The 288,358-nt window shown below is 34.8% G+C and overlaps 3 long non-coding RNA genes across 19 annotated transcripts; 2 read left to right on the forward strand and 1 right to left on the reverse strand.

The window, feature by feature from the left end:
* Positions 1 to 80,190: 80,190 nt before the first annotated feature.
* Positions 80,191 to 221,850, reverse strand: LOC106560027. Of its 16 annotated transcripts, XR_005374127.1 has the most exons (13): positions 221,788 to 221,850; positions 208,444 to 208,562; positions 201,606 to 201,764; positions 191,519 to 191,638; positions 167,224 to 167,328; positions 152,835 to 152,877; positions 151,669 to 151,723; positions 103,202 to 103,385; positions 85,948 to 87,511; positions 84,478 to 84,527; positions 84,091 to 84,200; positions 80,766 to 80,974; positions 80,191 to 80,318 (listed from the first exon to the last, which is right to left on the reverse strand). It is a non-coding gene; the product is annotated as an uncharacterized LOC106560027 (long non-coding RNA). The 16 variants fall into 16 exon arrangements; XR_005374126.1 differs by lacking the exon at positions 152,835 to 152,877; XR_005374121.1 differs by lacking the exon at positions 103,202 to 103,385.
* Positions 133,643 to 170,651, forward strand: LOC111091158. 2 transcript variants are annotated; one of them, XR_005374137.1, is made up of 5 exons: positions 133,663 to 133,726; positions 149,630 to 149,751; positions 153,473 to 153,574; positions 160,114 to 160,206; positions 170,161 to 170,651. It is a non-coding gene; the product is annotated as an uncharacterized LOC111091158 (long non-coding RNA). The 2 variants fall into 2 exon arrangements; XR_005374136.1 differs by lacking the exon at positions 149,630 to 149,751 and having other exon boundaries at positions 133,643 to 133,726.
* Positions 221,851 to 221,890: 40 nt separating the features above from the next.
* On the forward strand, positions 221,891 to 230,190 carry LOC102152298. The gene is made up of 3 exons (XR_005374135.1): positions 221,891 to 222,024; positions 228,647 to 228,718; positions 230,085 to 230,190. It is a non-coding gene; the product is annotated as an uncharacterized LOC102152298 (long non-coding RNA).
* The last annotated feature ends 58,168 nt before the right edge of the window (positions 230,191 to 288,358 follow it).

Below are 288,358 nucleotides of genomic sequence, written 5' to 3' on the forward strand. Positions count from 1 at the left end.
GCTTCCAAATAAAGTTAGTTGGAAAAAATAACAGGATATTGTTTTTATTTTCATATGGAGATTACAAAATCAATGACTCAATCAACTCAAAATATGTATTTAAAAAGAATTAGGATAAGAAGGTTGTACTCACTTTTATACACTTAGCTTGTCATGTGACGTGAATAAAATTTCCAGACTTCCTTTTACTTTAATCTTTTCACTGATTAATACCGAGAATTGCATGATAATTTTGAAGACTTCTTTCACATTTATAATGACCTGTTATTCTAAATCATGGTGAGTAAAGCTAAGAAGATGTTCTTATTTTATTCTATATTTTGGCTGGATATTCTTTAAAAATATTCATAATGGCAAATTACAACTTTAAAAAATTATCTTATGTAAAATTGACTTTTACCATCTTGGAGACAAGGCCTAAACCTATATAACTAGAATTGCAAGAATGGAAATAACAAATTCTCCAACTAAGTCATATTCAGAAAGTGTTGACAGTGTCCCATCTTTGTAGAGTATCAGTTTGAAACTGGTCCCTCAGCTATACATTGATTACGTTATTCCAACATTGTATCAGGCTATCATCAGTTTCCTGCTGTGCTATAGATGATAGAATATCTTGGATTATTCAGGATCCAATGCCAATGGACCAAATACTCCTTGACCTATTGACTAATGAGTAGTCCTAGCTTAGGTCTTGTGAACAAGTAAAGCAAACTAATACCAAGAGTATATTTTTATTTCACTCCAGATAAATTGCTATGTCTTCTATGATGGAAGGGTTTCAATGCAGTCAACTTGACACAGATGGCTGGTCTGTTTGAAGGATGGTGCACTGTGATGGTGCCATCAGGGTTAATTTCTGTTTCTTATAGTCAGAGCAACAGAATGAGTTAATTCGATTTTGGGAAGAGGGACGCCTTGCTTTGGAGTTTGTGCCTAATCTCCATTCTCTACCAATATAGCTACTTGTTAATGACTTAAGTGTTCCCTCACTGGTATGGCCAGCTGCCTGTTCTGAACTAGTTGAGTTATTTTGTTATTTGATTTTTTTTTTAAATCTGACTCTGGTACAACTCTCTGGTGGACATTAATATGTGATACAGATACAACATTCTTCATACCTTATACCCATTCTCACAGGTCTATCCTTGTGTCTTTTCTACAGATGTTCTCCTAATATTCCAATATATTTCCTCCTTGAGTACTCAGCTCATATGAATCCATATAAATTCTAACCTCAAGAACTATCTCTTTCCAGAAAATGTAGGTGATCAGATGAGCCATGGGGAATTCTGCACTTTTTACCCTTGTTGTTTTTCTCAGGTGGGCCTATAGTACAACTTCCATCCATTTTCAGCTTACATGAATTACTGGCTTTTTCACCCATATGCTATCCAGAACTTTTCCTTCTTTGTCAGTGAATCCAAAAGGATCTCCCATCCATCTGTTTGTGTGATCTGAGGGAGAGGATCCAGTGCCAAAGTGGTAGATACTATGGGGATCTAGGGCACTTCCAGTGAAGACTTTTTGAGCCTAATGGTCCAATTCAGTAATGGATATATTATATTACTTAAATCTTATGACTGGTTGATGCTGGACCTGCCCAGTCTATGATGTGGTGGATTCGACAAAAAATAGCTCATGGTAGTTCTGTTTATACAGTAAGTTTGTGCCCCATTATCAGGTAATCTGTCTTACCAGTGCCAATCAGCATACCAATAGCAGTTTTCTAAAAAGGGTATAGTTCTCTACTTCAGATGAAATAGAACAATAGAGGTCTGCATTCTGATTCTCCTTTGGTCCTTGCCACCGATTCTTCATGGTTTCTTTTCCCAACACACATATCTCTAATACCATGGGGTCCACTGCCTAAATGACAAGACCTCTTGCATCTCAACCTGGACTCGTTTCAAATACCCTACTTGCTCGGGCTCTACTCAAAGCTAGAGGCTTATATGGCACCAGATATTCCCAGGTGTGGAATACACTGTCTCCAGAACTCAGAAAGACCTACAATGTGCTATACATTTGTCTTAGTAGTAAGAGGTACAATATGGCACCAGACAATAATTCGTCTTTAGCTTTGATGAGAAAAACATGTACTATTTACAGACTCCTTAACTCTATGTCAGATTCCTGGCTTCCTCTCTGACCTGCTTTTTATGACAATAAACAATTGTGCCCAACTTTATTTTAGCTTCTATCCTTTCAGGAGCTGATAATTTGCATTATTATACTGTAGCCTAGATATATAAATGCATCTCCTACCATCAGCTATGGACTTGAGGAGACATCTAACAGGGCTTCTCAGTGATGCTGGGATCTCTTCTTCCAACACACTCTTTATTGTTCGGTGAATGGACTGTCCACCAAGTGTATCTTCTTGCTATCCCAACCTTGCCATTATATCCACTTCAGCATAATCAATTCTCTGAGCCTTCTGATCTCGGCTTCCACTATCTGTCACAGTGGTTTAGGTGTTTCTATTTCACGAACTGTTCCACTGATTTCCACTTGTTAGTGCTATCTCCAGAGGTCCTTGGCAAGGTCTGAAATCCTATAAACTAGAAGAGGGATCTACATGAACAAACTTACATTACCCAACTCCATGTTTTACCTTTTGATCTAGAAGTCTCAGAATCCATTCTCACAAATACATTCCCAATTTTGCTTGTATATGTTGTCTAGTTTTGTAGGTCATTTAGTATACAGTCTTTTCCCTCCTTTCAAGGCCAAGAACTTATCTGGCTCCATTATGTTGCTTTAATGATGTAGTGACCAAAAGGTAGTTAGGGCAGATTGAGAAAGGTCTATAATTAGCTTCAAGTCTGGGGATAGCACATGGTTCATCACTGATGGCCATAGAAACTCAAAAGTTCTTAAGTGCATCACCACAGGTGTCCCTAAATTCACCTTTTAGGATTCCTTTTCTTCCCAATTAGGGTCTCTACTTTGGGAGAGCAGACCTACTGGGACTAAAAAACTCAACTTTCTCTAGAATTATACTACAATTCTGTTTATAGCCTGAGAATGACTCTGAGACTTTCCTTCCTTCCCACTACAAGAGGTGATAGTCTCCTTACATATTGCCAAGAAATATTTCTGGTTTTAACATGTAGCACTAATTATTCATTTATCACACTAAGCCCCTTATTAATTTTATCCACAGCATTAATTGCTCCCATTAACATCCATCCACTTACATTGCCTTATAATTATTATTTTTTTTTCTGTTAATCATAAATGTCTAAAGCATCAAACCCTAGTGAATTTCCCTTTCACTGGTATATACATGGTATTGGAGAAGACTTGTGAATGCTATGAGATATGCTTTTCTATCTGAGAATTTGGGGCATTGGTGGAGCTATGCTGGTCTCAATTCGGATGAACCGTTTATACTATGTCTTTCTGGAGAAGGAAACTTGGAACTAAGTTTTTTGTTCTTACCTAAAATGCTCTCAGTCTTCAGTTAACCTCAATAGCCTTATAGTAATAGGACTATGTGAATGTATATTCTTTTATATCATTGCTAGGTTTTACTTCTGGAAGTCTTTGGATATGAAACATTTAATATACAGATATCTATGCTGAGGCTAGTTATATATTTAGCTTAATAATTCCTACTGTCAATTAAATGGGATTTAAAATGGAAAGGAACACAAGAAACTAAGTAAATTAGTTTATTGCTTGTGTTATCCTAGGATATACTGTAAAGCATCTTCCAATGATTATGCTAAAGCTAAATGGTAATGTGGGGAATATTTGTCATTAGCTGTTTCCTGTCTCACTTTAAAAGTCATCCCTACTCCTGGGGTGATCAGACATTCTTGGGTCCTATATTTTGGTGCTTGGATGCTATGAATTTATTCCCTGTATAAAAAATAATGGTGACGTTTTGGATAATTTATTTTTATTAATTTTTTAAACCAAACCTTAACAGATGAAAAACAAGCCAATAAAAATAATCAAAAACAGAGAAAAACACATCTTTTTATTGGTCAGCTACTGCTGCATAATAAAGCACCCCCAAACTCAGTGACATACAACAAAAGTGTTATTATCATACTGACAGGCCTGGGGTATACTTACCTCAGAATGCCTCAGAATGTCTGTGAACTGAGGATAATAGCTTGGTCTCATGTGTCTTTATTCTAAGAGTAGCAGATTTCCAGGGAAGACGGAAATGGAAAACAAGATACACAGAATACAACCTAACTGATAATATAGGGTATAATCTGGGTACACAATTACCTTATCTTTTTCAAGCATTTGAGAAAGTCAAAATTATAGAAGCTGTTTTTATGAATTTATTCATTTAACAATATTTATGTAGTACTTACATGTCACATGCCAGGTATGGTGCTCAATCATAAGGATTGAAGGTTGAGTAAAGTAGACACATTCTTTTCCACTGGGGAGCTTATATTATGATGAGCTTAAGAATGTGTGTTCCAGCTGAAAACCTAGATTCTCACCAAGCTAAATTTTTTACATGTGGCTAAGTTTAAATTTGGATAAACTTACGTAAGTATAACTATAAGTTCTTACTATGAAAAAGAGAGTTTAAGATATTTCACTCCTAAATTTTAAGGTTACATAATCCACAATTAATTTCAATATATCACTAATTTGTTGTGTAATTTTGAGGCATTCATTTATTTTACTCTTACCAGTTTCCTTATATATAATGCAAAATAAATGTAATGGAAAATTTTGATTCTCCTAGCTGAAAATATTCTTTCATTCTTCCTGGGTACCATTCAAAAATTAACCTCTTAAATTTCCACCTTGCCATTTTCTCTATTTCTTTCATAAGCATCAGGATAAAAGAAAGGCAGAAAGTAATATGATTTCATATTTGCCTTTGTCAGTGATTTTTAAACTGTACTTGCACCAGCCTACTTTTCAGTTCAGGTTTAAAGGTGTTGGAAGTTGATAGTGCTCTATTAATCTCTTTGGTAGGATTCTATCTCCAATCCAAAAGTGGATTGGGAACAGCTGCAAATTCTGTCATGCTCCCCACATTGGGAGGTGGAGTTTATTTCCCTTTTCCTTAAATCTAGACTGGCCCACTGACTGGGTAAGTTGAATGCAGTAGAAGCAATGCTGCACAACTTTTTAAAAAGACAGGCAAAATCTGCTCCATCCTATTGGAAGGCTGCGTCTTGTGATACTACACCTCAGGTCCTAGCTACCGTGCTGTGAGAAGCACAAGCCATGCCGAAATTGCAATGACAACCCCAGATAAGATCATGGCCAAGCACTGAGTGGACTTCCAGCATGAACTGCCAGTCATGTGGATGATCATCTTGGTTGCTCAGCTCAGCAAGTGATCAGCTACTTCCAGCCTCAGCAGGCCCCTCATTCCAACTACATGAGGAATACTAAGTGAGTACTTCCTAACTGAACCTCGAAACCCCCAGAAATATGAAAGATAGTAGTAACTTACTGATTTAGGCTATTAAATATTGGAGGTGTTTTATCTGGCACCAATGCATAATTCAAATAGGCATCTTCAGAGCAACTTATTTTCATGGGTGCCTTCTCAAGGCCTCACATGTAATTTACTATTCATAATTTTGTATTGTTTTCCATTAAAAAAAAAAAAAAAGGTCTCCAGGAGCATATGCGTTCTATAACCTCTCTCCTAATCTACTTTCAAGTGTGCTTCCTCCATTCTTCCCTTTGGACCCCGCCTGCCCCCCATCCCATAAATGCCACTACCTCTTGAGTAGCCATAGGTAACTTAGTGCTAGTGTTCTATAGTTGCAAAAATGTGCATTCAAATGCAGATGTTTTCCTGTGACCTTCTCTGAGTTGCTTACTTTGCGTTCAAATTATCCATCTTTAGGGAAAAAACGTCCCAGTATTATTGAGGAACAGCTTACGAAAAAAATGTCATGTATTTCATCTAGCACCTGGCCTTGCTTGTAGTTTACAGTATGTACTCAGTAAATATTTCCTTCTCTTCTCTAAGCTCTGTCTTCAATGTTATGACTATTGATGACTGCCTTGCAGAGTGGCACTGGCAACTACAATTGACCTCCATCTCATCTCTGCCACACAGAGGGTCCTGGTCACCAAAACCATAAAATCTTCACTTGATGATAGTGCCTAGAGCTCATTAAGCTTAAGTCTTCCAAGCAGTAGAATCTGATACTGCATGGAAAATGGAATCTCTTGTGGTTGTTTTTAGAAGATACTGCTTCAAACAATAGTCTGTTTAATTAACACAATTTATATCAAGTCACACAGAGACTTTTACACATTCTCACACTGTAGTGTATTTACCCAAAATAGACAACCTAATTACTTAAGAAAATTGGCTGTATTTGCAGAATTGGAGTGTTATAGGAAAAAATGGACTGCAATTATAAAACAGAGAAAGATGGGAAAATGCCAAATTCCTTTTATTTTTGTTTTTAAAATGTTAATTAAGATATAGAGTCCTCAGGTCTTGTGGTGCATGAATAAATCTCTTCAACATGAATGAGAGGGGAAATATATCTTTTATGGCTTACTTATCTAAAACTCATAAATCCTGAGAAATTATTGCTGAGTACCCAATCCATAGAGAAAAAGAGGGGCAGCACTGGCACATGGAGAATTTGGATGCTCAATACAGGGAGAAATTTTGCTAGGAAGTCTTTTAATCAAATTAAGAAGAGATATGATAAACTTAATCATTATCAACAATTTCTTAGAGCTCAATAAGAGGAAGGTATTAATTTTTACTTCACTCTGGCCTTCTGTGATTCTACTTTTCTAAAGCAAGTTCCTGAGGAAGAAAAACAAAAGGATGGAAGGGAAGGTAGGAATAGATTTCACAAACATTGAGGAAAATAATTTTTCACAGAGGTCATCTATTTAAATTATTACTATTATTATTTAGGGAGGAGGAGAGAGAGAGAGAGAGAAGGAAAAAGAGTGGGGGAGGGACAGAAGGAGAGGGAGAGAAAGAATCACAAGCAGACTTATGCCCAATGGTGAGCCTGATGTGGGGCTCTATCTCAGGACCCTGAGATCAAAATCAAGAGTCAGATGCTTAACATACTGAGCTACCCAGGTGCCTATATTTAAATTATTCTTTTTACTAGTTTTTAATTTTTATGCATTTTAACTAAATAGTGACTAACAGGGCTGGTTAGAGGAACAAAAGAAGTATCATTTATTCTTTCAAAAATATTTATTGAATAGTTATTATATTCAGTGCACTGTGCCTGATATTAGGAAAGATAAAATGAATAAACGAGACCTACTTCCTCTCCTTACAGTCATGTTTGGGGTTGGGAAAAATACACTAATGAAATGTACAATGCAATAAAATATTACAATAAAATAGACGTAAGTTGAAACAGCTATGAGAACATAGGAGAAACCATCGGTTCTAACCTGGCAAAGAGGAGGTGACAAAAAAAAGTGATATTTGGCTGAACTTGGCCATCATAACTCTCATGTTCCATCACATTTTTTTTTTGAAAGATATTTTTTGAGGTGGGGGAGGGGCAGGGGAGACAATCTCAAGGAGACACCTTGCTGAGTGCAGAGCCTCTGGTGGGGCTCGATCTCATGACCGTGAGATTGTGACCTGAGCCAAAATCAAGAATCGGATGCTTAACTGACTGAGTCACCCAGGCACCCCTGCCCCATTCTCGACATACAGTGAGTGATCAATAAATATATATTGAATCATTAAACACAATGATTAAAATGTTTCTTAGAAGACTGTGAAAGGATGACAACACAAAAGGTTGACTTGTAATTTTGGGCTCTTAAGAATCAGAAATCTTATTCAGCATCAGTTTTACTAATAATTTGAAGGTTACATCTATATCACATGTTATATATGAGTCATGGAGCAGCCATATTGCCCCCCAAGTCCTTTATCACCATGTTAGAATCTTCCATGACCCATTTGATGTCGAACATCCTCACAAAAGGGGTTATTTTGAATAAAACGTCCCTAATTTTTATTTGAATACTTGTATAGCTTATACTATATTCTTATGCTCTATTAAGTCATACATTTGGCTTTAAAATATTTAATTTACCAATAAGCATGGGCCTGGCACATCATACTAAAAGCATTTCATAAATAAGGGCTCTCAGGCTCCTAAGGACTGCACTATGTTTGTATGGAGCTCTGTTGTTAGCATGTTAACAAGGGGATTTGGCCAGGCCATCTTATTCTTTATTTCCTAGGTGGGTTAGGGACAAACTAGATTCAAGTTGCTGTAACATGAGCATGTTAAAAATGGGAAAAGCAGAAAGATAGATTATTCAGATGATTCATTGAGATTAATAGGATGATTTATTAAGGTCTTTGGTACTTTTTTCCTGTATTTTAAGAATTGGCTTTGTAATCAAAGTGACATGAATGCAGATCCTGAATTCACCATCTTAGGTAAGTTATTTAAGCTTTATTAGTAAAAATTTTCTCATCTCTAAATTGTAAAAACAACATGGACACATGGGTGGTTTGATCAGTTGAGCATCCAACTCTTGGTTTCAGATCTGATCCTGATCTCAGGGTCGTGAGATTGAGCCTGGCATGGGCTTGGCACTCAATGGGGAGTCTGCTTCTCTCTTTCTCTCTTCCCCTCTGTCCCTACCCTCCTGCTCTTTCTCTCTCTCTCAATAAATCTTAAACAAAATTAAAAATATGGTCTTCACTGCATTGTTATGAAAATTAATTAAGGTAGCAAACACTGAACATAATGCTAAGCATATGCTAGATGTTCAAGAAATATTTTTCCATCCTTCATTCCACCCAGATTCCCAGTACTTTTATCCAAATTACTGGATGAACCACAAGGCTGCTTATTCCAATTATTCATTGCCATATGACTTGGTTTTGAACAGTAGGTTTTCCTTACCTATGCCTTAATATCTCATTACTCCACATACCAATCAACTAGATAGTCATTTTTTATATATGATAGTTTGGTTCCCGAACCAAATTATATGCTTCAGGAATTCTGGAGGTATGTCTAGGTAATTTTTATTTCTTCAAATTTTTAGCATACCTCCATGTGCACAAACATTGCTCTTTAACACTGGCCGATTAATTCTTAGACTGGGTAAATTATAACTGAAGGATTAAAGTTATATATGATCTGACCAAGCTCTGATAATATGAACATTTATTAAGTTTAAAAGAAATTAATCTTTATAGATATTTTTCTCTATATGTAGATATTTACCTTATATATAATTTTAGACTTACAGGGAAATTGCAAAATATTATGAGAACTGAATCTTTTGGAATATGGTTAGAGGTACCATCCCCACTTCACCCTAAGCACAAGCACCTTGTCTAACAAAACCACCAGAAGATCACAATCAGAAAATTTAACACTGATACAATATTATATCATTCTCAAGACATATTAAAAAAAATTTAAATGTCTCAATAATATTCTGTACTCATGCCGGTTCTCTTGGCCATTGTCCAATCTAGAAATTGGCGGCATAGATTGTCTAACTTCTCCTATTCATTTAGCATTGTGTTTATTGGCACATCTCTTGGTATTCCTGTAGTACCACATCACTAAACCATAGACATGACTTTCTAGCTTTTTTTAAAAAATTTTTTTATTGGAGTTCAATTTTCCAACATATAGCATAACACCCAGCGCTTATCCTGCCAAGTGCCCCCCTCAGTGCCCATCGCCCAGTCACCCCAACCCCCTGTCCACTTCTCCTTCCACTACCCCTTGTTCATTTCCCAGAGTTAGGTGTCTCTCATGTTTTGTCATCCTCAGTGATATTTCACTCATTTTCTCTCCTTTTCCTTTATTCCATTTCACTAATTTTTATATTCCTCAAATGAATGAGACCATATAATGTTTGTCCTTTTCTGATTGACTTACTTCACTCAGCATAATACCCTCCAGGTCCCTCCACATCGAAGCAAAGAGTGGGTATTTGTCGTTTCTAATGGCTGAGGAATATTCCATTGTATACATAGACCACAGCTTCTTTATCCATTCATCTGTCGATGGACACCTAAGCTCCTTCCACAGTTTGGCTATTGTGGACATTGCTGCTGTAAACATCGGGGTGCAGGTGTCCCGGCGTTTCACTGCATCTGAATCTTTGGGGTAAATCCCCAGCAGTGCAATTGCTGGGTGGTAGGGCAGATCTATTTTTAACTCTTTGAGGAACCTCCACACAGTTTTCCAGAGTGGCTGCACCAGTTCACATTCCCACCAACAGTGTAAGAGGGTTCCCTTTGCTCCACATCCTCTCCAACACTTGTGGTTTCCTGTCTTGTTAATTTTCCCCATTCTCACTGGTGTGAGGTGGTATCTCATTGTAGTTTTGATTTGTATTTCCCTGATGGCCAGTGATGCGGAGCATTTTCTCATGTGCGTGTTGGCCATGTCTATGTCTTCCTCTGTGAAATTTCTGTTCATGTCTTTTGCCCATTTCATGATTGGATTGTTTGTTTCTTTGCTGTGGAGTTGAATACGTTCTTTATAGATCTTGGATACTAGCCCTTTATCTGATACGTCATTTGCAAATTTCTTCTCTCATTCTGTAGGTTGTCTTTTAGTTTTGTTGACTGTTTCTTTTGCTGTGCAGAAGCTTCTTATCTTGATGCAGTCCCAATAATTCATTTTTGCTTTTGTTTCTCTTGCTTTCATGGATGTATCCTGCAAGAAGTTTCTGTGGCCAAGCTCAAAAAGGGTGTTGCCTGTGTTCTCCTCTAGGATTTTGATGGAATCTTGTCTCACATTTAGATCTTTCATCCATTTTGAGTTTATCTTTGTGTATGGTGAAAGAGAGTGGTCTAGTTTCATTCTTCTCCATGTGGATGTCCAATTTCCCAGCACCATTTATTGAAGAGACTGTCTATTTTCCAGTGGATAGTCTTTCCTGCTTTGTCGAATAGAAGTTGACCATGAAGTTGAGGGTCCACTTCTGGATTCTCTATTCTGTTCCACTGATCTATTTGTCTGTTTTTGTGCCAGTACCACACTGTCTTGATGACCACAGCTTTGTAGTACAACCTGAAATCTGGCATTGTGATGCCCCAGCTATGGTTTTCTTTTTTAATAATCCCCTGGCTATTTGGAGTCTTTTCTGATTCCACACAAATCTTAAGATGATTTGTTCCAACTCTCTGAAGAAAGTCCATGGTATTTTCATAGGGATGGCATTAAATGTGTCAATTGCCCTGGGTAACATTGACATTTTCACAATATTAATTCTTCCAATCCATGAGCATGGAATATTTTTCAATCTCTTTGTGTCTTCTAACATTTCTTTCAGAAGTGTTCTGTAGTTTTTAGGGTATAGATCCTTTACCTCTTTGGTTAGGTTTATTCCTAGGTATCTTATGCTTTTTGGGTGTAATTGTAAATGGGATGGACTCCTTAATTTCTCTTTCTTCAGTCTCATTGTTAGTGTATAGAAATGCCACTGATTTCTGGGCATTAATTTTGTATCCTGCCACAATGCTGAATTGCTGTATGAGTTCTAGCAATCTTGGGGTGGAGTCTTTTGGGTTTTCTCTGTAGAGTATCATGTCATCGGCGAAGAGGGAGAGTTTGACTTCTTTGCAATTTGAATGCCTTTTATTTCTTTTTGTTGCCTGATTGCTGAGGCTAGGACTTCTAGTAATATGTTGAATAGCAGTGGTGAGAGTGGACACCTGTCTTGCTCCTGATCTTAGGGGAAAGGCTCCCAGTGCTTCCCCATTGAGAATGATATTTACTGTGGGCTTTTTAGATGGCTTTTAAGATGCTGAGGAGTGTTCCCTCTATCCATACACTCTGAAGAGTTTTGATCAGAGTGGATGCTGTATTTTGTCAAATGCTTTCTCTGCATCTATTGGGAGGATCATATGGATCTTGTTTTTTCTCTTGCTGATATGATCAATCACATTGATTGCTTTACGAGTGTTGAACCAGCCTTTTATCCCAGGGATAAATCACACTTGGTCATGGTGAATAATCTTAACGTATTGTTGGATCCTATTGGCTAGTATCTTGTTGAGAATTTTTGCATCCATGTTCATCAGGGATATTGGTCTATAATTCTCCTTTTTAATGGGGTCTTTGTCTGGTTTTGGAATTAAGGTGATGCTGGCCTCATAGAATGAGTTTCCCCTCAGGACTGCTTTTGCTGTATCCCAAAGATTTTGAATGGGTGTATTTTCATTATTTTCCATGAATCTTTTGAATTCTTCTCTAATTTCTTGGTTGACCCTTTCATCTTTTAGCACGATGGTCCTTAACTTCCATGTGTTTGAAATCCTTCCAAACTTCTTCTTGTGATTTAGTTCTAGTTTCAAAGGATTATGGGCTGAAAATGTGCAGGGGATGATCCCAATTTTTTGGTATCGATTAAGACCTGATTTGTGACCCAGTATGTGGTCTATTCTGGAGAAAGCTCCACGTGCACTTGAGAAGAATGTGTAGTCAGTTGCGTTTGGATGTAAAGTTCTGTAAATATCTGTGAAATCCATCTGGTCCAGTGTATCACTTAAAGCAGCTCTTGTTTCTTTGGAGATGTTGTGCTTAGAAGACCTGTCGATTGTAGAAAGTGCTACATTCAAGTCACCAAGTATAAGTATATTATTATCTAAGTATGTCTTAATTTTGATTATTAATTGATTGATATACTTGGCAGCTCCCACATTAGGGGCATAAATATTCATGATTGTTATGTCCTCTTGTTGGATAGATCCTTTAAGTATGATACAGTGTCCCTCTTCATTTCTTACTACAGTCTTTGGGATAAACTTTAATTCATCTGATATAAGGATAGCTATCCATGCTTTCTTTTGAGGACCATTTGAATGCAAATGGTTCTCCAACCTTTTATTTTCAGGCTGTAGGTATCCTTATGCCTAAAATGAGTCTCTTGTAGACAGCAAATACATGGGTCTTGCTTTTTTATCCAGTCTGAAACCCTGCGCCTTTTGATGGGGTCATTAAGCCCATTCACGTTCAGAGTTACTATTGAAAGATAGGAATTTAGTGTCATCATGATACCTATTCAGTCCTTGTTTTTGTGGATTGTTTCCTTGGAGTTACTCTTTCTTTTACATAGTCCCCCTTAATAGTTCTTGCAGAGCTGGTTTGGTGGTCACATATTCTTTCAGTTTCTGCCTGTCTTGGAAGCTCTTTATCTCTCCTTCTATTCTGAATGAGAGCCTTGCTGGATAGAGTATTATTGGCTGCATGTTCTTCTCATTTAGGACCCTGAATATATCCTGCCAGCCCTTCCTGGCCTGCCAGGTCTCTGTGGAGAAGTCTGCTTTTATTCTAATGCTTGTCCCCATAAAGGTTAGGGATTTCTTGTCTCTTGCTGCTTTAAAGATCTTCCCTTTATCTTTTGAATTTGCAAGTTTCACCATTAAATGTCAAGGTGTTGAGCGGTTTTTATTGAATTTGGGTGGGGGTGGATATCTCTATCTTCTGGATCTGAATGCCTGTTTTCCTTCCCAAGTTAGGGAAGTTCTCAGCTATGATTTTTTCAAGTATGCTATCTGGACCTCTGTCCCTTTCAGCACCCTCGGGAATCCCAATTAAATGTAGATTTTTATTTTTGAGGGTGTCATTTATTTCCCTTAACCTATCCTCATGATCTTTTGTTTTTCTCTTTTTTCCTCAGTTTCCTTCCTTGCCATCAACTTGTCTTCTATGTCACTCACTCATTGTTCTACCTGGTTAACCCTAGTTGTTACCACCTCCAGTTTGTATTGCATCTCATTTAATTGATTTTTTAATTTTGGCCTGATTAGATCTGAATTCCGCAGTCATGAAGTCTCTTTAATCCTTTATGCTTTTTTCTAGAGCCACCACTAGCTTTATAATTGTGCTTCTGATTTGGCTTTCTGACATTAAATTGTAATCCAAATTTTGTGACTGTGTGAGGGAGTACTGTTTCTGATTCTCTCTTTAGTAGTGAGTTTTTCCTTCTAGACATTTTGCTCAATGCAGAGTGGCCAAAAACAAGTTGTACTGGAAAAAGGAGAAAAAGAGAGAAAAAAAAAAAAAAAGAAAAAAAAAGGGGGGGGGGACAAACAGAAAACAAAAAACAATGGGGAGTATCCTCTGATTCTATATACTGTAAATCCCCCGACTTCCCCTGGAACTTTCCAGTGCTGCTTGGTCAATAACTTGCTTTTCCCCTGTCCTTCTAGCTGGTCTTCTGGGGGAGTGTCCTGCTGTGCTGATTCTCAGGTGTGTGCACCTGGGGAGCTGCCCAGCCCCCTGCCAGGTACAAGGCTCTGTGGGAGCTGTTTATCCTGTGAGGCCCCTGCTCAGTGTCAGATACAAGGTGATACCAGGAGGAACAACAGTGGCAGCAGCCAGCTCTCCAACTCTGGAGTCAGCTCCTGCAGTAACCACTGCAGCTCCCAGTCTGCAGGGGCCTGGATGCTCCGGGGGTGGGGTGCACAGATCTGCACAATTTGGGGTGCCCAGTGGCAGGAATGTTCTCTGTCCTATGTCCTCCTGGCCTCTACCTGTCCTCGGGGGAGCGCCGGATCTTGGGCTGTGTCCCCCAGCACCCTTGGCTCTGGGGTCGACTTTTTAGCTTTATTCAAGAATTATTAGATATGTCTTTCATGACAGTGACCCTTTCAATGAAAACCATATTGAACTCAAGGTTGAAGATAGCATGAGTTGGCATTCTGCATGATGCCTTATCTTCATTTATATGTATTCTCAATATTTTGGTATCTGAAGCTAACATAATTTTCTTGCTTCTTTGAGGTTATGTTTTCTCACATTCTTGCAAGTGAATTTGGAGAGAGAGTATTAAAAGAAACATAGTTCTCCCTGTCATCATTATTCCTACACAAGGCAGGTAATGACTAGGTCCTACTATTTATTGATATTGTTAATTGCCATGATTTGCATTACTTATATAATTTATTATTTATTGATTTAAATATATACTATATATACTTTAAATATTTGTTAATTTTAGATATATCTTGACATTTATAGGTCTTCATTATATCATTGATGATATAAAACTCAACTCAAAGAGCTTTTTTTTTTTTTTTTTTAAGATTTATTTATTTATTCAGAGAGAGAGGCAGAGACATAGGCAGAGGGAGAAGCAGGCTCCATGCAGGGAGCCTGACGTGGGACTTGATTCCGGATCTCCGGGGTCACATCCCGGGCTGCAGGTGGCGCTAAACCGCTGGGCCACCGGGGCTGCCCTCAACTCAAAGCATTTAAGCTGTTATGTTAATTTTGCTGTTAGCTCAGAAAAGAATAGGGTCTGGATCCAGATTTTTTTGGTTTTTATTGCAGCCAACATTCTACTGATCAATATCCCATTCTGCTCAGTTACTTAAGCAGAAAAAGTTTTCAGGTAAGGGGAGTTATGATATTGTTGAAAAACACAATACGCATCACAGCTCCAGTTACAAGTATACCCTGTTTAATTATTATCACTGATATTAAAGAAAGACTTGCATAATCTCACATTGACTCCTTATATAAATATAATATTAAAAATATAAGGACAAAAATAACAAAAGTTTATAAACTTACATTTTCTTTTATAATCAGCTTCAGTAGCATCAGAGAGTTATATCTGAAGAAAAAAATTTTTTCAGTGTTTTTAGAGAAATCTCAGAGGATTATCAGATTACTAGTAGTGCCATGATAAATTTTAAATGATAGTTTCCTGTTTAATTCAGGAGATGGTTGAGATACAAAATTCAATTATATTAGTTAGATGCAAATGGTTATCATAAAATGCTATTCTATCTCTTTGGAGATAATTAACACTTTATCTTAGATTGCCTTTTGCTGCAGTGATGTTGTCTAATTTATTGTAAATGTTCAAACTTTACAGCATGCCTAATTGCCATTAATTCTGAATCTTCTCAAATATTTAAAATAATTGAGAGTATAGCTTTGGAGTATGCTAATTATTTTTAATAGAAAAGGAATTTAATTTTATTTTTAATTAAATTAATTTTAATAATTGGAATTAATAGTGGGTTCCAGGCTATGTGGATAACATTATAAGCTAAATCCTCATGAACATTCTGGGTTTGTCACCATAAAAATAGCATTCAAAAAGCCAGTGGTCTCATAAAGTGTGAATAAAAATTAAAATTAAAATGCAAAATGTAACAGAGAAAATGGGATAATAAAATAAAAATGAAGTTTATTATGAAAACCCACTGTATAGAAATTATATGAAATATTTGTAGAGGAAAATAAAAAGTGCAAATGGATAAATTAGAATGAATAATACCTGAATAGAAATCACTTGGCAGGGAAATTAACATGTATGTAAAAAGAATCCAACCAATGGAACAGAATCAGAGCCTTGAAGCAGACCTACATATCAGAAGGAACTTGATACATGACAGAGGTGGTGTTGCAATTACTCTAGAAATCATAGTCTCTGTGACAAATGATGCTGGGATAATTGGATAGTCACATAGAAACAAAAGGTACCTTTAGTTTTCTCTTCACACTATCTCAACAGTATCATACACATCAATTTTGTGAGAATGAAAATCTCAAGTATGAAAATACTTAAAACTAAAAAAAAATTAAGTTTTAAAAATTTACAACTTTTTAGGCATAATCATTATCTTTTGGTATAGGATTTTCAAACCAGATGCAAAAGAACACATGCTATAAAAGAACTAATTGATATATTTAATTTTATTAAAACTGAAAGAGAAAAAAATGCATGATCAAATGCAGAACAAACAACAACAAAAAAACCTTCTGTTTTCTAAATCCACCATGAAGAAATGAGAAGACAAATCTCAGCCTGAAGGAAGGATATACAGTATATACAATAACAATGATTGGGATTACAAATATATTTTCAAAAAAGATGTCTACAAAAATTGTTTTTAAATCTACATTAGAAAATATCAGAAATATGAATAGACAATTGAGATGAAGAAAAACATGTATGCCTTGTAAACATGAAAAGATGCAGTAGTCTACTAATAAATAGTGAATGTTAAAGTCCTAAGTAGGTCCTGTTTTAGAACATCCATATTGACAAAAGAATCTGTTAATATTAGGTCCAGCAGAAGGTGGAGTGCTTATATTCTCATAGACACTGTGATGAGAATATTCATTTAGTCTAGAACAAATTGGACAATGTTTATAGATTGCACAGAGACACACACAACATAAAAGTATATGTTAATGTGTGGTGCTAGTAATCATCAAATTTGTTCCAAGTTTGGGACAAAGTTTCATCTGACCCAGGGGAAATCTTGAGATAGGAGAGACATGCCCAGGACTGGTCTTCACTCTATTGTTAATGCTGTGGCCTAATTTATGTGGTGGATCCAAGTGTTTGATTTATCTTTTTTGATATGTTTATTTGCTCCTGTTCCGTATATTGTAAATATTGTATGCTAATTTTTTTTCCAGAAGAAAAACAGATGTGCAAAATGAAATGGCTTTCTATTTTAAGAAAATGTGAGCACTTTCAGACAGGTCATCAAAAACCGGAGGCGCAAAAATGATTTCATTACCTAATACATAGAGAAAACATAAAATTATAGTGGTATGATACTAAATTAAAAAAAGATGTTTATGATTCTATCCTCTTTTTTTTTAAGGATTTTATTTATTCATGAGAGACATAGGCAGAGACATAGGCAGAGGGAAAAGCAGGCTCTATGTAGGGAGCCCAATTCAGGACTCGATCCCAGGACCCTGGGATCACGATCTAAGCCAAAGGCAGACACTCAACCACTGAGCCACCCAGGTGCCCCTCTTTTTTATGTCATAGTTTTTCTGCCTCTCAGCCTATTGACATTCCAAAACTGTAAAAAGGAAAATGGCAAACACACACACACACACACACACACACATACACACAATCACTTGATTAACAATCACAATCACAGTAATTTGATCAACAATCAAATATTCTGGAAAGAAATAAATGAAAGAAAACTAAATTACAGGGAAGACTAATCAGTTAAGTTTAAACATATTTTCTTTCAATTACTTTGAATAGGCTTTCTTTAACATCAATTTACTTCTTAAGATCAACTGCAAAATGGTCTATAAGTTATTGACAAGTAATTTCTCTATCTCTCTTTTTAAAGATTATATTTATTTATTCATGAGAGACAGAGAGAGAGAGAGGCAGAGACATAGACAGAGAGAGAAGCAGCCCAGCCCCCCCCACCCCGGGGAGCCTGATGCAGGACTTGATCCCGGGACTCTGTGACCACGCCCTAAGCCGAAGGCAGATGCTCAACTACTGAGGCACCCAGTCATCCCCTATCTCTCTCTCTCTCTTTTTTAAAGATTTACTTATCTATTTGAGAGAGAGAGAGAGAGAGTGCACATGCCAGTGGAGGGAGGGGCAGAGGGAGAGAATCTTCAAGCAGAGTCACTGCTGAGATCATGACTTGAGCTGAAACCAATAATCAGAAGCTTAACCAACTGAGACACTCAGTTACCCCAAGTCATTTTTCATTCTAACCAAATCCTTGTTTTTTGCTTAAGATAGTTGAAGTCAGTTTCTTTCCCAGATAGTAACAGTAATGTAGACACTAAAGTTATGGATCCTGCATTCAAATCTGTTTTCAAGTCTTCCATGACAAATCATCTGATCAAACATTGAACTTGGCTCTGTCACTCATTATCGGGATGTGATTTAACATGCTGGATGCCAGATAACTTCTTTGAAAAATGAGGAAGCTGAAGAGAGAGGCCAGGTTCAAATCACTGCCCTACCACCTACTAGCTGTGCAATGCTATCAAATAGTTTATCTTCTTTGTATACATTCCTCTACCCAGTACCCAGACTCACTCTCAGAATTATATATAAGAATTATATGATTTAATATTTGTGTCAATATGTACATTAGTAGACACATGACAAATGACCAGTTCTTCAAATTGTTCTGTATCTCTGTATCTGTACACTACACCAGCCTTGTCTGGGAAGATATTTCCACTCACAAAGGAAGAACTATCCAACAGTCATGAATTCATAACTTTTGTATGCTAAAACTTCTTGGAGTTGAGTGTTTGAAGTTTTATCTCATCTAACAATGGACAAGTTTTTATAATACATTATAGAAACAACACAAGAGGAGCTAAAGATGCTATCAACTTTTTATCTTTTTTTATAAAATTTGTTTCTTTACTATTTCTCTCACAACTGGTAGTAGTTCAAGACAAAATAAAGAAGGACTTTAGCAATACATCAAGAAAGTAGTACCCAATCTAACTTTAATTCATTTGAGTGTTTTTAGATTTCTATCACTAGCAATAAAGAGACCTCAACAGTTCTAGTTAGATATGACTGTTAGGTTTCAGGGAGTGGAATTAAGGTTTCCACACAGCTGTTTCAATTTGTCGAGTTAAACTGATTCAAAATCACCTGTGATTCAGCTTTTGATCAACCAAAGCACAATGAGCTGAAAGAAGTAGTTATGCTAGATGTCATTCTGCAGAAGGAGATGGGTCCCTTTTCTGTTCATGTTGCATTAGGACTTATTCTCCCATTTACACAGGTGCTTCTGCCCTAATAAAAAGAATATAAACTTTATTTTTTTTATTTTTTTTTATTTATTTTTTTTTGAATATAAACTTTCTTATTTGTGCTTCCCCTTATCATTCATTGTGTCCTCGGCAGAAACATACTCTTGGTAGAAATGCCCCACCTTCCCCTTCAGCCTTATGAAACCTATTCATTTGTCAAGATTCTTCTCCAGCTTAATCCCTCCTTAGACTTACCCTAAAACAAGTGGGACCAATTCTTCCTTTTTTTTTCTCCTCCCTGTTTATTTTATACCTCTATTTTAGATTTTAGTGGTTAGTGTATTTCACACAGTACTGAAATTACTTTTGAACATCTGCATTTTAGATTATAATTTGAAGTAATGCTGGACAAAATATGTTTAAAAAAACAGAAATTTTAAAAATTTGCAAATATTAGCAGAATAGGTAAAGACATGATTGAAACCTGTAATAAACTGGAAACTATGAATTCACATATTTGATAGTTTTGAAATTGATAAATTCAGACTTCGATTTTCACAGTAGTGGGAGCCAGGTGGGAAAGGCAATCAGAATAGTTTCTGTAGAAACAAGGTGAAACCAAACCAGATTTTTGAGAAGCATAATACTTCCTGATACAAATAATTTCTCATGTGGTCGTCAGTGGAGATACTAGTCAACATAATGGGTCTTCTCAAAAACATCATTTTAAGACCCATGTGATTTGTTGTACTATTTCTCATCATAGCCCTCACCTCAGTTGATCACATCTCACCAAAATACAGTAGAGTGAAAGAAGTTCTCTTGGGTACCTGTCTAATATTGTTTACTTATTGTGCTCATGATAGTTTGGGTTAAGCAAGAGATCAGTGTTAGACATGGAGAGAAAAAGATAAATTGATAGTCTTTAGAAAATCTTCATAAATTTTGTTTCTTTTAGCTGAAGTTTTGTATTGTGTCAATTGATAGGCTATTCAAAAAAAGTGAAACTTTATTACCTTTAAGTGTAGAGATATGTTTAGCAATTGATCAAATTGAGGATATGTTTGACACTCTCATGAAATTAGAGTCAAAATAGGGCAGAGCTGTAAAACTAAACAATGAAATAGAAGGTAGGAGGCCAAGGGGGTAGAAATCTCTTTCATTGCTTGATTAATTACAATGCACATGTATACATTTGATTTTAAAATCAAAAATTAAAATATTTATCAAAATATTGTTTTCAGGACATGACTTTAGATTTTCTTTAATGCACAGAAAAAATGAGTTTCTGAGTAACAACCTTAAAACATGACTATTTGTATCAAGCTGTAATTAATTATAAGACCAATTACCCATTAACAAAACTTCAGTTCATTATAAGTAGTATCATCTCCATGTAGGAGGTGGCATTTCTTTCCAATCTCTATATTGGGAGGTCATACATTGAGTTCTTACAAACATGGTATTATATAATTAAAAAATAGGTTAAGTTGAATAGGAAGAGCTTCCACATTTAAAGAGCTTTGAAGCTGTCACTCCCATCCTTACAAGAAAAATGCTGAATGAATGGATAATCAGTGATTTTTCTTTAGTCAAAAAACAGATTTCATGGCAAAATGCCACTGATAAATCTGGAGGCAGGCTAATCCAGAGTCCCTGTCAAGATGTGCTTACTTGGAGCCATGAACTGGAAGGACACATATGTTAATTTGGGTGAATTGCTGGAGGCCATTTGGACTAGCATGAGGCTAAAACCTCCTAGGGGCTGCAGAATTCAGAATTCAGAATCAGCCTTCAGAATTTCATGGATTTTACCCCCGGTAACTCCACTAGGTTCTCATGACAAAGAGTTGGGCAAGATTCCCTCATGGTTCTGGCTTGGAGAGGGGAAACAATCACTGTGAAGTACATCTAAGGTACATTCTCCACAACAAAACATTGTTCTCCATTATAACATTCAATTCATATATTGGAAAAGAAGAACAATCTAAAATCAATAATCTATGCTTCTACCTTAGGAAATTAGAATAACTTCCCTCCATAATTTAACCTAAAGTTAGAAGAATAAAATAAATAATAAAAATTAGAGGATAAATCAATGAGATTGAAAAGCCGGAAAATCAACAGAATCAAAAGTTGATTCCTTGAAAAGATCAATAAAATTAATAAACCTCTAGCCAGGGTAATTGAGAAAAAACAGGAAGGCCCAAATTATAAATTACCAATTTCAGAAATAAAGACAAAAAGTCACACCTAGTGATATGGATATTATAATAATAATAAGATAATAAGATGAACAGTTTTAGGATCCCAAATCTCAATTTGATAACTAAGATCAAATAGATTTATTCCTTGAAAGACAGACTACCAAAACCTAAACAATGTCAAATACCACCTAAGGACACAGAAGTCCTTACTTCCTAATTCTATGTGATTTATGTGCATGTGTTGGGGGGTGGGGTGTATTCCCAATGCCTATTACAGTTTCATTAATGATTGGGAATAAATAAAATTTTTCGAAAAAAATTAATAACCCAATTTTAGCTGCTCCACTTAAAGCCCAGGGACTTTAGCCTTACAGTTCAGAAGACTTACTAGACTGATCATCTAAAGAAAGAGCGATACTTTCTTCTGCAGCCTCAAAAGTAGAAAAAAAATTCTCCCACATTTTTCTATATGCCATCTCATTCATCACAATTAATTCTTTCCCAGAAAGAAAGAATGAATAAAGTTAGGGTAATTATTAGGATAAGATAATGTATTACTTTTTCATATATTTTAAGGGAGTGATATTTTGAGCCAAAAGATACAGTAAGATGAGATGATTAATAGTTGGGGGGAGACTAGTAGAGTGAGGTAGTAATTATGAAATAATCTACTCACTGTATCATTTCCCCTCAATAACTCCACATGCAAACAAAAAAGGGAAGAAGAAATCAATACTAACAATTTTAGATGAACTATGCACTATTCAATAGGTTATAGTCTGCTTACTTTAGTAAAATTCCCAGATATCTTCTGTATATTTCTTGGACTTTATTTTATGAAAAAAAATACATTAGTTGTAAAATAATAAGTATTAGAATAAAACTTTAAACATTAATAATAGGAAGCTATGTATGTTATATAAGCTAAGATATAAAACATTTTTTAAGTAAATGCTCACATAGAATAGTCTATAACACTACCTCATGTCATTATGCTACAAGCACATAGTTTGTGCAATTAAGATACTTATTCTGCATCACCTTCAGGTTGTGATGTACAAGTGCAAAAAGTATTTGTAATGGGCATATTGAACATGGTATTTTATTATGGAATGGTTCTAATAAGCAGATACATCCCTAATCAAAACTATAATTTGCTTGGGGCGGCTGGGTGGCACAGTTGGGGAGATGTTGCATTAAGTATCTGACTCTTGATTTCGGCTTAGATCATGACCTCAGGGTTGTCAGATCAAGCCCTACCTTGGCCACCACGCTCAGCACAGAATATGTTTAAGACTGTCTCTCCCTCTCCTTTGCCCTTTATACCTCACTCCTGTCTCTTTCTCTCTAAAATAAATAAATAAATCTTATATATATAGTTTCTATTTTTTTACCCTGTTAGTTCCTATTATTCCAGTAAGATGTATTCCACTCACTAATAGATAAAGGTATATAAATTCAAATATTCTGGTCAATTTTGTTGATTTTATAATTGCCCTCAGGTTTTAGAATCAACTTCTTTTAATTTTTCCATTGTTATCCTTGTCAATGAAGAGAAAGTGAATTTGCAGAAAACCTATATTGAATTGCTACCTTTGTCCATTTTAACCTTAGAATATCAGTGAGAAGCTTGATGTGAAAATAATATTTAAAGAGGCATATGTTGATATAGTAGTAGAAATATAAAATTGAAATCCTTTATGCTATACATCTTAATTACAGTATTGAGATAGAGAACATAATATATGGTGGAGTAAAGATAGGAAAAATAGTTTGTGCTCATGAAATCTGAATGGCTGTGTATAGTTATTAGCCCCAAAGATCTCTGCAAGTGAGAAACTTGCTCCAGATGTAACATATATTAGTAATTAAATCAAGATATAGGGAACACGATGTCTTCTTAAATATTATGTATATAAATAATACAGTTTACAGTTTGAGAGTTCTCAGAGAGACCATCTGTGTAAATTTATATCCTGTTTCTTTATAATATATGTGCCTGTACTTCAGCCTAGAGTTCCTTTATAATTAATGTTTTTTTCATTTAAAAATTCATTAAAAGGAAACTCAAGGAGTTCTTGTCTTCACTACTTTTCTCTATTTCAAAGAAGCTTTTTCCAAGCCATAATTTATGAGGTAATGTAATAATGCTCATTAGCCCAACAGAATTCTTAAAATTGTAGCAAAAAATAATTTGAGTCCTTTGGGTCTTCAGAAAAGAGGAATTGCAGAATTGGAGATTTTGTAATGAACGTCTAATGTCTGTTACCAGCATCATGTTTAACTATCTGCTCTGAGTCTCTGACAGTATACAACATTCGCATCATGCATGTGATATTATTTTTGCAAGACTGACCATTCGAAATAATTTAGATAAACATTGCAAGGTCTGTCCTTCAATTAAAATGATTAGCTGAGACCCACATATTAAGGGAAGTTAGCCTGAAAATAGGTGTTACTGGCAGCACTGATCTCTAAGCATCACAGAGGTAAGAAACCTCTCCAGCAAAACTCAGACTATGTAACAGAGTTGATCTGGTCCCAAATCATTGTTACCTCCCACCCTGATACTTTTTAAAAGAAGTAAAAGCAAATGAACTGTTCAAGAAACATCCTTATTCTGCTCTGAAATTTTTAACCAGTTAGTCAAGGTTGACAGTGATACTGATGAATACTGATAATCAAGAGTTATGAGTAAAGCCATTTGATAAGTTACTTTAAAGACTTTCTTCACGAAGACCAAAGAAATAATGCTAAAAGAAACAAATAAATTTTAAAAAATGAAGGCACTATTAAAGATCAGGGGTACACCCCCCAAAAAAGCCACCATAACTAAAAGTTAACATTGATAATAACAAAAAAAAAACTTAGATTACCAAAGGATAAAGGTATTATAATTGTCAGATAAGGAATGTAAAACAGCATTTATGAAGTGTTTAAGGACATAAGGCATAAAACCACAAGGATGGACAATATTTTATAAAAAATTATATATGAATCAGAAAGATAAAAGCAAATGGAAGTATGAAAAATTATAAACTTACAAATTTAAACCAACATAACATTTAAACCAACTTAACTTAAAAAGTTAAGTACTAGATTAAACATTACTCAAGAAAAAATTATATACAGGAAGATAAATAAGAATAAATTACACAGAATGAAGTAGCAAGACAAAGGAGATAGAAAACAGAAAGGAGGCAGGAAGGGATGAAAAGGATAGAATAAAAAATTCTATAATTGGAGTCCAAGGAGGAGTGAATTAAACAAATGTGGTAAAGTCAGAATATAAACACAAAGCATTTTTGGATTTTCAATAACTAGAGACAGGTACAATTTCAATACTTTAAATAAAATCTTTAAAAAAAAAGGATGAAGACATAAACATTTGACATAGTGTAATCAGAAATCCACAATTCACAAGTGGTTATAGGAGCACTAAAAATAATGGAAACTGAATATCATATTTCTTAAAGATTTATTTATTTATTTATTTATTTATTTATTTATTTATTTATTTATGAGAGAGAGAGAGAGAGAGAGAGAGAGAGGCAAAGACACAGGCAGAAGGAGAAGCGGGCTCCTTGCAGGGAGCTCGATGTGGGACTCTATCCTTGGACCTGGGATCATGCCCTGAACCAAAGGCAGATGCTCAACTGCTGAACCACCCAGGTGTCCTGAAAACTGAATATTAGATTGTGAAACTTAACTTTAAAACTTAAAAATAGTAGTATTCAAGAGATACAGTTGCTAGCATTAATGCACACCACTTTTTTCCATAGACGTGATATGAAATTCCATCAACTTCAAAAGCCTATGGGATCCAAGTCAGTGCTGTCAGTCTGTGGCTCTCTTTGTTGCCAGAGTCACTCAGAAAATTGGCTCATTATGCTATCAAAATATGCTGTATGTACTGTGAATGAGCCTTTTGTGCAACAGGCGTGTTGGAATGCCAGAGTAGCGAGCAGGGCTTCCTCAAGCTTTCAAGAACAGGTCTGATAGTTACTTTTGTGCCTGCTTGCCAATGAATACTTGTATGTTTGGAAAAGTCTAGTGTAAAACTTCCCTTCATTATGATATATACTTGGTGGTAAGATTGTGGGTAGGGAACCATGTGGGTTCCTCCTACCTTTAATCATCAGGGTCCACTAATGTTTACCAGAAGAATCCAGTAATTGCTGAACAAAGAAATCAGCACAGGTCAGTTTACACACACACACACACATACACACACACTCACTCATGTAATTATATATAAAAGGTAAAGTATTAGCCTATAATTTTAGGTTTTTAAGATGAAGAGTCATCGGTATTACCATGGAGAAAGATTGTTAGCAAACAGTCATTTTCAAAATAAAAAGTCATAAAATACCAATGAATTTTGTCTTCTTACTCCACATTAGCAAATACAGGTTCTTACGTTCCAATTAGAAAAATAAATATTTAAACATACCTATCTGTATGCTTGCAATGAAATGACTGAGTTTGACATGAGAGAGAAAGTTCAATCTGTATTGATGAAACATTTTGGAAACATTTTAACTTTATCATAGCACATAGCTTAAATTTTTTTAAAACACGATGCAAAAATCAGTTTTCTGTCTTACTTTAACTTTTTAAAAAAACATTAGCCAAATTGATAATTTTCATATTTCATTGAAATGTCATCTAAATATATTTTAGCTAATTTCCCAGATTATATTCATTCTCCCTTCACAGAAATTACTCATGGTTAAAGATAATCACATCAGGGGATCCCTGGGTGGCGCAGCGGTTTGGCGCCTGCCTTTGGCCCAGGGCGCGATCCTGGAGACCCGGGATCGAATCCCACGTCGGGCTCCCGGTGCATGGAGCCTGCTTCTCCCTCTGCCTGTGTCTCTGCCTCTCTCTCTCTCTGTGACTATCATAAAAAAATAAATAAATAAATAAATAAATAAAAAAGATAATCACATCAGTAGTACCCAGGCTCGCAAAATAAACTCATCCAAAAAAACAAACGAACAAACCAAAAGCAACAAAAAATTCCTAATGCCATAAATAGCAAGACTGTTGGAATAATTAGCTGGCTTTAAAAGGACACAGTTAATTGGATATATAGAAAGAGAACAAATAAGTATAGTCGTATTTTTAACATAGCAAAATAGCATATTCTTTTGATTTAAGGTGATACTACTTCTGCTTTGGATGACTTGCCCACTCTCCCTTAAAACACTTGAGATAGGATATGGTTCAGATTTCAAAATCCTCAGAATTAGAAAGATACACAGTATATAAGTAATGCTGACAGGATAGGCAAGGGTATATTGACATTTCCTCAACAGAACTTGTGAAATACCACACTGTCAATGAGACACATAAGGATTCTAGGTTGCCTTCCTCAGTTTAGGTCAGGCTTATCTGCCAAGAGGTTATGAAACAAACAAACAAACAAAAACAAAACAAAATGGAGAAACCCTTTATTTCTTAGACATTGAAATTCAGAATTACAGATAGGAGAATGTAGATATAAGTTCCTTTTTATAAGCTTTCCTTCATTTCACAATACCTACATAAAGGTTCAAGAGAAGACTAGTTATCATCCCTAAGAGTTTCTATATTTACTATACTTGCTATCCATTGTTATACACCCTCACCTTCCATTGCAGCCAATGCCATAGGAACCCTATTATAATTTCAGTTTGTCCCTTCGATAGAAGGACTAAAACTCACACTGTGTGACATCTTCCACCATGCTTTATATTCCCAGATCCATAAGGTTCTTTCTAAAAATAGTTACTTCAAAAGAAATAAATTTGAATTTCTATTTTACAATAGAAATTGGGTATGAGGAATCATACCCAACAAATTTTTGGTTGACTTTGAGTGCAAAAATAAAGTAAATGCACAACAATAAGTGAAAGTGGATTTTCTTAACTCCTTTTTAAAAAAATTGTATAGGAATTTTTTTTTAATGTACTATTTTCTAGAGGGGAAATCACACATTTCTATGATGGCTATTCTGGGTAATTGTTTTTCTTTTTGTTGTAACCTATTTTTAACTTTTCACACTTAAAAAAAAAAAAACTTCAGTTGGGACTGATTTGTTTAATCATTAAATTTAAATTGGCTATTGGGATTGTGTTTGGTCATTTGATAGACACATAATAATTTTGTAAAATCAAGTATCTCTGAGTGCCAGAACTCTAAGTTCTCCTTGCATATAAATATTTAATAATTGCAACATAAATGGGTAAATTCAGGTTCTTTTATCATTTGTGGGTCTGGTAGTCTGTTTAACATTCTGGAACTGTCACAACCAAAATGGCTTCTAGGTTATCTCCATACAAAATTATTGCTCATCATCTGGTTCTATTTGTTTTGTTAACAATGGTATTTCAATGATATAAATTGCTACCTTAATTTTATAGAAACTTCTATTAATAAGTCACATGCTATCTGGATAAGCTGTTTTTAAAAATACAAATAAAAAATTACATAACAAAAATGTTTTCTTAGAGACTATAAGTTCCGCATTTTCTCCCAAGATAATGATTCTTTCTCACTTACTTTGTAACCTTGTTCTTCCTGGAAAATATTGTTGCTGCCAATGTGTGACTATGAGTGAAAATTAAATCCAATTTAGACAAGTGAGATTTGAGCTTACTGAACACTATTTCTTGTGCCGAACATTATTTGTAATCAATCTTTCCAACTCTTCCAAATTATTTGAATGATGCTGGAAAACCAAGGCCTAAACAGACAAAACAGAGCTCCAGACATTCAGGAGCTCAAAGGAGGAGAGGAAAATATGAGATTCATGTGCTTCTAGGACTGGGAAGGAGGATTTACATTCAGGAATACAAATGGAGGACTCAAGAAAGCAAATAGAGGAAGAGGCTCCTGCTTTTCAAGCAGTGAATCCTTATGTAGATCTTGTATTAATCAAGGTAAAAAGAACTAAGAAAGTGAGTAAAAAAATAATAAAACAGTATTAAGTAAGTATTAAGTGTCTTTCAATGATTCATAATCTGACCAAACAGGATATGTACACATGAAACAGAATTAATTAATTATTCATAATAAATTTTGTGTTTTTAAGGTGAAACTATGAGTTCACACTAAAAGTTCTATAGAAATATTGATGTAGATATAGATATTGGTATGAAATGATCAAAGTGAACATCTTTGAAGTGAAAAATAAAAATATGAAAGTCATAAAATAAGGCACCTGGGTGGCTCAATTGAATAAGTGTCTGCCTTTGGCTCAGGTCACATGGTCTCAGGGTCCTAGGATGGAGCTCCACATGGGGCTCCCTGCTCAGCAGGAAATCTGTCTTTTTTTTTTCTGCCCCTCTTCCTCCTTGTGCTCTCTCTCTCTCTCAAATAAATAAATAAAATCTTTAAAAAAGGAAAGTAATAAAGTAAAAATGAAAATTGGGTAAGGGGTGAATGGTACATTAGAAGATGAGCTTAAGAGAACCCTACTAAATAGAATCAATTGGTGAGCTGGGAGATTAGACAAGGAATCTCAGAGAACACATCATGCTGTGTGTGTGTGTGTGTGTGTGTGTGTGTAAGAGAGAGAAAGAGAATAAAATTGAACTTAACACACACAGAAGACAAATACATTTCCATCATCCATCAGTTCCTGTTATGCATGAATAGGAGAGCAGGCAATAGGGAGAGTAGTTGGGAAGATATACAAAGAAATACTTTTTAAAAAATTGTCTATAATTGAAAAGAAAGCATAAATTCTTACATTTTCATTGTCAACCCAAGATAAGAAAAGTCAATTTAAAATAATGCATACTGGGACACCTGGGTGGCTCAGTGGGTGAGCATCTGCCTTTGGCTCAGGTCGTGATCCCGTGGCCCAAGTCCCACCTTGGGCTCCCTGCATTGAGCCTGCTTCTTTCTCCCTCTGCCTGTGTCTCTGCCTCTCTGTGTGTGTCTCTCATGAATAAATAAATAGAATCTTTTAAAAAAATAACCCATACCTTTCATGTACGAATGAAATTTTAGAATTCAAAGAAGTTGTTTCACTGAAAGTTCCATGGGATGGTATAGGATTAGAAACAACTATTAAATTAATAACTAACAGAGAGTCAACTGAATTCTCATCAGTAACCTTAGATATAAAATTTGGAAGGAATGTCTTTATGTTTCTGAAGTAGAAATATTTAACTAGAACACTAAACCAAACTAACACTGAATTACGAGAACTCAAAAAAAAATTAAAGCATCCCCAAATATACAACATTTCTTACTCGTCCATCACCCAATTGAGCAATTTACTAGAGGATACACTTTGAAAAAAGGAACAATGACTCTAAGAGACATATTTTACAAGAAATAGTGAAGAACAATAAAACCAGTGTAACATATACTTTGCCTTGAAAGTGGTTTAGAAAAATGACAACTTTAAAGTAAATTTAATTAATTGATGATCTCAATGTAGAATAGGTTCTTCAGCCCAGTGATATTAAGAGATGGCAGGAGGTGGGAGGAAGAAAAAAAATAAAATAAATTCTAGGAGTTTTGATTTGTATGATACAAATATAAAGAAAATGATGAACAATAAAGCATTACATAGAAATATCAAATCTTTAGGGGCACCAGAGTGGCTCAGTGGTTGAGCGTCTGCCTTTGGCTCAGGTCATGATTCTGGGTCTGCGGATCGAGTCCCACATTTGGCTCCCTGCAAGGAGCCTGCTTCTCCCTCTCTCTATGTCTCTGCCTCTCTCTCTGTGTCTCTCATAACAAGTAAATAAAAATTTTTAAAAAAAGAAGATATCAAATCTTAAAAATGAATGTTAAAATTTCAAGTGCAATCATTTCAAAAGTATTTAGATGTTATACTTCTATTTATTTTTAAGATTTATTTATTTGAGTGAGAGGGAACATTGTGGGGGGAGGGACAGAGGGAGAGGAAGAGAGAATCTTTAAGCAGGCTCCATACTGAGTGGGGAAACTGAAGTGAGGCTCGATTCCATGACCCTGAGATCACCACCTGAGCTAAGCCGAAACCCAGTCGGATGCTTAACTGACTGAGCCTCCCAGGCACCCTGAGATATTAAACTTTTAGCACATTAAAGAAGAAAATGGAACTATGAAAACTACATGAGTTAATCAAAAGATAAGAATAACATTTTTTTTAAGCAGAGAAAATAGAAAACATAAAATATGTTGCCAGTGAAATAGTCTAAGTATCTCAGTAATCACAATGAAATGAATATCTAACAATTAACAATATAAGTGCTTAGTCACAGATAGGGCTTTAAAAAATGTGATCCTGTTTCCTGCTTAAAAGAATTATACTTAGAAAATAATGGCTTATAAGTGTCGGTACTAAAGAAGGAACAAAGTGTATAACCGGTACATGTAAACACACACTCATACACACAAACATTCAGATATGTTATTATCAATGTTAGAAGAGAAGGAATATTAGTTAAATACATTTAAGAGGACAAATAGGTATCTTTATACTTAATAAGATCTATAATCCTTCAAAAGATGCATGCATTCATTCAATATATGACACGGAAAATTTATATTATATTGGGCATTTTGGCCTCTAGGAAGAAAGCAGGTAACAGACCTAATTTCACAGAATTGTGAAATAAGGAATGGAGTTTCTTTAAACAGAGAAGGCAAGGACCACCGGAAGAAAGGATAGTAGCAATGACACGGTAGAGTCTGAGATCTTAGCTTGGAGCATGTTTCTCTCTTTTTTTTTTTTTTTACCTGCCCAGAACAGCAAGTTTTTTGTTTGCTTTTCTTTGGTATATTGTTTTATTGGAGTTCAATTTGCTGACATATTGGGGCATGTTTCTTTTGAGTTGTCTGGAAGAAGACCAAGTACAGATGTCTATTTTAGATGGTATTGCATACACTTCAATTATGTCATAGATTTCAAATACTAGTTTTGTTAGTGATTGTGATAATAAGCAAGTACCATATGAAAGTTAGCCAGAAATAGCAAATAAGGGTGACTTTAACCAATATGATTCTGACATTTGAGAAGTTGTGAAGTGATTAACAGGCACATATGTGCTTTTAGTATTTATTTAATTGTGCTTAATTTCTTCTATTTTATATGTATTATTTTTTTCAAAAGGCTGCTGATTTGTTAGGGCATACATCTTTATTAAGGTGTTTGGCCTAAGCACTCTTACCTATTTCTTTTGGCTTAGGGTCCCTATGAAAAACTACTGAGATACTAAAGGTACTGTGATCAGAGAAAGCTTGAAAAATTGATCTAAATTGTTAAAATTATACTTGAGAGAACCAAATTACTAAGTTTCCAAACTGAAGATTTCTAAGTATAGTTCTCATACTTTAATCTCTTAACTCTAAACCTATCCTTCCTCTACTCCAGAATACCAAGTAAAATTTTATTCTTCTACTATATTTTGTTGTGAAGGGGAGTAATTTACAGTGTCCTCTTTCATAAATGTGTACTAGATGGAACGTCTTAGGACTTATCATTGAATGTAAATAAGGAGAAGTAATGTTTTGTTCCCTTCACCCACTAAGGTTATCTCCCTAATGTCTATCTATCATTTGTGATTCATTTGGCAGGGAAAATAAGCCTATATGCATAGTCTAGCAGAAAGCAGTTGTTAAGCACTGTGCCATAAAATTATACTAGTTGATGATACCGTGGGCCCAAACATGGATAGAGAACAGAGATAGAAAGAGCATGGGGAAACCACATCTTGTTGTAACACAGAGTTCGAGACTAGGAACCAGAGCATGATCTCTACCACAATCTAGCTGTGTTACCATGGACAACCCATTTAGTTAGTCTTCAGGGTCTCAGTTTTCTGTTCATATGGAAAATGTTAATTCACATACTTATCAATCTAAGAATAATTTATCAGTATATAGAATATTTAGAGGAACTTCATAATGAAAATAAACAGTATATACTCTAAGTTACTATGAAATCTATTAGGTCAAATTAGGACATACCATTATTTTTTATTTTAGAATCACTTAAGATTGTAGAAAAAAATCCATACTCTTTGGCTTAGTGTGAGCCTATCATAGCCTTTTATTAATTGGCCATTATTTAATTTTGCAATTTTTTCTTCTACCACAAACTATGCCACATTTTTAGCAATGTATATTAATGTTTTATGTGGTTTCACTTTTCCATGCCTTGATTTTAAATAACTGATTTGTTAATATATTAATGAATGAAGAAAACCACACATAAAATCCAATAATGTCCAACAGAATGTATTACAATATATGTGAGAGAATCAAAATGTGCTTTGGAAATTTAGAATAATAAGAGCTATTAGAAATTATTCTTTTCAAAACCACAATGAGATACCACTTCACACCAGTGAGAATGGGGAAAATTAACAAGACAGGAAACAAGAAATGTTGGAGAGGATGTGGAGAAACCCTCTTGCACTGTTGGTGGGAATGTGAACTGGTGCAGCCACTCTGGAAAACTGTGTGGAGGTTCCTCAAAGAGTTAAAAATAGATATTCCCTACGACCCAGCAATTGCACTGCTGGGGATTTACCCCAAAGATACAGATGCAGTGAAATGCCAGGACACCTGCACCCTGATGTTTCTAGCAGCAATGTCCACAATAGCCAAACTGTGGAAGGAGCCTCGGTGTCCATCGACAGATGAATGGATAAAGAAGATGTGGTCTATGTATACAATGGAATATTCCTCAGCCATTAGAAATGACAAATACCCACCATTTGCTTCGACGTGGATGGAACTGGAGGGTATTATGCTGAGTGAAAAAAGTCAATCGGAGAAGGACAAACATTATATGGTCTCATTCATTTGGGGAATTTAGAAAATAGTGAAAGGGAATAAAGGGGACAGAAGAAAAAATGAGTGGGAAATATCAGAAAGGGAGACAGAACATGAGAGACTCCTAACTCTGGGAAACGAACAAGGGGTGGTGGAAAGGGAGGTGGGTGGGGGTGTTGGGGGTGACTGGGTGACGGCAGTGAGGGGGGCACTTGATGGATGAGCACTGGGTGTTATGCTATATGTTGGCAAATTGAACTCCAATAAAAAAAAAAAAGATTGTTCCCATGATTGTTGTCTTGCTATAGATGATTGTTGCCATTATTACTAAATGGGGTTGGTAATAACGGTAACAGGCTGAATGCCTTCCATTTGGCAAACCATCCTTTGCCTTTCTCCACCTTCCTCTCTAACAACAAAGTGGTTAATGGGAAACCATAGTTGATCAGTCAGAAGATATGGATGATATTAGAGTTTTTATTTACCTAACTTTCTTACTGTGTTATATCTGTTGGGCTTCACCCTCCATGGAAAATCATGGCTCCTATTGAGAAGCTTCACTATAAAACTTTATTAGATCTTCTTCCCTTCATTCCTTCAAGTAAATGGATCATAATCCTTCTGCTCTTATAAGGTTTACATTTTTACACTTTATGTTGTGGTACCATTCAATTACTGATAGAAATGAGGAGTCTTCTAATTTTAGCGCTGACCTGTGAAGAGCTTAGGATTTGTCACTGCCATTCTTATAGGAAAACAGCAGAAATATTTGAACAGTAGTGACTTTTCTTGGATCAGTCAGAGAGCTGAATTAGCAGCACAAATTTCCACACTGAAATCTACAGAAATAGCTGAATCCAGACAGTAACAGCCAAGATCTGCTTACTTGGAACAGGAGTTGCTAGAGAGAAAACCTAGTAAGAAAACTTAAATAATATTTTGAATGACTGCTGGAGGCCAAGTGTGGCTTAGTGAGAGTAAGAACCTCCAGAGGTGCTGTCCTGTGGGCCCCCATACTTTATGGTCTACATTGAAGGTCTTCATGATACACATGTTAGAAAAATACCTTTTTGGCTCTGGCTGAGAAATAGGATGTCATTTAAATGCTCAATGCATTCTCCACAACAAAGTGTTTATCATACTTTTCTTCTAGATGGGAAAGAACCCTGAGTCCCCAACTATCCCCCTCTGCCAGGTACCTGTAGCTTTCTTTTCTTATTAAGACAGTGAAGGAAGCTCGACTACTGGTCACAGTCCTGAGATATGGGCCCACTGAAAAACTAGTAGTTAATTATTAAGATTAGAGAGTACTCCCCATTGACACACACACAGATTACCTCTAGACCAATAGGACTCTAGTCAAGAACACTAGTTTAAAGCTAAAAGGGCTGTAAGATACATACAGACCATCTGAGAAAGAGTTTAGGAAGTCCAAAGTTGAAAGCAGAGATAAAAACAAATGCATCAGAAGAATTTGAAGCTTCTGGCACCTATAACTACAAAAATTATTAAACACAGCCCAACTTTTAGCCAGATTAATATAGTTTCACCCTAAAGGCCTATTTACCTCAGTTTCTATTACTTAATACAGGATGTCTGAATTTAACAAAAAAAATCATGAAGCATGCTAAGCAATAATTTAAGGAAAGGAAAAAAATATAGTACAAAAGATAAAGTCAACATCAGAACTAGACTCATAAATGATGCAAATTAGTAAATTATCAGACAGAAAATTTTAAATAACTGTGATGAACACATTGAGAACTCTAAAGGAAAAAAGCAGGCAACTTTCAAAAACATACGGTAACATAAGCAGAGAGACAGAAATTGTAAAAAAGAATCAAAATGTTAAGGGGAAAAAAGCCTGAAACATAATTGAAGAAGGCCTTTGAGAGGCTCATCTGAATATTGGACCCACTGGAAGCAAGTATTAGACATCTTGAAGATAGTTCAATAAAACTTCCTAAGAAATGTGGGAGAATTTCAAAAGGTGTGATATACACATGATTAAAATATGAGAGGAGAAGAAAGAATTGAGCAGAAGCAATACTTGAAACAGTAATAGCCAAGAGCTTTCCAAAATTGATTACAGACACCAAACCACAGGTTTAGTATTCTCAGAGAATAATAAGAAGTATAAATACTAAAGAAAACAAAACAAAAACCTGGATTTCTATATTTAGGAACATTATCTTTCAAAAATGAAAGAAACATAGACATTATCTAGTGTATATGTGGGTATGCTTGCACACCCACACACACCCTGATGGATTAATCATCACTAGAACTTCCTTGCAAGAAATGTTAAAAAGAAGAAGTGCTTTAAATAGAAAAAAAAGACATAGAGCAGGAACTTAAACTACATAAAACAGAAAAGTGTTAGAGAAAAAAATAAAAGAAAAATAAAATATTTTCATTTTGTCATTTTTAAAGGTTTTAAAAGATAACTATATAGAATAATACCAGTTTTGATGTATTACTGTATGGTTATAGCATGTGGCTAAGTAAAATGAATGAGAGCAAAAATCATAAGAATGGAGGATTTGAGACTACATGCTATGAGGTAGCTACACCACGAGTGAAGTGGCATAGTATTATTCGAAGGCAGATTTAAATTAGTTAAAAATATATGTTGGAAACTCTAAGGCAACCAGTAAAACAAATTTAAAGATGTATATGTATAGTTGATATGCCAAAAAAGGAAAGAAAGTGGAACCATATAGACAGGTCAATTATAAACAGACAAGACAAAAATATGAGAGTGGAAGGAAAAGGAGAAACAAAGAACAAATGCAATAAACAGGTATGAACGTGGTAGTTTTTAATTCTATTATATAAATAATTAACTACAAGTTCCAAACAAGTAGAAATAAATAATCTGAATAGCTCTTTATCTGCTAAAATTGCTGAATCTGCAACTAATAACATTCCAAAACCGAGTCATCAAGCCCAGATAGTTCCATTGTTAAATTATACCAAATATTTAAGTAAGAAGTGACATCAATTCTCTACAATATATTCCAGAACATAGAAGGAGAGGAAGTGCTTTCTAACCCATTCCATATGGCCAGCATTACCTTATTACCAAAACCATACAAAGACAATATGAGATAATAGAACTATAGGCCAATTCTGTCATGAACATAGCTGCAAATATCCTCAACAAAATATTAGCAGATTGAGCCCAACTGTATATAAAAAGACTTACATGCCACAGCCTAAGTGGGATTTGTTCCAAGGATGCAAGCCTGGTTGAACATAGGAAAATCAATTAATGTAATTCACTACATCATTAGGCTAAAGAAAAAAGTGATCGTATCAATTGACACAGAAAAATGGTTGAAAAAATCCAATTTCCATTCAAAATTAAAAAAAAAAATACAAGACCTCTCTCAGGTAACTACAAATAGAGTGCAAATTTTTCAATTTGGTAATGAATGTCTACAGAAAACCTATAGCAGATATCATATTAAATGGATAAAGACCAAACACTTTACTCTGAAACCTGGAATAAGCAAGGGTGTATCTTACCATTCCTACTCAGCTTTGTACTGGAAATCCTAGATAATTCAATAAAACTAGAAAAGGAAATATAAGTTATTCACATAAGGAAAGAAAATATAAAACTGTCGATATTCACACATGACATATTTGTCTATGTTGAAAGTCCCAACAAATCATAAAACAAAACAAAACTGCTGGAACTAACTGTGATTATAGCCAGGTCACAAAATACAAGGTTGATATAGAAAAATCAATTGCTTTCGTATATACAAGCAATGAACAATTGAAATTTGAAAAAAGACTTGAAAAATAATAGAATGGAACTAAATGCTTATGCATAAATCCAACAAAATTTCTATATGATCTATATGTGGAAAATGATGAAGGAAATCAGATAAGATCTTAAGAAATGAAAAATATACCATATAAATTCCATTCCCCCCAAATTGACATATAGGCTTAGCACAATTCCTTTCGAAATCTCAGTAAGAGGGACACGTGGGTGGCTCAGTGGCTGAGCATCTGCCTTTGGCTCAGGTCATGAGGTCCTGGGATCGAGTCCTGCATCAGGTTCCCCACAGGGAGCCTGCTTTTCCCTCTGCCCGTGTTTTTGCCTCTCTCTCTCTCTCTCTCTCTCTGTGTATCCCATGAATAAATAAATAAAATCTTTGGGGAAAAAAAGAAATCTCAGTCAGATTTTTGTAGTTACAAACAAAATTATTCTAAGATTTATATGGAAAGACAATAGAACTAGAATAGCTAAAACAATTTGTAAAAAGAATACAGCAGGATGAATCAGTCTATCCTATTGCAGGACTTATATAAAGTAAAAGCTAAAGTAGTCAAGATTGTGTGGTGTCAGTGGAGAGATAGACACATAGATCACTGGAGATCTCTTTACATTTTCTGCCCAAACATGCATATCCACAAACATACTCCCCAGACTCCCTTGTCAGAATTTTCTAATTGTGTTCAAGTCCCTGACCATCCAGTGAAATCATCATCCACAGCCCAGGAATCGATGTATATGTGCATTTCTGGGCATTTCTCTAGCTGAGCAATCTGAACATCTAGCTATACTGCCGAAGCTGTCTGCTTTCAGATGGTACCTGAGTGTCATATAACAGCATCTGGAAAACAGCTCTGAGTTTTCTCACTTTCAATCAACCGTTTGTGGATGATAGCTGCAACTAAACGCACCTTCACAGACAGACCTGAAGGAGTGTTTGATTAAATAACTGATTATTACAGCCTAACCAAGCTGACACGTAAAACGAACCATCACACCATCTGAGAAAATACTGAGAGGCATGTTAGGGATTCTATAAAAAGAAAAGCAGTTGATAAGAGCAGATGTTTGGAAAAGAGAAAAGGAGGTTAATGGAATTGGAAACAATTTGACACTATTTTCACTTTAAGAGTTAATTTCTGGCGAGGGCTAGAGAAAGATCATCAGATCTGAAGCAACTAAAACCTCTGTCATTGATAACACCTCTCCATTGCCGTAAATTCATTCAGGGTTCAAACAACCTCATAATTTGAATTACTTTTGTCTCACTTTAGGTACAGAGATGTAATTATGCCAAAACCACACAAGTAGGTAGTGGCAAAGGTAGGATGTAGGCCCGGTCTCACTGTAGAGTCTGGTTTCTTAATTATAAGCAACACAGCCTCTCAGATAAAAAGAAAACTTCTGGGTTTTTAGCACTTAGGCTGAGGGCTTCCGATGGCTTTGTTTTATCCACCTCCCACTTTCTAGCTCTACCAGCTCAGTTTCAACTTTCTTGGCAAGTCTATACCATCAGGGTTCACAGCAGATAGTTGAGTTGCAGCACCTGACCTCATGAAGAATAGTCGTGCGAGCAGCAGTGTCTTTCATGAGTAAAAGATAGAGAAAACAGAGAATTGTGAAATGCACAAAAAGTTTAATTCTTGTTCTAAATCTTTCCATTCGATGGGCCAGCTGACTACTTAACAAATGGTTTTCAACCTCAGCTTCATTTTTCATTTTCAAGCGTATGAATACTTTCATTTATTCACTCTCTCACTCTGGTGTTTCCAGACCACACACAGCCTTCTGAGGAGAGTTGCTCCAAAACTTTCTTTGTCCTGTGTTCAGTGTCTACTTTGAAAAACCAACATACAGACAAAAACAAACAAAACAAAACAGCAAAACAAAAAACACAAAACACACACAGCAAAACCAAAACCAAAATACACCAGTATTAACACTCCTGATCTACTTTTGCCAATCTGTAGTCCTAACTTGCCAGCTGTGGTGCAAATCCCACAAAGCAAATTCTATGTAAGTAATAGAGGACCCCAAAGGATATTTTGGGAGAAATGTGCACTTTTTCCTGCAGGTGATGCAGAGTAATTAAATATTTCTCTGCAAGAAGGTGCTATGTTTTCTTTCTATTCCTTGTTGGATCAGTTTACCCAACATATACAAATAGGAAAGACCGGGTCATTAGGACACTTAACTAACTTTTAATTATATTTCTAAATTTTTTTTTAATTTTTATTTATTTATGATAGTCACAGAGAGAGAGAGAGAGAGAGGCAGAGACACAGGCAGAGGGAGAAGCAGGCTCCATGCACCGGGAGCCCGACGTGGGACTCGATCCCGGGTCTCCAGGATCGCGCCCTGGGCCAAAGGCAGGCGCCAAACCGCTGCGCCACCCAGGGATCCCTAATTATATTTCTATTTATTTTATTTTGGGTCATTTGAGTACAAGCAGCTCTTCTAGGTAACCAGATCCATTGCTGATGAAAGCTAAGCAGAAGTGCTCTGGGGGTTATTAGAGAGAAAGGGAATTAGAGTAAAATGCACTATGCATTATAGTAGAAGTGATGTAGCTATTGAGAAATTAAAAACATCTTTACAAGGAAAATTTCTAGAGAGCTGCTTCCTATTGCCTTTGTGTCTGACCCTTTGAAAACTATTTTCACACTGGTATTGTTTCCTGGCAAGAGACATAATGGCAGGAGAAAAGGAGTATAGGTAGAAGTTATCTTGCTTAAAAATGGAAACCTCTAAATGATTTTTTAAAAATGACTAGCCTGAAACTCAAAGACAGAACTTTAAAGTTGTGTTTATTGTATAAGCTCTGAAGTGAGAAGTTATTTTTTTTTTCATTCTGAATTGACTTAAGGCCAATGAGATTGAATTCTTTAATTTCCTGTTTCAGCATTAAATGTGAAATTGTGCATACATGTACTCTAATTAAAATCAGTAACATTTGTTTTACAGAACAACTTTCCAGAGAATAACTTTATAGGCTACTGTGATTAGCCTTTACTTCAAATGTAAAATTAAATTGTATAATTTTTCTTCATTGTTCTTCTGCTGCAGGAAAACGTAATGGCATTCACTATTTTTATGCAGCAACTGTTAAAATTTCAATAAGCACAGTAGCTAAAAATGTGAAGGAATATACATTTTTCTAAGCTATGTTTAACACTTTGTTGCAGGAATATTAACACACCACTGTGTTCCATACTATATATATATATATATATATATATATATATATATATATATATGATAGCAAAGACATCTGGGAAAGAAGGTCCCATAGAACATATTTTACTGGGGGGTTCAGCTTCCTTTTCATCCCATGAAATTGAAACAGACACTGCAAGTCTTTGAGCCCAGGTTCCACCTTATATACACTCCTGATCTACTTTTGTCAATCTGTAGTCCTATCACTCTTAAGTGTGTTACAAGAGCAAAATGACAGTGTTTATGTGACATGCTTTACACAAAATCCAGAACATAATGGTGACCGGTATTTTCACTTTCTGCCTACATGCAATAAGGATTTCTCAATTTTGCTTACTTAGCTTTCATAACTGATGTATTAAGAATGTGATTTTTGTTAACATGAGCTCTTAAAGCACTGTAATAAAATCTCAGCCTTCATTAATGAAGATGCTAAGGTATTCCACTGTTTTTTTTTCCATTCTCCTGGGAGCTCTTGGATAGGTTTTCATTTTGTTAAGTCCTGTCCTGCCCCAGATCAGTGTATTCTAACCTCCTTTCCAGGAAGTTGCAACAGCACCAGGTTGCTTCTCACTGACGCATTCCAGCACCACTTCACATACCTTCCAAACCCAACACTTCCACTTTTTTATGACAAGATTTAAAAACGGGCAAGTGTTATCCATGTGAAAGAGCACTGAGGTACCCTTTTGAGATAAAAGCATCCAGGGCTATGCTTAATTTTTGTAGCAGCTTGTGTTGGGACATAGAATAAACATCTGTGGAATTGAATTAACCAGACTATAAGCAGTAAATATTCCTCTTCACTTGGCAACCACCACCTATCTCTGCCCACAGAGAGTTTGCAGTCACATCATGGAAGTGTCTCACAAACATGAAATAATTAGACAATAAAGTTTTACTTGGCTTCATATGCTTTACACAAGCACTGCTGTTTGGAAAAAAAGACATGATCTCTGCTGATTTAGACAATCCGAAGGGCATCTTAAAAGGCAGGATGGCTAAAATACTAATGCTTAGAAAGGGGGGAAAAAAGGCAATGCGTATCTGAGCATAGCACGTGACTGTGAATTTTCCCAATACTTTTGATCAATATTTTCAATCTAGTCAGGATAACTTACATTTGTTTTGTCACTTCAAACAATTTCTCATTTCCTTTTCTTTTTCTGTCCTTAATTAGTTCCCAAAGTAAAGGGGACAATACTACCAAATACTCTGGGCTGCTTAGTCTTAAACTTACCTTGCACTCCCACAGGAAGGAGAATCTGTAGACTATATGGGCATCTTTAGAGACATTCCAAACACACTAAATGTGTTACTTGCATCCTACAATCTCCCAGCTCCTTTTCCCCTACCAGCTGTGTTTTCAACTAAGCCATCACAGTTTGGCATATATTTTCCCAAATCTTGACATATTATATTGTTTCATGTCTTGACACAAAATCTCTGAGATGCCTTACAAGGAGAAAAGCCTCCAATTTACAAGGCTCAACTAATTACCGGTGTGTATGAATTCCCAGGCTCAATTTGAACTGTATCTCCTTGCAAAAATGAAATGGCAGAGGCTGCTAGACAACCAGCCATACTAAGATATGATTCTGACTTGGTATATGACTTTTTAAAAATAATTTAAACTAATAATAAATAAGGAATTGTACAAACAAAAGGAGAACTCCCATTAGAATTGAAATATAGTCTGGTGGCTCATTTCAAAATTTATTTTCAGAGAAGTAGCAGAATGAAATAGAGTAAATGGCAACCAATGAGCAGATCTGTAGAAGGAATTTCTGTATGAAAAAGGAACTCGAAGAAACTGTAACATTTGGTTAACCCAATCTTTGCTTTAAATAGATGGAAATGGTGAGTCACAGAAAGATCTAAGGATTTGCCACACACCTAGAAAATGGCTGAGAGTGATTATAATCCATTTATCTTTATATTCAGCCATTTTTATAATTAATCTAATTGTAATTAGTCTAATTGTAAAAATATCAAAATTAAAAATTTACTTTGTCTCCATAATAAGTAGTTACAGAATTTGGCAGTATGAAACTTGATTTAGGTTGAAAACAGTGATTGTATATATGAGTGTTTTTAAAATATTTTATTTATTTATTCATAAGAGACACAGAGAGAGAGAGAGAGAGAGAGAGAGGCAGAGACACAGGCAGAGGGAGAAGCAGGCTCCATGCGGGGAGCTCAATGTGAGACTCGATCCTGGAACTCCAGGATCGCACCCTGAGTCGAAGGCAGACACTTAACCTCTGAGCCACCCAGGTGTCCTTGTATATATGATTATAATATATAGTGAATGTATCTGGAGAATAAAATTTTCAAATATTAAGTAAACTAAACTAAAATAAAAAAGTATTACTCTTTAGATAAGAAATACATTATACATTTAAAATTTAAAAATACAAGAGACTCAGCTTACGTTTCAATGTTAATTTATTCACTTATTCATTTATTAAAAAAAAAAGTATTTGGAGTTTCTATATGGATCAGGCCAAATAAGAATTCTCCACCCAAGTGTCTCGAGTGCCTTTATTCAGAGCAATTATGAGCTTCTGATGTAGACCAATGAGAGATATGCAGGAATAATTCAATATTTTGTTCAATACATTATTTTTTTAAGCAATGACTGTGTGCTAGACACTGTTAGTGGTAAATGAAGTAGATACATTCCTACTCTCATGGGGTTTATACTCTGCTGGGGAGCAACAGATGTTAAACAGGTAAACCAGTATGTCAGTTATTACAAATTGGGAATGAGGTATAAAAGTGATAGACTAGGAGTCAGGAGTAAATGTACTGAGTGTGAGCACAGAAGGCAACCTAGGGCTACTTGTATAGGGCAAGGGGAGTTCTGTGGGAAGTCTATGGAGATAAAATTTAAAGTGAAATGTAAATAATGAGGAGAATTCAGCTATGGGGGAGAATATAAGGGTGGTATTCCACTCAGAGGGAATGGCAAGTTCAGAGGCACTGGGTTAAGGAAATAACAGTGTGTTATAGGAACTAAAAGAAGGTAATAATGGCTGGTTGTTACTTATTGGAAGAGAATGGCTCAAAATGAGAATGATAGCTCAAGAGGAGTCAGATTATCCTAGATGAGAAATTTAGAATTTGGTTGAAGTAAAATGGGAATTATACAAAGGCTTTGTTGGTTTGCAAGTTCCTTGGAGGCATTGTGGGTATAATCTGAAACCAGTCTCCATATACAGAAGGCAAGGAAAGACTAAGAGTAGACTGCCTTACACTGGAAGATGGCAGGCTTCATAAGCACGGGAATATACAGGGTTTGTCTTGAGCAGTGGCAGGACAGGTAGACCTCCACACTTGCCCATCAAATCATGAAAATTCATGGAAAGGTCTTAACTGGGTTCAGTCATGCATTCAGTTCAGATGGTCTCAGCACCAAATCACCTTGCAGTAGTAGCCTCTGGGGGTAGGGGAGGCAAGTGGAGCCCACATTCCCAGAACAGAGGAGGAGAGGAACCTTTGGTTGCCTAGGGTCCAACTCACAGGTCAATTGACAGTCGCAGCCTCAAGATGAGCTCTCCCATTTTTTAAAATCCCTATCGGGATATAATTGACATACGATAAAATTCATGCATTAAAAGTGCACAGTTCAGTGGTTTTCAAAATATTTGTGGAATTGTTTGACCCTCACTATAAAAGAATTTATTGTAAAATACATACAGCATGAAATCTACCATTTGTTCAGTAGTTTATGTGCATTCATGATGTGGTGCAGCTATCTTCACTACCTAGTTTCAGAACCTTTACATCACCTGGAACATAAACCTCTTGCCTATTAATCAGTCACTCTCTGTTCCTCATTCTCCAAGCCCCTGAAATCTATTAATCTCTTCCTTCTCTATAGATCTACCTCTTCTGGATATCTTACATAAATGGAATCATATAGTGTGTGGCCATTTGTGGCTGGCTTCTTTCATTGAGAATGATGTACATTAATGTTCATAACCAGCTCTATTTATAATAGCAAAAATATGGAAACAACTTAAATGTCCATCTACAGATGAATGAATGAACAAAGTAGTATAACTATACAGTGGAATATTATTCAGTCATAAAAAAGGAATAGTGTTGAGAAGAATGAATCTTTAAACAGGGATATAAAAGAATCCAGTTTACTTTAGGAAACATCTCATTGGCTACTCTATGAATTGGAGGGAATGAGAGGAGGGAAAATAGGGAGCAAGGAAGGCTAGGGAGCTATTGCAGGAGACCAGGTGAGAAATGGTGTTTGTTTAGACCAGGAAGTTGGCAATGAAGAGAGAGGGTAGCTGACACATTAGAAAGATGTTTAGAAATAGAGTTATCAGGCCTTGTGCTTCATTGGATTTAGATAGAGAAATCAATGCAGACACACAGGTGTGGAATGCAGCTATGACATTTACTGTAATGTGCAAGATTGTGGGAGAAACAGATTTCAGGGAGAAAATTGGTAGCTGAGATGTGATTATTTTCAATACTGTGTGTTGGTGAGGATGTGGACCAACTAGAATTCTCCTATAATGCAACTGAAAGAGTAAAATTTATATATCTACTTCAGAAAACTAGTTAGCGTCATGTTGAAAAAACAAATATGCACATAAAATGTACCTCAGTAATTCCTCTCCCAGGTAAATACTCAGCTGAAATAGTACATGTATTCACAGAAAATAATCTATACCGATTTTATTGCTGTTATTCATAGTATTCCCGAACCGGAAGCTACCAAAATGTCCACTGACAGAAAAGTAGATAAATTATTTATGAGCCCGGATTATAGTCCCTGACTGACACAGAAACTATGTTCAGGTGAGAAACTTCTGTTATACTACACAGCAAATGAATGATAAAGCTGACTTTAGACCTGTCACTATGCCAAAATATTTCATTTTACTCACTGTATATCACTGAATGCTCTCTCCCTTTTTTATGCTTCCTGCTGACTTACAGGTAGAAAAGTGTAGCCAGAGGGGTAGTCAGAGTCCTGTAGCTAAAACCTGATATGAAGTAGGGCAGAGGTTTTAGGATTACTGGAAAATTATCACATTAGGAAGATCTAAATGATGTCAATTCATCACCATGACTTCCCCCCCATGGCACCTGCTCCATAAAATAGCAATGAAATTGTCATTATCAAATGAAAGAATATTTTACACAGCCTAATCTTCCTGATATATCAGAGTGGCTGTCAACTGTTAAACCATGCTGAACATTGTGGAAAGAATTTAAAACACTATATCTTACTATTTACCCCTGTCAGCCAAGCAGTTAAAATAGCACACAAATATTTGAGAAAATGGAATCCATTTTGCCTTCTCAAGGACTTTCCCATTTTTCTCAAAACAAAAACCATACAAAAACCCAGAGTTCTAAAGAGATCATTCAGGGTTCTGGAAGAGAGTATTTGGGAAACAGAAAGTGGGGCAGTTCCTATGTCCCATCAGGTCATCTCAAACCCTTCAAACAGTCAGATGACCCTATGGCATCTAAGTGGGGAACACTATGCTGTCCACACTGCATGGGGACTAAATTGATAGTCAATGGTTCGACAGTGTTGGCTCCAATCACGGTGAAATTTGCCAGCATTTGCCTGTTTTCCCTTCCTCTGGTCTTCTCCATGAATTTGCCAGGTTCTCTGCCAGCATATCTCTTCTACTCAAGTGTGGCCAGCTTCTGGCTGCTGTGCCTGCCTTCTCACACAGATTGCTTTTTTTTTTTAAATGATATCATTTTTATAAACCAAATCAGAGATATTTTTTCTCATTAGATGTTGTATTTAGTAGGTATATAAAAGAGACCACCTCACCATGGGCCGTTCCCACCTATCTGGAGTGTTTCCCTCATTTTGCCAGAACCAGGCTTCCCCTTCCTCTCTCTTGGCCAGGCTTCTGAGATGTCAGCATATTTTATACCTAACCCTTCCCAAACAGCTTTGGACGGTTAAAGAAATGGGAATGTACCTCCTGTCTTTGGCCTTTTGCATATTTTTATTTACCATTTCATTTCAGGGAAGATAATAGTGTGTTAGTTTCCTAGGGCTGCTATAACAAATCATCGTTAACTGAGAGTTTTAAAGCATCATAAATGTATTCTCTCAAAATTCTAGAGGCCAGAACTCTGAAATCAGGGTGTCAGAGGACTGCACTCTGATACAAGGTTCTAGACAGAAACCATTCCATGCCTTTCTCCTGGTAGCTGCTGGCAATACTTATCATTCCTTAGCTTATAGCTGTGTCACTTCAATCTCTACTTCTGTACTCACATTGCCACCTTCTCTGCTGTTTGTGTCTCCTTTTCTCTATTGTAAGGATATTTGCCATTATGTCAGGCCCATCCAGTAATCCATGATGACTACATCTTTATATTAAATCTGCAAAGACCCTTTTCTTAAGTAAGCAGACATTCACTGTTTCTAGGGACTTGGACATGGGCATACCTTTCTAGGGACCACCATTCAACCTTCTATATATGGTAAGATAATCATGGAGCATGTGAAAGAGTATAACACAAATTCTTTCCACTTTTCACATTAATTCCTGGTTTTGTTAGTCCTGGTTAGTCCTAGTTAATCCTGGTTAGTGTCTATACTTCCTGAGCTCAGGCGGTATAATATTTTTCACTTTTAAAAGCAAATGTCCCAGTTTATCTACAGCTAAACTCAATTTTGAAACATAATAGTTTTTTCCCCCAAGACTCTGCCTTATATCAAAACAAATGTAATCAAGCAGGTCATTTTTAAAAGACTTTTCAAAATGTAAAGTCATTTTTTTAAAGATTTTATTTATTCATTCATGAGAGACACACAGAGAGAGGCAGAGACACAGGCAGAGGGAGAAGCAGGCTCCATGCAGGGAGCCCGACATGGGACTCGATCCTGGGTCTCCAAGATCACACCCTGGGCTGAAGGTGGCGTTCAACCACTGAGCCCCCCGGGCTACACAAAATGTAAAGTTACTGAGAAACCTACAGGTTACTAAAAAGGAAATATAATCTGTTTTCATTGTTCTAGATTTCTCTTCTATATGACATAGGAAAGAGCTCTACTATTAATGTGATGACAAGGGTAGAAATGCATAAACATAAAGGTTTGAGGGAAGTTCTAACCCTTGATCTTTGGTACTCTCATTGGCTGATAAACACTTTCACAGTTCATTTAGCTTTTCTTTTTTGTTGTTGTTGTTCATGGAAAGTTTGGTGACTCCTAGAAATATTTATTTTTCTCTTTCTGTAGAAAACCTGACATGATAAGAACACTATGGTTCATGATTTCAGCCACGTTCATAATGATTCTTTAACTTATCAGAAACAGTAACTTTAATTTCCTTTTGAAAGCAGGTGACCGCTGAGCACAGCCCCATAAAGCTAATTAATTATGGTAATTGTGTCATATGATGCTTGAAAATGGGTGCTCACAGAATCGCTGAGAGAAATGCTTCTATATGTAGTTCAGCAGACTATATGTGCACTTTTAATCTCTATTCTTCCATTTTCTACCAAAAAAATAATTTTCCTCCTGGAGAGAGAAATTGATGTAGGATATGGCATGCTTTGAGAGCCATGATAATCCAACCAAAGCCTGACATACAAATAGATAAATGGTCCTGAACTTTCTGGGCATTGACATACCTGTCACAAGAAGAAATGTATACTTTCCCTTCCTCCATTTTATGCTCTCATGATAGCCCTTGTCAAAGGAAATTATTATCTATTATCATTATTTTTAAAATATTCTATTGTGGTACAGAATCTGCCATTAGAGTAATAAGGAGAAAAAAACTACATATTTTTAAATTTATTCTCTGAAAAAATTTTTCTCATGACAATATAAAAGAGCACACAAGAATATAAAAATACTCCTATCACCTTGGTAAATGTTAAAGTGTATTGGTTTAAAAAAAAAGTCAGCCCCCTGTCACAATGACATTGTGTTTTTAGCTTTTCCTTAGATTTCTGCTTTTTCTTTAGATTCTTTAGATCTAGACAGACAGCAGGCCTGTTGCATGTCATAACTATTCTCTGAATGGTATCAAGAAAGGCTCAGATTGAAGATACTCTACATTTAGATGACTCCAGGAAGCACTTTAAGGAGCTTTGCTTCTTTCGTGGCAATGTTGCAGAATGAAGAACTTTTGCCATTTACTTCCTTTGTTCCTTGCGGTGTCTAACAGAGTATGCCACAGATAGCAGGTGTTCAGACATTTGTTAACATTAAATCTGAGAACAGAATAAATCTATTTAAGTAAAAGAGAATTGAGTTGGGCTTCACTTGATATTTCTGTTATGTTCATATGGTAAAATTTTAGCCATTTTGGCCCTTGTGTAACAATCCTCGAGGGTGCTATTGTCTTAGGAAAATAATTGTTCTATCCCCAAGTCAAAATGGGATCCACATGTAGCTCTGTTTCTGGTACTATAAGGATAATAAAGAAACTATTTTTACTCTTTTCTACCTAGGTAACTAAACATCTTTTGTTCTTACTATAATAATGTAAAGTACTCAAATTTTAAAAATATTATAAATGCTATATATTATTCAAATAGTTTTAATTCATTGCAAGTGAGAGATCTATCTCCTTTAGTGATATACCAATCCAGCTAGTTAAGACATTGAATGTTTATATTAATCTTTATCCCAATTTTCAACTAAATTTTAAGCCCTCAATGACAAGACTTATGTATTTCCTCTTTTAGTTTCTTATCAGCATATTTCAGTGGTGGACACCATACCCATTAATTGGCTGCCCCTGTGGACAGCATCTGTTGTCACTGTCCATGCTTGCACAGGACTTGGCAACTCTCCACATGCTTTCATAAAAAAAAAAATCTTTAAAAAATCATTAGAACACAATCTAATAATCACTAAAGATTAACTGAAGATGATATACAGAAAGTATATCCACACTACCATAAACTCAGGAGGCCTTCATACTTTCCTCAAAAGCCTATTAAGTCCTTCTATCAACCAGGGGCTTCCTTTCCACTCCCCAGATCTGCAAGAATTACTCAGAGTTCTAGCTTGTTCCATTTTTTCGTCTTTGAGGTCGACGGTTTTTTCCTTCTGCTTTAAAATGCTTGCAGTTTTGTGTCCTTCAACAGAATTATCAAAGTCATTTTCCTGCAAAAAAAAAAAATCCTTTCAGACCACTTGCTTGGAAGATTATATTTTCTCTACGCATTACAAATAAGTAATGGGTATTTTTATTTTTCCTGTTGGACTTTTATTTTTTATTATTTTTTTAAATACTTCCTGCATAATTAATATATAGCATTATATTAGTTTCAGATGTACAATATAGTGATTCAACAATTCTATACATTACTCAGTATTATCATGGCAAATGTGCTCTTAAACCCCTTCCTCTATTTCACCCATCCCTCCACAACCTCCCCTCTGGTTACAATGTGTTTGTTTTCTGTAGTTTGGAGTCTGTTTCTTGGTTTGCCTCTTTTTCACTTGTTCATCTATTTTGCTTCTTAAATTCCACATATGAGTGAAATCATATGGTATTGTCTTTCCCTTACTGACTTATTTCATTTAGCTTTGTACCCTCTAGGTCATCCATGTTGTTGCAAATGACAAGATTTTATTCTTTTTATGGCTGACTAATATTCCATTGTGTATACATACCGTATCTTCTTTACTCATTCATCTATTGATGTACACTTGGGCTGTTTCCATAGTTTGGATATTTTTAATAATGCTGCAACAAAAGTAGGGTGTGTATATCTTTTTGAATTTATGTTTTTGTATTCTTTTGGTAAATACCCAGTACTTGAATTACTGGATCATGCAGTAATTCTATTTTTAATTTTTTGAGGAACCTCCATACCATTTTCCACTGGTAGATGCACCAGTTTGCATTCCCATCAACAGTGAATGAGGGTTTCTTTTCTCCACACCCTTGCTACCATGTTGTTTCTTGTGTTTCTGGTTTTAGCCATTCCGATAGGTGTAATGTAATATTTCATTGTGGTTTTGATTTGCATTTCCCCAATGATTAATGATGTTGAGCATTTTTTCATATCTGTTCACCATCTGTATGTCTTTTTTGGAGTAGTGTCTGTTCATGTCTCTTGCTCAATTTTTTTTTTTTCGTGGCTAAAACCCATTTATTCCTAATCTACATAAGGCTGGCCTCTGTAGCTACACATGTAGCTTCTATCTGCCTTTCTTTCTTTGGATGGTTTTACTCTATGATTCTTTGTACTGAGTACAAAGTCCAATGACACTTATCGCAAATTTGAACACTGTGAATTTGAGATTATTTAGGTTATTTGCTTTGATGTTGAGTTGTATAATTTCTTTTAGTTTTGTTGTTTCCTTTTTTGTACAGAAGCTTTTTATTTTGGTGTAATCCCAATAGTTTATTTTTGTTTTTATTTCCCTGCCTCAGGGGACCTTCCTAGAAAAATGTTGCTATGGTTGATGTCAGAAAAATTACTGCCTGTGCTCTCTTCTAGGATTTTTATGCTTTCAGGTCTTATATTTGGGTCTTTAACCCATGTTGAGGTTATTTTTGTGCATGGTGTAAGAAAGTGGTCCAGTTTTCTCAATACTATTTGTTGAAAAGCCTGTCTTTTTCTTGTTGCATACTATTGCCTCCTTTGTCAAGATTAATTGACCATATAAGCATGGCTTTGTTTCTGGGTTCTCTATTCTAAGTAGTGCATATTTTGAGAAAGAGGGAGAACCACTATGTGTCTAAGAATCAGAGCTATATTAATGTTCTAGTTTTATCACTTATTTGTAATATTTTATAAATTATTTATCCTTGTTAAATCTTAGTTTTCTCATTTTAAAAACTGATAGTATCATACACATCTTATTATGTTTCCTGTAGAAATTAATGATAATATTTGGAAAGCACTAAGAATATGTTTTATGTTGTGTGAAATAAGACCACACACTGAGAATTTTTTAAAAAGTCTTCATCCTTCATAGGAACAATATTTCAAGAAGAAAGATGAGGAATACATACTGGTCAGCCACTGGATGACCATGGTATCCATATTCCCTGACACTGAAAATTTATAATTTATACATGATCATAGAGTAAGATCTTCTTTTTTTTATAGAGTAAGATTTTCTTTGAGAAGATTTTGCATTTCATAGTGAACAGGGAGAGACCTCGGGGCATTGAGAGAAGAGAGAAGACCACAATATCCTTAACAGAGAGGAAGGTATATTTTGCAGACAAAAGTAGAAAACAATGACTATTTAAGAGGCATTGATACCATGCATTTGAAAGAAAACATATTACTATGAGAGATTTAGGATTCTGCTAAGGAGTCCCAGGTTTATTTGTTTAGCAGAGTGAAACATTAAAGATATATAGTGGGGTTGCTGTGCTTGTTCTGGGCAGTAAAATGTAAGTACCTCTTTGTCAGTTGACCTGTTAACTTTTCAACAAGTCAAACTTCTATTTATTGTGGACACTGTTTTTGTTTTTTTTTTCTTCATTGGCCCAGAGTGAGCTTCCAATAAATAGAATTAATATATCTTCTGCATTGAATTTTAATTTGTATAACAAATGGTTGCTTTGTCCAAGTACTTAATTGATACGATGCCTTGTTTTCATTATGTATTAAGTTCCTTACACTCTGCTCCAATAAATATCTTTATTAACAAAAAAAAGTAAAGGGGGTTAATTTCAATTCCAGGAATATACTTCAATTTCAGTCACAACTGTCAAATAAAAATGGGAAGGAAAGAATCTTATTAAAATGAAATCATTGATATTAGATAGACATATTTGCACATGTTATTCTCATTCTTACATGGCATGGTAGGAGAAAAGAGAGACTCCTGAAAGTGCCTCATGACTTCAGGGAATAGAATTAAGATCATAGTAATGAGATATTGGTTAAAGAAAACTATGTTAAACAAGCATTTAATTAGCCTTAGATGTTGTCAGCTTTCCGGCTGTGATGGGATTGAATGTTCAGGGTTTTCTTCCTCTGAACCTAATTTTCTTCAGGGAAAAAAGTAATGTTGTCACTGATAATGCCACCCACATTTATCGTTATAAATTGCTTACATTTGACTGTGTGATGATGTGTGTGGGGATGTAAGCTTGAGCATATGAGGAGCTCTCTTTCTCATTATACTTTACAAATTTCATTTTAAATGTTGGTCACCATATAGCAATCAAATATGGACTCATCTCATCATTCAATTAGTAATGAGAAAGATGAAAAGGCCCAGTAGTTTGCACTTGAAATCAGATGTAGTTAAAAATGTAACATTTACTGTTTTTACCTTACATTTAAAACAATAATTTTAGCTTTCCTTGACTGAATACAAATCCTATATTATATATTTTATATGTAGATATACATATGATATATTATTCATGGTATTTTATTAATAATTTTGTTAAACCTGTAATTCATATTTTACTATCATTTTACAGATACTGAAATTGAGTCTCGAAGAGGTCTAAAAATGTACCTAAGGTTGAACCTAAACATCTGCCTTATTTTGGTTATAGCTCAATTATACTGTTGAAAGACGGTCCACAAAAGGAATTTGTCACATATTTGGAAATCACTGTTTAAAGTCTCACTACTCTTTGCATATCTTATCTAGTTGAGTCAGACTTAACTTGATAACTTATGTATTTACATGTTTATATAAAACCCACGTGACTATATGATCTTTGAACCCCATATCTTATTTTTTTTTATAGACCCCCTTGGCATCTGGCTATCAGTTATCATTTTTTGCAACTCTCAGTGTTTTCCCTCTTTATCCTAATTTCATTTCTCTAAACTTCTCTGAGTCTGGAAACTAGATGGTTAAGATAGAACAGAGAATCAAGGAACAGTTTTTAGAGTCTATGTAGAGCCCAATGTAAATAGCAACTGAAACAATGTCAGTCATATTTCAGGTGCAATTATAAATGGGACTGTTCTCTTATTTCTCTTTAGTATGAATGTTTAGAAATACAACAAATTTCCGCATGTTATTTTTATATCCTGTGACTTTATGGATCATTTACCAATTCTAGTAGTTTTTTGGTGGAGTCTTTGGAGTATTCTATGCATAATATTGTGTCATCTGCAAATAGTGACAACTTTACTTCTTCCTAACCAGTTGGGATGCCTTTTATGTCCTTCTCTTCTCTGATTGCTGTGGTTAGGACTTCTAATACAATGTTGAATAATATTCCAGGAGAGTGGACACTCCTTATCTTGTTCCTAACCTTGTGAGAAAAGCTCTGTTTTTCACTGTTGAAGATGATATTAGCTTGGGTTTTTCATATATGGTCTTTATTATGTTGAGGTATATTCCATCTAAACCTACTTTGTTCAGATTTTTTATCATGAATGAATGTTGTACTTTGTCAAATGCTTTTTCTACATCTGTTGAAATGATCACAAGGTTTATAACCTTTCTCTTGTTAATATGATGTATCACAGTGATTTATTTACAATTGAAGCATTGTTGCATCCCTGGGATAAATCCGACTCGAACATAGTGATTAGTGTTTTTAATGTATTGTTCATTCAGTTTGCTAATGTTTTGTTGAGAATTTTTGCATCTATGTTTATCAGGATACTTTTTGTGCTTTTCTCTTTCTGTCTTTCTTTCTTTCTTTCTTTCTTTCTTTCTTTCTTTCTTCGGTGTTTTTATCTTGTTTTGGTATCAGGACAATATTGGTCTCATAGAATGAATTTGGAAGCTCTCCTTTCTTTTTGATTTTTTTGGGATCATTTGAGAAGAATAGGTTTTCATTCTTCTTTAAATGCTTGGTAAAATTTATTTATAAAGCCACCTGGTCCTAGGCTTTTGTTTCACACTATAGGGATCTCAGAAGAAGAAGAGAGAGAAAATGAGGAAGATATAATAGCTGAAAAATTCCCAAACCTGAGGAAGGAAAAAGACATCTAGATTGAGGAGGCATAGAGAACTCCTAACAAAATCAACCCAAGGAATACTACACTAGTAATTAAATGGCAAAAATTAATGATAAAGACATAATACCATTTGCTTCAACGTGGATGGAACTGGAGGGTATTATGCTGAGTGAAGTAAGCCAGTCGGAGAAGGACAAACATTATATGTTCTCATTCATTCATTTGGGGAATATAAATAATAGTGAAAGGGAATATAAGGGAAGGGGGAAGAAATGTGTGGGAAATATCAGAAAGGGAGACAGAACGTAAAGACTGCTAACTCTGGGAAACGAACTAGGGGTGGTAGAAGGGGAGGAGGGCGGGAGGTGGGAGTGAATGGGTGACGGGCACTGGGGGTTATTCTGTATGTTAGTAAATTGAACACCAATAAAAAAATAAATTAAAATAAAAAAACAATTATCTTTTTCTAATAAAAGATTGCATGTTTGGACTCTTAAAAAAAATTAAAAAAAATAAAAACAGTCAAAGAGAATAAAACCATTATATACACGGGAAATCCCATAATGGTATCAGCTGATTTTTCAGCAGAAACTTGCAGTCTGAAAAGGAGTGTCATAATATATACAAAGTGCTGAAAAGAAAAAAATCTGCAGCCAAAGAACACTCTATCCAGCAAGGCTATCATTCACAATATAAGGAAAGATAAAGAGTTTCCCAGGTAACAGAATTTAAAAGAATTCATCACCACTAAATCAGCCTTACAGGAAATGTTAAAGGGAATTCTTTGAGTGGAAAGAAAAAGCTATAATCAGAAGCAAGAATATTATTAAATGAAATAATTTTACTGGTAAATACAAACATAACATGAGTAGTAGATTAATCACTTATACATCAGTACAGAGGTTAAGGTACAAAAGCTGTAAAATCAATTATAGCTATTAAAATCAGTCAAGGGACTCATAAAATAAAAAGTTGTAGTGTATGACATCATATACATAAAACATGGGTGGAGGGGAGTGAAAATTTAGTGCTTTTAGAATGCATTCAAACCTAAGGGGCCATAAACTCAATATAGACTGCTATATGCATAGAATGTTATATAGGGGCTTAATGGTAACCATAAATCAAAAACTTGTAATAGATACACACAAAAATTAGGGAAACAAATCCAAGCATATCTCTAAGAAAGCCATTAAACTACAGGGACTTCTTGTGGGAAGGGAACTACAAAACAACTATAAAACCAGAAACAAAATGACAATAAGTACATACCTATCAATAACTAGGATATGGTATTGCATAATTAATATATAGCATTATATTAATGTAAATAATGTACATTATTTGAATGTAAATGTGGTAAAGGCTTCCATCAAAAGATATAAGGTGACTGAATGGATAAAGAAACAAGACTTGTCTATATAAGTCTCATATAAGAGATTTATTTCAGACCTAAGGACACATTCAGGCTGAAAATGAAGGGATAGAAAAACCTTAACCTGCAAATGGAATTGAAAAGAAAACTGGAGTAGCAATACTTAATATAGGACAAAAAAGACTTTAAAACAAAGACTGTGACAAGAAACAATGAAAGACACTATGTAATGATACGGGTAACAATTCTCAACAAGGGGATATAACAATTATAAATATTTAAACACCCATCATAGGAATACTTAAATACATAAAGCAATTATTAACAGACATAAAGGAAGAAATTAACAGTAAATAATGGAAGGGGATTTTATCATCCCACTTACATCAGTAAATAGATCATCCAGATTTAAAACCAACAAAGAAATAGTGGCTTTGATTGACACGTTAGACCAGATGGACCTAATAGATATATTTAGGCTATTCCATCCCCAAACAGCAGAAGACATATTATTTTCAAAAGAACATAGAACATTCTCTGGAAAGAACACAAATACATGGAGGCTAAAAACATGCTACTGAACATTGAATGGGTCAACCAAGAAAAGAAAAAGAACGAAAATACAACACAATGGCCTAAAATCTTTGGGATACAGCAAAAGCTGTTCCAAAAGGAAAGATTATACCAATACAAGCCTACCTCAAGAAGCAAGAGAAATCTCAAATAAACAATCTAAACTTATACTTAAAAGAAAAAGAAGGGTAAACAAGGGCCAAAGCCAGTAGAAGGTAGGGAATAGTAAAGATTAGGGCAGAAATAAATGAAATAGGGAATAAAAATAGATCAATAAAACTGGGAGTTGGTTCTGTGAAAAGCTCAACAAAACTGATAAATCCTGAGCCAGACTCATTGAAATAGGAGAGAGACCTCAAAGAAACAAAATCAGAAATGAAGTAAGAGAAATACCAACACCATAGAAATACAAAGGATTAGAAGAGATTATGAAAAATTATATACCAACAAATTAGACAACCTAGAAGATATGGATAAATTCCTAGAAATATATAAACTCCTAAAACTGAATCAGAAAGACAAAATTTGAGTAGACCAATTATTAGCAATGAAATATGATCAATAATCAAAAAACTCCAAATGCAAAAAAAAAAAAGACCTCCAAATGCTTCTTAAAAAAAAAAAACAAAGCAGCTTTATTGAGGTATAATGGCATACAAAGAACTGCACATGGGTCACATGTATAATTTGATGGATTTGGATCTATGCAAACATCCATGATACCACCAGCACCACAGTCCAACTAATAGGAATATCCAATCCCTCCCACGAGTTCCTTGTGTTCCTTTGTTTTTGTTTTTTGTTTCTTTGTTTATGTGGTAAGAATATGACATTCTACTCTGCCATGTTATTCATTTTTCCCTTGGGTTCTAGTCTTACCGTGCCCTTTGAACTCAATATAACATTATTTCTAAAAGCCTGGGGGTATACCTTTATCAAATTCTGGCTTACTATTTATTCTCTACTTCCTGCTAATCAATTCTCTTATCAGTTCAGCTTCTCTAGGACCATAATATTTGGGGAGACATATATAGGTAGAGATCCTCTAGGATTCACTCCTTAAATTAGAATAAAAGGGAGAGCATGTCTCCCCAATACTGACTCCTAAGACCAAAAAATAGTGGGACTTCCTAGAGTCTTTCAAGTATCCATGATTTTTATACGTTTTTCTTCATTTATTTTTTAACTTTAATGTCTCCTTGAAAAAAATCAGAAATAAAATCTCCATTAAAAAAAAAAACTCTTTTAAAAAATCTTCCTTTTTTTCTCTTTTATTTTCAAACATTGCAGAGCGTTTTTTTTTTTTTAAGATTTTATTTATTTATTCATGAGAGACACAGAGAGAGAGAGAGGCAGAGACACAGGCAGAGGGAGAAGCAGGCTCCATGCAGGGAGCCCAGCGTGACTCGATCCGGGGTCTCCAGGATCACACCCCTGGCCAAGGCAGCGCTAAACCATTGAGTCATCCGGGCTGCCCCAGCAGAGCATTTTTCATCAAAGTCCAATTCTCAGGCAGTTTCAATCTCTCCTAATGCCTACAAATATTTAAAAGACCGATAAGTACAATGTGAGCCTTGCAGCTCATGGAAGTGAAAAATGGAAAAAGAGCTCATAAGTTCAAAGCCTTTGTCTAAGAGGTTTATTTACTAGCAGATCTGTATTTATTGAGAGGGGCTCCCTTTGGTGTATCTCCAGAAGAAAGGAAAGCCCATTCCTTTTTGACCCATCTCAGGTCTTAGGAAAACTCTGCCTTTGCCACAAAGCCCAGTTCTAGACATACAAATCTATATAATATCCCTTAATTGTACAAGGCAATAGTGATTTTTTTTTCTATATCCCAACTCAGGTAGTTCACATTGTCTATGAAATACACTTGCCTCTTACTTAATTGTATTCTGAATAAAATATTTGTATATGTGTGTATTATATTATAGTTCTCTTATTATAATTATTATTCATCCTCTACCTAATATATTTTTCTACTTAGGATAATTTTCCTAACTTCACTGAAATTTGGTTTTCTTATTTGTAAATTTGGGCAACTGTTCAAAATTAAAATATATAAGTGGATAGCTCGAACTTCATAATTAATATAGTAGAGACATATTTTGTCTTAGAATAAGTTATAAATTAAACACTGAACCAGTAAGAATCTTCTACAGATATTTTTATCTGTTTTTCTATACTTCTTAAATCAATATTTATTTGTTTTTTCATACAGGATGCCAATGAGAAATAACCACCCACTCTTCTAGCCAGATTTTCAGTTATTTGTCAACAAATGGAAAGACAGGTTCTTCTACACATTTTTTCCCACAGGTTGGACTAATCTGAAAGACTATTTCATGATTTCTCTCTTCATTTACCTGTTAACTTCAATTCATTTAGGAGTAAAATAAACGCAATAACACACACACACACACACACACACACACTTTTTGGTCTACAGCTAAAAGATATACTTGTATATATTTCAAAAAATATGAACAAAAAGGTATATAGCAGTACCACTTTTAATAGACTCAACCTGGAAAATATGCCCATGTCCTCATAAGAAATAGAATGGATAAATATACTGTGGAATATTCAGAAACATTAATGAATAAAGTACTGACATACACAACAGATAGTACTATGGTTGAATCTCAGAAGGAAAAAAAATAAAGACCAAAGAATACATATGTGTATTCCATTCCTGTAATTTGCAAACAAGATATAAAATACTTCATAATTATATTACCATGTCAACACTTTGCAAGTAATGGAAAAATTAATCCAAGACGTCAACAGCAGGATAGTGGTTCCTTTAGGAAGAGGAAAGGATAGAGGCTGGGAATGGTCACAAGGAGCTTCTGTGATTCTGTCATTTTCTATCCATTACAAGGGTACAAGTGTACATTTTGGAGGATGTATAGATAATTATAACTGTGGTTTGTATACTACGCTGTTTGTACGTCAAATGAGAAGTTCTTTTTATGTTTTATTATATGAAGTTGAATTGCTATAAGCTAAAAGCTCTAATAAAGTGCGTTTGAGGGATAGTCTATCTCTTGTGAAAACCACAGCTGGTTCTCAGAAGTGAGTTTTCCTTCAATAGAAAATTTGCAGCAAATGTACATAAGCCTGGGATGTAGTGTGGATAGACTGGTCACTCAGAAACTGAAGCATACACGCACACAGAAGGGACTCCAGGCTGCTAAGGGAATTTCATGATGTAAACCTTGGACAATTAATGTTTTCAATATATTAACGAAACAAAAAAGGCAGTTTTAGCTGCAATCCTTTGGTAAATAAAGAAATGGATATTTAAATATCAGTGTACTCCCTAAGAATAAAATCATGCTTAGTGTTAAGTGTTAGGAAAAATATGCAACTTTGATTATCATTCTTTATTTTTGCATTCAGCAATATATATACATTTTCCTTCAAATTTCCAAAATTAATTAAGAGTCTCATTCATTTATTTATCACTTTTTTCAGCAATTCCCTTTTTGAAGCCTCTACTATTTGTGACATTCTGTGCTAAGCACAAAGATACAGAAACGAAAGATATAGACACTGTATTTAAGGAGCTTTTAGTGTAGAATGTTATGGAGAAGTTAAGTGCTTATTGTAACACAGTGCAGTCCATCTGCTGGCATAGAGTTATTCTGACTGCATTATGGAAGTAAGGAAGAGTGGCCTAACCCAGGAGGAAGAGGTGGATCAGAACAAGGCAGAGAGGCTCTCTGGCTGACAAATTGTGGTTAGAGACTGAAGAAGGGCATGCCCAAAGGCACTTTCATCATTGAGTTTATTCTATTAATTATTGTCTATTTAGTACTCATCCTTCAGTAGAAGACTTGAAGGGATGAAGTTGGATTAATCTTTAATCACTGAAAGCTGTCATTTTTTGAAAGATGAAATGCGACAGATCCTTGAAAAATAGGGAGATCAAATTTAATGTAGCCTTTAAAATAGAGCCCTCCTAACAAACAAGGTCTCCACGAAGCCGGCAAATTATTACTAAAATGGCTTCAAGACAATAACACTGTCTAGATATGAGACCCAGTTAACTCTGGTAGAAGAAGCTTGACCTTGTATTGATCTCATCTGCCTCTAAATCGTTATTGTTAACAGAACCCATGTTCTACTTGGTGGGCTATTTAAATAATTTACTAAGAGATCAAGTAACTCAGAAGCTATAAATGAGTGTGCCAGGAGAAAGACATTTACAATATAGAGCACAGGGGCATAGAAAGAGTTATTACTGTGCTGAAGAATATATTTTTGTTTATGGCTTTTTTTAGACCATGGGAAATTTTCATGCCCCGAATTACTGTCTTAATCTGCAAAATTAGAAATTTTATCTTTGCGCCTTCCCTAGCATTAATTGAGAAGCAGTATTTTTACAAATCTTGTGTAGTCGCTAAACCTCTTCTCTATGCATCTGGGGCTTGACGAATGTCTGTGAATTAATTAAAAGAGAAAACAAAAGACACAAAATAATAAGATATATTATCTTACTTGTGGAAGAAGGCTTTTGGAAGTTCAGTGAAGGGGGGCTATATAAAAATAACAGAATATTAAAAATAAAATAACCCATGTAAAACTGGCCAAATTAAGATCAGATTATCAGAGAGTGGCTGTCCAGGGTGCAGATGTGCAGCTAGTAAGCAGTAGGTAAATGGAAATGAAGAGGACGGGTTCATCCAGTAAAAGGAAAGACAGAGCAGAAGAGCCCATGAAATGGTAATTGCTTTATTTATGCATTTAAATATGTATTGCCTACTGTGTTCTGGGTGCCTGGGATACTGTACCAGCATTCCAGGTGGTCTTATGGGTTAACTGCTTCGAGTTAACAAGCTCCTTACTTGCTGACCTAAATCCCTTGATCTGTAACAGAACTAATTCAGTCTATTTGCGGACCGCTGGCCTTGAAGAGTGAAGGACCAGAACTTTCCCAGGCTACAGAATCCAGCAAGTCTATTTGAGGGCATCTTGGCTTTCTGATTAGCTGAGCAATTTTTCAAGAAAAAGGACTTTTTTTTTAGCTTCCACAAATGATTTTACTGACCTCCCTTTGCGTATCTGTAGATCTGAACCTCTTTTTTTTATTTTTATTTTTTTACTTATGATAGTCGCACAGAGAGAGAGAGAGAGGCAGAGGCACAGGCAGAGGGAGAAGCAGGCTCCATGCACCGGGAGCCCGACGTGGGATTCGATCCCGGGTCTCCAGGATCGCGCCCTGGGCCAAAGGCAGGCCCTAAACCACTGCGCCACCCAGGGATCCCCAGATCTGAACCTCTTTTGCAGAAAGAACAGAGTACTCTTGCGTATCACGAAATAAGAACCGAACCCCCGCACACAGCTCCATAGCACTGAGATAAAATTTGTAGCTGGCATCATCTATCTGCATATAATCAAGACATGTTGCAGGCCACCGACCTCCCTTTGCTTATTAACTACCCTAAATCCTTTTAAGTATTCCTGCCCCACAGTAGAAACCTCTGAGTTGGCTTTTGGACAAGAGTCCACCTTCTCCCCAGGTTGCAGGCCTCCTGGATAAAGCTCAAATTCCATTCCAATCAAAAACTCATCTCTTGAGTAGTGGTGTTTCCAGCGATGGGCAGCTAAACAATATAGTAACAATAAACCTATAAAGACCCTTGCCCTCATGGAACTTACATCCCAGGGGGAGTAGAAAATTCCCAACAATAATCTCTTTTTCAATCCAGGTGGAGTAGAAGTGATAGAGAATGATCAATATCGCTATATTGCTAATGCACCTTGTACTTCTATCTACAATGCACTGGAAATCGTTAGACACATCTTCTGCAAAGGCCCTCTACCAAATGCCGAGAGAGATGAAATGAGATGTGGTTTGGACACAAAGTGCAGATTATCTGGGTAGCACAGATGTCTACACGCTCAAAGACTTTAAGTGTTTGGCTTGATTGAAACCACTGCTCTCTTGAACAGCTGGCTTTGGAAGACATACTCTTCATAGTGAAATAAAGCAAAGGTTGTTTCTCTCCTGTCAATGAAAAAATACAGACATATAATACAACTCTTCCACGTACTGTTTCCAGTTGGGCAGTCTTACATACATCATTTCACATGCTTGCACATACGTGTGTAGGAGAAAATCCAGAAATTTGAATTGCTGGGATAAAAGGTACTTTGGATTTTAAATCTAAGGTATTTATTCAATTTTCCTTTGGGGAATTTTATAAATTCATATTCTCAATGGTGATATTCATCCATGGCGTCAACAACACAGCATCATGACTTATGTATTTTGGTCATGTGCATAGAAGAAAAAAGATATTATACTCTTGATTTTTATTTCTTTGTGAGGAAATAATGGTGAGGTTGAAACGTCATATTTAAAAATTATTTTTATTTCCATTTCTTTGAATTCCCTATTCATAAACCCTTGGTTAATTTTTCTGTTGATTCATTAATCTGTTTCTTACTTATTTCTGAAAACCTTTAATCCTTGGTAATCTAAATTACATTTTTTTTTCAGTTTGCCATTTGTTTTTGGACTTAGGTTATGATATTTTGCCATAAATATGATATTTTTGTTGAATTTATCCTTTAAAAAAACTTTTATAGCTTCTGTATTTTGAATCATGGTTAAAAAGGTCTCAGACCCTAAGAGGCTATAAAACAGATTTCCTATGTTTTATTCCTGTATTTTTATGATGTTATTTTATTTTCACATTTAAATGTATAATCCGGTTGGAATCCATTGTGATATTCAGTATGAAGAAGGATAGATCCACCTTTAGATTATTCTAAATGACTACCAGTTTTCTCAATACCACTAATTGAGTGATCAGCCTAATTATCCACTGAACTGAGATGGCACACATAAAACATAGTAAATTCCTATATACATTTGGGTTTATTTTTTAACTTCCTATTCTAGTTATTGATCTGTCTAGCTAAATATGATTTTATCGTCTTATATGTCTGTGATGCATAGTTATTACTGGGTTTTAAGGTTTAATATATATTTAGGCTGTTTATTGCTTTTTTTCTTTCTTTTTTTTTAATTTCTTTTTTTTTTTGTATCCCTTTATGTGTTTTTTCAGGTGAGGTTACAAAGCACTTTATCTACTTCTGTCCCAATCCCAAAGGATATGAGAAAACTATTGGTATTGTTATTTGTATCATACTAATTTTTTAAAAAGATTTTACATATTTATTCATGAGAGACACAAAGAGAGAGAAACAGAGGCATAGGCAGAGGGAGAAGCAGGCTCCATGCAGGGAGCCTGATGTGGGACTCGATGCTGGATCCTGGGATCATGCCCTGAGCCAAAGGCAGACGCTCAACTACTGAGCCGCCCAGGCATTCCTGTATCATACTAAATTTAAAACAAATTAGAGTTGACATCTTTATGTTATTCAGCCTTTTTCTCCAAGTACATTTATTTTATCTTTCTTTGTATCCTTTAAAAGGATTTTAAAGTTTTAAAAAAAAATATTGTACATTTCTAGTTAGGTTTATTCCTAGCTATTTTATCTGTATAAAGCAATGTTATTTTTGCCAGGGTCCCTTCAAAGACCCTCTCTGGATTTAGTCTTTCTCTGATCATGGAAGATACTTCAGGCATGTTTCATAGATTCTCTGTCCCTTCCTGTCCCAAGTACATTCTTCCTTCAGAGATTAATATGCGTGTCCATTGTGGGGCCCCTGGGTGGCTCAGTCAGATAAGCATCAGTTCAGGTCATGATCCTGTGGTTCTGAGATGAAGCCCTGAGTCAGGCTTTCCCCTCAGCAAGGTGTCTGATTCTTGCTCTCCCTCTGCCCCTCACCTTGCTCTCTCTCTCTCTCTCTCTGTCAAATAAATAAGTAAAATCTTAAAAAAAAAAAAAAGTGGCCATTGTAACAATCAGTTCTCTCAGCTTCAATAATGTTTAACTTTTTTTTTTTTTTTTTTTTTAATTTCCCATAGCTTAGACTTGTTTAGGCTTGTACGCTAAAGCCTTGGAAGGCTGGGATCTGCTTTTAGCCTATGATCTAGCTCTACCATCAAGAGGAGAGAGAATCCTGGTACGTGTGATGCCATAATATGACAGTGGTTGGCCTTGCACAGGGCGGAAGTACAACATTGCTGCTCTTTGTCTCCTGTGCTTCTATGCTACTTTTTGTTTTTGTTTGTTTTCAGAGCATTGCTATCCTAATGCTTGCTCTTCTCATTTCTGGCTAGGCATTTAAGACCCCTCTTTCAGCCAGCCGCTAAGCTTCCAGCACTACCTCCTACTCTTCCTATCCTCAATGTACATTTTTTTTCTTCCCTTTCCTTCGTTATTTATTTATTTAGTTAGTTAGTTGTTAGTTAGTTAGTTAGTTATTGACAGCACTGGCTGACATCCTCCTAGCCATAATGCTGACTTTTGGAGAATGCTTTCCTCACCTTTAAGTGCAGTTTCTTCTCAGTACAACCAACTTTCTTGAGACTGTCATGTAGGGGCAGCTCAGAAAGCTTTTATCTTTAGACTGTACTTGGTGAGAGTTAAACACTAAGGATCACAACACTAGCAGGTGGTCAGTCCCCCAAACAGTTTTTCTAGTTGGGAAGGGAAGGTCCTCCCCTCTTCTCCTGTGGAAAGTATGAGATGAGTAGCTTGAGGAATGCATACAGTTCCAATAACACCATCCAAGATGATTTTCTCTATGGCCTCTGAAAACTTGCTCCTTTAAAGATGAAATCAGACATCCCTAAAGCTGGCAGAAGCAATTTCCATAGTTCTGCTTGTCCTATATATGTCATCTAGCAAATTGTTTTAGGATGTGAGGTTTCCAAGTACCTATTCTATATCTCTTTTACCTTTGAGTCTCAGCTAAACCAGGAAAGAGTGAACCTCATTTTAATATCCAAATACATAGAAACACTGCATTGCACAAACTTGAAGGTGAAAGTTCATGGAGTTCATTTCATAAAATACTCTGTTTTTTTTACTGTGATGCCCCTATTTTCTAGAATATGCTGTCATTTCCCAGAGGAACAAATTTTCTGTAAATTTTTATTCACTTAACGTTAATTTGAACTTGAGCTAAGCAACTAAAAATACAGGTGAATCAAATTTAACAGCATCAATTTATAATTACCTCATTATGTTTATTTCCATGATAAAGTTCTGCTATCTTTTCCTTGACTGGTTTCTTTCACATTTTACTTTTTTTTTTCTCTCTTGCATTTCTAGAGAATATTCCTTTCATTCAAAGTAGCATTCTTCAGCCTCTTAAGGATATCTCAAAGTTGACTTTTCTACATACTTGTGTGAAAAGAGTAAGAATACCATCGCTCAGAAAGAAGCTGAAAATACTGCCATGGAAATATTTTGATAACCATAGAGTCGCTCCTCACTTCATCATTTCTTTAATACAAAATGGCTGTGGTTTTCCTCTTGCCTGTTCATATGTTCACACATGCTACTACCACTGGAGAGACTGCTTTTCCACACCTTCCTCTGAGTAACCATCTTTCACTCATTCTTCAGGATTCAGCTTATGCATATATTTAAAAAATATGCTTAAAAATAGAGCTAAGTTTAGAATTCCATTATCGAAAGACATAAAAAACAGCTAATTTTAAATTTGATGGTTTTTCTCCATCATATCCATCATAAATTATAGAATATTTTATTTGAATGTTATTTAATCAGAGATAGCATTAAACATATACTATGCCCCTGTTAGATTTTAGACTAAAAATGTCAAAACATACATTATCCTTGTATTCTTTTTTATATTTTTTGCCTTAGTATGATTGGTATATAAAACAACTAAGGGCTCTATGCTATATATGTATCTAAGAAAATTAATGTCATAGAGTTTTAGTATTTGAAGAAACTCTAAAGCTTATCTGGACAAAATTTCTGCTGAATCCAAAAATTCACTCCAGTACGTTACTGTTCTATACATACATTGACAGCTTGTCACCAGCTATCTGCTTGAATAGTTCAGGTGAAGAACACTAGCTTTTCAAAGCAGAGCTCTTCAGGGTAGTTTCAATTTTATAAAATCTTTTATTATACAGAACCAGTGTCAGCTTCCCTGTAATATGCCCACATTTTTGCTGTGAAAGCTAAAGAGTACCTGCTCTTTTAGCACCTAGGAATTGAATACCTGTTTTGTTACAAGGATAGGATCAGATATTCTGGAATAAACAAAAATAAACAAGATGGGATTCATACCCTAGAGGAAGTTAGTCTTGTGGCAAGATATTTGAAAATAAATGTTAACTTAAGATTAATATTTGTATTCTCTGATATTAGGTAACGTTTTAAAGTATAAAAATGTGAACATATATTAGCTGACAATGACAATTGTTATAGATGATCTCCTACTTAGGGAATTTTGTTAAACCTTTTTTTGCGTGTGTGCATCCATGCACCTTAAAATATATATTTTTTATTTTATGGAAATTTGGCAGGGTTTGAAATGTTAAAATAAAATATCTAAAAGTCATGGACTGTTGAAGGTATATCAAAATAAATGTATCAAATATATTTTTAAAGTTACTAAAATTATCTGATAATTTCAGTTCTGCAGAGGCCAAATGTGAGTTTCACACTACGAAGTAATGTAGCATTTTCAGAACCTAACACAACCTTTATATGTTTTTAATGGATTGGTAGAGTATGGATCACAGAAAACAAAAGCTCTTCTGTATTCTGTCCTGTTGAGATTACACTCGCTGTCCCTTATTCATTTCTGGTAACCACATTATAAAGTGCCACTGAAAAGCTTGAAAACAATGAAAAATACCTAAGATGATAAGGCATTTAGAAAGATATTTCAGAAAGAACCATTAAAGCAAATGAGAGAGTATGAGAGACACATGCTAAGTGTCTTTACATTGTGGAGTGGCTGTCACCTAGAAAAGGAAATAAGAGTTATTTTTTTGTAACTCTAAAGGGCAAAACTAAAACCAGTGTCTGAATGTCACTGGGTAACATGTTTCAATTTACAATAGCAAGAGCCTTTTTTTATTGAATCTTCTCTAATATAGAAAAGACTGTGTCATTGAAAATAAAAGTGTCATAGCAAAGAATGACTGAATATTTGTTTGGTGTCTATAGAAGAAAACTTCATGCCACATGTGGTCTTTAAAAGGACAAAAGAGAAGAAGAAGAGGAGATTATATTTAAATTCATACATAGTGACTTTATGGAATTGGAGAAACTGTCAATCTTGAGATATGATAATGAACAAAACAACAAAAACAACACTTATCATAATAAAAAGACTAATTTATATACACAGGTTAAGAAAAAGAGTATTGTATGTAGGAAATACCTTATAGAGAAATGGCCTTTATAAAAATAAACCCACTGTAATGGGGATTTTTTTCTTTAGGCTACCACCAATCAACAGAGATGGGATATACCCTTCTGTATGAAACAACTACAAAATTATGCAAAATATGCAGGACAATGTTTTTAAGATAGCCCAACCTAACAACCTGAGAGAATTCTTAGATCATGTCTCAGTGATGGAGATCCCAGGTGGAGCCTGGCAGTAACCTGACTTGATGAGATGATGCTGAGAGCCTAGGGAGGCCAAGATAACAAGAGAAAGCAGGGAAGACTAACACAGAGGAGATCGTTGCACATGGGTACAACTCTATAGATTTGCATAAGGTCCTCCTCCAGACTTAAGCTGAATATTTATCAGTATAAGTATGTGCTAAAACTAGCTAAAGGGGATCCCTGGGTGGCGCAGCGGTTTGGCGCCTGCCTTTGGCCCAGGGCGCGATCCTGGAGACCCGGGATCGAATCCCACGTCGGGCTTCCGGTGCATGGAGCCTGCTTCTCCCTCTGCCTGTGTCTCTGCCTCTCTCTATCTCTGTGACTATCATAAATAAATAAAAATTAAAAAAAAAAAAAAACTAGCTAAAGAAGGGAAAGGGTCACCCGAAAGGATTATCTCATGCTGATACAGGGCTATGAATAGTTCCTGTTCCCACCAGTCACAGTAGAAAATCTCATATTTCATTGGATATTGGATAGAGAAATGAGATGAATTCTACATCAGTATTGGATTAAAAATTAGCCTTAGTCAATATACTGGTCTGGTTCCACCTAAGGAAAAAAACAATTTAATAGCAAGACAAGACCAAATTGCTTCCCAGTCCTTAACTGTATCATGAAACAGGGCTCAAAATTATTTATAGAAGTTCAAAAATATCCAGAACTAAATAAAATAAAATTCAGAATGCCTAGCATTCAATAAAAAAGTTACTAGGCATACAAGAAAGAAAGAAAATATATTCTAAATGAGAGATAAATAAAAACAAATTGAGAATGGCACAAATGTCTGAACTAACAGACCCATCAAAACACTAATATAACTATAATCTGTGTGTTCAAATAAAGCAAAGATTAAGCTTGGTAAGTAGAGACATGGAATATAAAAAGAGATACATAAACATTCTTGAGTTAAAAGCTAAAATGGTTGAAATGAAAAACAAACAAATTGGGATTAACAGGACATTAGATATTGCAGAAGAAAAGTTTAGTAAAGTTGGAGACATGGCAATAGAAACATCCAAAATAAAACAGAGAGAGAGAAAGAGAGAGAGAGAGGAGGGGACTCTGAACACAACTTCAACTCCAGGAAGCCAAAAAACTTCTAGAAGATTTTAAATATGTAAAAAAAAAATATTTAAAGAAAATGAGTCATTTTATGTTCAAATTTGATGAAAGCTCTAAACCCACAGATCCCCAAATCACAATTAACCTAAAGCACAAGAAACATGAAGAACATTACATCATAATCCAGTTTTTAAGGACACAAATCTTTAAACCAGGCAAAAAAAAAATACAAATCAAGTGCTGATAAATAAAAAGAATACTTTATATTTGGGCACAACTCAAGGTAAAAACCAATATAGCAACATCTTTAAAGTATAAGAGGAAACTAGATGTCAACTAAAAATTTATCCCCAGAAAAGAAAGTTTTCAAAAATGAAGGAGGGATGAAGATATTTTGAGATACACAAAGCTGAAAGAATTCATTGCCAGTAGATTGAAACTAAAAGATTTTGAAGAAAATCCGTTAGGCTGAAAGAAAATAATGAAGAAAAATCTAAATCTACAAAATGAGAAGCAGAGTGCTGGAATTGGTAATGACAAGGATAAATATAAGTACATTTGAAAAAATATTTAAATTCTTTGAAATAAAGTGATTATTAAAACAAAAATAATCACAATGTGTTTTTATGGCTATAGAAGTAGACTCTTAGAACAGCTCTGAGTACACTTATTCATTTGATCCATCGGAATCAGAAAAGAGATAAATTACTTAATTACTTAGCTTATAAATTTTCCTTCCCTGAGTAGGAAAAGATGTATAGCTAAAAGTCCTATTTCAGTATTTATTTACTCAACTTTTGCTAGATTGTGCCATAGGATTAAGCAGCTCCCAAATTCTCAATGGTTTACCACAACAAATATTTATTTCTCATGATACATGTAAATTATAGATTATCTATGGCTGTGTTCCAGTATGAGATAACACCCCTAACTGGGGCATTGCTTTTCTTATGCAGGAGTGAAAGAGAAGTATTGGAACCACACCTGGCTCTGAAAGATTCTATGCAGAAGTAGCACACTTCATTTCTACTCACGTTTAAGCATGTGGGCAAGTCACATATCCACGGCTGATGAGATGGGGGAAGGATGTTTAATCTTTTTAGAGGGAAGTCAGCAAAAAATGAGAACAATTGTAAAACTTTATCACACTTTCCAACACCCGATGACCCCGCTGAATGTGGGTCATTTATATGTATGAGGATGATAATTTGCCTTCCATATCTATCTGTTTTGATCTAACCATGTAATATTTTACCCTGGGAATACTATGCAAATTTGCCTCAATGTCTTTCTCTTTATCACTATCATTATTAAAGGGATATTCTTCCATTGAAAGGTTTCACAAAAAGTCTAAATGAACATACTAAATACAAACAAAATTATGAAAACTGGGTAGATTTTTCTCACTTGGAAATGTTGAGAATATGGCTAAATGGAAAAATGAAACAGATTTACCTAAGAATTAAATCTCTATTTATTTATCTTATGGTAAGTGCCAGTGTCTGCACTATATACTTCATCTACACTATACTATTTAATCTTCATAATAATATAGGAAGGCAGATGCTTTTTCCAGTCATAGAAGCATATTATGTCTCAAGATATTATAAAACTTGTTCCCAGATCTAGGATTTATATAGAAATAGGAATCAGATTAGAATCCAATCCTATCAATCATTTATTAGCTTGCTCAACTGTGAAACAATCCATGAGAACCCTTTTTAGTATCCCATGATATATAGAACAATTTTTGGGAAAAGTCCACCTATTAAGTGACTTAAATATTATACAAATGTAGTATTAGTTAAGGTAATTAATTGTTTGCTGTAAGACTGAAACCTCAAAGTCTGAGTGACTTAGTGCAATAAAGGTCTATTTGTTATTAAATAATGCCTGACTGAGTAAAATAAGTCAATCAGAGAAGGACAATCATCATATGGTTTCACTCATACGTGGAATATAAGAAATAGTGAAAGGGATTATAAGGGAAAGGAAGGGAATTGAGTGGGAAAAATTAGAGAGGGAGACAAACTGTGAGAGACTCCTAACTCTGGGAAACAAACAAAGGGTTGCAGAAAGGGAGGTGGGTGGAGGGATGGGGCACTGTGGAGGGCACTCAATGGAATGAGCACTGGGTGTTATACTATATGTTGGCAAATTGAACTTAAATAAAAACAAATGTAAAAAACATAAATAATGTCTAATACAGGCCAGGTGTTCATTTTCTATTTTTCAGTTAACTCCATCTAAACGCTTGCCCTCAATATGAGCAGGATGGAGAAGAGAAACGATAAAGGACACACTGACTCCTAGGGCAGGGATCAGAATTGGCCACATAACCTAAATGGACTGCAAGGAAATGGAGGCAAACACAGGAAATACTTGTTGAGTAGGGACTGCCTCTACCACATACGGTAACCATAGAGAGAAACATTTGACCACGGAAAAACACTTATATATACTTATGTAAAATAAGAACCAACAAATGCAATTTATAATTGTTTCATGTGCTTATTAAATAAATATTCTAATTTCCTTCAAAATCTAAAAATTATGTCTTTTACAATGAATAAAAGCTCTGAGCATACATTGGGCATTCATAAGGCTTAAATTGAATCTAGGAAAATATGTATTTGTCTATTCTGCCATAAAAGTGGATTATGGACTAAAGGATATTCAACAGAATGAAAGGAAATTCATTTGCATTTTAATACAGCAAATTGCAAAAGAACTTCCTGACTATTCAAATATGGGATCTCTTAAGTTCTTCACTGAAGCAGATGTAAGTGTTCCCACCCTTGAGAAATAATTAGGCAGTAGTTTCTAGGACCATTTAAATGTAGAATTTTCCTGAATTTATTTTCAACTAATTCTAGAATTTTATAATTTTTGTTAAATTTTCAACATTGCATAGTACTTATAACGTTTATTTTGTCATCCAAGTGTAGCATAGTGCCTTGGTGCACAGAATTAACTTTATGGGAAACAAGTCAAAGAAATAAATGAATCCATCTTCCACTTTCCATTGTGGTTATTTATTTACCCTCTTCTGATCAAGTATCCCCAAATACACACTGAAAATAAGCTCAGGAATTAAGAGACAATATAACACACATTTAAGAGAGCCAATGTCACTCTGTTAGTCTCAAATTTGAAACTGAGGTCATTGATCCAAAATCCAGGTCAAATGAAAAAGGAAAGGCTACAGGCAGCATGGAAAACAGAAAAAAGGGGTCCTTAAAATATTAAAAATAGAATTACCATATGATCCAGCAATTTCACTTCTGGGGATATACCCAAAAGAAACAAAAACAATATGCTGAAGAGATATCTGCACCCTCATGGTTATTGCAGCATTACTGACAATAGCCAAGACATGGAAACAGCCTAAATGTCGACTGATAGATGAATAAGTAGAAGAAGTTGTAATGTGTATATATAAAATATAATTCAGTCATTTAAAAAGTAAAGACCTTGCCTTTTGTGACAACATGGATGGACCTTGAAGGTATTATGCTAGGTGAGGTGAGTCAGTCAAAGAAAGGGAAAGACTGAATGATCTCAATTATATATGGGATCTAAAACAGAAAACACCAAACTCAAAGGAAAGGAGATTAGATTTGTGATTACCAAAGGCAGGAGGTTAGGGACAGGGAATTGGACGAAGACGGTCAAAGAGTACAAACTTGGTTATAAGATAAAGGCACCACATGTAATGTTCAACATGATGAATCCAGTTAACACTGCTACATGGTATATATGAAAGTTGTTGAGAGAGTAAATCTTAAAGAGTTCTTATCATATGGAAAAAAAAACATTATTTCCTCTTATTTTCTTTCCTATCTATACAAAATGATGGATGTTACTGTAACCTTTTGTGGTAACCATTTTGCAATATATTTAAGTTAAATCATTGTATACCTTTGCTGTAGATATAATTGTATATCTCAATAAAACTGGAAGGAAAAGCATGTACATTTTTATCTTGATGGTTATTGCCAACTTACTCTCCAAAAAGTACAAATTTTATTCCCACCTATAGTATGACTGCCTATTTCCCTCAAGCTTGCCAAAATATGCACTTTAAAACTTTACATATGCTCACTGATTTTTTGAAAATGACTTTATTTATTTATTCATGAGAGACACAGAGGGGCAGAGACATAGGCAAAGGCAGAAGCAGGCTCCCTGCAGGAAGCCTGATGTGGGACTCAATCCCAAGACCCTGGGATCATGACCTGAGCCAAAGGCAGATGCTCAACTGCTAAACCACCCAGATGCCTGCTTACTGATTTTTTTGTATGTTTATATAAATGGCCTCTTCATACATGTTTCCCTTTTGGGGTTTTTTTCTTATTGATTTCTCCCCACTGCAGGTGATATTTGTTTTGACACTGATATTATCTCTAAACAGAAGGTGTAGAGAATAAATTCTGTATGTTAAATAAAAAACAAAAATAAGAGAAGTAGGATTTGAAATCTCAATGAGTAATTTAAAATAGATGCTCAGAGAACAAAGCAAGATGAAGAGAACGTGTAAATCATATGTTGAATAAATCTGATTAACACTCATTTTTTTAAATAAATATTTTTTTATTTATTCATAAGAGACACAGAAAGAGGCAGAAACACAGGCAAAGGGAGAAGGCTCTGTGCAAGGAGTCCCATGTGGGACTCAATCCCTAGGAATCCAGGATCATAGCTTGAGGCAAAGGCAGACACTCAACTGCAGAACCACCCAGGCATCCCAACACTCAGAAGTTTTAAACAGGTCCAGCAGATAACAGATAGTAGTGTGTTCATGTTCAAGACAGAAGTAGGAAACGAGAAAAGATGAAACTAAAATGTTCATATTCAAATAGGTTTTCGTGAAAAAAATGTACCTGATCAAAATGGAGTTGGGTCTGGGATAGCATCTCAGAATCCTGCAAATGGATGTAATTCTCCCATTTTTATATATTCAGGGTTGTATTGCTCCCAAGAGACTTTGCCTTTATAATAAGAAGGTTTAGTTATATTTTGAAAAAAGCTACAAAGTGAAGGAAGGCTTCTCCCAGAGATAAGATTGGGTTCTTTGGATTATTGAGATGACCGCATCATACTAAACTCAAAAAAGAAAGTATTTAGTAATATCCAATCCTTCTGAGGCATTGTCAACACAGTAGGGCTTTGTTTCAAAAGAGAGGATATAGTATCAAATAAAAATAATAAAGATATCTCTATAGAACTCTATATTATAAACACAGACAACTCAAGAACTCATCAACCATTCTGAAGAGTGAATTAAACTATGGCCATCTACTCCAGGATGTTAACAAAGAGCAATTAACATGCCAAAGCCTTTGATGTATTTAGAATTTTATCATTATCCTGACAGTTTAATGGTATAAACATGACAAGTAAAATAAGGATTGGTTCCATATACAATGGTATGCATTTCGGTTAAATTAAAATCTATGATTTTATTCTGCTTTAGTGACAAAATAAGCAGAGAATGTTTTGGTCATTTCTAGGTTTGTTGATTTTTTGGACTAACTTCAAATGATGGAATTTTTGTTTTACTTTTTTATTGTGTCTGATTCAAAATAGATTGGGTCTCAATGCAATAAAATCTATATTAAGAAAAATCCAACACATACAGGGTCAGGTTTTAGGCTTACCTAATAGGCTTGATTACTAATGGATCAAACATTCTTTTTTTGAGGTAATGTTTCACATGTTATGAATCTCCTAATGTCCCCAGGTTAATTATTTCTCCTGTCTTTGTGCTATCACTTTGCCATATCTATCATAGCACCTATCATACTAAAGATTGCTTACAATCTGTTTTAACTATTAAACTGAGATGTTCTTCAGAGCATTACTGACTTATTGCTTTTGTTATATCCAACATGCATTGCACATTGCTAGGCACCTGTAATCACTCAACTGCATTTTCTTGACTTTAATTGTTGGAATGATAGTGACACCTCAGAATAATTCATCTGAATGGTCTCTGTCTAGGTAGAAATGAGTGCTCATTGACCCTTCGACCATTAAGCCTTTTGTATCCATTTCACGTTTGGAAGGGTAATGGCAAATCTATATCTACTCTGATCAATATCACACGTTCCTGAAACACTGTAGAAGTAGATACAGATACTCTTAATGACAGATTGTTTCTGTGAGCAATTATGCTTCTTTTTAAGTTCCCAATGGTGGCAGTGAGATAATAATAAATTAAACACAGATGTTGTTAGAAAGTCTGAATATTTGATTGTCTTGTTAATAAATAAACTAGCTCTCCTAGAATTGTAACATTTTGTTGGTTTGTTGTTGTTGTTCATTTGAAGTTAATATTCAGCCCCACAATACTGAAACAGTGGGCTGAAACGGCAAAATGTTAGCCTATGTTGCAAAAGAGCACAAGTTTAGAAGTTAAAAAAATATTTCAAATTATTGATTGAATTTTGGAAATCATTTAGTGACTTCTTGGTAATTCTTCCCCTTCTCTAGTTAAAAATACATCATATAAGTCACATCTCACATCTTATTTTGATAAGTTCTCTATTTTGTTCAATTACAAAGATGGCCTTCCTTTAAGGAAATATTGCCTTGATTATATAGATAATTGGCTAGATTACATAGATAAATAGATATTTTATGAGCTTTGTATTCACTATCTATAATATCAATAATATATCTGAAAATTCGCATCATTATTTCCATTTAGATGTAGAAAGTGCAAAGATCTTAAATAACTGACTCAAGGCCATATACTTAGTTTTAAGTCTAGGATACAAGGTCAAATCAGTCTGATTCCCTTCCATTGTCTATGCTGCATTATCTCTTATGATATAAGATATATCTAGGTATATCTACATATCTATATGAAGTTATAAAATAAATTATGAAATGGACATTGCAATTAACAAGCAGGTTGAAACATGTCTTTCCCTGTCTTAGAACTCACAAAAAGGGAGTACTAATTATGTTTGTCAGAATTCACTAAACACAAGACCACACAAAACCATTAACTTTACCTAAGAAAATGCACTCCAAGGCCTTTCAAGTCTACAATGTAGATTTACATATGTGCTTTATCTTGTTTCCAAAAACTGAAACAATGAATAGGCCATATACCCACAGCTGTGTTTCCATTTGAATAAAAGACTGTGGAAATGGGAAAGGAGAGAGTCCCAGGCATTCATTTAACTAATTTAAAAATCATTCAATTAACCAGATGTTGTCAAAAGTCTGCATTTGCGATGTCACTGTGAAAAATGATTTTTCCATTTCCCTTTCAACCTCTAATCTGTACACTGTGCTTTGGAGTGGCCTTCCAAAACAAAAATAGTCTCCACTGGATAATCTTTAAATGTTTCTTTTATCTTTAGGAATTCTTTTTTCCAGTTGAACTGAAAAGTATTGCGCTTTTTTTCTCTGAAGAAAAAAAAAGAGGGAAGAGAGTAATTGACATATTTGTCAATATTTGTGTTATTTTATTGGTCTTGCTGCTGCCATTGACTTTCATTTTTCTAACAAGAGAATCAGAATATACTACTTGGAGCACATGTCTCCATGGTTTGGAATCAAATATTTCAATTGGCTATTTAGCTACTTAAATATAAAGGGGATCCTGTCTTCGGAATTGATAAATTATAAAAAAAAAAATCAAGCAGTAAAATGCTGTTCATTATAGTATGTAAGTTTCTCTTCACTGAAAAGAGTTATATTCTTAGAAATCCTGTTACTGAGGAGAAAATTAGACTAAAATAAGTGAAAAAGGAAATAAAGTATTTTGACATTTGGCCTCAAAGTAGATTAGTTTGTGCCCTCTATGGAGAAAGCATGCTGTGTGGGGGAATAGGCTGAGTTGTGGAGAAGAATATTATGGTATAAGGAACAACCAAGTGGCTCTTCATGGATGGGTGGAGCCTATAGAGACATAGGAATGACAGTATTCACTACTTGACAAAATAGATTATATAGTATGGCAAGACTGGAAAGTGAAGTTGTTGCCCCAGAACTAAACAGTGCAAAAAACAAATGACAACCAGGATGGATTTATAGATTATTTGAAAATTGTCTGGGAGAAGAGAATATAGCTAAATACTGAATTTGTCCAAGTTATCACATAGCTTGTACTATTGTTATTTAGGCTGAGGAGAGAAATTGGAGGTAGTTACAATATAAAAATCATGTGAAGATATATTTTTAAGGCATTGATACTTTTTAGCATCTTTAACAATTCCCTAATTGATGTGTACAGTCACTTTAGTCCTCTATCTTCACTCAACTTTCTGTCCTAGCAAGGATGATTCATGGCACCTACTCTCCATAACTGTCTTCTCCAACTCAGAGTGCTTACTCTGCGGCCTCTGTCAGTTATGAGGCATAGTCAATAATTTGCCAGAAGTTATATGTCAATAGTAATATATTTTTATAGTTCTCTAGTGTTTTTCAAACAATGTGATAGAGAACGCAGTCAATACAGATTTGTTTTTACTTTCTCAATATGGGAAGTATTCGTGCACATTATACAATAAAAAGTTCAATTTTCCATTGTCTCGCTTAAGAGTTCCTACTCTGCTTGTATGAACATATACATCCAGGTGTACACACACACACACACACACACATCAGTCATCTTCTGGGAGGATGAGCTTGCTAGATAAGTAACTTCAGGATGAATATGTTGATAATAAGTTTAATTTCTAGGATGGCTAGAAACCATTTTCCTTGGAGAAAAGAGATGAATAATGGTACTTATTGTTACTACTGCAGGTCATAAAAAAGGCTAACAAGAGAAACAGAAATCCCTGGATTCCAGTTTCTCAGGCCAGGATCTATGATGACATGTATTTTCCCTGGACAAAGATATTATATAACCAAAGAGTGCTAGAATCCATTGGCTTAAAGCCTTGACAAAATACTAGCTAATCTAATAACTGCAACCCATGATAAATTTTGCATGAATATAACTTAATAAGGCATCCCTTTTAAAATATTATGTTTTTGCTCCAACAAGGGCCTCCTAAGATATTATAAACCAAACAAATCCAAATGTGTGAATATCAGCTCCAAGCCAAGAAAAACAATTCTTGGTAGAGGAATCATTTTTCTGCCTAAATATGGGAATGGCAAAAGCCATACAAGGGCTTAATGTTTCCCAAAATATCACAGCATGGAATCAAAGGAGAGGAAAGGAGAAAAGGGACTGGAACAAACAGCAAGTGAAAGGAACAAATCTCCAAAGTCTGTGCTGTGTACACTCAGATAAGTATTCTGACTTCATGTGGCTTCAATGAATCAGAAAGATCCTGTAAATCTTTGGAGATTGAAACATCTTTATTATGTAGTCCGGTACCTGAAGCCATGCAAACACAATGTTTTAATATGTCAGAATGTTAATGTTATCTTTCTATTGCAGCAGAAAAAATTCTACATGAATAGGTATTGATTTCCTGACTGGGTGTTCCTTAGCATTTTACCTGGTGTTAGTAACTGATAAGCCTTGCATGGGATTTCATTACAGAAGATTCTGTTTCTTTCAAGCTTGTGCAGACACTGATGCCAGACCTTTTTATTGGTGCATGTAATCTGATGGACTTCACATTAAAAGCAATGAAAATCACATTAGTCTGTCTACTAGATGAGATGTTATTAAGAATAATGGGATAATGCTATCAGAGCTTCATTTCTTAATGTTTAGTCCTTAGAACCCAAGCTTTCTGACAAATACAGGCTGTCATGAGTTATTACTCATTCTGATACATGAATACTGATATATTTATCACTATTGGCTAAGGGGATGTCATCTATAAGATGATTTTTTTTTTTTTTTTGAGATAGGGGATGCAGAAAAGAGGAGGGAAGGTACAATGAAGTCAGGAAGTCCACATAGAGGCAAAACGGCGTGACCACAATGAGTAAAAACGTTAGCCAAAGTCCAACAGCATTTCTATTATTATACTGTGCCTATATAAATATGTCTGATCATATGGGCTAAATGTAGTCATTGTTTGTTATTACACAACTAAATCGATTGGGGTACAACTAAGACACAGTAAAATGAAGCATTATAGGTAAGACTATAAAATTAAATCATAGGTCAAGAGAAACTTATATATAATGTATTCCAAAGGGTAAGAAAAAATGTAATATATGAAATTGTTGTTCCAACATCACATATTCATGAGGTCTGAAGAGGAGTTAGGTGTCCAGATTCCTAATTTAGTGTTCTTTCTATGGCAGTTATGATTTTCCATGCAATTTCCCCATGCTTAGAACCCTACAATGTTTTTGTATTCCCTTCATTGTACATGGTGTCAATGTACTTATCAATTACTTGTTTACCTAACATGTGTTATTATTAAACTATGACTATCCATGACTAGTTTGGAATGAGAAATCTGGTAAAAAAAGTATCCCTTCAAAAGTGCACCTGTCTCTCAACTGCAGGTTTATGATCCTAAATACATTAAGTCATGAGAGCCAAAGAAAGTGATAGGGGGTATGTATTTCAAAATTTTTGAGACAGATTAGACATGGATACATATATGGCTTTCACTTTGTCCTTTACACTTAAAAAATGATACATATCCAGTGTGTTTCTTGAAAGAAGACACTGTGGACCATTAGCACATTTGCATAGTATTTCTTCTATACTATTTGCATAGGATTTCTTCTCAGGCTAACGGACTGTGTTGGGGGGGCGGGCGGCAGAGAGAGAAGTGACAGTGTAGCATTGATTTTGTTTTAACTCATAAGTGCTCTGATAAAATTATATACATTCATACATGTCTATATGCTTTATATATTTTATGTGTATACATAACATACATTACATATATATGTCTCTCTATATAAAATTTATCTTTTCTAACATTCCTTGGTTTTGATTAAGGACAAAATAATGAAATACTAGGGCAACTAACAGGATTCCCCACGAAAGAGGTAAGCACATTCTCAAGTGTAGTTATCCTTTACTTCTCTAAAAATCAGTGTCACTAAAATCATTTGTAGTTCCCTGAGCTCATTTCAATGAAAGCATCTTGTAATGGTATACTTTGTATACAATCACTGACATCATCCTGTATGAGGGCCTAAGGCACATTTTTTCCCCTCTTTCAGAGGACATGGGATCTAAAGTAAAGGAAGGAAAAGAATAATCAAGAGGGATTTGTGAAAGATGATTGCCTGAGAGCATAACATGAATATAGAAAAGCAGGGGGAAAAAAAAAGAAAAAAACAACCCGTAACAAAATAAAACAGTATGATACTACCAGCTAAGAAATCAATGTGCACCAGAGGTACCCAACACAGATCACTTGCCTGGGATTCAGCAGGTTTGGAATGGGGTCCAAATTTCATTTTTAACAACTTCCTAGTTGATACTGATGCTTCTGGTCCATGGACTGCAGTTTGAGTAGTAGAGGTGCACAGACATTGAGGATCTCTCAGTCCTGAGGGTTGATATAAAGGCACAAGATACAATGGTCCTTAAACAATGAACACTAGTGAAAAGCAACAAAGAATGGCTTTGAGATAATTAATATAAATTGTGCAGCTGCAAAAGGCAAAATGATATCTCCAAGAACCCTGGCCAAATGATCATTTTAACATTTTTGTTTGCCTATTTTGATATTAGGCAAAAATGCATGAGTACACACTTACAATCAGTTATCATTATTTGAGTATTTGAGCACAACGTACATTGGATAATTTCTCTGTGCCTGGGACTGTGCTCTACGGAAATACAAAAGTCAAAGTCTCTGCCTCCCTTGTCCTGTGCCTCCTGGAACTTCTACTCTATATAGATGAGGTAAAGATGCAAACATATAAATGCAAATACAAATAATTATATGTGACCAATATGTTCTACTTCTTCAAGGTAAGATTTGAAATCTCACATCCTGCCCTAATCCTGATGAAAATGGAGATTTGTCTTTAATTCTTCCTTCTTTTGTTTAGTCCAAGAAGCCTGAAGTTTATTCAATGCAGTAATGTGGCAAAAACGAATATGTTTTCTTCAGTCCAGCAGAGGGCCCCCTTCAACATGGCACTGCCTCTGCAGGAGTGACTTGGTCCTGTCTTGTCACTGACGATCTGGCAGTCTTTTCTAGGGGTAGAAGGATAGGAAGAAGATCAACTCTCACGTGTTACCGCTTATTCGTGTGGCCTTGGGCTGCTAATGTCCCAGTAGCTTAAATAGTTTATAGACACAACTCTTCTATTTCTCAAGGATTTACAAGTTTAGCAAGTCTGGTGGTTGCAGCTACTCTTTGTTTTTTCCTACAATTTCTCATCTCAAGGATCATTTTATCTTCTATCTTTATACTAGCCTTCAAGACTTGGAAGGTCTCCATGTGTACACACCTGTGCTACTTGAAGTGTGGTCCATGGACCAGGAGCCTTGGAACTTGTTAGAAATGAAATACTTGACTTGTGTAGTTTGAAGTCATTTGTGGTACTTTTTGTACTCTTATTTTACGGTTAACTTTCAACAAGTTTCCAAATAGCTTCTACTGATTTCCATCTGCCCTCCATCCCTCTGTTTGGGATATTGTTTGCCTAGGTAATCAACTGCAGGGATCACTCCCTCATTTTATTTGGGTCTTCCCTCAAGTGTCACTTTCTTTGTTAAGATCACCTCACTACTCTATTTAAAATTAGAACAGCCTTTCTGACTCTCTGAATTCCTAGCTTTATTTTTCTCCATAGAATTTATTGTCAACTAATAATCTATTTATCTATCTTAATTTGTCCCATAGAATGAAATTCTTTGAAATAAGGATTTTTCATCTGTTTTATTAAATATCCCTAATGCCTAGAACTTTACTTGCTATATAGAAGATCCTCAGTGAATGAATGAAAGGGGGGATGGATGGATGAATTAATGAATAAAAAGGTGATATTTCTATTGAACTTCCAAAGAAAGCCTTTACTTTTTAAAAATTCGTTGAGGATGGCTTAGCGGCTGGGTGACTGCGACAGAATATGAGACTCCTCTAACTCTGGGAAACGAACAAGGGATAGTGGAAGGGGAGGTGGGCGGGGGGATGGGGTGACTGGGTGATGGGCACTGAGGTGGGGCACTTGATGGGATGAGCACTGGGTGTTATATTATACGTTGGCAAATCGAACTCCAATAAAAATATATTTTAAAAATAAAAAAATAAAAATAAAAATAAAAAACAAATAAAAAATAAAAATTCATTGAAGCATTACAGGCAATCAATGTGCTAATAGCAGTATACTAAGAAATCAATAATTTAATTATTTTTCCTATTTGATTATATTTATTTATGATGATTTTAATGTACATTTTTCTCTCTAAAGTTGATATTGTATTATTCATGTTGAAATTGATATTGGAAAAAATAGTGACACAAAAAACATTCTTTGGTAGTGTTGACAAGAAGAATGATTTATCTCTTGACAACCTTTCCCATCACTAGGTTAACAAAGTTTATTCACGTTAGTAAATATAATTAAATTTCACCTCATTTTCCACAACGAGAACAATTATTTAAGAACTGAAAATAATACACAAATATTGTTAGAAAACTCTAAAATATGAATGAAAAGCAACTAGGGATTAGTGTCTCATTAGTGCTAAGTCCATAATAAAGTCCATAATGACAAACATCAGAAAGCGTGAGACAAAACCTCTTTATCAACTACTATATTCAAATGGGAAATGAAGTAATAGTGTTTTCTTAGGTTATATAAAAGGGAGAAATTTTGAAGACATTTTATTGAAAACAAACCAGAGACTAAATAAATCCACAAGGATAGTCCTCAGTACTTCACACACACACACACACACACACACATTCTCATTTGAATTGCTATCTTTGTTGAATTAAATGCTTGAATGCTTACCCCTACTGTCATCCTCTGAAAAAATTATAGTATTATTGGTTTTTCTTTGTTTGCTTCCTATAGAATCATATTCACTACATAACGGATTCCAGTCTCTGTGTTGAAGAGAACCACACTGAAGTCATTTGCTGAGGACATCAAGTGGTATAAACTTGACTTACTTTTCAGAATAATGACAGGATAACAAACCACTCGAGTTTTAATTTTCAGTTAATAGTGTGGGGCCATGACTGTTAAGACAATTTATCAGGCACTTAATAGTAACAGTAAATGTTAGTGTTGGAAGGAAGAATAATGTCCATAATGTTTATTTAAATGCTGTATAATGGAAAGAGTAGGGCATGTGGAGTGGAGAGGTCACCATGAAGCCCTGCCTTCAGCCCCATTTTAATCTGGTATCTGTGGAGAAACCAGTTAATGATGGTTAAATGATCAGGAGAAGTCATAACCATCTCAGGTCTACCTCATTCAGGAAGGTGTTTTAAGGACCAATTCAGTTACTCTGAGCAAACATGTTCATGTAAAATACTGAACAAGAAAAGGACCTTGAATCCTACATAGTTGAGGACAGATATACAATTAATGGCATCTTTCTTGATTCTCAATCTAGAGTGCTTTTCATATTCAGCTTTTCATGATACAAGTATAGAAAGAAAAATGTTGGCTTTGTTAAGTCACGTACGAGTGGTTCTCAGGGTTGGTCCCTGAACCAGAACATCAGCATCCCTTGTGACATCGTTAATAATGCAGATTCTCAGGCCCCAGACCACATCTACTGAATCTGAGATTGTGTATGGGACCTGGAAATCCTGCAAAAGTTGCTGCTGCAACTTGGAAGTTTAAGAATTACAGCCACTTTTATTTTGAATGGTTTAATGTCTTTATCTGTGGAAAGAGGTGGTAAGTAGTTCACCTGCATTACTTTGACTTTGCCCCTAACCAAAGTTCCAAACCCCTGAAGGATCCACCACTTCCTGCTTCCTAGACTCTTCTCACACCAAGATCCCCAGGCTCTCAGAGGTTCTGTTACACTGTCTTTCCTTCAGTTTGTGAATGCCACACAACCTCGGAGTTCTGCTGGGAATGTTCTCCCCTGGCCTTAAGCAATTCTCTCTCCTTCCTGAACACCCTTCACCTCCCAACTCAAGCATTGTTTCTTCATGAAAATCTTCTCTAATCCCCAGATTAGGCCATATCTCATTGTTATGACTCACATGACTCTCCGTACTTGCCCCCTGTAGCACTTGTCACAGTTTGTAAAGACATAACTTCGTGATTATCTGATTAATGTCTTCCTCACCTACAAGAATGCATGCTGCCTATAATCAAAATCAAACCTATTTTACTTACCATTAAATCTCTAGTAGCAAGCTCAGTGCCTGCACCTGGAAGTTGACCAATAAATATTGTAGAATGAATGAATAAAATGTTACTCCACCATCCTCTTTCAACTTATTGAACTGTAGAAAATAGAAGACCACAATTATAAAATAGAACAATTGAACTGACCCCATGAGCATCAAACCTACAATTTAACTCAATTATCATTAACTACTCAGTTAATATTGTACCTAATATCCACAAATGACCTATGTATTAAGGCATGATGTGGTGAGGTTGAATGTTTTAATATTTATTTGGCTGAAGGGAATTAATTCAAGATGAATTAGGCTACAAGTAACAGCAAAAATAAAGCAGCTACAAAAGGCTTATAGAAGAGGAGACATATTGTCTTACCTAACAGAAGTCAAGAGGCAGGGTGGTGCTGTGGTTGGTCCATTGACCAGCTGAAGGACATGATCAAGAACAAGATTTTTTTTAACTTTAGGAATGCTTTTTAAATATTTTTACTCAGCACTCCTTCTATAGTACTGTTCTTTAACCTCATCTCCTCACTCCTTTATAAATCTTTTACGGTTGCTTTCATGTGCAACAGCAGAGTTGAACAGCCTCAGCAAAGACCTCGTAACTTTCAGAGCCTAAGTCTGTACTACCTGACCATTCACAAAAAAGATTTTCATCCCTGACTTAAACTATGGAAAACATAAAAGGAACTACTTGTCCATTAACACACATCTCCTATCATTCACCATTAGCACATTTGTAAATGAGAACACATTTCTTAATTTGTAAATCAAGTGACAAGTCCTTGGCAGTTCTGATGTATGTGTCATTTCAGTTAGGCTCCCCACAAGCCACAGTGATATTCCTCAACCTTCCACATATGATCTAGCCACATGAAGAAAAAAAGGAAGGAAAGAAATAAAGGAAGATCACTAGAAGGAAACAGAACTTTTATCTTAACATATGTTCTAGGAAAAGCTTCCTCTTCCCCAGAAGTAAATTTATCTAATTATGTGTCCACAAGAACAACATTTTGTCCATGATTTATGTCCATGCTTTTCTCTTTAAGAGTGAATGCAGACCTTTCCCATCTGATGGATAGATGAGAAAACTCTGATTGGATGACAGACTCAGGGAAGGTTAATCAAATTAAAACAGGCCACTAACAAGCCCATAAAACCCCCTAGACTTGGAAACCCGAGGCAAACCTCTCAGGTCCCCTTCCTCCTCAGGAGTTTTGCCCTGTCACTTTGTTATCGCTCATAAACCTTGCTTTGTTGCCCATGTTAAAAAAAAAAAAAAAAAGAGAGAGAGAGATTGAATACAAAGCATACAGGAGGAAAGTATGACACTCAGAGACCTCTTAACATGTTAGAAGACATGATTATATCTGTTTATAGGTCTCTATTACGTATTCATTCTTCCCCTGAAATTCATTATTAGTGTTTCAGGCTTTGGGGAAAAGCTAATGCACTTCCAAATCAAGCAGTGCTTTAAGACAGAGCATTGTGAAAAGTAGTAATGATATCTTAATTTGTTTATTATTACAATATGAAACTTCAATTGCTATTTTTCCTCCCAAATAATAAGTATTCTATTACTGAAAATAACGGACAATTAAGCATGAACAGAATATATGCTTATTTAGTGTAGATATTGTTACCCCAGAAAACTGAAATCTGCATCAAAACAGGAACATAGAGTTAATTATGAGGATGTCTGGTCTAACTCACTGCAGGACATTTATAAACATTAAGATGACTGAATATCTAAATGTTTCTTTTAAACTTTTAACTTTGATACATATAATCACAGCTATTTTTATCACTTCTATGGAATTTCAATTTTATGGCAAAGACTTACTCTATATGCTTTTCTAGTTTCCATTTTCCCCATAGCACTACGCAAAGAAAATGAGGCCAACATCCTGAAGGTTGTGAGATTTGTCACTGAGAGTCCAGCAAAAAATCTAGTTGTAAAATATGCACAATTTTTACTATTTATGTCCAGTTCCTTGTGAGTATATTACTTATACTTCCTTAAGTTTAAATTTTTTAAATTTTTTAAAAAGATTTTATTCATTCATTCACGAGAAACACAGAGAGAGAGAAAGAGGCAAAGACACAGGCAGAGGGAGAAGCAGGCTCCATGCAGGGAGCCTGATGTGGGACTCGATCCCGGGTCTCCAGGATCAGGCCCTGGGCCAAAGGCGGCGCTAAACCTTGAGCCACCCGGGCTGCCCTACTTCGTTAAGTTTAGAATCTGAACTACACACATGCCGAGATATTTACTTATTGCTGTGTGGGCAGGAACAAATTATTATCTACTTATTAAAAAAACCACAGTTGAAGCATAATGCCAAGCTCTCATTAACTACTTAATAAGAGGTTTATTATTCATGACATGGCTTGTTTTTTCAACAAACATTCATCCACGCCTGTATCTCAACCATGCTTCAATAATTACTCACAAACACATTTCCACCAAGGCTTCTTCCTTGAGTTTGACACTCATATTCACAACTGTACACTGAACAGTGTTATGTGAATAGTTCACAGGTTGCCAACTCCAAATGCTTTAAAACCAAATTCATAATTTTCCTCAGTTTTCCTAGCTTCCTGTGTCTTTAAGTGCAATGGATGAAACACTAGCTACCCAAGTCAGGACCCCAGGACACCTTCCCAACTTATCAAACTCATTAATCTGGTCATATTTTTAGTTCAATGTTCAAGTTTTCAGATTTCAGTCACTTTCCATCATTTCTCATGTACACTTTCTTAAAGGGGAACCAGTTGCACTGTTTAGAGTTGTTCTCCTTCATTGTTGCCTGACTACTCTCTGTTGCTTAAAAGGCAAATTTACCCATGTTATTCCCTCATGAGGCACACTATTGCCTTTAAGCTTCTTATGCGACCTTTCCAGACTCCTCTTCCTCCATTCCTCTCCCATGCTGCATTGCAGACCACAATCCTCCTCAGCTATTACAGCTCATGGTATATGCCATGTGCTCCCACCTACACATGCCATGTGCTCCCACCTACCCATGTCTGTGCTCCTACCTACCCACGCCATGTGTTCCTGCCTACTCATGCCTGTGCACAAGCTGTCTGCTCACCCCACCTTTCTTACTTTACTTCCTCTACATTCACTGCCTGAACATTTCTATTTCTCCTTAAGAGTCAGCTTAAATACCAATTCTTCTGTTTCCTGATCCTTTTAGGACATGTTACATGATCCTTCCCTGGGTAGGGACACACATTGACCATTTATATTTTCTGGACTGTCTCTTAACAATTCAGCAACCCCAGAACTTCTTCTTTCAAGGGCTTTACTGCACTCTATGAGAGAAGCCAGGAACTTCCTTTCCCAGAATCTTCTTCCCTTTATGGTTCTCGCTTTGTTTCAATAAGAGAAACACTTTGGAAATCTGGAGGGTCAAAAAAGAAAGAAGTGTCATTATACTCTTAGTACAGTTGTACTACTATATATGAGGAAGACATAAGACTCAGTGGCTTCCCAATGAGCTTCTAAGAACCAGCCATTTGCTGTTGCGGAGAGAGTGTTAATGAGAGTTTCTTAGAGATTCCTTAGCTGCTTGTCAGTGAGCTTTTGATGATGACCTGCTGTACTTTCCAGTTGATTTGTAGTAACCTTTATCAGTCTCTCTGTTATGTTTCTGTATCAGCAAAACTGGAACTGTATTTCCAGAATTCTTTCCTCTCTTGGGTTCTGGAATGAAGCTGGCCTTGAGAGATATTTAGTGAAATTCATAACGTAAGAGTGAGGCAGACTCATGGATATTCTAGACAAGTCAGGGTTGATTCAGGTTCTGAATGTTGTGTTGTGATGGGTTCACTGATTCACTTTGTGGGTATGAAACAGCAACCCAGCTTATAGCTCTTACAGCTTCTTCAGTATCTCTCTTACTTTAGCTTCTCTGACTCCACAAACAGATGCATATTTAACTCTGTAATGAAGGTCACAGGCTTCCTTTTTTTATTAAGATTTTTTTTTTTTTTTTTTTTTTTTTTTTTAGAGAGAGAGGAAAGGGAGGAAGAGAGGGAGAGAGAAGCTCAAGGAGGTTCTGTGCTGAGTGTGGAGCCTGACACAGGGCTCAATCTCACGACCCTGAGACCATGACCTGAGCTGAAACCAAGGGTTAGACACTCAAACAATTGTACCACTCAGGAAGCCAAAAGGTCACCAGGTTCTACTTCAGGTGCTCTTATCATAGAAAGCAAGGTTAGAAGTCATGAGATGCCCACGCAGGTGTCAGCTCTCCCTCAGAGGTTCTAGATCTCCCATAAGCATCTAGTTTGTCCTTGTTCTCTTGCATTCCATACTCATCTTTTCTTGACCACCTGGCCTGCTGATGCCAGTCTAGTGCCCAGCACAGGAGCAATAGCTGACATAAACTGTTTAGCTAGGTCCTGCATTGTGTAAGGTCAAATCCTAATCATTATTCTATATCACTGGTAGTGATTCTGCTCTTCTGATTAAATCTGGACTGAAATACCTTCTGATCTTCAATGGTGACTTCTCTCACCCTAATGGTCCCTATATTAAACTCTTTCTACCTGGAATTCAGAGAGTGACTTCTGTTTTGGGTGTTTGTTTTCTTTTTAACATTTTCTCCTTAGCCCCAACTATGTTATATTAATGCTTATATTATGTATTGGATCCTTAAACTTCAAAGTGATTATAATTTTATTTGCATGCAATTAAAAAAGGATCTGACTAGTATAAACATGTCATGGTTATCATTGTATCACTTTACCTCTACCAGTATCCATGTCGAATTCTTAGAGTTCATCTTATTGGATTTCAAAGATAAATTAAAAATCAAATAGATAGGACAGCCTGGGTGGCTCAGTGGTTTAGCACCTGCCTTCGGCCCAGGGTGTGATCCTGGAGTCCCAGGATCAAGTCCCACATCAGGCTCCCTGCATGGAGCCTGCTTCTCCCTCTGCCTGTGTCTCTGCCTCTCTCTCTCTCTCTCTGTCTGTCTCTCATGAATAAATAAATAAAATCTTAAAAAAATCAAATAGAATTTGGTAGGTAATAGATAAAAGGAAACAAATCTATGTGAACTAGTAATATAGAAATGTATTGAGTATATAAGGGTGACACATATGCCAAATTGATCTTAAATCTATATAATTCATTTTTCATCTGAACTCAAATCCCTCTACATGAGTCACCTCCATCATTTCTTTCTACCATTTCTCTCCTATATTAACAATAGTTACTGAGATCTATAATTATATGAATGGTTCAATGAAAGATTGTAAAATAATTCACTTAGTTCCCAGAGTTATGAATTTATGTTTGATATTTTGTTTTTTTTAAAGATTTTATTTATTTATGAGAGACACAGAGAGAGAGGCGGAGACATAGGCAAAGGGACAGTCAGGCTCCTTGCAAGGGAGCCCAATGTGAAACTCCATCCCCGGACTCTGGGATCACACCTTGAGCAGATGCTCAACCGCTGAGCAACCCAGGCTTCCCTATGTTTGATATTTTAGATGTACAGTACAAAATAAGGTTAAGAGCTAGAATAAAGAAAGGCTTTTAGATATGTATTTCCTTGAGAACCATTCAGTTGTAATTATTACCCTGAAGTTTACAGCTATTTATCTGCCACCACTACAGCCTGAAAATTAAGTGAAACTTTCAACTATTTTATTCACATATTTTATATCCCAAAGGCCATACACATAAATCTAACTGAATTTTTCTGATTCCACTGAGATATTTGATACATAATGACACAGCATTTGTGTGTGTATATTATCTTAGATACTTCCATAAAAATCCCATGAGAAAGGTTCAATAAGTGTAGTTGCAGAGAAACTATTCCTTAAACTCTAATAATCATGATTTAAAAATATAAGATTCTTTACAAGTTAAACTTTAGCAATAATCTGTGCTCCATTCCCGATAATATATTCAGTAGACGCAATTTTTCTCCCTAATGTAAACAGTTTTATTTATTTTTAAGCCAATTTTACTGGAGGAATGTCTTATGCTAGCTTTTGTAATCAACGTACTTTGTCTTATCTTCCAAATGGCTGTGGTTATCGTTCTTAAACCATTCTAATCCATGTGACTATTTTGCAGTTTTGTCATGATACTATATTATCAGTATGAATATAGCTGGATGCTACCCCATTTCAAGAGTGCATTTGATCTGGCCGGCTCAAATAAGACACAATACCTCAATCATTCATGGCTTAACACTTTTAAACGTTAGGCATGCTAAGCTTTAAGGCAAATTCCTTTGGGACTTAAGCACAAGCCAATGAAGTAGACAAGTGTTAGCTCAGCATCACCAATAAAACTTTCTGCTTAGAGATGGGAAAATGGTACCTGACTCTACAGAGTGTTATAGCACACTGTAAGCTGAAAATCTCTTTCTTTCTCTTCTTCTTTCTTCCAAGCCAAATGCTTTTCTAATTTTATTTTTCATTGAGTGCCAGTAACACATCCTTTTGGTTCGTTCAGCATCCTTAATTTCTCTCTCAGTTCCCACTTACTACTTTTCCAGGCTATTGCTCAATCTACTCTTAGAATAGATTCCCATCTCTTCTCCTTAAGGTCAGCATTTCTTTCGATACTCAGTTCAAAACTCATTTGCTTTAAGAAGGCAACCCTGATAGAAAGAAACATATAAGCCATATTACCTTAGAAATAGAGAAAAGCAGTTTCCTGATTAGCTTAATATTTGTATGCACACCTGCTTCCATATTTGGCTACAGAGAGGCAGATACGACTGTAGTTAATAATGGCAAGCAGCGTGCAATGGGTGTGATTTATATGGTTGCTGGCAACAGAAATTTGTCTTTTTACTCAATGATATTGATTTCTTCTTGGATTGTCTTTTTATGTACAACATTGTAGGGGTGGTTCAAACTGGTTTTTAAAATATTATTTTCACTGGCATTTTATTTAAACAATAACATAATCAATTACCTTGCTCTCTTCCAAGAAACTGAATGCAATATAATCAAGTGTAGCTAGACCTATAAATATGTAATATGTTGGCCTAGCCTGCATATTTTAAAGAATATTATATGCCATTTTTGGTACCATTTCTTACTTTCTTAAAGAATAAGAATATAGATTCAGCAGACATAAAACGATGACAGTCATGGATGAATGCTAAATAGTATTGTTAACTGTCAATTAAATTTTAAAATATGCAGTTAAAATTAACTAAAGGAGGCAAGAGCCCTTAAATATTGTGAAGGTGGATGTCCTCTGCAGTCACCTGAATCATACTCTTATCTCTCTTTTTTTTTTCTTTTCCTGAAAATACCAAGAATAATGCATACCACAAAGAAGCTATTCATGCATAATAATTTTACTTCATTTCCTATTCAAAAATGAAGTAATTTTTACCTATTTCACCCTTAAAGTTCTGGATGAGCTGCAGCTATTGAGTTAAGATAAAGGGAATGGGATGTGAGAGAAAGGAACTTGTACCCTCTTTCCTCCATTTTTATCATCATTGTGTCATCTACTTTTATCAGTATTTATTTAGTTAAATATTCACTTTTATGTTCTGTAACCACCAGTCACTGTTACTGTCTTTGTCTATCTGAGTTAGCATTGTACATTTTTATCAATTCTATGCTTTCAAATCTAATCTCAAGGAAATTTATCTTCCTCACTCTACTTCTCTCCTTTACTTATCTTCTTTCTATTTCATACAGTATGTAGCAAGCAAAGCACCTGAGGGATGGTCCTCAATTTATGAAATATGGGGGTAGTGATTCATAATAGTAATGGGGGGGGGCCTGGGTGACTCAGTTGGCTAGGCTGCTGACTCTTGATTTTTGGATCAATTCATGATCTTGGGGTCGTGAGATCTGAGATCGAGTCCTGTGTCTGTCGGGCTCCATGCTCAGTGAGGAGTCTGCTTGAGATTCTTTCCCTCTGCCCTTCCCCTCCCTATGAGCCAGGGCTCATAATCTCTCTCTTTAATATATAAATAAATTTTAAAATAATATTAATGGATAAATACGAACATAGGGATCGGTGAGCCATTTCTAGTGAAAAGCTCAAAGAATGATCTATAGGAGAGTTTATTTACTTAAACAGTAGGGATATTAACAATAATCTATGAGCAGTGATCATGGTAAGAAAAATCTATAGAGAAAAAAAGAGGAAAGTAGTTAAACTTGTTGTTTTCTCCTTACTTGTCAGGCATTTGCAAGATACTGAAGGTGCAGAGATATACACCCAAAATTCTATGACTCAAAATCTAAGCCACCTTCACTCTCTCACCAATATTTTCTCCATCCAGCTTCACTCTTAGAGGATGATAAGATCTCCTTTCCATCTCTCCTCTCCCTCCCTGCCCCCCTGCTCTCAATCTCTCTCTCCAGTTCAATATTGGTTAATGCTTTTCACATATATATGTAAAAACCATTTATATATGCTTGTGTGTGTATGTTAGCTTATATACATATGTGTGCGTACACACACACATCACACATTCCATTAATCACAAATTCTCTTAACCTTTTGCTATGAAAACTCTAACTCACTTGCATCCATAATGATCCTTTCCTCACTTCTCTCTTATTATAATATACATACTGGTCATTCCCTTATCTACAGACAATATCTCTGCATGTCTCTCATCTTTTTTTTTCCCTCTCATCTTTAGAAACCAAAAACCTGAAATGTTCATTATGCTTCCTTCTGTATATTTAATATTTCCCTCTTTAAAAATTCTTTACTTGAGAATGTAAGCTCTCAAATATTAAACAAATGAAAACTCAAAAAAAGTTCTAAACTTCCTTGACCTCCTATCTTCCCAGAATTCTCTCTTCTCCACTTCACAAAGAACTTGAGAAAAGTATTTATGTCAGTTAATGCCACTTGTTCATCTGTAACCCTCGTCTCACTTCCACTTCAGTCTGGCTTCTGCCCCATATCTCATTCCAAACAGCTCCAATCAGAACTTCATTCTTATTGAAGTCTGTGATTAGTTTTCATCTCTTATAGGTCCTCTAGCTTTGAGATTCAGAAGCATAATCCCCATGGCCTACTTGACCTTCTTTTTGTATGTCTTAAAAGACAACTCATTCACAGTAGGTCCAAAGAGAAAAACATTATCTTCCTGCTTCAAATCTGGTCTTCTTCCACTGTTCCCAACTTCAAAAAAAAGGATCTCTCCTGAAAGTTGCATAGGAGCCATTCTTGATAATCCCCTTTGTCTCACCACTATATACATACCAAGTCCAAGTTATCATTATTGATTTCATCAATTTCCCTTGAATTCTTGTATTTCTCACCATCAGCACATGTGCCTATGCTAATTTTATGGATTCTGCAGTTTGCCTGCATTCTTTGGCTCATGATCACATCCTCCATCTTCAATGCCCACTGGCACGGCAGCTTCTCATCTGTCTCTCTGGCTCTGATCCTTCTATCTTCCTCTAATAAAAAAATCATGTGATTACATTGGGCCTACCCAAATAATACAGGATAATTTACTTATTTCAAGATCATTAATTTAACCATATTTACAAATTCCTTGTGTGTGTAAGATAACATATTTACAGGTTCTGAGGGGTAGGATGTGGATGTCTTTGGAGGACGGCATTATTCAACTAACCCCAGCCTGTCTAGTATAAATAAGTGTTATCTTCTGTCTGTGCAACTGAAGCCAATCTCCTAATTTATATCCTCTCTATTCATCTACAATGTCTATTCTTAACTTCCATATAGCTGTTTATTTTAACCAGACTGATGTTCCTACAAAAGACTATTTTAGTCATATTGTAATCCATTGATGGTTCTACATTAATTTGAGAATATTGGCTATATTCTTTAATTTGGACAACAGGACTTGGGTAGCCAGGCCCTTTGTAGTGCAAGCTCTCACAGCAAGTTCCTCCTTCTTGATACTTTAGTTACATGAAACTGTCCTTTATTCCTGAAAGTGTCAAGTTTGGTAATGGCAAATACTATTACACATAGCTTTTGCACAAGACTTTGTATGAAATTCTGTTCTCCCTTTTCTATTGACTTTTCAGAGTCCAAGTCTTGGTTCATTTTTTCATTCATAGTCAATATTTATCAAGTGCTCACAACATGCAATTCACTATACCCAATGGTGGAGACTCAGCAGAAAATAAACATGAATCTTGATTTTCTTCTTAGGTCCTACATTCTAAAAGAAGCTTACATATATTTGTTCTTAGCTAGAAGATGTTTTCTTCACTCTAGATCAGGTGCATATATTATGCATGTTGTATATTACATGTATATATATTGTATGACACAACAGCAATTGTGTCAGACTAAAATATTCTTTTGTATAGCTATCTGATATCTATCACTGAGAAATTATAAATTCCATGAAGCAAAAATCCTTTCTGTTTTTGTCCTTCTTAGTCTCCAGCACCTGACCACATATATAGAAATACACAACAAAGTTTAGTTGAATGAATAAAAGTAGCTCATTCTACTGTGTGTGTTTGTATACAGAGAAGTAAAAGATATTTGTTGATAGAATATGTGGTATAGATACATGTAGATATGGTTTAAAGAGAGTTAAACATTTCATGTTCCTACACAAATTCATTAATACAGTATGTTTGAATTTTCTACTTTGAAGAAGATTTCAATGGCAATGGAGTCCACAGTCAAGGACAAATCAGACATGATTTTTGTTTTTATGGAGCATATCTTTCAAAGTAAAAATCTTCAGTATTTGTAATGAAGAAACAAAGGATGTGGCCAGTTACATTATTTAACTTCCAAGGCTATAGTGGATACATTTCAGTAATACTTCCTTAAATACTTTCTTAAAAACAAACTCTACTTCTAAAATACAGATCCCTGGGGTACCTGGGTGGCTTATTTGGTTAAGCAGCTGCCTTCGGCTCAGGTCATGATCACAGGATCCTGGGATTAAGCCCAGCATTGGTCTCCCTGCTCAGTGAGTAGTCTGCTTCTCCCTCGTAGTCTGCTTCTCCCTCTCCCTCTGCCTCTCCTCTGTGCTCCTGCCCTCCCTCTCAAATAAATAAATAAAATTTGAAAAAAATTTGGACAAAAATTATCCCTGATCAGTATTGTTCTAGAAGATACTATTGTTCTAATTCAATCACTCTCAATTATACCATCAACCATGAGAAGTCCATTACTCTCTCCTGTTCCCATTATTACCATTTGCCAAATGTATGATCATATTCACCATTTACTTTATAAATATCAATTACACAGAAGTGGAGGGCTGAGCTTCTAACTTTCTAAATGTGTATGCTACAACCTGTGTGAAGCACTCTGTATCCACCAAGACACAGAGTGCATTTTATAAGTTTATTTTAGGAGTTCTAACATTTTATGGAATAAACAAAAAAAGAAACAAGAAGCCCGGTTGTACATTGAGAAATTTTCTCTGTTGGTGTGACTTTTTTCCTCTTGGAAAAGAGAAGAGCAGATTTATCTTCACGATTCATAATCTGTACATGTTTTTGCTAAAAATAATACACTAAATCAGAGACAACTTTGTGTTGTCTAGCATGAACTGTGTAAAATAATTTTATTCTTACTTTAACATATCTTATCTCCCAAATTAAGATAAAATAGTTACGACAATTGTAATTAATTCCTCTCAGTTATTCTTATCGGTAACCAGTGAGGGAAAATCTCCTTACTTGTAACATAGTAGTTTTAGAGAACAAGGGTCAGAACATCTCAAATTTATGAGCATCCCAAACCAGTGGAGCTAGGTAGAGTGGAGGTGGGGCCAGAGCTGAGACTCAGCCATGAGTGAGGCCTCTGAATAGCTGTTTATTCACATGACTTTGGATTTCAATCGAAACCTTATCATCTTCTCCCCATGTGAATAAGTGAAGTAACCAAAAATTGAAGCTAAATGAAAGCCAACTCAATCTAAGGTGCAAGGAGGGAGGCAAGCAGTTATTTACATTATACATCTAGATAGCCATATCCCTATGAGATAAGATCCCCAGATTGTGAAAATTCTCTCTTTTAGGAATAGAGATTGAATAATGGGAGAGAATTGACTAGTTTAATTATTGTCCCATTCAACTAAAATAGACTTAAAAATATTTTTTTTACCTAATGTTAGAGATAGCTTTATTATTATCATATTTTTAATCATATGGGCTGGGAAAAACAAATATGTTCTCTGTAATTTCAGTTGTTTAGAACAGTGATTTGGGTTCATGTGGACAGTTTTGTTGAAGGGAAAATAAGAATATAAACAAAGAAACAAAACTCCACAAATAGATACCTTCCCTCAAAAAAATTTAAGAAACCAAAAGCATTTTGGTTGACAGGCTGGTAGTATGAATGTATACCAATGATATTGGAACTTGCCAACCTCTATTTATATTTTAGTAGAGTACAACATGCCATATGAAAAAAAAGTTTATAGATTAAAGCAAATTACATATAAATATGGGAAATAAATGTCCCTTGAAATATTTTAAATACTGGGATCCCTGGGTGGCGTAGCGGTTTGGCGCCTGCCTTTGGCCCAGGGCGCGATCCTGGAGACCCGGGATCGAATCCCACATCGGGCTCCCGGTGCATGGAGCCTGCTTCTCCCTCTGCCTGTGTCTCTGCCTCTCTCTCTCTCTGTGACTACCATAAATAAATAAAAAAAATTAAAAAAAAAGAAATATTTTAAATACTTAGATTTCAATAATGTTCAGTAATCTGAATACACAGACTATAGGGTGACAGCTAGCGATTATCTTTTACTAGTTGATAGAATGTCTTAAAAAGGAATAGCTCAATGCCAGATATTAATGATAAAGAGAAAAATGAATGAATTTGAGTCCTCAGGGAGTACACAATGTTTGAATAAATAAGAAGGTAAAAATCAAAGTATAATGCAATTACTGTTATCATAATAATAATCAGAATGATAATCATGATAGGAAATATATGCACTCTTCAAGAGAGGAAGAGGGAAAAAAAAAAGTAGCAACTAAGGCACACCATTTTATACCCACCAGATTGGCAACAATTCAGAAGTTTGACCCTACCAATCACTAGGTGTCATGGGAAAAGCAGGAAGAAGTCCCAAAGCAGGATACTTAATCAGTGCTATAAAATAGGGATTTTTAGGACCTGCTGATAAGATGAAGTAGACTTTTAACTTAATTGTGCTGATAAGCAGGTGTTCTTGACATGAGTAAGACAGTCTTTCTAGGGAGAAAATATTATTAGCTAAATTACAAGGATAGGAGGGATAGATAAGGAAGAAGCGCTCCATTAGGACTATAAGTGAAAGAAACTGAAGAGAAAAAACTAGAAAGAGTTAAGGGGATGACTATAAGTCAATCTTCCCAAGAAGTCAGAGAGGAATTACTGACCATGACTTCCCCATTATGTTATGTATATACTCAATTCAAAAACAACATGAATATATTCAACTTCATCCCACCTCACTTCAAACTTAGTTCATGCTTTTTGTTAGATATGCAATAAATCCAGAGTTCTAGCCTGTTTATTAATAAAGGACTCTCTCCTCTATATTTTACTAATTCAAATATGGAAACCATCAATACAAATTGGCCAAATTGGTCTAGAAAGAATAAAGCCTTGAAGAGACTCACTATGTAATTCACATTTTAGGCTTTTCTCACTACTTGCTAATTAACATAAACTCCTTTTCTCTCTCCATTTTATTCTTTTTTTTTTTTTCTCCATTTTATTCTTAAATATCTGAAGACAGGAAATGAAAAGAGTAAGAACTACTGAGTTCAAGGAATTGAGCCTTTTATTATAATTCAGCTCTGTTAATATTCTGGCAAGTGAAAGGTACACAATTTAAGACTAATTTCCTCAGGGAAACATGACAAATCTGTTCTTTGATTCAAAAGAAAAGAGAACAACTTATTCACATACGACATTATAATTTCTTATTCCCCACTTACTCTCTACTTCTTTTCTTTTAATTTTTTTTTTCTTGGAAGAAAGTTACTCTACAATGAGTTTTGAGCCATAGGTAAAGTTTAGGGTTAAATAAGCCACTCCAGGAGCTATTGCCATGCTGCATGAAGATTTGTGCTTGGAAATACAGAGTATGCTGAAATCGGCAGTAATTTTAGATGATCCAATTTTCAAGGAACTATCAGTGGGCATCTTAACTTAGTAATATTACTGAAGTTTAATTTCCAAGAAAAAGTTGTGTGTCTTCACAAAAAGAAAAAAAAAATCATGGCAATGCTGTGTCCGTGAAAAGGGTATGGGCATAACCGCTTTAGGGACTGTAATTCCTGAGCAGTAGTGATTTCTACAATTTTCATGAAGAGACTAAAGGAGGTTATCAGAAGAGGAGTATATACACATTTCTTAAGTGAGATATACAAATTACCTAATGTCTTTGTGCTTTGATTTCCTCCTGTACAATTTGGGAAATATTTGTGAGGATTAAGTGAGTTAATTGCTCAATCTTATCAATGATAATCATGAACATAATGATGTTGTATACCATAATTTGCCTATGTATTGCATTTTTAAGTATTGGAAAATACATTGCCTTTTTTTTTTCCATTTTAGAATTGCAACAAACTGGCAAGGTAAGAAATTCATAGAATGAAAGAGAATGGGTAAGAAGAGACAGAAGAGCTTTGCTTTAATTTCAACCCTCTCAGTTGCATTCTGTCTTTTTAGCTTTTCAGGCATCCATTCATCCACCCATCCAACCAACCAGTCAACCATCCATTCATCCATCCTTCCATCTGTCAAACCATCTATCCATCCATTCACCTTACATAACTATTTAGAGACCAACCTGAATGCCATGTTTATGAGGCTGAAGATACAAAGAATCCTGTGTACCTTATAAAACATTTTAAAAGCTTTTATTTATTTATTCATGAGAGACACACAGAGAGGTAGAGACATAGGCAGAGGGAGAAGCAGGCTCTTTGCGGGGAACCTGATGTGGGACTGGAGCCCAGAACCCTGGGATCATGACCTGAGCCAAAAGGCAGACAGACATTCAACCGCTGAGCCATCCAGTGCCCTCATAAAATATTTTTAATGATAAATGTACAGTTGTATAATAAAACTCAGGCTTCACTGATGGTATAGAAATATAGATAAATGGATGTAAAAATATGTGATAAATGGATATATGACATATGATAAATATATTAAAAAGTTAATTGTGAAATTAGTTGACAGTTACATGACTGTACACTATTCAGTTTTTCAAATTTTAAGTTTACACAGTTTTATTATATAATGTTGAAAATATTTAAAATATAATATTAAATATGTTAAAAAACAAAAGAGAAATGTTTAATTGCATTAATTCATATTGAAACAGAAATAATAAAACTAATTTGTCTTTCTTGGAAGAGATTTGAGAACCAACTTCTTATTTGAAAACTAGTAAATAAAGGGAAAAATAAATACTTATCCTATCTTTTCTATACAAACTAAATCTCTGAATAGCCAAATAGTAGATGAAGGGAAGCTTATGATTAAATAATTATTTCAAGAAAAAGTGAAGAAGAAATAATATAATGGATATATTACTATTTCAAACTCTTTTTGAATAATCTAGACACTATCATAAATAACTGAGACAGAAAGAGAGAGAGAGACTGATTCAGAAATTACTACTTCGAAGAAAAGCTTTTAAAAAATCAACTACCTAAAAAGTTCTGAAAAAATTAAACAAAACACTAAATTTGGATCTAATGATCAGTTTTTAGGAAATCAGAGGAAAGAGTAACATATTCAACTACCCTGTATCAAAATCCGGTCTGTGGGAAGCTATAGGATGGAAGGAAAAGAGACGGTGTAGGAAATTCTAACCTGAAAAAGATTCTAAAAGTCTTGTCAGTAATTTCAAACAGAGAAAATTAAAATATGTCATTATTTCATGTATAAGACACTTGGAAATTTAAGCACAAACTGGATAATGGATTTTATTAATAAATTATTGTTACTAATTTAGATGTGTTACTTTAAGTGTTTTTTAATCTTCATATCAATGGATAAAATAAAATATAAGAATTTGCTCAAAATATTTTAAGACCAGGGGAAATAGATAAGGATGAAAAAGAAACAAAGTTGGATGTGAACTGACAGCTGCAGAAGCTGAGTGATGGGCATATGGGGGTTCAGCGCATTATAATGTCTTTTATCACAGATATTTAAATTTCATAATCCATAATAAATTGTTAGAAAGGTTAGACAGGCATGATTCAGGCTTCAGAGTCAGAGCACTATTGTCAAATCTCAGCTTTTCACCTCAGCTCTTTCAAAGTGTGGCTTTTACCTTTGTGCTTTCCACATCTCTAACATGTACCAATGACTGAAGTTTCAATTCCAGAAGGCAAGTCAAGTATCACCATAATGGCTTAGTAGGTCAACACCAAATATGTATCTAGGTTGGCATTCATTATTTGGATAATGTATCACAATCCTGAGTGTGGCCTTGGACTTGAAGCCTCAGAAATCTAGTCTTATTTTATCTATAAAAGTGGTCTGACTCTCTGGCTAAAGTTCTAAACCAAAACTTCTAAATTGGAAGCCAAATTTTTATCACATAGTAATAATTTTTAATAATTTAAATGATAATTATTTCAATATTTAATAATTATAATAATTACTACTTTATGCCAAACATTTATAGCATGCTTATTATGTGTTAGACACTTATTATGTGTTAGACACTATCCTAAGCGCTTTGCAAAGGTTAGACCATCTTATTCTTATAACAATTCATTTACAGATGAGGAATTGCACACAGAGATGTTAATTACTTTTCTATAGTCATATAGCTCATAATTGAGAGTTTGGATTTGAATCCAGGCAATCTGGTCTTAAATCTGTGCTATTAAATACATTAAATTTGGTAATTACTGATAAAAATGACTCAAGTTCTATAATTCCAATTTTCAACTAAATATATCAAGGCTGTAAAAATTAATTGTTTTATGGCAATGCTGGGTCTCTTGGTTCCCAACAGAGTTGCATACCATTTTATTGAAATATTCCCAAATTTAACAGTATGTGAATGTCAAACAAGAGGGTGGGAGAAAAGTTTTTAAAGACACTGCACTTAACCACCTTCTAAACTGTGTTTGCCAATTACATGGTTCTCTCCTGTCATCAGTATTAGCTGAAAATTCATTTCACATTCTGTTTTTTTTCAAAGATCTTTATTTATTTATTTATGAGAGACACAGAGAGAAAGAGAGAGAGAGGGGGGCGGAGACACAGGCAGAGGGAGAAGCAGGCTCCATGCAGGGAGCCTGATGTGGGACTCAATGCTGGGACTCCAGGATCACACACTGGGCCAAAGACAGGCGCTAAACCATTGAGCCACCCAGGGATCCCCAGATTCTGTTTTTATACAAGCCAAAGGCTCTGCTTGAATTTCACTTAAAACAGTGGAATTTTATCAAACTTCCAAGGTTTGCTTTTTTTTTTTCCTTACCTTCGAAAGTTTCAACTAATATCTTTTCCTATCCATGTGGGGTGTCCTTGTGCTGTATTTCAATTTTTCTCAAATCTACACATTTATTCAAAATTCAGGAGACTTTGAACTCAATCTGAATTACCTACAGACACAAGATAAAATAATTGTTCTGAAGGACATAAATCTAGTTTCTCTATAAAAACATTTTGCAACCAAATTTCACTAAATTTTGTTTTTGGTAGTATTTTATTTTATATTTGCAAGAATTTTGCTGTTGATAAAATTCAGTCAGGTGAAATGTTAAGAAAATTATTGATTATATAATTCTTCATAACAAAGTCATCAATATAATCAAATATAAGTTGTTCAGACATTTAACAATTTTCTTATGTTAAATTTTAACTTAAGCCATAGAGTCCATAGAAATTATAGTCACTTCAGGGATCATATTTGGAACTGCAGGTTTTAAGGAACAGTATATAATTCACACATTAAGAAAGAAAAGCAAAAAGAGAGAGACAGAACTAACTGCCACTATATCTCGTAAAGCAAAGACTTTTGTCACCATTGTAAAAAAAAAAAAAGATTTAGTGATGCTGTTAATTAAATTCTGAGGAAAGACATTCTCTCTCTTTTAATGCTATATTGAGATTCAAAATGATTTTTTTTGTTCTAAATAATTATCCACCGCTCTTGATATAAATATACTAAAAACTGTGAGAGCAAGATATTGGGATTCTTAAATTATTTTGAAGCCAAACAATTGCTGTAATCATAAATATATTTTACTTTCATTTGTTTTGGTAAAATCAGTATAAGAAATGTATGATGAATCACTTTCAGGAGATGCTAACAAAAAATTTCTTCTCTTTTTGTTATATGATAAAGCTTTTGTATTAAGATATTTATAGTATGTTCTAATGTTAATTTTAAAATTAATATTCATACTAATAGTCTTCTAAGTATGATTAATGTAAAGGTAGAAAAATAGATAAATATAAAATTCATATTAAAAGTAAAAATTTTAATTGTCAGACTATTAATTACTAATACAAATTACATCCTAAATGATATTGTAAAAGATAGGAAACAGAAATAACTTAGATTTTACACAAATAGCATGAAATATTTTTGAATCAGTAAAAACATGTTTAATTGTTTTATGTATTTTATTCTGGAGAGCATCTTGTGAAATAATGCAGGAATGCATATTTTTATAGGAATTTTGAGAGGAGGATACTCAGTCATTTAAGTGACCTATTCCTTTTATCTTTGCCTTCACGATCTGCTGTCTTTTTTAATTATAAACTTTAAAATGAGCATATTTGACAGTAAGAAGAGAAAATAAAAAGATGTGAATCCTCATTTTGCATAATAAATTATAAGCCTGCATTGATGGTGCTGCATCCCTGCATCCATACACACCTTTCTCATCTTCACTATTGCTTTACTCAACACATTTTGTGACTTTATCACATTGCTACCCAGTTGAGTGCGTACACTAAAATATGTACTTTAGATCATACCAACAAAAAGAGATTAAAATATCTTATTCATGCTGTCATAAATACAGAGAAGCAAAAAAGGACACCTCAAAAGTAGATATTACAAGTGTGCACATGTGTCTGGGTGTCTGGGTGTATGAAGAGAAAACGCATCCTACTTGAGAACAATTCCTACCTGTGCTCCCCTCTAAATTGTACTGGTGCCTCATACATATTGAGGAATATAAAGGTAGGTCTCCGTACTGAGGTTGGGTCATTTGAGTGGGCCAAAAAGATGTTCAGTCAATCATCCAATAGACAAAGGAAAATCATTTTAACCAAAATAAAAGAGTCAAATGAAACCAGATGACTGTAAGAATCTGAAAGAACAGAAAGAAGGAACATGAAAAAATGATAGTGAGAAGAGCCATACATTTTCTAAACTTAAAAACGGAAAAACAAATATCTTGTACTTCATTTATATTTTCCTGTCAGACCATCAGGATTTATTTCTGTATACCATTTCACAATTTTTGTATGATATCTGTTCTTCGGATACTATTGCCCAACTGTTGAAGCATCTGTGACACTAGTGCCTAAATATCTTTGGACACAACAGTTCTTCATAGTAAATCTGTGATTTCAGAGTGCCATTATTAAGGCAATCTAGCACTGTATATATATATGTATATACTACATATATACATATGCATATATATATTTGTAATATAAATTGAATATATATGTGTGTATGTAGATGTTTAACACATACACACGTATTAGCCACATAAATCTATACATAACTTATTCAGATATGTTTAGGCAAACTTTGTTGTATCCTTTGATTTACAATCTGTCTCCTTACTATGACACAGTCCTTCCAAGCCTCATTATGCCAAGCATTTTATCTGCAACACCTTATCTTCTCCCAACCATGGTCCTGTCAGGTATATGTTACCATGCTCATTTTGCAGATCAGAGAGGTTAAGTAATTGTCTGAATTAACATAGTAAATAGGTAGCAAAAACAAGATGCAAAACTATGTCTGTCTACTATTAAAATGGTGGCCTTAACATGCAGAAAGGCATCTAATGAGAATTTCAGACTGCAAGGCATTCATTAGTGCTTATAGTTTGAAGCCCACTGGTCCTAAACTGGCTCTATGTGTTTTCATACAAGTAATGACAAGAACTGCCAAATGATCTGTATTTGCACTGGTTTAAAGACATATGATGAGGACTGCAGAAATGTACTTGAGACAAGCATAAATATATATTTTTATACTTTACAAAATCAGTCCCTGTTTTCATGAATCACTTTTTGTTTTGTTTTACCCAAACAGGACACTATCATACATTATTATACCACTGAAATACAAAATAAAAATGACAGAGATTTTTACATTTTCTTTTCCTTTCTAGTTATTTGATCAGGATCAGAAAAGACTAAGTTGAATTTCAGACTTGCTTGATTCAAGGTAAAAAGAGAATGCCTTTTTCAGAAAATTTATTTCTGAAAAAGAAATTGAATATAAATATACATCTATAGACTGCACGTAGAATACATGACAGGAGCTCTTCATATAAGGAAAGTCTGTTGTAAATTCTTCCATCAACAGAAAATCAATTATTTTTATGTTTGGGTTTAGGTTTGAAGAGACTCTCATAAAAGTAGAGCATACTTGTGTTTGGTTGCCTGTAAAATAAACATTTTTTGGAAGGAATGATAATTGTTTGGCACCCATGAAACTAAGTGAAAATGTGAACCTTGCTGCTGCTTCTCCCATATTATCCATTTGGTCTCCAAGGCATGTTTTTCCCCTCTATTTAAGACTGAAGTATAACTTGCTTTGCAAATAAGGTTTTGTGGCTAATTTTTTAAAAAAATCAAACAACTTAGACCATTATCTGTTGAATTCTATGTACAAAACTCTTCAATGGTTTCCCATTTCTGTTGTGATAAAATCAAAATCCAAAGGACTTTGTTTATCCAGGGAAAGTGACATAAACAGATGTTTTTTAATTTGACATTTTTACAGCATTTTTACAAAACATTAAAATCAATCATCAAATTTCAATATTCAGATCTCAAGTTATCTGTTTCTGCCTCAGAAAAATTTCCTTTAATCTCATCTGGGTCTCATAAACCCCTGACATATCCTATCATGATACTATATACCTTTCCTTTATAACATTACGTTATTTGTAATTATACATGTATTTTTTAGATTTGAATAATATCTAAAATTAATTTAGTTTAACCATGACAAGGAGTTTGGCAAATATTGCTCACCATTGAGTCTCCCAGGGCTTTTCATGGAGTATATTAAGTGGCTAACAGATGCTTACATAATGTATTTTTTAAAATGATATCCTGACATTTTTGTGCATGAAAAGAAATTCACCCCAAAGTTAACATTAGATAAGTCTGTGTAGTATGTTTTTTTTTTTTGTTGTTGTTTTTTTTTTTGTTGTTGTTGTTTTTTTTTTTTTTTTTTTTAATTTTTATTTATTTATGATAGGCACACAGTGAGAGAGAGAGAGGCAGAGACACAGGCAGAGGGAGAAGCAGGCTCCATGCACCGGGAGCCCGACGTGGGACTCGATCCCGGGTCTCCAGGATCGCGCCCTGGGCCAAAGGCAGGCGCCAAACCGCTGCGCCACCCAGGGATCCCTGTGTAGTATGTTATTGATGTACTCTTAATCATTATCTGATTTCTACATGTTTTGTAAAATATACATTGTCAATTTTATAATAAAACCAACATATTCTAAAAGCAAATGGATCAAATATAAACATCCATATCAATTATTTGGAATGACACTGACAAAATTCAGATTGCATTTATTTAAAATGAAAACTCCTTGTTTTGTATATTAACTTCTACTTTCCTCATTTTAAGATACAATTCCAAAAAAAAAAAAAAAAGATACAATTCCATTTCTTTGGCAAGTGCTCCAACTATGAAGTGATACATTTTATTAAAAAGACTTATTTATTTATTTATTTATTTTATTTTATTTTATTTTATTTTAGAGAGAGAGAGAACATGTCTGTGGAGGTGGGGAGGGCAGAGGGCGAAGAAGAGGGGGCGAGAATCTGAAGCAGACTCTCCACTGAGCTTGGAGCGGGACGCAGGGCTCAATCCCAGGATCCCAAGATCAGGCCTGAACCAAAGACAAGAGTTGGATGCTTAACTGACTAAGCCACCCAGGCACCCCTGAGTTGATATTTTTCAATCAAACTTTTTTTCTTCTCTTGATAACAAGTAAATTGTGATTTGTCTTCTGTACTGATGACTTGATTATAGTTACTTCACACAAACCACATCAACTCATTGGTACTGACTTCTTAGGACCCATTTTGTGATAACCTAACTGGGTGCTAAAGACATAAGGGAGAGGAAGACATGTTTCTTGCCATGGATAAATGCTTAGAATAGAAATATGATATTAAAAGTCACTTTGCAGTAACTGCTAATAGAGCATAATGCTGCATGTGATTTGAAGCGTGAGGCAAAAGTTGTGAGCTATTCTTGTGAATACATAAAAAGTGGGATTAGTGTCATCGTCTTCCAGAAGAATTTAAAATTGAGCAAAGTCTTGAAGGAAGAGTAAGAATTCATCAAGAATAAAGTAAGTGGAGAATACAGTCCTGGCAAAAGAAACAGCACATGCAGTGAAGTGGCAACATGAAAGTGCCTGCTGTCTTGAGGGAATAATAACAAGAAGGGCATGGCCAGTCCATATGGCACCCAGGGGAAGTGTTAGGAAACAACACTGGGAAGGGAGATGGGAGCCAGATAGTGTAGCAAATCTTTTATGTCTTGCTCAGAAACTGGCTGGCTTGGTACATAGGAAATTTTACTGCAGTAGAAAGCAGAATGCATTCTAAGTATTAAAAGTGTGTGTTTCTCTAGATTGTTGCTTCAAGAACATGATAGGATCATAAAGCTAGAAGAAGGATCCATATGCTTTCTAGCCTGATTAGTTTCAATTATTTCAATGTACAAGTAAAAATTCATAGTAAATATGCTTTGACATATTGACAGGTATGAATTGACATTTTCTACATCATTCCTTGTGGAATTTAAAAATTCTCCTTTGATATTAATGTTGTATCTTGATGTTAACACATTAGTCTATGTTTTTCTATTTTTATTTTTTGGGAAAAATTCTTTTGTTCACCAAATGGAAATCTTGAATAAGACACTTCAGTTATGATGGGGAATATTTTATGATTTATTTTCAGTTTTCAGTATTTATTATTAGAGAAACTTTGGAATCAGATAAACCATGTTTTTCATCCCCACCTGCTTATTGTCTTTGCAATGCTTATTGAAAATTGAATCTCAGCCTCCATTTCCTTATGAGTAAAGTGATAATAATATCTCTCTAACAACAGTGCTAATCACTTCAAGATGTATATATTATGAGTCAAAAACTTCCTCCTCTCTATAGCTTCTTTCTCATGTAACACCCCTAGAAAGAGTTGAGGTACAAACTGTGTCTTTGGAGGTGAAAAACTTGTGAGTTCATCAGAAACTGAATCACAACTGTGGTAGCATCATGTACTCCATCAGTGTTTCTCAGACTCGAGTATGTTCAGTACATTTTTAAGGATGAGAAAAAATTATTGCTTTGAACCATTTTTACTTTAATGTTGCTCGAACATATAAATGTAAACTCCTTCTCTTTACAATCTTTATAGCTCTTAGACAGCTAAAAAACCCTACAAATAAAACTATCAACGCTTATATTTAAATTACTAAGAATAATTCAAAAAAATCTATGTTATTATTTTGCTGAAATGAAACTGCTGCCTAATAGGAGCTCAGTAATATTTAAGAATAAATACAGGAACACACATAGAGTCCTGACAGCTGACATTCACTTTCTATTGCATTCAGAATTCAGAACAGGAATACACCAGGTTATGTCAATCGTCCCACCACTTTCTTCCATCTGATCTATAGTTAAGTCTTTATAGTGTTTACAGCCTTTATAGTGTTCCAAGATATCATTTATCCTTCAATTAGCTTGAGTGGATTTTTATACAAAAGGCAGCTTCTCTGTGTTTTTATTAGCCTGTCATGAAGTAACACTTTTCTATACCAACAAAATTTAATATAAGTATAAGCATCGATGCTGGAAGTTCCTCACAATAATTATCAATATAGATGATAGGCTTATGATTACACTATGCTTTTATTAATATCAATTTTAGTATTACAGTATATAATTTAAAATATGGAGAAATCATAGATAGCAAAAAATACTTCTACTAGCCATGAAGGTTCTGGAGAAATACAATATAAAAAAGAATTTTCTAAATAACTAAGATGATATGATGCTTGGAAATAAAAGGGTTTCTTTAAAAATATATGATAATTTCAGATATCATTATGCTCTTAATACCATCTTCATGAAAAAATTGAAAAAACTGTTTTAAATAACATTCAGAAAATGCATTTCTTTTTTAAGCAAATCTCTATTCTAGTTAGTGTGCCTTGGTGAATCTTTATCATTATTCTACACCACATTCCACAGGCTCTGAAGAACATTCCATGGAAGAAATGACTTTCGAATGATGAGTTCAAGGACAATTTTTTTTTGTCATTATAATAGCTGCAATTTTAAATTTAGATTAAATGTAGAGCATTCTATTACCTATTTTACAAAGGCCATTTTATCTGATTTTACTTCTCATAATAATGTGATGGAAACATTATTCTTTTTGGCAAATGTAGAAACTGAGGCTAAAAAGAGTTGCATTGGCTCACTGAAGTTCCATAATGAGAAAAGGACAGATGTAGGATCTAAACTCAGGCCACAGTTACTCCCAAACTCCTGCCCCTCTGCTGTAGCAATAGGTGTTCAGTTTTTTCATAACTATTTTTTAATAGGATCTGATATATGAGTTCTAGTATATTAATTATTTAAAAAGAATCAGCTTTATTTTTTTAAAGATTTTATTTATTTATTCATGAGAGACACACACACAGAGCCCAATGTGGGACTTGATCCCAGGAATCCAGGATCATGCCCTGGGCCAAAGGCAGGTGCTCAGTCAACCACTGAGCCACCCAGGCCTCCCAAAGAATCAGCTTTATAGTCAGCTCTACTCATGTTACTAAAAATAATTTTTTGCTTTGTAGATCTGATTAAAGAATCATCATCTAAAAGTATCTTTGCAGCCAGGTGTACGATTGGTATGCATTTTAATCAAAATAATAACAAATCGGGCAGCCCTGTGGCTCAGCGGTTTAGCCCCACCTTCAGCCCAGGGCGTGATCCTGGAGACCCGGGATCGAGTCCCGCATCAGGCTTCCTGCATGGAGCCTGCTTCTCCTTCTGCCTGTGTCTCTGCCTCTCTCTCTCTCTCTCTCTCTTTATGTGTCTCTCATGAATAAATAAATAAAATCTTTTAAAAAATGATAACAAATCGGAAACTAAAAATTCAGCTGAATGGTCATACTCACAAATCTGAGATGCAATTTTAGTGCTTAACATGGATACCCAAATTTCTTGGAGCTCTAAGACCAGGTCCAATTATCTCCCAAGTCTTTATCATCATTTTCTAAGGATTAACATTTCTTTTTTTTAAAAGATGTTATTTATTTATTCGTGAAAGATACAGAGAGACAGGCAGAGACAAAGGCAGAGGGAGAATCAGGCTCCATGTGGGGAGCCCAATGCAGGAAGAGAATCAAAAAGGGGCAGAGGAAATGTGACCACAACGGCTGAGTATGGCTGACTTGGCGCTCAGCATTTACACCTCAGGGGTTCAGCTTCTCTGGGGGCTTTCAGCACAAATCCACAATGATTGGAATAAGTTAGTGCTTGCACAGTTGGTTAAGCTACATATTCTGTGCCTCCTATCCCTGTTTTCAAATAGGACTCTACTACAACTAGACCAACCCAGGATCATGCCTGGAGCCGAAGGCAGATGCTCAGCCACTGAGCCACCCGGGCATCCCTATATTAACATTTCTAAACATAAAAAGAGATATGTAGGAACTTTGGGAGACATAAAGTCCACTGATAATCCCCTCTGCTCTGCTAAGGCAAAGCACACCTGTGCTATCTTGGCAGAGCCACGTTTATAGACTAAAAGTGCTCAAATTTAAGATCAACTCATTTCTTTTTTTTTTTTTTTTCATATGTATAGATATTTATTTTTCCTAAATTAAACACTAAAACATTAAATAACTTTTCTGTATCAGTACAAATGTTGCTAAGGAAGTAAAAGTGATTCAGAAACGTGTTAGAATAGGAATTCTTAAACCTCCTTAACCCCGCGGAGACACCAACTTAACGATAGACTGTGCGTTTGGTTCCAGACCACCACATAAAGCAAATACTATAATAAAGCAAGTCAGATAAGTTTCCTGTGTTTCCCAGTGCATATTAAACGTATGTTTACAAATACGACAGTCTGTTAAGTGTGCAATAGTGTTATGTCTAAGAAAAACTGTGTACATACTTATATTAAAAATATTTTCTTGCTAAAAAATGTTAACCATCATCTGGGCTTTCAGTAAATCAATTTCTTTTTGCTGGTGGATGCTGATAGTTGCTGACTGACCAGAGGGGGAATGGTTGCTGAAGCCTGGGGTGGCTGTGGCAATTTTTTAAAAATAAGATAACAGTGAAGTCTACCACGTTGGTTGAGTATTCCTTTCACAAGTGACTTCTCCGTAGTATGCGATGCTGTTTGATAGCATTTTGTCCACAGTTGAACTTCTTTCAAAATTGGAGTCCATCCTCTCAAAATCTTGCCATTGCTTTATCAACTAAGTGTATGTACCATCTCAAATCCTTTGTTGTCATTTCAACAATTTCACAGCATCTTCACCAGGAGTAGATTCCATCTTAAGAAACCACTTTCTTCGCTCATCCATAAGAAGCATCTCCTCATCCGTTAAAGTTTTATCATGAGAATGCAACAATTCAGTTCCATCTTCAGGCTCTACTTCTAATTCTAGTTCTCTTGCTATTTCCACCAAATCTGCAGTCAGAACACATGCACTTATCTGTTAAGTTTGCTGTCTTATACGGGCATGGTTTGTGGCACCCCAAGACAATTACGATAGTAACATCAAAGATCATTGATCACACAGACCACCATAATAAATATAACAATGATGAAAAATTTTGCATCATTGCAAGAATTACCACGATGTGACAGAGCCATGAAATGAGCAACTGTTGTTGGAAAAATGGCACCTAAATACTTGGTCAGTGCAGAGTTGCTGCAAACCTTCAATTTGTAAAGATCACAACATTGCAAAGTACAATAAAGTAAAACACATAATGAAGTATGCCTGTATGGATCAAAATATCTTGATAAAAACTGCAGAAACCATGTAAGATGTCACAGACAGTTGTGAGCAAGCCAAGAACAGGCACATTGAAACAGGTAAGAAGAGCCATTTTACTTTACCCTTGATCACCACATCCCCAGGCTGACACAGCTCAGTGTCTCTGGAGAAAAGCCCTGCTCATGGCTTCTCCCTTGTAAGGAAGGGAAAGGAGTAGAGTGTGCATCTGAGATTCTGGTTTTATGCAATGCTGCCCAAGGTACTGATTTTCGACTCACCTGACTCAGGGTGCTAACAGTATGCCTGGGCCACTGAGGAAAAATATAAAAATAAAAATAAAAGCAAAAAAGCTTGGCTGTGGCACAATACCTCTGTTGTATTTTGGACAGACACCAGAGGGAGCAAGAGATTATGAACTTCTGAAAAAGAAATCTGCAAACCTCCTTAATTGGGAAATTACACACAGAAACCCAGAAAATTCTCACCCCCAAAAGATGTTTTGGAGGCCCCAGAATCAGTAGGTAGGGTGACTGGTGAAATTATTGCCATGTACAAAGGCAGCCTCTAATGATTGGAATGGTGGCTATTTTTTCAAGTACATAAAACTTAACCAAAATTTGAAAGGCATATAAAGAAACAGAGACACATAGTCAAAAGAATAAAATAAACCTTCAGAAATCATCTCTACAAAACAGAGATCTATGAATCACCTAACAAAATATTCAAAATAATTTTCTTAAAGAAATTCAGTGATCTACAAGAGAACATAAAACTAACAAAATCAAGAAAACAATGGACAAATGGTATTAACAAAGAGATAAAAACCACAAAAAAAGAGAAATCCAGAAATTTTGGAGCTGAAGAATGCAATAACTGAATTGGAAACTTCACTAGAGAAGTTCAATAGCAGATATAATCAAGTAGAAGAAAGAATCAGAACGCAAAGATAGGTCATCTAAAATTATTGTGCCAAAAGAGTGAAATTAAAATAATGAAGAAAAGCAAAGACAGGACACCTGAGTGGCTCAGCAGTTGAGTGCCTGCCTTCGGCCCAGGGCATGATCCTGGAGTCCCGGGATCAAGTCCTATATCGGGCTCCCTGCATGGAACCTGCTTCCCCCTCTGTCTGTGTTGCTGCCTCTCTCTCTCTGTGTGTCTCTCATGAATAAATAAATCTTCAAAAAAGGCAAAGAGAACCTGAGGGCTTATGTGATACCATAAAGTGGACCAATAGACACACTATAAAAGTCCCAAGAGAGAAGGAAAAGGAAAAGGACATTATTTCTTGTTTGAAGAAATAATGGCCAAAACCATTCCAAATTTGAGGAAGAAAATAGTTATCTGAATTGGAAGCTTAAAAGACAACTAGAGTGAACTCAAAATGGACCTCAAATAGCCAAAACAATCCTATGAAAGAAGAACAAAGCTGTAGGCCTCACAACTCTTGATTTTGAAACACATATAAAGCTACATACTACAAAGTAGTATGGTAGTGGCATAAAGACAGATACAGAGACTAATGAGGCAGAACTAGAAAGCCCCAAATAAATCCTCATGTATATGGTCAAATGATACACAAGGATCTCAAGACCACAAAATGGGGAATGTATAGTATCTTCAACAATTAGTGTTTGGAAAATTTGATATCCATATGGAAAAGAATGAAGATGGATCCTTATCTCATATATAAAAATTAAATTGAAATTGATTGAAGACTTAATTATAAGTCCTGAAACTATAAAAGTCCCCCCAAAATACATAGCTGATAATCTTCATAATATTGGAATGGGCAATATTTTCTTGGATAGGACACCAAACAAGGAACAAGAGTAAAAATAAACAAATGGATGTACTCAAACTTAAACTTTTGTGCAGCAAAGAAAACAAAGTAACAGATTAAAAAGGCAATGAGAGAAAATATTTCCAAACAATATATTGGATAAAGGATTAACATCCAGAATGTATTAAGAACTTCTACAGCTCAATATAAAAAATAAATAACCCCGGACAGCCCCGCTGGCTCAGCGGTTTAGCGCCACCTTCAGCCCGGGGTGTGATCCTGGAGACCCAGGATGGAGTCCCGCGTCAGGCTCCCTGCATGGAGCCTGCTTCTCCCTCCGCCTGTGTCTCTGCCTCTCTCTTGCTCTGTGTCTCTTGTGAATAAATAAATAAAATCTTAATAAATAAATAATTAAATAAGTAACCCAGTAAAGAATGACTATGTATTTCTAGGGGTGCCTGAGAGACTCAGTCTATTAAGCATCTGACTCTTGGCCTTGGCTCAGATCTTGATCTCAGGGCCTTGGGTTCAAGCCCCAGATTGGGCTCCACAATGGACATGGAAAAATAATAGGTATTTCTCAAAAAAAAAAAAAAAAAAAAAGAAAGAAAGAAAAGAAAAGAAAAAAGACATAGAACTGTCCAACAAGCATATGAAAAGATGCTCAAAATCACTAATCATCACAGAAATGTAAATTGAAACAACCATGAGATATCACCTTACATTCACTAAAATAGCTACTATATTTTTTTAATTTTAAAAATAATGAATGGGACAAGGATGAAGAGAAATTGGAGCTCTTTGCCCACTGTTGGTGAGGTTGTAAAATGGTGTCGCTAGTATGGAAAATAGTATGAAAACTGCATTAAAAAGTAAAGAAATAGTTTTTTTCTTCAAAAAATGCAAAATAGGATTAATGTGTGATTTAGCAATCCCAATTCTGGGTCTATAGCCAAAAGTATCGAAAATAGGATCCTTTTAAAAGAGCTTTTTGCACACCTATGCACCTTGGCATTATCCACAATATCCAAGAAATGGAAGCAAGCTAAATGTCCACTGACAGATGAAGGGCTAAAGAAATTGCGGTCACAAGTACAGCATGGGGAATATAATCATTAAGATGCTACCAATTTTTCTTGGTGACAGATGGTGACTATACAGATCATAGTGAGCGCTGAGTAATGTTTAGAATTTTTGAATCATTATATTGTACACCAGAAACTAATCTACTCTTCATATTAATTATACTTCAGGAAAAAAAAAAGAAAATGTGGTGCAGACCTGTATACAAACAATTGAATATTATTCAGCTTTAAAAAAGAAGGAAATTCTGGCAAATACTACAATGTGGATAAAACTTGAACACGTTATGCTAAGAGAAATAAGTAAATCATGAAAACACCATATTTCATGATGCCACTTACATAAAGTGAATAAAATAATAATAAAATGAATAAAAATAAAATAATAAAATAATCAAGCTCATAGAAACAGTTGCCAGAGATTGGGTGGAGGGAGGAAGAGGCATCGTTGTTCACAGAGTATATAAAATTTTATTCGTAGATAAAAGGGTTTTAGAGATCTGTTATACAACAACGAGTATAAACAATACTGTACAGTACAGTTAAAAACTGCTAAAAGGGGCAGCCTGGGTGGTTCAGTGGTTTAGCACTGCCTTCAGCCCGGGGCGTGATCCTGGAGACCTGGGATCGAGTCCCACGTCTGGTTCCCTGCATGGAGCCTGCTTCTCCCTCTGCCTGTGTCTCTGCCTCTCTCTCTCTCTGTGTCTCTTTCATGAAAAAATAAATAAAATATTTTTTTTTTAAAAACTGCTAAAAGGGTAAACATATTTTTAACGCAATACTGTATATATGTATTTATATTAATAATTACCACCATAAATTCATTATAAGAAAATCATTGCAAGGCTTACTTTTTACATATACTTTTTTAATTGGGCAAATTGTGTTTCTCTTCGTTTCTTCTCTTTTGATTGAATTTTTCTCTCAGTCAAAGCTAAAAATGTTATAGGAGTGTCAAAGATCTTAACGTCATTATTTTTTTAAATTTCAAAAATTTGACAATGTTATTTCCCTGTCTTCTTTTTTTTTTTTCTCTCTGAACCCATGACAGAAATGGAGATATTTAACCACTATTTTCTCAAACCCTTCATATTAGTAAAGGAGATGAGTCTGATATTAAAATGTTCTGATATGGGGGACACCTGGGTGGCTCAGTAGTTGAACATCTGCCTTTGGCTCAGATCATGATCTCGGGGTCCTGGGAGCGAGTTTTGCATTGGACTCCCCGCAGGGAGCCTGCTTCTCCTTCTGCCTGTCTCTGCCTCTCCCTCTATGTCTCTCATGAATAAATAAAATCTTAAAAAAAAAAATTCTGAGCTGGGCCTTTGGCTATTATAAAGTTCTCCTAGTCTGTGAAACATATTGAATACTTACTCACAATTCCATTCTTGGACTTTGGTTTCATTTCCTAAGAGAGGAAAACCATCTGCTCTGAAAAATTTCTCCACTTTTGAGCTCAAACCAGCTTTGCATTTTTTTTTTTTTTATCACAACTGAAAGTTTAGAAAAATCACAAAGAGAACTTTTAGAACTAGTTTCTTTAAAAACCATCTGAGCCCACTGCTGTTTTTGGATATAGTTTTTTGAAAAATGCAAGCATTTCATGGGTGTTGGTTTTTTAAATTTACACTTCTTTTTCACCAGGTTTAGTAATTTTTATCATCCCAGAATCATACAATGGAATTTGATTTCATATATAATGACAGAAATTTGCACCTAACATTGTCTTCTATTAATTTTTTTCCTGTATTTTGACTCTGTGTTCTTTCAAATTCTGAATAACATTTTATTTTTCTGTTTTTTGCTGTTTGTCACTCTGACCTCACCTACCTCACACTCTTCCCTCATACAGGATAATATTCTCCTGCAAAAGGTACCCTCCCTGTACCAGAAGGAAGACATTCTCATTGTCAGAGATGGGAAATTTGGCTTTATTAAACTAACAACCCTTATGTTCTAACGGTGGTGAATTCTTCACCACCATCTAGCCTTAACCTTGACCCCCTTGTCTTAGCAATTATTCACAATATTATTTTTTCTTTGTCTAAAAGGTATAAAAGCTTCTGGTTCTGCCCACTTCTTGGGTGTTCATTCTCTTGTAAAGTTTCCCATGTACATATAAAAATTCAGTAAAATTTGTATACTTTTCTCCAGTTCATCTGTCTTTGTCAGTTTAATTTTCAGGCCCAGCCAGGGACTGTGAGAGAATTGAGGAAATTTTTCTTTCTCCTCTATCTTTCTTGAAAACAATTCACTTTAAGGTAATCTTACCTTTTATTTATTGTTGTTTCTGAATTCACTTGCATCCTACTTAAGCTTTAATAAATTTACCTCTCGTGCTTTTCTTAATTTTAACCAGTGAGTTGAAACTGTACTTTTTCTTATTTAATAATTATGCCTTTGAATTTTATTCCAAGTGCAGCTTAGGCACCACTCTATGGTTTGAGGTATAATGCTACAGATAAATCAGATTTTTGGTTCAGTTCAGCTAGGATAAGTTTTTATTAATTATCTCAGACATTAATTTTTGCCATAATTTCTATAGTTTTGTAATTTGGATTGTGTATTTCTGCCTTTTGAGGTTTGTTAAGAAGTTTTCATGTCTTTGTCATGCCAATAAGCAGAAAATAGGGTCACATAAATATTTTCCCATGCACACATTCCAGTAAGTCCATTCACATCTCTTTCCCAGACCTCTTTGTCAAGGGTGACTGCTCTCAAACATTTATTTACTTGTTTGTTTACTTTTCTTAATTAATGAATTTGATGAGATGGGAATGATCTAGTAGTTGGAAAAGGATAGAAATATAAAAGCAAGGAAAGATTAAGGAAACAAATTGCTGAAGAATTATGAAAGAATGTAAATCAGAGTCCAATAAGAGGATTAACTTGGGCAGAGGCTATGGCACTTCTCGTTATAAAAAAAAAAAAAGAAATAGCACACAATGGTACTGAAAATAGATATTTGTTGTTTTTTGGTGACAGGAAATTGTCAGTGTTCCTGAGTAATGATTCCTGACTTTATAGAAAATTGGGATTAACCCCCAGAATTTAAGTATACATCTGTAGAATTTTATCACAGAAATATATTAAGTTCAAGTTCCTTAACGTAGTTTAACAAGTCTATGATTTTTACCTATCCTTCCTTTTCAGCTCCCCATTAACTAACCCATTACACAACTCTCTGATTCAGTTACAATATACATTTTATGATAAGTGGACCATGTGAGCATATCTTCTTTGATCATGCTCTCCCTTCTGCCTAAAACACTTCCTCATGTCTTCATATAGTCAATTCTTTTCTTTTTTTTTAAGATTTTATTCTTATTTATGAGAGAGAGCCAAGAAGGAGAAGAAGCAGACTCCCCGTTGAGCAGAGGGCCTTATGTGGGGCTGGGTCCCAGGACCCTCAGATGATAATTTGAGCCAGAGGCAGAAGTTTAACCTCCTGAGCTACCCAGGCATCCCCATATGGTCAATTCTTGTTCACTCTACAAAACTCAACTCAGTTGTTCACTGTTACAGAAAACCTTTCTAATAGTCCTGGACAAAGCATCATTTCATCATATCACCATGTTTTCATAACACACTGGATTTCCATGTATTGAGGCATTTTTAGGTTTCATCTGTTTGTTTCCTTCTTTGATTACTCTATGAGACACAAATTCTTTGAAGGCATTTTCTGTGAGTTTGGATCCCTAGGGCCAAGTGTATAATTATATTCGATTAATATTTGTTGAATAAACAAATGGCTTAATTAATTAATGTACGTTTGGCATATAGTTAACATACTTGAATAGAGGTATATATGAGTAAAGTGAAGAATTTACATGCATATAAACTAAAAGTGTTATCTTCTTTAGATCAACAATTGTAAAAGTTTAATAGAATCAGTTTAAAATCTATCATTTCATGAAATTGATAGATTGAGTGAATATGAGCCTAAACTTGTTAATCAAATGTCAGAACACTGAATTAGCAATCGAATCTCTGCTTTACCAATCTCCATTAACATTCATACATATGCACTTTAGAAGCACGAAGGAGAGACTTTAAAGACAGATAAAATTGTCAATGAGTTTATAGAACTAATTATCCCCAGAGTTTCACAGAGATGGTGTATGCAAGTAGTTTTAATAAAAGGTTGTAAAATGTAATGACTCTTCTGTGACACTATGAAAAATATCGTAACAGTAAGCGTTAATAGTAATTTATAAGTACAATCATAAAAATAGTTTTTAGAATGAATTATAAGGCTAATTGTAAAGATAACTACCTTAATAATTAAATACAATATAGCTAAAGGAAATACACAAAATGAAAGTTCATAGAGGGTCTGGTAACCTAAACTGCACAGGTATGAAGGTATGACTAAGAGAGGAAAATGCTAGGGATGGGGCATTCCACAGATTTCACCCTTTTCTCCAGACATCAGGAATTACAAAATTGATCAGAGCACTTTTTCAAGACGAAATAATCTTTGCTTTGAAGGATATTAGTAATACAATAAATTATACAAAAGTCAATTACACTCAGTAAAATTCTGCTATTATGGGTGAGATGTTTAGTAAACAAAACTCTTGTGGGAATTCGATGAAAACCTCCAAGAAAGTAAAATCAGCCTACCACCTCATTACCATGGAGCTTGCTGCTGTGAATGAATATAATAACTATGAATGAGCCTATGAAGAAGGGATTGCACAGTTGCTTTCACTGCTGTATCTCCACTCTATTGACCGTATTTGGCTCATATCAGGCACTCATTTTGCACATGATTGTGATATAAGGAAGGAAACATCCAGAAATTAAATTTTATATGAGACTGTTATCTTGGGGTTGGGAATTTCAGCTAAGGAGGAGTTAGATAGTAAAGAATACTTTAATCAGAGAAATTATATGCACAAGGACCTTGAGGCAAGAAAGTGCTTGAATAGTTCATGTAATTAAATAAAATGTGTATAGTTAGATTAGAGATACCAGGAACATGAGGCTGTAGAGGAAACATGGGTCATATCCTGGAGGGTCTTTTTAATCATTTTAAGAATTATGTGTTTAAGAGTTTGGGATTTTTCAATTATTTTAATCAAGAAATTTTATGTTGTCCTGTTAAAGTATGAACTGTTCAAGGTATAATTTCAAAATTTAACAATTATATCCTGAAGTTTAAAATACTTTTGGTGCCAGATATGATGAAGGTTAATGCATTAATTTCACTCAATGTGTAATTTTATTTAATGTAAAATAAATTAAAGACATCAAGCCATGCAGATAGGCTTCTAGAATGTGAATCTCTGATATTTGTGGGTCACAGCTAAAGTTAAAATCTACAGTCCCTCCCATAGAATTGTAAATATTGAGAATTTTGCCATAAACTGATTCACAATTTATATTATTATTGTCACCTAAATGAATACTAAATTCAAAAACCTAAACACAAATATAACTTAAATAGTAGTTGCTGCAATACTTTACATATTGAGCACTAGAAATCTGAAGGGTTTTCCACCACTCTAGATTGTAAGTCTAGTTTTAATGATTATTGTCTTGCACTTGAGAGATAGCTAAGGAGGTGCTTTTGTTCATTTTTAAAAGACAATGAAAGTACCTATTTTTAAACAGAATCACACCAAATTAAACAAAGGCAGTTTCTTGCTATAATCATAGCTTTTAGCAAACTATTACAAGTACTTAATCATTTTTTCTTGCTATAAAAATACATGAAATTTGAAAAGAAGAACATACTGAACAGCACATCTAATTTTGGTGTAGCCTCAAAGGGTCTCAGTGTCTGCTTATCCCTCTTAATTTAAATCACATCCTTTCATTACATAACTCTTCATGAAGAAGAGTGGACAAGATTCCAGGTTTAAAAATCTAGCTAACCTGGATCTAACTCTTGGTACAGCCACTTATAATACCTGTGTAACTTTAGGGATATTTCTTAATCTCTCTGAGTCTTGGGTTTCTCATTTATAAAATAGAGGCAGCAATATTTTAATCAGTCTTACTTTGAGTTATAGAAGGTCACTTTTATATATTGCTTAATCCCTCACTTATCTATCATATATAAGCATCTAATAAATAATCACAGTTATAAAAATATTGGATTTCTTAATCTTCTCTTGATATTTCTTAAAAACTTCAGCCCCTAGTCATGAAGACTGACTACTTTTTCATGTTTTCTTTCAGTTTATATTTATATTTTCTGCAGGTAAAATTTCCATGTGTAAATTCCTTGTCATCCTACAACCTACTGAGAGCACGGTCAGGTTTTTTCCAGCAACATGAGGTAGAACTGAGGGCTGCAGACCCGAGATTATCTTAAAATAATTCTTAAAGGAAGAGATGAGAAGGAATACAGTAGAAGCTGATGAGATGTGGAAACAAATCTTTGGGACAGGGATAGATACAGGGTGTTTGGAACTGAAGACAGGAGGATAGAAGAGTGAGCATTGGGCAAAATTTGAATGAAATATAGGGGAAAAATTTCAGTGAAATAGAAAGAAATGAATTCAGATATCCATTTATAGTTTTTATTCCTAATTTATGATTGTTGCTAGGTCCCATAACACTGAAAACCAGGAACAAAAATTGTGTTAATGGGAAAACAAACTTCCCTGACATTTCAAATGTCATTATTACTTTATCAAATCTATCTACATTTCATAAAACTATTTGTGAATTCATAGATACTTACATTCATATGGCCCTTGCTTATTATATAGCATCATTTGATAAAAACAGAATTATAAATAGCATTTATTCAGTTTATAAAACACAGACTATAAATAATATTTATTCAATTTTAAATATATACAGATAATTTCCATAAGCTTTTTGGAATCTGCTAAAATATATCTTCTATAAATTGGTAGTTTACAGTATTATACTTAGAAGTCATTTCCTATGGCTTCCCTTTCTGCAAGTAAAAGGATGGTCCTTGCTGAATCATTCATTTTCAAATCCTAACTTTAAAATATTTTTTTCCAAGATAATGAAGTATGTGTAAGTAACAAGTGGTTTCTCAGAAGGAGTCTGAAAATCATAGAAGAGAGAGTATACATTAAACATTTTCTTAATGAATCAATTTGCAATTAATATACTGGATGTTATTTCAGGGAGTGATACCTCATAATTTATTTCATTTTACAAAACAGATCTTAAATGTACTTTCGGGATATTAGAAAGTAAAAATTGCTCATGCAAATAACATTTTGCTTAAGCAAAATGCTTAAAAGTCACTGAACTTAGAATAGTAGAAGAACTGGCAATAAGATATCTTTGATGTGATAATACAATATTGGGACAAAACCATTTTCCTGATTAGATTTTAAAAGATTAGAAGGTGAAGAAAGATTGAAATCACACATACTAATTTGGTTTAGAAAGCCTGGAGGAAACAATGTCCTTCATGTTAAAATTCAAATTTTAAATTAACAAATGTTTCATGTGAAGATAAAAGTAATTGGAGAATTTCTGACCATGCACTTGAAAGTCAGACAACATTTCTATTGCTCTTTGATGATGGATTTTTTATGGTTTTTGTTTGGTATAATTTTATCAGGATTTGTGATTTTATGGCAATTTCTCACTGGATTTGATGTTGAGGGTGAAAAGATTAATTGGTGCTCTACATACAGCAAGAATACATACATACATAAGAAAAACTGGCAATTTTGTACACTGTTTTGTTAAAGATACTTATTACCTTAAATTTAGAGAATTAATCTCACTTCTCGGAGATTAATTTTTTTCTTGCTAACAGTTATAGATAAAGGTAATGAAATTTCTGTTTTTCCTTTGGATGGTACAGCCTATTCAATCTAATTATAGCACAGAAATATTTTTGTTAGGCATAACTCTGTGGCTTTTACACTAGCAGGCAATTTTAACGTTTGTATCTTCAGTTCACTTGTGAGCTATGACTAACACAGAGATAGTGTATGGTAGAAAGGTTGTTTTACTTCATCAGACATTTATCCTCAAGTGCATTCATGTATCATTCATTCAACAAAATGCTAGCCAAATCACTGTCATTAAATGCAAAGAAAGAAATAATCAATAGGTGATTTACTGGACTGATTAAAGTCATTCAGTTATTCAACAAACAACCCTAGCTAACTGTGATTGTCAGCCTCCAGGACAGTGAAAGAAGACAATAAATTGTCAAGTTAAGTCACTAGGTTTGGGGGGTCAAAAACTAGTTTGAATGCAGTAATAAACAAAGCATGTATTTTAATATGCTCCTAATAGGACTTAGTTAAATATATAATCAAATAATTCTGCTTCGTGAATACTCAGGAGATTATGCGGCCTCTCTTTGAATAAATAGATATTCAGCATTCTTACCTGTAACAACTGAACTCTGAACAATGAACTCAGAGCACATGAACAATGATATTTTTGTCTTTTCCTTCAGGTAGATGGAAAATATTGAGATGAATTAGCTTTAGTGTTCATACTCATATTGCTAGCTGCCCTTCTCAGGCAAGGTCTTATATTAAATTAGTAAGAATAAATAGGACTTTTCTGGTTTCCAGTTCCGCATATCATGAGGTTGGAAGTCACCACTGTCCTAACAAGTAAAAAGCTGAACAGGTAGAAATATCAACAACTCTTCTTAGACTCTTAAGAGAGAGGGCATAGTGCAAACCACTGCCCCCAGTGTTGGAGAGACAGGTAAATACAGAAAGTTGAGGCTTACTAGAGCAAAGACTCACAAGCAGAAACCATGCAGGAACCAGAGCTGGGGTAGAGAAACCTGAACTGTAATTGATAAATTTCTGGAAGCTCAGTGTGAACCACTGGAAGTAGAGCCTCTTAACTCACAATGTGGTACCACCAGGACATCAGCCAGGTTTTCTCAGTAAATATGAGAGAAGAAGCCTTTGGGGCTTGCAGGACGGGGAGGGAAAGAAGCCATTTTTGAAATATACCAGAGCGCTCTGTTCTTTTTCACAGGAATCTGGTTAAGCAGAGCCTAATCTGCTAAAGTATTATCTGAGCCTAATTGACTTGGGGAAGGGAAATACCCAATTGCAGTCCACTCCACCTGTCCTTTCCATCATAAGGGGAGGAGAAAAAGAAATTGGGAAATAGTTGTCAAGTTCCCAGTCCAGGGGTATAAACTCACAAAGATAGTGAGACTTCATCTCAGGTTACAGAATGCTTCCCCCATCACACGTATACATCTCACCACCACATTACTAAAGGCCTATTTAGAGTGGTAAAAGGTCTTTTTATCCAGTACAGAACAAAATGTCCAAGGACCATGGAACAACTACAAAATATATAACATACACTCTTAATAAGAACACCAGAAGGGAGAGAGAAAGGATCAGAAGAAATATTTGAAACAATAAGGACTAAGATTTTCTCCCAAATTAATGTCAGATAGCTAGGAAACCCAGAGTACATTTTTATTTCTCTTATTCTTAATTAATTCTTCATTTTCAAGTCTGCTTTGTCTGAAATTAAAATAGCTTCTCTTGCTTTCTTTTCATTAGTGTTAGCATAATATATTTTCTTCCTTCATTTACTTATAATCTAAATGTGTCTTTATGTTTAAAATGGTTAATTGTAGACAACACAGAGTTGGATGGTGCTTTTCAATTCCTTTTGAGACTTTCTTTTACTTGGTGCATTGGACCATTGACTTTCAAAGTGGTTATTGAGATAGCTGAATTAATATCTATTATATATGTTACTATTTTCTATTGGGTGACCTTGTTCTTGGTACCTATTTTTGTTGTTTGTGTCTTTTCTATTTGTGTGTGTGTGTGTGTGTGTGTGTGGTTTAACTGAGCATTTTATATGATTCCATTTTTTCTTCTATTTTATCCTATCAATTACATTTCTGTTTTTGTTTGTTTGTTTTAATGATTGCCCTATCAAGTTTGCAATATACATTTACAACTAATCCAAGTCCATTTTTTAATAATGCTATACCACTCCACAGGTAGTGTGAGTACCATAAATAATGAAATAATTCTATTTCTTCCTTTCTGTCCCTTACATTTTTCCTGTCATTTCACTTATATATATGTGTACATGTATGCATAAGATATACACATAGCTTAAATAATCAAATAACTTGTTAGTATTCTGCATAAACTGTCATCTGTTAGATCAAATAAGAATAAGATAAACATTTTCATTTTACCCATATTTATTCCCTCTTTGATGCACTTCTATTATTTATGTATGTTGAAGTTACTGACCTGTATCGTCTTGATTCTCTCTAAAAAAATTAACATTTCTTGCAAGGCGGGTCAATAAAGTGCCTCAATTTTTATTTCTCCTCGAAAGTGCTGGATAATGTATTTTATAGATGTCAATTATGTCCAGATGATTGATAATGTTGTTGAGTTCAACTATGTTCTTAATGATTTTCTGCCTGCTGGATCTGTCCATTTCTGAAAGAGGGGAAGTGAAATCTCCAACTGATAGTGAACTTGTCTATTTCTCCTTGTGATTCTACAAGTTTTTAGCTCATATAGTTTGATGCTCTGTTATCTGGTGTATACACATTAAGGACTGTCCCTGTAGTATACAGCATCCAACTGAGGATCCACACTTTTCACAAGCTTACATGGATCACATTCTGGGCCACAAAACAAACCTTAATATTTTTTTAAAATGTAATTTCAACTTGCTGACATATAGTATAATGCCAAGTGCTCATCACATCATGTGCACTCCTCAATAAATTTAAAAGAAAGGAAATCATACAGTGTGTGCTCTAGTACAATTGAATTAAACCAGAAACCACTAACAGAAAGGTAACTGGAAAATGTGAAGACTAAACAGCATACTTCAAAATGCCATAGGGATTGAAGAAGTAATCTCAAGAAAAATTTTAAAATACTTTCAAATAAATAAAAACAAAAATGCAACATATAAATATATGAGAAGCAGTAAAAGGAGTACTTAGAGGGAAATTTACAGCATTGAATGCACATATTAGAAAAAAAGATCTAACATAGGTATTGTAGGTTTCTGTCTTAAGAAAGTTTAAAAAGCAAAAAAAAAAAAAAAGGAAAAAAATTAAAAAAAAAAGAAAGTTTAAAAAGCAAATTAAGTCCAAAGAAAGCAGAATAAAAGAAATAATAAAAATTAGAGCAGAAATCAGCAAAATTGAAAACAGGAAAATAATAGAAAAAAATCAATGAAGACAACAGGTGATTCTTCAAAAAGATAAAAAAATTATAAATATTTTGGCTAAGAGAAAAAAAAGAGAGGAGACACAAATTACTAATATCAGAAATGAAAGAGAGGACATCACTACATATCCCATGTAAATTAAACGATAATAAGGAACACTATGAACAGCTCCCCATAAATCTGATAACCTTGATAAAATGGACCAATTTCTTGAAAGACACAATCTGCAAAAACTCATACAAGAGGAAATACACAAGCTTAGTAAGCCCATGTGTATTAAATAAATTGAATCTATCATTATTAAACTTCCAAAATAGAAAGAAAAAAAAAAGCCACCGGGCCCAGATGGGTTCACTGATGAATTCTACCAAAAATTTAAGGGAGAAATATCTACAATTTCTTTCAAAGGATAGAAGCATAGGAAATACTTCCTTACTCATTCTATGAGACTAACATTATTCTAATACCAAAACCAGACAAAAACATCACAAGAAAACTAAAGACCGATATCTCTCATAATCATAGATGTAAAAACCTTAACAAAATACTAACAAATTGAATTCAATAATGTATAAAAAATTAAGAGAATTGTACACTTTGGCCAAGTAGAATTTATCTCAGGTATACATGGCCAGTTCAACTTTGAAAATAAATTAATATAATCCACAAAAATCAACAGGCTAAAAGGAAAAATCACATAATCATGTCAATAGATGCAGAAAAAGCATTTTGTAAAATTTAATACCCATTCACAATAAAAAACTCTCAGTAAATTAGGCATACAGAAGAATTCCTTTCCCACAAATAAAGGATATCTATAAAAAATCCACAGTTAATATCATATTTAATGGTGAGAAACTTGGGGTGCCTGGGTGGCTCAACAGTTGAGTATCTGCCTTCTTCCCAGAGCGTGATCCTGGAGTCCCAGGATGGAGTCCCACATCAGGCTCCCTGCATGTAGCCTCCTTCTCCCTCTGCCTGTGTCTCTGCTTCTCTCTCTGGGTCTCTCATGAATAAATAAATAAAATCTTTTAAAAAATGGTGAGAAACTTGAAGGTTTTCCATTAAGATCACATATAAGGCCAGGGTTTTCCCTCCAACCATTTGTTTTCAACATCATGCTCAAAGTCCTTGTTAATACCACAAGTCAAGAAAAGGAGAGAAAAGTACATAGATTGAGAAAGAAAATATAAAGTTGCTTTTATTTAAAAATGACATGACCATCTATGAAGAAAATCCAAAACAACTGACAAAAACTTCCTGAAATTAATACTTGATCATACCAAGTTTGGAAATTACAAGGTTAATATACAAAAGTCAATGCTCTCCTATATGCCAACAGTGAACAACTGGAATTGAAAATTTAAAAATATACCATTCATATTAGCACCCCCAGATAAAATTCTGAAGTATAAATCTAAAAAAAATGTGCAAGATCTGTATGCAGTATAAAATAAAACTCTGATGAACAAAATCAAAGAAAATCAATAAATGCAGAGATATTCCATTTCATGGATAGGAAGATTCAATATTGTCAAGATATCAGCTCTTCCCAAATTGACATACAGATTCAATGCAACCCCAATCAAAATTCCAGCTAGATATTTTGTGGATATTGACAAACTAATTCTAAATTTTATATGGTAAGCAAAAGACTCAGAATAGCCAACATAAAATTTTAATATTATGAAGAAGAACAAAGCTGGAGAACTGAAACTATAAAACTTCTAGATTTACTTTAAGCTATAGTAATTGAGATACTATTGGTGAGAGAACAGACACACATATCAACAGAACAGAATGGAAAGCCCAGAAAAAGACTACCATAAATAAAGTCAACCGATCTTTGACAGAGGAACAAAAGCAATACAATGGAGCAAAGATATTTTCTTTGACGAATGGGACTGGAACAACTGAATATTGACATGCCAAATTAAATAAATAATAATCTAAATGCAGAACATAGACTCTTCACAAAAATTAACTCAAAATGGATCGTAGGCTTAAATGTAAAATGTAAAATTTAGAAGACAACATAAAAGAAACCCTAGATGAACTTGGGTATGTGAATGACTTTTCAAATATAACACCAAAGACATGATCCATGAAAGAATAATTGATAAACTGGACTTCATTAAAATTAAAAACTTCTGACTTCTGCACCATGAAAGACAATGTCAAGAGAATACAAGTCATGGACTAGGAGAAAATATTTTCAAAAACACATCTGATAAAGGGCTGTTATACAAAATATACAAAGAACACTTAAAACTCAAGAAAAGAAACCATATTTAAAAATGATGTCAGTGAATTTAACAAACAACTCACTAAAGATGTTATATGGATGGCAAAAATGTATATAAAAAGAGGTTCCATAACAAATGTCATTATGGCAATGAAAACTAAAAGAACAACGAATACCACTATACATCTATTAGAATGGCCACAATTCAGAACACTAATACAACCACAAATGCTAACAAGGATATGGAGCAATAGAAACTCTCAGACAGGGCAGCCTGGGTGGCTCAGCGGTTTAGCATCGCGTTCAGCCCAGCGCCTGATCCTGGAGTCCTGGGATCGAGTCCCACGTTGGGCTCCCTACATGGAGCCTGCTTCTCCCTCTGCCTGTGCCTCTGCCCCTCTTTCTCTGTCTCATAAATAAATAAAATATATTTTTTAAAGAAACTCATACATTTCTTATGGGAATGCAAAATGGGACAGCCAATCTGAAAAACAATATGGCAGTTTCTTATAAAATTAAACATACTCTTACCATACAAACTAGTAATCACAATTCTTGCCATTAACCTCAAAGATCTCAAAACTTTTGTCCATATAAAAATCTGCACAAGGATGTTCACAGCAGCTTTATTCATAAGTGTGTAAACTTGGAAATAACCAAGATGTCCTACAGTAGGTAAATGAATAAACCGTGGTACATCTAGATAATGGAATATTTTATTTAGCATTAAAAAGAAGCGAGCAATTTAAGCTATGAAGAGAAATGGAGGGACATAAAATGCACATTACTAAAAAGCTACATACTATATATTTCCAACAATATGACCTTTTGGAAAAGGCAAAACTATCGACTACAAAGTCAGTAGTTGACAGGGGTAGAAGGTACAACTGAATTGGTGCAGCACAGAGAATTTTCAGGGCAGTAAAAATATTCTGTATGATATTACAATGATGCATATGTCATTATACATTTGTCAAAATCCATAGAATATACAACAATAACAGTGAACTCTAAGATAAACTGTAGACTTTGGGTGACTATGATGGGCTAATGCAAATTAATCAATCCTTGGTAAAAAATGTGCTATTTTGGTGAGTGATATTAATGGTGACAATGGGGGAAGTTCTGAATGTGTCAGGCTAGAGATTATATGGGCAATTTCTGTATATTCCTCTCAATTTTGTAGTAAACCTGAAACTGATCTTTTTAAAAAAAAGTCTTAAAAAGAATAAATAAGATTGTTTAAGACCAGCTTTTCCTGGGGACACCTGGGTGGCTCATCTGATTTTGGCTTAGGTAATGGTCTCGGGGTCCTGTGATTGAGCCCTGCATTGGGCTTCATGCTCAGTAGGGAGTTTGCTTGTCCCTCTCCCTCTAACCCTTACCCAGTCGTGCCCTCTCTATCGAATAAATAAAGTCTAAAATAAATCAACAAAACAAACAGCTCTTCTCATATAAAGAGAATTAGAAGAGCTAGTGAGGAATCCCTATTCAATTCTGACGTTGACCAGAAGTAGCTAGAAGGGTAAACATCAAAGTAAATTGTGTCAGTGTTTCAAATATGTCAGAATATGAACGCAATTGACAAATTAATAATTATCAATATTGTTGAGTAAAAAGGCACTGTTCTAAGGAAGCCAAAAGGAAGAAGATGAAACTATCACTACTCATGAGTGGAGTAAGTGTATTTTTAGACTAAAGTCTGTTGCGATTTATCTGTATTTACACCAATTTAGACACAACATTTGGTGTGTGTTATGGGGTTTAATTTTATTATTTATTTTGAGGTAAGTGTAGATTCATTTGCTGTTGTAAGAAAAAATACAGAGATCCCATGTACCCTTTACCCAATTTCTTTCAATAGTAACATCTTTCAAAATTATATTACAATTATTATTAATAATTCCATTTTGATGTATCTAGTTATTATTCACAAAAACTGTTTTTAACCTTCATCTTATCCCTAAATATCTAAAGGCATGAAATAATAATAAGAGCAAAGGAAAAACTAATAAGTTTAATGAATTGAGTCTTTTATTATAATTCAACTCCATTAATATTCCATCAAGTGAAAGGTGCAAATTTTAGGATTAATCTCATCAGGGAAATATGACAAATCTGTTATTTGAATCAAGTAAAAAGAGAACAACTTGTTCACCTAGCTTATCATAATATCTTATTCCCAACAGACTCTTATTTCTTCTTTATTTTACTTTTTTTTTTTTTTTGTCTTGGAAGAAAGCTACCCTACAATGAATTGTAAACTATAGTTAAGTTTAAAGTTAAATAAGTCATGCGAAGAGCCATTGTATGGTGTATAGCCATAAACCACAAACTAATTGTGCAGTAAATTTTTTATTATATTTACTTTATCACATATTTTATCCTTCTCTCAATGTCTCTTTCCAACCATCTGTCAAGCAAGAGTTTTTTTTTATCCACTTTATTATGCTACCTTTCACTTATAATTAAAAACAACCTATGAGGTACACAGGATTTGTAGTGTTCATATCATTATAAATATGGATTTCAGAATTGGTCCCTAAAGAGCTATGTAAGAATGAATGGATTGGTAGATAGGGGTAGGGACATAAGCAGATAAAAGGACAGAGTGATATCACAGAGGGTAGATTTAAAACTAGGCTCTTCTAATTCTTCTCATCCATTGCCCTTCACCCTCTGAATGTCTTACTTTCCCAATATGCTGCCATTCTACAATGGGAAGGAAATAAAGAGTATGGATTTTCTAACACTTCAAAATGCTATACACAGGAAAATTATGATAATAGAACACCATCGTCATCATCATTGTTGTCATATCATCATGATTGATATGATTGGGATGAACTCACTTCATTCTCAAAAATATCCCCCAAATTGTAGAGAAGAAATCCAAGCACAGAGACATTAAGCAACTCTCGCATATCCCCCATAAGAAGTGTCAATATATCCTCTATATTCCTCTTCTCATAACTTTCCTTTAGTTGCTTGGTGAAAATTCAGAAAGTCCTGTTGCTCAGGACTTGTAGTTGAATTGTAGTTCCCAGGTAATTGTGACTGTAGTCCTGTTCACTAACCCAAGTGTAGCCATGTGTTTTTCCACTCGTGAAGACACACTGCTTGCCTTCACTGGAAATTAAAGTGTAGTAGCATTAGTGAATTAAGATGTCTAAATAATGATTCCTTATAAATTGGATCATCATCTGTATATACTGCAGATTTCAGTATGCTCTGTGATTCCAAGCACAGAAGCAATAAAGCAATGATTCCTTTCTTTGGCTTACCTGAGCATTTTATAGGAATTCCATTTTGATATACCTATGGTGTCTTTCTAATGATGGCTACTATAAATTCTTTATCAAGTAATATCTTAATGTTGGCATATTTGATTCTTTTTTTAAATTTTTATTTATTTATGATAGTAACACACAGAGAGAGAAAGAGAAAGGCAGAGACACAGACAGAGGGAGAAGCAGGCTCCATGCACCGGGAGCCCGACGTGGGATTTGATCCCGGGTCTCCAGGATCACGCCCTGGGCCAAAGGCTGGTGCCAAACTACTTTGCCACCCAGGGATCCCTATTTGATTCTTTTTTATACTCATTTTGAAAACTTCCTGGTTCTTTTTTTAAGATTTTATTTTTATTTATGAAATACAGAGAGAGAGAAAGAGAGAGAGAGGCAGAGACACTGGCAGAGGGAGAAGCAGGCTCCATGCAGGGAGCCTGATGTGGGGCTCGATCCCTGACTTCAGGATCACGCCCTGGGCCAAAGGCAGGTGCTAAACCACTGAGCCACCCCGGGATCCCCATCTCTTCTTGGTTCTTAATGTGACAAATACTTTCCAGTCGAAACCTGAACATTTTGTGTATTATGATCTTTTGTGTATTTGAATCTTATGTAAACTTAGTTTTAGTGGCTTTCTCTGTCATCATTCTGACAGATCAGGGGAGTGTGCCTTCATACTCTCACTACTGTCAAATAGGGGTAGAAGTCTGGGTTCCCTGTTTGATCCCCATCATTACTAAGGTCTTGGATTTCTTTTTACTGCTGAATGGATGTGGGAATTCTATTTTTAACCAGCTGGAAGAGTAGGAAAGGACTTTGTTATTGTTTCCCATGTTGATTTACTAACAGGGATGTGGCTGATGTCCTTATAACTGTTGGAGGTGATGAATGTCCTCACTCTCAACTAGGCCTCTTCTAAAAGAAAAAGAAAGAAAGAAAGAAAGAAAGAAAGAAAGAAAGAAAGAAAGAAAGAAAGAAAGAAAGAAAGAAAGAAAGAAAAAAGAAGAAAGAAAGAAAGAAAGAAAGAAAGAAAGAAAGAAAGAAGAAAGAAAGAAAGAAAGAAAGAAAGAAAGAAAGAAAGAAAGAAAGAAAGAAAGAAAGAAAGAAAGAAAGAAAAAGAAAGAAAGATAGATAGTAGCAAGACAGTGGGGCTCCTTACTGCTAGGTAGAGGTAGAAATTCAGATTCTCTATCTGGCTGACACCACAGGATAGGGCTTCATTACTGCTCAGCAGGGATGAATGTTCATACTCCCTACTCGTCCTTCACTGATACACCATGTGCCTTGTATAAATTGATGAAAGTAGAAATTTGGGCTCCCAGTCAGTCTTTGCTGGTGAGGTAATATAGTGAGGCCACTGATGTGTGGGCGTATGTGTGTGTGTGTGTGTGTGTGTGTGTGTGTGTGTGGTGTTTGTTGGATTGGAGCCATTATTTTGTGAATGCTTTGAGTCCTCGTAGGCTACACTTTTCTTAATACTTTGGCTAGAGAGAGCACGAGTGCTTTAGCACAGTTTTGGTTTAGTGCCTATTGGTGTTTCTAGGCTGTTGGCTTCTAAGGCACCATCTCTGAGTTATATTAGGTAAAGAGAAGAAGCAAATTCACTACCATCATTCTTTCCATTCTGGGATCCCTGATTAGCCTGGTTTTCTTCTCTCCATTTCTTAGGGTTTCATTATTTTGGTTTATATATGATGTCCTAGGTTTCTAGTGCTTATCTGGAAATATGGAAAAAATTATGACTGTTCTATTTTTTTCTGGAATCAGAAGTCTATATCATTTATATTTAACTATTTTTACATAGACATCAAAATAGCACCTACTTAGTAGCTAGATTAAGCAACATAATCAGGACAATCGGTTGTTCTAATCAGCAGCAGATAATCCAGTAGCAGTATGCTAATGAAGAGACAACTCTCTAGGGGCAGCTAATATAGTATAATAGTATAGTATAGTATAGTATAGTATAGTATAGTATAATAGAACACAATAGAATATAATATAGTGTGATAGTGCTGTAGCTATCATCATCTCTGGTAAAGAAAATCTCTTGACAATTTATTTATGAGCATGTGTTACATTTTTATTACAATATTATTTTGAAAGAGAAAAGACCCCTGATAGGCTACCAAAAATATCCGTTCTTGTTAGGACATTTTTATAGGGGAAATAATCATTGTTAGCTAGAAAGGAATAAAAGAAAATCTGGTGAAAGTTACTATATCTTGACTGACAGCTCAGTAGGAGTATAAACAATTACTCCATTATTTTCAAACCAATCTTATTGGCAATAAAGTTCTTCAAAAAATCACTTATTTTCATCAGGAATGATAATTTCTTTTCAGAAGAAAGTTGTGAGTCATAGCCCCAAGAATTTCCAGACTGTATTGGGGATATCTTTTCTTTTTATACACATGTCAATACCAGAAACCTTTCTTATTAATTCAGTAAAGATTAGGAGGAAAAAGTCTTAATTAGGGAATATATACCTTACTAAATAGCTTAAAACTGTTAGGATTTCCAGATACAATGACGATTTAAGAGAGTTTATAGACATTCTGACTTTATTTGAACAGGACTTGTGAGTCCTCTAGCCTCTTCAACTTTGTCTACTTGACTTGATTTATAATGACCCTGTGTTGAGCCACCTACTTGAAGAATCTCTTACTTGCCTCCATCTGACTACTGGTCACTCTAGAACTGGCTCTAGAACGCTGTTGTAATTATCTAGGGTCATTCTTACATGCAGGGTGTTTTGGAATTCTAAAAAGATTGAGATTGGAGATCACTGAATTTACACAATGGTTGTAAAATTGGGTTTTCCCGGTTTTGTTAAAAAGTGTAAGTAGAATTTGGGTCTGACAATTTTGTTATCATCTATCAAAGAAGCTTATGGGGGAGAAACTAGTCTTACACAGGAGCAAATATTGTTTACCATCTATAGTTACCAGAAGTACGCAATAACAGTGCATTCCAAATTGTCTCAGTTTGAAACTGTATGTGTAACAAAGCGTATTTTCTGTTAATTAAACACTGTGATATAATTTTGCTTAGGGAGCTTATCTGAAATAACAGATTTTTCTACGTGTTTTGAGACCAGGGAAGCTGTATCACCTGACAATATACCATGATTCTAATTACCTGGGAGGAATCTCATCAAAATTTTTATTTCATACCACATCTGTTTAATGTTTGTAGTGTTTCATGTTTTTAAAAAGTTATGCTCTTTTTAAAAAAGCAAAATACAGTGGCAACTTTCTTACCTACCCTGATATTTTATACTGTGCATTTACTGGCAAACTTCCTAATCAGTGATCCAGAATATTTGTAACCACAAACTCCCAACATAACACATTTACCAGTAATATCGCTCAGGCTTGGGCACCCACCATTTATATGTCTAAAAGCCACATTAAAAAAAAACAAACACATAAAAACTTGTAAACTTTTTTTAACTTTTCTTTCCATCCATGGCTTTAGAGATTTAGAATCCTCAAATTATTCCCCAATGCATGGAGTGGATTATGCTTTTTGTAATATGTTACATTTGATTAATGCTAACTGCACAGTAGGACCTTTCAATTTATTTTAATTTATGCCCTCATATTGTAGGATATTATAAGTTAACCTCTACCAAAGTGCAACTTCAATGTAGCAGACTGAGCATTTCCAAAAGACTTTCAACAGCAGTTATTTACCTGTGACTATTTCTGAATCCATTAAGGTCCTAGGTCATTTACGTATGAATGCAAACCATCCTCAGTTCACATAGCCAACATTCATCAGAAAGGAGTCTAAATCTGTTCCCGGGTCCCTCTCTTTGGGCAACAAACTGTTTAATGAAATGTGATGTTTTATGACCAAGCTATAGGCCTAGGAAAGAATGAACGTGGCCAAACTTATAGTTTAAAAACATAAACCCTTTTCATATAACTTACTTTACTCCTAATCACAGCTAGATCTAAATCTTTAATTCAGGATTAATAACCTAGAAGTATGAATTCTTCCTAATTCTGAAGGTACTGAGAAACAGAACAGCCAGATCTGCTTCGAATACTAATCACTGGCACCTAATACAGTGATGAGTGTAAATGATTTCAGTTCCAATCTAACTAAAAATGACCAAAGCTATATGGAAAATTAATTCACTTAGCCAGAGTCCAGAGATAAAGCGGCTCTAGAGTTGTTCATCAGCAAAATGAAGTCATCAAGAACCCAGCTTTTCCTTCCACCTTTCTCTGTCATGCTTAATGTGTTGGATTTTTTCATGGGTAAAACTGCTATTTTATTTCTAAGCATCACTTGCAGACATGACAATATTAAGTGGACAAATGACCTGGTTTTTCTGAGGTGTCCCTTTTTAAGAGTTAATATTTCTTAGAAATTCCCTCAAACAATGTCTCTTTTTCTTACATTTTATAGCTCACAGGCCCTCTCATAAATTAAGTATGAATAGATACTTTCCAGGATTGAGTACTTTCTCTGACAGGTGATTATCTCAACACAATCAGGGTTTTGATAACAAGGGATTTCGGGGGGTACGTGGCTGACTCCGTTGCTTAAGCATCTGCCATTGGTGTAGGTCATGATCCAGGGTCCTGGGATGGAGCCCAAACTGGGCCCCCTGCTCAGCAGGGAGTCTACTTATTTCTCTCCCTCTCTCTCCTTGTTCTTTCCCTCTCTCTCTCTCTTAAATAAGCATTTAAATAAGATTTTAAAATAAGGGGTGAAAGAAAGAAAATTAATACCTATACTGAGAACATCACCATGTAAGCCAAGTATTTTGCGCAGCTAGATTTTACAACTATCGTGGAGAAAGGCTAATGTCCTACAATGTTTCTGCATTCCCTATTTTCCCTTTGAGTGTCTTTGTCATACAAGTGTCTTACCAAGAGAATCAGCTTCTATTAAAAAAATGTAATTCTAAAAGGTAGATGTGAAAGCTGGCAGACGTGAATCCCTTTCAATTATCCCTGGTCTCTATAGTTCTGACAAACCAATTATATGCATTAATTATTGAATATTTTCAGCTTTTGGAATCAGTTTCATTCATATGTCTAGCCAGAGAATACTCAACACCTCACCTACATCAGTCAAGGGGACTGGTTTAGGGTACAATTTCCAAGGCTAGATAGTTGCTACTGGTTTCTACTCTGATTTTCTATATTATCTTCTCATTTTCACTTTAAATATAATTGTGTATAGTTCCATTATGTGTGTAGAGATGTAATAAGTATAGGAAATATATATAGTAGGCAAGGACAAGAAGAATAGGCATCGGGAGTAAGTAGAAGGGTTTAAAGTTAACAAATACTTGTGTGTTTCATCCCTCCCACACTCTGACTCCTCTCAGTGTGGTCTGTGGCCCCAGAAATTGCTAAATGTCAACAAGGAGAAGATACAGAAATTGAGAGTCTGCCTTTAGAAACACATTGCAGCAACATCTGAATAAATCTTCCTTTTTATAGACCAGTTCTAGGTCTGTTAAGGTAATGTTGTTGAACGTATGTGCTCAATCACATGTAGTGTGAACAATGTATTGTTTGGTCTGTCATGAGTTGTAAACTTAAAAATTAAAAAGAAAACCAAAAATTATCTTCGGGTACACAAAACTTGTGAAGCCTTACAGTATAACACTTAACCTAAGAAAACAAAGGTTCCCTTTACTCTTAAGTCGAGGATCTATAAGAATGTGTTCATGAATTAAAAAATGAATTATATAATAGTGGCTATAGGTGTAAGGCATAACACAGCACAAGTCATTTTGGAAATAATGACATAATAATGACTAATAATGAGTTAGTCACTCAAATGTCAAACCAGTTGTGTTTCTTCCAACCTCATGACAAAGTATTTTCAAAAGTAAAATTATTTTCAAAGTATTTTCACAAGTAACATGAGTAACTATATATAATATACATAATAATACATGTGAGTACCCCTAAAGCTTTTGTTTCAAGTTTATGAGGTAGGTCTTTTCTATGTGACCAAAAACAGACAGTAAACAATAAGAAAAAACACCTCTCTGCTTATACTTGTGGAAACCAAATCTCAGACATGGTTGAAATTTAGCTAAGGTTTGAATTAGTAAAATCCTAATTAAGAGAATTAGTGATGGAATCAAGTTCCAAAGGCCAGGCTAGCTTCCTAGGTGCTGAGAAGCATCCACAAATTATGAGTGCACAAGTTTGTGATGTAACTTATGTGGGTTAGCAAAGTGAGAAAGGGAAGGTGAATTACGGAAATTTTTTTAAAAAGGAAAAAAAGAAAAGAAAAAGCATAGAAAGATATATAAGGACTGTTCCATCCTAAATTTATTTAGGGCAGCTTGTAGATCTTGAAATAGTAGACACATGAACCTTTTAAACAAGATAAATTATTACATTAATGAACACTGAAAATACATATCTAAGATTATAAGTGCAGGTATTGTATGTGATTTTTATGCCGTTTTCTTCTGTATTAGGCATGTATTATTCTGTAATTTTTTTAAAGTTCTTAGAAGTATAAATCAGGTTAACACACAAAAAAGGAAATGAAATCCCAATTTTATAAAGAAATATATGGGAAAAATAAAAAGTCTGAAAATCTCTAATATTTTTAAGGGTGCAAAAATCCAAACTCTCATGTATTTTAGATAGAATTTGTGAACACATGCAATAATTTTAGAAAGTAAAATGGTAATACTTGTATAAATATGCACTTTCACCAAGTCATATCATATTTGGGAAGCTTTGTTATTCGAATTAAAGAAATATAAGATGTATACATATATATTTAACATACTTTTATAATCTGTATAATCATATATAATATACAGTTTTATAATACATAAATATATAATAATAGAATAGAATATATACTATATATTCTATAGTCCACTTTATACGCAGACACACATATAAATATATACACATATATATGTTTGTGTGTGTATGTATATATATATATATAATGGAATTTATTGCAGCATTGTTTGTAGCAGAAAAGGATTAGCAACCTAAATTTTGAACAACTGAAGAAATGGTTGAATAAACTGGAGAAACTAGAAAAAAAATGAGCTAATTCTATATGTATTAAACTGAACAGACATTCTTTATGTATTGATCCAAGTTACAAAATAATGTGCAACAATAAATTATTTGTGTAAACAAATCTTATATGGGTGGATTCATGTAAATGCCTAGGTATAAATTTAGACAGACATGCTGTAGTAAGATGTGGAGTGATGAAATTTTCCTGCTTACATCTATTAGCTCAGAAGTAAAAGAATGGTGGGAAACAGAGTGGGAAAATTGAACAAATTTCTCTTTATACATTTTTGAAAGATTTCCTTTGTCACAGAAAGAGCATGTTTCAATCAGAGTTTTTGCTCATTTTTATCTTAAAATAATTCTAAACTCACAATGAGTCTGCAAGTTGTTAATTGTTGTAATATGCAAAATGTAATTTGCAAAATTGTAATTTGCAAAATCTGCAAAATTGTTAATAATTTGACAGTATAAATGCTCTGTATGTACATTTGAATGCACATGTGCACACACATACACATATTTCCTAGGAACAAATTGCCTTCTTATATATCTGCAATGATAAAAATCAGAAAATTTAACATTGAGACAAGGGGATTACCTACACATGGCCCATATTCAAAATTTACCAATTTCTCCAGTTTTATCTTTCACAGTATGTTTCTCTATCCAAGATCTGATCCAGGATCTCTAATTTACATTAAATGCCATATCCAAGTAGTCTCTGATGATATAGAACAGGTCTCATTTCTCTTTGTCTTTCAAGACACTGGTATTTTTGAAGAGTACAGGCCATTTTTGTAGAAAGTTCTAGAACTTGATTTGTCTTATGTTTCATCATGACAAATGCCGGCTATGCACTTTTTTGTCAGGAAAGTGACACTTACGGAGTTAACTTTGATCCTTTGGTTAAAATGCTGCCTGCTAGATTTCTCTACCATCAAGTTATTATTTTCCCCTTTAGTAATAGTTAATAGTGCAGTAGGGAGATATTTTAATGTTATGTAAACATTCTGTTCCTCAGTAAATGCTCACCTACTAGTTGTAATATCCACTGGTGATTCTTTGTTACCTTAACAGTTGCAAAAAGTTGACCTTCCAACTCCACCATTTATTTCCTCTACATTTATTGATTGGTGTCCAACTCTAGATTTTTTTTTTTATTTCAATAATGCTCTAATAAAGAAAATAACAGCAAGTGGGATAATACTTTTGGAGGCTACTGAGGATTAACTGGGCTTAGGTGAGGTTAGTGGTTGGCAAAAACAAGCCTTGGATGAAGCTTTGGCTCTAACAGGGTGCATTTCAGTACATCTGTTAACCTTCCATGCCTTTGTCCCATTTCTGCCAAAATAAGGTTAATTACTGCAAAGGCACTATTGAGAGTTACGATTCTATGAAATCTTTTGGAATTGCTTCATTTCCAGGAATTCTTCCACTGGAAAAAGTAGCTCAAATTTAAGAGCTTTGGATGAACAAAGATGGAGGCAATTTGGCTCTTTACTATGCTTCAGTGGCCATGACTTCTCACATGCCATTTATGCACAAAGGAATGTGATTCTGAGTAACTAGGGTACTGTATAATTTTTCTGACAATTGATCAAATTATAGCTTTTGTACCAGAGCCAAAACAGCAATATGGAGACAGGGGCAATGTGAACATTTAAATATTTGTTTTAAAATATTACAGTGATTTTCCCCCCCACTTCCTCTATGCTTTTAAAGATTGAATTGCATATAAAGGAAGCATTTGCTGTGAAAAATAAACCTCCTCTTCATGTGAAGGATAATAATAAAGTGAAATTACACCTCAAAGGAACATGTCTTGTTAGCAATAAAATTTAAATTATCATCCTACCAAAGAGAAAGCGGATGCTTCACATAATCATACAACTGAAAGGAATCTTAGACATCATGAGGTCCCACCTCTTTATTTCAAAGATGATAAACTGAAGGCAGCTAACATGAATCATTGAAGGTCATGGAGATGAGAATGCAGATTCTTTTGTCTAGCCCATGCTGTAGGCAAAGCTTAATTAGTATAAGGTTCCAGACACAGTAGTCAGGGTAAACATATTAAGCCCTTTCTTGAGTAGTATGATATAAAATACACCAAATATAACTGTCCCCCAAATTATTCCACACCCAGATGACATTTTTTTCTGAAATTCTAATTTTTGAATTTTATCTTATGAAGATTTATTTCTATAATTCTTTCAAACTCATATTTTTCTATTAAATCTTCATTTCATGAACTGAGTCTTCTTTACATCTGCTTTATCTATCTATCTATATCTATCATCTATTTATCTATCTATCTATCTATCTTCTATCTGTCCATGTGTTCATTTATTTTTCACTATAATCCCTATGCTGTACTTTACATCCCTGTTATTTATTGATTTTAATATGTACTTGTCTTTATGTATGCATTCATTTTTGTATGTTTTTGTTTTTTCATTTTTTTCTTGATCAGACTCCAAAGCTTATTTATTATTTTGGTTTCTTCAGAACAATAATTTTGGGTGATTTTATTAAATCTATGGTTCTTCTTTATTTTAAATAACTATATTTTTTGTTTTATTTGTATATTTCTTCTAACTTTCCAAGTTTTACAGTTTTTTTTTTCTAAATAGTGTTGAATATATACCCTGCTTGCTTTCATTCATTCTTACATAATACATTGAACATCAAATTATGATGAAACTTTGAATATAGCTTTAATCACATTTCTTACTTTTAGAAATATACTAATCTAATTGTCTTACAGTTTATAACATGATATTGGTTAAATATTGGTGTCAGACAGAATGAATCCTAGCTCAGCCAGTATTTCCAATTTGTGCTTTAGAGAATTACCTTAATATTGAGCCTTGATAGCATCACTTTCAATGTTGTAATCTTGATGGTAGACATGCTAACTCTATTTAAAAGTGTGAACTCTAGAAGTTATTTAAAAGCATGAACTCTAGAACTGGATTGCCAGGATTTGAATCTGACACTTCTTAGTTTTTAGTTCTGTGATCCAGGGCAATTTATATAACTGCTCTAATTGACAATTTGCTTATCTGTAAAATCAAACTGACAGTAGTACCAAACTCACAAGTGTAAGTTTCAAGTGTGTCAGTATAGGTATAACACTAAAGAATATTATAATAGGCAATTACACACTAACTAGCTATTTTTATGATTAAATTTGATAGTCCATTGAAAAGTTTACATCACACTGCCTATCATGTAGCAGATGTTCAGCAAATATGTTACAACTTTTAATATTATTAATCATTTTTCATATTCAGCATCTGGAATTTTTCTTTTGTTTTACCTCCCTCCTTCCCTCCTTCACTCCTCCTTCTTTCCCTCTCTTTCTGCCTCTCACTGTTTCCTTTCCTGCCTCCTTTCCTGTCTCTTCTCTCCCACTCCCCAATTCCTTCCTTTTCTTTTTTCTGTCCTACCTTCTTTCTTTTGCTAATTCTCTATCCATTAGTGTATGATTAAAACAGAAAAACTATAATAAGTGTCATGAAAAAGGGATTCATCGTGGGGATTAGATACAGAAAATCATGGAAGCTGGTGAAGATATTCATAGAAAGTTAGTGTTGGTGTACCAGAAATCAGTATAGATCAGTAGAGCTAGCAGTCAGGAAGAAAAGATGGAAGTAAAGCAGGACAAACTGCATGACTGAAGACAAAAAGGAATCCATAAATACCAACTAGAATTTGTATCCAGTACTTATCAACTTTAACCTCAGCAGCAACCAGGAGGTTTTCCAGGGTATGCTTTGTATTCCAGACTTGCTGACCCCTACTCTTATTATGTATTTAAAATGCAATTACCCCGTCTAGGTCAGGATGGATAATCCAAACCAGTGCAGTATTGCAATTTTGAAATTTGGCTACAAGAGACTGTGACTTTAATCTTGCTAGCCAGTTCTCTCTCTCTCAGATCTTGACTTGGATGAAGCTGCCATATTGGACAGGACCACATGTCAATAAATTGAGAGCAGCCTCTGGCCAACAGCCAGTAAAGAGTCACAGTCCAGTAGCCCATGAAGTACTGAGTCCTGCCACCAACCACAAAATGAATCTGAAACAGATTTTTTTCCTAGTAAAACCTTGATATGACTGCAACCCAAGCCAATATCTCTTGAGCAAAACTTTATGAGAAATTCTGAAGCAGCAGAACCAGCTAAGTCAATAACTGGACTTCTAACCAAGAGAAAAGGTGAAATAATAAGTGCATGTTGTTTTAATCTGGAAAATATGAGCATAATTTGTTACATGGCAATATATAACAAATATACTGCTCTTAGCACTCAACCAGTCAAGAGGAATGCAATAAGGAAAGTGTGTAGGGGAAAGTCATTTTTTAAAAAGAGACTTTTCTTTTTTAGCTTTGAGAAGAATCTTCAAATATACATCGGAAAAGGGGCGCCTGGGTGACTCACCCAGGTTGAGCATTCAACTCTTGATTTTGGCTCAGGTCATGATCTCAGGGTCATGAAACAAAGCCCCACATTGGGTTCTGCAGTGGGATTGGAGTCTGATTAAAATTCTCTCACCCTCTCCCTCTGCCCTTCCCCCCTGCTCACTCTCACTCTCTCTTTAAAACTGTGTGTGTGTGTGTGTGTGTGTGTGTGTGTGTGTGTGAATGAAAGACATGTTAAGGAGTAATGAGGGAAGAAAAAGAATTTTAAGGAGTAATGACAAAAAAACTGTAGATAATGAAATGGTATAAGACAGTTAAGGAATACATTATATTATTACATTCAATTCCTCACTGTTCTCTCTTTTTTTTTTTTTAAGATTTTATTTATTTATTCATGAGAGACAGAGAGAGAGAGAGAGAAGCAGATACACAAGCAGAGGGAGAAGCAGGCTCCCTGCAGGGAGCCCAAAGTGGGACTCAATCCCAGAACTCCAGAATCACATCCTGAGCCGAAGGCTGACACTTAACCGCTGAGCCACCCAGATGTCCCAATTCCACACTGTTTTCAAATAGCAAAGGTGGATGTAAAATTCATGTTCCTCCTCTGTTGTCTACACCCAGTCCTCCAATTCAATGATATGCCCTTACAAGGAATGTGAAGGATTGTGTGCATTTGAGGGAAGGGAGATAACTGCATTTATTTTAAAAATCATTTTTTTAAGAATAATCTTACTGGAGAGTGGGTCTGCAGAGCACTTATTGCTGTCCTGCAGGATGTGGAACTCCTCACTAGGGTCATAATTTACATCTGGTAACTGATAATCCTGAACCTCTATGTTTGGGCTTATTTAACTTCATGTAATATTTATTTAAGAATTTTCTCATTTTGTTTAAATGTGTTGTTCATATTTTTTGCCAAATTATAGTCATTTTTTAAATTTTTGGGGTGCAAATATCTTCATTGTCTTCTCATTTGTGGCTCCCTTTTTGATTCTTTTAAAAACTAGAAGTTTTTCATTTTAATAAAATTCATTTAATTATTTTTTTCTTTAAGGCTTCATTTTTATGTTATCTAAGAATTATCACAAGGTCATGAGAATATTTTCCTAATTTTTAGTCTTTTGTCTTTCTATTTTACAACAAAATGATTCCGTTGTATGATGCTACAGTACCTTTTATTAAAAGATAATCCATCCTCCAACAGAATTCAAGAAACATAAGATATAAATGAAGTTGCTTATGTGTGTAGATGTTTTTCTGGAATCTAGTCTGTCTTACGGATCTATTTACCTATTTTTATGCCAACACAGTTGGTTTTATTACTATAGTTTTCTAATAAGTCCTGAAATATGGCACTATTATTCTTCCAAATTGTTATTCCCCATTAAGATTGTTTTGGCTGTTCTAGTTCCTTTCCATTTCCAATAATATTTAAAATCCATCTTGTCAGTTTCCACCAAAAAAATTGAAAAGTTTACAGAAAATTTCCACCCTAACAATATTGAGTCTTGCACACTTTTACTTCCCCATTTAAGTCTTTTTAAATTTCCTTTAGCAACATTTTTATTAAATTTATGGCTAAGTGCTCAATTTTTTCTTCTATATTGTAAGTGGTGTGGGTTTAAAATTTCATTTCCCCATTGTTCCTTGTGTCTTTACAGTAGTACAATAAATTTGAGAGTATTGATTCTGTATGATACAATTTGGTGAAATCTTCTTATTTGTGCTAACAATTACTTAATGTGCTATTTTGGATTTCACACTTACCAAATCATCTGTTTATCTGTGAATAAACATTTTTAATTTTTTTTTTATTTCATTACAGTCTTCTTTATTGAACTTACCTTTAGTAAAATGTAAAAAGAAAGTCATAGGATAAATGCCCTTATTCCTGACTTCCGGGAAAAAAAACATTAAATTTTTCATTTAATATTATGTAAGGCTTTTTTTTACAATTATTCTTTATAAGAATAATGGTATTTCCTTCTATTTCCAACTTACTGAAATTTTGTTGTATGTAGGTGATTAATTTTTTTCAAGTACTTTCCTCTGCATCTGTTGAGGTAATATTATAGTTTTTCTTTATCTGTTAATGTGATGATTATGTTGATTTTTTTGAATGTTAAAGAACTACTCTGTCATGCAGCATAATATTTTTTTATTCTATGTCTAAGTGTTTTTTTAAGATTTTATTTATTTATTCATGAGAGACAGAGAGAGAGAAGAGAGGGAGAGAGAGAGGCAGAGGGAGAAGCAGGCTCCATGCAGGGAGCACAATGTGGGACTCGATCCCAGGACTCCAGGATCATGCCTTGGGCCGAAGGCAGGTGCTAAACCACTGAATCACCTGGAAATCCCCAGTATTTGTTTTGATAATACTTTTATTCAGGTTATTTACATTTATGTTAATGGAGATAATCATTTTCATTATTTTTCTTGTATCATACATGAGAGTTGGTATCAGTTACGCTAGCTTCACAAAAAAATTCAGCAAGGGTTGTCTCTTTCTCTATTCTGTAAAATATGGCATTCTGTATTCTCTAATATTATCCATATTCCATATCTTCTTGTCTTTCCATATCTTCCCCTTGTCCCTTCTGGAATACTTGGTCCCACAAAAGAAAAATTCTCTATGCTTATTCTTCCCACAATAGAAATCATTAACTGTAAGTTCTCTTCCCCTTTTTGACCGACATGAAAATTATTTCTACTATAAGGATATCCTCGAATGGAAATCGTCTCTACTGGTGATTATTATTTTTTTTTAAATGGGTTTTTTTTTTATTTTTTTTATTTTTTATTTATTTATGATAGTCACAGAGAGAGAGAGAGAGGCAGAGACACAGGCAGAGGGAGAAGCAGGCTCCATGCACTGGGAGCCCGATGTGGGATTCGATCCCGGGTCTCCAGGATCGTGCCCTGGGCCAAAGGCAGGCGCCAAACAGCTGCGCCACCCAGGGATCCCTACTGGTGATTATTTTTATATCTACTTCCTTCCTATCAATGGTGCTGAAGTATTGTAATTGCTCCTTTTTGATAATTGACTATTTCAGAGCATTTTCCTTCCATACACTGACCCGCCTGACAAAAAGCAAAAATAACAACACAGCAAATATTTTAAAAAGTATTAAATCTCCAGTGGTGAGATTATAAGCTGTACTCCTTGTAGTAATTTTCATCATAAAAGGCATAAATATAACAACATTCTTTGTGCCATAACTTTTCTTGGCTCTCAATTCTCTACAGAACATTTTATAAAACTTGGTCCAATATTTTATCTTCTACGTAATTTGGCCCCAGTCTGACTCTGTAATGTTGGTTTCAGTAATATCTCTGGAGCAAGTTTATTTTATTTCCCTAAACTCATATAAGTAATATATCCTTACTCATACCATTTCTCTAGAATTCACTCTTTCCTCTGCCTATCCAGATTCTGCTCATCCTTCTATACACGATTTTAATTTCGTCCTGTCCATGAAGCTTTCTTGGTCAATTCAGAAGAAAATATTCTAGTCATACTTTTAAACTTCTTTGGCAGTGACATCAATGGATATTGCTGGTTATTATTAGTTAAATGCTTTTATATATCAGAATTTTCAACCATGTAATATATTCAGAATAGAAAGAAGTTCTCTCTTATTCCTCTTGCCTAAGATGGTGCCCAGAATATATCAAATACTCAAAGGATATTAGTTACAGCAATGAAAGTGAAAAAAAGTAATTATTTTTGTTTTTAGACTTAATAAACTTCATAGACCATTCCAAATATAAGAATCAGGGATTTGGTCTTGGCTGTGCTACCAACTATCTACATAGCATTAAGTAAATATTTCCATCTTAGTTTCTCCTCTCTGAAATGGAGTCTATTAATGTCTGTCTCTATAAGCCCCATAATCCAACAGATACATCCTTAGAAAATTAAAAAATCTAGGTTGAAAGAAATAATTTATTATACAAATAATAATTATTTAGCTTAAACTTTGACCAAGGGCTAGTTAATGGCAACATCCAAATATAAATATGACCTTAGAAATCATAAGGACTCTCAAAGTAATTACAAGAGGGAAAACAGCATATTTTGTTACCAAATATCAAAAAGAACATTTGTATTCCTCCCCACTGTGAAGTCTCTGAGTATTTTTATTCTATAACTATTGTTTTCTCTTTATCTACAAGTTTTCTTTATTAAAAATATCAGAGGTAAATAACTAAAGAAGAATATTTGGAAAATATTTTCCCTATGCTCTATTACCTACACTGGGGTTCTTAGGAAAAACAGAAAAAATAGTACTTTTGGCATAAGGAGATACATAAATAAAACATGATATTTTCTGCAAATTATTTCCTAATAGTAATTAAAGGGGGCATGTGGGTGGCTCAGTCAGTCATATGCCTGGCTCTTACTTTCAGGTCAGGTCATGATCTCATGGTTCATGGGATCCAGCGCCATGTCAGGCTCAGCACTCAGTGGGGAGTCTGTTTGAAGATTTGTGTCTTCTGCTCCTCCCTCGACTCTCTCTCTCTTTCTCTGAAAATAAGTCTTAAAAAAAAGTTTCACTCCCAAAACAAAGATGACTTCCAAAATATCCTAAGGTGAATTTGCTCAGTAATAAATGACATTTCTATGGAAAACTTATTTTAATGTAAATTGTAAAAGAAAATAACTTTCCAACTCTTGCTGAATTAAAAGGAAAGATTTAGTAATATCCAAGTGCTGGAGGCCCTGTTGGTGGGGGAGTTATGTGGTACAAATGGGATTGGAACAGCTAATGCTCAGTTGGGGTTTAGGTGGGAAGGAGACACACAGTGTCTACTAAATATTCAGGTAGTCAAAAGATCAATGAGAAATGGAACTTTTATCTCATTATTTTCTTACAGGAACTGTTCCAATGACAGGATAGTAGTATAAACTCTGCTCATGTAATAGTATAAAGTCTGCTCATGTCATTGAATAAATAAAGCAAAGGAAGCTCAGAGGCTATTTCCTAGAATGAATAAAGATTATTTTGTTAGATGGAAATAATCAGGGTAGAACCAAGGAAAGTAAAATAAGGAGGTGGATATGACATTATAGGACTTGACAAATATTTAGGATTATCTTTTCTGAATTGAGCTTCAATAAAAAGTGTTTAGCTTAGGTAAATGGATATAGAACCAGTATCCAGCAGCTGTACCAGAAAAGCTTACAATTTGAATGCCAAACTGGTAATGTATTTATTCTTTTTCTACCATATTCCAAAAATCTGTTGGTTATTATTAAGGATAAATTGAGAAAGTGAAATTTTCATTAATGAAACATTTTTAAATACATGGAATTGACCATGTACGTGTATATTATAATTCTTGTAAAAACTATACTAAGATTCTTTTCTAGAAGCTGATATAAATTTTTCAAAGCTTCATTTGAAAAAGTAAACAGAAGGTTGTAGATGAGGGCAGCCCGGGTGGCTCAGCAGTTTAGCGCCACCTCTGGCCCAGGGTGTCATCCTGGAGACCCAGGACTGAGTCCCATGTCAGGGTCCCTGCATGGAGCCTCCTTCTCCTTCTGTCTGTGCCTCTGCCTCTCTTTCTCTCTATGTCTCTCGTGAATAAATAAATAAAATCTTAAAAAAAAAGAAGTTTGTAGATAAAAAATAAAAACAGGATGGCTGACTTTTTCCCACCACAGAATGAAATATATTCTAAAGTAAAAATAATTAAATTCACAAATATCCACGCAGATCATTGAACTAAAACAGCTGTAGAATTTATTTCACAATAGCTTGTAAGCAGTCCTAGATGTGAAGAATGTCTATCTTCTTGGCTTGCTGACATGAGATGGCATTAGTGATCAATAATAACTTGAGACTTGGGAATTTCAAATTAATGGACTTATAGCCTATGGAGACCTAAGCTGTTGATAGGTAGAGGCTCCCCTGCATATATAAAACCTTACAGTATAAAATAGGTTTTGTAACACATAATCCAGTGAGGCTGATAGCTTATTATTATGGTTTACCAAACAAGTATGTTAACAGGGGAAGCTAATGCATGTTTCTCAGTATATTGGATATGCAAATGCATGAAAAGACACAGAAGTATGGTCAACCACAATCAAAAGCTTTATTAATTTAAGGATTGAAGACTTGGCAATATTGGCAATTCTAATGAGAAATGAGTCATCAGAATTGGCTCCTCAATGAAATTGGCTACAGAAAAGTCAATCTGAGAAAGGAAATATATGGAAATCTTTGCTACTCAGACCCTTATTAAATGGCTTCTCTTAAGTGTTCATGGTTTTGAATATTAAACAGAATTTGATTTGATTCCTGAAAAGACAATCTTTAATTTAACTACACATGCAATAGATTTCAAAGGGGCCTGAATTATGCTATGCATTGCAACCTGTCTTGCTCATTTGCTTTGTTTTTGTTTTTCTAAATTAGAGTATTTGCAAATGTGCCAATTCTTCAGTTCTCTTTATTTTTTTTTTTTACAAATGGTTTGGTTGTGCATTTTTTATTGTAAGTCAGCAAACCTCAAATATTTAATTTTCTCTTTTTGTACTTTTCCATTCATTTTTAAAACATCTTATCCTCTCAGCAGAGTTAGAAGAATCTGCTAGTGACCCATCTGTCTGCCTGCAATTGTAACAGTTGACTTTCAGTCCTCTGACATCCTTCTGGTTATACTGAATACCTATGTGTCAAAGAGAACTCATGACAAGAAGAGTATATAAAAGAGAACTCAGAGTAAAGTGTTCTTTTTCTGAGACTTTGGGTCAACCTCACTATTTCCTGCTCATTAATGTCACTGACCTCCTGTTCTCTGGTTTCTTCGGGTCTGGACTTCTAAATCTCTGTCTGGTCTTGCCTACTCTAAGCTACCTTTACAGAAGTCAATGTCTTTCCCTTTAAACCAAATGAAATAATAAGAACATGATGTAATTCTGATACTTCCTCTTCTCCCCACAACCTCCGTGTCATTCCCAGAACCTGCTTTGGTTCTGACTTCTGGATTTGTCCTGGTCCAAACTTATTACCACTATTATTTAAATCAACCACAACTACTGCTTCTATTAAAATGTCACCAAAACATCATGTTGCACCATGTGTCATGTTTTATAAAGAGCAGCTCATTTACACTACATATTAGCCCTGAAATATAGGTGTTAAATCCCCATATACAAAAGGAGAAAATTGTGTCACGAAGATTAATAACTTAAGACATATGTAAATGATAGAAACAAGAGTCTAATTAATGTATTCTAATTTCAATACTATTCTCAATTTACTACATTTATAGATTAACTCAACAGGAAAGCACACCAATCAGTCCATGCACCAAAAAAAGGGATTATTCATTTCCCCCAGCATGTAGACCTCGAATTGCCAAGGTTCCAGATATAGCAAGTCAAAAAATTAAAGGTATGAACAAATTTGAAAGAGAAATTAAGGCTTTTTGTCATGCCTTGTTTTTTTTTTAAGATTTTATTTATTTACTCATGAAAGACAGAGAGACGCAGAGACACAGGCAGAGGGAGAAGCAGGCTCCATGCAGGGAGCCCAACGTGGGACACAGCATGGGCCAAAGGCAGCGCTAAACCACTGAGCCACCCAAGCTGCCCTTGTCAAGCCTTTTTAACTATGTGAACAAAAATTAAAATGTTTACACATAGGCATATACATATTTATACATACATATCATACATATGTTTGTGTATACATATGTATATATAAATGTGTGTATATACATCAAATTTGTTATTTAGACTCGATATAGGAACACTTCTTTATAAACTTATAATTATTGGCTTATCACGATGATAAGAATATCCACATTATCTTATGAAGCAAAGAAAATTAACCAGTAGCAAAAAAAGGCCTAGAAGAAAAATTTTGTTTTCTATTCATTGAATTACCATTAATTATTTCAAAATGAAATTTACCTTTGTAAAAACTTAGAATTAAGTACGCATTTGATTAAAGGGGTCTATGGAAATTGTAAAGAATATCATAAATACAAATGAAATTACTTTTATTTGATAATTTTATGTATATATATAAATCTTTGCAATATATGGTATTTTTCATTGAATAAACTAAAAAGATAATATGCTCAAAAGAACAAGTTACTCATTTTAAATGAGAATAATAGAATTTTGTAAAAACTTTTGTAAAAACTTAGAATTAAGTACGCATTTGATTAAAGGGGTCTATGGAAATTGTAAAGAATATCATAAATACAAATGAAATTACTTTTATTTGATAATTTTATGTATATATATAAATCTTTGCAATATATGGTATTTTTCATTGAATAAACTAAAAAGATAATATGCTCAAAAGAACAAGTTACTCATTTTAAATGAGAATAATAGAATTTGAGCCTATTTTATGATAAATCTTTTTTTCACTTAAAGATGGTGCATATTTTATACTTAAAAAAATAACTAGAAAAAAAAAAAAAACTATAGATTACTGTGTCACAAAAACCAGGGAGACATTGTTTAAGAATGACAAATTCTACTGAAAGATTAAATCTGGTTGACTTTAGCACTATGGAAATCCTAGATATCTTGGTGAAAGATTTGGTGGGGATATGAGACTAAATGTTGCTTGGAGTGCGTTGAACAGTGAGTGGAAAAGAAATGAAGTCAGCAACTAGAGTCTACCCATGCTAGAGGTTTGGAATGTCTGGTTCCAGACAAAAGGCAGTAAGCACATTCAACTCTATCTTTCTCACTGGCTACAATTTAAAGCCTTGGCTTAAATACATAAATCAACTATCAGAAGACTCTGAAAGGTTATAAAAGCAGTGGACCAGGGCAGCCCGGGTGGCTCAGCGGTTTAGCGCCACCTTCAGCCCAGGGCCTGATCCTGGGAACCAGGGATTGAGTCCCATGTCGGGCTCCCTGCACGGAGCTGCTTCTCCCTCTGCTTGTGTCTCTGCTCTTTCTCTCTCTCCCTCTCTCTCTGTGTCTCTCATGAATAAATAAATAATTTAAAAAATAACAATACTTTATATTGGTACAAAATCTCAGAGAATTGTTAAATTTTTATCAGGCTCTAGAAAATGCCAAGTACATATTAAAATTTATTGATGCCAATAATTTTTTTTACAATTTTCTGAATTCTTCTGTGATTTCTTTGCTCTGAAATTATTGCAAAATTAATATTTTGATGATGGTACTCATATGATGTAGGAGGCTATAAATTGAATTTGAAATTAGCTATCACAATCACATTATATTCACTTTAATATTTAAATATCTATATTCTTTTGATACTGAATATTGAATAATGAGGAAAAAAATTCCAGTTTGATTTCATATTAGTTCTTACCAAACTGTTCAGTTTGGAGCATGATTCTTATCCTCACTAGGCCTCACTCTTCTATCTGCAAAATGAAGACAATGGTCACAAGAGACATAGCTGTTGTAAAAATTAAATGTGATAATTGTACACGCACACTACTAAAATGTTGCTTTGGACAGGAAGCCTATAAATAATAGCTATTATCATCGAGTATCATGATTAATTTATATATTTATATATAAATATAAATTACTAGTACACATTAATTATTCCTGTTTTATTTTAATCAGTTATTACACATTAGTTTTGTTTGTTGCCTCAAATCCAATATAGAATGAGATAAGACATAAGATAAATAATTGATTCCAAAATGTAACATATACTTGAAATACATTTTTTGTCTATAGCTATCAATATCCCATAATAATTAGCAAATTTCAAATGAAAAGCTAGCTTTGAACAGAATATCAGTATGTTTTTGGTTCATTAACTTATTCAAAAAAGGCTGAAAAAATGGCACTTTGTAACACTGCAAATAATGCTGACCATTTTCTGGTTTATAAAGCTTCACAATGAATCCTAGGTGGCTAAATAAGAAATACACTTATTCAGAACTGTTATAATTTTTTTTTTATTTCAGTTCTTTTTTTTCTTTTCAGTTCTTCCCTGCTCTGACAGATAATGGAAGTTGACCATTTTATGACATATATCTGATTCTATTATCACCTAAAACTTTAAAACTGACTGAATATCATTTTGGTGGTAGCAATAATATCTGATAGAGTATCCCTTTCTATTGATTTGGTGTCTTTCTTTATTTTTTAAATCTTCTATCTTAGCCAAGCTGAATTATGTAATTGTTCCTGCTTTCCAATAACCTGAAAATTATTATTAATGATCTCAATATTCACAATATTTTTATTACCTACAACATCATAGAGGACATAGATGGAGATTTCCTGATGCAAAACTACATGTATGGCATTTGAGAAGTTTTTGCTTGTCACTATATTAAAATAGTCTTGCATCTTAGAACAATACCTACTTGCTAAAAAGTCTTTCCTCCATGAAAAATGACAGTTTCAATCCCTGTGAATTTTGCCCTAGATCATGTTCAGCTCATACTTTGAAACTTTGACCTCCTATTTTTAGTCCCCACTCCCTTGGGGAAAAAAGTTTTATTCTTGACTCACCTAATCTTGACCGCCAAGTAATGGAGTGATCATGACCTTTGTTCTGGAATTATAAAATGTGGGAATAATTCATGTGCATTTTCTATTTCAGAATTACTAATAGAATAAAACTCGTTGGCTATTTGCTTTCCTTCACCTGTTCTTTCAATGGACTTACCAATATGAATCTCCTTGACCCTAAAAACTCTGATTAATCTCCTTTCCACCTTACTCTTGAATATACCTGTAAGAGCTTTGGAATAGGTCAGATTGTGTCTTTTACTACATGGTCCTATGTATCTAACATTTCCCTAACCCGTCACCCACGTCTGTTAGTGACCTCTCCAGTGTGAGGCTCAAAAGCCTGTGTACATGCATTTACTTCCCATACAATAAACATTGAATGGCTATTTGCTAAGTGAAAAAATAAGAAAATGGATAGTTATTGTGTTATAATATGTATTTGTCTCCTACAATAGTTTAGATATTGTGTCAGAGAAAAAATACATAAAATTCATTTTTATATCCCATTCACCTAATACAGCACTTGGGACATAGTAGAAGCTCCAAATATGTTACTAAATTAACTAACTGTATTTGCCTTTCAGATCATAAAAATGATGTAAAGTAAATCTTTCTCTTTCCTTCCACTTCTTCAGTGTCAACATTTAGGTCTAGGTTTTTTGGGTGATACAAAATGATGGCCACTTAGAGCTGGGTGAAAAGGAAAAACAATCAAGAAGAGTTTGAACAGCACTTAGGTAAGGTCATCCAGTCCAATGATTTATATTATCAAGGAGAGTGGTGAACAAGGGACAGCCTCAGGAAAAATCTACATGAATATATGCACATAATCCATTGGAACTTTCTTTTCTTCTTCTTCTGTTCTTAACACACTTTTTTTTTTAGTTTATTTTTATTTATTTATTTATTTATTTATTTATTTATTTATTTATTTATTGGAGTTCAATTTGCCAACATATAGCAAAACACCCAGTGCTCATCCCATCAAGTGCTCCCATCAGTGTTGGTCACCCAGTCACCACCACCACCACCCCCTCACCCCCCTCACCCCCCCCCACCTCCCTTTCCACCGCTCCTTGTTCATTTCCCAGTTAGGAATCTCTCATGTTCTGTCTCCCTCTCTGATATTTCCCACTCATTTTCTCTCCTTTCCCCTTTATTCCCTTTCACTATTTTTTATATTCCCCAAATGAATGAGACCATATATAATGTTTGTCCTTCTCCAATTGACTTATTTCACTCAGCATAATACCCTCCAGTTCCACCCACGAAGCAAATGGTGGGTATTTGTTGTTTCTAATGGCTGAGTAATATTCCATTGTATACATAAACCACATCTTCTTTATCCATTCATCTTTCGATGGAGAGGCTCCTTCCACAATTCGGCTATTGTGGCCATTGCTGCTAGAAACATCGGGTGCAGGTGTCCCGGCATTTCATTGCATCTGTATCTTTGGGGTAAATCCCCAGCAGTGCAATTGCTGGGTCGTAGGGCAGATCTATTTTTAACTCTTTGAGGAACCTCCACACAGTTTTCCAGAGTGGCTGCACTTAACACACTTTTTAGTGTTAAGTGTTAACACACTAAATCAATCAAGTGTTAAGAACACACTAAAAAGTGCTTTTTTTTTGTTTTGTTTTAAAAATAGTGTTGCTTATTACAAAGCATTTATAACATGAAGGGGCAAAAGAATGAAAACTGTCCCATATTACATCACTAACTATAAATTACTATCAATTCCAGACATCATTTTTCTATACACAAATACAGATAGAACATTCAATTAAATTTACTTCAATTTCACCCAAGTAAAAAAGAAAAGTAAAATAAAAGGAAACTAAAGAAATTGTAGAACAGTTAAACATTGCCTTACAAAAGTTATTACATCCCTAAAGCTTTCTCTAATATGAAAACATTATGAAAAACATTAACTGTTGAAATAGTTTTTCATCAATAATTTCAATTTTAGGCAGTATTATTGACTCTGCTATGAAAGTCAAGGCTATTAGCATCTGATTCTCTTCCCGCTTTTACTCCATGAATTCCTTTATGTTTGCTATTTTGCTTATTATCAATTACATCATTATTTTTGTACCATCATTGTTTCCAACATGAAACAATGTTCTCTATTTCCTACATTTATTCATATTAAGAGAATACACCTGGTCTTTATATCCTATTTAAAATGGTCACTTGGTGTGAGTGGAATATTTGTTCATTCTCAAGTTGACATACGCTACTCTTCTTATATTATCTCTGATACTCAAAGTTCTAGAGAAATGTGAGGCCAACCTGATTTCTTTTCTTCTAGTCCCTGAATTTTTTTCTATCTGACTTTATCTTAATTCATTTTAAAAAATATCATTATTTTAATTAGGCGATGTTTCAGTAGCAATTGTTACAGTTTTCAAGAACATATGTTCTTTAATATGCAGATCCTTTCTCCACTTCAGGGAAAGTTTATCTCATTGTATCTTTTAATATGTTTTTCTATTCCGTTTGTTTATTTCTCTACATTAGAAGACAATTCATGTTTTTGTTTGATTAATTTTGACTTTCTTTTGGTTGTCTTTGTCACCTGTATCCACTGGAATTAACTATAGCTTTATTTTCTGTCAGTAATTGGATTCTTCAGAAGATACATCAATTCTTTTAATTTATACTTTAATCTTTAATTCTGCTCCTTTTTCATCATGTTCTTATTGCTCTTACTGATGTTTCTATTGTTGCCTTATGTCTAGCTTCTCTTTTTATTCTTTCTTATCTCATTTTTTTCTCATCTTCTCTTTGTAAATTTTTTATTAGATTGAAATTATTAGTTTATTGATCTATACTTCCAAAATTATGAAGAATTTTTCCTCTATTTACCTGAGTTTTATTTTTCATTTGGCCAGGAAATGGTCTAGGATAATGGTCATGTGTTTGGACTCTAGAACCAAACTGCCTTGATCAAATCCTGGCTCTTTTACTTACGGTTTGACTTTAGCCTAGTGATTGAATCTCTCAGTTATCTGGTTTGCTCCTCTGCAAAATGGGGATGATAGTAACTGTATGTGCTTCAATATAATTTTGTAAAGATGAAATGGGTAGTATAGGTATATAGCCTACTACCTGGGTAAAGGTAAAACCACCATACAGAATATCATTCCACTAATACTTATTCAACTGGATAAAGTATAACTGCTCCCAAAACAGTGACCCCTAGAAAATAAACAAAAACAGACCGTTTAAGAGCAAAAACATCAAAAACACAAAACTCAAGATCAAAGAACAAAATATAGGATTCTAGAGTAGTAAATCACAGCATATCAACATTCTTGCTTCTGTTCTTTCCCCTTAGAAGGCAAACTGGTATCCTACAATTCCAAATCCTAAGAACTTTTGCTAATAGTCCCAAATCTTTTTATTATTATTATTATTTTTTAATTTACTCATAAGAGATACACAGAGAGAGGCATAGGCATAGGCGGAGGGAGAAGCAGGCTCTCCAGGGAGAGCCTCATGTGGGATTCTACCCTAGGACCCTGGGATCATGCCCTGAGCCAAAGGCAAAATGTTCAACCACTGAGCCACTCAGTTACCTCTAGTCTCAAATCCTTTAGCAGGGACTTTTCAACCTTTCCTATGACAGAAGAGACGTGACATGGGCTAAAAAAGAGACAGGTGAAACAGGTATAGCAGAAAATACATTGTGTCTTCCTCTTCTTGTTAATGGCTTTGCCACATTTTCTGGCATCCCTTGTAGGATGCACAGCTGTGAGACTGAGTACCATCCAAGGGAGCATGAGTGGAACTGACTTGGATTATTCTAGTCCAGGCTCTTAGAAACCTCCCTTGTTTCCATGCCAGGCTATAGAGAGGGGGAGGCAATCACGAGAAAAAATTCAACAAACTACAGGTTGAAGTTGGGAAAGCTTCTTCTAGACCAAGTTTCAGAAAGATTACATAGATTAGGGGCCATCTCTGTAACATCTTTATTCAGTATGGTAAAATGAAGGGAAAAAACAACTTAAAAAAGACATATTTTACTGTATTTGAGCAATTTACAATTTTTACAATTTTCAAATGTTTATCATGTTAGGCTACATTAACTACAATTCATGAGCAATGAAAAAAGAAAGAAAGAGTTATCTCAGCCTCAGTGAATGCGATGAAGTTTCTTTTTTCTTTCTTTCTTTCTTTCTTTCTTTCTTTCTTTCTTTCTTTCTTTCTTTTTTTTTTTTTTTTTTTTTTTTTTTTTTCAGTGAAGTTTCCAGGGCTACATGCTGTTTTGGGAATTGATATGAAGCCTGGGGCTAAATACTCCATGTAGCAGACCCCTCTCCCCTCTGTGTCCAACCCTCATATGTGGCATTCACAGAACATCAGGAGTGAGGGAGGAACTCCTGTATTCTATTAAAAACTGCACCCCACTTCAGATAAACTCTCTCCACCCCTATCATCTTCTTAGATTACTGAAAATTTAGAAGAAACCTAGTTCTACCCAGATGAAAGACCAAAAATCTGAGAAAGAAAAGAGCCTGGATGTTTAAGAAATGGAAAGAGTTGGCAGGAAAGTTGTGCCCAAGTTAGAAATGACATAGGAAAATTTGGGGTATGCTGATCCTATATGGTCTTGCAGATTTAATTTTAGGTATTTTTAAAGACCTTATTTACATTTTATGCAGAGAACTATGGGAAACACTGAAGGACCTCAAGAAGATGGCAACAAGATGTAATTTATATCAATGAAAAATTACATTTCAGGGGTAGACAAACTTATAAGTAGCAAAGTCAGGAAATCATTACACATGATAATAAAAACATCACCCATTCTTAGAAAATGACCTTCAGTTTAATAACTATAGTAACTAGGGAAGACCAGAACCAGTTTTAAACCTGACATCAATAACATTTCACTTCAGTGAACATGCCTCTAAAATCCATCCAACTAGTCACAGTTCCACAAAGACTCACTCTAATAAACACACTTCTAAGACTGATATCAACTGCCTGCCACCTCTATAAGCAACGCAACCCCATGATTAAACTCATTAATATTGTGCAGTGATAAAAGATAGAGTGCTTGGAGAGACCTGAATAATCCATCAAGTAGCTATGGTCTTTCAAACGGCTATTTATATATATAAATATAACATTCCTATTGTACCATGGATTGTTTTAACCAAAAACAATAAATCTACTCACATGTAAATGATAATGGTTTGAAATTGTTACAGCAAAAAAATCTATAATGGAGAATATGAACCAAGTGAGCTGGAAAGTAGGTGTAGGCAGAGGTCAGCATAAGTAGGATTGGGCCCTAATTGCTTAAAAGTAGTGAAGTATCAAAGAAAAAAAAAGTGGTAAAGTATCTATAACCTAGAAGTGGGGAATATTTATCATTTAGAATCTCTGAAGGTTAGTGGGATTAAACAAAAAAAAAAGTAAGTTTTCATACTAAGTAAAACACATACCTAATGACTAGCAAAAGAATAAGGTACATGCTTAAGACAATTTCCGTATTTCATCTTTATTCACAAAAAAGGACATTATTTGTTAGCAAGTGTGTAAGACCTCTTCAGTTTTGTTCACTACTCCCTTGGATATCATCCATCTCAAAAACTGTTTACAGCACAGTGACTAACCATAGTAGGTACTCAGTAGGTACATGTTGAATGAACAGATTAGTAGATAATTGAATTGAATTTTGAAATTAATACCTTTGAGTACACTCTTTGAAAACCAATATTCTAGAAATCATTCTTAGGGTTTTTGAACACAAATCTCTAAGAGATGCATAGTTTCCTATGTAAACACTGAACAATAATATATGTGCTTTTTGGGTAGTAACTATATTGTATTTCCTCCATTTGAATTATCTTTCATCTTAAATAATCTTTTTTGCAGCACCGTATTTCACTTTCTTCTCAAAACATTATTTTTCTTTGTCTTGTAGGACACCATCTTTGCCATTTTTTTTCTCTTTCACATGTTTTCCTTTTCTATATCCTCTGCTCATCTCTAAGTATTAATGAGTCCTAGGGATTTGGGCTGTCTATTCTTTTATATCTATTGTTTTATATCTGTAAGATCTCTAGGTGATCTTACCAAGTTTCATGGTTTTATAAATAATTTCTTGACCAATTATTTCAAAATGTAGATGTCCAGCTTTTACCTTTACTGTAGACTCCAGGATCATGTAATCAAGTGACAAGTACTTTAGCATATGAAGCCATTTAAACTTAACTTCATAAAAGCAGAACTCTTGATTTTCACCTCTGCTAATGGAAATGTATCATTCTTTTCATCCCCTAATATAATTTATTGCTAACTCCTCTTGGCTCTGTAATGAGCATATATCCATATGCCACCATTTGCAATGCTACCTCTCTAGTTCAAGACTCCATATATCAAACTCAGGTTACTTCAATATCTATGGAGGTGGTCTCCAACATTCAGGCTTATTTACTTTCCACTGATTTCAACACACCAGCAATAGTAATATTTTTCAAAAATAAATTATATTATTTCTCTCTATAAAATATATCTGAGATTTTTCATCACTAATCTAAAGTCCAAAGCATTTCATTGACCTATAAATTCCTACACGGTCGGCCCTGCTTATCTCTTTGACTTTTCTCTTCCTATTTTCTCATCTCCTACTATCCTCAGGATCAATGGCCTTTTTTCCCTGTGCCTTAGGGTCTTTGAAGTTTGTGTTTCCTAAACCTGTAAGCTTATCCTTGCACACATTTGCATGACTATCTCCTTAGGTCTCAGTACAAATGTCTACGACAAAGCTTCTCATCACCCTATGAAAAGAACTGTACCTGCAGTCATTTTATTACATACCTCTATTTTATTTTAAGGCAATTATAGCTATATGAAAATATTTGTTTCCATTATTTGTTTATTTCTCATTTGCCCTTCTCCAATAGAATGTAAGCACTATGATAGAAGAAAAATAACTCTCCTTCACTACTATATTTCTAGTTCTTAGCACCATGCCTGGCATGTAGTAATTATGTTAGTGTATTGAACAAACAAATTAATAAAATATATTTTATATGGAAAAGATCAAAATTATCAAAATAGGGGAAAATAACTATAATCTAACCATATTGCTGAGTGATTGATGCCTAAATATACCTATGACTAAACAGATTAGTAGATAAAGGCACAGTGCTGAAATATTTTTACATATCTTGACATTTTATTTCTCCTGTGTTGTCTGACCTATTGTTCCTTAAAAAATATTGATGTGTTATTTATATTTTGCTAACATATTTTTAGTATTAACTACAAGCCACTACAAAATCTTCTATGATCTAAGGCAGAGGAAAAAGAATTAACGATGTGACTGACAACCTGAAGAAAATGGAAGAGGTATAGTTATCAATCAAATGACTTTCTTTCATCTATTATTGACTTTTTAAAAAACTTTTTTTAAGAGATTATTTATTTATTCGTGAGAGACAGAGAGAGAGAGAGAGAGAGAGAGAGAAAGGCAGAGGCACAGGCAGAGGGAGAAGCAGGCTCCATGCAGGGAGCCTGATGTGGGACTCAATCCCGGGTCTCCAGGATCACACCCCAGGCCAAAGGTGGTGTTAAACCGCTGAGCAACCTGGGGCTGCCATTTAAAAAACCCTTTAATGTCTGTGATTGAAATTGATGCCAGATTAAAACGCACTATCTTAACTTTAAGATGTTTAATGTAATTATAACGGTAACCAAAAAGAAAACATCTATAGAATATACACAAAAGAAATAAGAACCAAAACATGTCACTAAAAATAGTCAATAAAAGAAAAGAAAAAGAAGCAAAACAAGCCCTACAGAAAACAACAAAACGGCAATTGTAATTCATTCTTTATCAATAATTACTTTAAATGGAATGGATTAAATACCCCAATTAAGAGATATGGAGTGAATGAGTAGATTAAAAAAATAAGATACAACAATACACTGCTACGAGAGACTCACTCATATGTCTTTAAAAAAACATAGAAGCTGAAAGTGAAAGGACAGAACAGGAATGGTCATGTTCATATGACACAAAATAGACTTTATAATAGAAATTGTCCCCAGACACAAAAAAGGCAGTATATAATGATAAAATGGTCAATTCTCCAGGAAGATATAGTAATAATAAATATATACACACTTAACATAAAAATACTCAAACACATAAAGCAAACATTGACAGAACTGAAAGGAAGTGACATAAAAATAATAGAATACTTCAATACTCTACTTTCAGATATGGATAGAAAAACCAGAATAATCAATAAGGAAATAGGAGATTTGAATCAAACCTGACGTATATGCATGTATTTCTAAAGTGCGCATGGAACATGCCCTAAGATACACATATGTTAAGCCACAATATAAGCCTTAACAAATTCAAGAAAATTGAAATCATCCAAAGTATTTTCCCTGAACACAACAGAATGAAACTAAAAATTAATAGCAGGAAGAAATTAAGAAAATTCATAAATACATAGAAATTAAAACACTTCACACTTCAATAACATATGGGTCAAAAATATATAAGGGCAATTAGAAAGATATGCAGACAAATGTAAATGAAATTACAGCATCTCAAACCCTAAAATGCAGCTAAAATGGTACAGAGAAGTTTATGGTAATAAACACATATATAAAAAAGAACAAAGTTCTCACATCATCAACCTAGCAAAACACCTCAGGGAACTAGAAAAGGAACAAACAAACAAAAGTTACCAGAAGGAAGGAAATAATAAAAGATTAGAGTAGATATAAATGAAATATATAAAAATAATAGAAAACATAATAAAGTTGTTGGCTTTTTGAAAAGATCAACAAAATTGATAAATACTTAGACTAAGAAAATAAGAGAGAATGCTCAAGTAGCTACAATTCAAACTGAAAGAGGGGACATTACAGCTTATACTCCAGGAATGAAAAGGATGATAAGAAACTATAATGACAATTACTCCAATAATTAGGTAATTGAGAAACAAAATACATAAATTCTTAGAAACATAAAACCTACCAAGACTGAATCATAAAGAATTTTTAAAAACCTAAAGAGACATATAACCTAAAAGGAGATTGAAATAATCAGAAACCTCCCCTTGCCCCAAATAAAAAAACCCAAGACCAGATGATTTTGCTGGAAAATTTCACCCAACATTTAAAGAATTAAGAACAATCTGCCTTAAACATATTTTTTTAAATTTAGTAGAAGGAAACACTTCCAAACTCATTTCTTTTTTTTTTTTTTCACAATGATCAAGTGAATTTATTCCAGAGATACAAAGATTACACAGTATCCACAAATCGACATGATACACCATATTAATAAAATGAAGGAAAACAAAATGGATTAAAATCATATGATCATCTCAATAGAAACAAAAAAACATTTGACCATATTTAGCATACATTTTATAATAAAAACTGTCAACCAAGTGGGTACAGAGTGAATGTACTCAACAAAATAAAGGCCACAAACCTGCAGCTAGCATACTGAATGTATGTTAGTAAATTGAACACCAATTAAAAAAAAAAAAAAGTTTCAAACTCATTTCTTAAGGCCAAAATCACTGAATAAGATATCAAAGATACAAGAAAAGATCATTATAGGCCAATATCTCTTTTGAATCTTGTTGCAAAACATCAACAAAATGCAAGCCAAACAATTTCAAAAGCACATTGAAAGGATTATATACCATGACCAGGATTTTTTTTTTTTTTAAGATTTTATTTATTTATTCATGATAGTCACAGAGAGAGAGAGAGAGGGGAAGAGACACAGACAGAGAGAGAAGCAGGCTCCATGCATCGGAAGCCCGATGTGGGATTCGATCCCGGGTCTCCAGGATCGCGCCCTGGGCCAAAGGCAGGCGCCAAACCGCTGCGCCACCCAGGGATCCCTGACCAGGATATTTATAGCAATAAAGGACGGTTCAACATACCAAATCAATCCAATACACCATGTTAACAGAATGAAGGACAAGAAACACATAATGATCTCAACTGACAAAGAAAAAGCATTTGACAAAATTTAACATCTTTTCATAATAAAGACACTCTTACCCTCAGGAATAGAAGAAATATATACTTCAAAATAATAATCTCCACTAACAAAAAAGGCTACAACTAACATGAAAATTTTCCATCTAAAATCAAGATCAAAGCAAAGATGCCCACTCTTGCCACTACTATTCAATATAGTACTAGATGTCCTAGCTGAAACAAATAAGTGACAGATAGATAGATAGATAGATAGATAGATAGATAGATGGAATAGAAGCAATCAAATTGGAAATGAAGGAGAAAAATTATCTATGTTCATAATTGACATGATCTTACATGTAAAGAAGTTAAAGATTCCCCCTAAAATGTTGAAGCTAATAAATGATTTTAGCAAATTGCAGAATCCAAAATCAACATACAAAAACCTACTGTGTTTCTGTGCACTAACATTGAGGATCTGAAAAGGACAATTCCACTTCCCATATTATGAAAAGTATAAAATACTTTGGAATAAATTTAACTAAGAAGGTGAAAGACTTATATGCTGAAAATTATAAAATATTGCTAAAAGAAATCAAATAAATGGAAATAAATATCATGTTCATGGACAGAACGACTTAATATTGTTAAAATGTCCATATTACCCAAAGCAATCCACAGACTTGATGCAATTCCAATCAAAACCCCAGTGGCATTCTTTGCATAAACAGTAAAAAGAAGTCCTAAAATTTATACAGAATCTCAAGGGATTATTAATATTCAAAACAACCTTGAAAAAAGAGAACAAAATTGGAGGTCTCACACTTTCTGATTTCAAAAAATAATACCAGCAATATTAATTAAGATAATGTGGTTCTGGCACAGAAACAAAATAGAGAGCTGAGAAATAAACTCTTAAGTATATGGGTAACTGATCTTTGACAAGGGTACCAAGACTACATAATGGGAAAATGACAGTCTTCTTTTCAACATACAAGCTTAGGAAAACTGGACATCCACATGCAAAAGAATGAATTTGTACCTTACACCATATGCAAAAAATAATTCAAAATGGATTAAAAACCTAAACATAAGATTTAAACCTATCAAAATCCTGTAAGAAAACATAGGGGACAATGTCAGGGCATTGGATTTGGCAATTACTTTTGGATGGCACCATAAGACAGGCACCAAAAGTAAAATTAGATAAATGGAACTACATTAAACTAAAAAAATTCTGTGCAGCAAAGGAAACTATCAATACAATGAAAAAGAAATCCACAGAATAAGAATCAGAGAAACTGTTTACAAACTTATATTTGCAAAAATCATATTATATTTGATATAGGAGTTAATATCCAGAATACGTAAGTAACTTGATATTTGATAAGGAGTTAATATCCAGAATATGTAAGTAACTTCAGCAACTCAATAACATCAAAACAAATAACCTGATTTTAAAATGGGCAAAAGTCATAAATAGATAATTCTCAAAAGAAGATATATAAATGGCCTGCAATCACACAAAAAGTTTTTAACATTACTAAACTTTCATAAAATGCAAATCAAAACCACAATGGGATATTACTTTACACCTGTTCAGATGGCCACTATCAAAAGAATAGAAAATAACAAGCATGCCAAGGATGCAGAAAAATTAGAACCCTTGTGCATTGTTGGTGTGAATATAAAATTGTGCAGACATAATAGACACATGAAAAAATGTTCAACATCCCTCATCATCAGGGAAATATAAATCAAAACCACAATGGGATACCACCTCTCACATCTGTCAGAATGGACAACTCAGGATAAGATGAACAACTCAGGAAACAACAGATGTTGGCAAGGATGTGGAGAAAGGGGAACCCTCTTACACTGTTGCTGGAAATGCAAGCTGATGCAGCCTTCTGGAAAACATTATGGAAGTTCCTCAAAAAGTTAAAAATAGAACTACCTTATGACCCAGAAAATTACACTAATAGGTATTTATCCAAAGGGTAGCAAAATACTGATCAAAGGGGCACATGCACCCCAATTTTTATAATAGCACTGTCAAAAATAGTTCAACTATGGGAGGATCCCAAATCTCTATTGACTGATCAATGGCTAAAGACTGATAAACCATGGAATATTACTCAGCCATCAAAAGAACCAAATCTTGCCATTTGCAACATGGCAAAGTATTATGCCAAGTGAAATAAGTTAGTCAGAGAGAGACAAATACTTTATTATTTCACTCATAAGTGGAATTTAAGAAACAAAACAGATGAACATATGGGAAGAGAGAGAAGGAAAAATAAAATAAGATAAAAAACAGAGAGTGAGGAAAACCATAAGAGACTCTTGACTATAGAAAACAAATTGAGGCTTACTGGAGGGGAGAAGAGTGGGGGGATGGGCTAAATGGATAATGGGCATTAAGAAGGGCACTTGTGATGAGCACAAGTGCTCAAATGTGCTGGGTGTAATATGTAAATGATAAATCACTTAATTCTACTCTTGAAACTAATACTACACTATATGTTAGCTAATTTGAATTTTAATAAAATCTTCTAAGAAAAAAAATAAAATGGTGTAGCCATTATGGGAGACAGTATAGAGGTTCTTCAAAAAATTTTAAAATATATATATATATAATTACTATATAATTCCTCAATCCTACTTCTTGATATATACAGAAAGGATTACACAGCAGGATCTTGAAAAGATATTTGCATACCAATGTTCAATGCAGGGTTATTCAGGATGGCTAAGAGGTTTAAGCAACTTAAGAGTCCATCAATAGATGAATGAATAAAGAAATATTCGTATATACATATAATTGTATATGCTACTCTCATGCTGTTTTCAAGGTTCTCTCATCTTTGTTTCCAACAGTTTGATTATAATGTGTCAAGTTGTTTTTTAGTTTTTTGGATGTGTAGGTTCCAATCTTTCAACAGTTTAAGATATTTTCCTTAATTATATCTTCAAATACTATTCCCCCCCCCCCCCCTTTTCTCTCACTCTACTTGAGACTCCTTGATCCTGGATCTTTTGGATATTGTTCTAGAGCTCCGTCAGGTTCTATTCACTTTTCCTCATTGTTTTTTCTTTCTGCCCCCCAGACTTGATAACTCCAATTGTCCTTATTTTCAAGATTGCTGATTCTTTCTTCTGCATTCTCAAACCTCCTGGTGAATTCCTTTAGTGATTTTTTTTTTTTTTTCCTCTAGAGAAATTTTTATTTCGGTCATTAAACCTTAAAGCTCCAGAATTTCTATTTGGATCTATTAGTACTATTTATTGATTCTTACTTTGTTAATACATTGCTTTCCTGGTTTCCTTTATTTCTTTATCCATGGTTTCTGTTAGCCTTCAGAATACATTTAATACATCTGATTTAAAGGTTTTGTCTAGTAAGTACAGTGTGTGTGCTTCTTCTGAAGCAGTTTCTGTCACTTTATTATTGTCATGTGAATGAGCCATACTTTCCTATTCCTTTTTATGCCTATGGTTCTTTCTTTGAAAACTGAATACTTTTGAATATTTTTATGTAGTAATTCTGGAAATTAAATTCTCCAAGAAGTCAACTTCTTCCCCAGAATTTGCTAATATTAATTATTTAGGGATTGTTTGATAAATTCAAAAACAATTATGCAAAGACTCCATTCCTTCTGCTTCATGGTCACTGAATTCTACATTCTATTTTCTTAGCAGTCAATACTCAACCTGACAAAGACTTCTTTAAATACCTGGAGTCAAAAAGAGAAAAAAACTAGCCGTCTAGATTTTTTTTTGGATCAGTTCTGAGCTGAGGCATCTCTTCAATGCTAATCCAGGCCACTTAGAACTCTGTCTTAGCCTTCATCTCTTGCTTTTGAAGATCCCACAAATTCTTCAAACATGTATGCCTAGCATCTTCTTAAGTCTATTCTGAGACTGCTTCAAGCCCTGAGCATGTACACTGAATTTCATATTGTCCAGTGAAAACAGATTCTTCTGAACTTTAATTTCTTCAAGAAACTTCTTCTTGACCTACATCTTTCCCAGGTGTTATAACTGTCTGCTGTTTGTCCCATTCACTGTATCTTGCCTCAGGTAGGCATAGTGTATGTCTTTAAATCTTTTGATGGTTGCTGCTACTACTCAGAAAGCCAGTCCAGCCTGATGGGGGGTTGGTGGGTAAATAGCAGAAAAATAAATGTTAGCCTCAGCCCTGGTCCCTAAGAAAACCACCAGTGCTATACAATGATGTTTGTGTCCTCCCAAAATTTATATGTTGAAACCTAATCCTTAATATGGTGGTTTCTAGAAGTGGCATATTTGGGAAATGATTAGATAATGAAGGTGTTAACTTTTATAAAAATAGGATTAGTGGTCTTATAAAAGAGGCCCCATAAAGTTCCCTTGTTCATTTACCATGTGAGGATGCAACAAGAAGACAGCAGTCTGTAACCCAGCAGAGAGTCCTCATCAGAACTTGACCATGCTGGCACATTGATCTCAGACTTCCAGTCTCTAAAACTGTGAGACATAAATTTCTATTGATTATAAGCCACCCTGTCTATGGTATTCTGTTACAGTAGGCCAAACTGACTATGACAACTGGATAGGTCAAAATATACAACCATAGTATTTTAAAAATAAGATCCCTATTAGCACCCAGCTCTATCAAGCTGCACCAGGTATGTGGGCTACCATCCCCATGGCTGCCATTCCTGCTATGCTGGGGGAGTTGCATATGGTAATTATATGAATGAAATGTTCCAATGCCTCTACCAAAGCTCAGCTGTCCTTTTCTTCATTACGTAGTCCTCTGGTTGTTATAAATATTGGATTAGATTAAGTTCCAGAGTTATGCAAAAGTTTAATCTGTCAGTATTGCCAGTCAATGATTGTTTCAGTGGAGGGACCTGTTATTTAACCACCTCACTCTGCCATTTCCTGAGGCCTCACTCCCTGTATGATTATCTCTTGATCTAAGGCTGTTCCTTATCTCTCTTCTTCTTAACATATGGAAAAGAGAGATTGTAACTGGCTTAATTTAATTCATCATCACAACTAGATAAAGCAATTTAAGATAATGGCCAATTCATAGATCAGTAGCATTTCCATATACTTTATAAATTAAGGTATCACCTAGGAATATTATTTACATATCCGCCCAGAGCAATTTCTTTGCATTGCTCTATTCAGTCTCATTTGACAATTGCAGAGTGGCCTGGAAATGTGTCTTTGATAACTGGTAAAGTTATAACTTTATTATTATGCTTTAATTTCCATTTCACAGAAATATTTACGTGTATTATGTATTGCCTGTTTTTTGAAAGCCACAAATGGATGAGGAAGAAATTATCTGATTGCATATACAATATTTAGTGAGGTATAGCATATCTAGATTGACTTCACCGTTCTAGAGTCATTTTTCTTTTCCTATATATTAAATTTTTTTCTAATGTATTGCATATTGCTTTCCAAAGTAGAGTTAAGCAATCATATTAAAATAAAAAAAATTGTGAAAAAAATGCAAGAAGGAATAAACAGTAATAAAGGATCATTTTAAAAAGTTCTCAAATTAATCCTTTCATTGGAGTTGTATATATGTTGAGCTTTGAACATACCTGTATGAGATCACATATCCACTTCCTCATGAATGTAGGGAAAGACAAACAAACAATGTTTCCAGAAAATGAAGTTGTTTATATACATCCTGAAAATCATGAGGCAATATATATCCAAAGTGGGAAAGTACTGGCAATTTTTACCTCACCACTGGAAATGACTGACATTTATGCAAGTGAGAACACTTAATCAATCAATGTCCAAATAATAAAATAACCCAAAATATGATAACTATATTCATATTTTATTGTTGTAGATGGTATATATATACAATAATTCATATAACATATATGTATACTTTAAAAATAATAAAAATAAATGTCTACTGTATAGCTTAAAAATACAGTAAAATTTATATAATGATATATAAAGCAGGGATATATAATGAAAGATGTGTATGAATAGATTTTTAATGTCTTTAAACTTGCAAGGAGGAAAATTTACATCTTTATTTTTACTAATCTCTAGCCAAAATTTCACATTTTCTTCAATTATGAACATAGAAAAAATTAAAATAAAGAAAATTAGTATTAGCAGTTCCTATAGTTTAGTCACCAATAAAAATTAAGTATATTTTCATAGTCATTTATAGTTGTTCCAAATATTTAAAAACATTAGTTGTATTCTTGACTTCTTCAAAATTACAGTAATTACTGGACTCTCTGTCAGAAGTCATATGATCATAGTTAATGTATGTTCAGACACATCTATGATATAATTGGCCTCACGTGAACCCTCTAGGAGCCATTTAACTACCATAAGGTAAAGCTGCATATGGTCATATTGGTGACCCTGCTAGCTACATTTAGTTCAGTGTTCTCTGTTTATAACTGTGCATTGATCAAGATTTGGAAAGAAGTTAATTGTATTCTTTTTAATTTTTAATTTTTATAAAATGGAACTGATTCAAATGAGAATTCTAAACTTTCCAATGGGACACTTCCAAGATTAAGTGGGGTTAGCACTCCTTAAAATCTTTTCTTGAAACATCCAATACAGTTACTTATTCGATTGCCAAACAATAACAAAAAGCTCAACAGTAGTATTACAGAGATTTAAATGATGCCATGTTTCTCACAGAAAATTTTCAAACAAGCTTTTCTCTAGACATGAGGGAAAGGCTTTAAAGGGATTCCCTTTCTAAATGATTTTCTATGTTCCAAATATGTACTATTTATTATGAATTATCTATCATCTATCATCTATCTATCTATTGTTTTATAGAAGTTCTATATTTATATATATATTTATATATATATTTATATAATTCTAAATGTATTCTATATTCAATTGATATGTCTTTTAACTTTTGGATAGTATTGGCAGCCTCACTACTTTCCTTCAATATGAAATTGGGTAAAACATCCACAGCTACCATCTCCTTTTATATACATATTTTTATATATTTAAAGATTTTATATACATATAAACACACACATATATGTATAGTTATTATTCTTTCGGTGTATGCTTATGCCAAGGAAGAAAAATTCACTTGTTGGCATGTCCATTTTAAAAGCTACTAAGACAGTCAACATTTAAAAAATCTTGAAAATGGCTAAAAGATATTTCTTGGTTTTCTTTTTTGCCCAAAAAGATAACTTTCACTGGAAATAAAAACCTCATCCTCTTGCCACAAATAAAGCTCCTGACATACTTGAAAAGGCCTCTGTTTTTTCTACTTTAGCAGAAAAGCAAGCTTCTCATACAGTTGTCATATGTTGCTTTTTACAGAGACATGCATTGGCACTAAAGATTCTTCCAACAACCCTGAAAGTTTTGTCAACCACCATAAAAATCATCAGCTTTATCATTAAAAAACTACTTTGTCAAGACATGGAGATAGAATACAAAAGTGCTTCACTACCACAAAGAAGTTTGCTGGCTCTCAAGAAGACAAGGATTATTTCAACTAAAGTTCAAGCCTAAATCTTTCTTCAACCACAGTCAAGTACTTTCTTTTCTTTTTTCTTCCTTCCTTTCTCTTTTTCTTTCTTTTCTTTTCCTTTCTTTTCTTTTCTCTCTCCCCTTCCTTCCTTCTTTCCTTCCTTCTTTCCTTCCTTCTTTCCTTCCTTCCTTCCTTCCTTCCTTCCTTCCTTCCTTCCTTCCTTCCCTCCTTCCCCTATCTTTTAAAGAAAGGATATTTATCCATAGGCTGGCTTACCTGACAGATATTTTTAACAACGTAAATGAGGCATACCTTTCAATACATGGTCCTAAAATCACCATTTTTTAAAAGATTTGTTTATTTATTTTAGAAAGAAAGAGAGAGTGTGTGTGTGAATGGGGGGAGAGAGAGAGAGAGAGACACCCTTCTGGGCACATAGCCCCACACAGTGCTCAATCTCATGACTCTGAGATCATGACCTGAGCTGAAATCAAGAGTCAGGTCCTCAACCAACTGAGCCACCTAGGCCCCCCACCATTGCTGATGTAAGTAAATAAATGTGTGTGTGTGTGTGTGTGTGTGTGTGAGTGTATGTACACCTTCTTGTCCAACTTGCCAATATAGAAAAAGACAGTTGCTCCAAAAATCCTTATAAACATTTAGATGCTGAAAGAAGAGCTTTACCAGGACACAATTGAGATGCAAAATTATCTATCATTTTATTTCTTTAAAGAGAGAAATCTACACAAATCTTATATACTTAAACTTCTTCTATAGTTATTTCTTTCTTTTAAAGAGCTATTTATTGGTGGAGGATGGGGAGGGGGAGGGGCACAGAGAAAGGGAGAGAAGTAGACTCCCCATTATCAATGCGGCCTGACCTGAGGCTCAGTCTCACAACACTAAGATCATGACCTGAACAGAAATGAAGAGTTGGATGTTGAACCAACTGAATCTTTAAAGATTCTGGTGCCCCTCTAAAGTTTTTTCTATCTTTATGGCATTATAATTGAAGAATAGTTCCACATTTATTTTTTTACTGATATAAACTATTAAAGATACCGACATAGACAAAGAACTCATGGATTTTGTCCATATAAGTATGGACAAAAGCTTATTACTAATTGAAACTTACCACAATAGAGTACTCGAATTAACATTTATTATTAAGTTCAAAGCTCACACATAACACCTTGAAAAAATGCTAGTTTTCCTTGACAATCCATGCCTTGTAGAACACACTGTGGAAGACTTAAATTACTCACAGTAATACCTTTGTGAATCCAGACTTTTCTTTTTTTAATAGAGAAATCCACATATGCTTTCTTCCAGAAATAATACAGTACAATTTTTGTATTTAGATTAATGATTCATTTGAAGATTTTTCTTGTATATTGAATATCAGGAGCTAATTATTAAATGGCTTTCTAAATGCTACTGCTTATATATAGAACATGTGTAGTATTTTGGTAGAATTTGGAACTCTGCATCCCTTTCGATCTTTATGGCACTGTTGCTACCCTCTACTGCAATGTAGCTTTATTTCATACTTAAAAGAAATGCTTTAGTGTTTTGACATTTAATTTCATATTAATGTTGGACATAAACCCTTCATGAAGGTAAGGGATATTTTAATTTCTGTTTCTAACTGCACATGAACTTCATTATAAATCAATATATTTTTTATTAAGTGATATTTCTGCAGCTTTGATGAGCATGAGATTTCCTCTTACATCTAGTAATATGATATATTAGCAAAGTCTTCTAATACTGAAACAAACTTTTATCTCCGGAAGAAATCCAACTTGTTCAAAATACATTACCTTTTCTACTCCGCATTCAATTTTGTTTATTAATTTTTCCCGAATTTTTACATCTGTGCCACTGAGATTGCCCACAATTTCCATTTCTCATAGTGAACTTGTAAGAGTTTGAAATTAATTTATAAATTAAAAAAACAAATAAATACAAAGACGTGTTAAAATGTAGTTCTTTCAAAGAATAAAGTTGAACAGCCTTTGGTGACGGTATTCAAGAAGAAAGAAACGTGGCACATACAGCCAGAATCAGGAATGAAAATTGGAACATCATTACAGCTGATTCTGCTAAGGCAGTAACATATACAAAACTGTATCAATGTACTTGAAAATTTAGACAATGTGGATAATTGTTAGAAAAATAAGTGCTACAAATTGATATAGGAAAAAATATAAAATTTGAATTGCGTTATTAAAGAAAATCAATCAGTAGCCAAAAATATTTTCACAAAGTAAACATCAGGTGCAGATGGCCTCATCAATAGGTTCCACTGAATATTTCAGAAACCTGTGATTTCATGTAGACCTAAAGTCTTCCCAGATAGTATAAAAAAGAAACTACTACTTAGATCACTTTACAAGGCTCACAGAACTTCGATGTTGAAAGATGGCAAGGAAAATGTGAAAATGACTAATTACAGGCTCATCTTACTCATAAATATAGATTTAAAATATTAGCAAAAGTATTTAACAATGCATGGAAAGATAACACACTGTGAACAGGTTAGATTTTCCCAGGAATGTAAAGTTGTTTCAACAGTTACAAAATTAATCAATGCTAGTCAGCATATTAGCATATTTAAAAAGATAATTTATATGATCATTCCATAGATGCAAAATCATCATGATATAAAATCTTAGAGAACTAGGAATAGAGGAATATTCACTTAATCTGATTAAAATGTGTCTATGTATATATACATAGGTAGTATAATATTAGGTATATGTCAGCACTTTAATCATTTATATATAACATAAACTTATCAACATGTGTATGTCTATGAATGCATGATATGTCTGTGTATTTAATAAATACTAATATATATTTATATTTAGAAGTCTTTTTTTAATTGGAAAGAAGTTCAGTATTACCATCTTTATTCAGGGTACTGACAATGCTATCCTGTAGAGTAAGGCAAGAATAGGTGGAATAGAGAAAAACAAAATTTCCATTAAATATATAGATTATGTGACTATGTATGTAAATGTTCCAAAAGAAATTAAAAGTATATAACCAACATTAAGACAAAGATTTCAAAGAGCTGCTGGATGGATAATAAATCAATAAATCTAATCCAGAGTTCTATAAGTTTAGGCAAAAAATATATATATATATTTGTATATATAGTGTATATATATTTATATATATACACACTATATATATTTTTAAAAACATATATATTTTAGGCATATGATAGAGAGAGATTTAGAGATATAACAATCACCTCTAAAAGCTCCTTTGTGCTCCTTTGACATCAACTCTTCCCCTGTGCTCAGGTAATCAGATATCAGCTTTCTTTCACTCTACATTAAGTTCTACCTTTTCCAGAATTTCACATAAATAAAATCCCACAGCATATACTCTTTTTTCAGGCTCCTTTCATTCAGTATAGTGTTTCTGAGATTCATTCATGTTGTTCAACTTATCATTAGTGCATTTATTTTTGTTGCAGGATAGTATTCCTTTGTGTGAGATTTGTATAGCCAGTCTCCTATGAATGGACATTTGGACTTTTTCCAGTTTGATGCTATTATGAACAAAGCTGAGGGGCACCTGGGTGGTTCAGCTGCTTGAGTGTCTGACTCCTGGTTTTGGCTCAAGTCATGATCTGTGTGATCGAGTCCCACACATGCTATGCATTCAGCCAGGAGTCCGCTTGATACTCTCACATTCCCTCTGCCCTTCCCCCTCCTTAGTCTCTCTTTCTCACTCTCTCAAATAAATAAATCTTTAAAAAAATTTAAAAATCTACTATAAATATTTGTATTATGGCTTATGCTTTTATTTCTCTTAGGTAAATTCCTCAGCATGAAATTGCTGGGTATTTCTACAAGTATACATTTAATTTTATAGGTAATTGCCAAATAGCTTTTCAAAGTGGTATATCACTTTGCATTCTTACCAGTAAAATTTGGATATTCCAGTTCGAATTATTTGCCAACTGCATCAGTCAGGGTGGCAACAAAAACAATAGGATACGTATAGGTATTTAAAAAGAAATAGATCTTTCTTATGATTATTGGCTCACATGAAGTTCACGGAGAGGCCGAAAATCTCATCTGCTATCTGCAAGCTGTAGCCCCAAGAAAACTGTTCTTGTAGCTCCATTCCAAACCCGAAGGCCTGAGAACTGGGGTAGACATAATGTAAGTCCTAGTCTAAGTCTGAAGACTCAAGAACAGGGATTCAACGGTGTCAAAGCCAAGGCCTGAGAACAAGAAGTGCCAATGTTCAAGGGAAGGAGAAGTGCCAATGTTCAAGGGAAGGAGAAAATGGATATACCAACTCAAGCAACGCTTCAAGAGAGTAAATCTACCCTTCTTTTGCCCTCTTTGTTCTAATCAGGCCATCAATGGATTAGATGATACACAAGCACACTGGTAAAGGTGATCTTCAAATGCCAAAGCTGACGATTCAAATGTTAATCTCTCAGAAACAGTTTCATAAACACATGCAGAAATAGCGTTTTGCCAGTTTTGCCCTTGGTCCACCAAGTTGACACATAAAATTAACCATCACACCAACACTTGGCTATGTCAATATTTTTGGTGTTTCCAATCTAATGAATTTGTAATAGTAACTCATTATGCTTCTAATCTAAGTGTTAATGTGATGACTAATGATATTCAACATATTTTCATGTGCTTGCTAGTCTTCTGTTGTGAACTGGTCAATATGGTGCCTAATTAGTACTAAATCGCTTTCTTATTTTGGACTTGTAAGAGCTCTTTATATATTATGGATTCAAGCCTTTTTACAGCATTATAATTGCCTTTAGAGGCACATGGTCAATACTTTTAGTGTCCCAGATATTTTTTTTTATTTTTTAAGGATTTTATTTATTTATTCATGAGAGACACACAGAAAGAGAGGCAGAGACATAGGCAGAGGGAGAAGCAGGCTCTCTGCAGGGACCCCGATGCAGGACTCGATCCCAGGACCTCAGGATCACAACCTAAGCCGAAGGCAGATGCTCACCCACTGAGCCACCCAGGTGCCTGATTTTTTTTTTATTTTTATAGCTAGAGATATTTATATATTTTACATTAATTAATATTCCTTAAACTATACATAATCTTTTGCACACCTCTTTGTATATCTGTTTTGTGTATTCTTACCTAGGAGTGGTATAATCAAAAAAGGGAAGCATGTTGGATGGAACTTCTGATTCTCTTATTAAGTCAGAGGCCCCAGCAATTTACATCTTGTGCCTCTGCTATTACTTTAGCCCTTGAAACATTCTACTGGAGCCTCAGGATTCACTGGGAGAGAGATGATTATTGCCAGTTTCTTATAGGCCAAATCTAGTAGTGGCACATGTAATTTCTGCTAACAGGAAATTTACTACTCTTTAGTAATATAGCCCCATTTAAATGCTTAGAAGGCTAAAAGGTATAGTTGTACAATTGTAATCCTAGGTGGAGAAATTATTACTTTTCATATTTTATTTTTATTTTCTCTAGTTCCATTACAGTTCTCATTTGGTCCAAAGGTAGGCATATGGTCCAGGTTTGGGCCACTAGTTTATTTCTTTATTTTTCACTACAATGATTCAGGATGGTTATTAAACCCAAATTAGTCCAAAGAACCTCAATGTATTATTGCTAAATTTTGAGAACCATAGGACAGTGACTAGGGTGAGTTCCTCTTACATTTTATAACTAAAGTGTTTCACTCAACCCACTATAGTCACAGTTTTGAGAACCACTATTCTTCATTAAAACTCTAGGGCTCTCTTGAATGCATTTTTAAAAGTTCCTGATATTTGGTTTCTACTCAAATTATTTAAATAATGGGTGATCTGGCTCCTACAAGACACCGGCTGGGAATAATTATTTTTGACCTCAAAGAATAAGTTGTGAAAAAAATCAAATTATATGTGTAAATATTTCAGCCACTGAAAGAAAGGTAATATATATATATATATATAATATATATATTATATAATATAAATATATATGGTCGTATTGCATATATACATATTATATATAATATATATGGTCATATTATATATATTTGTAAATATATATATATTTTGAAATATCAAGATTCTCTGAAAACAGTGTATCAATCTTGCAGTTAAAACTATATTAATTAAAACTGAAAGCACAGGTACTATGTTTACAATACAGCATGCAGTATGATTGGTTTGGGAATTTATGATGATTACTTTTTAATGTATTTGGCAGAGCAATTTTTGTATTTTTATTCTACATAGTTCATATAAATGTACTATAATCTGTGCAGTGCTATCCCCTTTTACAGATAATAAAATGTTGTATGGAAAACATTTTTATACAATGAAGCTTTTGAGTAAGATTTAAATATATGTCTGTACATCTATAAACTCCATGCAATTTATAGAGCATCTTTTATTAGTGGAAATAAATAATTTGGTAAATTAGTGAAAATCTACCTAAAGCCACAACATGCTATGAACTCTTAAACACGAAAAAGAGAGTCACTACCTCTATGCCCTAGCAATTTATACTTTAGGATTTGTACAAGAAATCTTATTACACTCATAGGCAATTAGATAACAATACAAATTATCTTTGGTAGAGTTCTAAATTGTTCTGTTCTAATTGTTGCTTGGGTATAAAGTGCTTAATTTCAGATATTCTTCATTTATCAACCAGCTTAAGGTCATTCAGCATAAATTCTGTAAAAGATTTGAACATAAACAGTATTTTTAATATAAGATGAATATCTGGGGGATCCCTGGGTGGCGCAGCGGTTTAGCGCCTGCCTTTGGCCCAGGGCGCGATCCTGCGGACCCAGGATCGAATACCACATCGGGCTCCCGGTGCATGGAGCCTGCTTCTCCCTCTGCCTATGTCTCTGCCTCTCTCTCTCTCTCTGTGTGACGATCATAAATAAAATAAAAATTAAAAAAAAAAAGATGAATATCTGGTACACAGAAAAGAGGGCAAAAGGTCCAGATGCCAATGTTTTGAAAGAATTAAAGAGAGGCCACTTTCTCTACTATTGCATTGAACCACTATGAAATTATAACGACTTTGATCTGGGGAGTCTAAATACACAGCATCCTGTTCTAAATGTTAGCACTTTCATGGTAAATACCACATGAAATGCTGTGATGACTGGCATGAAAGCAATGTCTCATGCATGGAAATTCTATGTGTGGCAAAAAAAAAAAAAAAAAGCCCTGATTAATAAGTACACTTGAGGCATTTGAAAACTCTTAGTAATACCTCTGATGGTTGTACATTTAGGAGAAGACTGTCAAAATCTGGGAAAACAACTTATAAAATAGATCAGAGTAGAGTGATATATACAAAATTATGCCTTTTTTTCTTCATCCATTTCAAATAATGATATCATGCCTTCCTGAAAACTATCTTAAATCTATACAATATATGACATTAGGATAACTTATTAAGCAGGTAAAAATAGGCAGATAGGTAGATGCCCCATAATACATGACACATATAAACCAACTGCAAATTATACTTTTCAATTTTATGCCATTAATCTAATTTTAAGCCTCTTATATGAATATTTGATATTTGGGAGAGGGAATGATTTCTTGAAAAGCACTCAAAAAAGAGTAAAACACAAAATTAAATATTGAGGATATTGTCTATATCGCAATTAATATTTTCGCATAGACTAAAAAAAAACAAAACTCAAGGCTTTTTCAATATACAAAGAGAGGATTAGCATTCAAGATATCTGAATGACATTACAGATCAAAAGAAAAATAGTAAGAAACATAATTTAAAAAATGAGATAAGCAAGTAATTAGGAAATACATATGGCCAATTAGATGAATCTCTTATTTTGAATTGATCAGGGTTAGCAGCAAAAGCCATGGGACAGTAAATGAAGGGTGTTTTTCACATAAGTTAAGATTGCTTACCTGCTTTTTTCAGTACCCACCTAAAGCACAGGTACTTAATCCCACCTAAAGCAGAATATTCAGAATATTTACACTAAAATTTTAAAAGTCTATGATTACAAAATATTGTCAAGGATGAAAAAAATAAGAATATTCACAAACTGTGACAATGTATCAGAAATTCCACCCTTAGCTAGCTATATTCCAAATAATCTATATGCAAAGTACATAATTATAGGAATATTTATTGTAGCACAGTTCAAGAAATTGGAAACATAAATGACCTTCAGAAATAAAATGGATATATAATTTGTGAAATACTCAGCAATATAAAGTACTTAAAGTGAATGAACTAGATGACATATTAACATGAATGTTTCAAAATATAATGTAAAAAAAACAGATTCAGAAAAATGCATATATATTAGCTCTTATTTATTAAAAGTCAAATATTATATAAAATGTATATGAGAATGCATATATAATGGAAAGTATGCATGTGTTATAAAATCCAAATTTCTTGTGGTGATTTCCTCTAGCGAGGAAGAGAGGCATTAAAACTATAGGGGTACCTGGGTGGCTCAGTCGTTGAGCGCCTACCTCCGGCTCAGTTCGTGATCCTGAGATCCTGGGATCAAGTGCCTCATTGGCCTCCACAAAGGAAGACTGCTTCTTCCCCTGCCTATGTCTCTGCCTCTTTCTGTGTGTCTCTCATGAATAAATAAATAAAATCTTTTTTAAAAAGCCTATATATACATATATGATTTGTGAAAATTTCATACATTAGATGTACTCCAACTGGTTGGTGAGTACATTAAACATCATTGTATTATAAATTCTAATCTTTTTGAGATGTCTCCTTAAATAAACTCATTTTAAAATAGAAGGATTAGAGGAGATATAAAGTTGCTATCATCTGGTTATAGATTAAATTTCATGAAATAAAAATATCACTTATCAAATATTAAGCTTTCTTTTTAAAAAAATAAGCTTTCCTTTTATAGGTCACATATAAAAACATTGTCTAACAAATCTAAAAATTATATTAAATATATATATTTTATATATAGATGATATATAACTCATTTTCACTATAATATGTATATATGTTAGTACTATTAGTAGTTTTAATGTTGATTCAATGGAGCTATGTCCAAAATGCTAGAGTAAAAGTAAGTACCTATCACCATTTTAAGGAAAAAAATTACCTATCAATATGTTCCAATGACTTTGACAAACCACTTTTTTACTGTTAACTCAACAATAGAAAACCATGGAAAACAGTACATTAGACCTAATTAGATGAAGAATGTGAAAAATGGAGTCCCATTTCTGGCAAGAAGCCATTCACTTAAATTGATTTTCAAAACCACATCCTTCTCATCACCTTCTCTTGAGTTATGCAGACTATTCCATTCAGTTCCCTTCCCGAACTGGAGTTTCTCTAAATTCATTTGACTATGGATTTAATTTGCATCAGAATAAGAAAGAGCCACTTATATGTGATATTCTGGTAGAAGGTGAGAAAGTGAAGACATCCATCCAAGTAGCATCAGGGAAGTACAAGACAAGCCTGATTCCTATTCATAGTGGGACATTGGCTCCAATTGTGGGGTGCCTATCATGGACAGCCTATTTTGTGGAAGATTGAGGTCCCACAAATCTCTACATACTGGGAATAGAAATTTTAATAAGATTTCAGAAGAAATGTAAGTTTAGGAGAATATTCAGAAGTTATTGAAAGGAAAATTACTATCTTTTTTATGCAGTGCAAATGACAAAAAACATTGAATAAGTGAGTGTGTGTGTGCTTTGAAAATATTTCTGCATTGAGTTGTGTTGTTATGGATTCTTTATGTTATGTTTTGCTTCTGGTTTTGGTTTTCTTGGTATCATAGCAGCTTTTATCATAACATTTTACATCAATCACTTTGAAACTGAGGACTCTAATTCCAACTTGTCAAGGACGAAGAGATGAAATGTGAGGAAACTACCTGACAAGAAGCAGATATTTGTGCACCAAGAAATGATATTCACTACTCCCATTGTGAATCAGATGTATAAAATTATGGCTGCCTTGCCTATGATTGACATTTGAAGGATTTTTTTCTACAAAAAGGCATCAGAGAAACATCTTTAATAAAACCCATGCCTCTCTGTTGGCCTATAGTTCACACAGTGATTCTACAATTCAGTTTTATACAAATGCATACATACCTAAATTCCAGATTTTATTTCCTCTGCTGTTTGTATGTGCTTTAATGCTACCATGTGTATTGTCTTGCAACTATAATTTAAATGTTAGGGCAATATACTTACTCTAAAGACCACTTCATATAACTACCTAGAGTTAGAGATTTGAAGGGGGTCCAACCAGAACAACTACTTGGCCAACTTTTATTTGATATATATATATATATATATACTTTCTCAACTGGTGTTTTTATTTGTAAAAGGTCATTGAATGCAAAATATCCTTTAAGTATATACCACATAATTCTTTGATCAGTCACTTCCCCAAAGTGTGGATGATGGTTAATTCTACATGTCAGCTTGATTGGATCATGGGATGCCCAGATACTTGATAAAAAATTATTCTGGGTATTTTTATGAGGATGTTCGGGATGAGATTAATATTTAAATCACAGATTGACCTTCATAATGTGGGTGAGCCTAATTCAGTTAGTTAAAAGCCTGAATAGAAAAAAGGGCTGAACTTTCCCTAAGAAAGATAGTTTTTACTCTGGGACATGAGCTTTATTCTCCCTTCAGAGTCAAACTGACATATCAGCTCAGCTATTCCTGAGTCTCAAAGCCTGCCACTTATCATTCTAGAACTTAAGCCATTGGCTCTGTACTGGGTCTTGATCTTGTTGATCCATGCTACAGATCTTGGATTTGACAGCCTCCACAGTCACAAGAGATAATTCTTTGTGATAAACCTCTTAGTCTCTCTGTGTATACATCCAATTGGTTCTTTCTCTGGAGAATCCTGACTAATGCAAATAAAATGTTAGATGAGTCTAGTGATTTAGTTTTCAGTGACAGACAGTATCAAAATTTTAAATAATAAATTGAGATTATTCTGTTGCTACTATAAGTCAAGAGAGAGAAACTCAGAAGAAACATGTAAAACAGATCACAGTAGACTAATATATACCAAAACAGATCAGAGTAGACTGATACATAGCAAATTATATTTTTTATCCACTTCAGGTAATGATGAATGAGATATTTGAGATGAAATTATTAACTATTTTGTCATACCTATTTGAAATTTTTGTGTTTATATTATTATTTTTTAAAGATTTTATTTATTTAATTGAGAGAGAGAGGGAGAGTGAGTAAGAGAGAGAATGATCAGAAGAGAGGGAAAAGTAGACTCCCTGCTGAGCAGGAAGCCTGACATGGGGCAGATATGATGACTCTGGGACTATTACCTAAGCGGAAGGCAGACACTTTAACAACTGAGCCACCCTGGTGTTCTCTATTTGAAATTTTTAAACAATCATTTACTATTTTGCCAATAAAAAATAATGAATAAATAAATAAATAAATGTTTAGAAAGAGCTTCCAAATTTGCCAAATTTCACCAACATTTGTCTGTCATGACATCATTTAAAAAATTATTGTATAACCTTTATTCTTAATCTATCTTTGTGGGCTTACATGTTCTATTGATCTTTAAAGTTGAAATACAGTAAAAATATGTGGCTAAAATTTGAGAAGTAAACATTTTTTTCTGATTTAACATTCTTTCCTCACATGTAGCAGTATTATTTAAAGAAATCTCAATTTCAGAAAAGAAAAAAGTATAATGTTGCTTTTCCAACATTTTTAGAAAATACAACAAAAAGGCATAAGTGTAATAAGAATTTCATTTTCTGTGAATTCCAGCTTAATGTAAATCTAAGACCTAAATATAGAATATAGTCAAATCTTACTATTTGAGGAAAAGCTGCATCTGCAAAAATTCAGAATTAAAAATAACTTTAAAACCATTAAAAAGCTAAAATAAGCTAATTTTTAAAAAAAGATTTTACATATTTATTCATGAGAGACACAGACAGAGAGGCAGAGAAACGGGCAGCAGGAAAAGCCTGCTCCCTACAGGAGTCCGATGTGGGGCTCCATCCCCTGATCATGCTCTGAGCCAAAGGCAGACGATGCTCAACAACTGAGCCACCCAGGTGCCCCTAAAATAAGCTCATTGATATTTATAAGACACACTACCCAAACAATAGCAGAAACACTTTTCAAGTACATACTGAACACATAATGAGACAGGGCATATTCTACACTATAAAAGGAGTCTCAATATTTTCATTGGATTTAAATCACGCAACATATATTATCTGCCTAAACCGGAACTAAATTGGTAATTAATAGCAAGAAGCTTTCTGGAAATTCCCTCATATATTAACAGAAAGAAATCAATTTCTAAGGTTCAGCTAAAGCAATGCTTAGAGGAAAAAGCGTAGAATTGAGCACATTCATTTAAAAAAGAGAGATAGAGAGCATTCATATTAATGACCTAACTACCTTAGGAAGCTAGAAAAAAAGAAAAAAGAGAGAAAAAACAAACTAAAATTAAACAAAAGAAGAGAAACAATAAATATAAAGGCAGAAAACAATGAAATAGAAACCAGAAAACTAATAGAGAATACTAATGCAGCAAAAAGATTTTTCTTTGGGAAGATCAATAAAATTCACAAACTTCCTGCCAGGCTAATCACAAAATATGAGAAAAAACATAAGTTATCAATGTCAAGAAAAAAGGAGGGGACATCATTGTGAAACTTCTAAGACTTTAACAAGTTGATAAAGGAATGGTATGAGGATCTATAGGTCAGTGTATTCAAAAGTAAAGATGAAGAGACTCCTAACTCTGGGAAACGAACTAGGGGTGGTAGAAAGGGAGGTGGGCAGGGGGTGGGCGTGACTGGATGACGGGCACTGAGGGGGGCACTTGATGGGATGAGCACTGGGTGTTATTCTATATGTTGGCAAATTGAACACCAATAAAAAATAAATTTATTAAAAAAAAGTAAAGATGAAATGGACAAATACCTTGAATGACACAAACTACCAATCTCATTCAACAAGTAATATACAACTTAAATATTTGTTTGTCTATGAAAAAGACTGATATGTTAGATACAATTTTTACACAAAACTCCTGTGTCAGATGACTTAGAAATAAGGAAAAGATATTTGTTCTTATCTCTTCTATTAAAAGTTGTATTGAAGATTTAACTAGTATAGTGAAAGTAGGGAAAATAAAACCATAGATTTGAAAGCAATAATTAAATGTCTTTATTCATAGATGACATGATTATCTATGTAGAAAATTCTAAGAATTTACAAAAAAATATATTATAACTAGTAAGTATGTCTGGAAAGGTTGGAAGATATGAAATCAAAATGCAAATATAAATTGCATTTCTATATACTGGTAATCAATCATTGGAAATCAAATAACCTAAAAAATACATTTCATAAATGAATTGAACAAAATATATAAAAGATCTCTGACCTAAAATAAATAAAATGGATTAATATCTAAATGAATGCAGAGATATATTAAGCTGATTCCTTAAAGACACATTTTTGTGTTAGGGTTCTCCAGAGAAAAAGGAGCAACAGGAGATTTTAGAGAGAGAGAGAGAGATTTATTATAGGACTTAGTTCACATGATTGTAGAGGCTGAGAAGTCCCACAATAACTGCAAACTTCAAAACCGGGAAGCTGGTTGTGTAATTTAGTTTGATCCTAAGGCCTGAGAATCAGGGGAGCTGGTATTGTTCCAGTCCAAATAGAAAGGCCCAAATATCAGGAGTGCCAATGTCCAAGGGCAAAAGAAAGTAAATGTCCCAACTGAAGCAAATAGAGCAAACTTGCCCTTTCTCCTTCTTTTTGTTCTATTCAGACCATCAACGAATTGAATGGTGCACACTCCCATTGGAAAGGACAATGTTCTTTACTCATTGTACTGACTCATATGTTAACCTTTTTCACAAACACACTCACAGACATGTCCAGAAATAATGTTTTACCAGGTATCTGGACATCCTTTAGTCTAGTAAGATTGACACATAAATTTAATAATTAAAATTATTAAGAGCCAACTGTCCCCTACTATATCTATAGAGTCATTACCATTCCAATTAAATTTTTAACAGACTTGTATGGAAATTGTCAAGCTGATTCTAAAGTTTACATGGGATTTCAAAAGCGCTAGAAAAGGAAACTATTTGAGATGATTTATACTTAAGTAAAACTATAAAAAGTAGACTTTTTCTTATCACTGCCTTTTTTTATGAATGAGATCAAAAATATCAAGGAGCTACAACTTTAAAGACAGTTTCATTTCTTTCATATAAACTGACACCTCCTATGATATGACATTTCCTGAAAATTAATGGGAGCTTCCTGAATCTGAGTATCTCCATACATGACCCGCAAACCATCCAGATCAATAGAGGAAACAGAAAACCATCCATAACCTTTGCCTGAAATGAGTAAGAGAGAGAGAATACTACAGCTCCAAATTATGTGAGTGATGATATAAACATCTCATTTCATTCCACAGTCAGTTGCATCTGCAACGCAGAATCAGGATTTAATGGAGATTTCTCAGGAAAAGGAAAGTCCTACTCTAAAGGAAAAAATTATTTCAAGCTGAGGCTAAGTTGGTCAGATCAATGGCCACAGGAAAATTGATAAGAAGGGGCACAACTTTTGGGAGGAGGGAGGTGACTTAGATGGCAAAAGTTTCCCTCAGAACTTTAGTAATGAAGGTAAAGAAGGATATAGTAGTCAAAATTAAGTTTTCTACATAAAAAATTCACAAAATCAACCCTCTCTATCAATGAACCACCAAAAACTAAAGAAGCTGCCTTCCAACAGCAAAGAAGATCCTTTATCCATAATTTGGCCAAACCCCTCAACCCTGCCTATGTTGAAACAACTGTCATTACTGATCTCAGAAAATACAAAATGTATGAAAATAAGCACAAAATGGCAGGTAATATATAAAAGTAAAACTACAACAAAGACAAAAAAAATCAAATGCTAAATAATCACCTAAGTCACAACAATAAGGCAGAGAAAACCTGTAACATATCACATAACCTAATTTTAATGCTATCAAACTAGCCTTTGTAGATATGAATCAGACAGAATTCAAAAATCTCTTGAAAAAAATCAGCAATACATGGAAAAAAAAAGAAACTTTGACTACAGTGAGAAATAGATATTTTTTTTCAAGATGGAAGTCTATTGCAGATGACTTTATTTTTTGTTGTAAACAAAAAATAACCATAGCCCAGTCTGTAGGGATATATCACCTTTTACATTTTAGGTGAATTATAAATCGCCATATCTGTATTGGACTAATATTTGATATTTAGGTTTAAATTCAGATTCAAGGAACAGAGATCACCCATGGGCCATATACTACTCCTCTACACTACATGCTAACTCATTTAATTCTCATTAATTCCTTCTGGTGGGTGTTTTAGTTTCTATTTTGTAGATGAAAATCTGAGAAACAGCAAATTAAAGGTATATGCTCAAAGTTTCACAGCTTAATGCCAAGCCAGATTTAAATCCAGTTCTCTATATGCCCAATGTTCCCTTCATTTTATTCTGAGAATCTCAATCTATTACACTCTATAAACTGTACATTTCATAGGTAGTCAGGTATAAATAACTGCTTTTTAAAAATTTAACTGAGTTTCTCATATATTAAATGCTAAACAATTGTCATGAACACCAAAAAATGTTGGATAGAAAAAGGAGATTATCATGATTACCTCTGAAATTGAATTCCAGGCAGAGTAGCAGTGACATGATTGAAAATGGGCATCCAGTTGCAGCTTAAGATGTACAAATTGTAAGAAAATACTAATCCCGTCCTGACGATAAGAACAGGGCAGAAAATCTACAAATTATAATTAGTTTGCTTCTTTCTTAACATCCATCACAGAGCTGAGGGGAGGGATGACAGGGACACACATAACACACATACACACACGAGTAAATGGCACACACACACACATCAGTCCGTGGCTGATTTCATTCTTAGCAGAACATGGCAAGGAACCACAGTGGCAAAGAAGAAAGAAGATAACATTTTTAACACATTTTTAAAGCTATCTTAAGGGTTGGTGCAATGGTTTGCAGTCCCCAAACACAAAAAGTGAGCACTCTCTTGCCAGCTCTTTGCATGAAGCTTCACTGCATGCTCATGAGAAAGACTGAGTGTAGGGCTACGAGTGAGAGTAATGAGAGTAGAGTGAGAGTAGAAAAGCTATGAGACCTCATCCAAACCACAAGCACAGCAACCCCGGTGAAGGCTGAGGAAAGGATTGAGAACTCAAACATCTGAGCCTTACGTGAAGCATGAATTTGCTGTCATTTGAAGCTGGAGGGAGGCCCTGAGGAAGACCTCTCTCCCTTTAGTACAGGTATATGGTACCTCTTAAAATCTGAAGGGAGGGCAAAAGAACTTCAAGTCTAGAGGCATATATGAGGCCTTATTCTGAGTACAGGGAAGCAGGCAGCAGTAACGGAGTAGACAGGAGAGGTGAAAGAAATGCAGTGTATGGAGTCTGCAGAAGGCTGAGAGTAGGGCCGAGAAATGAGACCAATATTCCAGACCAATATATTTACAATAGTATACATATACATAAAACACTTAGGAGTAAATGTAACAAAAGCTGTTCAATAAAAAACTAGAAAACATTGTTGAAAAAATTAAAGATGATCCATTAAATTGATAGATCATATCTATTAAACAGATGAAGCAGTATGGTTCAGCTTTCAATGTTCTCCAAATTGACCTATATTTCAGTTTTATTACATCAAAATTCTGACAGGTACATTTTGTAGCAATGCATGAGTGCAAGGGAAAAATACAAAACTGCAAATGATACAGGTTATATACAAAAGGATGTTGGAAAAGATTGGCTTATATTATCAGATTAATTATCAGTAATTAAGATGGAATAGTATCAGCTAAAGGACAGAGCTGAATTGAAAAATATTCAAGATTCCAGAAGTAGATCCGTCCATACAGAATGAATAAAGAATGAAAGTATAAACATGTAGAAAAAAATTGCAGAGGACTTGGGAGCCTAGAGTCACCAAACGTCTTCTGGAAGGATGGGGTGGGTGAGAGCAGAAAGCACAACAATAAAATTTCAAAATGATAAACTGGGACTTCACTATCATTAATACCTTGTATATGCCCAAAGAGATAATCTAGTAAATTGAGAGAGAAGATGCAAATTGGAAAAATATATGCATAAATACATATCTAAGAACTTGTAACCAGAATACAGAAACAACTCTGGCAATTCATTTCCAGGTTTTTTCATCAAGCCAAATGGAAATTCTATACCCGTTAAATAAAAACATCTCATTTCCCTTCCCCCAGTTCTCAATAAGCTCAGTTCTACTTTCTGTCTAAGAAATTGCCTATTCTCGTTATTGCATATGAATGAAATTGTACAATATGTATCCTTTGGGTCTGGCTCTTTTCCCCTCTCTCCCAGGAGTTCCCTCTACCAAGAAAAGACTAGGGACTGAAAGACTCTACTCCGTAAGAATAAAGAATTATCTGTAGCATCAATGTCCTAGAAGCAAAAGGAACCTGAATCAAGTGCACTCAACTCTAAATTAGATACTTCCTTATCAAGACCAAAGTAATATGAATAAAATTCCAATGTGCCATGCATTATTAAAATATGAGGAAATACACAGAAATTTTTTGAACTCTAGTCAATAACTTTCTTCTGGTACAAATGTATTGTTTTGAAACTACTGTCTGGCAGGAGTTAGGAAAGATACATGATTATATATTTTAATTAATTGTATATTTTATTAGCAATTAGTGTTTTAAAAATAAGAAAAAAATACTATAATGTGACCAAGTATCTAAATTTTTAAAAATGTATATTATTAATATAAATTTAGATCAATATAACTTTACAAAACTAGAATTAAAAATAAAAACCTATTTTTTTCTAGGTTTTCCCACTGAAATGGCCATTCTGCAATGTCCTCAATACTCAGATACTGATATCTATTTTTCTGTAAATTTGCCACAAAAAATATAGCATTCTCTAGAGAACTGTTTATTTTTTTCATTCCAATTCCGAGGCAGAAGGACACAGAGGAGAGCATGATACACTCAGTCATGCCAGAAGCTAAGAGACTTTCAAAGACTATTCAAATATGGCAAAAAGACACAAAAGCCAGTCCAAAGGGAACCTCTACTGATACATAAAGTTGATATAATTTGAATATGAATACAGTAAGGGCTTAGTTAATTAACATATATGAAGTCTGAAAATCCTTAAACCCATAGTTATACACTATCTTTTAAAGCTATGTAATCTTAAGATTATAAAATAATGGCAAATACCATGACATTTGAAGGTCTTTAAGTTGTCTTTCTTAGGATTTATCAAATTTATCATTCTTTAGATTAAAAGAGGAATAAAACCACACTTAATACACCTTTAGAGTCCATCAACTAGTGGCAGTTTGTCTTCTTAACAGTAAACTGCAGAATCTAAAAAAGAAGTACAGTGTTTTTCCAGGAGAATGAAATGAGATCTGTGTTAATTAAAATTTCTAAACTGAATATATGACAGGAACTGTGTGTGTGTATGTGTACGTGTATGTGTGTAACACCAATTTCCTCATTTTATTCTTCACTCTGTGCATCTGAAAGCTTTACATACATTATTCCATTTATTTATACAATTACAAATGTGCCTTTCAAAGGTTTTCATTCTCATCATCATAGACCCTTGTAGAAATTCCATGTCTTCAGAGTTCAGAAAGACAGAGCTTTTGCTAAATAGCGGTAAACTGGTTTAAGAAAATAAAAACCTATCATGAGTCCTAAATTACTGTTACCCTCCTAGATAAGCAAAAATCCAGCTTGCACAAGCATGGTAAATCTGTGGGATGTTGAAGAAGGCAACCTGGTCAAAACAGAGAGCTACATGATGTGCAGAAATAAACACAGTCCACCAAAATGAGAACAAATGGAAGCTAACTACTCAGAATTTGCTATAGCAAGGGAGTCAGCCTCCATCACTTGTTTGGCAGAAATTCAAACGCTTTGCTAGGGTGTGTGGTTGGCTCAGTTGGTTAAGCTTCTGACTCTTGATTTTGATTTAGGTCCTGATTTCAGGATCTTGTGATAAAGCCCCCCATCAGGCTCAAGCTCCACACTCAGCAAGAAATCTTTCTCTCTCTCTTTCTCTCTGCCCCTCCCCACCCTCCACCATACTCATACCTGCACACTCTCTCTCTCTAAAATAAAGAAATAAATCTTTATTTTTTTAAGATTATTTATTTATTTATTCATGAGAGATATATAGAGAGAGGCAGAGACATTGGCAGAGGGAAAACCAGGCTCCTCGAAGGGAACCTGATTTGGGCCTCGATCCCAGGACCTTTGGATCATGACCCCAGCCAAAGGCAGACCCTCAACCATTGAGCCACCCAGGCATCCCAGACATAAATCTTTAAAATAAACAAATGCTATGCAGGACATTGGAAATTGTATAGCACAATAAATTAGAGGAGTGAGACTTCAGGTATATTCTGATTGGAGATTTTTGACATGTGGAGACTGAAGGTGGGCTAAGGGCAAGTGGGATGCGTTTCATGACAGATTTGGGGAAGCTATTCAGCTTTCTCTGGTTAGTACTGAATTGGATATGGGAGTAAAAATAGGGAAGTTGGCAATCATTGACCAACCCATGGCAATTATGGACTGATTACTATAGACATTGTGGTCTTCCTATATAGGTCTAAGTTCCAGTAGCACTATGGTCCAGCCATGTTCCACATGTACAGTCAGATTCTTACTGTGATTTATTTTTAAAAAATTGGATAGAAATGAAGGCCCTTGAGAATCAAGGGAAATTTAGGGAAAATTCTAATTTTCAAACTGATCACAATATTATCACACAAATGAACTTTTACTTTTGGAATAGTGAAAGAATTGGATGTTGTTTTGGGTTGAGAGAAAAGGATGAGTAAAGACTAATATAAGTTTATAATTTAAGTTATTCAAGCAAAGTTCTCTCATGATATATGTTTAGCCTGCAGGTATAGGGGTCTTCTATCTATTTCTCAATGTTCTAACTAAACTGTCTAACTAACTAAACTGTCAGCAAAAATAAATATCTGCTGTCTATTTAAATTTCTTCACTCTACTGATCAGCAATTTCATTGTCATCTGAGCACTACCAGACTATTCCTCCAATTCCCTCTCCTAAAATGTTTAATCATCACTGAATGAAGCAGAGTTGATCAGTCACATCAGAATTTATTTTATCTTTGGATGATTCAAAGCAGTCACTTGCTTTTTCTGTTCTCTGTTAGTGGCCAGGCTTTTGGAAGTTTCCATTTCTATGTCTCCACAAGAGATAAATGGAAAATCCCAAAGCATAAATGAAATGTTTAATAGGGGCTAAAATTTAAAATACTGGAGGGATGCCTGAGAGACTCAGTTGGTTAAACAGCCAACTCTTGATTTTGTCTCAGGTCATGATTTTAGGGTTGTGAGATGGAGCCCCATCTTGGGTTCCACATTCCAAAGTCTGCTTGAGATTCCCTCTCTCCCTCTGCCCTTTCCCACATGCAATCTCTTGCTAACATATTTTTTTTTTTTTTTTTGCCTTAGGAAGCTTTATTATGGGGATTTGACGGAGAAAAATCACAGAGATAAATAAAATCTTTTAAAAATTAAAGTTCCAGAGAAAATCTTATCTTTGGATTATCTGAAAATTTCATTTTTCCAAAAAAGCTACGTTCCTCATCAATACTGACAACTTCTTTTCTATACTCAAAAACACATTTTTCAAAAAGGCAAATGTAAATAATGCATAATATCTAAAACATAACATGAACATATATTTTTTCTGGCACGTTGGAAATGACCATGTTAAAATTCTTAAAATTTTTCATTATTTTTATTCCATGAAAATATAAATACCTAATGAAAAATACCAATACCTAATGAAAAATACCTTTAGAAAACCCACAGGATGTAGTTTCTAATTACAGGCATACTCAGAGATTTTGAGGGTTCAGTTCCAGACCACCACAATGAAACAAACATCATAATAAAGCAAGTCAAATGAATTGTTTGGTTTCCTAGTGCATATAATACTTACACTGTAGTCTATTAAATGAGCAGTAACATTATCTCTAACAAGGTGTACCTAACATAATTTAAAAATGCTTTATTCTTAAAAAATGCTGATCATCACCTGAGCTTTCAGGGAGTTGTAATCCTTTTGCTGGTGGTGGGGGAGGTCTTCTCTTGATGTTGATGGCTGCTGACTGATGAGGGTGGTGGTGGATGCTGAAGGTTGGGTGGCTGTGGCCATCTTTAAAAGTAAGACAACAGTGAACTTTGCTATATCAATCAACTCTTCCTTTTAAGAACAGTATCTCTATAGCATTCCTTGCAGTTTGATAGCATCTTATCCACAGTAGAACTTCTTTAAAAATTGGAGTCAATCCTTTCATACCCTGCTGCTTCATCGACTAAGTTAATGTAATACTCTAAATCTTCTGTTGTCACTTCAACAGTTTCACAGCATCTTCACCAAGATTCCATCTCAAGAAACCATTTTCTTTGTTCATTCATAAGAAGCATCTCCTCATCCATTCAAGTTTTATAGGAAGCGCAGCAATTCAATACTCTTTTGTGCTGGGGCTAGCAGTTCCTATTGATGATTCTCACCACCCAGTACCTTTGTATACCCCTCGGTCCATGAGTGCCTAGAATTCATTTTTGATCAACACTAGGTCTTAAACCTATAAGAAAAGTGATTTACTCTAAAACCCTTTGGAATGGGAGCCTGAAGCTCTTTATATATTTCCTAATTTGACATGCTTTACTTTTGGATATAAGACGATACAGCTTTCAATGACTTGAGTAATGAGAGGTTAAAGATAGAATGACATGATTTTTTTTAAAGGTTGAAAAGAAACCAGGAAAAAATATCTTGTGTTTTTTTTTTAAGTAAGTAAGCAATAAAAATTTATTGTGTCCATCAGCTGATACTTAGGAATCATTAACAGCAGTTAATAATTTCAACTTTATTTTTATTTTTTTAAGATTTTATTTATTTATTCAGGAAAAACACGGGGTGGGGAGTGGGGCAGAGACATAGGCAGAGGGAGAAGCAGGCTCCATGCAGGGAGCCTGATGTGGGACTCTATCCTGAAACTTGATCCGAAGGCAGATGTTTAACCACTGAGCCACCCAGGCATCCCAATATTTTCAACCTTAATTCATTCTTGAGTATTGTGAATGAAAGTGCTCTTGCCAAAAATGATGGATAACCTTTTTTCGTTGTGTGTGTGTGTGTGTGTGTGTGTGAAAATGAGGGAGTAATTAATGTTTGCTGTATGCTCTATGACTTTTTTAATCAGATAAAGAGAACTTTAACACATTACCAAATTCCATCAACAACTCAGAATGCACCCAGAAGTTCTTCTCCTACTTGCTTTGTTTTTGGAGGGGTTGAGGGATTGACTTAATTTTCAAGACACAACAGAAAAATGGCTGAGAACACAGATTCGGCAAATAGCCCACCTATAGTTGAATACTGGCTGAGCTAGTTTGCAAGCCCAGTGTTGTTTTAACTAAAGGCCCATCCTCTTTCCACATCGCTTTTTCTTTTTAATATAACATTTTAGTCAGTAGAATTGAAACACTGCTCAAATGTAAATGCATATTTTTCCACAGAGCCACAATGAGATAGACCAATTATAAATAGCAATGTGTTCTGAAAGAACTAAACTTTTTCATGTTGCTCAGGTTCAGTGAGTATTACAAATGAAATCAGTTGAAATATGATGATACATAGCTGTAGGACTGCTATAAACACTTTAGGCTTCACAATTTACTGTTAAAATTCGTCTAATTTTCATCTCAAAGCTGTTGCAAATGCATAGCTGAATGAATCAGTCAGTTGTTGATTTTTCACTGTGGAATTCAATAGTACATTTGCAATTATATCAATGCAAATTTCCTGAAAAAAAATTTTTTTTCCTAAAGAAAGTCCAGACTATTCTTGTGGTTTCTTAATAGTCACAGAAACATGTGCACATTTATATACCTTGATATCTCCATTGAAAATTGTAATCAAACTCTTTTTTACTTTTAAAAATTGTCATTTTATATTAATGAAAAAATGATCAATTGATAACCATTTACTGTTCAGTCTGACAGGAAGCATCTGAAGTAAAGAAAGATCAATATATATTTTTCTGGAATATTTTACATTTTTTGTGTTTTCCAAAGATTGCCAATGTCAGCAAATAAGTTAGAAAAGAACAGGTCTTTAAGTTACATATTTGGTGTCAAACTAATAGGGCTAAGGTTTTTAATTCCTTTCAATCAGAATTCCAATGGCACATTATGATTGTTCTTATTATCATAACACCAAACCAACCAATAGCACTTAAATGGTTTTATTATAGACTTTGACCATAAAGAACAGTTAGTGATATTTCATATAAGAAGTAGCTCTTTCATCCATTCACAAAGGAAGTTTCTGTTAGGTTTCAATCTAAACATTAATTGACATATGTGTTTACTACCCTGTTTGCCTATTACTTTATTTCCAAACACAGAATTAGTAAGAATTTCTCTCTGCCTTTACTGAATAAATGACCTCAAAATCATTAAAAAGTTATCACTTAAAAGGAATAAGTAACTAATAAACCACGATGAATTGTTCCTACCTGTGATTCAAAATCCAATGCTCTACCAATATTCTAAATAGGTGGGTGACAAGGAAACAACAAAATTCAAAACAAAAAAGTTGTTCATTTTGAACTACTGGCTTATCCACTAGGGACTGTAGGCACAGTGCTCAAGGTATTTTAGGGACCCCTAGGAAAGACCTGATTTTCATTTCTTTTGAAATCAGAAGAAAAAATTAATAGTGTAATACTGATGAAAATATAATAGTAATTTGATTCTGGATTACATTCATCTTCATACCAATACAATTGTAATATATAATTTTTAGTACTTTTATTGAAGAAGGTATCCCTGCAGGCAAAAAGGGCTTAGTTTCATGGTAGTCATAATGGAACTTTTCTACTGGTTATAAATTTTAAATAATGATTTGAATAAAGGAATAATTAATTAAAGTTAAATAAATTTGAGCTGTCTGTATAAAGTACTGGGTTGCCAATACTAAGTTGTCAAAATTTAAGTATCTGAAGATTTAATTTACATTAGTCAGCTTTATGTAAATTGGTCTTTAAAATTATACTAAAGAAACCTGATTCACTTAAAATGGTATAAAAATGTTCAGAAATGGTCTTTGATTCTTCCATAATCAAATTTTGAGGAGCATATTTTTTGACTGGAAAAGGCAAAAACAAATAAACTAAAATAGTGCTAAACAAAATATTGTTTTCTAATGTATGCCCCATAAACTCTGATGTTTGTATAAGGGCATTTATTAGAACATAATGTTGAAATGTTGCAATCTATCTCAAGGAAATTTTTTAGTGCAATATCAACAAATAAATATTAAATTGCAAGCATGGATTAATGGCAAGAAATGATCATAAATAAAAGTATGGTAGTGGTAGGCAAGGAACAACTCATGCAGATTTAAACAGTTATCCTCAAAAGAACTTTTTTTAGTCCAGCCTAGAGAAAAGTTCTGGGAACCAGACATTCATTCAACTCTCATTTATTAAATAGTATATATTGGTTAGCTACAACTCCAACTAAAGAATAAAAATACTGCTTTAATAAGAGACATTTATTTATCTGGGAAGAGACTAGCTTCAATATAATCAGACCTTCACGTTTTTTAGTTAACTTACAAAAAGTATTATCCAAATGTCAGAATTTAATGTATCAGCTTTACAAATCTTAATTTTTTAATACATAGAGTTTTTAAGATTTATTTATTTATTTATTTTAGAGAGACGGAAAGGGGCAGAGGGGGAATAGAATCTCAAGCAGACTCTCTGCTGAGTGGGGAGCATTACACAGGGCTCCATCCTAGGACACTGAGAACATGAGCTGAGCCGGAAATAGAGTCAGAGGTTTACCAACTGAACCACCCAGGCACATGTAATCATAGATTTTAAAGATAATAAGAAAATTGCTAAATTAGATAAAGCAAATCTTCCTTTCAACATTATAAACTCATCATTAAGTTTACCATCTAAATACAACATTATGTCTATTAGTACAAGGATCTGATGTGTGTTTAATAAATGAAATTATTTAGTTTTAGCTTTGGGGAATATATGACATTGTAAGTTCATTCAAGTTCAAAAAATGTAATTTTGACAAGTGATGTTGCTTTTATGACAATTCAATTACTTTGTATGCTTGGCTCTTTTATTTTCACCAACAAATTTGGATATTTAAAAGGGAAGTAGGAAAAAATGTTAGTAAAACCAAATGCTATTCAAATAAGTTACCTAGGGATGTCTGGGTAGCTCAGCGGTTGAGCATCTGCCTTCAGCTCAGGGTGTGATCCCAGAGTCCTGGGACTAAGTCCCATATGGGGCTCCCTATGGGAAGCCCGTTTCTCCCTCTGCCTATGTCTCTGCCTCTCTCTCTGTGTTTCTCATAAATAAAAAAGTAAAATATTTAAAAAAAAAAACAAGTAAGTTACCAGAATGCTTACTATGTACAAGTATCTTAGGCAGAGAACATACATAAGTTTTTGCTGTTGTCATGATTGTATTTCAAAATAATTTTGGATTTCGTGTGGAGAATGGTTTCAGCCAAATAAAGACTGGGATCTTGGTGAATGTATTGGCAGTAGTAATGAAGATTAAAATAAACTTGATAAAGAGATTTTGGAAATATAATTTTAAAAATCATTGGATTGATTAGGTCTCGGGGAAAGGATAAAAGGCAGAGCCAACATGGACTAGGAAACTGTTTACTTAAAAGTTGATTATGTTACTAACTAGTAAAGTGATTAAAAGATTTAGATACATTTTGGGTGGGAGGGTAAAACATGATGAGTTCTCAGTTCATATTTTAAGTTTGACACCTGTTCAGTAAGCAGTTGGCTATGCCAGGCTAGAACTAATTCAGGGAAAGAAATATTGATGGAAGAAAGAAATACAAATACATCTCACCAATGGATGTGAATAGAATTACACATACGGAGATGACAATCAGAGGAAACACTAACATTTGAGATAAAGGAAAAAGAACAAATGAATAAGATTATAAATGTGTTACTGAGGAGTTGGATTCAATACCAACTCCCCCCAAAACATTTTCAGAATGATGAAATTGTCAAAAATTATAAAAATGAGAGTTACCCACAGGATTTTGGAAGAAACTGAACATGAATAACCTTTGCCACAGTAGTTTTGTGAAGCAAAAACTAGACTGCAATGGGTTGAGAACTCTATGGGAAAGGAAAAAAAAAACAGAAACACAAAATATCAAAAAGGTTTTAATAATGCTCAGCTCCCATGATATATTTTTTCCCTTTATAGCTCTTAGAGGGAAGAAAAGATTCATAGGATCAAAGGCTCATGGTTGGAGAGAGGAACAAGAAAGATCAAAGTATGTTTAAATGATGATGGGGAAGAGCCATTAGAGAAAAAAAATTGAGAAGAGAGTGAAAAAATGATCAGTTATTTCACAATACAAGAAGAGACACATTTTAGAAAAGTTTGTTCTATATTTTCCTTTGTGACAATGGGGAAAGACAAGGAAGATTGTATAGATGGAGGCAGAGTATTAAATATTGAAGGACTTTCGCCTACAATGAAAGTATATTGATGAGTACAATGATAATAAAAACATTAAGAAAAACATTAAGTATGTATATGGTGCTTACTGTATACCTTCCATGGTTCTGAGTATAATATTTTTTTTTCTGTAGAAGGTAAATGAGATTTTTCTCTTTAGAATTATGTTATTTGCATGTAGGTGTGTAATAGGAGTAGAAGTAGAATAGGGGTAGGAACTAGAAAAGATGAGACAATATGAAATAGTAACTGGAAAATTACTGGATAGTATTGAGTGTCCAGTAGGACTAGGCAGCAGGAATCTATAAGGTCACAAAGCTAAGTGGTTAGAAGATTTTCCTCAGCTTTGCTTAGAAGCTCCTGTAAAAAAGGGAAAGGTAGAAATTGAGAACTCTCTCTTGTTAGAGTGCTCCAGGTACAAGTGAGGTCTGAGGTGTGCAATATCAGAGATAAAGGTTCATAAGGAAATGGAGTCAGAAGTAGTCTTGCAGAATGGAGGAAGGAACAGGTGTCAGTGAAGTTAAAGAAAAACAGAGGAATACTGATAATAATATGAGGCCGCTGTCCTAGACTGAACTGTTTTCATTTACGATTTCAGTTTTGGAGAAGCCCATGATCACAAGAGCAAAGCTGTAGCTATAGGAGAGGATGTTAAAGTAGAGTTGAGATTTAGGTCACTGGAGCTAAAGAGAGGTCAGGGAAACTTAACAAGTCATGCTTCAAGATTTGAAATCACCCCGGAAGACCCTGGAATCAAGAGGAGGACTACTGCCAGATGCTTTGAAGTGGGATGAGAGAGCAGGTCTGGTGGAAGCCTAAGTATGAGAGAGAATAAATTAAGTGATGACTCAATTCAGTAACAAATCTACTAATTTTTTAGTTCAAGAAAATAGAGAAAGCTTGTTTCACACAGAGAAAAAGAACTCATTTGTTTCATTTTACTTTTCATCTTCCAAATTATCCAATGCAAAGTCCTTCCTTGCCATCTTCTTCTAGCAAGAGCCAGCTTCATGTAGAATGATGTAATGGTGATAGCAAAAGCAAAGGATTTGCTATTTCCTAGGCATCACTCTGAAGGTTTACTTTACCCAAATTGATTTCACACTAACTAACCTTGTAAGGTAGATACTACTATCATTTCCAATTTGCAAATTTAAATAATGGAGACCCAGAGAAGTTAAGTAAGCTTGCCCACAATTACACCATTAAAAGGAGTAGATCTCTCATTTGATTAAGTATGAAAGCTTATCGGTAGATTGCATTAGGTGAGCCTAATAAGAGGAGAGTGTTCGTTAGTCTTTGCTTTTCTAATTAGTAGATTTAGTCTTGGGATCTGGGGTGATCATCAAAAACGATTTATTTCCCTGCCATGAGATCCCAGTCATTAAGAATTGGCCTCAGTTTCCTAGTACATCACTTGACTGTCACAATGAACCTATACTCTAAATGGCAGTGGATTTTGCCTCCTTATTTCTTGTCAGTTTTCTATCCCAAGTTTGTTTATTATATCAAATCTAGCTGAAATTGTGAGTGTGGCCATACCTTGGGCAGGTTCGTTTGAAGGAACTATGACAATTTCCATTGCCTGAAATCTCTACTTTCTACATCTGAGCAAAGGATTGGAACACTTGATATTAAGACATTCTATGTAACAGGGTGTTTGTCATACCCTTCATAGTGTAGAGGACATTACTGACCAAGAAAAATTCTCCAAAAACCTCATATTAGTTTCAATATATTAATTACACAGCATGTGTCAAACAAATGTTCCCTTTTCACGGGTGTTGTCAAGATTCTTTTCCTTTTACTTTTTCATCTTTACATTGGAGTCAGAATTCACGCTAATTAAATACCTCAAAATCACCCCATTTGTCCCCTGCAAACTATAAAGCAAACAAGAAGGCAAGTTGCATTAAGAGTGACAGTCCTATTATTTAGATAAGTAATAGAATATACTTTACATAAGAAATAATAATATCAAAGGGAGCAATAAACGGCAGATTTCAAAATGGAATTAAAGACAGAATAGATGTCTTTTCTCTCCCTTCTGTGAGGCACCAGGCTTCTCATATTAAATGTTAAAGGTTATATAAATAATGAAATGGAAGGTAAAAGCAAGGTATCGTCACTTAGGTATTTCTCAACAGACATCAATGAACTGGGTTATTTTAACTTTAGCTATTTTTCAATAAAAACACATCTCACTCATGGAAAATTAGAGAAGTCACCAGAGTTTTTGTGCCTTGTGATATTTGTAGTGATTTTAAAAGAAAGTATGTCAATAATTTAGAATGAAAAAAAGATGATACGGATATACTGGATTAGAAAGATAAAACTCTCTAAGTCAAATAAATCATCTACTTAATACATTTCTTTATTTAGTGACTTTTTCAAAGATAAACAGGAACATGTTCATCAAACTATAATTTTTAGTAGATTAGTATATTTAGCTCTCAGTCAACAGCTTCCAGGAATGATCTGGCTTGATATTTTTCTTGTCCCCTTATCTACCTTAGTATATAGAGTACTGTAAACCCTCTCTGACACATTCTGCTAATTTGTAGAAAGATAAAGAACCACAAATCAGATATGGCTTGCCATTGAAAGCCAACTAAGTCACAAAGGGCATCTGTCTGTTGCTGGAAAAGTTTTTGCATTTGTGAACATAAATTTATACTAACATTTACTATGAAAATATTCCAAGATGCACTATTATTTGGAGGATAGGTATAAACCTCTTTACTATCTCTATTAGAGGAGATTGTGTGGTTTATAAGGAGGAAATTACTGTCATCTGACCATTTCAGTAGATCACGGAAATATTCTTTTCTGCAGTACAAAGGTTTAGGGAAAAACTGTAGGGTGATATAATGTTCTAAATATCAACAATAATATGTTTCTCAAATATTTACAGTCATCAGCACTGACTTGGCATCTTTGAATTCTAAACAAGTGTATGGCCAAAGAAAAAGATTTAATAATGACCCTTTGTAGTGTGTCCACCCAAAAGCATGTTCAAGTCTCTTGGTTCAAAAATAGCAATTCAAATGTGTGGTGTTCTTAAGGAATTAATGACAAATAGGAAGGAGTAGATGGCCTAAGAAAGAGTTGAGGACAGTTAACTTCAGATGGTCATTAATCCCCAGGAAATGTTTTGTGCTTGTTATGGCCTCTAAATATTGAAATGGAAAATAATGCAGTGATATGAGTTCTTTTTCATTACAAAATTGATAGTTATAGCAGCAATTACTAAATTCCTATGGAGGTTTGCCCATGTTAACTTACTTAAGTGGGTTAATTACCTAACCTAACCTTTCTCGTGCTACTCATAAAATATATACAAATCATGAAAAATCAACTACTACCTAAAGTCCTGCCTGGCTGTTTATGGAATATAAATAATAACAGAAATGAAGTAAGTAGCAGGTACACTAAACATTTCATAAACTGTGATTATATCCAAACTTGACAACTCTCAGTTGTGCAACACTGGGCAAATTACTGTTTGAATTTAGTGTCCTCAACCATGTAATGTGGTAAATACTAAAGATAATATAGGAATGTTGCACAGATTAACTAGACCCACAAATATAAAGTCTTTAGCATAGAACATTGTACCTATTTAGGACTCAATAAATGTTATCTCAGTCCCCTTACTTCCCTAATCACTTGGAACTTAATTGGGTACCTAAGTGCAATGACTGAAACGATAGCAAATGTGCTCACTGTCCTCAAAGAGTCCTCAACATATATCAAATGTACTCCAAAGAAAAAGTCTCTCCAAATGTTCTGAGGGAAAAAAAGTTTATGAATTAGACTAGGTAAAAAGATAATATGTATTGAATAGCTAGCTAGCTAGACAGATTGATCCTATCTAGTATAGTCATAATGTACAACAGTATATTAAACAATCTGAGAAATCCTATCATGAAAAAAGCTTTCATTTTTAGAATTGTTTTTCTTTCATTGCTATGAAATGCTTATTAATATCCTTTAGGAAGTTCCTAAGGAACAGACACTGAGAAATACTGCTGACCCTTGAACAACATGGGTTTGAACCATGCACGTCTACTTATATGGAGTTGTTTTTTGTTTTTTAAGACTTGACAGCAAAAGACAAAAGATATTTATTTATAACTGCCCACCTCAGCCTCCACCAGACTGTATCAAAGGCAACTGAACACAAAGGTTACACCCAGTGCCTTTTGAGTATTTGGGGGTTCTACTGGGAATTTCCACAGCTCCTGGGGTCCCTAGACTGAACACGGCTCCTGGTAACCCATGTGCCCAGAGGGTGGTCAACTTAAGATCCCAAGGCTGGTAGGCCGGAGGCTGGGCTGAAGCAGAGGAATGTGCTCGGAGGGTAGGGATGGTTCTGTGCCGGGGGCCTTCTGTCCCCAGTGTTCCTGCTCCCCAACTCCTTTGCGTGCTTGGCTTGCGGGCTATACTGGGCAAGCCTTCGTCCTTGGGCCCCTATGGGCCAGGCACAAACTCATCCTCATTGGGGCACCCCAACCCTTCAGCCTCCAGAGGCCAGCATACTCACATGTGGCAGCTGCCAATGGCCACAGTCTGTTGTCTTACCTTGAGGTTAGGACAGGTGTAATGTGCTTCCTGGCTGCTACTGCCACCCTCAGGCCCACTCCACAGCTGCTATTGCTGAGCCAAGGTCACGGTGCCGCAGAACATTGCCTCCTGGAGCCAGCCCTCGGTATGCTTCTGTCCCAGTTAGGCTTGGCCCACCTATGATAGCATTTTTTTTTTAAATAAATATACATATGGTATTGTAAATGTACTTTTCCTTATAATTTTCTTAATAACACTTTATTTTCCCTAGCTTACTTTATTATAAGAATATAGTGTATAACACATAACATACAAAATATGTGTTAATATATTTATGTTATCAGTATGGTTTCCTGTTAACAGTAGGCTATTAATAGTTAAGTTTTGGGGAAGTCAAAAGTTATGAGCAGATTTACCAATGCACAGGGGGTTGGCACCCCTAACCTCTACATTGTTTGACAATCAGGATTACAATTTAATAGTTTGTTGATTGCATATATTCTATTAATAAAAAAAATCTTGAATTGTACGAGATTTGAAACCTACATATATTTGAAACCTGTGTACAACATTATCACATTTAAAAAAAAAACAACATTATCACATTTTTATGAAAACTAATACATGAAAGGATCATTCAGGATTAAACTGTCTGGTTTAATCAAAACCAGACCAGCAAAATAAAAAAATGAACAGCTGGAGAAGACTCCATGAAGGGGGCCACACTGGAGCTGAATCTTGAAATCCACACAGGATTTGAAAAAGTTACTTAATGGGATCAAAACTGGCTACCCCAAAATATGTCTCTTTGGCATGTGGCTATTTCGGGTAAGGAGGAAACTACTGTCATCTGACTAGAGCTGTTTTAAGAAACAGAAGACTTAAGATATTTTTCTTTTTTGCCTCTCCCATAGCTAACTAAAGAATTTAGATAGAGGATATGTTCTAGGAAGTGAACTATCATCAGAGATAACCACATTATAATATGAATTAGATGTGGTATAGGGAAGAACCTAGAAATGTCTGTTTACTAATTTCTCTTCCTGCCCCATTGTTTCTGTGTGGTCCAGCAAACATTTGTTTAGCAAATATTTACTCCTACTCTTCCTGTGGATTGCCTTCCTTCCCTTTGGGCCCAGACCCCTACCATTTCTCAATCCACGATGACATATATACCTCATTTTGCCTGTCTTTAGAATCTCTCATATTTATGAGGATTTCCTATACATATGTAATTAAATTTGATTTTCTCCTGTAATGTTTCATCTTAATGTAATTCTTAAATCAGCCAGAAGAATCACAAAGAATAGAGGAATATTTTTCCTCCTCAACAGGTATAGTCAGTAGGATAAATTTTCCTGGCTGGACATTGCTTTGACTCTGCTGCAGCTGAGAAATACTGGGACATCTGATAAAAGCTGGCAGGAGGTAAGACTTCTTACCATATCAACTTCTCAATCTCTGTCTGTGGGGTCCAATGAAAATGAAAGTGGTGACCGTCTTTTTTCTCTTTTTTTCTAAATTTAGATTAGGAGAAGAAAATGTCTGTGGAAATAGTTCCTTGGCTTTGCAGCTCTGGTAAATTTGGTAGAGCACTCTTGGTCTGACTAATTCATTTCCTTCTAGAGACGGTTACTGTTTTTCTTTGTTTTTGTATTATCATGAGGAGGAAAAACCATAGCATAGAACACAGGCATAGGCCATAACAGGTCTGCTATTTGAGCCTCACAGAGTGGTTAGTTCACAGTTCTCACCAGACCAGTGTCTGTTTAAACAAACTATTCTGTGGTTTAGTGTGTACATGTGATAAAGGCTACTGCTAAGGGGCATCTTGGAAGCAAAAGCCACAAAATTGGTGGGCATGGATGAAACACTTAAGAGCTGAAAGAGCATTTGCCACCTAACCAAAGACTCTCATGTTAGGATAAGTTGGTCACAGGATGGGTTAGATTAACACTAGATCACCTGCTGAAGTCAAGAAAATGTTCGTGTAATAAGGTACACTGTAAAACACCACATAATTTCCAACCCCATAACCCATTGCCATCCTTCCTAGGTGTCATTTTGGTTCTGACAGACTCAAAGCTTAGCTAAGTTGTTAATGTTCATATAAAGAAAGCTGGATGAGGTTTCTCTTTCGTTTTGTCCTATGTCTTGAGAGCTTGGCTTTATGACCAGTGAGAATGTTTTTTCTGGTCTTCACCAAAGGGTGCATATACCAGCATGTGTCTGGTGGACAGCTAAATACGCTGTGTATCCAATAAGTTGGTTGGTCAGAAGCATAAGGAACACCTGGACTTTTTATTGGTATCCCTTTGTCCAACGGTTCCAGTTTTCAGGGCAGGTTGTCATAAGTAGTTGTGGTCCATAAGGGACCTTTGGCATTTCTACCTTCATTGTCTTGATAATGCTGGGAAAGTCCCATTCCAGTAGCATCTGTCTAGTGTCACGGGTTAATGGATCTGTGGCGGGGCATCTTATGCCTTTGACAGTGAAGGCCTTTTGCTTAGTTAGGCTAACTTTGGGAGTGATTTCTGGATCTTGTAAGGGCTCCATTATTTGCACTCTCTTTTGAGGATGCCTTCTAAGTCCACAGGTAAGTCATAAAATCTTTGAGGATGCCTTCTGAGTCCACAGGTAAGTCATAAAATCTCATTGGTTTGAGTTGCTTGCAAGATTAATAAGATCCTAACTGTCAATAGCCAGAGGATGAATCCTTTAAATTGGCTATATTTGGGGAAAAAAAAATTTGAGCACTTTCATCCTGAACGATCTCTTATTGGTTTAACAATTAGCCTTAGGTACTCCTTTAATAAGGCAGAAGAGCAGAAACTAGACTTAGAACAAAACTCAAAGTCCATTCAGACCCTTTCCTATTTGCCTTCAGACATTTGCAGATACTGTAAAAAATCAGGACATTGGAAGTATAGTTATCCTCCATTTAAGAAAAGAAGAAAATACTTGAAAGCAACTTCCCTTATCTTACAGATACTTGCAAAACTTAAAAACACAAGTCTAGAAGTAATCTAAAGTCCATATATTCCTTCTTATCAATCCTAAAAGCTCCCTTATTTATCTCAAAAGGTTTGCAAAGTATTGGCCTTAGGAAACCAAAGTCCTTGCAGGAACTTCCATTCTTTTTCTGACCCTTAAAGCTATAAATCTTTCCATGTCTTTGAATTATAAACATCCTAAGAAGTATCTAAACAATGCCCACACTCACCTGAGACTAAAAGAATTTTTTTAAAAAAAGAGGACTTTTAAAAAATACAAACTACAAAAATGACTCTCTTGTTCAAACTTTAGACTATAGCCTCCTTAAGATTACTTCCAGGGACAACAAATCTTAAAAGTCCTCTCCACAAATAGTAAAAAATCTTTAGCCATCTGAGTGAATTTATTTATTCCAGCTGTTATTTATGAATTAGTGAGCTTTATATTGTTGTATTACAGAAGCTCTAAGATCTCTGTGTTCGTTTCTACATACATCTACATTATAGATAATATATTTTTCTGCCTTGGGATGGTATTGCCGAAATCGCTTTGTAAAATAGCCCTATTTAAGTGGCTTAAAGAAAATTAAGCACTTATACTAACATTCTCAAAAATAAAGCAGAAATTTAGTTCAAGTGAATTTCAGGTTCACATGATCTGGCAAAACAGTCAATATCAAAGTTAATTTCAGGTAGACATGTTTGGGGTGCCTGGCTGGCTCAGCTGGGTAAGCATCTGCCTTAGCTCAGGTCATGATCCAGGGTCTTGGGATTGAGTCCTGGATCGGGCTCCCTCCTCAGTGAGAGTCTGCTTCTCCCTCTCTCTGTCACTCTCCCCTCTGCTTGTGCTCTCTCTCTCTAAAAAATTAAATAAAAATTTTTAAAGAATTAAGATAAATAAACAAAATAGACATGTCTCACTTTCTAAAATTCCACCTGGATTTTTTTTAAATTTTTATTTATTTATGATAGTCACACAGAGAGAGAGAGAACGGCAGAGACACAGGCAGAGGGAGAAGCAGGCTCCATGCACTGGGAGCCCGACATGGGATTCGATCCCGGGTCTCCAGGATCGCGCCCTGGGCCAAAGGCAGGTGCTAAACTGCTGCACCACCCAGGGATCCCTCCACCTGGATTTATTACTTAAATAAATTCATATTATTTCTGTTGCAAAAGTTTCCAGTAAAAAAAAAAAAATAACTTAAATGATGGTCGATTTTGTCTAATAACTCATGAAGCTTTTGTGAGTAACCTGAACACAGTTGTTGGGAATAGATAATTGAAATAAATGCAACTGTGATTAAAATTTTTAAGTGAGCCTTTTAGTAAAATACATGTTTTTATGGTATGTGTACTTTAAAATAATTTCCAAAATCTTTTTGGTTACCTGAGACTTAGAGTTTTGCTAACTAAGATGATGAAAATTTGTGGAATATCTTGGGCCATTTCCAAATAAGGTAAAATAATGATTAACATTCATTCCTGAGCATAGGTTTATCCACTTTTGGCTTCCTTATTTCAGAGAAGCTAAAGATAAATTTGGGTCTGTCCATAAACATGTTTTATGCTTTACTGATAGATTGTATATGAAGAAACACATTTCTGGAAATTATGGAATGTATTTATAAATTTGCCAACCTAAAGAGTGCTAATGTAATACACGGTTCACAATTGCTTACTTCTTAGTTCTTACTAGAAATTACGGTTTTTTTAAAAGTTAAAATTTTTTGTTTGAAACACTACTGTTGCTTTTTAATGTTTTGTTTTCCATATATGAGGATACTTTTTCTCTTAAGCCAACTATGGCTTGCAATTTGGTAAATTATACATTTGTAAGCAGAATGGAAACAATTATCTCTCTCTCCCCAGCTGATCACTCCAGAATCCAGAAATTGTCACTGAATATTCTTTTTTTTCATGGCAATATGTTTATTTGCATAAGTTCAATAAGAATCTGTTATCCTTGTAAAAGAATCCAATTGGAAAGAGTGGTGATATTACCAACTTTTGACTGGAATGTCGTATTTGAGAGAGATGTACATGTACTCAGGTATGACCAGAACAGCTTTAAAGAACTAAGGTTGGTTTTATGGGCCAAAGAAGCTCCTTGGATACGTTGGTCTGATACTTGCTTACAGAATTCCCAGCAGCCTTACCAGGTGAGTAAATAAGGTCACTTGTGGCAGGTACAGGAACCTCAAAAGAGAGGAATTAACCCAAATCTATTTGTATTGCAGACAAAATCTGAGCACGTATTTAGCTTGGCCTCTCAGCATTATGAGGCTGATAGAAGTTCAATCTGGAGATTCCTTATAATAAGGTCCAGCAAAGTAGATTTTTTTTTTAAGATTTTGTTTATTTATTCATGAGAAACACACAGAGAAAGAAGCAGAGACACAGGCAGAAGGAGAAGCAGGCTCCATGTAGGGAGCCCGATGTGGGACTGGACCCTGGGTCTCCAAGATCAGGCCCTGGGCTGAAGGTGGTGCTAAACCACTGAGGCACCCGGGCTGCGTGACTTTTTTTTTTTTTTTTTAAAGATTTCATTTATTTATTTGACAGAGAGAGAGAGATCACATGGAGACAGAGTGGCAAGGAGAGGGAGAGGGAGAAGCAGGCTTCGTGCTCAGCAGGGAGGACCTGAGGTCATGACCTGAGCAAGGCAAATGCTTAACTAACTGATGCTTAGCCAACCTTAACCCAGGTGTCCCTCTAGCAAAGTAGGTTTAAAAGAGTTATATGATCAATCAATATTTTTGCCACACTTATACAAATAATCAGGCCAAACTTATTGAAACCAAACTTATTTTGCAAAGTAGTCTTACTTTGGCTATTTTTGATAGAAATTAGGATGATTATGACAATAAAAAATTATGTTTTAATAGCATAACTTGGTGGATATTGTCCATTATAAACTGAACTAGATTCTGAATTCTTTTAGTTCCCTCCATGTTTGGATACAACTCTCCAAAATATCATTCTCAATTTTTTTCTACCCTTCTGATTTAGAGAACTAAAATTGCCTTTTTTTCTTGAAGCCCTGCAAACTGAATATGAACAACTTGACATAAATTTTACAGATAGCCACAACACTCATATATGGATAATCTTTGTACCAGCTGCTGTTGGGCTACTCAGAAAGTTTACTTGAACACCTGTTAACATCATCACAGACATTCAAACGAAAAAACAAAACAAAACAAAAAAAACTTTGCCTCTGACATCTAGAAATCTTCTTGACTGGCTCAGAACTCAGAAATTGTTTTATAATTTGCTTCAATCATTAATCATCGTTTTTCTTTTTTTTTCCATGGAAATGTCTCTTATTTAATATGTGATTACTTGAACCACCAGCCTAACTTTGCATCATCACCTTCTGAAATGAGTTTAACTGATCTATTAAATGAAAAAATCTACCAAGTTAACTTCAGGACTGTGAAACTTCTTGGACTATAGGAGAGGAAAATATGCCACCCCCAAATGTGCTCTTTGGCATGTGAATTATTTTAGTATAAAGGAAGAGTGCTCAACTCTTTGAATATAAAGGATCCCATTTAAACAAATTTTATTCATAGGTTCCTTCTGGACCCTATCCAGCCTAAACTACACTCAATCCAGTTCTTAAATTAGACCCAGTCCAACTCTGGCCAGACACCAACAGTTCCCAACATGTATTAGTAAACAGAGACTATGGACTGGATTCTAAAGACTGGAGAATTCCATACTGAACCAAATGCTAGAAACTCAGATTGTTGAAGGGAACATCTGCCAGCTCAGAATGACCCACCAAGCCCTGGACTTGAAATCCATTTAGGCCTAGAGCTTAACCAAAGAGAGGAAAGCTCAAACTGAGAGGAACTTACCAATAGCTCCAGGAAATGGTGGGAAAGACCATGAACTCAAAAGTCTTCTCAGGGTGTCCCTTCTCATTGTCCCCAAATGCTGACAGAAGTTCACTTCGATCTCATTGCTGCCACCAAATCTATTTTTAAAAAACATAAGTTCAATTGGATAAATTTGAAGACCTAATTGGTGTTATTCAATGATTCATGAACTGGGTAGTATTCCTTTTAGTAAATAAACAAGTGCTCTAAAAAGTTGTACAAAATGAAAGATTTATACAGATGGAAGGTGTGGTAAGGAAGCTCTTAGCAAATGAAAAGATTGTTTCAGGCCAGGTGAACATCTTTTGGGAGAAGGGGACTACGACAGGGGTCATATTATGCAGATTATATCACCGGTACCACTCAGGAAACACCAGATTGACCATTTAAAGGGCACATTTCTGAGAGAGGTTGAAGCTTCATTGAAGTCCTTTGGCTAGTGTGGCAGCAAACGACTCAATTTTGGGCCTGTTTGCCTTTTGTTTTGTTTGTTTTGTTTTGTTTTTTTCCCAACAAGTTCATTATGACCTATCTACCTCTCCACTCCTATCTCCCACCACACCCACACTCTACCTTATAGCAAATTGCTAACCACCCTCCTCTACCCCAACCTATCCCCACACATACACATGATACATACAGAAAGCAGTATAGTACAGTGCTTTTGAATTCATATTCTGGAGTCAAGCTGCATAGATTTAAATAAATCTATTTAAATAAATCCTAACCAGTTAACTTCTTTAAATTCACTATATTTCATTGGGAATATTAATGCCCCTAACTTCCAAATTTGCTTAGAAAATTAAATGAAATAATATTTATAAAGCACTTAAGAAGTAAGTGCTAAATATAAACTATTATTATTATTAATATCATTATTATTACTTGTGTCATGGTGACTATGATTATAAGAAGGAGGTGGTGGCCTACTTGTGGCATTGCCTCTTCCTATCACACCAGTTATTCACTTCTGTGACAACTTTTTATGTCAATTTTATTTGGCCAAGAGATGCCTAGGTAGATGGTAAAACATTATTTCCCAGTGTGTCTATGAAGGAAGAGATTAGCAATTGAATTGGTGAATTGAGTAAGAAGATGGCCCTTCCCAATTTAAGTAGCATAATCTAGTCCTTTGAGGGCCTGAATAGAAGGAGGTAGAGGAAGGGTGAATTCTCTTTTGTCTGCTTGAGCTGAGATACCCAATCTTCTGCCTTCCGACATTGGTGCTCCTAGTTCTCAGGCTTTCAAATTCAAATACCTTTGCTTCCTAGGCATCAGACTTGGACTGAATTTCATCATCAACCTTTCCTGGCTTTCCAGCTTCCAGATGACAGATTGTGGCACTTCTTGGCCTCGACTAAGCCAATTTCTATAATAAACATGTATATGTATTTATAGCCTTTTGGTTCTGTTTGTCTGGAGAACCCTAATATACCTACATAGTTACATTTGCCCTTCATATTCAGTTCAGGTATCAACATTCTCTAAAGTTCTGGGTTGAGTGAAGTATAATGCTCCTATAATACATATGATTCTATAGGTTAAAGCAATAAATTTCCTTGGGATAGCCTGCTTGAGTTGTCTGGCTTCTACACTATTTTATGAGTAAGTACCTCAAGAATAGAGATTATATCAAATTTATCTGAGTATCACCATTACTTAGCCCATTGCCTTGCTTATATTATGTGTTCAATATCTCTCCTGTGGAAATGAGTTCCCTGAAAACAAATTATCAACAATTCGTACTTGCCAGTGTTGCTAGTATCATGATTTTAAAAGACAACACAAAGAGTAAGATAAATTGAACCTAACGTATCCAACACTCCTCATTTCTTTCCCCTATTCTTTTACATAAAAAATTCCTAATATTAGGCTCTTCGGGAAATTGGGTCAAAATTCCAGTCTTCCTGGCCTTTGCTTCTGGTCCAGTTTTCTTATCTTACACATTCAATATTCTCTCTTACATTGTGCTGTGAACAGCCGGCAACATGATGACACACCACTGACTGCCTCCAACATGCTTCCTAACAGCTATCTTCACAAATAAAATTTAAATTGAAACTATTCCAAAAAACATCCATGACCCCAAGAAGATTTATCAGTTCTCCTGGTGTATGTAGTAAATGAAGTTATTATTCTCTTTCCACACAAATTCTGTCTGACAGATGGTGTTTTGTTATTTTAGGAAAGAAACAGTCCACTGAGTCTTTAAGGGTTTCTTTTAATAGTCCCATTGAAACATTTCCATAAATCTTTTGTTTCTCTCTAAAAGAACACATGTAATAAATTCTTCCTTGGTCTAACTAGAGAGAAACTGGCATCTCTTAGGGTTATGAAGATGAGATTAAGAGCACTGATATGAAAGACCTCTGTCAGCCATCAATACTTTACAAATATGTGTCTAAATAAGGAAACTCATGTTTTCCAAGTGAGTGTCCTAAGGGATATTTCTTCATATTATCTCCATATCTCCATGGACCTAGTCATTTAAAATTGTTCTTGTCATTCAGTTATCTCTGCTTTCCCAGTGTGAAATGCTCCTCAGATTTTTCAAATGCTGGATGATAAAACTGAGTTTTATACTTATTATTATCCTTCACTTTACAAGAATACAGAGAGTCAGAGTTAACCTCACCTAGGAAATGAAAGGCCCATCTGAAAATCTGAACTAAAGAGATGATATTGCTTTACTAATGAGTCCCAGGGGAGAACAGCCATGTGTCATTATTGATACATATCATAAGGGCCAGGTTATATAATCCAAAATTATAGATGATGACCAATGGGGATTATCACTTAAGGCCATTATGGAATGATAGCACTCAAGGGAAGGCAACGAGAGTTTCTGAAAAGCCAAAGAATGTCCAGGCTACAGAAGTTTATACTTACAGAAAAAGACATGTTGAGCATTTTTTTCTTTGATTTGTTGAACATAAAATGCCTAATTTGTCATTTTAAGTGGATTGAAAGAAAAATCACTATATTGAATTAAATCACGGTTGAAATTAGCAGTTTTTCATTGGACATATTTTATTTTTTATTTAAATTCAATTTTCCAACATATAGTATAATACCCAGTGCTCATCATATCACTTGCCCTCCTTAATGCCCATCACTAAGTTAGTTATATTATCTCTCCCCACCTCCCCTTCCATAACCCTATGTTTGTTTTCCAGAGTCAGGAATCTCTCATGGTTTGTATTCCTCTCTAATTTTTCTCCACTCAGATTCCTCCCTTCCCTTATGATCGCTTTCACTCTTTCTCATATTCCACATATCAGTGAAACCAGATGATAATTACCTTTCTCCAGTGGACTTACTTCATTCAGCATAATTCCCTCCAGTCCTATCCATGTCGATGTAAATGGTACATATTCATCCTTTCTGATGGCTGAGTAATATTCCATTGTGTGTGTGTATATATACATACATATCTTCTTTATCCATTCATCTGTGCAAGGACACCTCAGTTTCTTCCACAGTTGGGCTATTATAGACTATGCTGTTATGAATATTAGGGCGCAGGTGCCCCATCATTTCAGTACATCTGTATCTTTTGGATAAATACCCAGTAGTGCAATTGTTGGGTCATAGGGTAGCTCTATTTTTAACTTCTTAAGGAACCTCCATACTGTTTTCCAGAGTGGCTGCACCATTTGCATTCCCACCAACAGTGCAAGAGGGTTCCCCTTTCTCCACATCCTTGCCAACATCTTGTTTCCTGTCTTGTTAATTTTAGCCATTTTCACTGGTGTAAAGTGGTATCTCATTGTGGTTTTGATTTTTATTTCCCTGGTGACAAGTAATGTGGAGCATATTTCATGTTCTTGTTGGCTGTATGTAGGTTTTCTTTGGAAAAATGTCTGTCCTTGAACATATTTTAAATGTATTAAATAGTAAAATAAATATGAATCTTATGTTTTATGTGTATGGCTTTGTAAAAATGTAAATAAGCTAGACTGATTTGATATATTTTATACATATTTAGATTCTAACTTACCATCAGTGGTCTTTTAAAATTGGGAGTATAAGGTATCCGAGTCACACAGTCTGAGTGTGCTAGCTAAAATAATTGGTCGTATAAATTTGTGCAACATTTTTTGAGCAGTTTCTCAATGTCTAACACTAAGTTTTTACGAAGTGCACACACATTTTTGATCCTATAACTCCACTGCTAAAAGTTGGCTTCCACCTGGAGCAAAAATTCATACTCACAATATGATTATTGAAATATGGCAAAAATAATTCAATAACAACAGACTACAGACACAGTGGCTTTGGAACACAATAGTAATCAAAGTGTTTAGTTACTTATACAGCTTTTCTTTTCCTCTGAAGGGATTCTAAACAAACTAGTCTCCCTCACATTTTCCACTGAACTGATTAAATTTTTGTGCTATAGTGATGCTACATAAATGTTAACTTCCATACAGTATAGTTATATATTTCATACTTTTATAAAGTACTTTATAAAACATTTTGCATCAAAGCCCTCTACAGATTTGAGGACTTTTATGTTCCAACTTTTATGAAGTTATAGTAATATGCTGTCATACTCTGTCCATCCTAATTAAACTCACTAAGACTGACAAGGAAGTAGATCCCAGGCTTCAAGCACAAGTCTCATGATCAGTCATTGCAGTAACACCTGTGAAAAGCAGGGTGACCCTAGAGAACTTGCCTTAGACAGTCCAGGTCTGGGAGCATTTTCCTGAAGTAGTTACTAAGAGTGCATCTGGACTCTTAAAGCTCCCCTGTTGGTTCTCACTAATAGAAAGAGTATGTAAGGCAGCACTGCTGGTGATTTACCATCAGGTCACTAGAAACAGGGACCTACTGTATAACTTGTGTTGTCAAATAAAAATGCCTAGACTCATATAAAAAGTGTCTCTTTTCTTTTGTCACCTTATAACAATACTCAGGTTCTCACCCAGTGTTTATCTGGAAGCTTCCATTCCTGCCTACATCAAAGTCAAGTTAGGCTCATATTAGGCAGAAGTACATGCAATTCATAAGTCAATTCTGTATATTAGAAGGAATTCAATATTCACAATTTCATATTCTTAAGCTTCTATATCCACTATTTGGTATTATCCTACCATCATGCTATAGGACGTGGTTTGGTATCTTAGTTTTGTTTCGTGTTTGTGTTTTCCCTCCAAGTGCATGCAAAGCATATCAGACTGAGATCCAATTATCAAAAAGGAAAATAAAAAAAATAGACTTGTGCTGATAGGCATCAATAGTTGCTAAGTGGTTGCTAAATAGTTGCTGCATCATACTTGTATTTTTGTATATATTTTTTCCTTTCCTTTCAAAACAGGTTTTTATCATTTAAATCATTTTGTTTCCAAAAACAGTAATTGAACTTAACCATCCAATTTTTATTTTGTTAACTTTATCTCTCATACCTATATTACTAATAGAAGGGGCTAATTTACAAAGGGCTTTTATGCCCTGTTAAAATATTGGTGATAGGCAGCCATTGAGGACTTTATGTTTGAAATACTTTTCCCAAATGGTTTGTCGCAATAATGCCTCCCTAAATGACTTAGATACTAATCTCCTAAATGAATAGCAAATCAGGTGCTTAGTCTATACCTGAAAAATATTCAGGATTTGCCAATATTGCGAAGAATGTGAAGTACTAAGTGAGGCAGTTAGTAAGAAAGGGGATCTTCTTCTCAGCGGCCATAAAGATAAGAACTGAAGTTCTTCAAACTACACTTAGACAGGTGTACCTTGACCAACAAATTCTGAGGCCACAGAACTTTCTTGGATATTGGCTAAGTAAAATCAAAATAAAGCAAGGTTTGTAACATAGACTTGAGAGGACTTTGGGATAAAGAAAAAAAGAAATTTTCTTTTTTTTTTTTTTTTCATCCGTATCCACTGATACGGATTCTCAGTGCTGGATAAGAGAGAATTGATGGCAATGATGGCAGAAATTGAATCTCCCACAAAGTGATCCCTGTAGAGAAGGAGGGTAAAAAGGTAGCAAGAGAGTCAAGACTATTTCAATCATTCCATATTTGTTTTATGACCATTTCATTCTAGACATTTGAGATGGAGAGAAAAGATGCCATCCCTGAATACACAGAACCTTTAACCTGACATAAGTAAGAGTTGTTCATTCATTCATTTATTCACTCGTCCTCTTAAGTCTTCAACCAAATATCTGCAGGAATAGAGATAACTGAATAATGGGGAATTATGGGGCATCTAATTACAGGGTGTTGGGGAGGACTTAGAATAGGAATTGGGCTTGTGTAAGGTGATTTTGACAAGGATTCAAAGAAGTTCTATATGAAAATGCTATCAGGAAATGGGGTTATTCTATGTTGGGTATCTAATAATTCTTATCCAGAATGCAAGAACAAAGAGAGGCTAAAGCAATGAATGAAAAAGAAACATCAGTGAATCATGTTAGCCAGGATAGGGATAATGATCCATCTTTGTGGTTTGAGTGACACCTTATTTTTATCTTGATTCATCAGAGTGGCCTTGTCTGACATTGGTGTTCTGTGGGATGACCCAATGGAAAAACACCAAGGCTTTGCTCTAACTGCCAGGCTGCCCCAAACTCTCAGGAGTGTTTTTATTTTTTATGTCATTTATTCAAGAAACATCTATAAAATATCTGTTATGGATATGCCCCTAAAATTATAAGTACACATTTGATAGTCTCATTCTTAAAAAGAATAGCTAAGTTTAAAGTTACAGACTATAAATTAGAATTATATGTTGATGAAGTGGCCTCAAATGAAGGAATTTTCAGGGTGGCAGGAAATATTCAGTGAAGGCTCCACAGAAGAAATGGTATTTAACTGAGTGCTGAAAGATGCATAGGTTTTGAAAGTTTCAGATAAGGAAGAACACTGGGAGCAGAAGTGGCAACCGAAAAAGTCCTAATAGGTAAGAAGTACTTTGAACACATCAGTAAGTCTGAGAAAGGACCTCACACATTAGGCTGAAGAGTTAATACTTTTTTTACTTTCCTTTAACTATAAAGAACTATGGAAGCATTTCATACAAAGAATATCTGTGATCACATTGGTACTTGACCAAGTATTTAAAGTGGGTTTAAAAACATTTCTTTATAAATGTATTTATTTATTTATTTATTTATTTATTTATTTATTTATTTATTTATTTATATGAATAATTTGGAGAACTAAATAAGATCATACCAAAAGAGCCTAGTACAGGATCTGGCATGATCTGGGTGCATAGCAATGCTCTCATCACATGGGTTCTCCTCTTGCTCCCAGGGAGGATGTTAATCCTGTGGAAGGAAGGGCTGCCAGATGAGAAGAAACTATAGTCATGGAAGAAAGACTGTTTCAAGGAGACAAAAATGATTTAGTGTCTTTAGTAATTTCACTTGGTTTCAGAGAAGGATAAAAACAATTATGAGATCACACGTCAGTGATGAGTATTCTCTGGTTTTACAAAGCAGACATTCTTTCAAAACTTTTCATAAGGCCACCATTAAATATAAAATTTTAAATAGTCTGTCAGCAAAACATTATTAAATGCTGAAAAGCACCAGCAAAGGAAGACATGGCAACTTCTGAAAAGGTCTAAAATAGGATGGATTCTAATCTTTCTTGGATAATTTAAAAGGGATCTTGTGTGATGATAAGGAAATGAAGTAGATGACCTCTCGATGTCCTTTATAGACTAGAAATTATCCGATAATGCATTCTAATAAGTACTTGTAGTTAACAAAATAGGAAAGGGCTTCATTTTGAACTCTGTTATTTATTTTTTTTCTGTAGAATAAGGATTGATTTACCTTAAAGTTAAATAGGGTGTGAAATTGGTTCTTAAGTTTTTTTTAAGCAAAAAGGTTATCTATTATTTTTAATTTTGTATGATTTCACACATAATATATACTTACTTTGAAAAAATTTGAAAATATAATAATTTCCAAGTAAGAAAAAAATCACCCATAATTTTATCATCTATATACGTTTTTGTTTAACAGTTTGGTATCTACTCATCTATTATATTTAATACAAGAAATCAGTACAGGCAACATTCAATTCATAGCTAGCCCTCCCTGGATTCAATTCATTCTTCAATGGCCCTGCCTGAATTTCTACTCCTTCAAAAAATATTCTTCCTTTTCCTTCTCATCACATCCACTCTCACCTATCATCATAAATCAGAGTGTCTTTTAGGTCATTTTACAATTCTGTTCACCACATCTACATTGAAGGACAGTGAATAGCAGGGTTGAGGAAAGACAGCATCAATTGCTTTTTATTTATCAAACTACTTTCTCCTCCCTCAGAGCTTTATGTACCATTAAATGCAGTCCGTTGAAAACTGCCCACAAAAATGTTCAAGGAAAAAAATGGTACAAACAACTCAGGGAAACCACTTAGCCGTCTGGTATATAAACATCAAGGCTGTAGACAGCTCTCTAGAGATAATGGACATCAAAATAAAGAGAGGAATTCTCCTGTATATAATTCAATACAAAATCACACATTCTACTGCATTACATTAGTGGCAGCAAAAATTGCACTCAAGGACTTAATTCTGAAGCAAATGGATTTAAATTTTTATATTACTTGTAAGTCTTTCAATAAGGAAATTGAAGATAGTGTCAAAAGTGACACAGGTTTTAATTTTAGGAAAGTTCCATCCAATGTGTACCAGGCATGATTAGAATAAATTAAAAAAAAAAACAAAAATATAATCATGTCTCTATCAAGTTTTCATCTTTGGTTAATAAAAAGGAACTCAGTTAAAAAGGAGACAACTTGGGACACGTGGGTGGCACAGTTAAGCGTTCAACTCTTGGTTTTGGATCAGGTTGTGATCCCTGGTTGAGAGAAAAGCCCCACATAAAGCCCCACATCAAGCTCCACACTCACATGAGGCATGGAGTCTGCTTGAGTTTCTCTCTCCTTCTTCCCCTTCCCTCATCCCTCTCTCTCAAATAAATAAATAAACCAAAAAAAAAAAAAAAAAGGGAAACACTTTTCCACAGCACCTAAATGGAGTAGCCATTTGTTCTGGGGAGATCTTTGTTTTCTGCTAAGTGGCTGTTTCCTTTTTTGCAATTATCCTATTATTTGGCACGTTTGGGGGTAATCATTAAATGTCTTGCACAGTGCTAAATACTTTCTATGGTGGTAAAGACTCTATATGCAACATCTCATTTAATCTTCATTATAATCTTAAGGTAAGTAAAATTATTATATGGATTTTATATTTGAGGCAGCAGATTCCCAGAGATTAAGTCATTTGCTTATGTCACACTTCTAGTGAGTGTGACCAGGCAGTCTATCATCAGAACCATCATGGCTAATGCCTGAATAGATTACCTAACTTATTCTCTTTAATAATATTTTAAAATGGAAATAATATTTGTCACCAGCATATCCCACGTGTTTGTGTGTGTGTGTATGTGTATATATACATATATTTACTTTGGGGGGTGATGGATATGTTTATTACCTTAATTTTGCTGGTGGCTTCACATAAACTTTTTAAAATTTAATTTTAAATTAAAATTTTATTAAAAAAATAAATAAAATTTTATTTTAATTTTATAAAATTATAAACCTTAAATATTTGTGACTCATTGTATTTCAGTTATACCTTAATCATTTTTTTAAATGAGGTCTATTTTCTTATATAAAGATTGAGAGTTTGCTCCATGAAGGGAAATACAAAGAGTCTCAACCAGATTGATATAATAAGTTAAAGGAAACTTCTTGGAATCAGAAGGTGCTAATGCAGCACAAGCACCAATTCTAATCAGTATGAATATTCAGTCAATATGTTGTTATTATTAGTAGTAGTAGTAGCAATAGTAGTATGGAAACCTAGGAATGGAAGAGAAAAGAGAAATGAAAAAGCTATTTATCTTTTATTAAGTATCTGCTTATTTTACACATTGTGTCATACTCTAGGAAGATGGGGAAAGGAATAGGGAGGGTAACTAGAAATCTTAATTTTCATCCATGCAATAAAAATATACTAATGATCCAATATTAGATCAGGCTTTGTAGGAAATACTGGGGATGTAAGATGTACAGATACAATTCAGGCTTTTACTAAGCTCTTTTATACAGGTTATTATGGAGCACTTTTATAGAAGTAATGCAGTATACCACAGAACATAAAAGAAAGACACCTGGTCCAGCTAATAGTAGAGTTGAGTTAAAAGCAGGAAAATTTCCTAAGGACAATGTCTTAAAAACTTAGTAAGGAATGGTCTGATTAAGATGGTGGGAAAGTGCACTAATAACAGGGAACAGTGTGTGCTAAGGCACATATTTGACAGTGCAGACAATCTGGATAATTTCAACCATTTCAGTATGGCTTCAGCATGAGCAAGATGAAATGATAAAGGAGGAAATCAATGGGACAAATATGGTTGTAAGTGATCAAAAAGAATTCTATATCTAATGTTAGGGCATCCAGATTTTATTATGAATAATAAGAAAGTGAAAAAATAAGAATGGATTTAATTTGTGTGATCTACTTCAGTGATTTCTGTTTTTATTCTGTATCTTTTTTTAAATTTATTTTTATTTTTATTTTTTTTTATTCTGTATCTTCACAGACTTTGGGGTGCCTGGGTGTCTCAGTTGGTTAAGCAACCAATTCTTGATTTCAGCTCAGGTCATGATGTCTGGGTCCTGGGACTGAACCCATGTCTCACCACTCAGCAGGGATTCTGCTTCTCTCCCTCTTTCTTTGTCTCCCCTCACCCTCATTCTTTCACTCTCTCAAAAATAAATAAATCTTAAAAAAATATATTTACATGGTCTTTGAAATGTATGTAATAAACTATGCAAAGGATATCTATTTTAGAAGAGTTATAACAGAGTAAAACTAGTTTGAAGACAGAAGGTGCTAACATCTTCCTTCTGTGAGAGCTCTAGTATTTTGTCTCACCACAGAAAATCAGCAAAAATGTGAACCATTTTGGATGTTTGTTGTATGGGAATAGCTTTTCTTATGGGGCCAGCATTGACTAGAATTTACTAGTATCTTAGAACCATGAAATCATAAAATATCAGATCTGAAAAAAGTCTGAAATCATCTATCCCAATTCCATTTATAGATAAGAAAACTTGGATCAGAGACAAGTGAATTCCCTATAATGTCACATAATCAGAAACCGGAAGAGCAAATAGTACAATATACGACTGCCACTACCTAGTCCTGGTCTCCTTAATGCTCACTAGGCTGCTTAGCCTGCAACATTTTCAATACCCATTACTGACAGTTGATGTTAAAATATTATTGATAATCATTTGAAAATTAGCATCTGCAATATTTAGCATATAAAAATCATATGAATGTACCCCTGAAACTAAAGTAACACTTTGTGTCAAATATTTTTCAATTAAAACAAAACAAAACAGAACAAAAACCCATATTACTTCGTAAAAACAAAGAAATCACACAAAGCTATTTAAACCTTTGAAGCAAGACTGAAAGAATTTAGCTTTTCCAAAGTTCCTTGTCACATGGTTACAACAAAACTTACACATGAAAAATTTTCAACTTGAGGTAATCATAAAATGCACATCTAGTTCAAGATGGCAGATATCTTTTTTCTTCTTAAAAGTCTATTAAATTGATTTCAAATAAATAAATACTAATAATAAGGATGTTTAGAACAATTATTATGAAAAGGGGTTTGAGATATTCTAAGGAGCATGACAAGTAAAGATTCCAATTACATAGGCTTGATTTTTATGTCTCCCCCAAACAAAATAAAGACTATCCGAAGTAGAGATATTTAGACTCTTAAAGCTCTTTAATTTCCTCACTATTTAACTAAAGATAGTGGGTAGAACCTTAAACTGAGTGTCTCCACTGTCTTTACTGTCGAAATAGTTTAATCCAAGAAAGCTAATGACAAAGATCCCATTTTCCTTTAAACATATAAGCACTAACTGAGTAATAGAATCTCAACATTTGAAGGAATCTTAAAGAGGATGTGTCCTGTCACTATACTTTAGTATGTGGAAAGTACAGCACAAAGACATAGATCTATGTATTTGAACTCAAGTTCCTGTGTCTCCCAAGACAGGGCTGAAGGGCTGCCTGTGTCCCTAATTTCTATAAATATGGCCACTTGACTTCTTTCCTTGACAACTCTCTTCCTGACTCTTCATATAACATATATTGGCAAGTTCTCTCAAATTTATGTTTGAGCTAGATCTCAAACCTGCTCACTTTTCCCCCATTTTAATTACATCCATGCTAGTCATAAGTCAATAATAATTTATCACGTTTCCAGTGTGCCAGATACATTTGCACTGACTGGTGTGACAGTCCCAACACTCAACAAGCTTAAATTATAGTGGAAGTAATAATCTGAAAAAAAAACTAAATAAATCAGATAACAGAGTGATATGTGATATAGATAAAATAAAATCCCAGTTTAGATCATCACTTTTTCAGGAATTTGTAGGAGATACCTTTCTTTCACACTTCAAGAGTGCCAAGCATCTCTCTGGTGACATTACCTACTCTGCTTTGTCATTATGGTTTCTTGTTACTGCAGTCACTCCCAGGTAAGGTAAAAGTGGAGACATGCAAATGCATACACAATTATCTGGACATTCTACTTCTAAATGGCATCTTATGTAAGGAGCTCTGCATACATGCTTGCCAGTGAAACAACTATAACTAGTGAATATTATAAAACAAAACAAAAAAATCAACCTTTTAAAGTCTGTGAAACCTGCCCTTAGGACATAAAACAAATGAACAAAAAAACATTTATTCAAGAAAATCTAAATCTCAATAAGAACTTTGAGGATCTGTGGTACTTGCATAATAACCTGCTGTCTTCTTCCTACTAATCTTGCACTGAGCATGGGGGAAACTCCACTCTGGCTAAGTGTGGCCAAGAAGACTAATCCTCTCCCCGCAAAACTCCCATTGAAAGGCTACAGTAGCTCCCTTGAAGGGCCAACGGCAGCCTTTTTCATCATCCAGCTCTGTGTTACAGGAGCTAAATTCCAGGTCAGTGTAGCCCAGAGGTTGAGAACCTTTTCCACACTCAGTCTTAACCTGTAGGGTAAAGGCTTTCCCCCAGGTGTGGGGGAGCATTGCTGAAAAGCCATCCATCCTCCATAGATATCTAGGGAAAATGTATCCCTTTCTTTCTTCATTGATTGTGGTGATCATATCTGTTTTCTTTACTTTCATACTTTATCATTATACCTGGACCAAGTGGAGAACACAAATACTTGATGAAAAAGAATGAAACAAAAGCTCCCTCTTTTATTTCTAGTTATATAATCTTAACCATCAATATTGGGTTGAATAGTTTACCTCCAGGACTGATATCCTTCCCAGAACCTCAGAATGTGACCTTATTTAGAAATGGTGTCATGGCAGATGTGATTAGTTAAGATGAGGTCACAATGGAGTTAGGCAGGCTCTTCACCCAATATGACTGGTGTCCTTATAAGAAGAGAAGAGAAAGAGGTAGACACAGGTTGGGGTGGAAACTGAATTCATGCTGCCAAAAGCCAAGGAACACCAAAGAATGCCAGAAATCACTAGAAGGTAGGAGAGAGGCATGCAGCAGATTCTCCCTCTGAGCCCCCAAGAAAGAACCAACTTTGGCAATACCTTAACTTTGGAGTTCTAGCTTGAATTGTGAGGCAATACATTTTGTTTGTTTTTAGCCTGTAGGTTTATAATATTTTTTTATAGCAGCCCTAGGAAACATACACCATCTTTCTAGATTCAGCCCAAATACTCTATCATACTTAAGCTTTCCTCAATTCCATCTAGACTGAGTGTTTCTGAAGGAAAAGCCGTGTCTTGTTCTTATTTGTACCCTAACTGTCTAACACACAATAGGAGATTAAGTACTGCTTTTTTGAAAAGATGAAGTTTCTTCCCTCTGGAAGTAATCTTTCCCTCTTCTGAATGCTCACAACACTTAATAAAGGAAGACAGAGAGAATCCTGTTCACGTTAGTGTCAGAACAAAATAGTGACTCTGGTGAAAAGATGTAGAACAAAAATCGCAGGACATAATAGATAAACCATAATATAGACTGAATTGATAGAAATGCCTAAGGCAGCAAATTGTTAACAATGCTTTTTCATGATTCCTAGGAACTAGGGCATACTCCTTAGTATTTTTGCAGGAAACATTTGTTTTTCCAGGAACTCTTGAGTCCCACAGTGAAAAAGAAAGACCTCTCATTAAGAGAACAGCTGCATTTCCTCCCACTCTGTAATGTGGGGTGTGGACAGGAGGGATAAGGTAGGCATTCCTCTTGTGTTGTTCTCTCTTAGGAGAAATCCAGCTCTGACTCCTTATGATTATTCTAACATCCTACTTCTCTGGAAGTGAAAACAACAGAAGCGAGTTTTATCACTGATGGCAGGGATCCCTTTCTTCTAGTAGTGGAGAAAGGTGGTGTAAAATACTAGGTGAGAGCAGAAAGCCTGACATTTTATTTGCATTTTCAGAAAACACCCCAGGGACTAAGAAAAGAAAAAAAAAAAAAAAAGCAAACCTCTCATTTTTATTTTTCAATTTATAGCAAAATAAAATCATAGAAAAATCTTATTTCTTTCCCTGGATTTTCTGTTTCAGTTTGCAGCTCCCTGGCAAGCTTATTATGACAATATAGACCTAGAGAATGGCTGACATTCTCATGAAAAATACAAACCTTAATGATACATTTTATGGTATATGATTTGAGATGCTCATCCTTGAGTGTGCATAATGCTCTGAATCATCATTGTTTTGGCATCAAGATATGATTGATATTAGATGTTATACCTAGTATTTTGTCACCTTCCAAGATGTAACTTTTAAAATTGGATTCTTTCGAACATTTACCAACTGCACGATATTATCTCTAGAGGAATGAATATTTGGATAATTGGGAACTCTAAAACGTTGATGTAGGGATTTATGATTTGGATAAAATTGCCTTCTGCAACATGAATTTTTGAGAGACTGGAAAAATTCTTACATCCCGAAAAGACTCAGAACTTATGAAGTGTATCAAGATACATTCAGATTTATACTGAGGCTTTATTACATTTTTCATTTAACAGATTTGTGCCTCCTTTGATCTTTGATCCCAAAAGACTCAACCCAGCACACTACCATATCATACTGAAACATGTGTATTTTCATGCTCAATGAAATGCAACTTTTAAACACTCAATACTATTTTACAAAATGTCTCATGTGAACTTAAGAGATTTTCATACAAGAGAACTTAAAAATAATTTCTACATTTCAAACAACAATATCATCTCATTTTTTACAGTGCTTACAATACTACCATTCTTATCTTAACCTGTGAACATAGCTCAGGCCACACCACCAGAAAAATAGATGGGTTCAACTTTTAATTATTATAATGCATTCTTCATCACTATATTTTATTAATAATGTGTTCTTATTGGACTTCTGGGATTCATTTATCTGATTTTTTTTTCGTGTTCCAGATCATATTGCCAAGTTAAAAACAGATCAAGGTATAAGCCAAAAGGTTAGGAATCCCTTGAAGCGATATTATCAAATCATGACATCCTCTCACCTTTTCTTCCAAAGTTGACAGTAATTGATTGGGCTCATTTTAAGTCAAGGTATTATTTAAAATACTGAATAAAATTCAAATAAGAAAGTCATAAAACCAAGACACCTGGGTGGCTCCCCGGTTGAACATCTGCCTTCAGCTCAGGGTGTGATCTCGGGTCTGGGGAGAGAGTCCCACACCGGGTTCCCCAGTGGAGGAGCCTGCTTCTCCCTCTGTCTGTCTCTGCCTCTTTCTCTGTGTCTCTCATGAATAAATAAATAAAAGCTTAAAAAAAAAAGAAAGTCATAATACCTGACACCAAGAAGTTTAAAACAACACCTTGTCTTATAAGGCAATGTGTGTTTAAGGTAGGCTCAATTAATAATTGCAAAAGGAAATCAGAGGTTAGAAGCCTTCTGTGGATTAGAAAAGCCTACTGATAAATAGGTGTGGGGTTGAAGTTCATCTTGACTGTGATTTCAGAACCAAATATATAGACTTCTTGAGGGATAAGCATTCTGATCTTTGAGCTTCTCTGATCATCGAGTTATTTTCTGAAATAGCTTTAAAAAGTATAAAAATCATTATTCATATCATTATGAAAAAAATGTAATAAACCCCTTGGCCCTAGAAAATCTTGTATGACTGGCTATATGCAATAATAAGAAATGCAGGTAGATTTAGTTACAAAAAGCTCCAAGAGAAAAAGAAAATCACTTTCATCCTTTTTTATTTCCATTGGTGGTAAGCTTTTTTTCCCCCAAATTTATTATTCTGTGTCATAGTGTTACATAAATTTCAAGATTGAAGTACACTTAGACAACATACATAGGAGCAGTTTTCCCTAGCACTTATAAGCCCAGGAGAGGTACCCTAAAGCTGCCCTTTGAAGCTGAGCTGAGTGGTTGGGAGAGGCTGAGCTCAAGCCTTCTCCCAGCTCCGTCTCACAGGGCTTCAGCCAGAGAAGCTGGGCTTTTGTCTATTTTTTTTTTTTTTAAGTTAGACTTCTGTATATATATTTTTTTTAACAAAAAGATTTTGGAAAGAAATGTTTAACTATTGATCTATTCCAATTCTCCCATTTTAAAAATGAGAAATATGAACATTTATTAAGATTAAGGAGTTTCACAAGGTCACAACTAAGGATTTGAAAGGAAAATTTGGAAGGAATTAAATTTAATTTTCACAGTAAGAAAAATCATTTTGCGTAGCCCCCATTAGGCTTCTCTTTTATTTCTTTCTCATAAATCTAGACCATCGAAAGGGGGACAGAAATTCTCTTGTTTTGCATTCAATATTTGCAAATAAAACTACACATATATGCACAAGACTCCAAAAGGGGACAGTCTAGAAAACACAACTAAAACAAGTAAATTGATATAATAGGTTATTTAGAATACAAGTTAATGATTTTTTTTAAAGATTTATTTATTTGAGAGAGAGAGAACATGTGGGTGTATGTGCACAAGTTGGGCGGGGGGAGCAGAGGGAAAGAATCTTCAAGCAGATTCCTCCCTGAACACAGAGCCTAACACATCACAGGGCTCCATCCCATGACCCACAGGATCACAACCCCTGAAATTGTGACCTGAGCCAAAACCAAGAGTCAGATGCCCAAATGACTGAGCCACTCAGGCACCCCTACAAGCTACTGTTTTTAGGAAACAAGTTCATAAGATACTTTCAAAATGGATCTTGTCAAGATACTTATTAGCAAGTTTCTGGTAAGATTACAGCATGAGAAAAAAAGCATGAAATTGTCTTAATACTTTGTGTCTGACACGTTACAGAGTTCTGTTTATCAATAATGGGAATATGCAAGTCGTTAAATGTAGCTCCACCTTGCATTTTATCTTCGATTTCAGATGTGCAGGATTCCCACAGAGAATATATTCCCAGTTTGTTGGTAATTGATATAAATGAAGTCCAAGTCAAATATAAGAAGGTGATGTCACCAGAGAAAACTATAGTAATATTAGGAAAAACTTTGAATCAGAAGATGTCCTTCATTAATTTACAAATGATATCCTTTACCATGCCCCAAATTTGCAAACCAACCAACCAACCTATAAACATCACCTTAGGGAGGTACAGAGTAGCTGTGAACTAACAAAACAAAATGACTATGGCCTTTGTAGTCAGACAGAGAGTAGTCAGAGAGCAATACCTGTAAAGATGAGGTGATAATTAAATTAAATCATGAAATACACAAATCTCAAAAACAGGTGCTTGCCACAAGGTACTGTAAACTAATATTTAATCCAATTACATGGTAACAGTAGTACCAAAATTAGAATCAATAATAGTAATAATGGTAATGGGAGACGCTGTATTTTTCTAAGAGTAAAAGAAGGCAGATAAAAGTAACATCATATAATCTCTTCTCCCTCTCAGTATTCTACAAAAAAGATTTAAAAATAATTTACAAAATGGCATAAACCTGTAAAAAGGAGAATTAGAAAAGAGTGATCTATGGCCAGAAAATTTCAACAATTATTGGACCATAAAAAGAACATGAAGAAGCATCTAGGGATGCAGCCTCAAACTTGGCCATGTGCACTGGGCTACAGCCAAAGAGGTTGCCCCCCTGTTGCAGAGCTTCAGTGACTACATTTAGAAATTCAGGCTATGGGATCCCTGGGTGGCGCAGCGGTTTGGCGCCTGCCTTTGGCCCAGGGCGCGATCCTGGAGACCCGGGATCGAATCCCACATCGGGCTCTTGGTGCATGGAGCCTGCTTCTCCCTCTGCCTGTGTCTCTGCCTCATTCTCTCTCTCTCTCTGTGACTATCACAAATAAATAAAAATTTAAAAAAAAAAAAAAGAAATTCAGGCTAAAATGTGGGCTGGAATGAGCACCCATGCTTACATCACAGGTCTAATAGAAGATAAGTAGGTGGGAATAGTTTAGTCCATATGAGCATACAGAATATACTCTGCTGTGTGATGTCTAGACAAAATGTCCTTCTGTACAGACAGATATTTGATGTCTGGGACAAACAAAGGCCTCAGGAGACCTCTACTATTAAGTTGACCTTAACAGCTCTCCCAGGACCACAGCCTGCCCATCAACAGCCTATATATTAATACTGAGCAACTGGCCTTGCTTCTGCTCCACACATACATATAAGTCCAAAATAAAGGACCCACATACCTTTCAAGGAATTTGATACAATGAAAGGGGTTTGATAATGAAACAGAATGAAAGAAAAGAAGCTTAAGAAAATAGCTTCAGGAAAGTGTCTACATTTTATAGACAGACAAAACCAGAATCTTATGAAATAGAAAAACCACAGAACTAGATATTAAAAATACCATTGTCAAATAAAACAAACAATACATGAAGCAGAAAACTAAGTTCAAGAAATATTCTAGAGGATAGAACAAAAAGATTATATAAGGAATGAGAGGAGAGATTAAAAAAAAAAAAAAAAAAAAAAAAAAAACAAGAGGACCAGAGAAGAAACCTATAAAAGTTCCAGAAGGAATAGGAAAAAAAAAAAATAATGGGGAAGAAAATCAGTAAAGAAACAATTTAAGAAAATTTTCCACATCTGGAAAGATATAAGGCATTCAAGTGAAAAGTATAGAGAATGTCATGCAAGATGTATGAAAATAAAATCAGAAATCTGGATGTATCGATTGTAAATTGCAGATTGCTGAGGATAAAGTGAAGGCCCTAAAAGTATCAAAATCGATGAAAATATAGGTCAATTACAAAGGTATGAAATATAGAGTTGCCTTGGCCTTTTTCTTCGCAAAAATGAATGGAGGAAGACAATGAAAAAATACCTTTAGACAGAAAAAGAATGACAGAAAAAGAAAAAGATTTTTCAACTTTAGAACACTTTAGCAGACTACAATAAAGTAGGAAGATTATGGAATAAAGACATTTTCATCATGAAAAGACTGAAAGAATTACCTTTATTCAACACTTAGGAAATTCCTAGAGAATATATTTTAGTAAGATAAGGGATGGATCTAATTAAAAGGAAGACATAGACTCAAGAGAGCAAGAAAAGTAAATCTTATGATGATTTCTGTAGCTGGCCAGAAAGCCTATATTGGAGCAGACTAAAGAGTCTGGGGACGATATCTCTTGAAGAAAGAGGATTCAATGAATGGAAATCTTGAACATTTTTAGGAGATGGAGGGATGGCAGTTAAAGTAACTTGATAGAAGCTCCAGATGAATCTTGAATTAACAACAAATAAAAGCAACAACAAAACCCTCTAGGTAAAATAGGGATGAAGGCCTTGTGTAGGAAGGTCACATATGGACATGTGAATGATTTCCTTATCTCTTTGCTAATTTCAGGAAGTAAACAGCACCTAAATCTGATTTACAAAGTAAGAGCAATATTTATTTTGTGATGCGAAAAAGAAAACACCATGAAGTTAAGCCTAAACCAAAGTTATAGTCATTGTGTCCAGGAGGAGGGAATGGGGAATGAGGGGTGGTCTCTGTTGCTTTTCATTATGTAACTGTTCTATTATTGTTATCTTATTTGAGAGCTACTTTGATAAAAAATAAACAAATTTAAATAGCCATTTAATGTCTTCAAGATAGAGTTTTCCCATAAGCAGACCTGGAGACATGTTTTCAAGTGCAAATAATTTATTATTGATGTGTTTCAGGGAGAAAGCATTTGGGTGTCAGATGGTTTTTCAGTCGTCTGAGATGGACAAGGAAGGAAAAACACCAAACAGGTGATTTCAGGGCAAATCTCAATCTCGGGCTGATCCCCTAAGATCTGGTCCTGACTACAGGCAAGGGAGCTGGGCTTTTCTATGCCACGCCAGCTTCCAGTCTATCGCTGCAAAGGGTTGTATTGGAGGCAGGTGAGAGGAACCCAGTTTTTACATAATTTTGTCCCTGGGAATGCAGGCAAAGTAGCCCTCTGATAGTCCCTAAAGAGGGGCAGGTGCAGGCCTGTAAACTGGGGGCGGGTCACACAGAAAGGGGAAACAGATCTGAAGAGATTCGGGTAGAAGACAGGGTCCACTACAGAATGTAGCCCAAGATCAACACTACTACAGTCTTAGCCAGTTTTAGTAGTTATGGGTCATCCTCCCACCCTCCCCAAACATTTTAATAAACATCTTTTGAGTTCCTACATTCCTTGTCCTCAGACAGCACAATCCATTAAATTGTACATAATTTATTAATTGCTATCATAAAGGGATATGCTCTGAGAAAGTCCTGGACCCAATTCATATGATTAGGAAGTGGTTTAGGGAGTCGGGCTGGAATAGTGTTGCAAGGAATATTTCTAAGAGGAGCTAATGCTGGTGTTGAAGTATGAATCAGTCTTAGCTAGGCAAGCGAGAAAGGTCTTTCCAAGGAGAAGTCACAGATGTGAGCCATATGCAGAGGGGGAGATCTGACTGAGCTTGGCACAATCTGGGAACTGCAAGTACTTCAGTGTGCAGGTCGGCATCCACTCATCAGCTTCTTTTAACAGGCTATCGCTAACAGCAAAAAGTTAGACATGATCATTAAAGCCGATGCGACAAGATCTCTAGTATATTTATATTTTCATGTTATTTGACCTTTTGTGTGTATGTAAAAGCAATAATATTTTCTTTTTTATATTTTTTCTTTTTTTTTAATTTTTTAAACCTTGTGGGAGCAATAATATTTTCTAATAAATCACTGCATTAGCTTCAAAACCAAAAGCAAGTTACCTTTTAAGAGCTCAGCCTACTTCTCATAGAAAACACACACTGTGAGAGCACTGGTTCACCATATACAGCGGGCTGCAGACGAGATAAGAAAGCACATTTCACCCTAGCATCCCTGTTATCATTCACCTCTGGTACTTAATTCTTATCTGGAACTTTGTTGCTAATTCTGTAACTTTCCCATCCTTGCTACCCCCGAACCGTTTCACATTGAGCAAGTTGTTTTATCTTTCAGAGACCCATATTTTCCTAGTTATAAAATAAATTTGTATATAGTTAATTGGCAAAGTTATTACACAGATAAAAAAATGAGATCATGTATACAACATAAATAACTGAGGCCAAGAGTCTTGCTAAGTGCTAAATAGACTACGGTTTCTTTCCATTTCAGATCATGGCCGCTAATTATCTACTATAACTTCTGCAAAAATAAATAAATAAATAAATAAATAAATAAATAAATAAATAAATAAATAAATAATAACTTCTGCAAAGACTGTTTCTTGTTTGAGTTCTATGTTCCAAATATCCTGGTTGCAGTATACGCATTACTTATCCTCAGAAGGAAAACTTGAGATAGGTATTGTAATGATTCCAGCTTATACATAAGAAAATGAGGGAACAGGGAGATGAAGTAACTTTCCTAAAGTCACATGCTAGGTAGACAAAACAAAACCCAGGGTTCATCCTAAATGATCTGCACTACAACAAAACTATTACAGAAAACTCAGAATCAGGCAATAAATAATGCTTGGATGTGAACATTTATTTTAAATGTTCTCAAGAAGTATTTTTAAAAGACCAGAAAAAAGAAAACATTGTATTTGAGCACTGGCAATGTTGCCCATATTGGCTGACAAACGTGATCCTTTTGTATTTTTATTGGGTAGCTAGGGTATGTGAAGATACACTGGACAATTAAAATCAACATAAGGTTTCTATGCTGAAGCAGGGTGAGTCACTGTAAAAGTTGTAGGGAGTATTTTACAGTAAAAACCAAGGCACAAGATCAGAATGTGTGGCACTCAGACAGGACCTGAAATTTCCGGGAGTCAGGATTATTTTATATGGACTCATATGCTGCCTTTGGTAACTTTAAAAAAGAAAAATAAAAAGGTTTTAGTGGCACATCAGTTGGTCCCACAAAAGATGCCATGGAAATGCAGTTAGGAGAGAGGAGTAACATCTAGGAAAGCAAAGGTTGGGCGGGACCTGTCAAGAGACTGTGGTATAAATGTAACAAAATCTTTGCCAGCCCACTGGAGGCAACGGATGAAAACTGGAGTCATTCTATTGTGAGCAAACATTGCTATACCTTTGCATCACAGTCTTGTCCAGTCACTGGCTGAGGCCACCCCAAGGAGTGTGAACCTAACTCAAAGCTGAGGCACACCTGAAAAAGTTAACTGCAGGAAGCTGCCAATTAACCATACTCCTCACAGTTGGGCAACAAGTCCTTCCTTGAAGGGAGATTTGAGGGTTACATCTCTCTATCGACAATCCATACCTTGTAGATTCACTGCTCCACATGCATCTGGAAAACACCTACTTGTGGGGATAGAATTTTCAGGAGGAAGGTAGAGGCTGGAATTGTATCTCCCTTCCCCTCTTCCATTCCAGGGCTGCAAGTAGTACTAATCCATCACTTTCTCCCTTCATCTTGCTTTCAAGTCACCATTTCCCTCAGCTATCACCTCTGCTGGTCCCAATGGGTATCTTACCTTCTGTTGTTCGCAAACTCTCTTTCTTGAGGGATCTGAGTTCCTGGCTACCATATTCTTCTAAGGCCAGTGTCCTGCACTTACTCATTCATAGTTACAATTGGGCAAGAAAATATCAGAGGAACCCAACTGGATACCAGTTTTTCATACATATTCCTTACTACCCATGTTAAATAGAAGCTGCTCTAGCTCTTCCTGCCCATAAGGTTTATAGGTCTGCTCAGACTGTGACTCCTTTTCTGGGCTGCTAGCCCCGGATACAGAAGTCCAAAGTGCAAAGGGGTAGTGTCATAGCTTTTAGTTCAATAGGATGTTTATTGCATCTCCTGGCAAAAGTGTACTCCCTCTGTGGATCAGGATCTGTAATCCTGCAGAACCAAGAGTTGAGAAAAGGAAAGCACAAAGTCTCCTCAGGGTGTCTTTAGAATTGGGAATAGTAGTGATTGGAACCACTTCTGCTTCTACCCTTAATTCCCAGACTTATGCATTCTTACTATTGGGAGAAACAATGCCATAGGTATGCCTCTAATTCCTGGAAGATGGTACCCCAGGCTCAAAGAATATTGCCTCTCAGCTGATGCTTCAGTAGTGCCTTCAACATGGCCTTATGATGCTGTACTAGGTAGATGCTTCCAGTGGGTACATAGGAAACAGAGGATCCTGAGCTTATGGCTAACTCCTGTTCTTCCTATGCTATGAAGCAGGACCAATCAGAAGTAGCCATCAGGGCAGCCCAGGTGGCTCAGCGGTTTAGCGCTGCCTTCAGCCCAGGGCGTGATCCTGGAGACCCAGGATCGAGTCCCACGTCAGGCTCCCTGCATGGAGCCTGCTTCTGTCTCTCTCTCTCTCTCTCTCTCTCTCTCTCTCTCTCTCTGTCTCTCATGAATAAATAAATAAAATCTTAAAAAAAACCACATTGATAGATTAAAAAAAAAGAAGTAGCCATCAGATGGCACATCATTTAATAAGCAATTTTGTGTACTTAGCTGGTAGTAGCTCTCTGGTAGATGCTCCCTGCTGGTATTAACATGTGAAACAAAGATCTTCACACTGTATGTCTATTCCCATAGGTCCATCTGAATGTCTCTACCCCAGACCCCTGTGTCTCTAACCTCCCACTCTTTTTATTCTAGGCCCCTGAAAGCTGACCAGTCCATCTATGACTTTCCATGAGTCTGTATATATTCTAATCCTGGGCCGCTCTTTCTTCCACATAAGTGGAAGCCCAGGTATAGCACCTAAAACTTTTCCCTCTGGAAAGGTTTTCTCTTGCCACCATCAGTCATGGCCATTTATGAGTGACCACAACTCAAAAGCTGAGGTGGACCTAGAGATGATAGTAGCTGAATGCTGGAGGCCACCTATCCTCCTCAGAGCTAGGCACTGAGCCCTGTCTTGAAAGAGATACAGCTTCATGTCTATCACAAGTGGACATATATTATTCTGACAGACTTGGCATTCCTTCCTCATTCTTTTGGTAACAAGGTCTCTCTTCCCTTTAATAAAGAACCCTTTCTGGTAGTCCTGGTAAGCCTTTCAAGCAAGATAACCTGCTCCTCTGCTCCTTGGCTACAGATGAATATGTGATCAAATTGAGTCAATCATACTCTCCTCAGAGAACTTGAAATTATAGTCATGCAAGGGACACCTGGGTGGCTCAATGGTTCAGCATCTGCCTTTGGCTCAGGTCGTGATCACGGGGTCCTGGGATCGAGTGCCACATCGGGCTCCTTGTGTGGAGCCTACTTCTCTTTCTGCCTGTGTCTCTGCCTCTCTCTCTCTGAGACATAGGCAGAGAGAGAAGTAGACTCCCTGTGGGGAGCCAAATATATATATATATATATTTTTTTTTTTTACTTTGGCAGATATTACAGCTGTGCACTGGTGCCTGTCCTTCTGAAAGCCTTAGTGTTCCATAAGCTACCACAATATCTTTACAACACATTCCTTTTCCATTTCATAAGTTAAATAGAGTAAATTTTTATTGCTTGCTATAAAATCCCTAACTTACATGGAACTCTAATAGATTGTACAACTGGACCTGAAACTCCAGGAAAAAAAACGACATTTCTGCAAACTGAAAACGATGTTTCATTCTAGTCAGATGAAAATCTATGAATGCATAGCTTGGTGAGCAGATGGTCCCTTTGTGCTAATGAGGAAAAGAAGCTTCTTCAAGTGGCCTTCTTGGTGGTTCCCTTCTTCAAGATTCAACCTTGAATACCTCTGTTTGAGTCAATTCTTTTGATAATGCCTATCAGAGAGCAAGGCCAGAAGGAAAATAACATAGGATAAAAATATTTTTGAAGTGGAGAAATATAATGCTTGATATGGTACACGCTTAAGTGGGGCACAGCTGATAGTGGCTTGAGCTGAGAGGATGGAGAAGCAAAAATGAAGTCATTCGTTTTCTTGGATATGGTGGAAAAGAGATTACTTCAAAATGAAGAAGCAGGAAGAAAACTACATACGAATAAGTTTTGCTCTCAAAAAAAGAAAAATATATTTTATCCAGTTGGCTTTAATTTAGAAGTGCAAAAGTTAACCAAAGTAATTATTCCAATTTCAGCACAGAGAGAACCAGTAAAGAGAAGAAAGAGTCCATTTCTGAAGGACACCACTTTAGCATAAACTTTCAAAGGAATTCATTCTTATTTTTATTTAAAAAGCTTTCTTGAATCATCACCTTATAAAACTGAAAGCTTTGCACAATTCCTTAGAAGAATCTATTTGATTAAAGCAGCTTGATTTCAAATGTTATGACTGAATATAAAATTTTCACACAGGAAACCAGGGAAGACGATTTTTCATATGTTACTGGATAATATGTATGGCAATTTTCATGCCCCTGAATGGACAGGAAAGACATTATGGTCATCCATTCAATATTCTTGCACAAGTCTTGTCTATCTCCATGCAGATAGGTTGTTTTTACTGAAAAACATAAAGGAAAATCCTACATTATTCTAACCTGGTGAATCTGAGAATGTTTGGTGGGGATATTGCGGGAAATAATACAATACAATGATACAATACAATGTACAATACAATACACTCTTTTATCTGGAGTGTGTAAGGCCTGGTGCTTCTGCAGCCATATGAGGGTCTGAAAAAAAGTAACCACAAGGAAATGAGAATTAAGAACACAGCAGAGAAATGGACCTGGAATTCTGTCTGAAGCTGCCCTACCTATTAATTGCTCTCAATTACATAAGACAATCAAATTACCTGTATATTTTGATTTAGTTTAGGTTTTCTATATCTGAAAGCAGAACTTCCCAACTTATATGGAGTTAATACTGAAAATGGAGAGTTTGTAAGAAGACTGTCCTCCATAAGATTGAGAGGAGGGGCTTATAGAATATGTTTCTACCCCAAGTAAGAAATTGATGGTTATTGTTTTACATTAGTGAAACTATTATTAATTTGTGGCCTAATGTTTGAACATGGATCTTCTGATTAGCAAAGTTACAGCATTAGGGAACATGAGTCAAAAGCTCAGGATGGTATTATTCGATTGTCATTTTTAGTAACTTCGGTAAGTTCCCTCATCACAAGGACAAACTGCTTTGAAACTGGTCAGAAAGGAGAGAGGAAAATCTGCAGTTTTTCTATAAGATGTTTTTCCTTCAGTCCACGTTGATGAGACTTCAGTTTTTTAAAAGATACCAGGATTGAAAGAGTTAGATTTTCTACTAACATCAGTTCTGGCAAAGACAGTAAAGGCAAAATCTTGGAAGGTTTTAAGACTGCAACACAGGGAAAGTTTGATTCCCAAAGGCTCTCCAAATAACCCCAGTAGAAGAATCTCTGTCAAGGCTGACAATCTTCTCAATGCAGGGAAGAGCTGGGATATAGCCTACAATAAAAGGACAATCTACCTTTACCTTGGTTCCCAGGTCCATTTGGGTCAATTCACCCACGGAGATTTTGAAGTAAGGGGTAAGGACACAGAAGAACTTAAGAGTGGGCAGAAATGTTCAAGTTTATTACTAGCCACAAATACTGTCTGGAGAACATTCCATGACTTGTAGAATGTGACCTGTATTAGAATAAGATACATGCTTTGCAAATAAAAAGTCTGACTCCATTTTTTTATGTTTAACTACAACCATTTTTAAGTCTTTTCCCTCATTCTTCCCACACATTTGAGCAAGGTGATATCTGGTGGTCCTTCCTATGAAGTGAGTAGAGATTAAATTCACACAGACCCTCCACCCTCTATGGGAACCTCACCAGAGCTGCCACCCCTAGCCACAATCAATATCTCAAGCCAGTAGTTTTCCTTACTCTCTCAAGACAGTTGTGGACCAGCTTGGGATGTCTGCCCTGCTCTCCCTAGAAGAGCCTATGATGTAAGTAACTAACTACTTCATACCCTCTAGGTGTGTATATGGAATTATTACTCTCAACATTCAAGCCATATTTGGGGTGGGAATCTTTCCTGCCTCTGTAGGATGACTAAAACAGAACAGAAGCCTAGAGAGTATTTAAGGAAGATGTTTTGCCAATGAAACCTCAAGCTTAACTCCCAATGGCTTATGACTGCTCCGCTATGGGGCAATATACTGGAACCTGAATGCACACCACATGGAAAAAGGCTGCTTTTTAATCCTTCCTATTTTAAAAGACAACATCTACAAAGGGCAATACATATGAACATGGAAAAGAGAGAAATGTGGGGGACCAATCCTGAAGAACAGAACCAGGATTCAGCCAATAGACTGAAGGATTCACTTCTCCAACAAGGCAGGGAGACTTTGCTATTATTTTCCAGAGGATATTTTAGGTGTTGTGAATAAGTGACCACTGTTTCTGGTTTTCAAATCTCCCTTCCCCAAGTGGTAAATTTTATTAGAATTTATATCAGAGTGCTTAAATTTTCATTTAATCATAGACTATGAGGAGCTGTATCTGTGCCCGATAAACAACACTTCTGTGAGCCTAAAAAATTAGAGCTACACGATGTAACTGGATACAACTTTTGTTAACTCCTTTTGAAGAGAAAGTGAATAAAGCTAAGTTTGATAAGATCATTTAGGAAAAGGAATGTGTTAAAAAATGACATAAATGTTCATCAGCCAGATAGATTTTTGTGAATAGTTACTGGTTGACTCTCTAACATCCATTCATACTTCTTAGTGACTCCCAGGATATCGTGGAAATCCCTGTGGCTTTGGGCCAGCTGATTCCATCGTCAGTACCTGAAGTGACACATGTTCTAAGACTGTTAGGACAATTTATCTTAGGACTCTTCTTATAAATGTTATAATAGAGATGTACTCATCCATTGCTTTGGATGACATGGTGTACGGATATTAAATTTGTAACTGCTGCAGCCCTTTTTCTGCCATAAGGAATACCAGCCTAAGCCCGAGTCTGAAGGACAAGAACAAAGGATCTAAGAAAATATCAGGAAAATATACCTGGAGCACTGAACAAATTACACTTGGAGCCTATCCTACTTCTGAACCTTTTCATTTACACAAACCATGCACAAACAAATTCCCTTTCTGTTTGAGTTAGAGTTGGGTTTTTGGTTATTCGCAATAATAAGAACCAGATCATTGTGGAATAAAAAAGAATGAACGAACGAACAAAAGAAAGAAAGAGATAACACAATATGTCTCACAAGAAGGAGTCTACATGGCTCTCTCTTCTATTATATTGTAAATAAAAATGCCATCAAGTGTTTAGAAGGGCCATGATCATCATCTATTAATTCTAAGAAGAAATTGAAAGAACATAAAACCAAGCTCTGAGTTAGACCCAAATGTCTAACTTGCGACTAGATATCTTCATTTGGATTTTATATTAGCACTTTTATTCACCAGAGCTAAGTTAACTTTGTGATCTTCACCTGAAATCTGCTCCTGTTCTTATGCTACCAGTGAATGTCTCCACCAATCTTTACTTAAGTGGGCCAAAAGCTTTACCTCATCTGCAGTCTCTCCCATATTTCATTCCCCATGTATAATCATTCCTGTTGCTTGTAGATTTTCCCTCCAGATGGCTCACAATTACCCTACACTAGTTCAAGATACTATTGCCTTCCTTCTGACCTGCCTTCCAAGGTTAACATTTGCTTCTTCTAACCTGACTTCTCCAGAACAAGCACAGTAATTTTTCCACCATTCAAATCTGCTATCACTCCATGTTTAATTCTCTCCACTGTCTTTTCTTTTCTCTGCAGGTGAAAACAAAGTGGCTTAACATGGGTGACCATGGCATATAATAGAAGATCTGATAAATTAATGTTACCTCTTTTATGATTTGGCATCATGATCCCTGCACATGATGCACATCAGCTAGCTTGCTTGTATTCTCTAATACTGACACTTGGCTCTTGCTTGCTTGTAGTCTCTAATACTGACATGTGGCTCTTGGAAAATCTCAGTTTCTCATGCTGTGGCCTCTGCCTGGAAGGAGATTCCTGACTTCTCCTGGAAGAAACCTTTCTTAACTTTACTAACAATGTTATATCCCTTCCTCTCCACCAGTATTTGCTCTGATGGTATCATGTACCTCTTCTTCTCAGCCTTTGTTATGGTTTCATAATTATGAATTTTTTTACTTAACTATGTGATTATTTGATTAATGTGTGACTACTCTAGTAGGTTTTTAACTTATTGAAGGCCAGATATGTCTCTACTTTTATGCAGGATTGCCTGAAATAAAGAGGATGCTCAGTAAATATTTTTTGAAATAATGAAAGTACTCCAGAGTGATACTTACAATACATATTCTCTTTGAATAATTAACAAAAACTAACCCTGTCTACCTCCTTCACAACTTCATTATAGATTCTATTCCAAACTTTGAACAGAAATATCATAATTGTATGTATTCAATTTTGGCAAAACCACTCTTTTTTTTATTTTTTTTTTATTTTTTTTTCAAAACCACTCTTATATTGGTTGTGGCCTAGAGGAGGAATATGGTCTGTTATACGTGCCAGAAGGAAGACTACTAAATTAGAAATCGGAAAAGTCCTAGCTATCTTGTTGTACCTCACAGATTAGTGGTGTCAAAGAAAACTCTGAACTGGACATAGGTAATGAGGTAAAAACAGGTATTACTCAGGAGCAAGTCAATAGGGGGAGAGAGATCTCAGTATGACTCTGGGATAATTCCAAATACTGCCAGTAAGTAGGGATAGGTAGCCACGGAGTGGATAGAAAACTACTAAGAGGAAATATCAGGAGTAAAGGGAAACTTCTGGCTAAATTGACTTGATAGAATTCTGCAGAAGGCCAACCAGGATGACCAGGTAATTAGCTGGAGTGTGGTAGAGGATGAGGAATTTATTTTTTCATTTTTTTTATTTTTTTTGAGGATGAGGAATTTGATCAGACATTGAGGATGGGGGTTCTTTCTGACTGAACATGATTCTTGCTAAAACTGGGTGAACAGATGCTGAAGTTCAAGGCCTGTAGGGATTAGTGGAACCTAATTAAAGTTTACTGAAGAAGATAGTCTTGTTAGTAGCTTAGGAAAAATCATAACCCTCCAAAGACTCAGTGTCTTCATCTCTAAAGTGGTCATAATAAGCCCATCAAATTTACTCCATAGGATTATTTAAAAGATCATATAATAACTTTTCTGCTATCAGAAAAGTCAGGCATTATTCAACACAGATTTCAGCTTCTTCATCTTTAATCCTTCCCAGATGCCCCAATCAGAGGTGGACATTTTTAATTTGGAACCCTAGGAATATGTTGTCGTTATCGCAATGATACTTGCTACATTTCTGCCTGTTACATCCACAGGCTTCTTTCTGGAAAACTCTTATAAACTTAATTCATCTGATACTATGGAAAGTGACTCATACGTAAGTGAGCTGTAACGTTGCCAAGTAGAGAATAAAGGGTTTTATGATCTCTTATATATGGATGCTAAAGAGAGACATTAGCTTTGGAGAAATGCAGTTCTGTTCACATCCTGTTTCCATCACGTAACTATCTATGACCTTGAGCAATCTTAAATTCTTCTTGAAGATCCTGAGGATCAGAAATAATGGGTGCAGAAACTGGTATAGTTCCTGGTACCTAGCTTGTGGATAACAAATGATGGTAACCATTGGTGTTGCTGTTATTATCATTATTGTGGTTATTGGAAAATGTCACATTAATGAGACTCATAATACAAGAAAGGCCAGAAATAGTAAGTCGATGATGTAACCATGTTGCATGATTCTTTATGAACACTTGTATATATTTTTACTGACTCATTCAAAATTTAATAAAGACCTCTACTATATATGGATTACGTAAGTATTTCTCATAATAATCTTCAGAGAGAAACAATTTATAACTTATCTTTAACTAATGAGGACATATTTGTCCAACTCAATATAAAGTATTTGATGAAACTGGATCTCCAGAATATCTTGGCAATTATACTTACTATCTTAAAACTCTTCATACATATTCCTTTACAAAATTAGTCCTACTTTGAACTATGGATTCATATACCATGGAGTCTTCAGAGATGACTGATACAAGAGCAGCTATATGTTATGTGCACATAGAGATAAATATGACAAAGCCCTTGTCACTAACAATCTTTTTTTTAAACTTTTATTTATTTGACAGAGATAGAGAGAGAGCCTAAGAGGCAGGGGTGTAGGTAGAAGGAGATGGAGAGTCTCAAGCAGACTTCATGCTGAGCTTGGAGCCCAATGTGGTCTCAGTCTCATGACCTTTAGACTACTACTTGATCCAAAAATCAGAGTGGGATGCTTAACTGACTGAATAACCCAGGAGCCTCTTACCAGTACTCTTCAAAACAAAAGATGATAAACTATATTGTATCGTTTATTTGTATGATAATACTTGTATACACAATGCATAAGAAATACAGAAAATAAAGCCCTTATTTTTTGTTTTTTATTATTTGAGTATTTGCCACACCATAGGTCTAATTGTGCCTATAAACTGCTGGTTTAACAAGTTCTCTTGGTGACTTTTTCTTTTCCTGTTTTTATATGTTGTTTAACAGCTTTATTGAGACATAATTGAAACACAGAAAAACCCTGCATATATTAAAATGAATATAATTTGATGAGTTTGGACACATGCAATATACTTGAGAAACCATCACCACAATCAAGATAATAAACATACCCATCACCTTCAATAAATTTCCTCATATCCTTTTGTTTGTTTTTGATAAGCATATTTTTAAAATTTTTATTTAATTTCAATTTAATTAACATAGAGTGTATTATTAGCTTCAGAGGTAGAATTTGGTGATTCATCAGCTGCATATACCTCAGTGACTTTTAAATCAGCAGACTTCTGGGTAATAGTTTGACAAGCAGTGCAACTTGGCCTTGCACACATTAGGAGTTCTACAAACAATTACTGAATTTGATTGCCACTGAAATTTAATAGTATTATATAATGGAAGCTATTTTTATCTATATGAACATACAGATAGGTTAAAGCATTATGAACAAGGTTAATTTAAGGCATAGTGGAAAGAAGCCATAATAAAATGGTGATCAGTTTAAATTGGATATTAATAAATGCAACAAGCAGAGCAGCAAATGTTTTAATGTCTTAAGGAGGTGACCTAAGGGGTAAAATTCAAATTATCAATGTTTGAGCTATAGGAGAGGTGGTAAATGAAGCTTGAAAAAATTAGTGTGGTTCTACCATCATAAGTGAAGTTTGGCATGAATAATCACAGCTGTATAAAAGATACCATTTCATTATATCAAAATTCTATAACAGAAATAAGTAATAGAGAGAGAAGAGAGAGAGGAGAGAAAGGTGGGAGGGCATAGAGAACTGAATGATAGCCCACCAAAAGATAAATGGAGGTGGAGCCTAGGAACATGATCTTATTTGAAAAGGGAGTCTGTGAATGTAATTACATTTCCTGGAATTGAGGTAGGTCCTAAATACAGTGACAGGCATTCTTATAGCACAGGAGGAAGTACAAAGACAGAGGAGAAGGCCATATGAAGATGAAGGCAGAGATTGAAGATATGCAGCTTCAGGCCCAGGCACCTGAAGGGGGTTTGTAGGAATCCACATTTGTAATCAACCCAGACAGAAATGCAGGTAGCCTGTGGACTCCTGTTATACCTTGCATCTGAAGGAAGGACAATCTTGTTGAAGACCTTGCTCTTTATCTTGTGAGATCAGTATGACTCTGGATATTTAGCATTAGAATTGAAACACTTTGCACTTAACTTGTGGTGTCTACACCAATTCTGGGTAGTCAATGTCAGCATTGAATTTGAGTTGTAGGACATCCAATTGGTATCAGAGAATTGATATTGGAACACACTGGAAGATACACTGTTTAGAAAGTGTGTTCTGAAGGGAAGACCAAAAGTGTGTCTGGACAACCTTTAGCTGAAGAGACCAGGGATGTGCCCTATGGATCCAATGAAATATTTTAATATATGAAGCCAGGAATAGACATAAGACTATGCAGGAAAGATCTGTGGAAGACTCTTATGCATGGACCATGAGACACACACAGGAGACCAATATGGTTTTTGAGAATATTCTATCAGCAGAAATACCATTTTAGATTGAAAGGGACAAAAAGAAGATAAAATGACAATAGTGTGTCAGATTTCTAAAATTCTATAGTCAGGAGGTGGATGGCTCAGTCAGTTAAGTGTCTGCCTTTGTCTCAGGTTATGATCCTGGGACCCTGGGATCCAGCCCTGTGTCAGTGGGCAGCCTGCTTCTCTCCCCCTCTGCTTGTGTGTGCATGCTTTCTTTCTCTCCCTATGTTTCTCCCTCGCAAATACATAATTAAATTCTAAAAAAAATAAAATAAAATTCTATAGTCAGGAATGGAATCACAGAGCTGTAAATATAAACTGCCCTACAAGACAAAGGAAGAAAGACTCTGAGGGGAGCTCAGACACTGGTGGGACCATCAGGAGCACAGAGGGCAAAGCTTCCAGCCACAGAGGGTTATTCTCAGGCCTTGAAACATAATGAAATTTTCCCTGATGGGTTCTGAACTTGCTGGGGTTTGAACAACCCCTGGGTTCTTTCCATTTCTCTCCCTTTTGGATGGGGAATATCTACTCTATACTCATCCCACTATTGTATTTCAAAAGTAGATAACTTGTTTTCTAGTTTCAGATAAAGAATTTTGCCCCAGGACGGATCAAACTCTGAGTTTCACTCATATCTGGTTTAGATGATTTAGATAATGAGATCTGAGAACTTTTGACTTTATATTTAGATGAAATTTTGGACTTGGGAGTCATGGTGTGATAGGTTGAGGATTTCATGAGTATTAGAATGAGGTAAATATATTTTAGATTTAGAACAGATATGAATTTTTAGAGGTCATAGGGCAGATTGTAATGGGTTGAATTGTAGCCCCCCAAAAGATACTTCTACCTGAAAGTTGTAAATATGACCTTATTTGAAAAAAGGATCTTTGTAGATATAACTAAATTAAGAATCTCAAGATGAGATTATCTTGGGTTTACCTCTAAATTTAAAAACAGGTATCCCTACAGAACAACAGAAATACAGAGACACAGAGGTGAAGACAACATGGAGGTGAAAGGAGAGTTCGATGCTATGTAAGCTATAATCCCAGGAATACCCAGTTTTGTCAGAAGTCATCAGAAACTAGGAGAAAGGCAAAGAACCGATCCTCCCTCAGTGGCTCTAGAAGATAACAGCCTTACTGACACTTCTATTTCAGACTTCTGACCTCCAGAATTGTGGGAGAATATATTCCTGTTGCTTTAAGCCACTGTGGAAATTTGCTCAGGCATCTAAAGGAAACTAATCTATAGGGGCAAAAAAGAAAACTGGATAGATTTATTAGTAGTATACAATACACTCAAATAAAAAAAAAAGTTCCATATTTATCTTCTCACTAAAATGATCCAAAACAAATGTTCAAGCAGATTCCAATCCACCACACTTTCAACAGTCACAGAAACAGTTCCTGTTCTGCTTATGCCTTGGAAAAGTTGAAATTTTATATTCGTCTCTTTATTTTACACTAAACAACTTGGATGCCTTAACAGGGCACTGAATTATTTATCAGAAAAGAGAAAAGCTGTGTTATTCTTGACAGTAATGAATAAACATTGACAAAAGAATAGAAGAGGCAAAAAAAAAAAAAAAAACAAGAAAGGAAGGTTTGAAACATACATGAGTAAGGTTTGAAAACCAAAAGGATGAAATGGGAAAGTTAAGACATGATTAATAATTAATTTAGAGAAAAAAAAAAACCTTTTCTACTAAAATTTATAGTGTTGACCCAAATACAGCAATGTATACAATACCTTTTTTGAACAGAATCACATGCTAAACTCCAATATGGTATCTTAATTCCCAATTTCATATACATTTTTCTTTATAACACAACATTAAGCCTAGAGAAGAAAGAAAAAAATCTACATAAAATGTGTGAAATGTAAGTAATTTTTTAAAGAACATTATACATACCTCAAAACTCAGAGGCCATTTGTTGTGAATATAACTAACAAATGCATATCCAGCAAGGGTAATAAATGTTGCAAATTAAATTGAATAATGACTCCACTGTCTAGTTGGTTTCTACATGAGACACACACATGGGGCTTGAAAGCAAGTCAGTATTTATAATGCAATATAAGAGTCTAAGGCGTACTCTGAGATGGGATTTCTGAAATGTCACACACACACTAATTTACTGTTATTTCCAGAAGAAAAATAAATGCATTGAACACAAGCAATATAGACTGAGGTTAACAGAAAATCTCAATTACAAATCATATTTTTCCCTTTAAACTTTACTTTGCTCTAAGGACAACTTCGTCGGTTTTGAAGAAAGAGAAGAAAAAAATAAATGGATATTCACTGTCTACTTAGAAGAATGCATTAGACATAGTTATAACTGGATCAAAAATTGATAAATTCAGATATGTTTCAATCTATAAAGTTCTTGTTTTGCTAAAAATCCTATAAAGAAATGCTATTTTGTCAAACTTCAACTGTATCTTACTTGTTGAGAAAAGAATTACAGAAGATAGATGCCAGTCACTTTTTATAAAACACCAATCTAAAAATCAAAGAGGAATTTCCAGGCTGTTGAGAATTAAATTAATTTCAAAAGTTATGTCAAGGGAAGTTCAGTTTCAGATATGTATGCCAATCTAAGAGGTTCCTATATCAGAGTGAAGGTTCTACACTGGTTCCTTATGCTAATAAGCAATGTGTTTGCTTCATGAGTAGAAGTGGGTGGTGGTGGGTAGGGCAGAGATACAGGGATACGAAAGAAAGCAATGTCCGACAATACCAGACAGCAATTCCTAAACAGCATTCATCTTTACTTAGAAATGGAATATTCACACTTGTTAATTGAGTGATTGCATAAATAAAAGAATATTTTTTCTTTTTCTATGGTAAAGAGGATTTTAAAAAGTAGATCACGATAATGGCATGTTACTCATAAGTTTAAGAAAAAAACAAGCATATACCTATTGCCTTCTATGGTAGTTTCTAGTAACAGTTCATTAATAAAATGCTAAAATAAATTAAAATGACATACATCATCTTTGCACACATGGCTTTAGAGAAAAACATAGGTAACAAAGCAACACACTCTGTATAAAGAGATGCTACAATCTGTTATTACATGGATTTGTGATTTTGCAAGTATATTACTTGCATGTGTATATGGAATACTGACGTATATATCAACAGATTTATTATATTTAAATCTAAAGTTATTCATTTATTTTTTAAATATTTTATTTGTTTGAAAAAGTGAGAGAAAGAGAGAGCATGGGGGCAGTTGATGAGGCAGGAGAGGGAAAAGAAGACTTCTTGCTGAGCATGGAGCCAGACCCCAGGCTCGATCCCAGGACCCTGAGATCACGATCTGACCTGAAGTCAGAGGCTTAACTGACTGAGCCATCCAGGTGTCCTGATATGTAAAGTTATATATTTAATATTTATAATAATAAGTACATATTTAAATACATATAAAATCAATTATATATCAACTATACATGTTAAATATGTTTAAATATTTATTTTAGGAGCACCTGGGTGACTCAGTGGTTGAGTGTCTGCCTTTGACTCAGGTCATGATCCTGGGCTCTGTGCATGTAGCCTGCTTCTCCCTCTGCCTATGTCTCTGCCTCTCTTTCTATATCTCTCCTTAATAAATAAATAAAATCTTTAAAAATAAATAAATGAATAAATAAATTAAAAATATTTATTTTATATATCAAATCAATTACATATCAACTATATACAATCAAATTGCTATTGGTTCTGTTTCTATGGAGAAACCTATTACACTCTGCAATCTAATTCTAGTAAATATTTTTATTTGACTTCTTTTTCTAAAGTCTACCATAGTGGCTGCATAACTGTCTATAAGATACTGATACTCTACTTGATATTCTGCTCTATGTAAAAAGCCTCATCTGGTCATTTTCTGCAAGTATCTGTTTAGTAATTACCTGCAGCCAGATATTCTTTCCTGAATAGGCCTCTTAATGCATTTTCTTTCTCTGAATGCTTATATGACTATTATTTTATACCATACCTTTGATTTCCTATCTATTAAATAAAGAATAGGCAAATTGTAGTCCCTGGGCCCAATTCGGCCTGCTATTTTTATAAATACAATTTTCGTGAAATACAGCCATGCCTATCATTGTATCTGTGGCTGCTTGTGTCCCGCAACAATAGATTTCAGTAGTTGCATCAAAGATAATAATCCCAAAGCCAAAATATTTACTATCTAGTCCTTTGTAGAAAAATTTTGCTTACATGATGTAATCAAACTTCAGTTGGTTCATTTAAGTCTCTTCAAATATACTGTATGCTTATTGGAGGAAACTCCTCCATCTCGATTTATCCTGTGTTCCCATAGCTGCAAATAGGATTCATGGCATGGTAGATGCTTAAAAATAGATGGTGACCTGATTTCTTCACTTAGAGATTGAAAAAAAAAAGCAAGTAGAGAAGGAAGAGGGTCGAGACATTGAAGAAGTATAATGTTTTCTTTCATTCCAAGAACCTGCTGGGTTGTATAATAGTGGATTTTTTTTTCTGTTCTTTGGAAGGATTTTTCTTTTACTAAATGATGAACTGCTTTTTTTTAAGAGCAGAAATAATATTTTAATTTTTAAAATTTCCAAACACCAAGCATAGTTATCTTGTTCAGAGTAGTAATCTAATACATGTGTTTAATGAATTAATGAAAATAAGTAATCTGAGCAAATGGCCAAAGGTCAGAAACACTCTGCCTAAGAGCTCAGTGCTGTTGGACAATAAAAGGCAAGGGAAAGGATGGTGAGGTTTCAGGTTAGAAAACTAAGTAAGGGATCCCTGGGTGGCTCAGCGGTTGAGCGTCTGCCTTGGGCCCAGGTTGTGATCCTGGAGACCCAGGATCGAGTCCCATGTCAGGCTCACTGCATGGAGCCTGCTTCTCCCTCTGCTTGTGTCTCTGCCTCTCTCTCTCTCTCTGTCTCTCATGAGTAAATAAATAAAATCTTTAAAAAATTAAAAAAAAAGAAAAGTAAATACATTATGAAAGGCTGAGTGAGAAAAAATAAGGACTTAGATGCTATCATTTAGGTGACAGAGTGATCACTGGAGAATAATAATTAAGGGAGAATCACAGGTCAAGTTGTGTTTAGAGAGACCACTTTGAAAGGTTAACATGAGAATATTAGAACAATGTTATTGAATAAGAAATGGAGATTTAGCTAGAGGGACATTATGTGATTCTTGAAGCAAACAAAATATACTACACACTCTACAAACGAGTACATTAAAAAAATTAAGTACATTTTAAAAGTTCTTTACAAATTTATTTATACAACTAAATAAATAACTCACCCACATAGAATATATAGGGGAGGTAGAAGCACATTACTAGAAGTTCTGGAAATGATTGAGTGATTCAGAACAACTGCCTATTTCTGTAATCTCCAACCACAAACCATACTTCATCCATATAAGTTACAACTTCCTGAAGTATGTCCCCAGAGGAAACTTCATTAACTGCCATATGTATAGCAAACAAAAGTATGAATCTCCATATTAATAGAGCATATTTATTTAACTTTATTTTATTTTTAAGAGGTTTTTATTTATTTACTTTTTAGAGGGAGGGAGCATGCGCATGAGTGGGGAGGAGCGGAGGGAGAGAATCTTCAAGTAGAATCCCCACTGAGCACAGAGCCCAGGTGGGGCTTGATCTCAGGACCCACGAGATCACCACCTGAGCCGAAACCAAGAGTCAAACGTTTAACTGACTGAGCCATCAAGGTGCCCCGATCTAATTTTATTTTATATTTGAAATTTTCCAAAGATCAGTTTGATCCCATAACGATGGCAATGCAACGGACAAGCAAGATGTCAAATGACTGAGAGATAAATTAGAGACTTTCCTTAACGTGGCAAATTACTATATAATGGAGTTTTCTCCAATTTATGCACATTGTACGCCCACAAAAATATACTTCTTTTACAAAAATTGTATTCAAATATGAGATATGAACAATACAGTAGAAGGATAAGGGGCGTTGGGATCAGAGTTGGGTGCAATTTCCAGCACCATCCAAGCTAAATTGTGTTATTTTTTGGTAAATCATTAACTTTTCTGTGCCTCATTTTTCTCATCTAGAAAATGATGATATATCTACTCAACTATATTCTTGTATAAATTACAGATAATGTATGTAAAATCAGTGTAACTAAACGGTAAAGTTCCATATAGGTTATTTGAGAGCACATTTTAAAATCTACTCAAATTTAATTGCACATAAGATATAGTTGTATTAGCGATAAAAATACACATCTATATAATAGAAAAACCAGTTTTCATAAAAGATATTTCATATATGTTGCAATTGTAAAAAATGAATGCAATCAGCATTTGTTTACTTTCAAAGATCAAGTTCTTTACTAATAATTATGAAAAAGGCAGAGAATGTTGAAAATGAGGTTTCAAATACTACTTGTTTCCTACATTTTCTTTGTGTTCTCAAAGGAAGAAAAGGTGTGGGTCCTCTGGAAGTCATGGTCACACCTAAAACAATGTTTTAATTGACCTGCTATGTACATAAAGAACAACTACTGTTTGCTGTCATGACACCCGCTCTGCAGGTTTTTAGCCTATGTAAGACATTTGCTAAAACCCAGTTTTATTTCTAATCTTTTGAGCCTTCCTTTATATTTCAGATCTGAAATCACCGTTTTCATGTGAACTGGTATGAGAACCCTGTGATATATTTTCAAAATGAAAATAAATGGCTAAACTTTTGATCATAATCTCATTAGAAAAGTTCAAATATCCACAAAAGAGAGAAATGTTTACTTCCTCCCACTACCTCGAAAAGTCACTCTCTAATTATTTCCATTTTGTTTGTAGCCAATTAGCTGAGTAGCTTGAATCACTGAACTAATAATGAAATCTGATTACCCGTTCAATGCTTGTATAGACCTGCTACTTTTAGTTCAATGCTGCATCAGTCCACATCATTATCCCCAACCAACTACTGTCCAAAGAAATGCCAGATTATATTTTTCCTCACTAAGATAACAGGAAAAGGAAAAGATAAAGGAAAAGATGGCATTATGGTGATTCATTTTATATAAGGGAAAAATTATTAAACCTTCATCTACTTGCATGTACATATTCCACTAATAATATAAGCGTGACTCAAAATTGCATTTTGTTTCTTCTCAAAACACATTAGAAAACGAAGCAGTTGCAAGGTAATGACTTTGTACTATTAAAAATGTTGATATCATATGATATTAATACATTTAAATTTGTGATTTGGTGAGTGGATACTTTTATTTTGTAGAGAAGAGGGATTATAAAGATACAGGGAATGGGAAAACTATACTAATATACATAGAAATAGTCATTTTTAAAAATATGGTCTTAATGGATTTTATTTTTATTGCAGCTAAAATTTCTTATTTGTAAACACTTTGGGGGCAACATGAGAGTATGTTGTTGAGGTGAAGAAAGAAGGTGGTACTTTGTAAAAGGACATTCCATTTTCTCAGCTCCTGTTACACATGCTCATTTTAGGTCACTACCAGGCTGTGCAATGTGCACACTTGTAATTACATACTTGACTGTTTTAAGGGCTATCATGTCACTCACATAACTGTTTCTAAACTAAAATCTTGTTATTCCACTCTGGTTACAATTTCTCCATGAAGCTGCTTCACACACCATCTGGAGGTGTCTGTTTAGTGGCTAGACTTGTGTTTTCTATAGACCACTTTGGCTGCTCAGTGTTAGAATGAATATAAGATTAACAAGTCAGAAGCCAGAGAGACCAGAGAAGCACTGTCAAATGGAAGTATAATAGAACCACAGAGGTCATTTTAAAATTTGATACTAGCCATGTTAAAAAGGTAAAATGAAAGAAGTGAAATTAATTTTAAGAATACAGTTTATCTCACAGAGTAAAAATACTATCATTTCAACATTAAAGCATTATAATACTGTTAATGAAAGAGTCTATTTTCTTTTTTTAAAATACGATCTTTATCTCCAGTATGTAGTTTGTGCTTTCAGCTAGGGGCTACATGTACCAGCCAGAAATTTAAGTTCAACAGTCCTGTGGCTAATGGCTACTTATACTGGATAGTCAGAACTTAAAGCCTGCTCTAATATCTTAAAAGAAAAAGGTTACAGCCCTAGCAGATAAGCTGTAGCCAGAATGAGGTAAGAGTGAGGCAGTAGGTGAAATTGGTGGGTCTTAATAACTTATTGGAGGTCATGGGTGAGTGGGAAGGAAGAATCAACACCCTTTCTTGTTAAGTTACTGTCAACATTATGGGAAAAGAAAGAGAAAATCATAAGTAAAATATCAAATTGTTAAAACAAAGAAAAATATATTAGATATTACACAAGCAATCATTTCACCTTATGGGTGGAAAAAATCATTCATACAAACAGAAGATATATGGAAAGGAGAATTGTTTCATGAGTAGTTTGGGAAATGATTTTGTAAACATTTATCACAGAATGATCACATATCTCTGTAACTTTTATTCAAAGATAATTATCATTCACATAAATTACTACTTTTGGAAAACATGTCCACTTGGGAAGTTCTGTAACTGTCATTTTGTTTTAAGGTTGTGGACTAAAATACAAATTGTCTAAGTAGTAGTGTCTATTGATCTGGTTTTATGTAAAAAATTTCATGAAGAAAAACCCATCTGATAACAGCATCAGTGAAACAAAAATACAAAACTTCAAATAATAAAGTTTAAAATTAAGATTTTTTTGGCTTCATTTAATAATTTTTTACCTAGTAGGTTTTTTGGTTTTTACAATTTATGGATATTTTGATACCCATTGTTGGATATCAACACTGTTGATATAACAGTAGTGTACTAGTACTAGTAGTAGTAATAGTAGATATAAATGTAGTAAGGTTGATATAGCAACACTACATATGAAATGACAGGGAATGAATGTTGGGACAAAAGACTATAACTAGAAAGGGAATTGGAGTGAGTTGAGTTTAATTTTCAGCACCAACATAGTCTGCCTGTGTGGCATTAAGCATTTATTTGAGAGAAGAAGGAGCATTATGAGCAGGAACAGGGGGTGCAATGGGTGTAGAGGGAGCAGCTGACTGTGGGCTCGATCCCAGAACCCTGGGATCATGGCCTGAGCCAAATGCAGACACTTAAACAAGCACCCCAGCATTAGGCATATTATTTAACTTTCTTGTGCCTCAATTTTTCCATTTGCAAAATGATGATATACTACCTATTCCACAGAATTCTTTTTTAAATTAGAGAAAATACATATAAAACATCTACTGGTTTAACAAATGTAGAACACATAAGTATCTCCCAAAATATTGTAATACTTATTCATATGAATAATAATTTCTGAATCAGTAGCTTTTTATATAAAAATAAGATTAACATCAAAAGAAAAACTTGGTAAGTATTCTCATTGATAATTTGAGAAATTTTAAAATTTCTTTAGGCAAATACATATAAATATATCAGTGTTATGGTTTTCAAAGTATACAGAAATACCTATCTCTGATTTACATGGAAGAATCAATTTTTATACATTGTCCCTGAATAATGTTAGTGGGAAGGAAAATATTTTAAGGCAATCAGATAAAATCTGTATCTTCTTCTAAAGAACCAAAGTTCTTTACCTATATTATTGGCAAAGCGATCGTGCCAAAATGAGAGAAACTTGAAGGTGTTCTTTTAAATCCTACTTGTTTTCTCATTCTTCTTTCAGGTGCCAAAAAAAGAAAATCAAGTTTCTCTATACTTTATCTTAGTAATCTAAACATATTTTTTCCTTTCATTCTTCCTGTGAACAAACCCACACAATTTTTTCTATATTGAACTCTGAATCCATTACTGCTTTATTCAGCCCAAGCTGAAGTATTTGTAATAAACTTGTAATTTAAAAAACCCACTAGATCAGCATTGATTAAAATCATCCAAAACTATAAAATCCAAACCATCATTGATTTAAAAAAAATTTAACATCTCAATCCATCATGGTCTAACACTTTAAAAAATACAGTAACAATGATGTGTAGAAAAAAAACAATAAAGATCTATGATATATAAGCTCAAGATGTTTCATCCCTTAAAGTCAATGGTCTTATTACATTTTAATATTTTCAGAACAAACATAATGGTGAATCAACTAAATATATTCATTGCTTGCTGAAACTATGAGTAATCAACATAGAAAATATTACGCAACATATTTTGATATTCTAGAGTCATAACTAAAGGGAAATTTTAAGGGTTATAGTGAATCTCCATGTTAAATATCTGCAAACACACTTTTAATGAAGATCATATATATAAACAAACAGACATTAATATGACAAATGAACTTGCTTCTCACTTTTTAACTTTCCTAATCTAGGATGCATCAATAATAGCACTACTCACAGAAAATAAAGGTATACCTAAACTCAGTGTCTTGTTTTAATAACCCTCATAATAGAAAACTAGTGTCACAGTTGCATGTTGATGAATAGAAGAGATTTTAAAACAGTTTCAGTGAGCTCAGATTATTCTTTTATTTTTTTTCCAAAATGTAGCAGGTGATGCTTTGCTTTTAAAATTCATTATCAGTCTTTTGTTAGGAGCTATTCCCCATAATTTATCTTATAAATTTAGAGTTAAGTTTGTCTTTCAACTAAAGATGCAGATTTTTATAAACTTTCTATGCATGGATCTTCTCTTTAGGGAAATGAAATTCAAAATGTTTTACAAGATTTTTTAGGTGTTTGATGATAACTTTTCTCAAATATACAATCTCAAAATCACCTACTTAACTGATAACTTCTCTTAAATTGTGAAACATCAGAATTTTTAAACCTCTGTTCTTGCAAGGTTCTCAACTTAATTTTTCCGCTTTCATCTCACATGCTACTGAAAAACATTCATCCTTTCCTTGCATGAGAATGTTAAAAATATACACGTTTAATGCAATCCCTATCAAAATACCATGGACTTTCTTCAGAGTTAGAACAAATTATTTTAAGATTTGTGTGGAATCAGAAAAGACCCCGAACAGCCAGGGGAATTTTAAAAAAGAAAACCATAGCTGGGGGCATCAAGACAGTGTGGTACTGGCACAAAAACAGACACATAGATCAGTGGAACAGAATAGAGAATCCAGAAGTGGACCCTCAACTTTATGGTCAACTAATATTCGATAAAGGAGGAAAGACTATCCACTGGAAGAAAGACAGTCTCTTCAATAAATGGTGCTGGGAAAATTGGACATCCACATGCAGAAGAATGAAACTAGACCACTCTCTTGCACCATACACAAAGATAAACTCAAAATGGATGAAAGATCTAAATGTGAGACAAGATTCCATCAAAATCCTAGAGAAGAACACAGGCAACACCCTTTTTGAACTTGGCCACAGTAACTTCTTGCAAGATACATCCACGAAGGCAAAAGAAACAAAAGCAAAAATGAACTATTGGGACTTCATCAAGATAAGAAGTTTTTGCACAGCAAAGGATACTGTCAACAAAACTAAAAGACAACCTACAGAATAGGAGAAGATATTTGCGAATGACATATCAGATAAAGGGCTAGTTTCCAAGATCTATAAAGAACTTATTAAACTCAACACCAAAGAAACAAACAATCCAATCATGAAATTGGCAAAAGCCATGAAGAGAAATCTCACAGAGGAAGACACAGACATGGCCAACATGCACATGAGAAAATGCTCTGCATCACTTGCCATCAGGGAAATACAAATCAAAACCACAATGAGATACCACCTCACACCAGTGAGAATGGGGCAAATTAACAAGGCAGGAAACAACAAGTGTTGGAGAGGATGCGGAGAAAAGGGAACCCTCTTACGCTGTTGGTGGGAATGTGAACTGGTGCAGCCACTCTGGAAAACTGTGTGGAGGTTCCTCAAAGAGTTAAAAATATACCTGCCCTACGACCCAGCAATTGCACTGTTGGGGATTTACCCCAAAGATTCAGATGCAATGCAACGCCGGGACACCTGCACCCCGATGTTTCTAGCAGCAATGTCCACAATAGCCAAATGTGGAAGGACCCTCGGTGTCCATCGACAGATGACTGGATAAAGAAGATGTGGTTTATGTATACAATGGAATATTACTCAGCCATTAGAAATGACGAATACCCACCATTTGCTTCAACGTGGATGGAACTGGAGGGTATTATGCTGAGTGAAGTAAGTCAGTCGGAGAAGGACAAACATTATATGTTCTCATTCATGTGGGGAATATAAATAATAGTGAAAGGGAATAAGAGGGAAGGGAGAAGAAATGTGTGGGAAATATCAGAAAGGGAGACAGAACGTAAAGACTGCTAACTCTGGGAAACGAACTAGGGGTGGTAGAAGGGGAGGAGGGCGGGGGGTGGGAGTGAATGGGTGACGGGCACTGGGGGTTATTCTGTATGTTGGTAAATTGAACACCAATAAAAAATAAATTTAAAAAAAAAGAATGTTAAAATCATTAATAACCATAAATAAATGAGTATGGCTATCCAAAGCATATGTTTGTATCAGGGCTAAAGTCATCTCCTACCTCATAGGAACATTTGCAAGAAATGTTTGCCCGTGATTCAAACGTCATTGATGGCATTCTTCTCCTTATCAGCAACCATACCCCTGCATGCAATAAATTTATTATGATGTTTCAATACTGTCACACAATAAAGAGAATAACCTCGAATATAACATATATTCTTTAGATGAGTCAGTTTTTACTAAATTAATAACATACTTTAATGCAGCTAAGGTTTTTGTTTTCTTTTTTTCTTTTCTTCTTTTTTTTAGGTTTTTGTTTTCTATTTATTTTTCAATTTGGTTTTTGTAGCAATACTTCCTCAGTGAGGGAAACATTGCATTTATTTACAATTAGCATAAGTGTCTTTTTTTTAAGATTTTATTTATTTGAGAGAGAGAGAAAGCACAAGGAGAGGTGCAGAGGGAAAGGGACAAGCAGACTCCCTGCTGAATGGAAAGTCCAACTTGGAGCTCCATCCCAGGACCCTAGGATCATGACCTGAGCTGAAGGCAGCTGCTTAACTAACTAAACCACCCAGGTGTGCCTAGCATAAATTTCTTAATTTGCATGTGGTAGCCAGTCTGCAAGTGGCCCCCAATGAACCATACCTCCTGGTATCGTCACTTTTGTGTAGTTCCCTTTGTGCCAGGGTTGATCTGTCTGAGGAACAGCACGTGGTAAATAGGATGGTACATAACTTTCAAGTTAAATTATAACTGCAGCTTCTGTCTGGAAGATGTTCTCTCTCACTCTTTAATCACTCATCCTGGGAGAAGCAATCCTCTCAGTCCTGCAAGGAAATGGTCAAAAACTGGTGACAACTGAGGCCTGCCAACAACCATGTGAGTGGTTGGAAGCTGATCTTTCAGCCTCCTGTGAGTCTTCAGATGGTTGTAGCTCTGGTCAATAGCTTGACTAGAGCCTCAGAAGTTGCCTAATGCGGAACGACCTACACAGCTCTCCCATATTCATGACCCACAGAAATGGTTAGAAAATAAATGTTTGATTATTTAAGCCATTAAGTTTTGGGTGATTTGTTCTGAGCAACAGATAACTAATACGCTGTATAACTAAATTGTTCTCCGTCTTTGCATCTGGATCACTGGAACTGAAGTCCAAAGCAATGTAATACTACAGTGTGATGCATTTCAGAATTAGTTGTGATTATTAGCAATGAAGCTAAAGAAATGTCCTTCTTACTTACTGTCATTACACCAGAAGAACTATTGTTTTAACAATATCTGAGCATAGGTAAGATTCAATATAAAAAATCTTTGTTGATTTTATGTGTTCTAAGAGTTGGTATGTCTTTATTATTAACCTAAATATTAACGATTTCCTAAATATGTCAGATTATGTTGTAACAGTTAGCTGGTACTTGACCATTCTTTAAATGATAAATTTACCTAATATTTGCAAGAGTGCATCATTAATATAGACTTTCACTAATGGCTCAGCAATTTTATATGATCCTGTAGTCTTCAACCTGATGTTCTACTTTAAAAGAAACACCAACCTGTGGGGGCACCTGGATGGCTCAGCCCATTAAGGACCAACTCTTGGTTTCAGCCCCACATTGGGCTCCATGCTCAGAATAGAGTTGGCTTGGGTTTCTCCCTCCCTCTCTCTACCTACTCCCTCTGTGCTCTTTCTCTCTCTCTCTCAAATAAATAAATAAATCTAAATCAGAGAGAAGAAGCCCTTGAAGAACCAGTGTGTATTTGGATTATTGAACATAAGCTTCTTTTGAGTATTTGATTCAACATCTTTTCTTTAAAATTTCTTTATAGTTGAATGTGTTTCTTCTTAATGCTACTTAAATTTTAATAGATTTGTTGTTTCACTAGCCAGTTTATCCCTCTCAAATAACACAGTTATTCTAGCACTTCACTATGAATCATGCCTACAAAAGTAAACTCAGTCTCTAAAGGATAATACTTTGAGTAAATTTAGTATTATTTTCGTTTTCATTTGTTTAGCATTACTTATAAAGTTGTCATTAGACTTACTGCTACATGAAGAAAAATTCATACTAATTCTTGACAAAAAAATAATGTGAATTTGTTTCACCATATAAAAATTTAGGTGAAAAAATAAATAATACAAATTATATTTTCTTAATGTAGCTAATATGATATAGCCATAGGTTTTAAAAAGACGATATAAAGAGATGTTTATAAAATCAAGTTATATTTATAACTAAATGATTAAGCTTTCTCATATTTTTAATTCTTTTGGGTTTCATTTAACAAAAAACCTCAAAATAACACATGAGTACTGCTTAGTTCACTATCGGCTACAATTCATCATGCAAGATCATCAATACCTAAATAAATCTGTTTCCTGTTCAGTGAGACAAGTCCCTGATCAAGTGCTTTGAATGCTGCAGCAATGGTAAATTACTCAAACATTTTTTTTAAAGATTTTATTTATTTACTCATGAGAGACAGAGAGAGAGAGAGAGAGAGAGAGAGGCAGAGACATAGGCAGAGGAAGAAGCAGATTCCCTGTGGGAAACCCAATGGAGGACTTGATCCCAGGACTCCGGGATCATGCCCATAGCCTAAGGCAGACGCTCAACTACTGAGCCACCCAGGTGTCCCACTACAAACATTTTATTTTTTGTTTTATTTTATTTTTTTAAAAGATTTTATTTATTTATTCATGAGAGACAGAGAGAGAGAGAGAGGCAGAGACACAGGCAGAGGGAGAGAAGCAGGCTCCATGCAGGGAGCCTGACGTGAGACTTGATCCCAGGTCTCCAGGATCACACCCCAGGCTGAAGGCGGTACTAAACCGCTGGGCCATCAGGGCTGCCCCCACTACAACATTTTAAAAACATTTTTAATTTTTGTATCATCTTGTCATGACTCTAACAAAAAATTCATTTCATAGTACCAATTCATAGACCACACTTGAAGTCCTATACAATTGCATAGCTCTTCTAAACTTGATTTTATTTGTATGACAGATAGAGAACATCGGGTGAGATTTAGTGTAGAGCAACAGATGGAACTCACATCTATATTATGTTATTTTTAAATGTGGATAATTTCAAAATGTTCATATTAGAATGAAGGGGTTTGGCAAACTATCATTTGTTTGCTATTTTGAGAATTCCTTTTGGCATGTGACCACTTATCCCACTGGGTTGGATCACCCTACTAAGGATGAGATTGATTGATTGATTTATAAGATTTTATATATTCTATCTATCATCTATCTATCATCTATCTATCTATCTATCTATCTATCTATCTATCTATCTATCTATCGAGAGACCACACTGGTACACCAATCAGGGGAGGGGCATCGGGGGAGACAGAGGGAGAGGGAGAGAGAATCTGGAGTAGCCTCTGCATTGAGCTGGGAGCCCAAGTTGGGGCTTCATCTTATGACCCTGAGATCACAACCTGAGCCAAAACCAAGACTTGGAAACTTAACTGACTGAGCCACCCAGGCGCCCCAAGGATGAGATTTATTTTTTAATAAACTTGATAAACTTAATCAAACTAAGCATCAATTTCTCAAATGGCAAAAATAAAACAATTAAGTTACAAGCTCCAGGTCCTTAGTCAAGGAGAGCTGATCCATGGATGGGGGAGTACAGTGGCATAAACAATGGTACATGCTCCTTAACAATTTTGGGCAAGCAAGTATTACAGAGGGTTAAAAGCAGCAATGAACAGACAGGGCATGACTGGCTAGGGATGCATGCCTGTCCTTATTTAGAAAGATCAAGGGGCAAGTAAATAAGTATGAGGCCCAGAGCTGGCTTGGCATTTGGCGATTGGCTGACTGGCTATACCGCATTTACAGGAACATGAATGTCCAGTTTGCTGACTTGGCACTCTAGGGAATGGCTACATCTACGGCCTAGAAAGTTATTTCAACAAGACACTATCATTAACTCCAACTAACCTTCATCCAATTATTCCTTGAAAATATAGAATCATTTCCCTCTATCAGTAAAATACATTAAAGCCCATATTTTATATACAATGAATTCATAACAATAGACTGTAAACAAGACTGCATGCTGGTAGCCAGAACTTAAAATATATCTTAAGGCATTTTTTTTTCTGGCTTTGAGATGGGTTCTGATTCAGGTTCACCATTCTCTACTTATATAGCTCTGAAAAAATTCTTCTGAGTCTAGGGATCCCTGGGTGGCTCAGCAGTTTAGCACCTGCCTTTGGCCCAGGGCGTGATGCTGGAGTCCCAGGATCGAGTCCCACATCAGGCTCCCTGCATGGAGCCTGCTTCTCTCTCTCTCTCTCTCTCTCTCTCTCATGAATAAATAAGTAAAATCTTAAAAAAAAAATTCTTCTGAGTCTAAACAGCTACACAAGAAAGGTTGAAATAATACACAGGATTCTTTTGTATATTTGAAGCAATACACATAAAACACTTTGACTTGTCTTAAAATATAAAACAACTTCCATAAGTGGAAATCTTCACCATAATATTGATTTAAACATTATTTCCATGTTGAAACCTCTGCTTACGTAACAGCTTCATGTGGTCAGTTTTTATTTCTCTGGATCTTAACCTTGAAGAATAACTGCCTCAAACTGAGTTGATCTAAACTGTTCACTGCAATGTTCAACTGGCCATGAATATATCATTAATATTTTTTCTAGGTCCATAATTACCAACTAGTATTTATTTTTCTCCTTTTTGAACTGGTTAAGCATCAGGTCCTCTATATTCACATTATTATTTCTGTGCTCAACCTCATAAGGAAAGTATCATCTTCTGTAGTTGTTGTTTTAGTATAACCCACAGGTCAAGTTTCCATGATAGGATCAATTTTAGGGCTGCCTGACTCCGTGATGTGTGCTCTTTCCATATCCTACACTACTACCAAAAAGCAGTGTGAAAATGGGGAAGAAGCAAACTTAGATCTCTATGTTGACATCAATTTGGACTTTTGCAGCTTTTAAACCATGCCCAGCACGGAGGATTTACTTAAGTAAAAAACTTCTGTTTTTGACATATTGGAGGATAAAATCAAAGTCAAATATATTGTATTGATTTTATTGTGCATTCCAAGACGTTTGAAAAACATATGAAGGCTATTATAACTGCATATATACAAGCCACTATCTTAATAAATAAAACAATGCTAATAGAATTGAAGATCTTTGTGTACATTTCCATAATCACAAAAACCTCCAATCCTTTTTGAGCTCACAATTCTACTGAATTGGAATCTGTTATAGCTACATGTTTAATATTTTGATTACATTTATATTTATTTAGGTACAATATGTGGTATCATATTATAAAGGAATTACCTAACCCTAGCTCTTAGCTAATTATAAAATTTCAGATTTTAAATTATACCTTCCAGTCCGCAAAAATATTGTTTCTTGCATCCATTATTGTGATTGAATAGTTAGCTATTGTCCTTGTAAATAATCTGTCTTTTCCTCCATTCTGGCTGTCTTGGTGTTATACAGTCACTGTGATATATTTAAATACATTATTTCTTGTTATTTATCCTTCTTGTAATTATGCTTCCCGAATAGTACTGTCTTCCATCAACTAGAGAATTCTCAGATACCCTTTTCAAATAAATATGTGCTCATACCCTTTCTCACTATTACATTCTTCTTGGATTCCAATCAGATGTATATTAGGTCTTCTCATTATATTCTCAATGTGCATAAAACTTCTTAATAGCTTCTTTTTGTTCCTTTGTGCTACATTCTGGGTCATTTATCCATATGTATTTGCCAGGACATTAATTCTTTTTCATAAAGTTTTTAATTTGCTTGGTAATATATTGGTTAGTTTTCAAATATGCCAACTTGTTTTTCAAAGTTGTGTTCATGTTTTTTTATTTATAATATTATTTCCTTAAATACATTTTATAAACATCTGCAATCCTAATTCTGCATTTTATTCTTTCCGCTGTCTGTTCTATTGATTCTCTCCTTGTTTCAATTGACTTATAATTTCTTTTTTAGAGCTCCTATTTCAGCTGATTTTATTTGAAAAAAATTCCAAAGTAGGGTAAACTTGAGTTTTCCCTAGAGGATATTTATATTTGTTTTCTTTTGTGATCACTAAGGCAGGGCTTCTCAGGCTTTAATGTATTCAGTAGGTAAAATAAAAGCCACACAAGGATGTTTATATCTTAATTGCCAGAACCTGTGCATATGCTACCTTATATACCAGAGGGGTCTTTGCAAATGGGGTTAAGTTAATGATACTAGATTTTGCAGGTAGGCCCAAAGTAATTACACGTTCTTATAAGAGGAGAGCAGAAGGGTCATAGTAAGGGAAGGAGATTTGATGAATGAAACAGAGAGGAGAAAATGAGAGAGGATTGAAATGTTACATTGCCGGCTTTGAAGATGAAGGAGGAGCTACAAGCCAAGAAATGCAGGCAGCTTCTAGAAGCCTGAAGAGGCAAGGAGATGTTTTCTCCCCTAGAGTTTCCAGTAGTAATATGGCCTTCCATCACCTTTATATTACAACTTCTGAAAAAAAATAAAAAATAAAAATAAAAAATAAAAAAGAACTTCTGATTTTCAGCAAGACAATAAATTTGTGCTGTTTTCCGCTAACTTGGTGTTTATAACACTTTGTTCTACTAAATTTGTTATAGCATCAATAGGAAACTAAGGCAATGTGCATGCAAATCACTTTGGGATCTTGTTAAGAAACAGAATCTGACAGCAGACCTGGGAAAGTGTGAGAGTCTGTATTTCTAACAAGTTCCCATTGTCATTGAAATTAAAACCTCAAACATTGTGTGAAAGCAAAGTATCTTTTAGCATATCCTTTCATGGAGATGAGGTACCTAGTTTTGTGAAGAGATCTCATTGAACTTTTCTCCTGCTATAAATTCAATGATTTGTCTCTGTCCCCTGAAGAGGCACTAAATTTATGGTGTTAGCAAATGTAAGAAAAGCCTTTACCTCGATAATTTTCTGTTTACTTTGCTGGCTTCAGCTCCTCTGTCATTTATGGTCTTTAGACTTTCTTGCTATCTCAGCTATGCATTCGTGAGAATATTTGTTGCATTTTATGCAGGATTTCTAGTTATTTTTGTAGCAAAAGAATATTTAATCTATACTCTTAGAAGTAGAAGTCTTCATTTATATTTGCAAATTTGAAAATTGTCTACTCATTTCTCAATGAACATCTCCTCAATGACTTCTGTTTGTTTTGGGGTGATTCTTGCTTCTATAGCCAATTAATTGTTAATTAAAACCTAATGTCCTACATAATATTTAAGAGTGGTTTTGGGGAGTAAAAGTCAGTACCAGAGAAATCAAGTGGTTAAATAGTTTATATATAGAGAGAGAGATAGATAGCTTTAGATGTTTGGACTAAAGAAAGAAAGCCAGTGGGTAAATAGGGAAATCTACATTTTTCTGTTAAGTCTCAATCACTGACCTAAACTCTGTGGATGCCATGAGTCATAAAATATATATATCCTGATTTTAGACAAGAGAAAACTCAGACTCAGAAAGCTAAAAAAAAAAAAAAATCTTTTAGAGAACCCTTCTAGACATGTAAGAACTTATACATTTAAGAATAACACTAACATTTATTAAGCTTCTGGTTGAGTCAAGATCAGAAGGAAACAACACCCTACAGCTTAAAAGGCAAAGAGTCAGTAATGGAATTCAGGATTTTCTTGGACCAAGCCTATGCTCTTTCCACCATTCCGTGTTACATCTACAGTTATCCAAAATAGACTGATTTTGAATACAGTGTAAAATCCTACTTAAAGTTTACTTACACAGTGAGACAGTCTCTATCATATGCTGGCAGTGGAAAAGTTAATTGGGGAAAATACAAAATATATACAGAAACAATTTGTCAAGAGCACAAGTGTATCACTTATTTACATGAGCGAATAATCGCTTTTAGGATACAAACATACACACAAAAACAAAATGGCATACCTGCACACTCCACTGCTGATTGTTACTATTTTATGTTAATGAGTCACAAATTCCTAACCTAAGCTTCTCAACATACTGTACATTTAATTCCTCCAAAGAGCCTTACATTTTCTTCCACTTCATCAATCTCAGATTACTTCACTTCATTGAAAAGATTTAAGTCATTAAGCACAAAAAAATTTAAATTCCCCTGCTCAATGTTACATACTTTACACACTAAAAACATCCTGCAGTCACAAAGGATCAAGTAGCACCTTCATTTGAAAGCCAGTCCCTCCACATGTGTCCTTAATCCTGACACTTTCTGTCTCCCAGAGATTAAGTTGTATTGATTAGTATTGCAACCGGTTTTTTACCTTTAATTTCTCCCTCTGACATCTTTCCTCTGTTAGTCATGCTTAAAACTCATTCAAAAAAACTAAATTCTCCTTTCCCTTCTATACCATGTGGTCTGCAAGGTATTGTTTTATCCTCTTCTCTTCTCACTTACACATCACAAAGAAAAAAAACTACCCTGTCATGTCACCTGAATTTACTTCTCAACTTATGATAGGGATAGTTTCTATTCTTAGAAAAGAACTGACATTTTTCTTAACATAATTGAATGGCCAAATCTAATATTTTTCCATCCTTATATTAATAAAATTTGCTGTTATGTTTGGCATCACTAATCACTCCCTTCTTGAAAAAGTGTCCACTTTCCTCTCATGGCTGCTTCTAAGTTACTCTTGGGAATTAGCGTACCTTAGTTTTCCATGGATTTCTGTGTTTAAGTCATTGCTTTTATCATCCATCATACTTCAGCAGTTTAGGTGATCACTTCTACTCTCTCATAACTTCAACTTGCTCTTGAATGCTGATGACTCATAGATCCATATCTCCTATCTGTCTTCTCCTCACCAAGCTTCAGTTATGCTCTCTCACTGCCTGATGGTCAATTACCTCTGAATGCCCTACAAGTACTTCACATTGTCCACAATTCAAGATGGAATTGATTTTCTTCCCCTCTGGGCTCCTACTTCATACATCAGTCAAGAGTGCCACCATTAATCAGTCTCCATCTCAGAATTACCCTTGACTACTCATCCCCCTCCCTCAAAATTGATTCATCAACATTCTTTATTAGTTAAAATCCAATCAGGAGACAGAAACTACACAGCAATTTGAAATGGGAAACATTACTGTAAAGAATTATCAACTATATCAGAAGAATAAAAGGCAAGGATAACTCAAAAAAAAAAAAAAAAAAAAACGGGGCTGAGGGAGAATATCCAAGAAAAAAACAAACTTGGAAATAGTTTTTTCCTAAAGACTGAGTTTCAGACCTTGTTGGAAAAGGTAGGGTGGCAACTCATCAGTTGGTCAAAAAATTCTGTGGCTTGAATTTTTGGGCCAGAGCTCTTCGCAGTTTCCACGAAAACAGCAAACACCTGTCTAGGTGGTAAGAATCGTGGCTGAGATTTTCAAGCAGGAAACCTGTAGGGTGCAAGTGACTATTCTCATGGAAAAAATCACCACAAGGGTCATGGCTTTAGTTGCTGATTAATGGCTGGGCAGTGTGAGACCTGAGGTATATGGGGTCAGTATTGGGTGTTTCTTGACATATCTATGGGATTCAGGTTGACCAAGATACATAGATGGACAGATAGTGAGAGTCAAGGCCTCAGGAGCATACACTGAATACATAGCCCAAGGCCTGGGGAGCACAGTGTCCTTATTAGCAATACTGTAGTAAGGTGGTAACCAGGCCAGAAATGGAGCTGTAAACTTACCAAGGGACTGTATACTCTGGGTGTGCAGCTGCATGACAGGAGAAAGAAGAAGCCAAGAGAAGCAAACTGAAACTCAGAAGAGAAATACTCTCCTCTTTCAGTTTCCTTCCTATCCCCTCTACTTCCTATGCTTAACATTATGTTCACTATAAAGGAAAACTGTGAATAGGCTCCAACTCTATTATTACAGAACAGGTAATAAAGGATGAATTTGGCGCTGTGAGGCAACACATACCTTAAGTGCAAATAACTGTCAAATGTATATTGTTTTAAGTGTATCTTTACTTTGGATATTAATACCCTTTCTTCTATCACTATCATTATTTAAACTTTTACCACCACCTAGATTTAAAATCTATTCTCTCCTGATACAACTAAATGACCTACTCAAATGGGAATTCCAAATCACTGTTCTTAGAAATCTACAAAATAATACTCATCATTCATAAATGAACACCAAACATATTCATCCAGCAACTAAGCTCCTTCGTCTATTTTTGAAGCCATATCTCTTAGCATTCATTGGCTATGTTTGTCATTTTGTGCATAACAAAAAATGAAACCAATTTTTAGTGGCATTGTAACATAAGAATTGTTTTTCCCTCAAGTGTATGTGGGTTGTCTGGTGTTGTTTGATAAAATGGTGGGCATAGATAGGTGGCTTTTAGCAGTTATTTGAGGCCAGGTACACTCCCAAAATTTCTTTTTCCAACAAGAGGCCAATGAGAACATATTGAACTCATAAGGGCAGAGATGCGAGAGAGAATATCAAATTGTACAAGCCCATTTTTAAGTTCCTATGTCCATCTCATGACATCCTTTCTTCAGCAGGTCATAAAATAAATCTAAAATCAAAGACCTAGGAAATGTAAGTCTCCCATGAATGGCAGCAGTGGGAGGGAGAACATATTACTGAAAAACATAATCTATATACCACCCCTTGCATTACTTCCCACCATTAGTCATTTGCTAAAATGATATTCTGATTAGTAATATATAAGATGCCTTCCCACGCCGAAAATTCCAAAAAAGCAAAACCATCTAGGATTTTAGTTAATACCTATGTATTTGCATTGCTAAATGTATGATTTGTTATGGCTTCTGAGGTGGTGGAAATAACTTACAGGCCTGTCAATGATTTCCTGTTGTTTATTGATCTCAGTTCAAGAACTTCTGTTATAGAAAGTACCAATCAAATTTATTCTTTCATGGCATCATGTTGTCCTTTGGATAAATTATTTATCTTTTAAATCTCTAGTGCTTTCTGCATGCTTGTCACATTCATGATGCCAACTGTAATAGCCATTCGCCCTTTCTCTTTTTACTCCATATGTCTCCTCTGGAAGCTCCTGAGCTCTGCTCAGAATCAGGAATTCTCCTTTGCACACCTTCCTCATTCTCTCTTCTCCATCTGTCTTTGGCTAGCTGGGTCCATGCACTTTAAAATCCAACTCATACATTCATAAATGCTTATACATTCTTGCTGTAAAAGGACCAGGGACTTAATTACTATAAAATATTCATACTCACTGTGCTACTTTCTGGCTAATTACTGCTTACTAATAGCTACTGAAAAGAATTGTCCTTATGCAAGAAACCTAGAAGAACGGACTCTTAAAAAATTAAACAGGACTTGAAATGTTGGATTAAATATTAATTTGCCATTTTGCACAAATATAATTTAGCCAGAAAAAATGAAGAAGAGCAAATGGAAGTAAAGATAAAAATCGTGAAGGAAACAGAATAAAAAAAGTACAGTATCCTGACAAAAGAGTTTAGAAAGATGCTTCCTGGTCTAGGCCTAGGAAGATAAAAGACGAACACTTTTATGAGACCCATCAAGAGACCTATCAAGAATTCTCTTTGATGATGAAAATCTGTATCATTTTGTCTTTTGGCCAGCTACAATCTGTCCTAAGGAGTTCTCGCTCCACATTCTCATCTATCCCTTCTGTGAAAGAAGGATCATTCATTCTATTTTGGTCTTGCTCCAAGAAAACTGCAACAGTGTTAAATGGTGATGCCTGAAAAATGGTAGGGAGACTAATTCAAATTGGAGTTCCTAGGGCCAGAACAGACATTGGATAAATGGGAACAATAAAGAAGATTTATAATCATTGTCAATCAGTTGTATTTCTTAGCACCTACTGTGTCAAGAGCCACGAGAAAGGTTATACAAGGTTAACATCCTTCCTCAACATGTTTAGATTCTCTTTTAATATGTAACTGGGTCTTAATAATTTAATAAAACTTGTCCTTTTTTCTGGTATACTCAAGGTACAAAAAGGCTCAGAAAATTTTAGAATGAGTTCACCCCACTAGCCTTTAGCTGATGCTTACTCTGAGACTCTCCTTATCTAGTAACTAGTTCAGGGTCTTAGAAGGCAAAGGCCCCTATTGTATAGTCATCTCAATTCACCACCTTCTCAGCAGATTCTGCCTTAAAAAAAAAAAAAAAAAAAAAAAAAATCCGGAGTCTGCTAAAACCACAAGTGTAAACAAATAAAATAGTTTGTGAAAGTACATAAAGTTGCCTTATATTGCACTCAACTTCCTTATATCATTCTTCATGAAATTACAAATTACATGGGGGCTGGGAGTATAAATCGCCTGATCTGACCTATGATACAAAATAGGAGATTTATACCTCTTTTTATATGTAAATATTATATAGAAATACATTGTCATGATTTATTTATAAAAGATTTCTTAGTGGTAGTGATTTTCAATTACTAAATTAAATTTTACATTAACACATTTTTGGCAGTTTTATGATATATCCAAATGATAAGTTTCACTTAACCGAAATTATACATTTTTTAGCACAGTCTGGATTTTGTAACAAAAGATTGTCAGATGAATGCTGATACCTGAGTATCATCAAGATTAAAAAAAAGAAAAGAAAGGAACATTGAAGTATTGAAGCCATTGAATATAATAAATGTATCCTTTCTCTACTGCAGGAAGGTACATATCATAAACTAAAAGATCCTGGCAAACTTGAATCTTCATTCTGGCAGTGAGAATATGCTATCTTTTAATAAGTAAGTAAATACACATTCAATCTAGTTTATAGATTTTTATTGAATATTTATTAAGAAAGTGAATAAAATATATAGAATAGCATATAATACCAATCCTGTAATTGCGTGTTTCTGTGTATGAAAATCATGTTTTGGGGTAGAAAAGGTTCTAGGAAAATTCCATATGACTTATTAATACCCTTAAGAAATAGGCAGGAATATTTGATTTTCCTGTGATAAATACATGTTACTGCTAATTAACGTAGATGAAACAAAAACTATTCCTATCAAACACTGTCTCTAACTTCAAATGCCAGACATCATCAGTCCTTTGACTTTTATCTTCTTTACATAAGATATTTGAAATTGCTAAGTTTATTTGTTCAAAGTGCAAAAGCTTTGGGATAAGAAGAAAAAGTATACAATAAATACAAAACTTTTCATAGCAACTTGAAAAGATTAAATTAAAATGGAAACATCTTGCATAACTGAAATTTTATACCCATTGAGCAACACCTTCTCATTTTCCTTTCTTTTTTTTTATTTTCTTTTTTTTTTTTTTTCATTTTCCTTTCTTCTTTAGCCCTGGCTACCAAAAAAAAAAAAAAAAAGAAAAAAAAACAACAAAAAACAAAACAAAACAAAACAAAAAAACAAAAACAAAAACAAAAAAAAACCAGAAAAATCCATACAAAACTGGTCAGCTAAACTGCCAGTACTAATTTACTTCTTTTTCTCCAACACTAAGATAAGATACCAAATAAATTCTATCTAAAGGGTCACCTGAGTGGTTCCATGGTTGAGCGTCTTTCTTTGGCTCAGCGTGTGATTCCAGGTTGGGCGATCAAGTCCCACATCAGGGTCCTTGCATGGAGCCTGCTTCTCTCTCTGCCTATATCTCTGCCTCTCTCTGTGTCTCTCATGAATAAATAAATAGAATCTTTAAAAAATTCTGTCTAAAAACAAGCTTTATCCTCAAGAAGCTTTAAATCTGGTAATTAAAGCCTCAAGTAATAAGTGCAATGATATCCATAATAACAAGAAAAACTACAGACACTTAAAAGTGTATTCAGCAGGCTCTGTTTTTGGTTAGAGCATAGAACACAATGCAAATTCCACAATGTGAAAAAATTAATATATCATGAGAAAGTAGGTTTTATATCAGAAATTCAAAGGTTTATACAACATTTAAAAATCAGTCATTGTAATTCACCATTTGAACAGAATGTAGTATAAAACATGTGATCATAATTGATACAAAAGAATAGAAGGAAACTTTCTTAATCTGATGGAGGAGATAGACCAAAATCCTAAATTAATATCATACTTAGTGGTAAAATATTAAAGTCTTTTCCATAGAGGTTTTTCCCTCAAAAAATCCATTTCACAAGAATTCCTATTTTGGATTCAGCATCTAGGGAATTGAAACTCACAGATACAAATAAGTCAATTAAGATTCTTTCTTAAGATATTAGAAAATAGGGCAGCCCAGGTGGCTCAGCGGTTTAGCGCCACCTTCAGCCCAGGGCCTGGTCCTGGAGGCTCAGGATCCAGTCCCATGTCAGGCTCCCTGCATGGAACTTGCTTCTCCCTCTGCTTGTGTCTCTGCCTCTCTTTCTGTGTCTCTCATGAATAAATAAATAAAATCTTTAAAAAAAAGATATTAGAAAATAAACAATATAATCACAATGATATGGGATATTAGAACTAAAAAGAAATATTAAAGTTAAAGAACTAAAAAAGAAATATTAAAGTTAAAGAAATTAAAAGGAATAAATATTTGAAGCCCTGTGTGCTGTATAGTATCCTCTTCCTCCAAGGATTATATGCCTCCAAGGAGTATATACCATCAGGTGCTGTGTATTAAGTCATCTCACTGTTTAAGGGAGAGGATTATTTATTCACCAACAGGTTGAATAGGAAGTGTTCAGAACACTTAAAATACAGATTTAAAAATATATATGTAAATACTAACAAATGCAATCCAAGAAAGCATCACCACCAACTATAACCTACTACAACCAATGTAGACTTATTCTGACAATACAAGGTATCTTCATATGAAGAAATGAATTCATATATTATCTAAGTAGATACCTCATATCATTGGATTCTGATGACATTTTATACACACACACAGAGTGCCTAGTGTTGAAGTTTTGTGTGTATATATGTTTAGGTAAGTTTTTATAATAAGAAGGGAGTTTTGAAAAAAACACATATTGGGCCGGCAATGAGAATGCTGGCATGGGAGTGGGAGATGATAAGCATTGACAATACACATATTAAAGTACATTATTGCACTTGTTATAACAAGCATTCGTTCATGTATAATTAAAAAGTGAAATTTACTTTTAAAAATTAAAAATTAACATAAAGAACAAAGTTAACAAAGCCCAACAGAGAAGATTTGATCAATACAATTAAAATTGTTTTTTTTTTTTTTTTCTTTTTGAGAAGAAAAATGTTTGTAGAGTATTATTAATTAAAAAAGGGGGCAGCCCTGGTGGCACAGCGGTTTAGCGCCACCTGCAGCCCGGGGTGTGATCCTGGAGACCCAGGATGGAGTTCCGCATCAGGCTCCCTGCATGGACCCTGCTTCTCCCTCTGTCTGTGTCTCTGCCTCTCTCTTTGCTCTCTCTGAATGAATAAGTAAATAAATCTTTTTAAAAAATAAAAATAAAAATAAATAAAAAATAAATAAATAAGGGAGATAAGACTTCCAGGGAAGATGGTGTAGTAGGAAGATCCTAAGCTCACCTCATCACACAGTTACACCCACATCAGTGTAAATAACCCAGAAAACCACTGAAGACTGCAAACCAGACTCTTCACAGCTAAATGTAGGAAAGAGGACACATGAAAGAAAGCAGGAAGGACATAGATGTAGTTGGCAGCTTTACAAACCTCGGGGCAGTCCCCAGGAGGGAAGGATGACCTAGGCTCAAAGAGAAGAGAGCGAGCAAACTCTCACACCAGGGAGGCTACATGAAGAAGATGTATCCCTATAACATCTGGCTTTGAAAACTAGAGGAGCCTGGGATGCCTGGGTGACTCAGCAGTTGAGCGTCTACCTTTGGCTTAGGGCATTATCCTGGAGTCCCAGGATAGAGTCCCACATCAGGCTTCCTGCCCGGAGCCTGCTTCTCCCTCTGCCTATGTCTCTGCCTCTCTCTCTCTCTCTCTCTCATGAATAAATAAAACCTTTAAAAAATAATAAAACTAGAGGGGCTGAATTTATTAAGTTCTTACAATCAGCAGGACTTAACACCTGGAACTTTGAAACTCAATGGGCCTAGCTCTGGAAGAACCAAGAGAGTGAGAAGAAACTGAGTCCTTGCCCTTAAAGAGATGGCAAAATAAACACCCCACTATGATGCAGCATAGAAGCAGCAGTTTGAAAAATACCTGGGGTAAATAGGATGAGAATTTGTTGATTAATCTTAGAGCATGTGCTGGAGGAGCAGGCATCTCTCAGGAGACATCTCTAGGAACAAAGGACCTGGTGAGTGCCATTTCCCTCCTGCCACAACCAGCATCCAAATACACAGACACCTGTAGGAACCAGCACATGGAGAATACTCTCCATCTAACTTACTAATAGCATGCCTTACTCCCACATTCTTCTGAGGACAACCCTGGACAGCTGGGCCTTGTCTCTAGGTCCTCCCAGGCAGACCCCCCCCCCCAAAATGTTTTTGCTAACACTGCACACCTGTCCCATTCTCTTCTGTAGATCAGTCTCCTTCAACTATCCCCACCCCACCTCAGTTCCAGGCAGGTGCAGAGCTCCTCCCACCAGCCAAGGCAGACCTTGGGACCTGCCAAGGTCTGGTCTGATTACAGTCTCTGTACACTGATGATAGTTACTCAAGGAAAGACAACACAGGGAAATCACTCTGTAGCTCAGTGCTACTGCATCTCTGACAATCACCTAATCTGACTTGTGTTAAGCCCAAGATGGCCCCAGACTGGCCCACTAACACCACAGGGACCAAGCCCTGCCCACAACAGGCAAAGAGAGTCATTGCAAACCACCAGTCTGAAGGGAGAAGTGACTCAGCCACAAGATCAGGGTGCACACAACTTACAAAGGAGGCACTTCTGAACTGCTGAATTACAGTGAACAGGGGACACTGCACTGCAAGGTACTACAGGACGTATTCTCCATAAGGCCACTACTTTCAAGCATAGAAGATGTAGTTGATTTTCCTAAAAGACAGAAACAGACACTGAAAGTTAGACAAATGAGGAGACAGAGGACTATCTCCCTAAAGGAAAAAAATAGGAGGAAATCAAAGTAATAGAACTAAACAAAATGAGGTAAGTAATATGTTTAATAGAGAATTTGAAGTAATGGTCATAAAGACACTCACTGCACTGGAGAAAAGAGTATGGAACCTTGGTAAAATCCTCAATAAAGAGATAAAACCCAAAAAGAATGGCCCAAAGTTGAAGAACTCAGCAAAAAAAAATTAAAAATACACTAGATGTAATGGGTAGCAGACTACAGGAAGCATAGGAATGGATCAGTGACCTGGAAGACAAAGTAATGGACAGCAATTAAAAAAAACAACAGAAAAGACAAAGATAATAATAAAAAAAATGAAAATAAATTAAGGAAACATAACAACATCATCAAGCATAATAATATTGACATTATGGGGATCTCTGGAGAAGACAGAAAAGGGGCAGAGAATGTACTTGAAGAAATAAATAGCTATAAACTTCCCTAATCTGGGGAAGGAAATCTGTATGCTGCCTACGTGAGACTCATTTCAGACGTAAAGACACATGTAGATTAAATGTGAAGGGAAGGAAAAGCATTTGTCACACAAACGGAAGTGAAAAGAAAACTGGGTTAGCAGTAGTTATACTGGACAAAATAAACTTTAAAACAAAGACTATAACAAGAGAAAAAGAAGGACACTAAAAAATGATAAAGGGAACAATCCAACAAGAAGATAAAACAATTATAAATATTTATGCAACAAATACAGGAGCACCTGAATCCATAAGGCAACCATTAATAAAGAAAAAAAATTACATTAATACAATAATAGTGGGAAACTTTAACACCCGCTTACATAAACAGATGAGTCATCCAGTCTGAAGACCCAAAAGGAAAGTGTAGCTTTGGATGACACATTGGACCAGATAGACCTGAAAGATCTATTCAAAACATTCCATCTTAAATCAGCAGAATACACATTCTGCACATGGAACATTACACAGGATAGATCACATGTTAGGCCACAAAACAAGTCTCAACAAATTAATCAGCAATGGAACTGAATCAGTAATCAAAAAACTCTCAGCAAATAAAAGTCCAGGACCAAACAAACTCACAGGTGAATTCTATCAAACATTTAAAGAAGAGCTAATACTTAAAATTCTCAAACTATTCCAAAAGAATAGAAGAGAAAGGACAGCTTCAAAATCATTCTATCAGGCCACCATTACCCTGATACTAAACACAGATAAAGACACTAAACAAAGAAACAAAAAAAACTACAGACAAATATCTCTGATGAATATAGATGCAAAAATCATCAAGAAAATAATAAAAAATTGAGTTCAACAATACACTAAGAAAATTATTCATCACGATCAAGTGGGATTTAATCCTGGGATATAAGAGGGATTCAATGTTTGCAAATCAACAAACATCACACATCACATCAACATGAGGAAGGATAAAACCCATATGATCCTTTCAATAGATGCAGAAAAAGCATTTGACAAAATATAACACCCATTCAAAATAAAAACCCTCAACAAAATACATTCAGAGAAAACATACAACATAATAAAGGCCTATATGAAAAACTTATGTTCACATATTCAATGGGGAAAAACTGAGAGCTTTTCCTCTAAGATCAGGACAAGACAAAGATGTCCGTTCTCACTACTTCTATTCAACATAGTACTGAAGTCCTAGCTTCAGCAACAAGACAAGGAAAACTAATAAAAATAATCCAGTTAAGTGAAGAAGTAAAATTTTTGCTATTTGAAGATGACATGATACTATATATAGAAACCCCTAAGTAATACATCAAAAAATTGCTAGAACTGATAAATGATAAATGAATAACTGATAATGAATCAAGTAATGTCGCTGGATACTGAATCAATAAGATAAATCCATTACACTTCTATGCACTAACAATGAAGCAGAAAGAAAAATTAAGAAAACAATCTAATTTACAATTGTACCAAAAAAGGTAAAATACCTAGGGGTAAACTTAACCAAGGAGGTGAAAGACATGTACTCTGAAAACTATAAAACACTGATGAAAGAAATCAGAGATGACAGAAACAAATGGAAAGATATTCCATGCTTGTAGATTGGGAGACCAAATATTGTTAAAATATCCATACCACACAAAGTAATCTACAGATTTAATGCAATTCCCATCAAAATACTAATGGCATTTTTCATGGAACTAAAACAAATCTAAAATTTTCATGAAGCCATAGAAGACCCTGAATAGACAAAACAATCTTTAAAAAAAGGAACTAAACTAGGGGTATCATAATCCCAGATTTCAAGACAAAATACAAAGTTGTGGTAATCAAAACAGTATGATACTAGTACAAAAACAGACACATAGGTCAATGGAACAGAATAAGGAGGTCAGAAATCCATGAATATATAGTCAATTAATCTTTGACAAAGGAAGCAAGAATATGAAATGGAGAAACGACAGTCTCTTCAACAAATGTTATTGGGAACACCAGATAGCTACAAGCAAAAGAATGAAACTGGACCATGCTCTTACACCATACACAAAAATAAAATCAAAATGGATTAAAGACCTAAATGTAAGACCTGAAACCATAGAAATGCTAGAAGAGAGCCCAGGCAATAACTTCTCTGACATTGCCATAGAAACTTATTTTTTGATATATCTCCTGAGATGAGGGCAACTTAAGTAAAAATAAGCTATTGAGATTACCTCAGAATAATAAGTTTCTGCAGGGACACCTGGGTGGTTCAGCAGTTGGGCGCTTGTCTTCAGTTCAAGTCTGATCCCGGGATGTGGGATGGAGTCTCACATCAGGCTCCCTGTGAGAAGCGTGCTTCTCCCTCTGCCTATGTCTCTGCCTCTCTCTTTCAGTCTGTGTCTCTCATGAATAAATAGATCTTTTTTAAAAAAGTTCCTGCACAGTGAAGGAAACCATCAACAAAACTAAAAGACAACCTACTGAATTGGAGAAGATATTTTCAAATGACATAGTCAATGAAAGATTAGTATCTAAAATATATAAAGACCTTATACAACTCAACACCAAAGAAAACCCAAGGAATCCAATCAAAAAATGGACAGAAGACATGAACAAACATTTTTTCCATAGAAGACATCTTGATGGCCAATGGAGCCATGAAAAAATGCTAAACATCACTTATCATCAGAGAAAGAAAGAAACTGGGATAAGAAAGGTGAAGTTGTTTTCACCCAGTGTAATAGAATGTGCTTCTACAGATGAGTATTTACCAAGGTAAAAGTAGACAAAAATAATGTCAGGATTATGATAGTGAGTGTACTTCAAAATGCATCTTTAATAAAAGATAAATTTGTAGAAGTCAATATAATGTGTACTCCACCCAAAAAATGAAAAATATGGCACAAATGAGCATAATTTGAAAAAGAGTACATTCCTTTTTTCTTTTTTTTAAGTAGGCTTCACATCCAACATATGGCTTGAACTCACTATCTTGAGATCAAAAGTCACACGCTTTCCCAAATGAGCCAGGCAGGCACCCCACAAAAAGAGCACATTCTTAAAGATAGAGAATGTTTTTAAAAATATTTAGTAACCTGTAGAACTCTTTGGTAACAAATGTTTTTAAATTGACAAAAGGATATATCTCTAAGAAAATAGAACTTAAATGACAGGAAAAATGGAAACCAAATCTAAAAGTCACTGAAGCAACTAGAAGGGCAGTCAAAGATTTACAGCATTGACAATAAATAATGGAAAAATGTCTACTATATCTTCAATAAAGAGTTTATTATTCTCATAAACGAATGCTTTTACAGCACAAAAGCATGAACCAAATCACAACCAATTCTGTAAGCCTAGAACAATTACGAGATCAACACTAGTCAAGTACAGGAGATAAAATGTATCTATGAATATCAATGTGAAAGTAGTAAGTGAAAGAATAACCATCAAGCCACTAGTTTATTAAGAATTGTGAAAGAAAATATTTGAAGAAGGTGAAAAATGAAAGCTTAACTTTAGTATTAGATATTAAACTCTATTATAATAATTAAAACATGATATTGGTGAATATTTTAGTATTTCAATAAGACATATATAATACATATTGCATTTTAGTACTTGATAACAATGGAATTTAAGTTCAACACATAATGGCTTATCAACATATGACTATGTTCTTGGAAAACCTATAATTTTATAACAAAAAAGTTAACAAATATAAATGGTAGATTAATGAGATAAAACTATATATTAGGAGGTATATAGGGAAGATATTATTAAAAATATTGAAGCTGTAAGGAAAAAACAGTACATTCAACTTATGTAAACATTAAAATTCCTTGCAGAAAAAGTACCAAGTTAAAATCATTATATGTACAGTTCCCTAAATATATGAATGAAAAGATGTCATCCTCAGCTGATATAAGAAAAATGCAAAATAAAACTGAACTAATTATTGTGAAGATGTGAAAAAATTGATAATTTTATATACTAATTTTGAAGTTTAATATCATAATGTTTTATTGGAGAGTAGGTTGACATCAGAACTAACGATAGTATTAGTATTATATTTGCACATATATATGCATATATATATAAATACTACTTTAGTTTTAATAATAGACCATTGTAATCAACTTAAAAATATATTATTAGAGAAGAAATAAATACGCTCCAAGTCTAGTATGGAAAACAATGTGACCATTTACTCTAAATGTACACACACACACACACCACAGAATCACACACCAATTTCTAAAACATTTTGTTAAGTTAAAATTTATATCAAATTATCTTCTTTATGTGTGTATCAACGCACACACACATGCATGCACACATATGTACAACAAAGTAATCAAGTTTCATAGAAAATAATTACCTAGGGCACCTGGGTGGCTCAATCAGTTAAGCGGCTGCCTTCTGTCCAAGTCATGATTTAAGGGTCCTGGGATCAAGCCTTACATCAGGCTCCCTGCTCAGCAGAAAGCCTGCTTCTCCCTCTCCCTCTGCTGCTCTTCCTGCTTGTGCTCTCTCTTTCTGTCAAATAAATAAATAAGATCTTTAAAAATATATCTAATTGATAATGATCATTGGAGAATAAAGGGTGACATATACATACATTAATTTTTTGTGCATGCTTAGTGTTTAATTTTACAAGACTACACAATAAAATATTTTTTATCTATCAAGTTGGGAAAGAATTACAAATATTAGGAGCAGCCGGTGGCTCAGTGGTTGAGGGTCTGCCTTCAGCTCACGACGTGATCCTGGAGTCCCGGGATCTAGTCTGGAATCGAGTCCCGCATCAGGCTGCCTGCATGGAGCCTGCTTGTCTTCCCTCTGCCTATGTTTTTGCCTCACTCTGTGTCTCTCATGAATAAATAAAATCTTAAAAAAAAAAGAATTACAAATATCAGCAAGTTATGAACATGAATTTTCCACATCATTTGGTGAAATTATATCTACTTTTTTTCTGAAGGGAAATTTGGAAATATATTTTAAAATCCATAAAACTTTTAATATCATTTAATTCATATATTTTACTCTTAAAATTTTTTCTAGCAAGCATTTGACAAAATACAGCATCCATTCCTGATCAAAACTCTTCAGAGTGTAGGGATAGAGGGAACATTCCTCGACATCTTAAAAGCCATCTATGAAAAGCCCACAGCAAATATCATTCTCAATGGGGAAGCACTGGGAGCCTTTCCCCTAAGATCAGGAACAAGACAGGGATGTCCACTCTCACCACTGCTATTCAACATAGTATTGGAAGTCCTAGCCTCAGCAATCAGACAACAAAAAGACATTAAAGGCATTCAAATTGGCAAAGAAGAAGTCAAACTCTCCCTCTTCGCCGATGACATGATACTCTACATAGAAAACCCAAAAGTCTCCACCCCAAGATTGCTAGAACTCATACAGCAATTCGGTAGCGTGGCAGGATACAAAATCAATGCCCAGAAGTCAGTGGCATTTCTATACACTAACAATGAGACTGAAGAAAGAGAAATTAAGGAGTCAATCCCATTTACAATTGCACCCAAAAGCATAAGATACCTAGGAATAAACCTCACCAAAGATGTAAAGGATCTATACCCTCAAAACTATAGAACACTTCTGAAAGAAATTGAGGAAGACACAAAGAGATGGAAAAATATTCCATGCTCATGGATTGGCAGAATTAATATTGTGAAAATGTCAATGTTACCCAGGGCAATATACACGTTTAATGCAATCCCTATCAAAATACCATGGACTTTCTTCAGAGAGTTAGAACAAATTATTTTAAGATTTGTGTGGAATCAGAAAAGACCCCGAATAGCCAGGGGAATTTTAAAAAAGAAAACCATATCTGGGGGCATCACAATGCCAGATTTCAGGTTGTACTACAAAGCTGTGGTCATCAAGACAGTGTGGTACTGGCACAAAAACAGACACATAGATCAGTGGAACAGAATAGAGAATCCAGAAGTGGACCCTGAACTTTATGGGCAACTAATATTCGATAAAGGAGGAAAGACTATCCATTGGAAGAAAGACAGTCTCTTCAATAAATGGTGCTGGGAAAATTGGACATCCACATGCAGAAGAATGAAACTAGACCACTCTCTTGCACCATACACAAAGATAAACTCAAAATGGATGAAAGATCTAAATGTGAGACAAGATTCCATCAAAATCCTAGAGAAGAACACAGGCAACACCCTTTTTGAACTCGGCCATAGTAACTTCTTGCAAGATACATCCACGAAGGCAAAAGAAACAAAAGCAAAAATGAACTATTGGGACTTCATCAAGATAAGAAGTTTTTGCACAGCAAAGGATACAGTCAACAAAACTCAAAGACAACCTACAGAATGGGAGAAGATATTTGCAAATGACATATCAGATAAAGGGCTAGTTTCCAAGATCTATAAAGAACTTCTTAAACTCAACACCAAAGAAACAAACAATCCAATCATGAAATGGGCAAAAGACATGAACAGAAATCTCACAGAGGAAGACATAGACATGGCCAACATGCATATGAGAAAATGCTCTGCATCACTTGCCATCAGGGAAATACAAATCAAAACTACAATGAGATACCACCTCACACCAGTGAGAATGGGGAAAATTAACAAGGCAGGAAACAACAAATGTTGGAGAGGATGCGGAGAAAAGGGAACCCTCTTACACTGTTGGTGGGAATGTGAACTGGTGCAGCCACTCTGGAAAACTGTGTGGAGGTTCCTCAAAGAGTTAAAAATAGACCTGCCCTACGACCCAGCAATTGCACTGTTGGGGATTTACCCCAAAGATACAAATGCAATGAAACGCCGGGACACCTGCACCCCGATGTTTCTAGCAGCAATGGCCACGATAGCCAAACTGTGGAAGGAGCCTCGGTGTCCAACGAAAGATGAATGGATAAAGAAGATGTGGTTTATGTATACAATGGAATATTCCTCAGCCATTAGAAACGACAAATACCCACCATTTGCTTCAACGTGGATGGAACTGGAGGGTATTATGCTGAGTGAAGTAAGTCAGTCGGAGAAGGACAAACATTATATGTTCTCATTCATTTGGGGAATATAAATAATAGTGAAAGGGAATATAAGGGAAGGGAGAAGAAATGTGTGGGAAATATCAGAAAGGGAGACAGAACGTAAAGACTGCTAACTCTGGGAAACGAACTAGGGGTGGTAGAAGGGGAGGAGGGCGGGGAGTGGGAGTGAATGGGTGACGGGCACTGGGTGTTATTCTGTATGTTAGTAAATTGAACACCAATAAAAAATAAATTAAAAAAAAATTAAAAAAAAAATTTTTCTAGCAAAATAATTTATATATCTTAAGACGCATACAGACACAAAATTGTTTATAAAGTGTTAGCTTATAACAATGAAAACTATTTGAAAGCAGCCTAGGAATTTAATAATAGAAACTGGGTTTATTATGACCAATTTAATCTTTAAAGATTAAAGACATAATCTTTAGTTAAAATGAAGGTCATGTAGCACTTAAAAATTATTTTTAGAAATTGAAAATGATATTTTGTGGGAAAAACAAGTTGCATGACATATATAATAACATTCTTGCTTTTTAGACTTTCCCTGTGGTCTCAGACAAAATTAAAACATACTATTGAAGATATTTTCCTTAATTGGTTAAGGTTACGTGTAGTACCTTTTACCATTCTGGCTTAGAAAGTTTTTGTAATCTTTCTACAATTAATTATACAACTACTTTGGATTTTAATGAGCTCCACTGCTAGCTGCTTTTCATGTAATATATTAATTATTTCATTACATTTTTTCACAATTTGCTTTATACCAATTTTTGACCCTCATAAATAACCTATGAAGAATTATGCTTATACCCAAAATGAGAAAACTGAGTTGTGCATAAGTGACCTCAGGAGGACAGCGTGGCTGGGAACCAAAAGCCAGGCTCACTCCCAGGTCTAAATGATCCCAATGCCTGACCCCTAGGGGTTGCACCATGTTCCTGTCACTGCCTAGAACAATGCTAGGCACATAATAAGTAACAAGTATAATACTTGTTCATTGTCTCAGAGATAAAACATTGAGCAGAACACTTCATGGGAAAACAATATTTAATTCAGTAGTTATTTCTGTGTGGAAACACACAGGATTAAAAAATGACTGTTTTATTTTTCTAACACCTTTAAATGAAGACTGGCCTTAAATGTATAGTATCAAGTACAATTTGGGAATGCTGGTGCATCTCTCTTGCTTTGCAGCAGCTCAACCAACATCTATGTTCAAGGAGAAGCCACTCTTTCTCACTATTCTTTTGATCTTCACTCCTGCCATTATTTCTTGACAGAATTCCAATTTATGAGGTGCAGGTCCTGACAGGCCACTATTGAATACCATCATTTAAAATGCCATCATGTTTAATCCTTTCAAAATCCCTAAGAGATGAGAATTATTAGTTTCACATGGATAGGCTTGGAGAGGTGACGGTGTTAGAACCAAAATTCAGGCATGCTTGCCCAAGAAACCAACTGTTTTCAAGACGTTGAGAACTGTTGGCCTCACAGTTGTACCTCTGAGTCAGAAAGGTTCTGAAAGATCTTTTGTACAACCAAATAGAATATATTATATGTCCTGTTTTTGTGATTAATAAAGTAGAAAGGGGGGCATCTGGGTGGCTCAGTCGGTTAAGTGTCTGCCTTCGGCTCAGGTCCTAGGATGGAGCCCTGCATCAGCCTCCCGCTTAGTAGGGAGTCTGCTTCTACCTCTGCCCCTCCCCTCTCTCATGCTCTCTCTCTCACTCTGTGTTTTCTCTCATAAATAAAGTCTTTTAAAAAGAAATAAAGTGAAGATTGATTTAAATTGCTAAATTAAAAATAGCTTTGTTGTTACTATGCACTTTCTCAATTAACAGAATCTATTTCTATTATGTGAGAGTCACTTAAACCTTACCCCAAAAATTGCTTCCTAATCCAGATTGTTGGAAACTCCTCTTCTTCATCTTGTTCCTCACTCCTGACAAAGAAAAATGACTGGGTTGAGTTGACTTAGAGAACGGCCTAAACATGTTTATTTATATAATAACTATATATTGAGGAGATCATGTGCCAGGTATTTGATCAAGACCCTGGGAACTCAGTAAATAACAAAGGAACATAGTAGCAAACAAAGAAATGAGATATACATATAGATGCAAATATCTATGTCTGTGTCTATGTCTACACCTCTTTCGATGTGTACATCTCCATTTACATCTATATCCAGAGGAACCTGATTTGAGTGAGAGAGGAGACAGAGGAAAAGAATGAGTTAAGTGACACATTAAAAAACAGTAGATGAAAGGATAAAGGGATGTGAAGTCTCTATGTGTGTGTTGCTGTTCAGATAGGATTATTAAGCAATTTCTCACTGTGCAAATATCATATAAGCAAAGACATAAAGGAAGGGAAAGAATCACCTGCTGTAGATTAATAGGAGACAAACAGTTCAGATATAAATAACAAGCGTAAAGATTGCAGAAAAGACTCCTGAGGAGCATCAAGGAGGGTAGCATGGCTGAAAACAAAGTGAACACAGGGAGAGGACAAGGAGTCTAAGGTGAGAATGCTATTAGGATTTATATAGGGCTTATGGGCTAATTATAGGATCATGACTTTTACTAGGCAATGGGTACCTACTGATAGGAAGGTTGACATGACGTGACTTATTTTATCATTTAATAAAAGCTGACTGGGTGCTTCCCAAATATCACCTCCACCCGCATGCCATAGTGTTGTGTTAATGCTATCTTTTTTAGGCTCTTCAGGAAACTCATTAGAATAGGATGAAGAATCAAATTGTGTATGACTAAACTAATCACGGAGCCCAGCAGTGAGCATGAAAGGAGGGCATATGAGCAGCAGTGGTGCTGATGCTAGAAAGAATCCTATATTAGCCTGGCACAAAAATAGAATAAGTGCCATAGTGAATATATTGCATTTAATATGTATGCTCATAGAAATCAGCAAGCTCTCACATATATTAACATAACACACATGTGGTAGCTAAGCTTGGACAGCATGAATGTAGAAGTGAAGAAAGACAAAAGAAAGAACTCTCATTGCTAGTGTGCAAAGGAGTTCTGCCCCAGTCTGCAGAGCCTACAGATATTCCATGTGAGAGACAGCACCAGAAATAAATACCAAGAGGACTTGCTGAGCTGTTTCCAGCCTTTATAATTTTTCTGTTTGTGGGTGCTAAAGGTGATGCTTATCAACGGGAAAGATGACATCTGAAAACACTTAACTAGTTAAGATGATGACTTTGACAATACATTTGAACATGGATTACGTTTACAACTTCAGACAATTAATTGCCTTTATGGGATTCTTGGTATGGATTTGTCTTCACTTATCTCTCAAGTCATCAGACTCTCACAGGGATCTTAGAAAAGCAACCAGCAAAATTTTCTTTGTCAATAAGGCCAAGGCTAGGTCTCCTGCTAATGGCAGGTGTGTATCACAGCTACAGTAAAAGCTGGAATCAGTGCATGAGCAGAAGTATTCATGTTCTTTTTTGTCATAATTTACCACCCAGCAAAAAAAGATACATCTCTGGTCTGCCCACTTTAATCTTTTCCTGGTTATGTTGCTAGGATGGAGACTTCCCAGGAAATGAGCAGAGGAGAACATGGAGTGAAGTGGTTGCAGATAGAATTAAATTCGAATCCCACTTAAAACCTTCATGACCTTGAATGAAGAATGTAAATTATCTGTGCTTCATTCTCTTCATCTTTTTTTTAAAGATTGATTGATTGATTGATGATTCATGAGAGACAGAGAGAGAGAGAGGCAGAGACAAAGGCAGAGGGAGAAGCAGGCTCCCCACAAGGAGCCTGATGTGGGACTCAATCCCGGATCCCGAGATCACGACCTGAGCCGAAGGCAGACACTCAACTGCTGAGCCACCCAGTTGTCCCTCTCTTCATCTTTAAGATAAGTGCAATAATTTATATTTCTTAGGTTGTTAGGATGGTTAAGCAGCATGAACACTGTTCTGGTCTCTAATGTAATATGTGCTTGCACGGCATTATTTGCAATGGTGAAAATAATATTAATAATAATAAATACTGTGTCTAACCATACAGTAATTTATCCATGTACCTCTTAATATATCAAAATAAAATTCTGTTGGACATTCTAACCATATAGTAAATTGGTTTTTTTTTCCCCTATTTTTCATAACCAATGCCATCCTCCACCCCCATATTAAATCATTGTCATTAGCGTTTTCTAAGCTAGACACATGGGCTGGCTTTTTAAAGACAAGGGTAACATTAAAAAATACCACTTTGCATTAAAACATGCAAAGACTTAACAGGATGGCATAACATTAACTTCATTTTTATAAGAGAAAAATCATGCTGAATAGAATTGCATTACTCTCTGAAGCCTCTTGGCTCCTTGCATATTGCCTGCTGACTGGTGTGTCAGAGATATTAATCACTCTGAGAAATACATATTTCAGAGAGCTCTGTTGGAGTAGACTAGATTTTATTTTATTTTATTTTTTTTAATGAGGGAGCAATTGTTGCGCTGTTTAAGCTGAAATATTTGCATTTCAATTGACATTATCCTGAGTTTTAGCTCTCACAAGGAAGTGGCTCCTTAACTGGCTTCTCTTGTTTTTAGTTTACTTACTAGTTAAAAGGATACTCTGGAAGCATGGCAATGAAAGTGATTATTTGATTATTTCTGACTGCTGTAAAGGAAGTCTACATCATGAAAGCAATGATACTGAACTACACAGAAGAGACATACACAATCATCTTCTCAAAGAATAAAAGCGCTGATGGGTGGATATAAGGAACCAGACCTGCAAGCCACTGGATCAGCTCTCCCTCTGAATACACTTATGGGAGAAATAAGAAAATTATTGGAAAGAAGCCCACTTCAGAAACTTGTCTTGGAGCTGACTGTTAGAAACTATCTGCAATGTCTATATGCTCAGCTCTAAACTTCCAGGCTTTGAGAGCTGAAAGGCATTTCAGATGGTGCCAATTCCAATGCCCTCATTTCACAGATGGAGGAACTGAGACTCTAGAGGTAGAAAAATTTGCCCAGAATCTAGGGAGAATAATGTCAGAGTAGTGGCCCCATAAAGGTCTCCAATTTCTTATTTATACTTTCAATGTGTTTGCTGTGATCACTATTATCTGACTGAGAACATAGCTTCCTCAAGATTCTATAGCCAGCAAAGGGTAACTGAATTGCTGAGAGAAAGAAAGAGAAGAAACCTGTTTTTCTTGGCTTCCTAACCTTATGCAGCCCTTTTTTTTTTTTTTTTTCCTTAGTGCTGGTCATACTGCGTTATGGTCCCCTCTTTCCTGTGCTTATGTCCTCCACTACATCAGTAATTCCTAACACTGTTTACTTAATCATTTTAGAGACTAATTAGGTACCAGAGCTCTACCTATACCTAATGAATAAGAATCTCTCAGGGAAAGGCATTGTTGCGTTTAATTCTAAGTGATTCTGATGTATGGTAAAGTTGGAGATCTGTAAAATTAGATGTAGTTTCTAGAAAACAAGAATAATTCATTCATCTTATAACTCAATGCCCAGCATTGAAGCAGGCCTTGGTATTTTATAAATTAATGAAAAAGTGATTCTCTCAAATCAGACAATAGTAAGGAACCACAGGAAAGACTCAGACATGAAAAAATGGGGAAAAATGAAATAAAAATTATTTTAAAAAATTAAAAATAAATAAAATGAAAAAAATCATCTATAAATCTGTAGGGAATGTGAAAAGTCACTTAGTCCATACTCACAGTTTAGATATGAAGAAAATAAGATCTAGGGAGATTAAATAACTCTCTCATGGCCACAAAAGTAGGTAGGGAAGGAACTATGACTAGAAATTAGATGTCCTGTTTCCTAGCTCTTGATAGAAAATTGCAACTGAAATGATCTAGGGTAGGCCAGTGGTTGTCAACATTGATCTCAGGATCAGAGGCATCAGCATCATCAGGAACTTTGTAGATCACACCACAGACCTAGTGAATCACATACTCTGAGGAAGAAACCCAGTGATCTATTTTAACAAGCCTCCTGGTGATTCTAAAGCACTCTTACATTTGAGGACCATGTATATAGGCAAACAAATTTATCTCCACCAATCTATTTCAAAAAGTTGTTCTTTACATGATATCCATGTTAATCTACAACATTTTCCAATTTTATTTTAGGAACAACCCAAAGCAATATATTATACCTTTCAGGTGAGTAGAAATTAACTTGGAACTAAATATCCTAATGTTTTGCCTCATTTGAATTTATTTTCCTTCTTTTAGAACTTTACAGAAGCTCTGTTTATGTGAGTTTCCGTGAGATTTACATAAACTTCACAGTTGTTTTTTGTTGTTGTTGTTGTTGTTGTTTTTTTTTTTTTTTTTTTGTCTCATTGTTTCACACATAAGACCATTAAGCTCAAACTCCTATAGAGATAGTTAGCTATTGCTTAGGTTCAAAGGTGTTTCTGGTGTTCTCAAACAATGTGCCCCACCTTCCTTCTCAGTGCTCAAATTCTAGCATGGTGATCACTATCATTCAAGTTTGATTTCTGCCCATAATATTAGCTGTGTGACATAGCAAATTACTTAACCTTTAATATCAATGGGTACAAAAATAATAATAATAACTGCCATTAAAAAAAAAACAGAAACAAAAGAAAGCAGAAAAATCATAGGTGACAAATGAAATCATTTGTGCTATGTTCACATCACCAAACTAGAGCTTAATATCTAATGTAATTACAGTTTCAACATTCCCCAGGAATATAGTCTTAATCAGTCAGTCAGAAATTTTCTAGTAAGCTCTGGTGAAGTCACCTGCCACATAGGCCCTTTCCATCCCCCAGAAGAAGATGAGGTAATTGCTTTTTCTCCTGAGCTGTTTCAGTCATGTATTCCCCAGCCATCCATCATATTCGTCAGTGATATCCTTCTATACTCACATTCCAATATGGTTACATTGCTGCCATTGTTAGCATTGCATTCAATCAACATTAATTTCCACCTTGTTGAATATTTATTGACCCATATTATTTTAAATTTCCAATGATGCCTGGAACAAAGATCTCCCTCAGTCTTATATGAAAAATAAAAATAACACTTCTTAATTGGTTAATCAATTTAACACCAGTTAAATATGTAAATGAAAATTTTAGAATCTAAAGTATGATAAAATAGAAAAAAAAATGGGCAAGCCGGGTGGCTCAGTGGTTTAGCACTGCCTTCAGCTCAGGGTGTGATCCTGGAGTCCCGGGATCGAGTCCCACGTTGGGCTCCCTGCATGGAGCCTGCTTCTTCCTCTGCCTGTGTCTCTGCCTCTCTTTCTCTCTGTGTCTCTTGTGAATAAATAAATAAAATCTTAAAAAGAAAAATAGAATGGGGGGGGCACCAGGTGGCTCAGTCAGTTGAAGGTCCAACTCTTGGTTTCAGCTCAGGTCATGATCTCAGGGTCATGATCTCAGGGCTGTAGGATCAAGGCCCATGTTGGGCTCCACACTCAGCATGGAATCTGTCCTTCTCTCTGCTCCTCCAACAACTAATGCTCTCTCTAAATAAATAAATAAATACAAATATTTTAAAAATGGAAAAAAATTTCTAAAATAGAACTATATATATACATTTTTATAGTCTAGGAATTACATATGACTTTTTAAAATCTTTTCAGGACAATCTAAAAATAATTATATGGAATTTATCCTAGGAACGCAAGACTCGGTTAACATTGAAAAATCAGTCATTACAATTCACCATGTCAACAAGCTAAGAAAAACATCTCAAAATGTGAAGGATAAACCTTTTACATAATTCAAAATTTACTGGTGACAAACTTTCAAAAATTAGCATGAGAAAGGAACTTCCTCCAACTGATTAAAAAAAAAAAAAAGGAAGCTTCCAACAACCAAATAAACTACAGCTATTCCTATGTAAAAATAAAAGACTGAATGACCTCCCCAAATGATGGGTAACAAGGCAAGGGTATTTTCTTTAATCACACCTATTCATCATTGTACTAAAGGACCTAGACAGGGTAATCAGGCAAGGAAAATAATTAAAAATTACACACTTTGGAAAAGAAGTAAAATGGCTTTTATTCACAAACAAGATCTTTGACCTGGAAAATTTCAAAGACTCTACCAAAATTATAGGAACTATGAAGGTGATTTTAGCAAGGTTACAGGATACAAGATCAATATACAAACACAATTCAATTGTATTTCTATATAATAGCAATTAAAAAAACCCAGAAATTGTAATTTGGAAAGATCCACTTATTACTGCACCAAAACCATGAAATACTTAGGTGTACATCTTAGAACACCTGTGCAAAACCTAAACAGCAACACTATAAAAACACTAATGAAAGAAAGTTTAAAATATACACATAAATGGTGAGATGTGTTATGTGCATGGTTTGGGAGACTCAATGTTGTTAAAATAAAACTTTTCCCGAAGTTGAATATGCAATTTCAATTAAAAAATTGCAGAAAGACTTTCTTAGAAATCAGAGTGCATGGTTGGCTCAGTTGGTTAAGCATCTGCCTTCCACTTAGGTCATGATCCTAGGGTTCTGGGATTGAGCCCAGATAACTACTGAGAAGCGAGCCTGCTTCTCCCTCTCCTTCTGCCCCTCCTCCCCAACTTGTGTTCTCACTTGCTCTGCTCTCTCTCTCGCAAATAAATAAAAAGTCTTAAAAATATATATTTTGTAGAAGTCAACAAGCCAATTTTAAATCTTGAGAAAACAAAAATAATTAAAGTAGCTAAAGATAGAAAAAGACAAATGAATTTGGAAAATCTTATGGTATGGATGACCATACCATCTTACTGTTCAGCTTTATGGTAATTTTATAACAAAATTATGTATATATCCATGTATCAGAATTGAGTCTAGAAATAGACCAAAGTGTATGTGGTCAATTGATTATTAAGACAGTTGAAGGAAAAAGGATTGTTTTAAACAAATAGTACTCTAGACAAAAAAGAAAAAAAAAGAGAAGAAAAACCAACAAAACAAAACCCTGTTCCTACTTCACATCATATATAAAAATTAATTCAAAATTAATTATAGGTGTACATGTAAAACTTAAAATTATACCACATTAAGAATTAAACAGAAAATTTGTGTTGCCTAAATAAAGACTTCTTAGGTTGAAGAGTAAAAGTATGATCCATAGTTTAAAAAATAGAACAAAACCAACAAAAATAACTTCACCAAAATTAAGAATGACTATATTATAAAAATAACTGTTAAGAGAATGGACAGAAAAGCCATGAGCTGGAGAAAATATATATTTTTCTTTTAGATTTTTTTTTTTTTATTTTCAAGTAATCTCTACACTTGACATGGGGCCCAAACCTACATCCCCAAGATGAAGAATCACATGCTCAGGGATCCCTGA

The sequence above is a fragment of the Canis lupus genome, chromosome 19 (genome assembly GCF_011100685.1).
Source record: "Canis lupus familiaris isolate Mischka breed German Shepherd chromosome 19, alternate assembly UU_Cfam_GSD_1.0, whole genome shotgun sequence".
Classification (NCBI taxonomy): domain Eukaryota; kingdom Metazoa; phylum Chordata; class Mammalia; order Carnivora; family Canidae; genus Canis; species Canis lupus.